The sequence below is a fragment of the Carcharodon carcharias genome, chromosome 1 (assembly GCF_017639515.1).
Source record: "Carcharodon carcharias isolate sCarCar2 chromosome 1, sCarCar2.pri, whole genome shotgun sequence".
Classification (NCBI taxonomy): domain Eukaryota; kingdom Metazoa; phylum Chordata; class Chondrichthyes; order Lamniformes; family Lamnidae; genus Carcharodon; species Carcharodon carcharias.
The window spans coordinates 19,984,254-20,219,935 of record NC_054467.1 but is presented as its reverse complement, the minus strand read 5'-3'; the positions used below and the strand labels follow the sequence as shown (position 1 = coordinate 20,219,935).

At 41.2% G+C, this 235,682-nt stretch overlaps 5 protein-coding genes across 14 annotated transcripts; 2 read left to right on the top strand and 3 right to left on the bottom strand.

Annotated features, from left to right (window-relative positions):
* Positions 1-510: 510 nt before the first annotated feature.
* Positions 511-145,456, bottom strand: hook3 (hook microtubule-tethering protein 3). 7 transcript variants are annotated; one of them, XM_041194335.1, is made up of 24 exons: positions 145,290-145,456; positions 130,674-130,759; positions 129,179-129,251; positions 123,088-123,138; positions 121,115-121,247; positions 119,115-119,182; positions 116,013-116,075; positions 113,728-113,811; positions 108,134-108,196; positions 97,806-97,969; positions 97,057-97,197; positions 95,985-96,186; positions 93,608-93,718; positions 93,176-93,260; positions 93,001-93,070; positions 91,241-91,381; positions 88,785-88,872; positions 86,242-86,276; positions 84,704-84,786; positions 84,279-84,379; positions 83,614-83,718; positions 76,017-76,088; positions 72,504-72,640; positions 511-737 (listed from the first exon to the last, which is right to left on the bottom strand). In XM_041194335.1, the coding sequence occupies exons 1-24, from the start codon at positions 145,332-145,334 to the stop codon at positions 734-736; spliced, it is 2,205 nt and encodes a 734-aa protein (XP_041050269.1). In that variant the 5' UTR covers positions 145,335-145,456; the 3' UTR covers positions 511-733. The 7 variants fall into 7 exon arrangements, with proteins under 7 accessions (XP_041050269.1, XP_041050234.1, XP_041050262.1 ...); XM_041194300.1 differs by lacking the exon at positions 511-737 and adding an exon at positions 62,998-66,370; XM_041194328.1 differs by lacking the exon at positions 511-737 and adding an exon at positions 62,998-64,238.
* Positions 26,215-61,159, top strand: pigg (phosphatidylinositol glycan anchor biosynthesis class G). 4 transcript variants are annotated; one of them, XM_041194262.1, is made up of 13 exons: positions 26,215-26,394; positions 29,074-29,279; positions 31,983-32,192; positions 35,121-35,309; positions 38,429-38,567; positions 41,271-41,483; positions 42,719-42,936; positions 47,056-47,337; positions 48,789-49,249; positions 51,473-51,664; positions 53,907-54,216; positions 57,188-57,351; positions 59,132-61,159. In XM_041194262.1, the coding sequence occupies exons 1-13, from the start codon at positions 26,241-26,243 to the stop codon at positions 59,361-59,363; spliced, it is 2,970 nt and encodes a 989-aa protein (XP_041050196.1). In that variant the 5' UTR covers positions 26,215-26,240; the 3' UTR covers positions 59,364-61,159. The 4 variants fall into 4 exon arrangements, with proteins under 4 accessions (XP_041050196.1, XP_041050204.1, XP_041050222.1 ...); XM_041194277.1 differs by lacking the exon at positions 26,215-26,394 and adding an exon at positions 31,180-31,350 and having other exon boundaries at positions 29,176-29,279; XM_041194270.1 differs by lacking the exon at positions 41,271-41,483.
* Positions 145,457-145,694: 238 nt separating the features above from the next.
* Positions 145,695-180,055, top strand: rnf170 (ring finger protein 170). The gene is made up of 7 exons (XM_041211731.1): positions 145,695-145,923; positions 157,928-158,080; positions 160,783-160,870; positions 162,299-162,407; positions 167,195-167,268; positions 175,985-176,095; positions 179,125-180,055. Exons 2-7 carry the CDS (start codon positions 157,944-157,946, stop codon positions 179,392-179,394), a joined length of 789 nt encoding a protein of 262 aa, XP_041067665.1. The 5' UTR covers positions 145,695-145,923; positions 157,928-157,943; the 3' UTR covers positions 179,395-180,055.
* A 31,871-nt stretch (positions 180,056-211,926) lies between these two features.
* On the bottom strand, positions 211,927-220,259 carry LOC121278936 (transcription factor AP-1-like). Its single transcript, XM_041189506.1, has 3 exons — positions 219,906-220,259; positions 219,096-219,149; positions 211,927-213,172 (listed from the first exon to the last, which is right to left on the bottom strand). Exons 1-3 carry the CDS (start codon positions 220,123-220,125, stop codon positions 212,562-212,564), a joined length of 885 nt encoding a protein of 294 aa, XP_041045440.1. The 5' UTR covers positions 220,126-220,259; the 3' UTR covers positions 211,927-212,561.
* A 1,453-nt stretch (positions 220,260-221,712) lies between these two features.
* On the bottom strand, positions 221,713-232,214 carry LOC121278940 (THAP domain-containing protein 1-like). The gene is made up of 3 exons (XM_041189520.1): positions 232,097-232,214; positions 226,797-226,998; positions 221,713-224,493 (listed from the first exon to the last, which is right to left on the bottom strand). The coding sequence occupies exons 1-3, from the start codon at positions 232,165-232,167 to the stop codon at positions 224,158-224,160; spliced, it is 609 nt and encodes a 202-aa protein (XP_041045454.1). The 5' UTR covers positions 232,168-232,214; the 3' UTR covers positions 221,713-224,157.
* Positions 232,215-235,682: the final 3,468 nt, after the last annotated feature.

Sequence of the window (235,682 nt, the reverse complement as noted above, 5' to 3'; positions counted from 1 at the left end):
TCAGTGGTTACACTCAATGCACCCAAGTTAACTGTGGAAGTTACAATTGTCAGGCCTCAACAGTGAGTTCAACAAATTCAAATTATGATTTCTGCCCCCATTTTCTCAGACAGCAACTGTTGATAATGATTCTTCCTTTCCTTCTTATGACTCCTCTAGACTCATCTCTTGTTTCTTTACTTTGCCCCATTATCACCTGCTTTTGCCTTGCAATAACATCTCTTTTGTCATTTAGTCTCTCCAGCTTGTCATTTGATCACAGGCCTTCCCTTCCCTTCCCTCTTCTCCCCTTTCCCTGCCTCTGTACTTACTTAAAACCTGTTACACCTCTAACTTTCCCCAGTTCCAACAAAAAATTAATGACCTGAAACATTAACTTCAGTTTCTCTGTCAGCTGATCCTGCCTGACCTGGTGAGTATTTCCAGCATTTTCTGTTTTTATTTTAGATTTCCAGTATCCACAGAATTTTATTTATATTATAGATCTGTTAAATTGGAGGAAGGGGTTTTGCAAGCGCAGTATAAAGTGTTGGGTATGCAGCCATTGACTTTAGAGACTGAATGGTGAATTGGTAACAATGTAAAGAAGCCCAAAAGATAAAAGGTACAGTGACCTTGCCTGCCCTCTTTCGGCTTTTGAACTTCCAGAATTGGCCTGCAGTCTTGGAGGTGCAAGAGATGGCAAACCTTTGAGGTTCCCTCACACGGGCATCTGGTGATCTGTCTCTGGATCTCACCTAGAAGAGATTATATGGTCACTCTTGGTAAAATAATAACAGAAAATACTGAAAACACTCATCAGGCAGCATCATTTGAGAGAGAAACAGAGTTAACAGTTAGGGCCTTTAGAAATGGAAAATGTAAAAGATTATAAGCAAGTGCAGAACCGGGGAAAAGGTAGGGGACATGTGGAAAAGAACAAAAGGGCAAAGATGAGCAGGAAAATTGATAGCAATGAAGGCAAAACAAGTAAAAGAGACAATGAAATCCTGTACTTTTTCATTCCAACCAGATCACTTTAGATTTTTATTTGGTCTAATTTTGATAACAAAGAATGGATTATTGTTATCCCCTCTCGTGTTTCCTCAGCTTCAGGAGAGACTTACTGCTCCTCACAGAGTGTCATGACAGCTTGAGCTGCATACATCTTTGTTGCCATTGCCAAGGTTAGGCCATTGCCAGTCAGGCGGAAGTGTAATTCAGGCAGTTGAGGCAGTTTTGCAATTCCCCAAAGATATGCTGCCTCACAGCCACCTTACTCTTTATTGACTGAACAGATGAGGAAATCCAGCCAATTGAAACAGCTGGATTTGAGTGACAGCTACCCCCGGGACCTGTCTCCACAGCTTTCCTGTCAGGAGGCAAAATGCTGTGCTACTTCCGTAACAATATGCCACCCGCAAGGAGAAGCATTTATTGTGCAGTTTAAAGCTGCAATGTTAGTAGCCTAATCCCAATCACTTGTCACTTCAATTCTGAAAGCTTGGGTTCAAATTAAGCCCAGGGACTTGTTACCGTGGACACAAATAAATGAATTCTGACAGCATTACTGCAGTTTCTAATTAGCATTTACAAAACAAGCCGGTCACTTGTTAGGTGCTTTTAGTTTCATACCAAAGCAATAATGATGAAGTTGAAAATATAACATTGCTGTGTTGGAGTTTGCTCCTGAGCTGCCAATCTGTTGACTGGACATCATGTAGATTGGACAGAATTTATAACTATTTATAACGCAAAAATATCGGATTGATTCGGCAAATGTTGTCACACTACCCTTTAATAGATGGATATATATATAGGTAAGTTTTGTGATTCACAATTTTCCATGCTCCTAATTTTCCCAGAAATACTTTAAATCATCAGAGAATTGGGAGCACTCCAAAACGGATAGGCTAACCTCCATCCTCAGTTCTCCAATCCACGCTTGCATTGATTGAAACTCTGGGAGCCTCGCCTCATAAAATTTAACTTTGAACCTGTTCAAACTAGAACCAATCATCACACTGTACCCACACCCAAATGGATGCTAAGGTAAATTTTCCTTGAGCCTATGCTGAAGACCACAACCCAGAGACAGTGCATTGGAAGTGCTCTCCCACCAAGTGGTCACAGATTAGTGCTTATATTTCCTGTTGGGATTCATTTTAATATGGGGTGCCATTACATGGGCGAGGGCAGTGAAAAAGGAGAGGGGAATTGGAATAGAGTGTGAAGGGAGTCTTGGCTCTGTGGGAACACCTATGCAGGGAGAACTACAGAGAGACTGCAGTTTGGAAAGTTGTCAACTTCATTCAAAAAATCCTGAGAAGAGTTAAAGAGTTATCAATCCCTAAAGGTCAAAATAGAAAATGACAAGGATGAATAGCTAGTGTCCAGTTTAAAATATTGTGTGAACCTTCAGCGTGTCAAACATAAAGGCACCCTGCTTTGATAATAAGGCGATTGAATAATTACTACAGGAAGTTGAGCAATGACAGGATGCCCTGCCTCCCATGCTATGAAAGGATGGCACTTATAGCATATGGAGCATGGCAAGAGGTGGCTGAATTCATGAACTTGAAAGCATCTAAAACACAAAAGGACACGCATGGATACAGTACAAGAAGGGGAAAGTAAATGTGAAATGTTACATATATAAAGCTGTTTATGAGCTGCTTGATAACAATTTAAAGCATCCTATCCCACAGTGTGGTGTCTTTCTCTGATAACGTAAGTCTTAAAAGTCTTCCCTTCATTTATTTCCCTTGGGTCACAAGCTGCTATGCTAGCTCCATCAATATTTGAAAGATTTAATGCATGAAAGACTATTAAGCAGCAGCAACTGCTACTTCACTGCAACTCCTCATCAATACATAGGAAAAGGAATTAGTTAACACTGTCCTAATACTGCTATTTGTAATGAAATGTTTCAGATAAGAAAAGACACTTTCAACAGAATAACATAATACCTTTAATATAGATAAGTGTCACAAGGTACTACATACAAACACAATTTGTCAAAATGGTGAATAAAAAGGTCAGAGGTAAGCTTTAAGGAGGGTCTTAAAGGAGATGCAGAGGTGGAAATGTTTAAGAAAAGAATTCCAGAGCGTAGGGTCTAGATAACTGAAGGTATGACAGCCAATGGTAGGAATGGGGAATGTGAAAGAAGCCAGATTTGGAAGAACACAGACCTCTCAAAGTGTTACAGAGTGGAGCGAGACCCATGGAGGATTTGAACATGACAATAAGATTTCTAAACCTTCAGTTATTGGTGGGCTGGGAGCCAATGTAGGTTAACGAGTACAGGGGTGATGGGTGAGTGGGTCTTGGTGTGGGTTAGGATACGGGCAGCAGAGTTTTGGATGATCTGGAGTTTATGGTTAGTGGATGATGGGAGGTCAACCAGGAGAGCATCGAAGTAGTCAAGTCCAGAGGTAACAAAAGCATGGATGAGGATCTCAGCAGCAGATCTTTAAATAAATTGCTTACAGCTCTTTATGAATAAATGTAGCTTTCAGCAACAGATTGGTTGAGCTGGGTAGTTTTTTTCATTCGTTGGGCATTGCTGGTTAGGCCAGCATTTATTGCCTATCCCTAATTGCCCTTGAGGAGGTGCCTTCTTGAATCGCTGCAGCACCATGTGGTGTAGGAATACGCATAAAGAGTGACAATTGCTGTTAGGAAGGGAGTTCTAGGCTTTGACCCAGCGATTGTGAAGAAACAGTGATATAGTTCCAAGTCAGGATGACATGTGACTTGGAGGGGAACTTGCAGGTTGTGGTGTTCCCATGCATCTGCTGTTCTTGTCCTTCTTGTGTTGGAGATTGCAGGTTTGGAAGGTGCTGTGGAAGGAGCCTTAGTGAGTTGCTGCAGTGCATCTTGTAGATGGTACACACTGATGCCACTGTGCATTGGTGGTGGAGGGAATGAATGTTTAAGGTGGTGGATGGTGAGGGGCAATCAAACTGGCTGCCTTGACCTAGATGGTGTCAAACTTCTTGAGCATTGTTGGAGCTACACTTATCCAGGCAAGTGGAGAGTATTCCATCATACTCCTAACTTGTGGCTTGTAGATGGTGGACAGGCTTTGGGGAGTCAGGAGGTGAATTATTCTCCACATAATTCCCAGCCTCTGATCTGCTCTGATAGCCACAGTATTTATATGGCTGGTCTAGTTCAGTATCTGGTCAATGGTAACCCCCCAGGATGTTGATAGTGGGGGATTCAGTGATAAAAATGCCATTGAATGTCAAGGGTAGATGGTTAGATTCTGCCTTGTTGGAGACGGTGATTGCCTGGCCCTTGTGTGGCGCAAATGTTACTTGCCACCTATCAACACAAGCCTGATTATTGTACGAGGTGGAATTTTCCGTGCCCGCTGGTGTCGGGTATTACAGCGGACATGAGCGTACAATATGGCGGGAAGGCCAAGAATTGATTTCACGATGTCATGAATCCAGTTTGCAGTCGTCCGCTCTGCCCATTAATGTTGGGCTGCGTTTCCCGCCATCAGGCATCAGAAATGTCATTGTAGTACGTCTGCATATCATCATAAGCCCAGCTCGCCAGAATCATCTCCCCACACTGGATCAGATGAGCTCATCAGCGTGACTGCACTCCAACTTGTTTCACAGCAGCATAGGTAAGGCGTGCACCTGGCAATCTGCACTTCAAGGGGAACTCGGAGGAGAGTGCACAGTAAAGTTGAGCAGCACTCGTGAGAGTCAGCTGTTGAACCTCAATATTGAGGCGCCATGCATTCAGGCGAGGGCACAGGCAAGTCGCTTTTTCCTGGCTGGCTGACAGCATGGTGCCGAGGCAAGGGCTGCCCTGCGGTTGAGGTGAGTTGGCGGGATGGGCAAGGGCTGCCCTGCAGTTGATGGTAGCGCACAAGCTCTTGCAGGGGGTGGAAGGAAGGGGCCACACATTAAGGAAACCTTGTATTAAGTGACCATTCCTCGGCAGGTGAGACTGTTCCGGCACAGCCACATTGAGGTGCTTGGAGTCAGGCCTCTCGTTTATCTGCTCACTCAAGCAATGCAGAGACATGAAATTGCCACCAAATACTCCAGAGCTTTTCACCCCTCGGGCACAGCCTGTAAACAAATGAGCATTTTAGTGGACTGCAGAACAATTGGATGCCTGCGCACATTGTATAATCTCCTTGCTAAAGCTGGCCACGGAGCAGTCACTGGTGAAGGCGCTCACAGCCCCTTGGAATGTCATCATCCTGGTTTGGACCAGTCTCCCCCATGGTTCAAGCTAACAGTGCAGCCTTGCAGTGCGGGTTAGGAGAATGCCTGTGCCTGAGCTGAGAGCACAGCATGCAGTCCAGTGGGCAAAGCTGCTGCCAATCAGTGTGTTGGAGGAGGGTGGGGTCTTGGGCAGCCATGCAGCACATTAAACTCTAGCCATCCAAGTGATGCCCAGCACTCTCTGCGATGCATTAAGGAGCCTTCAGACTTAACCAAGAGAGGTTCTTCGAACTCCCATGCTAACCCAAGCATCTCGCTCTTTCACCCTGCAGGAGATGTACATCAGGAGCATGGAGCCTGGTGACCTAGCTGTATGCCTCATGGTGTACAGAGAGGAGAGACAAAGAAAGGAGCGATGGAGGCTCCTGGCTGTGCAGAGGAAGAAGCAGTGCCCTCAGGAAGAAGGATTGGCTGGGGCTCCTGCTCACACCGCTGAAAAGCCACAGTGAGCCATCGCTGGTCAGCGCCTAGCTAGATGACCGAGAACCGGTGTCGCTGAAGACTGCGCATGTCCGTGGAACCGATTGGTCACACCTGCCACCTGCAGCAGGATTTGCCGCCACAGGGAAATGGAGGGCATCCACTGCAGTGGCTATGAAAATGACTGCGGCACTCAATTTTTACGCAGTGGCTCCTTTCAGTGCTCCATAGGTGACCTCTGTGGGATCTCTCAAACCTCCACCCACAAATTCATACATGAGGTCACGGACGCTATCTTTGCGAAGGCACAAAATTTTGTGCATTTCGCCCAGGATCAGGAAAACCAGGAAGTAAGAGGATTGGGATTTGCCCAGATCTCAGGTTTTCCACAGGTGCAGGTTCCATTGACTGCACTCACGTGGCACTCAGATCTCCATGGCAACAAGCGGTCAACTATGCCAACCGCAAAGGCTTCCACTCATTGAATGTTCAGCTGATGTGCGACGACCACAAATGCATCCTGCAGGTCTGCCCACAGTTCCCAGGGACCGTCCATGACTCCTACATTCTCAGTTGGTCTCAGATCCCTGACGTCTTCCAGGGTCCACAGCAGCTGCGGGGATGGCTCCTTGGTGACAAGGGCTACCCTCAGAGAATGTGGCTGATGACACCCGTGTGGCAGCCTCAGACAGAAGCAGAGTGAAGGTATAAGGAGGCTCATGCTGCATCTCTCAACTAGGTGGAGCAAATCAGGATGCTGAAAATGCAGTTCCGGTGCCTGGAATGGTCTGATGGAGCCCTGCAACATAATCCACAGAGGGTGTCAAGCATCGTCATTGCCTGCTGCACCCTTCACCACCTAGCGCTGCAATGGGGAGTGGAGCTGGCTGAGGAGGAGATGGAGGAGATGTCTCCTCCGATGAGGAGGGCAATAATGGGGTTGAGGGTGAGGAGGTCCTTGAGGGCGAGGATGATGACAATGAGGCCATCACACTGGCCAGATGAGGCAGGCGCGCTCAGGAGGCCCTCAGAGCGGCTAGGTTTGTGGAGGATGATGACGACATGCAGTGAGGAGACACCATCGATCCTCACATTGCATCTGTGAACGTTTAACTCCAGTCTGGCTGATGGCAGCACACATAACCTCTGTGATAAGGCTCCTGTCATGGAAATGCAGCAGAGGCCCTAATAGTTGTAAGATTCCGGGAGGATGATGACAACATACAGTAAGGACACTCCATAGATCTTCTCATTGCCTCTGTGAATGTCTGACTCTTGTCTGGCCGAGGGCAGCTCACTTGCACTTTGTGATCAGGGTCATATCATGGAGGTGCAGCTGTGAAACCTTTATCAGCCTTCAGCACCTGACCCTTCAGGAGCACAGCGTCATCAGTCACAAAAGCTGACAAGATGGAGAGCCAGCCCCATCTCAAAGGTGCTGAGAGCACACAGAGAGAATGATGGAACTCAGTGACACCTGCCTACGACATTCTGGCACCAAAGGCAAGCATCATTGAGGTGCAGGCATCAGTAATATGTCCAGGAATTGTGAGGCTGGACCATCACTGTGGTCTGAAGGCTGCACAAAGCACAGGGAAGAGGCCCTGGACTGAGACACCTGCCTTTATCTTGTGCAGAAAGGTTTCACATCTGAGTGACACGAACACTGCTCATCAGAACAAGGAGCCATAGGCAAGGAGACATTCTTGAGAGTTTACTGACAATAGTGAACAGTATGTACAAGTGATTAACACCCATGCCCAGGCTGTGCAACTACATCTTCTTAACTTTCCTAACCCTGCCGCTATGTCTTGGTGCTCACCTGACATCCACAGCAGAGGTGGTGGAAGCCTAATGACTACTACACCCTGCCTGTGATGACCTTGGTGGGCATCCTCTGGAGGGCTGAGACCTGGAGGGCCCCAGCCTGCTTTCAGGGTCCTGCTGTATGGCAGTGGCACCTTCTTCTCCTGCAGAACTGGAGCTGCTGGGATCACAGGAAGAGGGGATTCAGATGGGCTGGACACTCTCTGAGTTCCTCCACCAGTCTGTGACCTCTCCCTCTTATTGTGCGCCAGCTTGTCCTGCATGAATACAGATGGAGAGAGCATAAGCGGGACAGCTGCCAGGCCAGATGATAAGTATGCCTGGTATGTGTGAGTGGTGAGTGGTGATTGGTGCCATGGACGGGATGAGGACAATGAAGATGTGTGTGAGAGAGTGAATGGTGATGGCCCTTGCACTGGCAGTGAGTGAGATCACTGTGAATGTGTGATGGGTTTGTGAGTGTGAGAGTTCAAAGTGATGAGAAGAGTGATTTACCCTGGCAGAACAGAGGAGATCATTTGTCCTCTTGCAGCACTGGGTGGCTGTCCTTTTTTGCAGGGCGTTGGCATTGACCACCACTGCCACCATTTACTAAGCCAGATTGGTAATGTTGTTGCTCCTCCTGTGGCCTGGGCACGGGTAGAGGACCTCATGGTGGGCATCCGCGGCAACCAAATGGTGCTTGAGGGATGCGTCACTAAACCAGGGGCTGCAGTTTTCTTGCCTGTAGAGCCCATGTCTTCTGTGCAGCAGTCCGGGGCTGGAGGCACTGAGAGGTATGCACTTGGCTGTATTTTAAATATGTCACCCAGAGTGCGGAAGTGGCAAGGTGATGGTGTGGCTGTCAAATCAGAGGCCACCCACCAGCAAAGCGACACGTTTCCCGGGAATGCATGATTAGTGAGGTGGGACTGGGACAATGAAAAGCCGTCACTGCGGTTGATGGTTAAAATGTTCTTTTTCTTGCCCACTACCGCACTTAGTGCAAATCTGGGGTGATTCCACCCCAGGTCTTGCTGCACGTGGACATGGACTGCTTCAGTATCTGAGGAGTCGTGAATGGTGCTGAACATTGTGCAATCATCCGCGAACATACTCTGACCTTGTTGTGGAGGGAAGGTCATTGATGAAACAGTTGAAGATGGTTGGGCCTTGAACTCCTGCCGCAATGTCCCAGGACTAAGATGATTGATGTCCAACAACCACAGCCATCTTCCTTTGAGCTAGGCATGACTCCAACCAGTGGAAGATTTTTTCCCTGATTCCCACTGACTTCAGTTTTGCTTGGGCTCTTTGATGCCATACTCGGTCAAATGCTGCCTTGTTGTCAAGAGCAGTCACTCTCACCTTACATCTTGAGTTCAGCTCTTTTGTCCATGACTGGACCAAGGTAGTAATGAGGCCAGGAGCTGAGTGGCCCTGGCGGCACCTGAACTGAGCATCAGTGAGCAGGTTTTTGCTGTGTAAGTGCTGCTTGATAGCACTGTCGATGATACGTTCCATCACTTTGCTAATGATCGAGAGGAGACTGTTGGGGGCGGTATTGGCTGGGTTGGATTTGTCCTGCTTTTTGTGGACAGGACATACCTGGGCAATTTTCCACATTGTCGCTAAGTGTCAATGTTGTAGCGGTACTGGAACAGCTTGGTTAGGGGCATGGCTAGTTGTGCAGGACATGTCCAGTACTATTGCTGGAATGTTGTCAGGGTCCACAGCCTTTGCAGTATCCAGTGCCTTCAGCCATTTCTTGGTATCACGTGGAGTGAATTGAATTGAATTGAATTGAATGAAAGCTGGCATCTGTGATGCTAGGGACCTCAGAAGGAGGTCAAGATGGATCACCCACTGGGCACTTCTGACTGAAGGTGGCTGCAAATGCTTCAGCCTTGTCTTTTGCACTGATGTGTTAGGCTCCCTCATCATTGAGGATGTGGATATTTGTGGAGCCTCTTCCCCCAGTTAGTTATTTAATTGCCCACCACCTTTTAGAACTGGCAGGATGTGGCAGGACTGCAGAGCTTAGATCTGATCCATTGGTTGTAGGATTTTTAGCTGTGTGTGTTCCAGGCCGCTTCTGCTGTTTTGCATGCAAGTAGTCAAAGAGACCATTGAGTGAAGAAACCTTTGAAAACAGCTCAAAAAATTTCAGCAAAAGAAGGAGGCACATTAGAGAGAGGTAATGGTGACCATACCTAATGAGGAGTCCCTGCCCTTGCCCCGCCTGTTTGATTGCCTTGAGGGATCTCAGAAAGGCCAACAGTGGGAGCTATGGAAATGCCATTTTCTCCAGTACTGAAAAGGAAAGGAGCAAAAGCTTCAAGTCAGTTCTTTTCTTTATGCTGTAGTCCAGTAGCAGATGACATTTTCCTGAGGAAGGGGGTGCAGGAGTCCACAACAGACTTTGATTCCATTATTAAAGCCCTTGACACCTATTTTAACCCAAAACAAAATTTAGTAATTGAACAAGCACATTTTAACCAGTGCCCACAATGACCTGGGGAATCAATAGAATTATTCCTAACCGTCGTATATCACCTAGCTAGCTTTTGCAGATACAGGACACTGAAGGATGAGCTAATCAATGATCGCATAGTTATGGGTATCTGGGATGAAAATCTCTCCGATTTTCTGAGGACCAAAGATGATCTTACTTTGGGTCAAGCGGTCCAGTATGTGAGGCAGGCCAATTTAATCAGGCTATAATTCCTGGTGGCTCCGAGGCTTCACATGACTCCGTAGATTGGGTAGGCCCACGGGCAGTGGCCCTGCCCATATGAAAGCCTGCCAAACAAGGCAGAAAGGTGGGAAAGTCTACGCCGGCAGCAGTTTTGAGATGCTTGCATTGTGGCACAAAAATTCAGCATAAGTGCCAAGGCTGCTCATTAAAGGGCGTGGCACGACTGGACATTTCAAGCATTTCTGCAAATCCAGCAATTTTAATCGCAGTTGCAGACCAGAAAGTATTTATGAAAACGTATTCCTTCCAAGAAATGGAAAATCCAAGAACAGACGCAAGTACAGAGTTCCTAGCAGAAGTAGATAGTCTTAATCTAGTAAGTTGATCAGTTGTAATCCAAGTTCAGGGCTTTGATGCTATTTTTAAAATTGATACTGAAGCTGCTGTTAACATATTAGCAACTGACCTCAACTGGCTTCAGCTAATGACCCTCATCCATCAGACATCAAATTACCATGTCCAAGCAGCATAGACCTTCCAATCAAAGACAGGATTATTGCTTCTTTTATCTACAATGGTGACAAATCGTTGATTCTCTCTATGTTCTTCACAATCAATGTACATCCCTATTGAGTGACGATGTTGCCATACCTCTAGGAATCCTAGAGAAACCAGATGATGCTCATCACTCGTAAGCCTCACTGGCTTTTATGCCACGATCTTTGGCCTTTTATTTAGAAGAAGTGGAAATTCATTCCTTTCACAGAGACACTGTATAATAGACCCAAGGCAGAGAGTGATGCTATGAATCTCTCAGTTCTTCACAAAGTAAGGCCAGAGGAGGCAGATGCAGAAGGTGTTGCAGCAGACGATGAACATCCCCATGGAGATCTGCTGGACCTGAATTGCCTCTTCCTAGAGAGTGATGAGGAAAAATCACTTGCAGCACTGAGTGATCTCTTGGAGGTTGAGGTACTAGAGAATGATTCATCTATTTCGTTCACCGATGCACCTTATGAAGTATCTGTTGTCTTTTTAGAAGAATCAGTTGTGCTTTTAGTGGCTGGGCAGCATTCAGATCTTAGTTCCACTGAATCAACTGATGTATTGCCTACTGTTCTTCATGAATAGTCTTCCACAGAGGATGCGTTGCCTGAGTCCAGATCACACTGCTAAAGAGCTGGTACCTTCCAACGATGAGAGTCAATTGACACCCATACTTCAGTCCCAGCTGAAAGTCTTCTTCCCTCCAGACCTGGAGGTCAGCACAGAAGCTGGAATGTGATGGGGATGTGGTTGAGAATCTAGATATTAGGCATGAGTCCTGAATGCCAGGGAGTGCTGCTGGGTGTATGATGGAGGTGTGGTGCATTGAACAGCATGAGAGGCTGGTGGAGTAGTGGGTAGGAGATGTCATGTGTAGAAGCATTCACTGATCTTGACTATGCATGTGAGATCATTAGCCTTCTTGAGGTACTGCTGCCAGGTCCATGGGTTTGGATGTTGAGAATTGATCTCCTTGGAACCTGCTCCCACTCTCTATTCCAAGAGTTGTCCGTGAAGGCCTCCTGGCTTCTCTTGGAGCCATGGCATTTCTCTTCATGTCCACTCCACCACCAAGGCCTCCAACACTGCATCTATGAACCTGTAGCCCTCTTTCTGCCCTGGTGTTCCAATTTCCTTGTTTACAATTTGCACCAATAATGTTCAGAAGCAGTCTTGAGTAATTCAATGCAGCTCCCTTTTAAGAGTGACAGTGGCTTTAAGAACAAAAGACTGACTCCACCATTTGTGCTGTTAGCACACGCTTCTCAGCTCCCTGCTGAACTCTGATGCAACTAACAGCATGGATGACACTCGCCTCTCCTCTTCAATTTGGTGAATGAGCTGGAAGTGGCAAATTTATGCAATGCTTACCTTCACCTCAGTGGGCACAGGGTGTGAATCACGAATGTGCCCAAAAAATGACTTGGACCAAATTCTATCCCTTTCAGAAAAGAAAAATTAGCTAAACAAGAAAACATGTTTTCATTGTACAATCAATGTGATGACACTTGTCAATGACTTTTGCATTAAAAGAAAAGGAAGATTTTGATGGTGGTGGAATAGTTGTGGTGACAGTTTTCTCAATACCTGTGGAATCTGTTTTTGCAATGGAACGTTCAGTGGAGGGATTGAATAAAGGTTTGAAATATCAGAGTTTGAGGTGAGGCCAACCAAAATACTAGGAAATCGCTATGTCATTGTGCATTTACAATAAAAACAGGAACAGTGTGCAGAGGACTAAATGAATAAAGGCCTGAGTGACTTTGCCTTCAGGTTCAGAAACTCTCATGTCACACATTCCCCTAAACAAGCCTGAATTTTCTTTTCATATAGGGACATCATGTACCTGAGCTGGGAAAGGAAATCAGGTCAAGGGTTGTTGTGATGCTAGATACACAATAAAAAATGTAGCTTGCATTCCAACACTTGTGCCGGGCATAACACCACCAGGGTTTTGAAAAGAGAACAGAAATTCAGAGACAGCACAATGGAAAGGGTACATTACAGATCTCTGATGATATTTCAAGTGCACTGTGCCCTCTGGTTGGGCAATCCTGGGGGCATTACACCCAGGAAACTTAGTCTCACTCTCTCTTTGCCACAATTGCTATTTATTATCTCCTTCCCCTCTGTTCTTTTGTCTCTTCGCTCCACATAGCATTCCAGCTAGAGTAGTGGGTGGATGACCTGATTGCAGACACACAGCTCAAAGGTCCTGTGAGAATAATCTAGTCATTCTCCATCTGATTCTTCTGAAATTTTCGGTGGGGAAACACATTAGACTGAATTTTTTCCCAGGCCCGTGGAGGTAAATTTGGAGGCCTGGGCAGGAGGAAATTTGGAAAAGTGCTCCTGGGTTGGATCCCTGACATATTCCTGCCTCTGGTTGCTTTTCCCAGAGGCAGGTCAATGGCAACTCACATAGCAGCGGCAGAAACCCACTGGCCATGAGCCACTTATCCTCAATTTTCCAGGTTGCAAGAGATTTTCCTGACAGCGCATCGTCCCCCACCTCTCGCTGCGTCAGCGTCCCATTCCTGGATCAGATTTGCAGAGGTAGGTTCGAGTCAAGACTCATTCGAGAGTTTAAAATTTTTCACAAGGTTGATTTACCCCCAAGCAGCAGGCCTGCTCTTGTAACCACTTCATGGAAACTGATGTCTCCACTAATGCCTGACCTGCTGGCATTGGCAGCCACTTCCCTCCCAATGAAAGTGTCTCTATGGTGCCACTAACATTCCTGCTGATACCCAGGCATCACCCAAACTACGGAGGTGGCTGGTGGCCATCTCCATGGGTTGCACTGATTGGACTGCCCAGCACTGGAGGTCGGCCACCGTTCTCTAAATGGACAGGGCTCCTGGAGACAGCTTCAGAATTGACCACCTCCAAGGAGTCATAGAGTCATAGAGGTCTACAGCACAGAAAAAGGCCCTTCAGCCCATCGAGTCTGCGCTGGTCAAGCAAGTACCTAACTATTCTAATCCCGTTTTCCAGCACTAGGCCCATAGCCTTGTATGCCATGCAACGCAAGTGCACATCCAAATACTTCTTAAATGTTATGAGGGTTTCTGCCTCCATCACCCTTTCAGGCGGTGAGTTCCAGACTTGTAACACCCTCTGGGTGAAAAGATTTTTCCTCAAATTCCCTCTAAGCCTCCTGCCCCTTACTTTAAATCTATGCCCCCTGGTTATTGATCCCTCCACCAAGGGGAAAAGTTCCTTCCTGTCTACCCTATCTATGCCCCTTGTAATTTTAAACACCTCAATCATGTCCCCCCTCAATCTCCTCTGCTCCAGGGAAAATAACCCCCGTCTATCTAATCTCTCCTCATAATTAAAACTCTCCAGCCCAGGCAACATCCTGGTAAATCTCCTCTGCACTATCTCTAGTGCAATCACATCCTTCCTATAATGTGGATTCCAGAACTGCACGCAATACTCTAGCTGTGGCCTAACCAGCATTTTATACAGTTCCAGCATAACCTTCCTGCTCCTATATTCTATGCATCGGCTAATAAAAGCAAGTATCCCATATGCCTTCTTAACCACCTTATCTACCTGTCCCACTGCCTTAAGAGACCGGTGGACATGCACACCAAGGTCCCTCTGATCCTAGGGACTTCCTAGGGACCTACCATTCATCGTGTATTCCTGTGCCTTGTTTGTCTTGCCCAACCTCACACTTATCCGGATTAAATTCTATTTGCCACTGATCAGCCCATCTGACCAGCACATCTATATCCTCCTGTAATCTAAGGCTATCCTCCTCACTATTTACCACCCCACCAATTTTCGTGTCATCCATGAACTTACTGATAAACCCTCCTACATTCAAGTCTAAATTGTTTATATAAACCACAAACAGCAAGGGACCAATCCCTGTGGAACCCCACTGGACACAGGCATTCAGTCACAAAAACATCCCTTGACCATCACCCTCTGCTTCCTGCCTCTCAAGCAATTCTGGATCCAATTTGCCAAATTGCCTTGGATCCCATGGGCTCTTACCTTTGTTATCAGTCTCCCATGCAGGACCTTATCAAAAGCCTTGCTGAAGTTCAATTAGAGTACGTCAAATGCATTGCCCTCATCTACATACCTGGTCACCTCTTCGAAAAGTTCAATCAAATTGGTCAGACATGACCTCCCCTTAACAAAACCATGCTGACTGTCCTTGATTAATCCCTGCCTCTCCAAATGTAGATTAATTCTGTTCCTCAGAATTGCTTCCAATAGTTTCCCCACCACTGAGATTAGACTGACTGGCCTGTAGTTCCCTGGTTTATCCCTTCCTCCCTTCTTGAATAATGGTACCACACTGGCTGTCCTTCAGTCCCCTGGCACCTCTCCTGCGGCCAGAGAGGTGTTGAAAATTATTGCCACTGCCCCTGCTATCTCCTCCCTTGCCTCACTCAACAGCCTGGGATACATTTCATCGGGGCCTGCAGATTTATCTAAGTATAAGCCTGCCAGACCACTTAGAACCTCCTCCCTTTCTATGCTAATTTCTTTAATTATACAGAGTGTCCCCTCTGCAGGCTGACTAATCACCTTAAACTCAGCAAATGAGGAGGCTACCACTTGGCTACTCACTAAACTTGCACTCACTAAATAAGTAGCAGTAAACCTCTGGGAAGATGGCATCTGTCACCCTGTCATGGAAAACTTTGGGTTCCTGACCTGGAATTGACCTCTCCATCGGGATCATGACCCACCTAGGAAAATTCAGCCCGTTGTCTGACTGTGATGACAAGAATCTGATCAGGAAGTCACTGTGGGCTGTTTGCCTAAAACTTACAGGGCAAAAGTTTACGCCAGCAGGACTTTACGGTCCTGCTGAAGTCAGTGGACTTTTGAACGGCCCGCCGCATTTTACAGCCCCGCCTCTGCTGCGACAGGGCCATAAAATTCTGCCCTCACAGCATGCTGAAGCTTCAATTTGCATTGTTAAAATGATCTGATTTTAAAAGGATAGAATTGCCATGGCAATACATCTCGCAAATCTAGTCAATGTGTTCCTGAACATAAGAAAGTGTGATGGCACAGTCATTGGTGTACTCTTGGAGACACAACAACAATCAAGTTTGCTGCCATGATTTATTATTTCTTTGTTAGCTTTAATAAAAATGAACAGAGAAAAAATGTCATAATGAAATACCCACTATGCCAAATATAGCAGCTGGCTTGAGAACATGTTTGCAGTGCCCATCAGCATGGCTGCATATCAATTTGGTATCCAGATGCTGAGAAATGTTGCCTAATTAGAAGCATTTCTATACGTTAGGTAGGATGTTGCACATGCCTGGTCTTCAACGATGATCAGTGGCAATTACTTCAAATGAGTTTTTGAGTGGCTTACCAAATGGAGGTGTGGAGATAATGGTCCATACTCATCATAAGCTCAAGACCCATGTTCACAGCACCTTCCACAGGCTTCTACTCCAGGTTAATCACGTGCTTTCACCATTGCAAAAATCAACTTCAATCCAGCCAATTGCCGCCCCATCAGCCTGCTCTCAATCATCAGCAAAGTGATGGAAGCTATTGAGTTGTCAAACACTGATAACCTGGTTACCAATGTTCAGTTTGGGTTCTGCAGAACCATTCAGCTCCAGAGCTCATTACAGCCTTGATACAAACACGGATAAAAGAGCTGAATTCCAGAGGTGATGTGAAAGTGACTGCCCTTAACATGAAGGCAGCATTCGACCGAGGGTGGCATCAAGGATCATTTGCAAAAGTGAAGTCAACCGGAATCAGGGAGAAAACTCTCTGCTAGCTAGAGTTATAGTTAGCACAAAGGTTGATGATTGTGGTTGTTGGAAGCCAATCAACTGAGCTCCAGGACATCTCTGCAGGAGTTCCTCAGGGTAGTGTCCTAGGCCCAACCATCTTCAGCTGCTTCATCAATGACCTCCACTCCATCATAAGGTCAGAAGTAGGGATATTTGCTGATGATTGCACATTTGAACTTTCATTTGTAGCTGCTCAGATATGAAGCAGTCTGTGTTGGCATGCATCAAGGCTTGGGCAACATTCAGCTGATTGGGTTGATAAGTGGCAAGTAGCATTTGCATCATACAAGGGTCAGGCAAATACCATCTCCAATAAGAGAGAACCATCTCTGTTTAATGTTCAAATGTATTAGTTTCACTGAATCCCCTACCAGCAACTTCCTGGGAGTTACCATTGACCAGAAGCATAACTGGACCAGCCATATGAATACTTTGGCTACGAGACCAGGTCGGAGGCTGGGACAGTAATTCACTTCCAGACTCTCCAAAGCCTGTCCACAATTTGCAAGTGTTATAATCCCCATTTGGAGCAATAACTTATAAAAAGAGGTGAATTTCCCAGTAACCGACAGAACTGAACCAGAAGACAAGATTTCATGTTTTATGACTTGCACTTCGACAAACAAATTAAAACCAACATAGATTAAACATTACTTAACAGGCAATTAATACACAAAGCTAAAGAAATATACTCTCACATTAACTAACCAACTAACTAACTAAAACAGAAGACTTACGTCTCACAACCATTTTTGCTGTGCACTGCACTTCTGGCAAATGTGTAGCAATACAAGAGCAAGTTCAAAGTTACTCCCGGCTCTCCAGTGGGCTCACTTCTCCCTTCCATGCTAAGTTGAAACTTCCCCTGTCTTTCATAGGCTGTTCCATTCAGCCGAAGCCTTCTAGATCTGACTTTCACCAGCAAGGCCCACTTCAATGACTCCTTGTTCCTTAAATCTCCCAAAACCCCGTTGCTTCTGTCCCCTTCCTTTTGAACAGGAAATCAAGTCTCACAAGCACCCTGTTTGTCAGTTAACACAAAACAGTCCTTCTCTGGCCTTCAGAGCAGCAGCTACTTTGTTTCTCCACACAACAATATCTGTCGTGTCTTTGTCTGAGTCTCATGAAGCAAAAGTCCCAGGTGCGAAAACTCACTTGGAATTTCAGTTTATTTCTGTTTGTGATTTTTTTTATTCATGACAAACAGGTTACATGGGCCTGTCTCTGGGCAGAGTTGTTTCGTACAACCCTTTCCAGGATGGGTGATTTTACCTTAAGTTGAAGGAGAATTTTAAAACAGAACCGTATAGTGAAGCAATTTTTTTTTATTCATTCATGGGATGTGGGCTTCAGTGGCTGGGCCAGCATTTATTGCCCATTCCTAGTTGCCCTTAAGAAGGTGGTGGTGAGCTATCCTCTTGAAATGCTGCAGTCTCTGTGGTGTAGGTACACCCACAGTGCTGTTCAGGAGGGAGTTCCAGGGTTTTGACTCAGCAACAGTTAAGGAACGGCGATATATATTTCTAAGTCAGGATGTTGTGTGGCTTGGAAGGTAACTTCCACGTGATGGTGTTCCCATCTATCTGCTGCCCTTGTCCTTCTAGATGGTAGTGATCGTGGCTTTGGAAGGTGCTGCCTAAGGAGCCTTGGTGAGTTTCTGCAGTGTATCTTGTAGATGCTACACACTGCTGTTACTGTGCGTCGGTGCTGGAGAGAGTGAATGTTTGTGGATATGGTGCCAATCAAGCGAACTTTGTCCTGGATGGTGTCAAGCTTCTTAAGTGTTATGGGGGCTGCACTCATTCAGGCAAGTGGGGAGTATTTCATCACACTCCTGACTTGTGCCTTGTAGATGGTGGACAGGCTTTGGGGAATCAAGAGGTAAGTTACTCGCCACAGGATTCCCAGCCTCTGACCTGATCTCATAGCCACAGTATTTATATGGCTAGTCCAGTTGAGTTTCTGGTCAATGGTAACCCCCAGGATGTTGATAGTGGGGGATTTAACAATGGTAATGCCATTGATTGTCAAGGAGAGATGGTCATTGCTTGGCACTTGTGAGGCACGAATGTTATTTGCCACTTGTCAGCCCAAGCCTGGATATTGTCCAGGTCTTGCTGCATTCGGACATGGACTGCTTCAAGTATCTGAGGAATCACGAATGCTGCTGAACATTATGCGATCATCAGCGAACATCCCCACTTCTGACCTTATGATGAAAGGAAGGTCATTGATGAAGCAGCTGAAGATGGTTGGGCCAAGGACACTACGCTGAGGAACTCCTGTTGTGATGTTCTGGAGCTGAGATGACTGACCTCCAACAACCACAACCATCTTCCTTTTTGCTAGGTGTGACTCAAACCAGTGGGGAGTTTTCCCGATTCCCAATGACTCCAGTTTTGCTAGGGCTCCTTGATGCCACACTCGGTCAAATGCTGCCTTGATGTCAAGGACAATCATTCCCACCTCACCTTACATCTTGAGTCCAGCTCTTTTATCCATGTTTGAACCAAGGCTGTAATGAGGTCAGGAGCTGAGTGGCCCTGGCGGAACCCAAACTGAGCATCAGTAAGCAGTTTATTGCTAAGCAAATGCCGCTTGATGGCACTGTTGATGACCCTTTCCATTATTTTACTGAACAATGAGAATAGACTGATGGGGCGATAATTGGCCAGGTTGGATTTGTCCTGCTTTTTGCATACAAGACATACTTGGGCAATTTTCCATATAGCCAGGTAGATGCCAGTGTTGTAGCTGTACTGGAACAACTTGGCCAGGGGCACAGCAAGTTCTGGAGCACAAGTCTTTATTATTCCCAGAATATTGTCAGGGCCCATAGCCTTTGCACTATCCAGTGCCTTCAGCCATTTCTTGATGTCATGCAGAGTGAATTGAATTGGCTGAAGACTGGCATGTATGATTCTGTGGACCTCCAGAGGAGGCCGAGGTGGATCATCTGCTCAATATTTCTGGCTGAAGATTGTTGCGAATGCTTCAACCTTATCTTTTGCACTGCTGTGCTGGTCTTCTCCATCATTGGGGATGGGTATATTTGTGGAGCCACCTCCTCCAGTGAGTTGTTTAATTGTCCATCACCATTCATGGCAGAATGTGGGAGAACTGCAGAGCTTAGATCTGATTCGTTGATTGTGGGAGCGCTTAGCTCTGTCTATCACTTGCTGCTTATGCTGTTTGGCAAGCAAGTAGTCCTAGTTTTATAGCTTCACCAGGTTGGCATCTCGTTTCAGGTATGGCTGGTGCTGCTCCTGGTATGCCCTCCTGCACTCTTCATTGAACCAGGACTGATCCCCTGGCTTGATGGTAATGATAGAGTGGGGGATATGCTGGGCCATGAGGTTACAGATTGTGTTTGAATACAATTCTGCTGCTGCTGCTGATGGCCCACAGTACCTCATGAATGCCCAGTCTTGGGTTGCTAGATCTATTTGAAATCTATCGCATTTAGCACGGTGGTAGTGCCACACAACATGATGGAGGGTATCCTTAATGTGAAGGTGGGACTTCGTCTTCACAATGACTGTGTGGTGGTCACTCCTACTGATACTTTCATGGACAGATGCATCTGCAGCAGGCAGGTTGGCGAGGATGAGGTCAATTATGTTTTTCCCTCTTGTTGGTTCCCTCACCACCTGCTGCAGACCCAGTCTAGCGGCTATGTCCTTTAGGACTTGGCCAGCTCGGTCAGTAGTGGTGCTACCGAGCCACTCTTAGTGATGGACATTGAAGTCTCCCACCCAGAGTACATTCTGTACCCTTGCCACCCTCAGTGCTTCCTCCAAGTGGTGTTCAACATGGAGGGGCACTGATTCATCAGCTGAGGAAGGGCGGTACGTGGTAATCAGCAGGTTTCCTTGTCCATGTTTGACCTGATGCCATGAGACTTCGTGGGGTCCAGAGTCAATGTTGAGGACCCCCAGGGCAACACTGTCCTGACTGAATACCGTTGTGTCAGTGGGAAAGGACCTAGGAGGGATGGTGATGGTGGTGTCTGGGACATTATCTGTATGATATGATTCCATGAGGATGACCATGTCAGGCTGTTGCTTGACTAGTCTGTGAGACAGCTCTCCCAATTTTGGCACTAGTCCTCAGATGTTAATGAGGAGGACTTTGCAGGGTCAACAGGGCTGAGTTTGTTGTTGTCGTTTCCGGTGCCTCGGTTAATGCTGGGTGGTCTGTCTGGCTTCATTCCTTTTTTGAGGCTTTTTAGTAGTTCAATACAACTGCTAGGCCATTTCAGAGGACATTTAAGAGTCAACCATATTGCTGTGGGTCTGGATTCACATGTGGGCCAGACCTGGTAAAGGTGGCAGATTTCCTTCCCTAAGTGAACCAGATGGGTTGTTACAATAATTAACAATGGTTTCATGGTTGTCATTGGATTTTTAATTCCAGATTTTTATTGGATTTAAAATCCACCATCTCCCATGGCAGGATTCAAACCTGGGTCCCCAGAGCATTACCCTGGGTCTCTGGATTCGTAGTCCAGCAATAATACCTCTAAGCCATCACCTCCCCTTTAAGTTGGTCTCAAGGTACTGGTCAGGAATGTGATGGAATACTCCCCACTTCAATGGATGAATACATCTTCAACAACTCTCAAGAAATTTGATACAATCTAGGGCAAAGCAGCCCACTTGCTAGGTACCCCATCCACCACCGTAAAAATTAATTCCCTCCTCCACCCCGAGACACAGCGACAGCAGTGTGTATCATCTACTCGATGCACTGCAGCAACTCACCAAGGATCCTTCAACAGCACCTCCCGTGATCTCTGCCACCCACAAGAACAAGGGCGGCAGACACATGGGAACCCCTCCATCAGACAATCAAACAACATTGACATGGAACGATATCGCCATTCCTTCATTGCTACTGGGTCAAAGTGCTGGAAATCTGTCCCTAACAGCACTGTGGGTGTACCTACACCACATGGACTACAACAGTTCAAGACGGTGGCTCATCAACACCTTCTCAAGGGCAGTTAGGGTTGGTGATAAATGCCAGCCTTGCTAATGATGCCCATATTCCATGAACAAATAATTAAGATATTACTGCACACTGTATTTGTTTTAAGTTGCCTTGGTTGGTTGAATGCAGATTGGACGCTGCTAAAACAATTGAGTTTCATTCCCGTGTGCCAGCAGCCTGAGTTCTGAGTATGCACTTTTACCCAGATGTCAAGCATTCCTTCTGCACTTGCTACTAAGAAGGGATGTCATCATCTGAGAAAGTTAGGGTCTGAGGCTGATAAATGCCTATGATACCAGGCTTTGTAATGCTTTCTGAGTAAAGGAGAAATAGTACAATGGGCTGGATCTACCTTGGAGCAGGATGCCTCACGCAGGGTTCTCCATTAGTTGGACTGTTTCCTGCAACCTTCAGCTCAATTTTTTTTTTGCCCTGTAACTAGCTGGGAGTGTGAGCTGATAATGGCATGGTGAAGGGACCGGAGGATCTAGGACCTCAGGTAATCAGGGGACCAACAATCTCAACCAATAAGATTTTAAGGATAGAGAAAAAAAAACTATGGCATAACAGGGCAAGAAGGAGGCTGAATAAGAGTCAAATTACGTACAGAGAGATAAATAATGAGGTGGAACCATAGATTGGATTAAGGGGGAAAATAAACACAGAATGGAAAAGTAAGAAAAAATTGTAAATATTTAACATTTTCGGTTTTTTTGATCTCGAACCAATTTATGACCTGCAGGAATGAGACTCCACAGCTTCAACTTCGCAGTTCTCTGGGCAAGTGAGATTGAGCGCCATTGCAGGAACATAAATCTCGTCACATAAGGGGGAAGCTGCCCTTGTTGTGCAGCTGACAACAGAGCAGTGTAAATCACCCAGCAATTTGTAGCTGTTCTCATCTCTTCTTTGCCACAAGTTGGTGAATGAGTTATACATTAACAATGGCTTGTGCATTAAATTTGCACTGATTTTGCCAGCAAATTTTGGCCCAATGTCATACAAATAATAATATATCGGGAAGACCGAAGCCATAGTTTTTTGTCCCCGCTCAAAACTCTGTTCCCTGGCTGCCGACTCACCCTGGCAACAATCTGAGATTAAGCCAGTCTGTTCACAACCTGGGTATCACACTTGATCCCGGAATAATTTCCACCTCTGGAACAGCGTTTGACTTTGTTCCTATCTCAGTTTATGTGCTGCCGAAACCCCCATCTATGCTTTCTTTACCTCTAGACGTGAATATTCCAATGCAATCCTGGCTGGTCTATCACATTCTACCTTCCATAAACTTGAAGCCATCCAAAACTCTGCTGCCCATGTCTTAACTCATAGCAAGTCCCGTTGCTCTATCACACCAGTGCTCGCTGTCCTCCATTGGCTCCCAGTTAAGAAAAGTCTTTATTTTAAAACTCTCATCCTTGTTTTCAACTCCTTCCAAGGCCTTGCCCATCCCTGTCTCTGTAATCTCTTCCAACCCCACAAAACCCCGAGATATCTGTGCTCCGCTAATTCTGGCCACTTGTGCATTCCCAACTTTAATTTGTTCACCATTGGTTGCTGTGTCTTCAGTGCCCCAAGATTTGGAACTCCCTGCCTGGACCTCTCCACCTCTCTACTTTACTTTTCTCCTTTAAGACAATTATGTTGAAGGCGCTATATAAAAATAAGTTGTTGGTGTTGAATTGGAGTATGCCATTTGTGTTTTGAGTGCAGCAGTCAATCGGTTAGCCATTGCTGCCACCTTCTGGATTATCTCTAGACTTGCAGCATGAATTGCCCACTGCTGTGAACATCCAATTTCTTCCAGAAGATCCCTTTAACATATTTCATGTAAAGCTCTTTTGTGTGCTGTTTTAATGCAGCCGTAAACTATTTAAAACAAATGAGTTAATGCTAGCTCTGATATAACACTCACAGTTAAAAATCCAGGCTGAACTGTTTGTTTTGGCTGAATTCAACATTATGTCCTGGGTCTGCTTTGCTGTCATGAGGGACAGTAAGATCTGTATTACCTTCTCTATCTAGATCTCCCTCATCACCACCTCCCTCAACCCTTTTCACTGCCTTTGCTTTGTATTGTCAGACTGACATCCAGTGCTGATGAGCTGTAATTTCCTCCAATTGGGAGGACCAGGGCCATTGTCTTTGGTACCCGCCACAATCTCTCTTCCCTTGCTACCAATTCCATCACCCCCTCTGGCCACTGCCTTGCGCTGAATTAGACCGTTTGCAATCTTGACATCCTGTTTGACCCTGAGCTCAGCTTCCAACTCCATATCCTCCCCATCACAAAAATCACCTACTTCTACTCATGTAACTTCACCTGTGAGTGCTCTGTTTCGGCCCATCTGCTGCTGACACCCTCATTTCTGCTTTTGTTATCTCCAGACTTGATTAGTCCAATGCTTTTCTGGCTAGCCTCCCAGTTGCCACATTCCATAAACTTGAGCTCATCCAAAGCTATCTGCCTAAATTCTAACCTTCACCAAGTGCCATCTATTCACCCATCACCCTGTGTTTGCATTTATATAGCACCTTGAATACAACAAATCGTCTTTGAAGGCTGTATGGTAAAAAGGAACCAGAGGTCCATTTGAAAAGGGAAAATGTGTATTGCTATTGGGAAAGAATCTACTAATTTCTAGCATTTCTAATTTTTAAATGTTTTCAAATGACTTATTCCAGTGAGTTAATGCTTTTTCTCATTTAACCTTTTTATTTCTCTAAATCCACACACTCCTAGAACTGTTTTTGTCTGTTTGCAATTGGTGCTTAATTCCAGTGAGTTCATTATTTTTCTTTTATTCAGATTTATTCACTTCTAGTGGTTATCATATTTTGTTTGCTTTTATGTAAAATAAAATAACTTGTGTTTCTATAGCACCTTACATGACCTCAGCACATCCCACAAGCACCTTACAGTCAATGAAATCTAGTTGCTGATGTAATGTGAGAAAGTAGTTATTTATTTCAGTGAGTCTTTTTCTCTTTTCAATTATTATTTTTCTTTCGCTGTGGTTCAGTAGGTAGCACTCTCGCCTTTGAGCCAGAAGGATGCGGGTTCAAGACCCACTCCAGGATTTAAGCGCAAAAATCAAGGCTGACACTCCAATGCAGTATTGATGGAGTGCTGCACTGCTGTAGGTGCCACCTTTCGGATAAGACATTAAACCGAGACCCTGTCTTTCCTCTGAATGTTGAATACATTTAAGACTGAGATAGACAGATTTTTGGTCTCTCAGGAATTAATGGAAATGGGGAGCAGACGATAAAATGGAGTTGAAGCCCAAGATCAGCCATGATCGTATTGAATGCCAGAGCAGGCTCAATGGGTCGTATGGTCTACTCCTGCTCATATTTCTTATGTCCTTGTGCTCTCTCAGAGAGCACTATTAAAAAGGAGAGCAGGCAAGTTATCCCCAGCATCCTGGCCAATATTTATCCCCTCAATCCCTCACAGTAAACAGATTATCCATTCATTACCATACTACTGTTTACAGGAGCTTGCTATGTGCAAATTCGCTGCCGCATTTCATACATTGCAACAGTGCTTCATTATCTGTAAAACACTTCAGAAAAACTGTTAGTTGTGAAGGATACTAATAAATGCAAGGATTTCTTTTGTTAAATGTACGTTTTTTGGATTGTTTCTCAAAGTAATTTCTTTCAGTTCAGTGAATGAGTCACAAAATTTAGTATGCAGCTACAGCAAGTAATTAAGAAGGCTAATGGAATGCTATCCTTTATTACGAGAGGAATTGAACATAAGAGTAAGGATGTTATGCTTCAGTTATACAGGGCATTGGTGAGACCACACCTCAAATACTGTGTGCAGTTTTGGTCTCCTTATTTAAAGAAGCCCATACATATGTTGGAGGTGGTTTAGAGGAGGCTTACTAGATTGACACCTGGAATGAGCAGGTTGGCTTATGAGGAAAGGTTAGTCAGACTGGGCGTGTTTCCATTGGAGTTTAGAAGAGTGAGGGGTGATTTGTTGAAGTATATAAGATCCTGAACAGTATTGACAAGGTGGACGTGGAAAGGACGTTTCCTCTGGTGAGTGAGTCCAGAACGAAGGGTCACTGTTTTAAAATTAGGGGTCGCCCTTTTAGGGCAGAGATGAGGAGAAATTTTTTTCTCTCAAGAAGGCTGTGGGACTTTGGAACTCTCTGCCTCAGGAGGCGGTGGAGGCGGGGTCAATGAATGTTTTTAAGGAGGAGGTAGATGGATTCTTGTTAGGCAAGGGAATCAAACGTTTCTGGGGGGGTAGATGGAAAAGTGGAAATCGAAACACAAGAAGATCAGCCATGATCTTATTGAATGGCGGAGCAGGCTCGAGGGGCCGAATGGTCTACTCCTGCCCTTATTTTGTCTGTTCATATTGTTTGTTTATTTAGGTTCTTTGCTATCTTCCAATGTGCCTGTTCTCTATTACATCACATTTTGAGTGTTTTCAAAGTAAAGCTGTTAATTTGACTTAAGGCTTGTTCATTTGCTCATTCATTCAATACCCGAGCCCAGTCTGACTCTCACCCCGACCCCGTCTCTGGCCCCGCCCCCAGCCTGACTGGCCCCGTCCCGCCCCCATGCTGGCTGGCCCCGCCCCTCCCTTGCCTCTGGACCCGCCCTCAAAGGTGATGGCCCCGCCCACAGGCTGGCTGTCCGCACCCACGCGACGGCTGGCCCCGCCCACAGGCTGGCTGTGCGCCTGCGCAGTCCGGCTGGACCGGCACTGGGACGATGAGGCTCCGATCTTCGCTGTTTGCCTGCTGCGGCATCTTGGTGCTGCTCTTCGGGATGGCCGTCTTTTTGCGAGGCTTCTTCCCCGCCCCTGTGAAGTCATTCGGCTCTGCGAAAGCCAAGCTGTCGGAGATCCCGGAGGAGCCAGTGCAAGGTAACCGGGCCCATCGGGTGGGCCCGGCCGCAGGAGTCGGTCCCGGTCCCGGTTCCACATTCACCTCCCTCCCCCTGCCAGTGCTGTGGGTAGGGGCAGGAGGCACATCAACTGACAATCCACCTTCACACTTAGACTGAGGTCATAACTCGTTAGGTACGAGGAGGCCTATTTCTTGTTTGTGCCCTGCCAGGGTGGCCCGTGCATTCCCAAGGTGGCCCGTGCCCCGCCAGGGTGGCCCGTGCCTTCCCAAGGTGGCCCGTGCCCCACCAGGGTGACCGGTGCCTTCCCAAGGTGGCCCGTGCCCCGCCAGCGTGACCCGTGCCCCGCCAGGGTGACCCGTGCCTTCCCAGGGTGGCCTGTGCCCCGCCACGGTGACCCGTGCCCCGCCAGGGTGACCCGTGCCTTCCCAGGGTGGCCCGTGCCCCGCCAGGGTGACCCGTGCCCCGCCAGGGTGACCCGTGCCTTCCCAGGGTGGCCCGTGCCCCGCCAGGGTGACCCGTGCCTTCCCAGGGTGGCCCGTGCCCCGCCAGGGTGACCCGTGCCCCGCCAGGGTGACCCGTGCCTTCCCAGGGTGACCCGTGCCTTCCCAGGGTGGCCCGTGCCCCGCCAGGGTGACCCATGCCCCGCCAGGGTGACCCGTGCCTTCCCAGGGTGGCCTGTGCCCCGCCAGGGTGACCCGTGCCTTCCCAGGGTGACCCGTGCCTTCCCAGGGTGGCCCGTGCCCCGCCAGGGTGACCCGTGCCCCGCCAGGGTGACCCGTGCCTTCCCAGGGTGGCCCGTGCCCCGCCAGGGTGACCCGTGCCTTCCCAGGGTGACCCGTGCCTTCCCAGGGTGGCCCGTGCCCCGCCAGGGTGACCCGTGCCCCGCCAGGGTGACCCGTGCCTTCCCAGGGTGGCCCGTGCCCCGCCAGGGTGACCCGTGCCCCGCCAGGGTGACCCGTGCCTTCCCAGGGTGGCCCGTGCCCCACCAGGGTGACCCGTGCCTTCCCAAGGTGGCCCGTGCCCCGCCAGGGTGGCCCGTGCCCCTCCAGGGTGACCCGTGCCCTGCCAGGGTGACCAATACCTGGCCAGGGTGGCCCGTGCCCCGCCAAGGTGACCAATACCTGGCCAGCGTGACCAGTGCGCTGCCAGGGTGGCCCTGTGCTTTCCCAAAGTGGCCTGTGCCCTGCATTGCATCCAATGTTCTGCCAGTGTCCTGAAGTGTGGCTAATGCCCTGCCAGCGATATGCAGTGTGGCTAGTGTTCTGCTAGTGTAGCCTGCACCCACCCTACAGTCCTGCTGGTGCCCTGTATGTCACTGAGCTCCCTGGTCCTGCTTTCCAGTAGTATGAGTAGTACAGACATGAGAATCTTTGTCTTCAGATGACAGCTCATTGATGTTAAGGACATGGGGGTTTTAAGTAGGATGTGATCTATTTCTGCCTAGTTCCAGACACAGTTGATGCATCACTTACTCTTGACTGCTATTGTACATGTTCTTTCTCCACATGTTTGATGGGCAGCAGAACAAAATTAAAAGTTGTGTTTATGTAGCCCCTTTCATAACCTGTATGTTCTAAAGTGTTTCACAGCCAGTGAAAAATATTTTAAGTTGTAGGCCTGATGTAATGGAGGAGAAAGTATTGATTTGCACCAGAGCATTTGCAGTCGGCAGTAAACGCTGATACTGAGTAAGCCCACTAAATACACATGGTGTAGCACTAATGAGATGTGAAGGCTAGGCATAGATTTGGTGGTAATTTGTCTTCCTGTTCTTCATCTTATTGTTTTAGTGTGTAGAAATTAACACTGGGTTGCACTTCATTATAAGTCAACAGCTGAGTCTAAGTCTAGCTGGCTCAAAATTGGGAGATTGAGCAAAGTGCTGTTCAGTTGTCTAAAGTGCTGATGAGGAGCAAGAATACATTACAGGCACGTGACACTGACTGGTATTTTAAACACATCCAACTGAATGGTATAAACATTCCAATATATTGCTCAGTCTCTCTATTCGAAATTTTGAAAAACCGCATTTTAAACCAAAAGTTGCTCAACTGTTTAAAGATCTAGGGAGTGTTGTTCAGAATTTTCCATTTTTATTTGATTTAATGCATTTGCAGCTTGCTTTCTCATTTAAATCCTACATTTGCTGCCATTCTAAATTTTCCGACCAGTTTTGTAAACTTTGTCATTTGAAATTTAGACAAATGGAAGACTATTTTAGCAGGCACCTTTAGGGAATCCTTTAAAACTGACTGGGCCTTATGACTGCAGAAAAGGGATTATAAAGCCAGTCTGTGAAACGGAGCAGTGATAACTTCACTTTATAGGTCAGTCAGCTTGACATCACTGATAGGACTGGATGACACCTGGAGGAATGAATTATTAATTAGAGAAATACAGAAATACGAGGAAGCCAATGTATCTTCATGGGACAGTGATGATGCCTGACTAATCTCTTGGAATTCTTTTAAGATAACAATATCAACAACTATAATCTCAAGTGACCTCAGGCATCTATCTTATTCAAACAAGCTGCGTATGGAGTAACTGAGCAGTGGTTTTAAAGGGACAGTCACAGAAACTAAATATTATATTGTGTTGCAGATACCAAAGTACATGTGAACAATGCCAGAGAGATTCACTTATTTTTCTCCTAAATTAACAAAATGTAAATAAAGTATGGGTTTTGACTTAGGTCTTACATCAAATTGGACAAAGCCGCCATCTCCATTGTTTGGAAGGGTTGTTATTATGTTGGTGGATGCTTTGAGAGAAGATTTTGTGTTTGGACCAAAAGGAAGACAATTCATGCCATATACACGACATCTGGTTGAACGAGGTTCCTCACACAGCTTTATTGCTAAAGCCTGGCCGCCTACAGTCACAATGCCCAGAATTAAGGTGAGACTTTGTAATATGTTGAGAAATTTACCATTACGTTGGGACTTATATATTCTATACCTCTTGCAATGAAACTCAATTATTCTATTAGTTTTCTTTATGGCTTTATTACTTGTGGTGCTGCTTTTAATGTCTTGTGAATCTGATGCCAAATCTCTGCTATTTTACATTATTCTGTTTTCCCCAATTGAAAGTACTCCAACTTACTGACTTTTCTATTTTTCTGTAATTCTATTTGTCACTTTTCTTTTCCCAATACTTTCAGTACAGTATTTCTTGCTTAATGTTGTAGTTGCATTCCTTGAAGTGCAACTTTAAATAAAACAGCATTAAGCAAATCAGCGTTTTCCATTAAAGCCAGTGTAAAAGCTTTAGTTAGATTCTGTAGGACCCTGCGCATCAGAAAAAAATATTAAAACTTTGTATCCTGTGTATTTGAACACTGTAGATTACTAAATTACTATATTCGTAAATGAAATAGCTTTTAAAATAAATAAATTTAAAAATATGTAAGAAACATGTTAACTCCGGTCTCCGTCTCTTGCCTTTCGTGTTAACCACCGGCTGACCCTCCCAGTCGCTGCCGACTCTTCCGCTGGCCACCCCTTCTGCTGGCTGGCCCTCCCGCACACCACTTCCCTTTCCTGAACCCTCGCTGTGATTGGTGAGTCGGAGGGTTGGCCTGGGGAAGGTTGGTGAGCGGGTGAGGCCACTCCAAAATGACACCAATCGGGTCACGCGACCCAATCTCACACCTGCCGCAAAATGATATTAATGCAAGTCTACAAGGCTAAACGCGAATACTGGCCCCAATAAAAGTACAAAGTTAATCAAAACCACTTAAAACAGTGCAACTTAAAGCGGGGACTTGCTGTATCTTATGACTATATCCTTGCAGCTTCCTTTAAACAGTGTGTGCTCTGTTATTTCCTCAAAGGTTTGGCTTTTGCGAATTCATGCCGGTTGTCAATCCATGTTATTTCAGCTGAGTATTAATTGCATCCTGTATTACGGTCTTTGGAAGCTTACCCACTACCAGTGCTTGGCTGGCTGACAGTTGTGTAAATAGCCGATTTATTCATCTCTCCCTTTTTGAACATTGGTGTTACAGTGGCAGCTCGCCAGTCCTTTGGTACATCTTTGAAATGAAAGATTCTGGTTAAAGTCTTTGCTATTTTCATTTTAACTTGTCTCAGCATTACAAATCATATGGTATTGGGGCCTGATGCATTTTGTGTGCCACTAATTTTTTTGAGTATTACTTCCTTATCTAAAGTTTTCCTATCTAATTGCCCCACAGCTTGCTCTTGTACCCTTTTCTTTTCACTTTTTTGTAAAACATGATGAAAAGCGCTCACTTAATATCACTGCCATTAATCCATTCTCCCTAATAGGACCTTTTTCATCACTACTTGGCCCTACCCTTATTTTAACTATTCTTCCTTTTATGTTTATAAAATCCTTAATTTCTTGTTGTTACCAGCCAGTCTATTTCATACCCACTCTATGACTAGTAATTTTTCTTTCCCTTCTATATTTTGCATATTCCACTTCATTATCATGTGTATTATTAACTGTACAATTGTCAAATGTCTCTTAAGTCTGATTCTAACCTTAATTTTTCTAGTTAGCTAATTAACTTTTTCAATGCTGAAGTTTTTTAAGAGGTCTGGGGTCTCACTATCTATCATTTATATGTTGCTGGTGACAATGTTAGCAATGCAGGTCCCTTTAAGAATAAACCAGGACAAGCTTCAGAGTGAATAGCCTGTACTTAAGAGCTGGATTTTTTCCCAGTAGGAGGTTTGCTTCTGGACAGGGAAAGGATCCAGAAGAGAAGAGTAAAAACTGGTATTTGTACTGAACTTTAGTTTAACAATAAAACAGTTGTGATTCACAGAATGTCTTCAGCTGCCTGATTTGGTAAATGGATATCCACCTATGAAACAGCTGGTACATGGCATTGTTTGTTACTACTTCTACCAACATAGAAATCCTCCAGATTACAATCTGATCTCACTTGCGTAAAAGCAGCCTACATGAATACTTACAAGAATACACACTATGTATGGTGAGAAATTTGTGGCTTGTTAAATGCCCTCTTTCTAGTTGTAAATGCAGACATAGGGGGCCCTCCATGTTAAGTCCTTTTAAAAAAAAAAACCTTACTAATGTTCCCCCGTAAACCAGTGATGGTTTATTGAAAAAAAAACTTGTTTAATTTTATATACACAGTGCTGTAGAAGGCAGAGCCATGTCTACAATTCTCTACAGATTGAGTCGCTGCTTTTCAATGTATTACAGAGGATTGGCATCTTTAACATTGAAAAGAACCATGTGAAGAAGAGAGAAATACAAAATTTTTGACATGGTCCCATAAATGGTGCTCTGTTCTTTAAGGTGCAGCATTGAAAGAGACTTGGGAGTAGGCAGCCTCTCAAGCTTTTGGCTTGGAATAGTGTGGGGAGACTTGACTCTTATAAAGAAGTTGGGGGGTGGGGGAGATCTATAAGAGAATCTGCCGCATGCTTGAGGGAATGTGAATGGAATTCAGATGAGTTGCTTTAGTTGTCAAAAGTAGTATTTATTTTTCACCTTTGATTATTTGAAATAGTAGAATTTCAACACTGATTATATACGTTAGGACATATTTATTGAAATGCTGGAGGTGTTCCAATTTTGATGTTTTAACTGTATGTTTAGGCAATGATGACTGGCAGAATTCCTGGATTTATTGATGTCATCATGAACCTAAATTCTCCTACCTTGCTGGAAGATAATCTGATCTGGCAGGCAAAATTTGCTGGTAAAAGAATCTTATTCTATGGTGATGACACTTGGATTCGACTGTTTCCCAATCACTTTATAGAGTATGATGGGACTACCTCTTTCTTTGTGTCTGATTATACTGAGGTAAGTACATTTTTGACACATTTTGTGCTGTACCAAATTTGGTTGATTTTCCTCCTAACACTTAATGTATTTGTAGCTTCTCCAGATATTTTAGATATCACGGCCCAGAGATAACCAATTCAATTTGTTGTGCAAAATAACTAGTATTAGAGCAGGGAACCAGAAGATGGTGTGGGTGTGTATTAACTGGATCAGTGGGCCTAATCACAAAAAATCTTAGGTCTCATAGAACAAATTCCTGTTGAAAGGAGTTGCCTTCTGATCAATTAAAACTTTTAAAAGGAGCTGGAATGAAACAGAGTACGAAGATCAAGACCATAGAGATATTAGCAACACTCAGGAGAATTCGAGGAAAGGTTGTATTAGAGAGATATTCCACTCTGTCCTCTCAACCCCTTTAATTCTTATTTTAGGCTTAGAGAAAATATTGAAGATTAGAGGTACATAAAACTAAAAACTAAATTTAAAAACTTAAGATGAGAAAGAAATTGATATTTTAAAGTTTGCAACAATTTTATTTGTACAAAAGCATCACTTGAAGAAGAACCAAGAGCTTGACCAGAATCTGAAATTTGCCCACACAGCCATTCCATTTCAAATTGGTGCAGGCCTGAGTGCTGCATTGTCAGAGGTATTGTCTTTCAGAAGAGATGTTTAACCAAGGCCCTGTTACCAGTTCAAATGGATGTAGCAGTACTTACACTGTAGGAGAGAGTATAAATCAAGAAATAATTGGGACTTATAAGAAAGGTACTGGAATAATCACGGGAGATTTTAATCTTCATTTAGATTGAACAAATCAAATTGGCAAAAATAGCCCAGAGGATGAGTTCCTAGGGCATATTTGGGACAGTTTCTTAGAACAATATATTCTGGAACCAACCAGGTAACAAGCTATTTTAGACCTGGTAATGTGTAATGAGACAGGATTAATTAATGACCTTGTATTAAAGGATTCTCTGGGTAAGAGTGATCATAACATGACAGAATTTCACATTCAGTTTCAGTTTCTGAAACTAGTGTCTTAAAGGCCATTACAAGGGTGTAAAGACAGCGTTGGCTAATGTGGAATGGGAAAATAGGTTAAAAGGTAAAACAGTGGCACATCAGATGTTTAAGGAAATATTTCATAACTCTCAGCAAAGATATATTAGATTGAGAAAGAAAGATTGTACCAGAACGATGCACCATTAGTGGCTAACTAAAGAAATTATGGATAGTATCAAATTGAAAGAAAAGTTGTACAAAGCTGCAAAGATTAGTGATATCCCAGAGATTGGGAAAAATTTATAAACCAGCAAAGGATGACTAAAAATATAACAGAAGTTGGAACATGAGAGAAAACTGGCAAGAAATATAAACACAAGACAGTAAAAGCTTCTACAAGTATCTATGTTTCTGTAAAAAGGGAGAATACCATAGCTACAGTGGGCATTGGTCCCTTAGAGGGTGAGACTGGGGAATTAATTAGAGGAAACAAGGAAATGGCAGAGACTTTGAACAAGTATTCTGTATTTGTCTTCACAAAAAAGGCATAAAAAAATCCCAAGAGTAGTAGAAAAGCAGGGGGCAAAAGGGAGGGAGAAACTTGAAACAGAAATGGTCACTAGAGAAATGGTACTAGAAAAGCTAATGGGTCTAAAGGCTAGCAAGTCCTCTGGACCTGATCCTCGGGTCTTATGGGAAGTGGCTGCAGAGATAGTGGATGCATTGGTTGTAATCTTCCAAAATTCTCTAGATTCTGAAAAGGTACCAGCAGTTTCGAAAATCACAAATGTAACACCACAACTCAAGAAAGGAGGGAGCAAGAAAGCAGGAAACTATAGGCCAGTTAGTCTAACATCTATCATTGGGAAAATGCTATAATCTATTATTAAGGAGGTAATAGCAGGACATTTAAAAAATCATCATATAATTAGGCAGAGTCAACGTGATTTTGTGAAAGGGAAATCATGTTTGACAAATTTATTGGAGTCCTTTGAGGATGTAACAAGCAGGGTGGATAAAGAGGAACCAATAGATGTAATGTATTTAGATTTCCAAAAGGCATTTGATAAGGTGTCACATAAAAGGTTACTGTAGAAGATAAGAGGTCATGGTGTTGTGGGCAATAATATGAACATGGATAAAAGATTGGCTAACTAACAGGAAACAGGGTTGGGATAAATGGGTCATTTTAAGTTTGGCGAGCTGTAACTAGTGGAGTGCTGCAGGAATCAGTTTCAAATATGATCTATGTGAATGACTTGGATGAATGGACAGATTGTATTGTAGCCAAATTTGCTGATGATACAAAGGTAGAGAAGCAAATTGTGAGGAGGATACCCAGTCTGCAAAGGGATAGAGATAGGTTAAGTGAGTAGGGAAAAAATTGGCACATGGAATATAATGTGGGAAAATGTGAGGTTTTCCACTTTGGCAGGTGGATCAGAAAAGCAGAATATCATTTAAATGGGGAGAGACTGCAGTGCAGAAGGATTCAGGCTCGATGGGCTGAATGGTCTACTATTCCTTATGATCTTACAAAAACAATCCTAAGAAGTGTTGTATAAATGAAAGTTAACCCTTTTCGTGTAGACTGTTTTATTTCATTCGCTTGATTATCGGCCGATGATTCTGTGTTCAAATTTTAGCATCTAAAAGTCCTTTTTGACATAGATGTTTCCATCACATTGAGAACAAATTTTGTAATGCAATCCCAGAAAAATAAAAGTAAAGCCTTTTTGTTACTCTGGGCTAAATCCTAGGCATCAGAGAAAACTAACCTTTAAATAACAGTCAAAACAAAACATTACCTGCCGTAGGTTGTATTTGAAATTCATAGTCCTTGTCTTTTTAAATAAATGTTTGCAGTACTCATATGCTTCTGCTGCAGCTACCGTTTTGTGATTGTAACTTTCCGATACAAAGCGCATCTTTTCATAACAGGTGGATGAAAATGTAACAAGGCACTTGGACACGATATTAAAAAGAAATGACTGGGATTTATTAATCTTACATTACCTTGGATTAGATCATATTGGCCATCTGGCTGGACCAAATAGTCACCTGATTGGACCAAAGCTTAGTGAAATGGATAATATTGTTCAGAAGATTCATGTAGAACTACTGTCCAAGGTTTGTAGAGTGTGAGTAGAATTTGCAGTAATGCTAAAATGATTAAAATGGTTAATGGTATGTTGAGCTTTATCTGAAGGGAGTCGGAATTCAAAAGTGAGAAAGTAGTCCTTCAGTTGTACAGAACCTTGGTCAGAGATTATTTGGAGCAGTGTGCCCAATTTTGGACATCAAACTTAAGGAAAGATATACTGACTCTGGATGTGATACAGCACAGACGCCCCAGAAAGATAGCAAGACTTAAAGGGTTATTTTATGAAGCTTCTTTATTTATGTGCTGTCCTGCTTACTCATCCATCCATTGTTTTCCCTCTAGCTTCTTACTCCTTCTTTCCCTTCCACCAGTTCATAGGAACAGGAGAAGGCCATTCAGCCTATTGAGCTTGCTCCACCATTCAATACGATCATGGCTGATCGAACACTTCAATGCCTTTTACCCACACCATCCCCATAACCCATTAAGTTATTGTTAATCAGAAATCTTATCAATCTCCACCTTAAACATGCTCAATGACTGAGCTTCCACGGTCCTTTGGGGTAGAGAATTCCAAAGATTCACAACCCTCTGAGTAAAGAAATTTCTCCTCATCTCAGTCCTAAGTGACTTCCCCCTTATTTTGCAATTGTGCCCCCTGGTTTAGACTCCCCAGGAGAAACATCTTGCCTGTATCTACCTTGTCTATTCCTTTAAGTATTTTGTAGGTTTCAATGAGATCACCTCTCATTCTTCAAAACTCTTGAGAATACAGGCTGAGTTTCCCCAATCTCTCTCAATAAAACAGTCCCTCAACAAGTTTGTTGCACTCCCTCTATGTCAATAATATCCTTTCTGAGGTAAGGGGACCAAAACTGCACACAGTACTCTAGGTGTGGTCTAACCATGCTTCTATACAATTAGAGAAAGACTTCACTACTCCTGTAACTCTTTCGAGTACAAACACGTTTCCATCTGTTCCTATTCAGATGAAGTTACATTGTTTCAGTTTGCCATTGTGAGATTTGAACTCTTGATCTTGGGGTTGCAAGCCCAGTACCATAACCACTTGGCTATTTAGGCCAAGCCTTCACTACTCCTGTACTCAAATCCTCTTGAGATAAAGGCTAACATTCCATTTGCCTTCCTAATTGCCTGCTGCACCTGAATGTTAGCTTTCAGTGACTTGTGGACAAAGACACCTAAATCCCTTTGTACATCTACACTTTCTAATCTCTTATTTAGGAAATACTCTGCACATCTGTTCCTTCAACCAAAGTGGATAATCTTGCATTTTTCCACATTATATTCCATCTGCCATGTTCTTGCCCACTCACTAAGTCTGTCCAAATCCTCCTGTAGCCGCTTTACATCTTCTTCACACCACACATTCCCACCTAGCTTTGTATCATCCACAAACTTGGAAATATTACATTTGGTACCCTCATCCAAATCATTGTTATATATTGTGAACAGCTGGGTCCAAGTACTGATCCTTGGGGTACCCCACTAGTCACAGCCTGCCAACGCGAGAATGACCCGTTTTATTCCTACTCTGTTTTCTGCTTGTTAGCCAATCATTAACCCATGCCAGTATATTGCCATGTGCTTTTATTTTGATAATCAAGCTCCTGTGGGGGGACGATTTCAAAAGCCTTCTGAAAATCCAAGTATGCTATGTCCATCGACTCTCCATTATCAATTTTGTTAGTTAAATCCTCAAAAAGTGCGTCAAACATGATTTCATTCGCAAATCTATGCTGACTATGCCCAATCAGATCATGATTATCACATCTTTTATAATAGATTCTAGCATTTTCCCTACTACTGATGTAAGGCTAACAGGTCAGTAGCTCCCTGTTTTCTCTCCTCCTCCTTTCTTAAATAGTGAGGTGACATTTGCTGCCTTCCAATCTTCAGAAACCTTTCCAGAATCTATAGAATTTTGGAAAATGATCACCAACTGTCCATGTAGCAACCTCTTTCAACACTCTGGGTATGCAGAATATCAGGTCCCGGGGACTTATAAACTTTCAGTCCCATTAATTTCTTCAATGCAGCCTTCTTTCTTATACTAGTTTTCTTCAACTCCTCATTCTCCCTAGTCCTTGGATCCCTAAATCTGGGAGATTTCCTATATCTTCCTCTGTGAAAACAGACACAAAGTAATCATTTAGCTTCTCTACCATTTCTCTTATTCCCCATTATGAATTCTCCTGAATCTGCCTGTAATGGGCCCACATTTGTCTTAGCCAAACACTTCCTTTTTACATAATTTACCGAAGTTTTTGCAGTCTGTTTTTATGTTTTTTGCTAGATTGCATTCATATTCTATTCTCCCTTAATCAGTTTCTTGGTCTTCCTTTGCTGTATTCTAAAAACCTCCCAATCCTCAGGTTTACTACTACTTCTAGCAACTTTATAAACTTTTTCTTTTAATCTTATACATTCCTTAACTTCCATTGTCAGCCGCAGTTGACTGACTTTTTTTAGGTTTTTGCACCTTGAAGGAATGTATAGGTGCTGTAAACTATGTAATAGTTCTTTGAAGATTATTCATTGCCTATTTACAGTCATACCTTTTAATGTATTTTCCCAAACCACCTCAACCAATTTGTCCCTCATGCCTTCATAATTTCTTTTATTCAGCTTTAACATCCTTGCTTCAGAGTGAACTACCTCACTTTCAAACATAAAGTAAAATTCTATCATATTGTGGTCACTCATTCCTAAAGACTCTTTTACAACAAGAATATTAATTAGCCCTTTTTCAATACATAATACTAGATCTAAAATAGCCTGCCCTCCAGTCGGCTCCTCAACATACTGCTCTGGAAAATCATCCCTAACCAAATCCAGAAACTCGTCTTCCACAGCATTAGTGCTCAATTAGTTTACCCAGTCTCCCTTGTGAAGACCCTGCAGTCTGCAATAAACCTGTTCTTTATAGGGCTTTCCTGGTCTTTGATATGATTCTGTGGTAGGAGATTATGCATTAGTGAAAAAATCAGTTGTGGAATATACTTCCACTTGAAAACATTAGGAATATTGCATGTTTTTAAATTTATTTGTATTTGGAATGAGTTGCAAATTATATCCAGTGTATTGGTATAAAGGCATCCTTTTTTTGCCTGATAACTTACAGGAAGGTGAAACCTCACTGCCCAGTTTATTGATATTGTGCGGGGATCATGGAATGTCAGATACAGGTAGTCATGGAGGATCTTCAAATCATGAAGTGAACACTCCATTGGTTTTTCTCAGTCCAGCTTTCAGAAAGAAAGGTGAGGACCAGAAAGAAGTCTTGAATGACCATTATAACAATGCTGTTTTTGTACTTTATGCATTTGATTATTTTAGATATTTTGTTGCTGAGCCTTTCCAGTATTTCTGTTTTTATTTTAGAATTCCAGCCTTTTTAAGAAATTCTCTCAGTTCCATTCAAACCATGGCTGCTCCTCAGCATGGCTGAAATTGTAAATGAAAATAAAATATTGCAACTTAATTAGCAATTTAATCTCCAATGCTTTGTATCTAATTGCTTACTGACTTAGTGTTTGATATGTTTTGCTAAATAAAAATGTGTTGTCCATTCTTGCACCCAGTCAGAAAAGCATCTCCCTAATTTTAGCTCTTCCATTTCAGTGCTCTGATTGGAGCTGGCAATGCTGAATTGAGGCCTGTTTTGTACTGAGAGCACATACCTATTGGACTATCTAAGTTTGTGTTACTTAGACCATTTATATATATGTAGTTTGGGAGGAAACATTCATCCCATCGATCTGCATTCCATTTAAATCCAGAGGTAAAAACAGTATTTTAACATTATCAACCTCTTCATCAATCCTTTTAACTTTCCTTGTTCCACTGACTACCTCTGCAAAAATCTCTCGTTTAATTTTTTTTTGCATTAGTACAGTAGTGTAAAGTGAAAGAGTTTCTTTAAAAGAGACAATGAGTATTACCTGTATTACCTGCCCACATGGAACAAAACAAACACTTTTGTGGTCCTGAATTATTTTCAGTTGAAATTAATACCTCCTGGATTCAAACCAAATGTAAAATGATAGGAAAAATGATTCCTCAGATTCATCTCAAACTACATAAACTGGAATGATCAAAGGTTGTCTTCATACTCTATTGTATCCATTTCATTCAGGTCCTTCGCAAGTCATGCCTGATATCAACCCATATAAAACAGTCAACAGAGTAGAAAAATAATTGATTGTAGACTTATATATTACATTTACTTTTCTGATGTTCTTAAAATGATTGTTTTGATTTGTGTTCAATTTGCCCTTTTTAGCCCAACTCAATTTTCTGTGCATGATTTGATGATCCTTCGGTAACCTATTTTTGCTAATTTTCTTAGTTCTGCATTTTATTAGTTTACATATTTGGAATGGACTTGAACTCACACCCTCCTGATTCAGAAGATTGCAGTGAACTGTGTTGTTTGGGGTTGAACTCACAGCACTGTTTAAATGTGAGAGCTTATAATTCCAGCAGAACATTGTATGTAGGAAGTGTGGCAGCCACCTGCAATATAGCTTGCACTGTATTCTAGTCATCTTCATTTAGCTAATCTTAACAAGTTATTAGTAGTACAACAATGTTGGTTTTTGGGCCCCTTATTGTTATGGAAATTGCTATGGCAAAAAGTTCAGTCCCGAAACTACTTTAATCAGATAAAGGTAGAACAAGTTTAATAAGTTTTCAGGTAAACTATAGCTGTAAACTCGGGCAGTGATTTGCAGTTTAACATGGTCTGTATACCTGCTGTATTATGATTGGGTCGGGTATGCACGATGACCTCTTCTTCCAGCTTTTGGTCTTCAGGCTCCTCTTTTTTTTCTCTCTCTTGCTCCCTCTCCCTTGTCTTTTGTCTTGTTTGTTCTTGTCTTGTTTTCTAGATTTCTCCACCATGTGAATCTGGTTGGGAGGGCCTCTTTTATCCTAACTGATCCAATTAACCCTTCCCTCTCCCCAATCATTTTTTGCCTTGTGGTGATCATGCTTTTCTTGAACAACCAGGAACAGTTTATGTGGCTGTTCTAAATTACCTATTTACATAATGCCTTTTGTATATACCGCTGTATCTCAGGGCTTTTACATTTGTGCTTTCTTTTCTCATAGAGATGAGTACATCTATTCTTACACAAGCAATTTCTCACAGGCAGCCTTCAAGGTCTCAGCTTTTTGCTAGAGTAAGCAGCAAAAATTGACATAAACTCCCAGAATCCCTCTACCTTGGCACATTTTCTATACTGTATCCTACTTCTAGGTTGCCCACTTTATTATGCTACCAAGACAAGTTCCTAATAAAATTAGATGTTAGTTTCTAATAATAAAGTTAGGTTTTAACAATTAGTATTCTGGTTAGTAACCTAATAATCTTACAATGAAAAGCAAAAAAACTGGAAAACATGCAAGCAAGGACAATTTAGAATTTTCATGATCCTGCTCAATGTCATGGGTCGAGTGTAATGAAGGAAGTATTCCCCATTTTGCATGTCAGTCGATGTTTGGAAAGAAACTTTTTACAGAACATCCCTGCTTCCAGGTTGCCTCTAACCAGCACTTAGGCAGCAGGATCATCGCTTAGATATGTTCCAATATACAGGTAGAGTACATCTCCATTAAGGAATGTTACTTGAGCACCCTGTAAAGATCTTGTTTTATAACATACGCTCTTTAATTATTCTGGTCTTGAAACTTTGGTTTAGGCCTGTATCATTTGGAAACAAACAAAAGCTTTAACTGAGGACACATGTTATGCTGGATTATTGATAAATGTCACTGATTACTAATTCCATGTAAATCATAAACCTAGCTCATGAAGGATTCTATTATGTAGTTTTGCTGACCAGCATATATGCAGGTAGAATTCTGCTGTTACATTATCTGGAGATAGTAAATTTTGTGTAACATTACAATTTCTGATACTTGATAAAATGTTTATTTCATTTTACTCATCTAACTTCTAGATTCCTTCACTGTTTCTGAACACGTGGAGCAGACAGATCTCACTTCCACTTTGGCATTAGGATTTGGTTTGCCTGTTCCACGGAACAATTTGGGGCGTCTCATCCTAACTGTCCTTGAGGAAAGACCTTTAAGGGAACGACTTAGGTATTTGCATCTTAATGGATACCAGCTTAGTAAGCTGGTTCAAGAGAGTATTCCTGCGTATGAAAAAGGTAATGTCAGACAACAAGCACCACATTGAATTTTGGATGAGTCAAGAGTTTCACACCAATTTTTAAAGGTGGGAAGGAAGTATTCTTTCTCAAGGTTTATTTTAATGCTACTGGAGACGCTGAGTAGTTTGTCATAAATGTTTGCCAGCTCACTTTATTGCTGTGTGCTTTAATATTGTCAGATCAAAATATTGAACTTTTCATAGAAAACATTTTTAAAACCTTCGCCCTCCTTTTGTCCTGATAGTTGTTTTTGAAATGCTTTTGGATCTTTAAGCGCACACAGTGGGGTTTTTAAGAATTCTGAATGACAAACACGTCAACCCTTGGCACACAATGTGTCCTAAAGCTTTTGCATTGTTCCGAGGTGATTCAAATTGAACCACACACAAAACCTTGTTTTGGTCTGCTGTCAGTGAGGGAATATCCAAATAGGTTTGTAAAGTCACTCACCCTTCCACTAATTTTGTTGCATTTGTGCCCCCGTCTCAGCTAACTCACCAAGTCTTATTCAGCCATCACCTCTTACTGACTTACGTTTGCCCCTGGTCCACCAGCAACTCGAATTTAAAATTCCCATTCTTGTGTTCAAAGTCCATCCATTGCCTCAGAAGTCTGGGATCTCTGTAACCTCCTACAGCCTTACAACCCTTCAAAAGATTTGTTTTCTCCAAGTCTGGCTGTTTCACATTATCAAGTTCCATGGGCAGCTGTGCCCTCAGCTGTTTAAGCCCTAAGCTGTGCAGTTCACTCCCTAAACCTCTCTGCCTCTTCGCCTCTCCTTGTTTAAGATACTCCTTAAGATCTACGTCTTTCACAAAACTTTTGACTACTGTCTTAATATCTTCTTATGTAGCCTGCTGTAATATTTTGTCTGATAATGTTCCTGTGAACTTCCTTGGGGTGTTTCAATATGGTTAAAGGTGCTATAAAAATGAAAAATCTAGATTTATCAAATGAGGAAATGTAATAATAAAGTGAGTTGATTGAAGAACAAGGAAAAAGTGTGTTATCTGGATTGGAGATATTATACCCTGAGATTGGAGCTGTGCCTGCTTTTAGATAACAATACATCACCTCCCTAAGGCTAACTTCAGGCTTTCCAGCTGTAAAGTGTTTTTTTTCCCTCCTTGCACGACAGGAGTTTTGCCATAACATTGCAGGAAACTGAGGTTGTTGACTGCTTTTATTTTGATAACCTCCCTCATTCTAATTAAAGTTTTTATTATTTGCAGATGCTGGGTACAAGCTATTTGGAATAGCACAAAAATCTCATGGTTCCTGGATCAAACTTTACTTGGAAGGTAATACTTCGGAGACTCTTCAAAACCTAGGAAAGAAGGTGTTGAGACAGTATTTGGATGCCTTGAAGCTCATGAGTTCCTCACTTTCCAAAATTGTGGCACAGTATGATATGTACTCAATGATTGTGGGAACAATTATTGTGGTGGAGGTAGGAGCTGTTGCACAATATTGATTTATTTTCTCTTCCCTTCCCTGATTGGTTGTTTACAGTATTATATGGTATAGATAGAGGATAGTGGCCTGTCAGTTGGATTGCAAAGTGTCAATTTTACAGGCAAAAGGCGTGTGCACTTAGTCTGTACTGGAAGTGCACCACCTGTTATTTTGGTAGAGGCCACTTTGTAAGTATCCATGACGCAACTCTGAAAGAAGCATTAAGCTTTTGGTTTATGCAAAAGAGCCTGTTTACACCCTCTTTCACAATATTTGATTGCATATGAATGCAGAATGCACAGATGTCAAGAGCTTGGAGAGGTTGCATAGGCGAGTTATTATTCGGGCGCCATCGATGAGAGACTAGAGAAGCTCAGATTGTTCTCCTTGATGCAGAAAAGGTTAAGGGGAAATTTAATATTACTAATTTAATAGTAAGAATTATGACAGTAGTCAAAATTATGACACGTTATTGTAAAATAGCTGGAGATAAACTGTTGCCACCAGCAAGAGGGTCAATAACCAGCAGGCACAGATTTGAGATAATTGGTAAAATAATTGGCAGATTGGGGGGGAGGGGGGGCGGTGTAGCACATGGTAGAAGATGCAAAGTTTTTATGCACTTCCACCTCCTAGTCACAAGGCTATAGCTTCAAATCCCACTCTTGGACTAACAGTGCAATGCAAGGGTAAACACCATTTCCAGATGAGATGTTAAGCCAAGACCTCATGTATCTGTGCTGGTAGGTATTGAAGATCTTGTGGCACTATCCACAAAACAATGGAGTTCTGTCTGTGTTTTAGTCAACTTTCCTCTCTCAACCAACACTAGTGAAAACAGATGTTCTGGTCATACAGTTCTCATTAAAATGGCTGCTGTGCTGCCAACAAAAAAGTAACTGCATGTTGTGATGATGTGGAATGCACCACTGAAAGAATGATGGAAGCAGATTCAATCGCAACTGTTTAAGTAAACGTCAGAATCGTAGAATCTTTACAGAGGTGCCAATTTGAAAGGGCTGTCCAATTAGTACTGCTCTTTGCTCTTTCCCCAAAGCCTTGCAATCATTTTCATTTTCAAACTTAAATCCAATTGCCTTCTGAAAGTTGTGATTGCATCTACTTCCACCATTCTTCAAGTACCATTCTGGCAAGTATGCAAATTATTTAGTACATATTGTTAGCTTGCAGAATTGGAGTGATATTACAAAGGCAGTTTGTATAGGTCACAGTAATTCAGCATTAACTGACTTTGCTGATTATAAGTTGATGCCATTGTCCCTGCTTCTGATTGATATAAAGCTGTTGAGATTAGTTTATACTTACGACTTCTATCATTCTAAAGCTATCAGTGCTTTCTGATTCTATGCATGGATAAATCCTGTCTGCTGAGCACATGAGTAATTAACAGTACATCATTGACTTTTGCTGTACTTTTATATATTCTGCCCATTTGAAGAAGAGGCATAAAACCATGATAATGTACTTATTCCCTTTTGTGGATTTGGCGACACCCAATCCATTTGATTGGGGTTAAGGCAAGCTCCCCTATCTAAAGGCCCTTACAATGACTTGTAGCTATTTGAAATTTCCAATGTACCAAACACCTTTGAATGCCAACCTCTAGATCTTAGAGCGTGCAAAGCCAATAAGTGGTCTCTTTCAACATTTGATAAGTGGCTCAGGCTTCTTAATGTGCTGCACAACGCTCATTTTAGTAATGTGATCACATTATTCCCCTGTGGCACAAGGGACAAGACACACGTTTACTGGGTTCCCATTGGGGCATGAACTAAGAAGCTTTTCTGTACTTGATCATGTCTTTTGTTCAGTATGGTTTTATTTGCAATTCCCAATTAGTCTGAAGATTCTGTACAGGACTGGGGCATGTATCAAGAACTTGCGTATGGGAATACATTTTACCTTACAGTTTTGCGACACCTCTCTGTTACAAGTAAATCTCCTTCAGCTGTATCTTACAGTAACAATAGTGCTCTGTTTTGTAATCTGCATTTTCCTCTGTCGCTTTAACATCTTCACTCAACAGTGGTGGAGCCCAGCCCGAGTGTAAAAGACAAGGCAAGAATCTTTAGCCAAAGGTGACTCCTCTCACAGACACCACCATCATGTTATGACACAGCAGATGACGTGTGCCAGGCGGACCAAATCCATGAGGTCGCGCTTTCACAACAGTTTTGCAATTTGTATTTATTTTGAGTTGCTTGCACTGAATTTATAAGGAATAAGTCTACCAAGACTTTTGGAGATTTTTAAAAATTAAATTAAATTACTTATTAAGAAAATGAAAGATGTAAAGCACACACATAAGACTACAAATTTCTACTATAATAGCTCCTAAAATTCCTAGTTACACCCCTTTTGAGGCAATGGTCCAAAAATAGATTTTAGATTTTAAACAGATCCAGCAAATTAACACAATACCCTGGACATTTTACCTACAGTTTTGTGACACCTCTCTGTTTCAAGTAAATCTTATATCCAGCTTCAGTTTTGGTAGACAGCAGACTTATGCACAGATACTGGAGGCTTCATTAAGGCTATTTCACACACTTTAGATTTCACGTGGCCTTCTCCTGACACACAGGCTCATTCTCTTTTATATATGTTTCTCTCTTTTAATATGTAAATTCCATTGTTTCATATGTCTTCGAAACTGTATCTTCCTCACAATACTAAAACTTTCATGTTGCTACTATTTATTGTCAGTAACCTTTGGGAAAAATAAACACATTCTTTAGACTTGTTTATCTGGCTAGCTGTACGCAGACTAAAACCCCTTTGAAATCCAAATCTCCCTTCATCTATCTAAAAATGCAAATTCCCGTCATACCTTACATCCTTGTTTACTCATTAGCATATCAAGCAACTATCTTCTTTTGATGAGTTAAAGCTTGCAATCTACTTGATTACCAAATGTAATTAAATCACAGACAGACCCAACTATAGTTACCCCCATAAACCTACTTCACAATAAACCAGAAAATTATTATACTTTCATGACAATCATTAATGCCAATGTCCAGCCAATCTGGTTCGCTGAACTTGATGATAAGAAGTGGTTCTGTGTACTGGACATAACAAACGCTACAGCAGGACATGGATCACATCCAGGTTTGGGCTAACAAGTGATATTTGTGTCACATGTGCCAGGTGCTGATTATCTTCAGCCATAGAGGACCCATCCACATTCCCATGATCTTTATTGCCATCACCATACCCAAGTTCCACTCGCTTGACATATTGAGGTGCACCATTGATGAGCAACTTAACAGAACCAACACTGATTATAAGCACAGGATGTAGACAGAGACAGGTGGTTCATTTTATGACACTTCAGTGAGTTTCCATCATTTATGAGACTTACAGCAGGAGTGTGATGGAATACACACCCTGGATCTCTGCAGCCATGACAACACTCAAGAAACCCAATACCGTCCAAGATAAGGCAGTCTGCTTGATTGGTGCTCAGTGCACTTATGCTGCAGTATGCACTCCAACTTTGACAAGCTTACGCTGATTATATCTCTAAGCCCTATGACCTCTACCACCAAGGACAAGAGCAGCAATGTCGTGGGAACACCATCACCTCTAGATGCACACTACCTTGGTATTGTTGCTCATTCATTGTTGCTGGGTCAAAATCCTGAATTGCCCTACCTATTAATCACCACCTCAAGACAGGACAACTAGACATGGGTAGTGTCCTCCACATCCTTTAGAACAAATTAAAGATTTACGAACTTTTACTGAGCAACTTTGTGAGATCAAGGGTGGGATTTTCCACACCCACCCATCACTGGGATCTTCTGGTCCTGCAGCAAGTCAGTGGACTTCTGGCTGGGACACCGCCTCGCACGCAGCAGGTCCCGCCCGTGACGGGGCCGGAAAATCCTGGCCCAAGTCTGCACCACCTCAACTGACATCTGCAGTTGGTCACTTCTATCGAAAGATGGAACTGTAAAAGCTGCAGAAGTGCAGATGTCTATACTGATACCAACAGCATGATTAATGTATTAATGGAAATTTGCTATTTTCTCTGACTTTATGTGGGGAAATCCATTGGTATCTAACAAATGCTTGCTTATATTTTTAGGTTATTTTCCTTCTGATTGTAAGTACTCCAGAGGCACTGGGTAGCACTGCTGAATTTGAAGTACCAGTGTCATCACCATTCTACTCCCTCCTATTTTATCTGCTATGTCTGATGTTCGCAGCTATTCACGTTGTTGTATGTACATCGATGAAAACATCTTGCTATTTTTGTAATGTATCCTGGCTACTGGCTGCAACAGTGATTGTACTGATAGCTGCCTTACAGTGTGTGCTCCTTTCAACTCTTTGGAAGCGTTTTACAAATAGGAAGCCTCAACATAAGGTGAGTCACTAATATTAAAATGTATTGGAGGGTAGAGGAAGATACCAGCAATTATACTTAAACAAACTAAGTTGAGATTTAGACTTTGTGCCAAGGACTGTATGTGTGTATTAATAGAAGTGTAATGAGTCTTTAAAGAGGGTTCAACACAAATTCACTGCAATTTTGCCCAGTATGAGGAAACACAAATACAAAGAAAAACTTAAGAATTTTACATTTTCTGTTGCATTTTCTGTTAATCAACACAAATAGTGAGGAAATACGGTAGTTGTGTTTAAAATTATGGAACACGAAAACAGGGTAAGTAGAAGCAGACTGTCACCCATGGTTTAGTGGTAACACTCTTCTGTCTGTGTCAGGAGGTTGTGGGTTCAAGTCCCATCCTTGGCACTTGAGCACATAATTTAGTTTATAGTAAGGAGGGAGTGTTGCACAATCGGAGATGTCACCTTTTTGATAAAACAGTAAATAAAGTCTGTGCTCTCAGGTGGACATTACAGAAGAGGAGCAGGGGGAGTTGTCCCTGGTGTCCTGGCCTATGTTTATCCCTCAACCAACGTCATTAAAATAGATTTCCTGCTGTATTTTCCAACATTACAACTGTGACTACAATTCAAAATGACCTTATTGCCTGTAAAGTGCTTTGGAATGCCCTGAGGTTGTGAACAGTGCGGTATAAAAATGCAAGTTCGTTCTTCTTAATTGAGAGGTCTAGAAGAAGGGTCCATAGGCACATGGTTAAATTTAATAAAGTTAGAATAGAGAGCAAGAGAAGTTGTTGCAGCTGTGGAATTTACTTCCAAGGTTAATGGTTAAAGCAGAAATGAAGTCAACTTTCAAGTTTAGGTTGGGTTGGTGGCTGAAGGGAAAGGGGTTGAAATGAAAGGGGAACAGGGTTGGTAAATATGATCAGATTATTTGCTTGTGTGAAGGCTAACTGCCTGGCTGGGCCAAATGCTCTGTTTCGGTATTGAAATTTTGTTTTGTTTTCTGGTTCATCGAAACCTCCTCGGCAGCTGCCTAGATAGCATTTTTGCATTTATTATATTTGAGAGATTTAACATGTGTTCACTCTTATTTGCATAAGTAGCCCAGCATTCCTTTCTGATGCTGCATATTCTTGAGTTGGTAGCATTAATGTTTTGGGTCAGCAGGAGGGCAGTTATTTGTTTGTGAACAGCATAGTCATGCAATGTATTACACAGAAAGTATTGAATAAATCCAGCTGACCGATTTAGCTATTTCCGTCTGAGATTATTTACTGTTTCTGCTATGATTCTATTTTAATGAAGTCTGAAGATTGACTGAGTTTGCAGAGATTGAGTTTTTTCTGATTTCTACCATTCTAGATTAACATAAAAATCCGTGACAATTATTGAACAAATCCATAAGTAGCTTACTGTTAAGTAAGTTCTTATTAGCTAGTACTGTGCGTTTTCTTTCCCTAACAGAGTTGTGCAACACTTGATTCTAGCTGGTCTGAGCTAGATCTGCTTCTATTACTTGGGACTTTTGGACATACTCTGAGCCTTGGTTCCAGCAGTTTTATAGAAGAAGAACATCAAACGTGGTACTTTCTAATCAACACGCTTTTGTTAGTATTCTTTCAAGATGTCTGCAGGAAATATTTTGCAGCCAGTGACCCCAAAGGAAAACCAAAACAAAGCAGGAATCCAGAAGACATTTGTTGCAATGAACAGCAAACCACTATCCATGGCTTACTCGGAACTTCCTTTTATGACGAAAAGGATGATAAATCCAAAGCTTATGTACAATCAGGTGGAAGCTTTGAAAAGTGGTTGGCCTTATCGAGCCCTTGGGTCGTCCTCGTATTTTGTCGAGTACTCCGCTGCCTGAACCAGACTGGCATCAAATGGGCTCACGAACCAGACTTTAGCCACTGGCTGACAAGGTAGACACAAATATAGTATATCTTGATTCTTCCTTGGCTTTGGTATAAAACATTGAAATTATGTCAGTGTCAGCTGTGGCTCAGTTGGTATTACTCTTGCCCCTTGAGTCACAAGGTTCAGGGTTCAAGTCCCATTCAAGGACCTGAGCACAGAATTCAAAACTGACACTCCAATGCAGTATTGAGGGAGTGCTGCATTGTTGGAGCTGCTATCTTTTGGCTGATAGGTTAAATCGAGCCTCCATCTGCCTGCTCTGGCGGATGTAAAAGATTCTATGGCACTATTCCAAAGGCAAGCAGGGGAGTTATCCCTGGTGACCTGACCAATATTTACCTCTCAACCAACATTGCAAAAATAGATTATGTGGTGGTTATTATGTTGCAGTTTGGTGCTGTGTTTCTTACATTACAACAGTGACTATACTTCAAAAATAGATGTACTTCATTTTAAACCACTCAGACAACCGGTGGTTGTGAAAAGCATTATGTAAAAGCAAGTCTTTATTTTTTCATTTTAATTTTTATAATCAACCTTTCTAAATAGTGTCATTGAAAACCTGTTATTTTAGGTCAAAACACAGTAGGAAATCAGTACAGTAGAATATGGTTATATCTATTAATTTGCCAGCAGCCAAATATTCACTATTACTGTACAGCTAACTCCCCATGTGTGTAGCTGCTCAGTGCTAAGCAACATTTTAAACAACTGATTAATCGAAGAATCACGTAGAAATTACAACATGGAAAGAGGCCAAAGCAATCCATGTTGTTTGTTGAACACCAGTCCTAATTCCACACACCTGCCCTGTTCCCATATCCCTTTGTTCCCCTCCAACGGCCTATCTAAACTATTAGTAAATATTGATATGGCTCTGTTTAAGTCAATAACTCTTGCATGTGCATAAACACAGCCTCACAACTCTGAAAATAAAACTTATCCTCTTTATCCTAAATTTCTTGCATTTAAACTTACATTGGTGTCCTTTTTTGAGACCCTATGTTACTGTAGCTGTAACCCAGGGCTATTTCAGCACCTTTAGTGATGCTTGTGTTGTCTATTGTTCCTTCCAGCATGCAGTATTTTACATTTCCCTGTCTTGTACTTCATCTGCCACTGTTCCGCCCACTTACATATTTTGTCACATCATTCTGTTAATCATAAGCTGTCTTCTCCAATACCACTGCTCCTTCTAGTTTAGTATCAGATTTGACTGGTTCACATTGGATTTCTAAGTTCAAATCATGTGTAAATTAGTAACTGCAATATGGTTAAACTCTAATGCCTGAACTCCCTACTCAGTACCGCTGAACCCACTCCCCTGGACCCCACTCCCCTGGACCCCATTTCCATGTTACTGCTACAACAAGTAATGATTTTTTTTTTCCCTCCTCCAACCAACTTTTATCCATAAATAGTTTTACCCACAGTTTTGATTCTATCTACATATAGCCTTCCATGCAGAACTTTGTTCAGTGCCTTTGAAAATCTCAGAACAGTAGGTCATAAGGCTTACTGCAGTCTATTTAGGCTGTCTCTTCCTCAAAGTGGAGAAGGTTGGTCAGGCAGGTTCTTTAGTTTCTGAATCATGTTCACTGCTGTTTTATTAAATTATTTGTAGTTCATGGATGACAGCGGGTTTATATTAAAATAAAGCTAATTATTTTTGATAAAATGTAAATGTAAAAATGTCTAAAGTTCCTCTAGTTCTTTCTAACACTTAATTTTAAATGTTGCATGTTGCATAATGGTTCATCCTGACAAATGTTTTAGTAATAAAAAATGGTTATGCTGAAAACCATATTGGCAATCATGAACTTTTAAGGTTATAAGAAAGAAAAAAGTGAAGCAAAAATTAAATTTTATTTTTTAAACTCTCCAATAATTAAAATCTGAAGGAGGGAAGGTGATTTCATATTTGTAAAGATAATTTTCAGTGTCAGGGAGAATGTTTGGCGGTAGTTAAGACTTATCAGGGCGTTTAAATAAAAAACTTACACTGGAATGGACAAGCCATAGCTTTTTCTGGCGAGTTTAGTGGCATCTGTCATGTAAGTTCCACAACTTTATACCTGTCCACATGTCTCATTGCCAAGATACTGTTCTGAGGGGGAAGATTAGTTGTGTAATAAAATTAAGGTAGTTCCAGTTATATGAAACGAGGCAAAACTTGTTTTACAGATGATATCGATTATATATTTCATGGGTTTTTTTTACCTTTGCAGCTCCAGTCATAGAATTGAACTCTCCATACTGACGGCAATATTCCTCTTTCTGATCTTTATTTTGGTTCAGAGAACATGTTCCTCTGTATCCAAAGCAGCACTGGCACTGGGGTTGGTGGGAATTTACTGCTATCGTGCAGCAATTGGAAATGTAACATTTCCATGGAAGCCAGATAAACATGATATTTCAAAGTAAGTACTTTGATAATCTGTCCAAGCAATTGTCACATTTGTTGAGCTTAATATCACAATTTAACCTGGAATTTATAAAAAACCAAAATTCGCAATATTAGATATATTAGATTGAATAATCATCCATGGATAATCACCTTGGAGAGGGTAATTGAATAATTAAATGTGTCTCGCGATGGAGCATAATTAATGGGCTGAATGGCCTTTTCTCACTGAATATGTTTTAAGAGTTTCTATATAATTGAGTGGAAGTAGAGCTTTACGCAGTAAATTATTTTTAAATTGAAGTGACTAGTTTATTTAAATTGCATCAGCAATGTTCAACATCATTCAGTTAATCTAATCTTTTGATGGTATTGGTTGTGGGAATACTAGTCCAGAGAAAGTTCTTACTTCTCTTCAGATAGCATCATGGACACTTTAAATATCTTCAGAACAGGCAGATGGGATCTTAGTTTAATGTCTCTTTTAAAGGGCAGCATTTTCATCAATGCAGTACTCCTTCATATATCATGGTATGATACCATAAAGCATATGCAGTTTATCAGGAGCAGCAATATAGAAGTAAAAACCTTGTTCCTGATGCAAATTTCTGGGCAAACTTTACAGGAATGGTAAATGCCTTGGGGCACAAAGCAATCTGATTTTGGTTAATGGGCCATTTGAATCAACTAAATTCTGGCTTCATTAATGGAAATGACATTGGGAACTAGGATTCTTCCTATTCTGTTCCAGATAAGCAGGGCCCTAATGGTAATTGGGTCCTGGCTGGACAGGCAGTAGAAAATGTTTCCATCCTCTATGCTGGTACTCTGTAGGGTTTTAGCTAGTTAGTTCCCTTTGCTAATTGTGTATTCCTAAACCTTAGCTTTGTCAATATGAACTCTCGATTTGGGTAGGTGAAGTGAGAGAGTATACGCTCCAGATTGGACAGTTGACACTCTACTTGGGTTGATTACTCACATGGTTTCACAATAGCCAAAATTATTAAACTTGGTGACGGTATTTACAAGAATTGGACCTTGAGCTGACCAAAAAGTTTAAATCACCATTGGCAGACTATTAGTCATTAGAAATTTAATTCTTTATAGCCATTTTGACTTAATTAGCTAGTGTGAAGGGATTGTGGTGGAGGTTGAAAAGGGCATCCATGGCCCAAATATTCCAGTCTTCAGATTGTCAGAGACTGGACGTACAACCCAAGATGTGTGTTGGAACTCTGTGGAAGTCCTGACGTGTTGACCTCCATGGGAATTGTTTCAGAAGTTGAAACTTCCAATGGGCAATTCCCCTGCTCTTTGGGAGCCTCCACCAATGCCTCTGACTCTGAGTTAGAGTCGGAGATTTCGGACACTTTCAATGTACTTACCTGGATAGTTACCCAAGAAACGTTCGACAGAAAAAACCTAGTCCAGCTCCTGGGTAACTACTCAACTGATGCCCCCAATCACTCACATTTAACCACTCCCTCCTGACCCACCTGCCACCCTACCTATTCACTCACCCATTCACTAATTTGCACACTAAATCGTTAAACTTTCTATACAGCGTAGTGTCCTGTTCCCCCTAACTCCACAATGCTACAACGGAGCACTCAGGCATGCTGCATTCTGCATTTCTGGTAAAGCTGAACTCGGAAGACCCAGCAAGAAATGCAGAGTGGTGTTGAGGTGGGGGAAAGTTGGAGCAGAGAGGCGATGATTGCATCTCCACAGAAGATCTCAGCTCATATCTTTTAATTGTTATTACTGTGCTGCTAATCAGGAAAGGAACCTGGCTTCTAAGGGTGTGCTTCGTGCACCTGCATGGTAAAGATTGTAATGTTTTTGCCCCTTCTGTCTCATTCAAGATGTTTAAATCATGAAAGGCTTAGATAGAGTAAGTAGAGAGGAACTGTTTCCAGTGGCTAAAAGGTTGATAATGAGAGGGCACAGATTGGAAGCAATTGCCAAAGGGAACCAGTGGTAAGATTAGGAAAAATTGGAGACTGAATGGTTAGGATTGGAATTCACTGCCTTTAGAAACAGATAAATACTTGGAAGGAGAAAAATTGCAGGGATGTGGGGAAAGAGCTGGAGACTGCTCTTCAAAAGATCTAGTGCAGACTCGCACACACACAGTCACAATCATTCACGACATAGAGGTGGCTGTTCGGCCCATTGATGGGTTGAATGTGCTCTTGTGCTGTAGTATTATATGATTCATAGGGTTAACATTGCAAATGTAATTTTTTTTTTGTCAGGGGAATCACTGAAGCCCGTTTTGTTTACGTGTTTATCCTTGGCATCCTTTTTACGGGAGTCAAAGACCTGTTGAAATCTGCAGTTGCTTTCCCTGACACAACGACAAACTGTAGAGGACTCTGGGAAATGTACAATGGTCTCGTGCTCTTGGCTGCATTGCTTCTTCGCCCTCACAACTTGCCAGTGTTGTTGTTCATCCTTATGGTTCAAATGATTTTGACCAGATTTATATGGAGGATATTGGATTATGATGCAGCACAAATTACCATCATATATTACTGGTTTGCCCAGGTCTCCTTTTACTTTCAGGTACCTCTTTCTTTTTCCAACCCCCACCCCCCCTCTTTTTAGCATGCTTAATTCCAAAGTTTAATTTCCAGTAAAGGATTAAGGTTTTTAAGCTGTTTAAACCCAGTAAGATCTCACCAATATACTGCAACCAACATCAGTTTTTTTGAATTATTAGCACACTTGTAACTATTGCCAATCTCAAAAGTATTTGATTTGAGAAATGCAATACTAATTTTACTAAAAACCTCTCCTTTCAGTGAGTTGTGCTGACCAAAATATTGCCAGCTGCCTGTCAATATTTATCAAATATAAAGATTTTTTGGTGCCCCGTCTTGTGACTCTTGCGTATTCCTCAATACCAGTCAACATGGGGAGCCACATTCCAGTCAGATTCCTGATGGTATAAATTGGGATGAACTGGACGTACCCTTCAGATGCCAATTTTTAAAAAATAATTCAGAATGATCCAGAAAACTGGCTGACTGCAATAGTCCTGAAGGGTGTTCACTTTTACATTGAAATTCAGTTTAGTCATCAAATGTATTTTAATTTCAAGGGAGAGCTTCTATTTTAGTGCAACCTTTGACTCCCTTTCAGCCACAGGTTTCTCATTAAAAAGTATGTGTCATTGCACATGGGATTAAAACTACTGCTCACAGAGAACATAAACACCAACGTGCCTGAGATGGGCAGCCTGTTTGTTTGAGAGAAATGACATGCGATTTCATTGTGTCCAGGGCTAGGACCTAGTCCCATCTACAAGTCAACTCCATCCCACTACAGGGTGAACAGGTTAAAAGTGGGCCATTGAGAGGCTGAGTTTTATGCCACCTCTGACCTTGTTGTGAAAAGACATGACACTTGTTGCCATAGACAGCTGAAGTAAGTCATCAAGAAAATTATCAGCCTAAAACAAGTCCTCAGGTATGGACTTGAGAATTAACATACATTTTTAAATAAGGCATGATTTATTTTACAATTGACACTGCAGCCTAGCAACATTTTTAATTAGTAAATATTCAAGTAGAAATGAATATCTTAAATTCTTGACGACTTCAGAAAATATGTTAAAGAGTTGATTAATGCTTGCAGAGCAATCCTTGTTGGGAAAGGGGGAAAATGGGGGTAGAGTCTTTCACCATAACAGCAGTTTCAGACTTGCCATTCCGCAAATTAAAGAAGTTGTTCCTAATGTTTTAAATCTCAAATCTCATCTACAACTAACAAGACATCATCCTGAAACTGTAAGGATAGAATTCCCTAAACTGCCTTTACTCTCTTACTCTTTGTGCATTTAAAGCTGATATTATGGATTTACAAAAACTGCTAGAACCAGTTTCAGATAAAATAAACTTGCACAAAGATCCTGGCTATTATAGTTGTATAACTATACAACTAAATAGGTTCTAAAGTGGAAGAACCTGAATCCTTTTGGATGCCACAATGTTAGGACAAGCTTGGAGTCATCGTGTCTGTATCAGGAATGAGAGTTTTAGATGCAACCTTTCACTTATGGATGTATTCGAGGAAATGATACAAACAACACAATGGTACAAAATCTGCTGCAGACCTTACATCATACCTACTGAGCTGAGTAAGAGTGGCCAACTCTTAATTTCCCTCTGTGTGCAACAACAGCACAGTTTTGTACCTTTTGCTAAAGGCCATTAAATTATATTTCCTGCCATGATCTTTAGCATTAGCTCCACATTCCAAAGATTTGCTTCAGTGGGTGGCCATCATTAATCTATGACAGTGGTGCACTGCAAGACATAACATGAGCTATCTTTCTACTTGAATCTTGAGAAAAAGGTAAATATATGGTTGTAAGATAGATCTTATATACCAGATTATAAACTACACACACAACAGAAAGCTTTCTTCTATTATGAAAACTTGTATCAGCCATGAAGCCACTGAAGGTCTTGGATGACCAGACATGTGGCAGGTGTTACTTATTTATTGTCATTTAACTACAAAACAGAGTCCTTAATATAAACTGGAAACTGAACACAATCTTACGTAGCATGGCCTCTCTAACTTTGTCTGATGCCATATTCACCCACTGACATGTTCAGGGTTCAATATGTTGGTGTTGCACAGGATTTGTACTGCTTGAAACAAGCTATTGTTTCTGTGCCATGTATGAGGACTATAAATGCAGACTAGATATCTTGGAGGAAAAGCTACTCAGAGAGCATTCATAATGATTTATTATAGTCACGGAGCTCAGTCGGAGGGTGATTAATCTCTGGGCTATCCTTAACTTTGTGACAGTAGTGTGTGTCTCTCTCTTTCTCTCATCCCCAGGTAAAAGGCCTTTTGTTACATTGTCCCATGCATTGTGTTTCTTATTTGGTTTTTATTAACTTGCATCAGCTCAGCATTCCAAGGTATCTGTGGGTGCAAATTTCATCTACGCCTAATTAGCCTTAAATCAATAAAACAGATAAATGTATCTAGAAGGAAGTTGAAGCTACACGAGAACTGGCAACTAGCCTTCTACTCCAGTTGTACCAGTTATAGAAGCCTTAAATGTCTGAGTTGGTTTCTAAGATGCTGTTGTCAGCAAATTCTTGAAAACCTATTCATTTGATACAAAATTTATTCATGAACATGAAGGTTATATTTAAGAATCCATTTCTTATTCTGTTTCTAATTGCACCCACCTATTCCTTACACATCTGCACCAAGGGATGGGCAATAAAAGCTGGCCTAGCCAGCAACACCCAGATCCCATGAATAAATTTAAAAAAAAGTTTTGTTAAATAACATTAAAATATTTATCCATCTGCTTCAGCTTTCGTTTGCTTTATATTACACATGATACAGATAGAGAAAATCCCCAACTATTTCATTATAGTGGTCAGACATCAGAATTCTAACATGTCAAACTCAATGATTGAGCAGATAGTCACCATCACTTCTTCAGTTATGCTCAGCCGAGGTTGTAAATTTGAATTTTATCAAACCCTTATTTTCTCTACAGGGGAATTCAAATAGCATTGCAACAGTGGATATATCAGCTGGTTTTGTGGGTTTTGAGAACTATGTGGAACTGCCAGCGGTCTTCCTTACACTGTTCAGCACTTACATAGGCCCGTTGCTGTGGGCTGTGCACCTTATCTGTTATATGAGCTCAGAAAGAAGCAGGTATGATTTTTAAACTTTTTTCCCTTGGTATCAATGATGAGGAAAATGTTACCCTCTCGTAGCCCCAAATAAGGATTTTATAAACTTGTTTTAACCTAATAATAAAACTCTGCTGCCCATGTCCTAACCTGCACCAAATCCCATTCACAAATCACCCTTGTGCTCAGTGCCCTACACTGGCTTCTGGTTAAACAACAGCTTGGTTTTAAAAATTCTCATTCCTGTTTTCAAATACTTCTATGGCCTGGCTCCTCCCTATCTCCTTCATTCCTACAACCCTCTCTATCTAAATCTCCTAATTCTGGCCTCTTGACCATCTCTGATTTTAATTGCTCCAATGTTAGTAGCCATACCTTCAACTGCATAGGCCCTGAGCTCTGGAGTACCTTCAATAAACCTCTGCCTCTTTGCCTTACTTTCCTCCTTTAAAACACTCCTTAAAACCTATTTCTTTCATCTGCCCTAATAATCTCATTGACGTGGTGTCATATTTTGGTTTATAATGCCTCTGAAGCAGCTTGGGATGCTTTATTACATTAAAAGCACTATACATACATAAGTTGTTTAATTTGGGCACTATTCTAAATCAATTTTTTTTTCAGTACTATCTAAATTTAACATGCGAGTTGGGCCTACCTTTTCGTAAATACACAATTGTCAAGTTGAATTTTACAGTGGTTGCTGCACAGAATATAGTTATGTTCTTCCATTATGGTGCTACTTCTTTTCATAATAGAGCCAGGTGCATAAATACATTTTTTAAGTCTAGAACTATTCTGTTCATATAGCATTTCATTGCTATGATTTGCTCAGGCCACTATTGAGAGGACAACTATTCCTTTTGTAGAGGATCAAAATCTGCTTGAAGCATGATTTCAGTGTTGATCACTGCTTAAGTGAGTAAGATTTTTTTGTCCAAGGGAAAATCCCCCAGTGCCTGGAGCAATATCTGAACAAAGAAACATGGTTATGGTTGTCAGAGCCCAGTCATCACAGCCCCAGAACATTAACACAGGAGTTGTCAGGGAACCATCCTCATCAATGGTCTTCCCTTTCAAATTCCTTAAATATGGTAGTTTTAAAAAATCTGAAAATGGAAAGTTCTGTCAGTAAAAGTGACCATGAAGCTGGTGAATTCTAAAAATAAACTGGTTCACTAAGTCATTTTAGAGGAAGAAACTTGCTATGCTTACCTAGTCTGGCCTGTGAAGACTCCAAAGCCACATTGGCATGGTTGACTTTCAATTTCCCTCTGAAACTGCTTAATTGTAGCTTGCAGCAATTCAACAAGGCCATAGCATTCTCAAGACCACTAGGGATGGGCAATCAATGTCAACTGGCACCCACAGCCAAGGAATGAATAAAACCTTTGCTGGGCTTTAATTCTAAACAATTTCACATAATTACGCAGCATAAATATGCATATCATGCAGAATAAGTGTTTCATTTACTGTATTGTTGTAACTTAAAACAAGATTTCCCTTTGTGCTTATTAATGAAATGCTTGTATGTCACAAAATAATGGATGGCTGACTTTCTTTTACAAAGAACAGGTTGAAGATGTCCAATTATCAAAAAGAAACTTCACTGTTTCAGTTACTATTATTTTATTCAAGTTCTTGACAGTGAAGGAAAACAAATGCTTGTAATAAAGTAGGGTACAGCTTTAATTAATCTCATACTAAATAAGCTGAACAGGTTTAATTTTTGAATAGCTGTGTTATTTATGTTAGTATTCTGTTTGAGACACTGAGCATTCACACTGTGATACTTCTTGCAGGTATTGTTCTGCAGCAGTAGGACACAGCTGTTACTGTTTTGTTCTATTACGAGCAATACCAGCTTCAGCTTATATTATCCTGGTTACCTCGCTGCGCTATCATCTATTTGTCTGGAGTGTTTTCTCACCGAAATTGCTCTACGAAGGCATGCATACACTCGTAACAGCGGCAGCCTGTGTCATGTTCACAGCAATGGATCAGAAACGAATGATAACAATCTTAAAAAATTGAGCATTGGACTGGGTTCACACTTGTCTTTGTAAAAAATTTTCAAAATCTGTAATGTAACTTCCTGAAAGAAAATAGTTGAGATTGATGGGATACATGTGAAATTGTGTATTAAAAAACTGTTTTAAAACTCTTAAATGGTCCCGTGGGGTGCAGATTTCAAGCAGGTGAAACATAGCTTGGGCAATAGCGATTCAGCAGCTTGTTTTACATTCCACTCGATTTTCATTTTCAAGTAAAGTGGGTTGTTGATTCACTATTGCCCATTTTCTGCTACTGCCAAAGATGAGTTACAGAATGGTCTGCTTCTGTACATTTGACTCATCTATGCAGATATTATTTTTCATATGAGCCACAGGGTTTAATTCCACACCTTTTTCCTTCCCACATCCTGCAGTACACTTTTTTCAAGTAACTATTTAATTGAAAAAATTATGGACTTTGCTTCAACTGTTTTTGGCAGCAAATTCCAAACATTGTGTGACGATGTTTTTTGTAAGCTTTTAATTCATTTGGCAGTCACCTTAGATTTGAGCCTTTCCATTCCCTTGAAATTTTAATAAGGAAATTATGTTGTTTGTTGCTTTTTAAGAAATCTGTTTTCAGGAATATTAATACTTCTGTTAATTTGGGGTAGCATACTGGTTCATTTGAGTAAACTAGCAATGATGACATGTTTAATGAGTCACTTGTAATTTGTCAAGTTTACAGATTGTATTCTACTGTTAACTGAACTTGTACAGTTTTTTTGAAGGCATGAATGCCAAATTGAGTTAATAATAGTACAGTGAAGCTCATCCATGATGTTTATACTGTTATTACGTGGCAATTTAACCGGAATCCACATTATAGTAAGTAAATGACATTGGAGATGATTAAGCTTGTGCAGAGTGTTGGTTCAGCCTCATCTGCAACACTGTGTATAATTCTGGTAAGTATGAGAAAGGCATCAGAGCACATTTTTATTTATTTTTTCATGGGCTGTGGGGCATCACTGGCAAGGCCAACATTTGTTGCCCATCCCTCATTGCCCTTGAATTTATTGGCTTGCTAGACCATTTCAGAGGGCAGTTTAGGGTCAGTCATATGTGGTCAGACCAAGCAAGGATGGCTGATTTCCTTGTAAGCCAGATAAGTTTTTTTTTTTATGACAATAGTCTCATAGTAAGTGAATTTAAATTTTGCCAGCTGCTATGAAGGGAGTTGAACCCATGTCCCCAGAGCATTCACCTGGGCCTCTGAATTTATAGTCCAGTGGGATTAAACATGCAAGTTAGAAAGAGCTTTCAGAACCTATTAGACTTGAGAAGGGAAAGATCTTAAAGCATATAGACAAGATATAGAGTTGAATTTTCACAGCTGTCCTCTCCATCCGTCCACTATTACTTCAGTGAAAGATTGGTGGCAAGCCAACACAGTAAGATTCTACAAGAAGGGACATTGCCTCAAAGTAATTACATGTGGTGAATGTACAGAATGGGCTATGAAATGAGACATTGTATCAGCAAATTTGGTGGTATTAGATTTGATAAAAGTAGGATGGATATATTTTCTGGACACAATAGCCTTGGTAAGGCTGTTGATCCTATGCCCATTTAAATAGACTGAGGAATTTTAGTAGGTACACTAACCTTGTTTCAGGCAGTGTACAAAAAATGGACTAGATTTTCTGTGAAGTATGAATGGTGGACTTATTAAAACAAAACATCTTTTTTTGAAACTTCTACTTTGTGATGCACAGAAATTAAATGATCTATTTTTCAAAGCAAGGGAATAAAGTGACTTATTTTCAAAAAAAAGCATTTTCATGTTTTTAGAACTCTTCTGTTTTCTTTCCTTGCCACAATTGCATGAATATACCAGCTTCCCACTACAAGTGTGAAGCGCAACATTTGAAAAGTCACATCTTTCACTTTCAGCAGGGTCTCATTATCAAGTTTATAGATTTCAGAAGTTGGTTCAGAAAAGACTGATATCTTAAAACATCTTTAGCTGGATCATTACTGAGACCAGCAGCAACAAGATTAGTGTAAGTTCCCTTAAAAATGTTTCCTTATTTAAAAACATAACCAATAATTTGTGAGAAGATCTAATCTAAGCAAAGGGCCACAATAGAGGCTCTCAAAAGACTGCACAATAATGAATACTGCTACCATTTAAAAGAGTGCAGTGGTGATCAAAAAGCATGAGCCTATTGGTTAGGCTCGGACTGCAGCCTTTATCTTACCCTTTTGTTAATGGGAGATACATAAAATAAAATAATTGGTTTGTTAATTACAAATTACCATGCATGTCAGTCTGATGTAATTTTTTTTTAGATAACTGACAAGTTAGCAGCATGAGATAGCCTGTATTATATACATGAAAATGTATTTTAGTTTATAGTCAGTAATGGCTCCAGAACTTATACTTTACCATTGAGTTGGTGTAGTGGAGCTGGTTACCTGGCCTTCATGTGGGATGAGCGGTTTTCTTCTTGGATCCTCTGTTCCTGGGTGCATTAACTGGCTTAAATCTCACTTCTGATCTTGGGAAAATTTGCACATCCAAGTGTCACACTGCCTGATACTGCTGTAATTTATTTTTAAACTCATGACCTCTGACTTCCCACTTTTTAAAAAGATACCCTTCTACATACACCTAGGAGACAAAACTCCTACATAGTTTAAGCTTTGTGTAGTAGAAAAAATACAAACATCTTGCATATCCATGATTCTCATGGAAACCTCAATTTTATCATTTACCAGAATGAGTGATATTAGATTTCACTACTTTAATGTTATTCCCCCCAAGCCATGTATATGCATAGCCATGGACTAATCGTGAAGGTGTCAGGGAGGCCACCCACTAACTGCCCCCTTAAACATGCCGCACATGGAAATAAAATGTCTATGCATAACAAAAGATGTACAGGGATCATAGGTGTCAATCACATCAAAAAGCTATATGAGTACCCATGATGACTTCAGTCAGAATCCAGACATATCAGGTGGCAACGTCACTCCCACATCAAATTGAGTTCTCTTTTTAACAAAGAACCTTTATCTCCAAACATGCCATCCCTGTACTTTAGCCTTACTGCTTTTGTTAGGAATGCATTGCTTCAAGCATTCAAGGTTTTAACTGCTTTGGCGATTTCAATTTCCTTAAGCTTAGTCTGACTCCATTCTGAGGGCATATTACAGGAAGCCCATAAGGAATTTTCCTGATCAGATATATATTGGTATACGTTGAACAATGGATATCAGCTAGACTATTCCACACGTAGTGGGTTGACACCAAACAGAATATTTAACCGGCCTCTTCTGGTGATGCAAGTGCAGATTTGGATCCAACAATGAATTTATCCCTCCAATGATGATCTGACATACGCAACATCGAAAATGCCTTTGCCTTCACAAGATCTCCTGAGCACAATCACCAATATCAGCTAAATTCCAACAGTTTGAGGAAATGAAACTGTTCATTAGATAAGTAAGGGAAAAATTAACATGAATGTTGCTGTTTTGCCATAATGAATTAATTGTTATATCATGATACTGTTAATTTATTAACTCTGCTTCCTACAGTTTTATTGCCAAGTTACAATCAATCATAAAATAATCCTGATAGCATATGAACAAAGTTAACACCTTTCTGAACTATTGACAGACTTTTATTTACAATATATTGAACTGTACATTTTTTGCAGCATGTGGAGCATTTGGGTCAAAGATACATTGAGGAAAGATATTGTTGTAGCATATTATTCACTTTGTGAACATTTCCTGAACCCAGTTCTGTTGGTTTATAGTATGTACATAATTTATATAAGCAGCATGTAGATTGGCAGTTACACAATGTAATTAAAGCAGAGGACAAACTCAAGTACATAATGAACACTAACAATTTTAACATGTTATGGGACACAAAAAAAAATTTTCTTAATCCAATGTCGTGCCTGAAATACTGCATGTCAAAATACAAAAAGGTAAATAAATACAATAATACTATGTTATTGTGCAAAGCCTAAAATCTTGCACTATGTGGCTTTTCTTTCCATTTGCAGAACAAAGTAGTCAAAGCAGAAAATTATTAGATAATAAACAGGAATATGTTATAACAAAAGCCAGGGAAAAGTAAATCAAAAGCAGCCTAAGCAAATGATAAGCTATTAGAGCTTTTGACATTCATGTTAGTACTAAGGTGCTTGATGTTCTTACAAGCTTTTTCGTTGTACATCTTAAATAAGCTTAATTGTGGACAGCCCATACTCAAAAGTTTACCAAACTGGTTTACAAATGTCACAAGATGGTATCATGGGTACATGCATTACAGAAAATAAACTTAAATAAGATTTGTGCACTCAGGTTGGCATTCAGTGCTAGTGGAATCATGATTCCACTTTGGACAACCAGTGTATGCACCATCAGGAACAGAAAACCTGTTCTATTTTGTCCAACAACAGCACCCCGCTAATGCATCAGTTTGACGTACTCTATATTTTATCCTAGTCATTTTCACAGCATCTTAGATTGACCATTTAGTGCCAAAACGACAGGCAGTTTTGCACCATGGACCCATGTGGAACTAGATTCAGCATATTCAAATTAATATCAATTGCTAGTAGAAAGACAAGACCATCAGTCTCTGTTAGATTGACACCAGGTTCCAGAAAAGAGCAGTGTGCTAAACCATTGTCTCCCCCAGTTCCTTCTAGTAATATGTCCAAACTTACAGATTAGATCAAGAGAGAACCTGGAGCCATTACATTTGTTGTATAGGCAGGTTAGAAAATTGAAACAGCAGCAGGTTAATAGATTATGCATCCAAACTCAAAGTCATGCAAATAAACAGCCAGTGCTGGAAAGCCATGCTGCAGATCATGCAATCACGTCACTGCAAATGAAAAACAAGAACACATTATTAAAGGAAAAAGGAACTAAATGACAAATACATTAATTTGTGTGACTTTCATATAGTATCTACTGGGTGGGGTTAGTGTTACTAGGTTTGATAACCATTGGTATGATTAATAGTTCCAAAATAAATATAAGTTAAATTTATTGCAGTGGACACTATCTAACTCATCATGCTTGTCATTATATTCTTTTGCATTAATACGCTGTCTTAATAGTTCAAAAATGAGCAAGTGAAAATTTATTTTCCAAACCAGGTGCTATGACAGAATTATTACTGAGTGTAATGTAACCTGTGTAAGCAACAACAATAACTGATAAATGAAGAGGATAGTTTTGTTTGAATGACGCACCTATTGATAATTAAGGGCAGCATTAACATTCAGTACTAATGCATAGTTTTCATAATGTAAATGTTAATTCATTTATGGCAAATTGTCTCATTCATAATTTCTGCTACCCAAGCCATTGTGAAGCAAGTGTTGGAAGCTCATATATAGTTTGTAGAAACACAGCAATATTTTAATTTGTGAATTATCCAAATATATTGTAAAATAACACCGATTTAATGCAAGGCTTGAAAGTTTCAAATATCTTCACATACCTTAGTCATAGGAAGAAATGAAACACAGTAAATCTTTCTATACATGTGTTTCAAGAACAGGAGTTATAGATTTTATTTGTCTGCTCAAAAATTACAAAGAATTTCTTCACTCAGCTCGTTTTTGAGCAGACTGCTTTCTATAGAACACATAGTTTAAGCAATGAAATATACCTGAACTGTAAACCAGATCATTTTTCTCACTATCGAACTATACTGCAGTCAAGTATATATGCAGAAGTATGTCTTTATTGAAGGGGCAGGTTGAAGAGAACCCGTATAGCAATAGCTTCATTAGAACAACAGGCATGGATTTAGAAAGGTAGGGCCCTAGAGTCAGAATCATTTAAGGCACAGGAGGCCATTCGGCCCGTTGAATCCATGCCAGCACCCCATGGAGCAATCCAGTCAGTCCCACATCCTGCTTGAACCCCATTGCCCTGCAGGTTAATTTTCTTCAAGTGCCCATCCAATTCCCTTTTGAAATCATTCCTGACAAACCTTTTTGAGGATGCTAAAAATTAGATAAACATTTTGGGACCAGCTAGAGGAAGTATAGTCTTTGTGGGCGCTGTACTTTTCTATATGATTAAACTTAAAGCTATGAAAATCCAGGATAAACAGTAAGTGGATCAAATTTGTAGGGCTCTCTCTAAAACAGTAGAGACAAGAACAAAGCTCAGGGTTTCCAAAAGGAGTCAAGACTGGCTAATGGTCAATGCATAGGTCAAAAATAATATATAAATATTAAATGACCTTAGTTGAGCTCACACAAATATTTAGAAAAGGACCCAAGGAAAGAGTAGACACACCATTTCCAACTTCTAGCCAGTATGACCAAATATTTTGAATAGGTTATATAAGAGAATTAGTGGAAATTCATGGAGTTGTTATAAAGGGTTCCAATATACGGGTGGGACCACAATTTATATTACTGTAAAACAAAGGCAAAATACTGCAGATGCCCGAAATTAAACTCTTTATGAAAGGTCGTTGACGGAAAGTGCTAACTCTGCTTCTCTCCACAAATGTTGCTCGACCTGAGTGTTTCTGGCATTTTGTGTGTTTATATTTAAATTACTGTATCCAGTTCTCAGCAGCACACCACAAAGAGAGATACATATTTATGTTGTGAAGGATACAGTAGAAAGGAGACCAATCCCAATGAAAAACAAGAGAAGCTTCACTTTTATGGTCTGGAAATAAGCCTATCAAAGCAGACCACAAAGTATATAGCACAGGAACATAAGTTCATATTGCGATTTCAGAAAGATGGAAAGCAAGTGGAAATGAGTGAAAATAAATCTAAAATAGGGATCAGATAGAAGTATTTCTCTTAAAGAGTAATAAATGTTTGAAATAATATGCCAGGCAAGGTAGAAAAGGCTAAAATATTAGGTTTGTTCCAAATAGAGCTGGATGCTGTGATAGAAGTGTTGTTGTCCCAGAAAGAGCAGATTTGATGGTTGAATGGTCTTTTTTCATGATAGAAAATGCTGATAGCTGAAATACTAAGAAAGAAAATATTGTTTCAAACACTGATTAAAATGAGTGAAAAAGGGATAAAACGGGGGGAGTGTGAAAAGAAAAGCCAGAGGGGAGAAGAAGATTGACACAATGAGTAGATCATCTCTAACCTTCTTTGAAACTAAGTACAGCCCAAGTATATAAAATCAATACACTAATTTGTTTTCAGACAAGTATGGTAGTTTGAATAATACCTTGGATTATTTGCATGTATGTACTCCAGCTGTAAACACTGGAGTGTAAACATGTGCTTTAAAGACATAGTAAGAAATTCTGTATAGATTCACCATATGTTCTATAATGCAGCTCATTTCTATAGGACTTATGAAAGAAAAGTTTATATATTTTGCATAATAATGATAATCTAAGCAGAATAATTTTAATCACCTTGGAAAACATTTGTTACATATTGCATTTTACCCTTAGTGCTGAAAATCTGATTAAAAATAACCTTCAATCCTATTTCAAAATAATATTATAATGTTAGTCTAATAGCTATAAAGTAAATTCTATAAATTTATAGCGTTAAATCTATTGACCCAAATTTTGTGGTAAGAACAATGGTGAGTCTATCGGCACTCATGATTAAGTAGTAAATTGGACAGCAATTTCTGGTGTCTGCATATGCACGGTTTAATGTGGAAATCAGGAAGCCATGTCCACTTTTCCCTGTTCTTGCACAAGCTTTGCTACACTGGCATTTTGCCAAGAGACTCAGCATTCAAACACACGGAGGGTATGAAGTTAAAGTACTAGCTAATAGAAATCCATTAAATATGCCCAAAAAATGGCATCTGTCTAAGTGTGTGAATTTTCAATACTCTGATGCATCTTAATTAATGACAAACAACCTCTGACATCTTGCCCAGCAATTCCACATTCGAATATATGGAAGGCATGAAATTGCCGTACCTACCCACTGAAGGTGTCAGAAAAAGTAATAGCTTGTCCATTCAAGTGAATTCTTAAATGGCATAAGTCCCAATTACTACAACTTCTTTGGCACTGAAAAATTACTTTTCCAGGTGTCATGTCTCATTCCTTTAGATTGGAGATTTTTAAAACAATTAAATTAACTTCCTTAAAAACTTTTTTTGTCTCTTCTCTCACAATCCCATCTTTCTTTTCTTCTCTTTTAATTTCTGTACATAATTTTTTACATTCAATTAAATGTTCTAAATTAGGCTCCTGGCTTAGACTGCAAGCCATAGTAAGCATTCTTCAATTTGACTGGTTGAAGGGACATGCTGTTGCTTGCTCTGTTCACACAGGTCCTAGATTATCCGTAGAAAGCACCAAGCTGCGTTGGATGCCCACTGATCATTAGTTGTCATGAAAAAGCCCACAAAAAGTTCAAGTAGCTATAAGCATAAGGAGCAGCAAAAGCCATTTGTTTGTTGCTAATCTCAAAATCTGGGCCATTCTAATTCTGTTGGATTTTTGCCATTAATTTAGTAAATTTATCTTGGTGCAGGAAGTTTACAAAAATAATTCAAGACACAATTAGAACCATAGAAAAGTTACAGCACAGGAGGAGGCTATTCGGCCCATCTTGTCCATTCCAGCCCGAGGACACCCAGGTGACCTTTTCTAATCCCACCGTCCTGCACCCGGCCCATAGCCCTGCAGTTTACAACACTTTCCTATTTATTGTGTAATCCCTGTAACTACTTGACCTCCCTAAATGTATGACCTCACACTTCTCTATGTTAAAAGCCACCTGCCACTTTACCGCCCACTCCACCAACCCATCTGTATCGTTTGAGATTATGGCTATCCTCTACACTATTCACTACTTGGCCAATCTTTGTGTCATCAGCAAATTTCCCAATCGTGCCCCCCACATTCATGTCCAAATTGTTAATATATAACAAAACAGCAAGGGTCCCAACACCGAGCCCTGTGGAACACCACTTGCAACACATTCGCAAGGGCATCCATCGACCATTGCCCTTTGTTTCCTGTTACAAAGCCAATCCAGTTTGCCACATTACCCTGAATCCCACAGGCTTTAACTTTCCTGACCAATCTATCATGTGGGACCTTGTCAAATGCCTTGCTAAAATCCACTCACTACCTTCATCAACCCTTCTTGTCACTTCCTCAAAGAATTCAATCAAATTTATGAGGCAAGACCTTCCTTTAACCAATCCATGCTGACCATCCCTGACTAGTCCATGCCTTTCCACATGACAGTTAATCCTATCTCTCAGGATTGATTCTACTAATTTGCTCACCACCGATGTAAAACTAACTGGCCTATAATTGTTTGGCATTTCCTTTGATCCCTTTTTAAACAATGGAACTACATTTGCATTTCTCCAGTCCTCCGGTACCTCCCCTGTATCTAGTGAAGATTGGAAAATCATCCTCAGAGCATCTATCTCTTCCCTGACTTCCTTCAGCAGCCTTGGAAACAATCCATCTAGCCCTGGTGACTTATCAACTTTCAAGATTTCAACCCTCCGAATACTTCCTCTCTCTTTATGACTATCCCGTCCAATATCTCACAGTGTTCCTCCTGGACTACTATATCTACATCCTCCCTTTCCTTTGTAAACATGGAGACAAAGTATTCATTCAAAACCCTTCCCACAGCCTCTGCATCTACACACAAGTTTCCATATTCACCTCTGATAGGTCCCAGTTTTTCCTTAACTAACCTTTTAGCATTAATGTATTGATAAAACGTCTTTGGGTTATCTTTAACTTTACTTGCTAATCTTTTTTCATGCCCTCTCTTTGATTTCCTTATTTCCTTTTTTACTTCATCCCTGCACTTCCTATATTCGTCTAGGCTATCTGCAGTGCTTAGTTATTTGTGCCTATCGTATGCTTTCTTTTTCTGTTTGATCTTCCCCTGTATTCCTCTAGACAAGCAGGAGGGGTCTAGATTTGACAGTACTGTTCTTATTTTTGTAGGGGACAGGTCTACTTTGTACAATTAGGATCCTGCTTTTTAGTGTTTCCCACTGGTTTTCCACTGTTTTATCCCTCAGCAGTGCTGTCCAGTCCACCTCAGCCAAGTCCCTTCTCATTTCTGCAAAAGTTGCCTTCCCCCAGTTCAAGACTTTTACTCCTGCCTTATCTCTGTCCTTTTCCATGGTAATGCTAAATCTAACTGAATTGTGATCACTGTCCCCGATATGGTCGCCAACTGTCACTTCACCCACTTGCCCTTCTTCGTTCCTCAAGACTAGGTCTAGAATTGCATCTCCTCTCGTTGGGTTTGTCACTAATTGGTTGAAAAAATTTTCCTGGACACACTGCATGAATTTTTCTCCCTCAATGCCCCTTGTATTGTTTGAATCCCAGTTGATATTAGGATAGTTGAAATCTCCTACTATTATTGACCTCTTGTTCTTACAAGTAGAAATTTGCCTACATATTTGTTCTTCTAACTCCCTTTCACTATTTGGGGGTCTGTAGTATACTCCCAGTAGTGTGACTGCCCCTTTTTTATTTCTAAGCTCAATACATAAAGCCTCATTTGTTGACCCATTTAGATATCATCCCTTTTCACAACTGAAATTGATACTTTAACCATTAGTGCTAATCCCCCTCCTTTTTTTATCTCCTACTCTATCCTGTCTGAAGACTCTATAACCAGGGATATTAAGCTGCCAGTTTTGTCCCTCCTTTCGCCAGGTCTCCATTATAGCAATGACATCCTACTGCCATATGTCTACCTGTGCCCTTAACTCATCTATCTTGTTTGTAATACTTCTTGCATTGAAGTATAAACAGTTTAACTCCGTCAATTTCCCTTGCTGGACACTTTGTAAACTTTGCTTCTCCTGTAACTCCATGTCTATCACAATGTCCCTAGCTAATGTTCTACCTCCATTTTTCTGATCTGAATCTGACCTATCTGATTCTACTCCTAGGATCCTTGAGGGGGAATTTATGTTGAGTTACATACAAGCAAACAAATTAGGAGCAGGAGTAGGTTATTCAGTCAAACCCTCAAGCATGTTGCTCACTTGCACAAGTAATTTTGATAAGAGTCAGAAACCATGGAGAAATGGCTTTACAACAGATAAGTGGGAGAATCCCCACGGAAATTCATCCTCTATGCAGTTCAAGGCTGCTTGAATGTAACAGTGTTAACCAGATAGGTTTACTTATTTACTCTAAAATTAAAGTTAGATGCTCAAGGGTAATGTCAGAAAGCAATTCCTTCTCCCCTAAAGATCTGTTGCAGCTATTCTATTGAAAATGTCAAAACTAAGACTGATTGGTTTTAGACAAGGGTTACAGAACCAAGGCAAGTAGTTGGAGTTAAGATGGAGATTAGCCACGAACTGTAACAGGCTGAAGGGCTGAATGACCTACTACTGTTCCTATGATTTCCCAGAGATTGCATCACAAACAATCCTTTAATAGGAGTGCAGATTAGTTAAATGGAGTAGCCTGTCAGCCATGACACTTCTCGAGTATGAGGGCCAGAAAGATGAAGACTGCCATTGAAATTTAGGAGGGCAGAGCTGCAGAGACAGTCTGAGTTATTTGATTGATAAACCGACTGAATCTTGGGGTGATAAATGTAGGTTTTAAGGTTTGAGAGAAGCATTAGATCTGGAAAGCTGGTAAACCTCATTTGTTGTCACTTTTAAGGAGGTCTTTTGATCTAGTGAAACACAAATACCATCTGGAGAAGGAAAAGCTGCTCTCATATCCACAGCTTTAACATTTCAGGGATAATTTTATGAATCTGCATTGTTGATAGGGAATTCATGATTTTTGGTTAGCATATTGGAAAATCATTAATTGAATAAAGTTAGCAATTAGCAGTAAATAGTATGTGATTAATTTCTCATGCAATTGCTTTGAACACTTGGCAATATGACTCAAAAGTTTCGAAAAATAGCAATGGTCTACTGGTAAGCACCAATAATTGGATCATAATTTATTAGGACACAAACTAACTGTGATTGTTTGTACTTTTACTCCAACATTGTTAATTTAAAGGCCTAAGCATGTTTTAACTATTACTTTAAACCTTTTAGTTAATATTGTAAAAGATGTCAGCACTGCAAAATACTGCAGGACATTTCTACTACTGATAGGCAATGCAATGTCAGCATCAAATACCGATTGGCAATAGTTTCCCTTTACTTTGGGACAATATGTCCTTTACCATAATTCAGTATTAAGTGGAAACATACCTGTTTCCCATCCCAAGCCATTCTTATAGTCACACTGATGAGAATGCCAATTTACTTAATTGTAGGAGTTTTGAGCTGTTGATCTGTGTCACAGAAGTGGCCAAATCTAATTTTCATTTAGGAATGGGAAGACATGGGACCAAGATCTGTAAAGGGCATCTGTAAACGTGTTAAATTCATTGCATGAACTGAAGTTAATTATTGCAATTGTTCTTAAAAATGTCTTTATGGCTTTATTTCTGCATGATAGTCTTCCCACACATAAAACTGATAAGGCTACAAAAAATTAATATGGAGTGAGAAAAGGCCATTTGACCAGTCAAACTCATGTCAGGCAGAGACCATGTACAATTATTACTGAACACGTACTTCCTTTCTTGTCACTATTCGTGATCTCCTACATTAAGGAGCAGTTCATATTTTACAAACATATTAAGTGACAATGAGCAATAGGAGGAAAGGATTAAACCATATAATAAAAGCAAAATACTGCAAATGTTGGAGATCTGGAATAAAAGCAAAGTGCTGGAAAAACTCAGCAGGTCTGGCAGTATCCAAAGAAGAGTCACATTGGACTCAAAACATTAACACTGTTTGTCTCTCCACAGAGGCTGCCAGACTGACTGAATTATTCCAGCACTTTCTGCTTTTAAACCATACAGTATGTTAATTGAAAGCTGAGCAGGAAAGTATTCCTGATCACTAATGCTGAATAAATTATGCAAGTGAGGGAATGTGGAACAAACATTTATTCCACTGGTAACTTTATATTACACTTGTGGCTTAAAACTTAATACGTGAGCTAAATAATCAATACATTCAATAGAAACACTAACGCAAAGTTTTTAAAAATTCAACCATGAACAGGACGAAGTTTGAGTGGCTGAAGATACTTATTTAAATTATATGCTGTATGATTGCTGCTGCAGCCATTGGCTGTACCTTCTACCTTGCTGTAGCTGGTTGAACGTGCCCAGGGTAAGGCCGCCGTGTACTTGTTGCCTGTCTCTGTCTAGCTAGGAAGGACTGTCCTGAGCCAGTACTGGCAAGTCTTTCTTCTGCTGCTTTCTTATGAAGAGCCATTCCCTATTAAGTGAAACAAAATAAACAAATACAGCCATTTAATACAAGCAAGGGCACATTCAAAAATCCAAAGGTGAAGCAGATAAAGACCAATTTCCTGCCCAGAGGTGTTTCTTGTGAGCACAAAGTAATGAAAAGAGGGGGAAATGCATAATGCTGGGTCTCTATTTCTATCGGACTATCCGAGGATTTCTGACGTTTTTCCCTTAGGGATAGTGCAGAGCCTGAGTTTGTCTTGCAAGTGAGGAAGAGGGGGTGTTCTCATTCTCCTGCTTCAATTCCCCTATGGTGGTCCTGGGGCTAAAGGGGCAGTGGAGCTTTCCTCAGATCAGAGGATTTGAGTGAAACAAAAACAAAAATACCTGGAAAAACTCAGCAGGTCAGGCAGCATCTGCGGAGAGGAGCACAGTTAACGTTTCGAGTCTGAATGACCCTTCAACAGAACTAAGTAAACATAGAAAAGAGGTGAAATATAAGCTGATTTAAGGCAGGGGGGAGTAGAGCTGGACAGAGGGCCAGTGATAGGTGGAGATAACCAAAAGATGTCACAGACAAAAGGACAAAGAGATGTTGAAGGTGGTGATATTATCTGAGGAATACGCTAATTAAAGGTAGAAAGCAGGACAAGCAAGAAAGCAGGACAAAAACAGAATTACCTGGAAAAACTCAGCAGGTCTGGCAGCATCGGCAGAGAAGAAAAGAGTTGACGTTTCGAGTCCTTATGACCCTTCGACAGAACTAGGTAAATCCCAAGTCCTAGCGGGGGTGGGGTGGGGTGGAGGAATCAAAAAAGGCTAAAAGGTAGAGATAAAACAATGGATGGAAATACATTTAAAAATAATGGAAATAGGTGGGAATCCCCATCCCCACCCCTTTTCCAATCCCCCCCTTTTTTTCCCAATAAGTTATTTGGATTTTTCTTTTCCCACCTATTTCCATTATTTTTAAATGTATTTCCATCCATTGTTTTATCTCTACCTTTTAGCCTTTTTTGATTCCTTCACCCCACCCCACTAGGGCTATCTATACCTTGCTTGTCCTGCTTTCTACCCTTAATTAGCACATCCTCAGCTAATATCACCACCTTCAACACCTCTTTGTCCTTTTGTCTGTGACATCTTTTGGTTATCTCCATCTATCACTGGCCCTCTATCTAGCTCTACTCCTGCAACCCCCCCGACCCCACCCCCCCCCAACCCCCCACCTTAAACCAGCTTATATTTCACCTCTTTTCTATGTTTACTTAGTTCTGAAGGGTCATTCGGACTCGAAACGTTAACTGTGTTCCTCTCCGCAGATGCTGCCAAACCTGCTGAGTTTTTCCAGGTAATTTTGTTTTTGTTTTGCATTTCCAACATCCGCAGTTTTTTGCTTTTATCTGAGAATTTGAGTGTGAGTCTGGCAGCTCATTCGGAGGTAGGGAAACTTTCAGCTGACTCTTGAATTTTCCAGCTTTATGGCTTTCTAAGAGCTATTCTCCAGAGGTCAGGCCTTTAGCTGAGTGCCACTTTTCTCACCAGTTCACCTATGCTAGGTCCTGCCAGGTGGTGGGTCTTATTTATTTATTCATTCATTCTTGGGATGTGAGCATCACTGGCAAGGCCAGCATTTATTGTCCATCCCTAAGTGCCATTGAGGTGGTGAGCTGTCTTCTTGAACTGCTTCACTCCATGTGCTGTAGGTACACCCACGATTCTGTCAGGGAGGAAGTTCCAGGATTTTGACCTGGCGATGGTGAATGAACAGTGACATAGTTCCAAGTCAGGATGAGTGACTGGGAACTTGTAGGTGATGATGTTCCCAAGCTCCTGGTGCCTTTGTTCTAAGTGGTATAGGTTCTGGATTTGAACGGTGCTGTTGAAGGAGCCTTGTGCTAGTGCATCTTGTAGATGGTACACACTGCTGCCACCATGCATCAGTGAGAGGGATTGAATGTTTAAGGTGGTGGATGGAGTGCCAATCAAGTGGGCTACTTTGTCTTGGATAGTATCAAACTTTTTGGAGTTGCACTCATCCAGGTAGTGAAGCGTATTCCATCACTCTTGACTTTTGCACTGTGAACTTTGGATGGGCTTTGGGGGGGTCTGGATGTGAGTTACTGTCCCAGCCTCTGACCTGTTCTTGTAGCCACAGTATTTGGTTGGTCCAGTTATGTTTCTGATCGATGGCCTACAATCAGAGCATGTTCAATGCTAGGATCAGGCCAGGTACATTAGACCTTTTAACTTATAAGTGTAATTGCACACAGCTATCTTAAGTGTTTCAAATAAAAATACAATATTTACAAACATGGATAGAAATTTTTTTTGTGATATTGTTCACATTTGTGAATTTCTGTATTGCAGAACAAGTGTTCACTGCATAAATGACTTGCAGGTGGAGATAGAAAATGTTTTCTAAATTGACAGATTATATAAATTGGGAAACAGGATATTTATTTGATAAGGAAGAGGCAAACCAAATGCAAAGGGACCTGGACAGCTAGGAGAGGTGGATAGATGAGTGACACACAGCACTGGATGTGCAACAATGAAAGGTATAGAGGCTAGGGAAGAACAGTAGGAATGTAGGTTAAGCATCTCTAGGCTACAGAACAGAACACAGAATGCTTTGGGGTATTTGTGGACTGCTCGCTGTTATCAACAAAGATGCCAGCACTGAATTTTATGGTGCCCCACTATTCATTTCCTATTACTCTGACACAGTTCAATGCACCACAATCATTTGTCTCCTCTGATTCAGTACGTTGCCATAACACTTTGAGAACTGCCCAGTGTGTAGTAGCAGTAAGGAAAGCGAACTGGATCTTGGGTTCTGTAGCCAGAAGGATAGATCATAAATCCCAGGAGATTATAACAAGTCTGTTAAAGGCACCGTAATGGCCACAATTGGAGCACTATGTAGAATTCTGGTCGATGCACTGGAGACAGGTCAGAAAAGGTCATCAAACTGATGCCTATCTTAACACATCTGAACTATGCAAAGAGTTTGTGGAGCCTCAGATTATTTACTCCTGGTATAGTCAAGATTTTTATTAATAAAAATCACTAAATAAAATTCTGAAAACATGTTTGACATTGTCTCAAACTATAGAAACACAGGTTCAAGCTTAGAAGAAAGGAAGGTGAGCAGTTAGTTGTTTTGAAACCGTGCAGAGGGTGATGAAAGCATGGAATGGACTGTCCAGTAAGCCAGGTGTGGCAAACTTCAAGGGAAAGTCAAAATAAATACCACATTTGAAATTGTGGGCAATTGAGATGCATTGGTTTTTAGAACAAGTTGCACAAACTAGAGCTTTCTCTGGTCCTGCACTTTCCTACATTAAATTCTAGGACTATTTTGCTTACCAAGAATATTTTAATTTTTTTTGTACTCTTACCATGTTATACCATGCACTAACAATCAGCTTCTCCTCATGATCTCTCTGAATCTTTGTCTTCTCATACTCTTTCTAAAAGCAAAATGATTCAAAAGAAAAAAAACACATTTTAGTCCAAAAACACTAATTTTTTTGTCTAACTCAGATGGTCTTTAAAGTTTATTTAATAAAGATAAATCAATAGCCTAGAGTGGATTAATCTTGAACATAACTTACTAAATAATAGAAAATATTCCACAAGAGAATCACTGATAGGTAATACAAGTATCTTTCTGGTTCACCCAATTGATAATAAGATTTGGAGAAAATAAAATAGGTTCTATTTATATATTTAGGGATGTTTCAAACTGCTTCACCAATAATTGTTTTTGAACTACAACAATTTATATAGGCAGATACAGAAGTCATTTTGCCAATAGTAAGATAACACAAACAGCAATGAAATAAATGAACAATTAGCTCATTTTTTTGTTGTTGGAAGTGGTGGTTGAGGAAAGAATGTTGACAACAAGAGACTACTCTTTGAACAGTAAGATAAGATCTTAAACATGAACGTGCAAACCAGCCTCATTGTCTAAATTATGGTACTGCTGACAATGCAGCACTCCTTCATTACTGCTACCTTTGAATGGCATTAATACAGATCAATAAATTGAGGATGATGACTCTGGAGCTCAAACCTTTCCATAGTTGGTCTGATCAACAAGGATACACACTGGAACATACAATTTACTAACCTCTACAAAGCTTTATCCAAACTCGCAAAATCAAATGTCTAAATTGACACGGTTCAATGTAAGTGAAAAGATGTTCACATTAGCTGTGACTATGGAAAAATGCCTTGGAATTCACAGTTGAGGTTGAAGAATTTTGGACTTTTCAATATAGGCATTTAATACCAGCTTTTAAGGAAAACTAAAAAAAACTGGATTAGAAACCTTGCATTTGTTAGACTAGCCTTAAATCAGAAGGCAAAATCAGAAGGCATTCTGGGAAGTTGGACAATTTCAAAAGATTTTGTGGTTATTATTATATCTGACAAACTTGATTGAGATATTTGAAGAAATATTAGAGTTGACGAAGACAGTACAGTTGATGTGTACGTAGACTTTCAAAAGACATTAGCAAATTGAGGACTATGGGAGTAAAGAGGCAGTGGCAATGACTGGAAAGCTGAGAGTGCAGCTGTTCATCAGACTGGAGGGAAGTATACAGTGCTGTCCCCTCAGATATTTAGCACTACTGTTCTTTTTGATACAGATGATACATTTGATACATATTAATTACATTGACTTGGATGTGGGAAGCATAACTTAAAAGTTTGCAGAGAACAAAAAAAACTGGAAATGTAGTAAACAAAGGGGAGGATAATAGCAGAATTCAGGAGGACACATACAGATTGGCGAGTGGGCAGACACATGGCAGATGAAACGTAATGCAGAGAAGTGTGCAGTGATGCATTTCGGAAGGAAGAATAAGGAGATACAACAGTAACTAAATGCCACAATTTTAAAATGCAGTAACAGATACCTGGGGCTTCACATACATAAATCTTTGAAAGTGGTAGACAAGTTATAAGGCTGTTTAAAAAAATACAGGAACCTTGGCTTTATAAAAAAAAGGCATGCAGTACAAGAACAAGTCAGCCAGCTAAATCTTTAAAAAAAATCACTTTCCTGGGCACCATAGGGTGTTATGGCCTTAGAGAAGATACCAAGGAGATTTACAAGAATCAGGGATGTGGGGGAAACTAGACAAACTGGGATTCTTGTTTTAGAGCAGAAAAGGTTAAGGAGAGATGTAACAGAAGTGTCCAAAATTATAAGGTGTTTTGATGGAAGAAATATGGAGAAACCTTTTTCTTTAATGGCAGAAGGATCAGAAGTGACCAGAGGATTAATCAGAGATTTAAGATACTTGGCATAAGCAGAGAAGAGATAATAAAAGCAGAGGGGACTTTAAAAAACTGAATTATTCTGATTTGAGGATCACCCAAATTCTACTAACTTGATAGCATGCTTTCACAGAATGCCAGAAAGGAAGACAAAGGGACCAGAGGCAGTGTCATAATGGTATCGTCACTGGACTGGTAATCCAGAGACCCAGGATAATACCCAGGTTTGAAATTTGAATTCAATAAAAATCTGGAATTAAAAGTCTAATGATGACCATGAAACCAGTGCTGTAAAAACCCATCTGGTTCACTAATGTCCTTTAGGGAAGGAAATTTTCCATCCTTACCTGGTCTGGCCTACATGTGACTCCAGATCCACAGTAATGTGGTTGACTCTTAAATGCCCTAGCAAGCCACTCAGTTGCATCAAATGGCTAAAGAGTCAATAAAAAGGAATGAAACCAGATGGACCACCCAACATTGACCATGGCACCGGAAACAACTGCTAAACCAGCCATCAATCCTACAAAGTCCACCTTAACAACATCTGGAGGCTTGCACCAAAATTGGGAGAGCTGTCTTACAATATCAGGTTGTTGCTAAATAATCGGTAGTACTCACAGAATCATATCGTACAGATCACGTCCCAGACACCACCATCACCATCTCTGGGTATGTCCCGTCCCACCGGCAGGACAGGCCCAGCAGAGGTAGTGGCAGTCGTGTGCAGTCGGGAGTTGCCCTGGGAGTCCTCAACATCGACTCTGAGCCCCATGAAATCTCATGGCATCAGTTCAACCCTGGGCAAGGAAGCCGCTTGCTGATTACCACATGCCACCCACCACTCCCCCCATCCCGCCTCAGCTGATCAATCAGTACTCCTCTATGTTGAACAATGCTTGGAGGAAACACTGAGGGTGGCAAGGGCGCAGAATGTACACTGGGTGGGGGTCTTCAATGGCCATCACCAAGAGTGGCTCGGTAGCACCAGTACACACCGAGCTGGCCGAGTCCTAAAGAACATAACTACTAGACTGGGTCTGCAGCAGGTGATGAGGAAACTAACAATAGGGAAAAATACACTTGGCCTCATCCTCACCAACCTGCCTGCCACAGATGCATCTATCCATGATAGTATCAGTACGAGTGGCCACCGCACAGTCCTTGTGGAAACAAAGTCCTGTCTCCACATTGAGGACACTCTCCATTGTGTTGCATGGCACTACCGCCCTGCTAAAAGGGATAGATTTTGAACAGATCCAGCAACTCAAGACTGGGCATCCATGAGGCGTTATGGGCCATCAGCAGCAGCAGAATTGTTCTCAAACACAATGTCCTCATGGCTCGGCGTATCCCCCACTCTACCATCATCACCACACCGGGGATCAACCCTGATTCAAAGAAGAGTGCAGGACGGCATGCCAGGAGCAGCACCAGGCATACCTAAAAATAAGTTATCCGCCTGGTGAAGCTACAACACAGGACTACTTGTGTGCCAAACAACATAAGCAGTAATTGATAGAGAGAGCTAAGCAATTCCACAACCAATCAAATCTAAGCTCTGCAGTCCTGCAACATCCAGTCGTGAATGGTAATAGACAATTAAACAGCTCACTGGAGGAGGAGGACACTCCACATACATCGTCATCCTCAATAATGGAGGAGCCCAGCACATCAGGGCAAAAGATAAGGTTGAAGCATTAGCAACAATCTTCAGCCAGAATTGCCGAGTGGATGATCCATCTCAGCCTCCTCCGGAGATCCCCAGCATCATAGATGCCAGTCTTCAGCCAATTCCATTCACTCCACGTGATACCAAGAAACTGCTGAAGGCACTGCATACTGCAATAACTACTGGCCCTGACAATATTTCAGCAATAGTAGTTAAGACTTGTGCTTCGGAACTTGTCATGCCCCTAGCCAAGCGATTCCACTAGCAACAACTCTTCCCAGGTATGTCCTGTGCACAAAAAGCAGGACAAATCCAACCCAGCCAATTACCGCCCCATCAGTCTACTCTCGATCATCAGTAAAATTATAGAAAGGGCAACAACAGTGCTCTCAAGTTGCACTTGCTGAGCAATAACCTGCTTACTAACATTCAGTTTGGGTTCTGCCACGGCCACTCGGCTTCTGACCTCATCACAGCCTTAGTTCAAACATTGACAAAAGAGCTGAATTCCCGAAGTGAGATAGGAGTGAATGCCCTTGACATCAAGGCAGCATTTGACCAAGTGTGCATCAAGGAGCCTTAACAAAACTGGAGTCAATGGAAATCAGGAAGAAAACTGTCTGCTGATTGGAGTCATACCCAGCACAAAGGAACTTGGTTGTGGTTGTTGGAGGTCAATCATCTCAGTTCCAGGACAGCACTGCAGGAGTACCTCAGGATAGTGTCCTCAGCTCAACCATTTTCAGCTGCTTCATCAATGACTTTCCTTCCATCATAAGGTCAGAAGTGGCGACGTTTGCTGATGATTGCACAATGTTCGGCACCATTTGTGACTCCTCAGGTACTGAAGCAGTCCGTGTTCAAATGCAGCAAGAACTGGACAAAATCCAGGCTTGGGCTGACAAGTGCCAAGTAACATTCGTGCCATGCAAGTACTGGGCAATGACCATCTCCAAAAAGAAAAAAATCTCATCATTGCCCCCTTGACATTCAGTAGCTTTACCATTGCTGAATCCCCCACTATCAACATTCTGGGGGCTACCACTGACCAGAAACTGAACTTGACTAGCCATATAAATAATGTGGTTACAAGAGTAGGTCAGAGGCTAGGAATCCTGTGGCGAGTAACTCACCTCCTGACTCCCCAAAGCCTGTCCACTATCTACAAGGCACAAGCCAGGAGTGTGATGGAATACTCCCCACTTGCCTGGATGAGTGCAGCTCCAACAACACTCAAGAAGCTTGACACCATCCAGGACAAAGCAGCCTGCTTGATTGGCACCCCATCCACAAACATTCACCCCCTCCACCACTGATGCATAGAAGCGGCAGTGCATACCATCTACATGATGCACTACAGAAACTCACCAAGGCTCCTTAGGCAGCACCTTCCAAACCCACAATCACTAACATCTAGAAGGAGAAGGGCAGCAGATGCACCACCTGTAAATTCCCCTCCATGTCGCTCACCATCCTGACTTAGAAATATATCACTGTTCCTTCACTGTTGCTGGGTTAAAATCCTAGAACACCCTCCTGCACAGCACTGTGGATGTACCTTCACCACAGAGATTGCTGCGGTTCAAAAAGCTAGCTCACCATCACCTTCTCAAGGGCAAATAAGGATGAGCAATAAATGCTGGCCTGGCCAGCGATGCCTAAATCCCGTAATAAAAAATTTTAAAAAATCATTCACTGTATTGGCAGGACCAGCAAAACTCGGCCAATAAAAGTCACTATATACCAAGCTATTGTCTTTATCAGCTTACTATGTATATTGGAGCCATGGATCTGTTTCCAATATCACATCAAACAAACTCCCATTTCCACTGCACTGTCTTCAACTTATCACTGGCATCAAAGTAACAGTCAGATTGCCTAACAATGATATCCTTAACTGCTGCAGTATAGCTGGAATTAAGGCCATGATTAAAATCGTTCAGGTTGGTCCGAACATGTCATTCATTTGCCATGATTATGGAATCCCCCAACTTATACAGCAAACTACAGTGTGAATATCCCAACAGAGTTGGACAGATGAAATGCTAAAAAGACACATTTAAGTATACCTTGAAATATTGCAACACCTGGAAGGTCATGGTCAGAGACAGTCAACAGCAGCAAATCTATCAAGATGGTCTGAATGAATGTGTGACTGTATGTCTGCATCCAGGATCAGCTTTTTCTCCCATCAGCACACCGGTACAAACTGGAGTTCATCCATTGATTTGATGGGGAGTTCCATCATATCAGCAGCAACTCTTTGAGGTTCAGCACAGTACCAGATATAATTTTTTAAAATCACTTCACTGTGCAAAAAATATTTATAATTAAAGAAATTATGTCAGTTTTTTTAGAAATAATTTAACTTGTCAAAAGAAATTTATGAAACCTCCTCTAATTCATCATCTATATCCTATACTTCAATGCTTTCTCCACAAGCACAGGCATAGTCATGTTGGCAATAGTGCTTCACTACCTGTCACGTTTCTGTATTTTTTTGCTATTTTGCCACAAAAATGATTTGGAAAATACATTTTTTAAATACGTCATTTTAAAAATAATCTCACAATAAAATTAATTCTCACGACTTGAACAAAAGATGCACCAAGATGAAAAATATAATACACCAAATTTTTCTTCTCCCAGAGGCTGAACAAGTGATTTTGTAGTTAGACATTCAGAAAGTTATCTTCCACCATTGTTTAAGGAAACCCTTTGGTCACTGAAGGGGGATAAACTTACTGACTCAGTGGGAAAGGCTTTTAAAAATCAGGATATCAAAGAGTGACTCAAAAACAGGATACAGATGAGCCTATTTAAGTCAAACAAGATGACCCACACAAGTTGGTTAAGCCAAGTATGTTCAGTATTTTTATTTCATTATATAGAGGTCAGCTGGATCAATTGCACTGTGAATTTACTCATACCTATTACTCCATTCAATCACCTTACTGGAGAATAAAGCAGTTCCACAGGACAAACAAATTTTGCTTGATCTAGTCTTAAAGTTTTGCCATCAAAAATTTGTGCATGAAAGGCATCCACGCAGAAGACACTCAAGCCTGCTTGAGGTCACATTTAGGTAGGTAAAGGGCAGTATGATCAAACTCCCACAAAAATAAAATGCTCAGAACACTTAACGAAGGAACCAACAGCAGTGAGTCAGAGAAGGCAGACCCTATTTTGTAATATCACCCCAACCCGTCACTGTCTGTCCAACATAAAGTAATAAGTCAGAACTTGCTGATGCTTGTTAACCAAAGCCATAATGTTTTGTCCTTTTTAAAAGCTCCACGCTTTACCCGATAACATATTTCTTCCTGGATACCTGCTCATACTCAGTCTTACAGTTGAATATCCCCAATGTCTTGCTGCTCCTTGTTAGGTTTTAAATCTCAAATCCAGTCCATCACCTCCAAACTCTGCTTCACCAATAACCTCTTTTCACATATTGTACATAAATGATGTAAAGCTTATTCAGAACTCAACTGCCCATGTTGTTTCCAACACTTTTTTTTTGTTCTTGGCCTGTAAATGGCACTAGAAAGGGAGTATGCATGCATTATTGTAGTGTAGCCTTCATGTGTAAGCCAGACTAGGTAAGGGTTGCAAATTCCCTGAAAAATATTAGTGAACCAGTTGGCATTTTTATGACAATCCAACAGTTCTATTAGTTCTGGTGCTAGCCCACAAGGTATCAACTATAAATTTTGCAACTTACCATAGTTGGATTTGGTTCTTGAATAGGGTTGCTAGACCAGAACAAGAATCATGCCTTAAAATTTCTTCCCTCCACATCACTTAAGTCACTTACCCAAATGTGTCTCCTACTCTTTTTTGAATCCAATCTCCAACAATGAAGCATCTTGGCATTTTGCTACATTATACATACTATATAAATGTAAGCTGCTGTAATAACAGTCAATATTGGCAGATATACTGCCGTGTACACAACTGAAAATGTATGAAGGTACGCAATAATTTACTTCCTGACAATTAAAAATCTCCACAATTGTTAAGTACCGTACCGATAAGGAATGCAACATTCGCTCCTTTTCTTGCAGCTGGTTTTTTAAAGATTGAACTTCTGGGGCTGCTCCCTGGTTCTGTTTAGGGTCCAAGGTTCTGATAACCTAAAGAAAAGAGGACAGCTATGTTAAAGCACATTTTATTTATTGACATAACTGTGTGTGTAGTAACAAGTAAGAACACTGAAAACTTCAAGAAATAGTTCAGGGAAACGATCATACTCAAAGATGGTGGTGCTAACAACAAAGACAGCATAGGTTCATGGTAGATTGGCGCACTGATGACTATGTAAGCCACAATTTTCCACTGCAAGCCTTACATAATCATATATTTGGCAGTCTTTGTTGATCCCACTGGCTTTGCCAATCCTTCTATCTGTCATGCTTTACCTCCACATTAACACACCATTGTGGCTCAAGACCTTTCATTCCTTCTGTCACTACGGCATGCCATTTGTGTATTAGTGAACATGGGTTTCCCAAGAGTCAATATAACTGATTCTAATTTTAATGGTGATTCACAGTTAAACTACAACTGATTTTTAACACCTTGTGCTAAATAAACTTTCAATCAACAATCAACAATACAATAATAATAATTTTAAATTATTTCAGATAGCTCTATGATAGACAACTTCAAGAAAATTCAGAGAAATTGCACTCACACTCTTAGCCTTTTCTAGGTATTTCTTGTATCGGTCCTCCATTTGCTTCATATCTTCATCTTTCTTTCTCAGGGCCTCTTGAAGCTCTTCAATCTTTTGAGCTGTATAAGGTAAAGGAGAGTCGAATTAGCTTTATTAAATTGATATTAGTTTACATTATTGCAAAGTTACAGCAATTTTCAAAAAGAAGCAACTTGCAAAAGTCAATAATAGGTAAAATTTGCACAGCTGCACTGTCAATACTGAAACAGTACAGACAGGTAAATATATTATTAGTATGCCATATGATAGATAGGTATCACAACAATTGTTCAAGTTTGGGTATGTAAACATTTTAAGGATGTTATTTCTTTGATAAAGTTAGCAAGGATAAATGGTTAAAGTCATTAATGTGTGGATTTATTTATAAAAGAAAAAAGACTTACAGCTGTTATTGTATTTTGGTTCCAAATCATCAATGTACGCTCGCTTCTTCTGAAGCTCAGTGTGGGCTTCATGTAGTTTCTCCCTAAGACATCCAAAAAAATGACAAGACTTACAAATTACACTGCTTGGATGCTGAAAAACCAATTATTTCGATTTTAAAATATATTGCAATAAGGTCTATGAGAAGCTCATTGCAAGTTTTTTTCAACATGTGAAAATCAAGCAATTTTAGGGGTTGATTCTCAAATATTTTGATATGTTGAAGAAATAATGAACTAAAGATATTGATTATAGAACACACTTCCCTGCAAAGTGTCACATCAATGTCCCCTCAGTTCTGAATATCTTCTGACTCAACATCTGACTCCCAGTTACATCTCCGTTAAGGCAACAGTAAAAACAAATACATTTCAACAGACCCAGGCAAAGTACACAATACCCTGGGCATTCACAGAGAGTTTTCTTAGCTTTGGTTCATGTGCACACCAGCTTGATAACTTCAGGCTGGAGGCTTTTCACACTTATTAGATCTTAAGAATGCCTTCTGCTTACACAACCTCAGCTCCTTTATACATGTTTCTCCCTTTTTAATGTCAATCCCATTGTTCCAATATGCCTTTGCAACTTTACTTTTTCTAGAATATAAATCTTTCACAGTACTCATATTTTCAGTAATCTTTGGGAAAAATAAACACACTGTTTGGCTTAGCCTCCTATGGCTAGGTGTAACACCTACCATCTCTTTGAAATTCATGACACTGGTTTATCTAAAAAATACAAATGTCTCTCACACTTCACATTCTAAAACTTCAGCCATGTTTATGTATTTAGCACTTCAAACCTAACTTCTTTTGATAACTCAAAAGCTACAGACTAGCTATCTGCAATTCAATTAAAACCCCCACATACACAGAGAAACTAATCTAAACCCCACTATTAACCTACCTTTACAATAAATCACAATAATATTATGAAAATTATTATACTTTAATGACATAGTTTTGAAATTTGCAGACTACAGTAAGATTTCACTTGCCCCTCAAACATTTTCATTTATTGGTAATGCATTCAGATTCCTTTTTTTTGAAACCTTTCCTTCATTGAGTGGATGAGATGATTGAAACCATAGGCAGTCCATCAACCACAAAACACTATCACGCTTTTGTCAATCTGTCAGGAGTGGAAGGGGGAAAGTGCTACCTGATTTTTTTGCCTCCCAGATCATCTGCCAAGCATGGGAGAGTTCATCAGAGAATCAGTATTAATAGTCCAAGGTTTTGGCCTTCTATTTATGGAAATGTCTTATAAAAGGGTTTTTTTTTCAACAACTCTGAACACCCACACCATTGGAAACATTTTTAATCGAAGTTTCCACAGCCTAATAATAAGCATTTGTGGGGAGGGTGGGGCACGAGGATTTTTTAAAAAATTACCAATGACAATTAAACCACCATGCTAATACCCTTTTTGAGAATTTAGAATACCTAGACAACAGGCATTTTTGACATGAATTTTTCTTAAAAAAAAAAATACTTACAAATGTTCTTCCAATTTCTTTTTCAGAAGAATTGACTGCAAAAAAATAAAAATACAAAATACAATCATAAAAGGTAAAATTAAGTTCCAAATGCATTCTGGTGTGCAACATATTAAAATATAAAATGTATTAATTTCACTGTATAATCATTGCAATTGTGTTCAGAGATTTAATATTTGTTTGATATTAGTACATGCTGGCAGTTAGCAATGTAAGATGTTACTTAAATGAAGGCATACTCACAATAGCCTACAGCAGATGGCCATGCCAAGAAACAGAGATAATATGTTAGTAGGAAGCAAAAACACCAGCCAGCAGAAGAAACTCTTCAGTAACAGATGAATGAGAAAAATTTAAGCCTCTTAATTTGTGGCACATGAATGTTTTGTCTGTCTTCTCAGCTGATATGAGTAGCAGCTCCATCATCTCTCCTGATCTGGAGAACTTTATTCACACATATCTTTTAATATCCACATTGTTTTCAAGCATATGAGTGGCTTCCAGTTTCCACACTAAAACACAAATGACATTCACAGAAATGAAACATATGTACAGGCTGCCATTTCTGATCATTGCGTGAAGCAGCAGCATCTGAGTTTCTGACTAGTGCTGAAACTATAAACGGAAGACAAAGGGAAAATAAACTCAATCTTTTCCAGTATCACCTTTAAGATTTAGAATCCACCATTTTTTGTAAAATTAATGACTCTATTTGTGGAAAATTCTATTTCTTTCTCTTAATTTCATAAAGTTGTTAAAAGAATATAGAAATTATTGCAAGCGATGTCTGCTAGCCTTTAGAATAAAATATTTCAATATGTTCAATGAAAGAACTCAAATCATTATTCTAATACAAAGATATCCAAATGAGAAGCTGTATTCCCATAGAAGCCGAATTGTGTTGCCAGGGAACACGAGGAGGCTGGTCAGCTGTAATTCACTTTTAGCTAAGGCCTACAATACCTACTTTCTCCATTGGTGGTGCTGTAAGCATTCCTTTCGACCCTCAGGCCGATTCCTGACTGCTTTCTCCAAAATTCAGGATCTCCTGCAAACAGTTCCAGCTTACAGGTATTTTCAAAATTTCAGTTGAACTTCTTTGCAGTTTAAAAGAAAATTGTTTGCCTTTTGTCTGTGCCTCTTTGCAACATTTAGTTGTTTTTGGGAATACTTATGAGTTCTGGGGCCATAGCAACGAATCAGTGCTCTTCCCCTGTCTACCCAATCTCCTTAAAAAAACTGATAGGTTCTTTGCTTCAAGCTATGAAGCTCTGGAGACCATAGTTTTTGTTTTCCGCGTATCGCAGTTTTTTTTTCCGCGTATCGCAGTTTTCTTTGTGATGTTTAATGAATACAATATAAATTATGAATATAAGATAAATTTAAAAATTTGTCCCAGGCTCAAAAATTACTGGGATAAAAACAAAAAAACTGCGGATGCTGGAAATCCAAAACAAAAACAGAATTACCTGGAAAAACTCAGCAGGTCTGGCAGCATCGGCGGAGAAGAAAAGAGTTGACGTTTTGAGTCCTCATGACCCTTCGACAGAACTTGAGTAAAGGTCATGAGGGCTCGAAACGTCAACTCTTTTCTTCTCCGTCGATGCTGCCAGACCTGCTGAGTTTTTCCAGGTAATTCTGTTTTTGTTCAAAATTTACTGGATTGCCCTTTACACCCTACCTTTCTGGATAGTTATTTTCCCCTACTCGGGCTTTGTGCTTGCTTGCCATTGTCTAAGATTGAGAAAAAGATTAATAATGGCAATTGCACCCAATGGTTGCTAATGTTTACACCCCAAAATATAAAGTTGTATTTTACTTATTTATGTCTTATTTTTGCATATGGGCAATGGCAGATTTACTCACTATCCTTCTTTCTTGATGATTTTCACCAGTAATTTAGATACAGAATAACATAAATATGCAAATGTACTTGTTTCAGAGTTTTTTTGCGAGAATTTGACTGCAAAATTGGAAGTATTTAGTGAATATATCTAGAAGCTGTATAGGAGTACAATAGTTAGGGTAACATAATTGTACTTTACTGGTACCATTGGTTAGTGAGCACTAGTGTTTGTTTGCCATTATTAAACAACCAGCTTTTACAACAATCAGGTATTTGTAGCAAAACAATTTTGGGAGAGCAATCAGACTAATGTGGCAAGTCATGGTCTTAAAGAGTTTCAGTTTCCAGCAGTTTTTGAGGTATTGCAGAGCCATACCAGATATTAAAAGGGAAAGAAATTTAGGTGGTTACTCTATTGTCCTTCTCATAACCTATTAGTGGGATAGGCAACACAGCAACTTTAGTAATGATGCAGAAGGTGATGCCTGTTTTGTGAACTGGTATGCGGCATGACACTGAATTCAAAAAACGGCGAGAAAATAAATTGGAGGTACAAACAAAATAGCAAAAGGTTTCAAGCCATTTAAAAGACTTACTGTTAATTAGTTAAGCTTGTTTTAAAACAATCTGCACAGCTTTTTGAGCACAACATTGATGTATTGTTAAATATAACTTTTGGCACTGTAGGCACACTCACATCTTCTGCTCTTGAGCCCTGATCTTGTAATGCCTTCTGAAGTTCTTCAACCTGAGACTGTATTTCCAAAATCCTCTGATTGGCTAGCCTTTTAGCAAAAAATTAACAAGGCATTATGGTTATGTTTACACATGGATACAATTGTGAAATAGGCTCCCTCCCACAATCATATCATTTACTGCTCTTGTTTAGCTGCTCCTTGTCTTGCCACCACCCTTCTTTGTCTTAACTCCTTTCTACTGCTCCCTGTGAATGTTATCATCTCCCTACACCCCCACTAATTTATCCACCTTTGCCATTCCTGATCTTATGTCTTACACTATTTCACCTCTTTTGTTCAATCACATCTTATGCTCTCCATCTCCCTCGTTCTCCCTCATGCACTTGGCACAAGTGACTGAATGCAATATTTTAAGCGGTATTTGATTTAAAACATTTTTGCAACTATAGCCTAGAATACACAGCTACATAATTTCCACTAAAGAAAGAAACTTAATTTACAGTGTCTTTCCTAACCAAGATACCCCAAAGTGCTTTACAGCCAATGAAGTTCTTGACGATATAAAGCTAGATGGGAAAATAAGCTATGAAGAGAACACAGAGTCTGCAAAGGAATATAAATAGGTTAAGTTTGCATATAAGGTGGCGGCTGTTGGAGGATATGTGGGGAAATGTGAGGTTATTCGTTTTGGTTGGAAGGATAGAATATTACATCAATGGTGAAAATCTCTGGAACATTGTTGTTTAGAGGGATTTGGGCGTCTTTGTACAAGAAACACAAAACATCTAGGTACAGCAAAGAATTAGAAGGGCACGTTGGCCTCATTACAAGGAGGCTAGAATAGAAGAGTAAAGAATATTGCAGTAATTGGACAGGACTTTGCTGAGACCAGATCTAGAGTACTGTGCATACTTGGGGCTCTATTTTTAAGGTTGCCTTAGAGTGGGGATGCAATGACAGTTCATGAGATTGATATCTGGGATGAGAGTTGTCCTATGACATAAGATTGAGTAAATTGGGCTTATATTATCTAAAGGTGATCTCACTGAAACATAAGATTCTGGGAGTGTTTTATAGGGGAGGTGCAGAGGTTGTTTTCCCTAGCTGGAGAGTGTAGAACGAGGGCGTACAATCTCAGGATAAGGGCCAGCCATTTACGACTGAGATGAAGAGAAATTTCTTCTGTCAGTGGGTTGTGAATCTTCAGAACTCTTTACCCAAGAGGGCAGAAGATGCAGAGTCATTGGGTACATTCAATGCTGATCGATAGACTTTTGGACTAATGGAATCAAGGGATATGAGAATCAGGTGGGAAAATGTTGGGCGTGAAGATCAACCACAATCCTATTGAATAGCAAGATAGGCTCAAGGGACCCTATGGCCTGCTCCAACATATGTCCCTTTGTTCTGTTCCTTTTTAAAAGCCTGCAAATCTGTAGCATCTTCCAGTTTGGATAAATGCTCCACATCCAACATGTCAACACTTCTGTTCCCTCGCCATTCCTTCACTGTCGCTGAGTCAAAATCCTGGAGCTCCCTTCCTAACAGCATTGTGGGTGTACCCACACCACATGGACTGCAGCAGTTCAGCATCACCTTCTCAAGGGCAACCAGGGATAGGCAATAAATGCTGGCCCAGCCAGCAAAGCCCACATCCCATGAATGAATAAAAAAAAACTTCATGGGGGCCAGAGTCGATGTTGAGGACTCCCAGGGAAACTCCTTCCCAACTGTATACTACTGTGCCGCCACCTCTGCTGGGTCTGTCCTGCTGGTGGGACTAGGCATACTCAGGGATGGTGATGCAATGGGTCTCTTTTGCAATTTCCTCTTTGTGCCTGAGAACTGAGCAAAGAGGAGAAAAACTGTTTAGTGTCACCAGTAATGAATTCAATTGCATCATTTCTTTGTACTCTATAAATTTAATTACTTAATACATTCCTAGAGCTAATGCATTACGAGGAGATGTCATCAAACCAAAATATGACTTTCTAGATAAGCTTGTCCATCTCCCTGCAACTAAGCTTTTAGCCTCCATTAGTATCCTCATATAGATCAGAAATTGGCTATGGTGGGAAAGCTCTGATGCAGCGATAACACAATTACTGCATGGCAACTGCACTGCTTTCTCTCTGAGATGCAACTCCATTAATTTGATGCAAATCCTATTGAAATGGTATGGCTTTGCAGCCATTATCAAATTGTATTTTATTTCAAAATGAAAGCATGACAAACCCAACGAAGTTAATCCAGCTGACGGAGAAAAAACTGGAGTAGAAACGCAGATCTAGCACACAGCTTCTGTTGCCACTTACCAAGCATAAGTATCAAGCTTTTTCCTTTGATAAATGTTACAGTCTCACCATCACATATTGTACATATTGAGAGTTGGTGTAAATAAATCACTTCTGGAAGTGCGTTAGGATTAGCAGATCATCATTGGACTGTTTCCTACCTATTCTCTGTCTCCAGTTCACTCTCCCTTCTGTTGGCATCCTCCAATAAACTTTGAAGTAAAGCTATCTTTTCATTATCTGATCCTTCTTGGTTCAACTTCAGGATCTTATTTTCATGTTGTAGCCGGATAAGTTTCTCCCTAGAAAAGGAAAATAATTTTAATCCACATGACATTTTCTGTAACTTTATTCATAAAAGGTATGATAAATGATAAAGTATTATATAAAAGATATATCCAATCCATCCAATTACCACCCCATCAGTCTATTCTCGATTATCAGCAAAGTGACAGAATGTGTTGTCGACAGTGCTATCCCGCGGCACTTACTTAGCAATAACCAGCTCACTGATGCTTAGTCTGGGCTCTACTAGGGTCACTCAGCTCTTGAATTCATTAAGACCTTGCATCAAACATTGACAAAAGAGCTGAACTGAAGAGGTGAAGTGAGGATGTCAAAGGTAGTCACCAAGGCAACACTTCCAAGTGTCGCATCAAGAAGCCTCAGCAAAACTGGACACAATGGAAATTGGGGAAGACTCTCCAATGGTTTGAGTCACCCTTAGCACAAAGGAAGATGGCTGTGGTGGTTGGAGGTCAATCATCTCAGTCCCATGACATCGATGCAAGAGTTTCGTAGGGTAGTGTCCTGGGCTTCATAAGCAGAGGCATGCAATACAATAGCACAATATTGTGCTAAACCAGAGTTGTTCAACATATGGTCCAAAGGCCATAATCTGGCCCACTATGGCTCTCTACCCAGCCCGCTAAGTCAGTGTTCAAAGTACAGGTAATTGCAAATGAAAGATTCTGCAAGGAACTGCTCCTCTGATCACTTGTGAGCAAACCAGCAGCACATGTGGGAGAGAAACAGTCTATGAATAGAGGAGTAGTGAACAGTGTAAAGGTGAGTGGCTTAATTCAGCCTGAACACTAGCGGTGGTGAGTTTGCTAGGAAGAGAGACTGCCTGCCAGGGGAGGGAGGGAAGAAAGAAAGACTGTCAGGGTTGGGAGGAAGACAAGGTCCCCTAAAGGACTACAGGAGTCAAGATGGCAGAATGGTGGTTGCAGCAACAGTGGGACTCGGGACAGCTATTTTTTTTTTATATATGCCATTTTGCACAGCCAATTTTATACATATTACTAATTAACCCTGCTTCATTACACAGTACAAGGTCTAAAATAGCTTTCTCTTTAGTGGGATCCACAACATATTGCTCCAAGAAACCATCACAAAAATATTCTCAATTCATTTTCTAGAACACACTTGCCAATTTAATTGTCCCAATCTATTTGAAGATTAAAATACCCTACAACTGTTACATTGCCTTTGTTACAATCTGCACTCATTTTTTGTTTCATGCTCTGTCCAATTGCATTACTGCTGTTGGCCGGGAGGGGGGCAGGCGGGAAACTACTCCACCAGTATCTTTTGACTCTTGCTTTTCCTAATTTCCATCCATACTGATTCAATTTCATGGTCTTCTGAGTTCAGATCCCTTATGTCTATTCTTATGTCGTCATTTACTATCAGGGCTACTCCTCCTCCTTTGTCATCTGTCTATCTTTCAGAAACAGTGCTAGAAATTGAATGTGCAGAGCTATTCGAAGATAGGACAAATGATATAGCATTCGAAGATAACTGATTCACATCAACTCATATTACCTCCATATTAACAAGCCTATATTAAATCGTGTTATTCGCCTTTGAAGGAAAATACATTTTGATAATTTTTAAAATGTAGCACTCTTTTACTTACTTGATTTCAGGTGTTATTATCTCTGCTGCTAAACTATCTGATGCCTCTTGACTGTTAATTGGAATAAGTCCTGTCAGAAATACAAAGTGCTGTCAGGATTCAATTATTTGCATTAAATAATAAATAACTCAGCAGACAATATAAAGCAAATGAAAATAAAGCTTTTACTACAGACCGGCTGTAAGTTGGCCTTGATGCACCTGAACACACCGCAGTTCTTCAATCGTCTCCTTTAAAGAATCTCTCTCTGTTCTTAACCTCTGTAGAAACATTTGAGTTTTAGATAGATTCAGAACATTATGAAACTCTGCTTGCTTGCATGTGAGTTTAAATAAGTTCAATTTCCCCTATCTATAAGTACTTTGCATTTCTGAGCATAAGACTAGTATTGTGCTAAGTAATTTTCAGAAAACTGATGTTGCAATTCAATTTCTGTAGGTTGGTTGTAAGGAAAAAGGTATAAAATATTATTGGAAACAAGTGTAACACAAACATGAAGTATATAATAACCTTCCATGGTTTGTCAAGGTAGATTTTTGTTTCAAATAAAATTCAGAGGCCAGAATTTGCCACCAAGATCTAAAATGAAATGGAAAAAGGAACTTGCATCTTTTTCTTTTTGAAGAGTATCCACTTTTTCCTTCAATCTTTTATACTCAAACTCCATTTTGTCTGCCTTTTTTGACTCCTCAGACAACCTGTTTTGAAGTTCAACAACCTACAATGATAAAAGTTGAATAGAATTTAGAAATTTATTATTTAAAATATCCCTCCACAATTACTACCAGGCATGTGAAATCCTATAACTGATAAATCAAAGAGACAGCAACTTGATTGCTCAACAGGCATTTGGCAAATTTAGATTAAAAAAAGAATAACTTAAATGCCTGAACTTTCAATCCAAACATAGATATAATGGTTTACTTGAACACACTGTAATAACTATTGTTATCATTAACATTGTCATTTCGACAACAATAAAGGAAAGGCTGGAAGTGTAATCTTTATTCAAGTACTTCTCTATTTTATAAGCTATGGCTCTCCTCCCAAATAACCTGTGTGGTTTTACTCACAGGGAATGCCTTAGGATTTCACTAAAAATATGAAGTCTGTGACTTGCAGCAGCCAGGGAACAAATATAGAATCACCAAAAAAACATTCAGAAACCTTTTCAGTGACTGGTGATGCAGTTACTCACTAACACTGATATATTCTGATGCAAAGAGATTTCTGCAGAAGAAAACATCTGTCATATTCAAAGGCATTTCCTGCTTTGAAATAAAGATCTATGACAGTATTTCAAACAAAAGCACTGTAAGGATCAAGTTCAATATATAGACAATAGCTTTTTAAGCATTTGCAACTTAACTGATTTTACATTAACTGTATTGCTGTGCATCATGATCTTCGAAAATAGTAAAAATATAATAAATAATGGTAGCAAATGTTTACCAAAATAACTGTGCAAGCACTTAATCTTACTGCATCATTCAGTAAAAGGGAATGTAAGGAAAGAATTCATCATGAGAAAAGGAGTTTAAAGTTCTTGTGTATCTTATGTGAATTATAGGCTATTTTAGGTGAAAAGAGGCATAATGTTGCAAATGATTAAGCTAGATCCGGTAACGCAATGTGCATAATAAAATTTTGTGGTCCTCTGACTTGAGGGAATGGAGATGGGTTCTGCATCAGGGCAATGAAGATGGTGTAAAATGTTTCAGGATTGTATCCTTCATCAGCACTGAAGAAGTTGAAAATCATGTCATTAGCATCCTAAACAAGGACGTGCAGGGGAAGAAACTAGCAAACAGAAATCTCTCTGTGGCCTGCCACCTTAACTCTCTGCGTCATTTCCACTTTAACTTCTCTGTTCCTGGCATTTTATATTGTTCCAACAAAACTCCACTTCAGATTGCATCAGGAACAATATCTATCTTTCTTTCGTGTACTTCTCCTGGTCTGAATACTGATTGGAGTAACATTAGCCATATTCACCATTTCATTTACATCAGGGGTTGCTGGTGATGTAAGGCAAGGTTGTCGGTATCCAAAGGGGGAGAAAAATACTTTGTTTTGGGTTGGTGGAGGGGGTACAACCAGAAAACTGTTTCCTTATCAGTGGGGTGGAATTAGACCCTCACTGTTGATCTGTTCTCTTTCTAGGCTGGTAGGCCTGCTATACTTTGCCAGCATCGTCTATCTTATTTCCAGCTTTGCTCCAATTTGAAAGTGGATTCCAATATTTTCAGTTTTCCATCTCTTCCACCTTACCCACAGGCCTCCACAGTCTCAGCAAATTACAAGACATCTGTTTCTTTAATGTGTTTTAATTCTTTAATGCTTCTATACATTATGAGTGAAGTGACACCACTAAGCTTACTTCAACAGCATCTACCACCCTTAAGATTTCTACCATTAAGAAGGAAAGGGTCCTGGGAAAGTCATCAGCAACAAACCCAAGTTATATACCATCCTGACTTGGACATACATTGCAGAATCAATGGACAGTTAGTGACTTGCATTATTGTGATGAATGGGGACTATCAGCAGAAAGCAGCCATGCACCATTGTCTTAAGGCAATGAGGGATGGGCAATAGGTGTGGCTTTAATAGCATCACCCATAGCCAAGAATAAGTTATAAAAAACGTAATTAATACACTCTGTATTTGGTTGTCTATCTTGACCCCCCCCCCAACCTCATTTCTAACATTATTAAAACACCAGTTTATCTCCTATAGTGTAGAAGGGAACAAGCTCAAAATGTATGACTATTCTCTCCATTAATACTGATCAATCTGTTGTTTACTCCAGCCTTTTCTGTTTTTGTTTTCAGTATTATAGTGCAGTATTTTATTTTTTATTACTATTATTATCTGGATCTTGCCAAGAATGTTACCTTTTGGATGTTCTGTACTTCTTCAGATAAATCTGCTGGCCTATTGAATAATTTTTTAAAAATCACTCTATATAAATTCTTTCATACCTGTCTCTTGTACGTTTCCAGTTGTGCTCGTGCAGCATTTGCTTTCCGTAACTCCTCTTCTAGACTGACTGTGTTCTGCATGTACATTGTATTCTTTTCCTCAAGGAGCTTCACCTGTCGACGCAAGTCACCCAGATCCTCTAGCTTCTTTTTGTATGACTCTACCATGCCCTCCAATTTACTCACTTTATCAGAAGAATGCCTAGAAAAAAGAGCTTGCATGTATAAAGCATCTTTCATGCTCTCAAGATGTACCAAAATGCTTCACAGCCAATTAATTTAGTCAAAATATAGTCACCTAAATAAATACCTAATTTTTGCCTAATCTGACAATAATTTATTAAAATAAGTAGTAAAACACAATATTGTCATTCAAACAGCTAGCAAATAAAAATTGTGATGGCATCAGATACATGATACAGGGCAACAGTATAATGTTAACCTCCAAAGTGGGACTTAATCATAGCACAAACTACTTAAACCAAAAGGATACATAGAAATAAGAAAGAAACATTAGCTTTAATTATGCTAATGCTCAGAGGATGAACTGGTCCTACTGGTATCATGATTATTTAGGTGTATGAGGGCTGTGGAATATTAGACTGTGCTAATTGAGGTTTCAATAGCTCTGAGACAACTTCAAGGGAGACATGAAAGTGCAAACAGGCAGTCACACTTCAAGCAAATTGCTTGATTTGGTTTTTAGCACCCCACCAAATGACTTTAGTGAGCACCTGAGTAGTAATCATTGTAATATAGGGATTGACTGCTATGTTAATGAGACTTAATAACAGAAGGAAATAAAATACTTCTAAAATTGAGGGAGGAATGTATATTCTTTTAAAAAGACCAAAGCAAAAGGGTTAATAAACAACAGTTTCTTTTTCTAAAATTCCAAGCAACTTACTAAAGGATAGAAGAAACATTTGAACAAGCAAAATCCACAGGAGAACGAAAATATAGACGATTGAGATTCCAACGAAATGCAACTCAAGAACTAAACAATGTATTAGAAAAAGCAAGAGAAATGTAACTCAAAGAAGTGAAAAGGAGGACTCAAAAATGTAATTACCTAAGGACATCCATCTCATCCTTTAAAGACTGGGCTTCTTCTGCGAGGCTAGTAAGCTCTTCATTCTGCTGTCGTAATTCTAAGACTTCTTTCTCAAGTTCCTCACAACGAATCCGATAATCATCTTTTGCTGCTTCCAATCTGAAATTCAATTATATAAAGTAAACATTAACAGACTTGTACTTTTAAATGCTTGAGTCCGTCTAGATAGAATACTGCAACAAATTAGTGTTACTATGAATTATTAATTGATATGTCTTACATTTTTCAGTAATAAAGATGAAACTGACAAAGATGATGATCTTTTTGCTAGTGTCCACATGCATGTTGAGTTCAAAGATATTAAGTTTTAAAGAATGGAACACTTGCTCTCTAGTGACAGCACCAAGCATGGAACTTGTGCAAGTCCCTTTTACCAACAGCTTAGTGAACACATTTTTATCTGGTGATCAGCCTCAAAGGACACAAAGTCCCAGATTTAATCTCTCATCTACACTAAATTAGGCAACTGCACCCAGGCTTTGAGACAGGGGCATTGTTGGGGTGTGGAGATGGGAGTAGCCTTTCTAAAGTGTTGATCACAGTGATGGTGACCACTCTCCTGTGGCTTTGTTTTTCAGAACACAGCTAACATATTAAGGAGTATCAACAGGGGTACTGACTTATTAGTGGTGAGGATGACCCCAGGATCACAGAAATGAGCTCAGCAGTTCACATTATGGAAAGCAATTGAATTCTGTTATTAATACCTAAAGGTCTCCTCTTGTAGTTGTTCCAACTGGGTTTGCAGTTGAAGATGCCTACGTCCTGCTGGGCTGTTGGGATCTTCAATAGAATCAGATTGGTTGAGGCGCTCCATAAGAACTTGATTTTCTACTAATAAACTGCCTTTTTCTTCTTGTAGAGCTGCGACCTGTATAAATTAATAGATAAAAACAATCACAGTTGCTCTTTGATAAAGACTATACAGAAAATCCTAGGTCCACTATATATTTCCTTCAAAAATACTTCACAATTATTAAAATCGATACATTAATAACAACTTGCACTTACACAGGGCCTTTAACATTGGAAAAAGTTCTGAGACCCTTCCCAGAAGTAAAATAAGACCATAAAAAGCCAAAAAGGGATTAGGACTGGTGATTAAGTTTTGTCCAAGAGGTAGGATTTAAGGGGTGTTATAAAGGAAGAGTGATCAAAAAGGTTTTAGGAGGAAAAGTCTGAGCTTAGGGCCTTGGTGGCTGAAAGCACACCTGCCAATCACAATTGCATTTGTGACCACAACCCTGTCACATTTAAAATTACCAGTGACACATGGAAGTGGCACACTTAGCAGCATTTTCCAGTTTAGAGTGCCACCAATTCTCTATTGAAAATCTTTGCATTAAAATGATGTGCTGAGTCTGCCTGGTTGCACAACAATTTTGCCACCTGAAAGTCCTCTGTGGTAGACATTTTGTTAAAAGGTGAACTTCTGCTTCAGTTTCTTTTCTGGACTCAAAGGTTTTTAATTTTTTCCATAATGGTTTCATTAAGCGTTTGCCAACTTAAAATGAGGTTCCCAAAATCCAGACAAATCTTGTTCTCCACGTGTTTTTTTCTCCCCTGATAACCAAACTCCGTTTTCTTCTCCAGGGCTTTATTCCCACATCATGTCAGGAGCTTACTTGATCAACAACCAGTTTGCAAATAACACCCATAGCCAAGAATGAATTATAACAAACACAATCTCTCACTAAATGTGGAATAGCACCTTTAGTACTGTCCCTAACAAATGACCCTGTCACTCCATGCAATTATCTTTAGCAATCCAGCAGTAAATTAGATGCCCAACTGGATGTTTTCACTTGTCCTGGGATTGCAAGCTTTAGTGCGTCCAAGCCAGCATCATATCACACCACTTGGAAACTGAGTCCTTTTAATGTAGTTCCCTTTTAAAACTCTCCACCTCTCCCTCCTTTTTCAACACACACCTTAAAGTCAGCACTTTGACAAGACTTGTGGCCACTGAATGTCTTCTTTGGTTTGGTGTCAATTTTTGTTTGATTACCTTCCTATGAAGCACCTTGAAACATTTAACTATGTTAAAGGCACTACATAAATGCAAATTATCATTTCTCCAGTTCTCCATCTTTTCGCTACCCCACCAGCACCAATACTTCCTTAGATTGCAATGCAAAGCCATGCAGGGTCAATTGGTAATATATTAAAAATCTTAGAGCTGCACACACTTCCTATCTGCACAACTTGACATCTTGTTGCCACACAGTTTCCCATTATGACTTTTTACACCCACATTTGCAATGTGTTTTACCTCTGCAAACTCATCAATGATTGCACCATTTATACACTGGTCTCCACAAATCTCTCAATGATTTTTGAAAAAAATTGCCATGTGCCTAGGCTTCAAATTGATATTTTTGCCAAGAGCAGTGATGGTGTGAGCTGAATTTGGATTGTCCAGTCTGAAATCTGCAGTGTGCCTAATTTCACAGGATGAATCAATAATATTCAATCAGATTTAGCGATGAAATAGTCTTCTCTAGTTTCTACTAAAAAGTCTTTCAAAGTTACTTGAAAAAAAGCTACTGGACAAATTTCAAAAACATTATTGAGGTAAAATTCATGCTTTTTAAAAAATTCATGTGTGCATGCAAGTAAAAGATATTTACTAATCTGTTGGATTTTCTTGTTTTGCCTTCTACAAGCTGTTGAAAGCAAAAGTTCTGCCAAATACAGGCCTCAATGTTAGCATTTACATGACACAAATACATAAAAACATAAGAAACAGAAGCAGAAGGCCATTCAGCCCATTGTGGCTGTTCTGCCATTGAAGACATTCATGGTTGATCTACCACAATTCCCTTCCTGCACTATCCCCATATCCCATACTTCCTTTAGTATCCAAAATTCTATTGATCTCCGTGTTGAATATATTCAACAACTGAGCATTCACAGCCTTCTGTGGAGAAGAATTCCAAACATCCACTATCCAGAGTGAAACATTTCTCATCTTAGTTCTAAATGGCCAACTGCAACTTGCAGGGACCCACAAGGATCAGTGCTTGGGCCTCAGCTACTTACAATCTATATCAATGACTTGGATTACTCTGTTTTCTGTCCATTAATCAAACTTCACTCCATGCTAATATCCCAATCCCCTATTCTGAAACTGTGACCCCACCAATCCCCCTGCCCCAGTTCTAGACTCCACAGCAAAGGGCAATATCCTCCCAACCTTGCCAAATTAAGAATTTTATATGCTTCAATGAGATCATTCCTGATTCTTCTAAATTCTAGGGAATACAGATCCAGTCTAACAATCTCTCCTCGTAGGACACTCCTCTCATCTCAGGAATCAGCCTAGTGAACCCTTGTTGTACTCTAAGTTGAGTTATATTTCCATTGGTAAGGAGGCCAAAATTGTATACTGTACCTCAAAGTAAGTCTCACAAGGAATTATATAATTGCAGTAAGACTTCTTATACTCCAATCCCTTTGTAATAAAAGCTAACATACCATTTGCTTTCCTAATTGCTTGCAGTAAATGCATTTTAACTGTATCTGATTCATGCACTAAGAGATCCCCCTCAATACCCAAGCATTCCTTCTATTTTTATTTTTCCTACCGAAGTGAATAACTTCACACTTCCTCATGTTCTATTCACGTTCTTGCCCATTCACTGAACATGACAATACGCCTTTGCAGCTTTTTTGCATTCTCCTCACAGCTGACTTTTCCACCTGTGCCACCAAAGTGTAATTCTCATAATATTATTGTGATTTATTGAAAAAGTAGGTTAATAGTGGAGTTTGGATAGTGTGTGTGTGTGCATGTGCACGTGTGATTTAATTCAGTTGGAGACAACTGGTCTGCAGGCTTTGACTCATCAGAAGCGGCTAGGTTTGAAATGCTAAATATGTAAACATGGCTGGAGTTTTAGAATGAGGTGAGGAGAATTTGCATTTTTAGACTAGAGTCTTGGTGGACTTATTATTACTGAATTCAGGGCATGCGTCTCAAAATAAAATACAAATTGCAAATTTGTTGTGACCGTGTGATCAAATTTCCCTTGCGGATTTGATCCGCCTGGCACACATCATCTGCCATGTCATAACAACCTCTGTAAAGTTAGCAAGCTTAGATACATTATACTCAGTACTCTCATTGAAGTAATTGATATAGACTGTAAATAACCGAGGTCCAAGCACTGATTCCCTGTAATTCCCCACTATTCGAGCTTGTCAACCTGAAAATGACCCATTTATTCCGACTCTCTGTCCTTGAATCAATCCTCAATCCATGCTCGTATAATATCCTCAATCCCATGAGCTCTGATTTTGTGTAGTAACTCTTGTGCGGCACCTTATCAAATGTTTTTCTGAAAATCCAAATACATTACATCCACAGGTTGCCCATGTCTACTTGCAATTATAACCTTAAAGAAATCGAAGAGAATTTTTCCTGGTCATAAATCCATGTTGACTCTGCCTAATCAGGATGCTAATTATATGATTCTCCAGCTGCTCTAATTGGAGGATTTTAGAATTTAGCAAAGAATGGCCAAGAAATTGATAGAGGGATAAAATATGAGAGAAAACTAGCAAGAGGCACAAAAAACAGATGGCAAAAGTTTATATAAATACCTTAAAAAAGATTAGTGAAAGTAAATGAGGGTCCCTTACAGACAGAAACAGGAGAGATTGCAATTACCATATCCCAAATAATAGATTCTAGCATTTTCCCCAACTATTGATGCCAGGCTAACTGATCTATAGTTCCCTGTTTCCTCTCTTCCTTCTTTCTTGAATAGTGGGGTTAGTGACCAAGGATGGGAACTAAAGATTCCAGGATACTTGATTTTTAGCAGAGATAAGCATAATGGAAAAGGGGAGGGGGAAGGTAGTAATGATAATAAAGGATAGTTTATTAGTCCATGGGGACTGTTCTAGAATCTAGGGAATTCTGGAAGGTTAAAACCAATGTACCCACTATTTCTTTAGCTACCTCGACCTCTTGCTAATTGTAGCATGCAGAACATCAAGTTCAGGGAATCTGTCAATTTGAAATTGTGTGAACTTCTGCAATACTATTTACTTAATAATAATATCCCCAAGTTCCTCTTTTTGCATACCTTTTAAATCTTTTACCATCTGTTTTTATGTCCATTGTTAGTTTGCTCTCATATACTATTTGCTCCATCAATTTCTTGGTCATTCTTTGCTAAATTCTAAAAACCTCCCAATCCTCTTTTTAGCGGCAACCTAAGCCTATTCCTTTAATCTTATACTATCTTTGACTTCTCTTATTAATCACGGTTGGGCCACTTTTCCTTTTTCTTTTGATAATGAATATTTGTTGCAAATTATTGATTAATTATTTAAATGTTTGTCATTGATTAACTATCATATCTTGTAATTGAACTTCCCAATCTATCTCAGCCAACTCACCCCTCATACCTATGTAGTTTGCTGTATTCAGATTGAAGACCCTAGTTTTGGACTTAATTAAATCCATCTCAAACTCAATATAAAATTCTATATTATGGTCACTGTTCTCTAGAGGTTCTTTTACTACAAAGTTATTAATTAATCCTTTTTCACTGCACAATACTAGATCTAAAATAGACAGTTCCCAGTTGTTTGCTCGACACAATGATCCAGAAAACGATCTTGCATATAATCCATTAACTCATCCTCCACACTATTAGTACAAACTTTGGTTTTCCTGGTCCAAATAAAAGTTCAAATCTCCTATGATTTACTGTTGTTACATTCAGCTCTAATTTCCTGATTTATACTTACCTAACACTACAAATACTGTGAGGGAGCTTACAAACTACTCCGACCAGTGCTTCCTTTCCCTTGTTGCTTCGTGGCTCCTTCCGTACTGATTCTATATATCTTGATTTTCCAAGCTAAGGTTCTTTCACACATTGCCTTCATCCTGTCCTTTATTATCAATACCACCTTCCCCCTTCCATTATGCCTATCTCTTCTAAAAAATCAAGTATCCTGGAATCTTTAGTTCCCATCCTTGGTAACTCTGCATTCACATCCTCGTAATGGCCATTAGATCAAACCCATTCATTTCTACCTCTGCAAACAAAATATCAATGTTGCTGCATATGCTTTGCACATTCAGATATAATACCTTTAGCTTTATCTTTTTCCTGATATTACTTTAAAGCCCTTTGAAGGTAAAGGGAAGGGAAAGAACCAATTACATATTAGGAACTGTGTATTCAGAATCAATTATTTTCTACTATTACTGACACCCCAATCACAAAACAGCAAACCTACTGACTCAGGAGAAATACCAAGGGAAATACTATTAAATTCTGTCAGTCTGTCATGTCATCTGTTGAAAATTCCTACATAAACATGTCCCTATATGATTTCCCATTTTAAACATGTTCACATTTACCATTAGGTTTTTTATGTAACCAGTTTCTTGTGAAATCAATCTTATATTAACAGGGATTAATATCAATTTTCAATTCATGTCAATGACCCTGGAATACTTATTACAGCAATCACCTAGAATATTGTGTACTGAACCAAGCAACTTCTTTCTATTTATTGTTAACTTGGTGTTTCAGATGAATAAAACGTGATTACATGCTTAAAACTTGGAGACTTCAAAGGAATTTCATTGTTACATGCATGGAACCCACTACCTTGCTGGTAGAATAGGTGTCAGCTTCTTTAAGAAAGGCGGCAAATAAACTACTTAGGAGGCAACAGACAGCACTAAACCTGAAGACACAAAGTGAACCCAAGTTGTTCAAGTCCAGTCTTAAATTGTCCTTTCCTCACCAGTAATCCCAATTATTCATTATCTTTTGCTTTATGACTGGACTGTTCCTTCATTCTACCCTGAATGACAATACCTTTAGTTGCCTAGGCCCTAAGCTTTGGAATTCTTTCTTTAGAGCTCTCTGCCTCTCCACCTATCAATCCTTTAAAACACTCATTAAAAAAATATAGATTTTAAGGAGTGTTGTAAAGGAGTGATAGATGGAGAGGCAGAGAGCTTTAAAGAGGGAATTCCAGAGCCTAGGGCCTAGACAACTAAAGGTATTGTTGCTCAGGGCAGAATGAAGGAATGGCCCAGCCATAAAGCAAAAGATAATGAATAATTGGGATTACTTGTGAGGAAAAGACAATTCAAGACTAGACTTCAACAACTTGCCATTCAGGGTAATGAAGAAATGGACTTTGGTATCCATTTGATCAGCAGGGATGAAAAGTAGAGCAACATCTGATGTACTTTGAAATCAACAAGCAGAAGAAATCAAGCACCCCTGCATCAAGGGTTGAGTATAGGCAGATCAGTGCTAATGATCAAAATTTAGGATAGAACTCTATTTCCTTTTTTCCCTCAAGCACCATTTACTGGCACAGAAGTCATCAGAGTTGATAAATTTGACTTCGCTTTGGAAAATATTGAAAACAGAATTATTGACATTTAGAGCAGGGGCTCACAACCAAGGGTTTGCATGCCTCTGGGGTCCATGTGAAGATTTCAATGGGGCATCTGCCACTCACCCACAGCTTCACCCAACATCACTCATGTAGCTCCTGGACTGGCTCAGCTTTTCCTACTGCTGATTGAAGCTAGTCAGTGCCATGTCACTCATCTGAACTTTCACCTCTTTTATAAATAAGCATTTCAAATACAAAATTCAACTTGAAAACAAAACTGCTGCTAATATTCAATATATTTCCATGACTGTGCAATGTTTAATTCCTCAATCTCTCCCAATGTTCCTCCTCACATACACCCACCCCAGCCATGTTTCTGAATGGTGCACTGACCATTCTGTTTGAATTATCAGTGTGCATTGGGCATCAGTGAGGGCTCCTGGTATTAATGGTCTGAAGAGTGCTGCACCTCTTCTTCAGCAGCACTCTAACTGTTGTTCTCATTTATTACAGCTTACTTAGCCAAAGTTAGATTTTCAGCAACGAAATCAAAGAAAATAAAGGACTGAGCCATGTTCAACATTGACCATGACATGCACATTATTGTCGAAGATACCTCCATGTCTTTACAAAATTATTGCATGTTAAGTTAAAATAAAAACTTATGTTTCATTGTATAACTAATTTTTATACTGAGAAAATGTTTGTGTTACAGGGGTGCGTGGAATTTTTATAACACGCGAGGGGGGACCTCAGAAGCAAAAAGGCTGGAAAGCTGCTAGTTTAAAGAATGATCGAGACTCCAGGTCAATTTACTGAAGTGATGGTTATATAAGTTAGGCAAAAAAGGTTAGTTGGATTTCTGTTGATAAGTGATTGAGGGTGAACATGAGAAATAGGAATAGACCAAATAGGCTCCTCCAGTCTACTCTTCCAATCAATACAATCATTACTGATCTGTTACCTGAACTACACTTTCCTACCTGCTCCCCATATTCCTTCGTTCCCTTAAAGATAAAAACTCTATTTCAGCCTTAAATATGGTGGAGCATTTGCAACCCTCTTTGGTAGAGAATTCCAAAGATTCACAACTCTGAGCGAAGCAACTTCTTGTCATCTCAGTCCTAAATAATCGGCTCCTTACACAAACTGTGTAGTGTTCTACATTCACAAACTGGGGGAAAACAACTTTCCAGTGTCTACCCTGTCAAGCCCCTATGTTTCAAGGAGGTCACCTATCATTCTTCTAAACTCCAGAATATAGATCCAACGTACTCGATCACTCATTATAGGACAACCCTTTTATCCAGGAACCAACTTCCAAGGCAAGTATATCCTTCCTTAGATAAGGAGACCAAAACTGTGCACTGGATTTAGGCATGAACTCAGCAAGGCCCTGTAACTGTCATAAGACTTCCTAGTCCTTGTCCACTAGTCTGCTTGCAATAAAGGCAAATATACCATTTGCCTTCCTAATTACTTGCTGTACCTGCATGCTAATTTTCTGCATTCCTTGAACGAGTACACCTGTGTCTCTCTGAATATCAACATTTAAAAGTTTCATACTTAATTCTGCTTTTCTATTCTTATTACCAAAGTGAATAACATCACACTTTCCCACATCACCTTCTACCTTGTTGCCAAGTTACTTAATCTGTCTATATCTCTTTGGGCCCTCTTTGCATCCTCCTCAGCTTACAGTCCCACCTATCTTTCTATCAACAGCAAACTTGGATAAAATACTCTTGATCTTTTAGAAGGTGGTGTTGAATTAAGAGTGATTGGTGGGGAGGACGCTTATCAGGGCCTGGGGTCTTTTTCCTTAGGAACAGCAAACATTGTTCCACGGTCCATTGTGCTGTTGTTTATGATTGATGCTAATTTTGGCATGCTAAATCGCTTATCTTAGTCGTGGTCAACAAACTGAAAATTGAACCATAGTCCTGCACTATCGGTCTGATCTTCCTTCCTATCCGCCATTACAGACTGAACCAGATTATTCTGTGACCATGAGTTGAGTTGCCAACTCAACAGCTTCGCCATCAAAAAGTCTGCCTACTTCCACATCATTCTCTTTGCTGTTGCTTCAGCCCATCTGCTGCTGAAATGTTCATCCATGATTTTGTTGGATCCAAGCTCAAGTATTTTAAATCTCTCCTGACAAGCCTCTCATTCTCCATACACCCAAAACTCAGCTGCCCATATCTGAAACTCATACCAAGTCCCACTCACCCCACATCCCGCTGCTCACTGACCAATGTTGGCTTTGAGTCTGGAAATTGAACTTAAAGCTCACATCTTTGACTTCAAGTTCTTCCTTGGCCTTGCCTCTCCTTATCTCTAACCTCCTCTAGCCCTCATACCCTCTGAGATATTGGTGTTCCTCCAATGTGGCCTCTTGTATAGCCCGATTTACACCACCCTACCAATGGCAGCTGTGACTGTGACCCTAAACCTCTGAGTTCTCCCTCGGTCTTCCTTTAAGATATTCCTTAAAGCCTACCTTTTTGACCAAGGTTTTGGTCATTTGTCTAATATCATGTCAATGCTCGATGTCAATTTTTGTCTGATAATGTTCCTGTAAATGTCTTGGAACATTTTGCTAGTAAAGATGCTATATAAATGCAAGTTGTTGTTCTTGTCTTTATCATATTTCACTGCTCTATATAGTTCAACATTCTATTGATGACTTTCTTTCAATTTCAATTTTCCTTTCTGTGTACTGTACTTTATTCTTAACTACATTAAATTTCTTCCACCATTGTTCTGCCCCACTTACATAATCTTCAAATCATATTTTAATTTCTGATAAGAAAAAGGTTGGGAAATTAGGCTGTTTCTAACCCTTTCAGAGAGCTAAAATGCAGTGGGCCAAAATGCCTCTTTTAAAAACTCTATGGCTTCCATGTTAAACCTTTCCTTAACAGGCAGCAGAGGGTTGGGAGGGGGAGTTTACAAAGTTTTTAAATGGGGAACACACCCCAACCCAACACTTTAATGCCCATTACCATTTTTACAATGGCAGGCTTAATGTCGTGAAAGTAGCCTGATTTAGAGCAGGCACACTTCCCTGAGCCCTTCTACCACTTGCAGCCACTTTCTTCCTCCCTCTCACGATTAGGGACTTCCCTCCATTCTCCCCATACGAAGCCCACAACTTCCCATGATGGCAGCCTCCCAAACCCTAATCTTTACATCACAAGTCTTGATCTTTACTTCTCTCCCCTCCTCTGAACTGCCAGGCACCGTCTTGAAGGGTCCCTTTCTGTGCCCTTGTGCCACCAGTTTTCCTGCTTGCCAACCTGTCAATTTGGTTGGCTTCTGGGTGAGAAATGGCCAAAAAAGAAACTACAGTGAGGTCCTACCATTAAATTCAGCAGAGCGTGTGCGTCCCTGGCCTTATTGGGTTTCCTCCACAATCCCTTGCATCCTCCTTGCCTCCTTGTTAATATTGGGGCCTACAATTCTATGCAGCTATTCTTTTACACTGCTGTCAATTGTTAAAAGCCACTTCCAATAATTTTTGGGAAAGACAAAATGCAAACACACAAACAACCAAAGCAGTATTAGTTAGCGATCCAATAAGGATAGTATCAATAAATTGCTCCAGCTGCATGCTACAAATTAAAAAGATAAAGAATAGATTTACCCTTTCTTCTAGTTCACTGCACTCTAATCTCAGTCTAGCAATCACATCTCGAGAAAGGTATGCCTTCAAAGCAAGGCAAAGTTGAAGGATGTTAACATTTAATCTCAAACAGGACACAGAAAAGAGGAAAAATGAGCAAACAAGTAAAACTATACATGATAGATGATTTAGGGACAAAGCATCCAAACCTTGCTGAAATCAAGGAAAATTAGGGTTATGTGAAAGCTCCCTTTGTCATTATGTACTTCAACAAGAAAGCATCATTGCATCTGCAGTTGTGCTGTTGAAAGGAGAAATACAAGAAGGAAGCTTAGTTTATATATGTCATCTGAACTTGCAGATTCAACCACTGTGTGAAATTTACACACCTATTTACTATGCTCTATATTAAAGATGCATACTTAATTAAAAATGTCATTTTATAAAGAAGTAACAGATGTACCAAGAAAGCAAAGGTGGATTACTTTTGAGCAAGGTTATGTTGAGACAAGATACATTACTTCACTGTTCATAATATTACTAGAATACTAGTAATACTAGGATTTTTCTGAAGCAGAAAACTGCATTATACAATGAAAACAATGCAAGTAAATTACTGGACATAAAAACGCATCTGTCAAAGAATCATTGGGATTCAAATGACTAGCACAGCTAGACCCAAGATAATCCTCTGCAATAAGTGATTTAACATTTACTTTTCAGTGATTTTCAAACTGTCATATAGAAGTTACAGGACAGAAAAAGGCTGTTAGACCCAAATAACGTGTTGATGTTGATCACACAAAAGAACACTAAGTTTAATTTATGCTTGCCCTGTCCCAATATCCTTTGTTTTTTTATTCATTCAACTATCTATCTAACCTAGTCTTAAAATGCTGTTGTGGTCTGTGCTTCAATCACTAACTCTGATAGTCAATCCCACCCACAGCTCTCCATGTAATGAAAGGTTTTTGTGCTCTGCCTTAAATCTGTTATTTACTTGTCTATGTTACTTCATTCCAGACTCTTTCATCACTGGAAACAGACCATTCCAATCCATTTTTCCAAGTTCAAACTTGTACTTTATTTCCTCAAACTCTGCAGCACCCAAGAGAATCCAGGCTGTACCCTCTCTTTTGCTTCAACATGTTTCTAATAGTAGAACAGCACACAGTACTCCAAATAAAGTTTTAGAAAGGTTTTATTGAGATATACCATGAAATCTCATCTTTTATATTCTATACCTGTCACAAGGTATTACTTTTTATAAAAGGAAAATGCAGCACCTTATTCTTGTGGATTGAATTCCATCTGCGATTTTTCATCCATTCCACCATCCAGGCAATATCTCTGTGCACCTTCTTTTGGTCTGCAAAATTAGTTACTTTGCCTCACCTTTTAATTTTGTCCACAAATCTGAACACCATTCCCTCTAGCCCAATATCCAAATCATTGATGTACACAGTCAACACAAGTGGTCCCTATGGGAACTTCTCAACTCCCACTTATCTACCAGCTGGTTTGCAATCCAATTTTCTACCCTCCTTCTAATTCTGTGATACTTTGTAGAAAGGTTTCTGAAAATCTGTGTATACTATATGAACTGCATTCCCCCCCCACCCACAACCATATTTGTCACTTGCACTGACTTCCTTTGTGAAACCTATATAACTTGCTTCTAATTATTTTATTTTCATCCAGATCCTTTTTGAAAATGTGTACTACATTAACCAATTAATCACCCTAAATTACATGATGAAGTATAGCATGTAGAAACTATGCAATTTCTTGCTATATTTCCCTCAGGAGCTTTGGATATACAGCATAAAGTCCTGCTACCTTATCGTCCTTTAGCTTACCTAACATCTTTAATACTTTCTATCTACTTATCATTCACCTCATGTTTAATTAATTCAGTATCCTTCACGTAAAATAAAAGCACAGAAAAACAAAATCTCACTGGTAAGCAAATAGGATTGTCAAATATTATGGGTCAGATTAGTTCAGAACATATGCAAAATATATATTCTTGACAACCAATTTAAAAGGTGTTAAGAAAACTAACTTCCTGGCAGTAGGCTGGAGCTGAAGAATGGCAACTTGTGACATCATATAACAGTCCTCTAATATGTTCAATCAAACCTCATCATACAGCTGTGGCAAGCTGTGGCATGGAGAGAAGGGGGAAAAGGGCAAAGGAATGGACAAAGTTATAGCAAGGACAGGGAGAATAAAACCCATGGATACCATTCATCATCCTCCTTTCACTTGAAATTTCCTTACAAAAATGGTATTTGTTAACTATCACTAAAAACTATGTTCTCAAGTTGTAAGATGTCAAAGATCAGCATGCAGAAATCTATAGCTAACTTTCCATCCTTTTGACTTTTTTTTCCTTTCTGTCTCCCCTTCACTTCAAGGATCCAAGGGACTTGGTGGCACATTGGAATCATACATCTTCCTTTCACTTTTAAGACCCTAGTTTGGGTCTAGCCCAGTTAATACAAATGTCTCCTTTTTATGCTGACTGCCAGAATCCTGTATGAAATGTGCTTGGCCATGTTCAATCTGTATTTAGCATGCACAAGTCCACTTCATAGCACAGCCCACAATTTGACAAAAGGCAACATCTGATGCTTTTAGTGCATCAGGCAACAACATCCAAATCCAGGGATTTCATTCATTTGTTCATTCATTCAAATGGATAAGGAGATTGATCATCATCCCTGTGCACTCTATACTTCTGTTTTGAACCTCTGCTGTTACCCTGCTTTGCCACGGATGCTCCCTCGATCAGTGCCACTTGTGAACACCATACTGGAACACAGGCATTTGCTGCAAAGCATTTAATGCTCTTGTGCATATGAACCCAGCTTTGTATGCGCAAATTAGATGCAATTAAAATATAACAATAACCATGCCAAAGAGGCATTGTCGTGAAACTATAATATTTTCCATAATATTATTGTATGCTTATGGGTGTGAGTGCGGATGGCTGCATGACTGATTTAATTGAATTAGAGTCAGATAGACTGCAAGACTGAAATTATCAAAAGAGTTAGGTGTAAAGCAGACCTTTGAAATGGAGATGGACAGGCGAGGATGAGGGTTCCACAGAAAAGGTGTGAATGAAATTTGCATTTTGAGATAAGTGAGGAGTTGTTTGATTTTCAAAGGGATGGTAGGATGTTTACAACTAAGAAGATAAATAGGACAAGGTTATGATGTGTATTTTTCCCAAAAGGAAAAAGGCCATATTGACATGAAAGATATTATGGGAAAATTAAATATCCGAAGACATGTAGAACAATGGGGATTTACACATTCAAGAGAGAGAGACATATATAAAGAAGGGTTAAAGGTTATGTGGGGGTGGCCATGTAACATCTTCAAAGGTACACGGTATAAAGCAGCCTAGGGGAAAAGCCTCTTGCCACTTCTGCATAAGACTGCTGTATGCAGTAACTAAAGTTGTGTTAAAAGCCTTTGGAATTCCACTGTTGAGTAGGTGATATGGTAACCTTGTTGGATTACTTATTTGAACTTAAAATCTATTTTGGGTTAGGGTGTGTAGTTGGGAGTCAGGTTAATTTGGAATTTTTTTATGATATCAAGTAACTGTAATCTTATGCAGCTTTGCTTAATAAGTGTTTTAATTTAATTTTTAAAATCTCTAAAGTTATTAATGGACTCATTACTTCTGAATTCAGTGCACAAATCCTCTTGTAATAAGTACAAATTGCAAAACAATTGTGAAAGCGTGGCCAAGTTTCCCTTGTGGATTTGGTCCACCTGGCACATATCACCTGCCACATAATAACAGGTATATAACCTAAATCTCTTAATTTAATCAAAAAATCATGAAAACTGCAGCATAGCAGAAACTAATTTGCCCCATCAAGCCTGCACCAGTGATAGCTATTAAAGTACAGCTGTCTACTCTCATCCCCAATTTCATGACCTCTCCATGTTTCCTGTTAAATTATTTTCTTAAAAATCTCAGTATGCACTCTTCAAATTGCCACTCTGTGCCCAATTTCTTACCTGATTTCTTTTCCCAGCCTGTCTTGCCCGATCTTCCGACTCAGGCTGGATGACATCCAGGCAGTGCAGCGCATCCCCAGGGGAAATCCGACACTGGGAGGGAGGGACGGGGGAGATAAATCCGAGGCCAGGAAGGGGTGATGGAAATCCCTCTGAGGCCAGGAGGTGCGGGGGGGAGAGAATTGGAGGTCTTTGGATTGTGCCTTGGGGCATGTAGGGTTGTTGGTGTGTGTGTGTGGCGGGGGGGGGGGGGGGGGGGGGTGGTCATGTCAGGCCTTGGGGGAAAAAGGGCGGGTGTCGGTCCACAGTGGTGGCAAGGAGAAGAAACAGGATTGGGGCATGTCAAGGGATGGGGTTGGAGGGTGGGGGAGGGAGGGATAGTCAGGGGGTACTGGGGGGGAAAGAGTCCCCTGGAGATTGGAGGTGTGTGGGAGATTGCTCTGGGTCTGTACAATAGTTTCCCAGATGTTCGAAGTGATTTTAATCCTTCTAACTTTTTCTGGCTATTTGGAGCCGTCCATGGTTTGCGATCTAAATCACATTTTCGCTGGTTCCCGGTGCAGGGCAACTGTCTAGGGAAAGCTTGCTATTCTGGTGCAAACCTTACCTAGGAGCTTCAGGAGGGATTTCCCAGTGCATCTTTGGGGTTACCCCCTAATCCGACGCTGGGGAGCTTGGCAGTTAAGGTCCAAAGTTGCTGGTGCCTCAACCATTCCTTTACACAAAATATCCACACTCCAAAAACCTCTGAAGAAATTTCTTCAAACCTTTTTCCTCACTCAGATAGCAGAGAATAAAACAGCAACTACAGTTTTCCATCCTTGAGATCACCCTGGTGAACCAACGTTATACCATCTCTACAGCTTTAGTGTCCTATTTATTTTGCGTAATGTGGCCTGCTGCTCCTGGATCTCAGCTCAAGCAACTTTCTAACACTTAATAGATAGATACTTCACCCAAATGTTCTGCAGATCCTGCATTCTCAACATGGCCATGTTATACCTGTCATTAGCCTAGACCCTAATCCTGCCACTCTGCTCTTAAATTCTCTGCAACTCTGGACTCGATCAATTAGAAAAACTCTCAATGATCAGCTTGCTCTTGGTCTCTCAGCACAGAACTCCTGCTAAAACCAAATCAACTCCTTTATCTTCTTTCAGTAATAACTTTCACCATTTCTTTCAGTTAATCTCACAGAGCACAAGAAACCAAAATAGTGTCCAATTAGTCAATGGCCTACTGATGGGCTGTACTGTCAAGCAGCATTCGTTGCGTGTATGTGTTAAATTAAGATAGTATTTGCAAAATTATGATCATCATTCTAGATCACTACACTGAAGATGATTTCTATTTTTTAATTTATCCTCACATATTAGGTGACACTAGCAATGCTCATCACTAGTTGCCCTGAGAAAGCTGTGACTGGACACCTTCTTGAACTACTGTAGTCTTGAGAACTAAGAGTTTACGTAGATACAATGTTAAAACAGATCTCAGGAAACAAGTCCATTTAAAAAACTAAATGTGGAGCAAAGTTAAATTAGAAGTCTAATTGAATGATGCAAATATACCTGCATATCTAGCTCATGACATCTTTGTGAAATTTCCTCTTTGGCAGCCAAAGCTTCATTTAACTCTTCAGTGGTTTTCTTCAACTAAGAAAGAATATAAATGGAAAAAAAGTCTTATTTAGACACCACGATGCAGAGGTTGATAGCATGTGTATACATGTGTAGATGCATTTTCATAAGCCTGAAAAATATTATAAATTTGTCTAACAACTTTTCCAAGCACAAGCTTCCATCTTTTGGGCCTCAGGCTTATCAGAGAAACAGAAAGATTTAGTACACTGAACAAGGCCTTTCAGCCCATTATGTCCATACCAGCTGAAATAGCGCTGTAACACGACAAGTGCATCCACCCTCTGAATGAAAGGAATACTCAACTCCCCTCTAATCCTTCTACAAATTACATTATATCTATGTCTTCTGGTTATTGACATCTCTGCTAATGGAAATAGGTCCTTCCTATCGAGGCCCTTCAATTTTATATGCATCAATTAAATCTCCCTCAGCCTCCTCTATTCCAAAGAAAAGAACCACAACCTATCAGACTCCTGGCAACATCTGTGTAATCCACTCTCTATCCTCTCTAGTATGATCCCATCCTTCTTACCAAACAGTGGTCAGAGCTGTGCATAGTACTCTGACTGCAGTTTAGATATTGTTCAAACCAGGGGTTCTACATCCTTTTCGTCTAAGGGGCCACATGTCAATTTTTTTTTAAATCACTCAAGAGGCCGATGAACAAATTTCGGAAGGATAAAGTTTGGGATAACATTAAACATGAATTTCAAAAAAAAATCTAAGTCAAAGCAATAAATTGTTAATTTAAAAAAATGAATAAAAATGGCCATTAAAAAGTGACAAGCAGCAGAGCTAACAAATAAAACCTTTTTTGCCTTTCCGCTTAAGAAGCAGAGCTACAGAGACCCTAAGTCCTGGTCACCAGAGAAGGGGGTGAAGACTGGGGCCAAGACAAGGAGTTGTGTTTAATTAACACTGCCCTTGCATTCGCCTCTGACAGCACACACTCTGAGCTGGCCTCGGCAGAAATCATAGGAAAATGGGGGTCCGAAGCAGGTTGCCCTTCAGCCTGACCTTTCCTCCTCTCCCGGTCTGCTTTGCCGACAGGTTTTCGCGCAGGCTGGGTCGTAGCACTTGACGTGTGTCAACCAAAACTTAGGTGACAGTATGCTTGCCTCTGATTCACAAACATTCCAGTTTCAAGCCCCACTGCAGAGATTGAGCACAAAAATCAAGGCTGACACATCAACGCAGTGTTGAAAAAGCACTGCACTTGGAGTGCTGTTTTCAAATGAGACATTAAACCTGAGGTCCAACCTGCCTGCTGGGGTGGACTTAAAAGATCCGAGGGCACGATTTCAAATAAGGGCAAGGGAGTTCCGGCCAATATTTCTCTCTCAATCAACATCACAAAAAACAGGAGTTTGCTGAAAGCATATTGGCTGCCATGTTTGCTACATTACAACAGTGATACACTTGAAAAAGTACTTCAATTGGCTGTGAAGAACTTTGAGACATCCAATGCTCAAAAAAGCACGATATAAATGCAAGTCTTATTTTCTTTCTTTCAATGTGTCTGCATTAAACAGTACGAACCCTATCAAATTCCTTCTACGTTTGATCAGTCCATTCTAAGTGCTTTGCAGTCAAGCCCAGTTTAATATTTTTTGAGAAATGTTTTGCCATGTCGTGAAAGACAAGCCAGAATATTTACTGTATTTGAGGCGAGAAACAAAGGGGTTTAACTGTCTATGTAGAAAAATCACAAAGCTAGTGCATAAATTTAAAAAGTAATTAAAAATGTAAATGGAGGGTCAGCCTTTATTTCAAACGATCACAATTGAGGAAATGCTGCTTGTGTAGTTCCTTGATCAGACTCCATTAGCTTTGGGCAGAAAAATAACAGATTGACTAGATTATCAGGTTTTAAAGGGTTACATTAAGAGGGCAGTTTGCATAAATTTAGTTAATCTTTCCTTGAGTTTAGAACATTGAGAGGATGATCTGATAAAGGCATTTAAAATTATTAAGGAATTCAATCGGGTAGGTACAAATAGCTATCATCTGCAATGTCACTTAGGAGTGAAAACGGGAATCACCTTTTCATGCAAATACTTGAAATACACTACTCAAAAGACTTTGGATGCTGGGTCAAATGAAGTTTGAGACCAAGCTTGATATCAAGGATACAGAATAAATGCTTGTAAATGAAGTTGAATGGCGAAACAAGCTCAAGAAGTTTAATGGTTACTCATTTACTATGCTCCTACCTGGCGATCAAGGTCCAGATAGGCATCATTCCCAACTGATGCTGGAGTTTCTTTACTCATAAGCTGTAAAAATAAAGAGTGAATTAGTGTGAAAAAGTTGATCAATTAGTCCAAGTGAAAAAAATGAAGCCCCAAACAGTTCCCAACAATATTCCTTTAGAATAAAATGGCAGAAGTAAACAGCTATTAAGTTGCACAATGGACATAATACAAGAAAATCACTAATACAAAAATTCCAAAGGCTCAAAGTTAGAGAAATTAAGGTTAGAAATCAAAAGCTTCTATGCTCCACAACTCTCCTGCCCCAAGAGTACTAGATATAATTTTGAAGTGAAAAAGTTTAAAAGGGTAATTCAAGTAACAGTCAATATTGCTTGTTTTTATAAAATACGTTGGCTGAGAGAGAATAAAATTGACAATGCACTAATTACACACAGTTGTGGCTCTTGCTTTGTATTTGAACCTGCCAAATTACTTCATAGCTTTTGAAGTACTTTTGACGTGTTGTCTCTGTTGTAGGAAATTGTGGTAGCAATTTTGCACAAGCAAAGTTCCCATAACTGCAATGACATAAATTACAAGATAAACATTTTTTTAAAGTGATATTGGTTTGGGGATAAACTTTTCCAGAACAACAGGAGGACACTCCTGCTCTTCTTCTAACTGTGCCTCGAGTACTTTTTATTCACCAAGAGGGTAGACAGATTCCGTGTTTAACATTTGATCTAATGGACAACATCTAATAAAATAAAAACAGAAAATGCTGGAAAAGCTCAGCAGGTCTGACAGCATCTACAGAGAGAAAGAGTTAACATTTCAAGTCCATGCAACTCTTCTTCAGAGCTAAAGAGAAGTAGAAATATAATGGAATTTATACTGTTTAAGGGGGTAAAACAGGATAGAAGGTCAATGATAGGTGGGGGCTAAGGAGAGATTGACAAAGATGTCATGGACACAAGACAAAGAGGGTGTTAATGGTAGTGGTGAAGACTGAAAAAGGTGCGGATAGTGGCACAAAGGTAAGAAAGCAGAATGAGCTATTAGCAGAACAAAGGTCAGCACTCTGTGAAAAAACATCGAACAAGTGACAGGTGGCCCTTTGAGGTTGGGGCGGGGGGTATGATTAGGGGAAAAGGATTTTAACAAAGGGGGTTAAAAAGGGATAAAACAATGAATAAATGAAAAATAAAAATAATTTTTTTAGAAAGGTATTGTAAAGGGGTGAAGATAGAGGAGAGTGTTCATGGGCTGAAGTTGTTGACTCTCTATTTTAATCCTTTTTAAAAAAAGTTATTTTTTTACTCACTTATTTTCATTCATCTTTTTCAGTTTTCACCACTACCACCAACACTCCCTTTGTCTCGTGTCCATGACATCTTTGTCAATCTCTTCTATCCTGCTTTACCTGCTTCATCCCCTTAAACAGTATAAATTCCATCACATTTCTACTTCCCTTTAACTCTGAAGCAGAATAATGCGGACTCAAAACATTAACTCTGTTTTTCTCTCCACAGATTCTGCCAGACCTGCTGGGTTTTCCAGCATTTTCTGTTTTTATTTCATATTTCCAGCATCCCCAGTATTTTGCTTTTGACAACATCTACTTTAGCACCCCCTCACTACTACACTGAAGTGTCACCTTGGTGAATGTCCTCGAGTCTCAAAAGTGGGCTTTCAATTTCCGCTTCAGGATGACACCGAGCTACTCTGGTACTTATTTAATTTTGATTTCTTTTTGTTTTATTTGCACATTAGATGTTTCAATTATGTAAAGCAAAACCATTGATATTTGTTGAACAAAATACTGACTTTTAAAATATATGGTTTGTTAATGAACCACAAGGTGGCATGTTTTCATAAAGATTAACCATTATTAAGTGTTGATCTGTTCAGATTGGGTTTTCCCTTTCATAAATAATATGTAGTTAGTTTCCATTGTAAATGTTAACAACTCATTTCTAGGGTGGATTTTTTGAGGGGGTTGGTGATGATGACAATTTTGAAAGAAGTGATATAGTGCCTAAGATGAGAGCAGCATTTACAATAAGGATGGAGGCGAACAGAGTTCAATCCTTTCAAACCATCATCAGAAAGTGCTCTTCTAGTTCTTTGCTAGAACAGCAAAGAGTCAGTCTATAGCTAAAATATTGTCTTGAATGGCATTTAAAATACACCTGCCCTCAAAGAAAACAATTGTTTTTGAAACCATGATTTGATTTCTAGAGGTAAAATACATACGGCATAATTTTCCTTAAATGAAAGAAAAGCTACCTGTAAATTCATGTTGTAGAAACACACTGCCTGGTGGTTAGCAACAAAAAAGACAGTGGGCAGAATTTTGCCCTTGATAGGCGGGCGGGCTGCCAATTGCCGCCGTTGAAACAGGCCCACTGCCATTTTGAATGGGCGGGCCAATTAAGGCCTGCCCAGCAGGCTGCCCGACGGGAAACGCTATGCACTTCCTGTGCTAGGGTGGAGGGATTCCCCAACTGTCAAAGCGCACTCTTTTGCGCACGCATGCGAAAGAGCGCACATCTCCCTGAGACTAAGTGCAGTCTCAGGGAGAGCGCTGAAAGTTTTATAAACTTCAAAAATAGAAAAATAAAAAAATTATTAACATGTCCCCCTCATGTGACAATGTCACACGAGATGGGACATGTTAATAAATGTCACATAAACTTTATTAAAGTTTTTTAAAACAGACATGAAACCTCAGCCCGCCGGTGGATGAGGTTTCATGTTTTTTCAGAAGCCCGCTGGAGCTCCTGGTCTGCCCGCCAACCTTAAGGTTGAATGGGAAGGGCCTTTATTTGGCTTAATTATCCTGTCAATGGCCTCAATTAGCCATTGACAGGTCAGCGGGCAGACAGCTGATTGCGCTGTCCACCCGCCTTCCTGAATATTTAAATGGGGCGGGATGACGTTGGGGATTCCCCCCAACGTCATCCCGCATCATTTTCGCGTTGGTGAGCGGGCCCCGTCCCCAGCTCACCGGCAGAAAAATTCTGGCCAGTCTCTGTATAGGTGGAAAAACTAAGGAGCATGGCAATATGAGGTACTCAGTGATAACTTAGAAGTGGGGGGTATGCATGTACAACCTACCTCCTGAATGGCAGCCATGACAACATGCTGAACAGACTCTTCCATCATCATAATAGTTTGAATTTGTTCTGAAAAATAAATTAAAATGATTTTTTTTGCTACTTATCTGAACAGTACATGTGTTATGTACAATTGGATTATATATTATAGATTAAATAAGGAATCTTTTTCCAATGGACATGAGACCAAGGAACTCGAGTATAGTGTATTGTGCATAGAAATGATAACACCTGCAACTCTAGATCATGCAGAAGCTTTTGAGGTAGTACTAAAGAAAGAAGCAGCCAGCTAAAAGAGAAATGTCTTTATTGATGATAATATTTTAGTTTAAAGACTGTTTCTTTTTACCATGTCTTCCAATCATAAACAATACTTTCATCACAAGAAATGCCAACAGCACATTACTTAGACCACTAGTTTTCTGTGTAGAGCACCTCCTCCAAACATAGACACATTTCTTAGAAGGAAGAATGCTTTCACGTAGCATTTTCTTTTACAATACAGTAACTCCTCAGAAACTCACTGGTGTCTCCAAATTAAAAACTTATGTTCCATACTGAAACTCCAAAGCTGCATTGAGAATGTCAAGGGTGCTATAATTCAGAAAAGACATTAAACAGAGTCGGAATAAACAGGATATTTTCAAGTTGGTAGGCTGTTAGCGGGGCACTGGAAGGGTCAGTGTCTGGGCCTCAGTTATTTCTAATACTTACAATATTAATGACTTGGATGAGGGGACTGACTGTAACAATATCCAAGCTTGCTGATGGTACAAAGTTAGGTGGGAAAGTAAGTAGTAAAGAGGATGCAAAGAAGATGCAAAGGGATACAGTCTGGTTGGGCAAAATCATGGCAGATGAAATATAATATGGTAAAATGGTAAAAATTTTCCATGTTGGTAGAGAAAATGAAAAAGTAGAATTTCTTTTTGAATGACAAAAGGCTGGGAAATTTTTGCATCAGAGGGACCTGGGTGGCCTTTTATGTGAATCACAGGAAGCTAACATTCAGGTACTGCAAGTGATTAGGAAGGCAAATTGTATGTTAACCCTTTGTAAAAAATGTTTGGAGTAGAAAAGTAAAGTGGTCTTATTATAATTATGCAGGGCACTGATAAGGCCGAACCTGATGCAGTGTGTGCAATTTTTTTTCTCCTTACCCAAGGACAGACAGACTTGCCCTACAGGGAATGCAACAAAGGTTCACTAGACTGGTCCCTGGGACGAGTGCATTGTCTGATGAGGAAAGATCGCGTAGGCTAGGCCTATATTCTCTGGAGCTGAGAAGCTGAACTGAAGCATATAAAATTCTTTAGGGCTTGACAAGAGTAGATGCTGAGAAAATGGTTCCCCTGGCTGCGGAATCTAGAACCTGGGGTCACAGTCTCAGAACAAGGGATCAACCTTTTAGGACAGAGATGAAGAGAAATTTCTTCACTCAAAGGGTTGTAAATCTTTGGAATTCTCTACCACAGAAGATTGTGGATGCTCCATCATTAAATGTATTCAAGGCAAAGTCGACAGATGTTTGGGTACTAAGAAAATTAAGGGATAAGGGAATAGTGCAGGATGGTGGGGTGGAGGTAGATTAGCCATAATCTTACTAAATGGCACAGAATGCTCAAAGAGCCAAATGGCATCCTCCTGTTCCCTCTGCGTAAGTTACGTTTCTTTATCTATTCTTTGCATATTTATCAAATTTTTGACTATTTTCATACCATCTTTTTGGCTTCCCCTCTACATTCTACAGACACAAATATTATAGCTTCACTTTCTTTTCTAACATTAGCCCTCAATTTTTTCACCTACATAAAAATCTTGTTTCCAAAGCAGTCTAAAGGAAGGACTTGCATTTATATAGCACATCAGCATGCCCTCAGGACATCTCAAAATACTTCACAACCAAGAATTACTTTTAGATGTGCAGTCACTGTAAATGAAAAAATTATACATAGAAAGGTCCCACAATAGGATACCACTAAGTAATCTGTCTAACTTTACCCTGTTTCTGCTCACAGTTGACAGCGCAGCCAAGAATGAGCTGCAGCATTCGTCCAAGTTCTGCTGCATCAGAGTGTTCTCCAATTAAATTAACATCTGGCAGAGGGAAATCAGTAATCTGTTGTCCCAGGACCTATAAACAGATTGAAATAAAATTCAGCAACAACATTTACACCAACTATGAGAAAGTAGAATTCCTACCAGCACTGGAATGCACCAAAGATTTTCTTTAGATTGTGATCCATGCTAATACAACTTCAGTTTTTGTGTATAATTGTTTGCCTTAGATAGGTCTAGAAGAAAATATCTACTGGAACATAAATTGCGTTGCCTATGCCTAATTTGCTTCTTTCTTCCTTTTAAGTCTTTCTGAAGTTGGTGGTGACACTGGTGAGATGCTTTTGGTGTAAAGGAATCCATAGGTGATTGCAATCATAACGTTGAGGATTAATTAGTAGAGGTATTTCATTTATCTATCCATGGAAAGAGTAGCACAGTAATGATCTCAAAATTAAAGTTTTTAGCTGTGATAATTATAATTTAATTTTTAAATCATATGTTTCAGGTGCAACAATATGGCAAATGTTTTTGTTTAAATCTTCTATATTCTCAACATTTATGTGAGAAACATGTTGCAGTATTAGGTTGTTTTCAAGTTGTGTTCTCATAGGGCCTCATACAGGCAGAATGAAGATTTTACCTCAGTTGTATCCTGTGCAATCAGTGATCCAAATTATTAATCTTTGCAAGGAATTTTTAATCATTAAAATATACAAACAGTGGGTTATGTTACTTTAAGAGCAAACAACAGGCATATGGCAGAAAACGTGAATTCAACATTCATACAAGAAGGTAAAATGGTAAACAAATGTTGACTAAAGTTGAACGTACAAGTCACAAGGTCTGTAAATGAGATTAGCTCCTTGAGATAACAATATTAATTTCACTATTATTATTGTCTGTTGATTTCTTACCAGTTTATTGTATATGTTGTTCTATTTTATTGCATTTTATTGAATTCAGTTTTCCAGAAACTGCTTGGAAAGAAGCATAAACCTCATTATTATCGACCAATATCAGGTGCGTGTGCATGTTCAGGAGGATTTCATTAAGGTGTTACCAAAAGCTGAGTACAAATATTAAGGCACATGGTATCAAAGGAAATTTAGCTGTATGGAAAGAGAAAGAAAAAAAACTATAGAATAAGAAAGCCTTCACCAAACAGACTGTAGCAGTTCAAGAGAAAGGACCATCACAATCTTCTATGGGCAACTAGGTATGAGAAATGACTGCTAATCTGTACAGTGGCACCCATATCCCAAGAATGATCACAAAAAACAAAAAATTTGAATGCCAAAATACATGCATCATATGATACCTGCATAATGATATATTTGGTAGCATGCGTATATGGGAGTGTGTCTGAAATGTGCAGAATCTGAAATAGCTTAAATCAATGCTGGATTATTTGGGGTTCTTTCCCATATTCAACAACTCCAGGAGGGGTCTTACAGTATCCATTTATTTCCATACACTTATGAAGTTCTACAGTCTGATATCTGTCAGCTGAACTGAAAAAGCACAAGTGATGCTATGGTGGGGTGAAGAATCAGTACAAATAAACTATAATAAACCTCAATATCAATTGGGAAAACATGGCACAATGGTATTCTGCATTCTGATCTTGTTTCAAACAACAGCATCCCAGTAAATTGAGCTGAAAATTAGAAAACAGCAAAACAGTGGATGTAGCAACTGAGCAACTCTAATGTCAGACAACAATACTGTGAATGTAGTGCAAGAACTGAGACTCCTACATTGGATTCATCAGTCACCAGTGCAAATACTAGAGAACCTGAGAAACTTTTGATAATCTTTTATGTCCGGAGTAGCCATATTCTACAGATAAGATTGAACCCTAAACTGTATTTGTGGAGTTTACTTCCAAATGGTTTTAAGCAAGATCATCTCACCTCATGATAGTAATCCAGAATTCCTTTTAAAATTTTCTTCAAATTGCTAACCTGTAAAGAAAAAAATGTGTTAACATGGTACAACAAAGCAGACTGACAATTCAACATTTCAAGAGACAAACAATTCTCTAAGTAGAGAAAACAAATAATTCTGGATTTTTTTGGGAGTATCAATACCGTACTGCACTGTACCAGGATATTACCATGAGCAGTGCAGCTTCACAAGGGAAACTCAAGATGTCAGATGACTGAAATTCAATTAAATTACTTGAGGTTGTGAGTAACCGACATAACAGTTGGTGACAATCTAAAAATACTTCACTGATTTCAATTAATTATTCAACAAGTCATGGATATTCTGAGCATCCGCAAGGAAGATTTCTGGTATCACTATTATGAAAGTGCAAGGAAACTAGTTATGAAAGTTTACTGTGATAACAGATTATACTTTTTTGGAAATTAAAAGGCAGATTAATACCTATTAATCTCATATTCCAGAATGTTAGGTTGCATAACTTGAAGTGCCATATCACTCACTCTTTGGAAGAAATTTAAATTACAAACTGGATACTGCAAAAGTTTTTCATGCTGAACAATCAAATGACCTTCTGCATAGGCTTTGTTCTGGGACATGCACTTAGTTCTTTAGCTGGATGAAACAGCACTGAAACCCCGCGTACAGAAAGACAGTAAAAATGAAATGAAGAAAGTAAACTAAATTCCAAACTACAGCAAAAGCAAAATAATGAGAATGCTGAATATCTGAAAAATAAGCATTCTGAAAGAAAATGCTAGAAATGTTGAGGTTAGGTAACATCTGTGGAGAGAAACAGAATCAAGGTTTCAAGCCAATGGAAATGTTTAATCTCTCCACAGATGCTGCCTGACCTGCTGAGGACTTACAGCTTCTGCTTTTATTCCAAACTATGAGTCAGAAGGAGAAACTAGAGCCAGTGCCAGAAGGGGCTTTGCAAGTGGGTGGCAAACATTTTTCACAGAATAATGAAAACCATACATCATCTTGGTAAGTAATCTACAACTACTGGTTTAATTGCTAAGTAATAAAAATAAAATTGGTGTTGAGATTCAGAAGGACAACATCTTAAAGTCAGTTTCATACATCATAACACAGAGTAGGTCATTAATATATATCAGGAAGAGCAAGGGTCCCAAACTGACCCCTGGGGAACTCCACTACAAACCTTCCTCCAATCTGAAAAACATCCATTAACCACTACTCTGTTTCCTAACAATCAGCCAATTTCTTATCCAGATGCCTACCCTCCCTTTTATTTCATGAGCTAGAATTTTGCCTGTTATGTGGCACTGTATCAAATGCCTTTTGAAAATCCATATACACCATATCAACAGCACTGCCCTTATCAACGTTCTCTGTTGCCTCCTCAAAAATCTCCAAGCAAGTTCGTTAAACATGATTTTCTCTTAATGAATCCATGCTGGCTTTCCTTAACTATCCTGAATGTGTCTAAGTGACTATTGATTTTGTCCTGAACTACAGTTTCCAGAAATAAATTTTAAAAATCATTTTTTTCACCCAGAGGGTGTTTGGAGTCTGGAACCAATTTCCTGATAGGGTGGTGGAGGCAGGTTTGATCGAGGTATTCAAAAAGGAATTGGATGGGTATCTGAAAAGAAAGAATGTGCAAGCTTACGGGGATAAGGCAGGGGAGTGGGACTAGGTAGAATGCTCTTTGAGAGAGCCAGTGCAGACTCGATGGGCCGAATAGCCCCCTTCTGCACTGTAAAGATTCTGTGACAGCTTTCCAGAGCTTTCTAGTTGAGGCACTTGGGTTGATGTATCTTAATTCTAAAGTTAGTGTAACACAGAGGAGCCTAGTCTTTCTTTTCACCGTTAAGGTGCCATTATTTACTACCAATTTGACAGATGAAGACATTTCTCCCTAGTTCATTATTTGAAATATTCTAAAAATCAAGAGAATGAAGTGCAATTATTTTGTATTTTAAACATATGGTTAAAACAGCAAATAATTATTTTGTTGTATGCACATTTATACAAACATACATGCATATTAATAGTGTGCTCTGAGCAGAAATCTACATGTCAGGATCCACCAGAGTAGTTATACTATTAAAAGCAGGTCACAGGAAGGGAACTGATCAATGATGCCCTCAAAAGAACATCAACATGAGCTCAGTTGTTCATCCATTACTGCTGTCCAGCATTAACAGCACGAAATAGGTCAGAGATGGGATGCAAATTAGTACGCTCAATGCACTTAATGCCATGCCTCATGAACATAGGTTCTTTGCCAGTTCTTTGGGAGGGAAGCAGCAAGAGATTGGTCTTTTCCTTTCCCAAGGATGGATTTGAGCCTTTGTCTTGGGAGAAATGCATAACATGGTCAACAATCATTATCTCGGACTCCACAGTGACAAAGCATTTCAAGGGCCTTTAAGGACAGGTACAAACAAGATCTGGAGTATGACACTGATCATTGATCAAAACCCACTGGCATGTGGAAGTTGCAACATGCTTGCCAAAAGTGCTCCAGCGGGTCCAGACATTGACTGTGGGACCTGTGTGCATTCCCTAAAAACTCTATGGTGCTGAGTATGGTCTGTAGATATGGTCTCTGATTTTGCAGATCGATCTCCTCATATCTCCTTTTGGTTAATGCCAAATCTGGAATCTCTGCTAGTGCTGTGCTCCATTTTCTCCCCCCGAAGGTTTACTAATTACCTGAAATCAGCATGAGCATAGGAACAGAAATCGGACATTCAGCTCCTTGAATCTGTACTGTCATTTAATTATATCAGTGATGATCTGTATTTGTAAAAAAAAAGTGGAGTCTTCCATCTAAATTCCTAAATTGGGAGGAATAACCATGTGGAATTCAGGTCAGACAGCTGCAATAGGAAAAAGAAGCCCAAGTATAGACATTGCTTCAAAGACTGTACAAGTATGGTCAAATAATACAATTTTACAAATGTGCCGTTTTATAAGAGGATTATGTTTTAAACTGTCTTTTTAATTTAAGGTAAAATGGAGTAATGAAGAGAGATATGTGATTTGCTGCCAGTTCTGCCTGATGACAAACCTGTGGAAATTTAAGAACTTGAAGATTCGTCCTGGCATGGCTGAGAGAAGTCATCATTGGAGTGAGCCCTGCTGCTGGAGGTTGGTTTGGGATTTTTCAGAAGACTGCGGGAAAGGACCCTCAGTCTTTGGATGTTACGACTCAGTAAAATGGTTTCCGGTGAAGAGTCTTATTGGACTCGAAACATTAACTCTGTTTCTCTCTCCATAGATGCTGCCAGACCTGCTGAGTTTTGCCAGCAATTCCTTTTTTTATTTGGTTAAAAACCACTTTTGTTTCTGGAGATTGTAAAATAGTCAGTTAAAGCCTGATCCTCAGACTGTCCACAGAAAATCATTCCCTTGAATGTTGGAAACAGACAGTACATTCACCCATGCAGACCACAGAATTTTTTTTCATCAGCGAAATTTCCAAATCGAGACTCGGTGTGGTGCCATCATAGAATCACTGGCTAGTGAAAACAGGTTGTACGTTTTGCTGGTGCTTTTTATGTCTTTACAGCATGGCCTCCAAATAAGCTTGGTCCTCAAAGGGGCAGCACACTTAGCCTTTTTGGTAAATCCAATGGAAAGCCTCAAATTCTTAGCTAGCTTAAGAGGAAAATATCATGCCCACCTTCATCTCTCCTTTGTAGCAGTCAGGAAATTCATGCTCAATTGTTTTAGAAGTTTATCCAATGTTATTCATATTACAAATTGAACCTGACTCTTGGCTTTATCGAGATGGCGGCCAAGTTGATCCTAATCAACTGTTCTGCAGAATCATAACATGCCATATTCATTTGTTGAGATCCATGGTAAAAACCTCCCATTCCAATTGTCCTTCATTATTATTTGCTCTTTGAAGTAACTAGACCTCTCCCTGATAAAAGATACTTGCGAATTATTTTCCATTCATAGAAAAGCATTAGATATGGAGCTGTGTGAGCAAGATATCTTCTGAAGCCAAGAAACAAGAGTCAACCAAGCTTCAATGGTAAGAGGTTGTTTGAAATTCACTTTCCAGGTTATTTCTGTCACAGTTCATACTAGTGGATGTAATTAGAACAACATGATCAGCTGAATTATGTTAGACTAAATACGTCATTATTGTTCATCTCAAAAAACACTTTAATCAGAAACAATCTTATCAAATTAGATATGTTCTGATTCTATACCCTGTCCAGGACCAACTGCCAAGACAGGGAGGAAACCTTGAAATAATGTCACTTCCTCCATCACTCTTGCTCAGAAAATAGAAGCCTCTTGCTCCATTAACTTGGTTGAAACAACACTTTTTCTCATCTTGGGTTCTATTGTGAACTGATCTCTATAGCAGGCCTAGAGTCAAGACATGAAATGTTGCATTCTACAAGCAAAAAGGATAAAGATATCTTAAAGCTGATCATCCAATCCTTCTCCCAGGCTGTCACTCATGCAGAGTCCAAAAGTCTACATTATTTCACCCCCATTTCTGAAATTTTCATGCATGTCTTCCACGTACCCAAGTTCCACTTCTTCAATGCTCTCTGAACTGCCTTCATGAGCCTAACTATATGTAACCTCCATTGTATTTAAACTCTGCCATCCACAACACAGTTCCAGTATAGATGTTCAGCTTTGACTCATTTGCTTTAGAGTCAGAAATTATGAACTCATTTCCTATCTCAGAGGCATCAGCCCAAAAACTTGTTGGGCATCTCAGTGTAGTGCTTAAGGATGGTGCTCTGTTGGAGCTGCCGTCATTCAGATGGGAAGTCAGCTCGACACTAACATTCCAGTGATGCTATTTGAATAAGAGCAGTTCTCCTGATTTCTTGGCCGATAATTAACTCGCAATTCAGACTTCAAACAATTGATTTATTCCATTGTTGTTTGTGCAAACTTGCTGTGCATAAATTGCCTGCTACATCGTCCGTGTTAAAACAACAGCTTCAAAGTACTTAATCAGCAGTCAAAGCATTTTGGAACTACCTTCAGACCCTGTCTAAATGTGCCTACATACTTCTTTCTTTCTTTGTGCTCATTTTTTGCCCTTCACTTCAAATATCTCTGGCATTTTCCAATACCGAATTCATATGTTCACATTGCTCCAGCTCAAACTGCAATCCCCATCCATATTTTCTGTTCATGCCCCCTGCTGGTGCACCATCAGGGACAGAGCCTTCAAGCCTTTACCCTAATTTACAGCATGGCCTCCAAATAAGCTTGGTCCTCAAAGGGGCAGCACACTTAGCCTTTTTGGTAAATCCAATGGAAAGCCTCAAATTCTTAGCTAGCTTAAGAGGAAAATATCATGCCCACCTTCATCTCTCCTTTGTAGCAGTCAGGAAATTCATGCTCAATTGTTTTAGAAGTTTATCCAATGTTTAGGAACTGATTTTCCGTAAACATCTCCACCCTGCCATTTTTCTCCCTGCCTTCAAAAGGACTCAACATGCTGCTGACCAAATGATCGTTCAAGCTTTCAATACCTGATTTAGCCTCCAGGATTCTTAATCACAGAATCATTCAACACAGGAGGAGGCCATTCATCACATCATACGTGTACCAGCTCTTTGAAAGAGCGATGCAATGAGCCCTGCTTCCCAAGGACCTCACTTTTTTTTTTGACAAACTTCAATAAGCACCTCAAATCAAGGCCTCAAGTTTACTCATCCTCTTTACAACAACTATTTTTGTCAGTGAATCAGTTCTGTGTTTTCATTTTATACTGCAGGGCTTCCTCACTGAGGACTGAAATTAGCAAATATTTGCACTACTAGGCAAATTTATAGGCTGGCTGATTTGTAGTTGATCTTAGAGAAGACTTTGTGAAGTCCTTTTCCTGGCTATTCAAATTAATCCAATGTTATTTCAACAATTTTTCTTCATCAAAACAGCCTTACATTCAATTCTTAGTTGCAGCAAAAATCTCTATGACAACCAAATTAACTGTTAATTGTTTGTCCTTCATCCAGTTTTCTTCTGATTTTCTTCTGTTGGGAATTTTTAAATGAATAATGGTAAATAGATGATATAAAAGATAAATACCTTTAGTCGCCAGTTATCCCCCACTTCTGTCTTGATACGGCTTATCCAAGTATCATCAAACCATGACTGATCTCTGCAAACGTAAATATATTCTTTGAAAAATAGTGCTTGCACCATAAAATTGGGACAACTATGTCAAATTTTAATCAATTGAAATAATAAGATATATGAAAATTCAAGAATCTACTGAATTCGAAACTCAACTCAGAGTACATGGTTAAGTGCATGAAATAGAGTGATGATACACATTATGCTCCATATTCAGTAAGCTGTAGGTATATATCTTTAAGAAATGGAAATTCAAAAAATTGACAGCTAACTAGAATCCTTATTGATTTCCCTGTTCACTTCAATTACTTTCACCATGGCATGAAGAATGCCAAAACACTGAATACAGAGAAGCATGCTGTTCTTTGAATGTCATATTAATCCATGTTGAGGTTCTTTCCCCTTCAAGTCTTGCTAACAAAATCTTCAGAGACAATCAAACCAATTATGGTTTCAGGATGTCATCTTAGTAACAATGATAGGAGCCTGGCCTGACATTCGATTAGCAAAACCATGTCAAGTTACAACTTTGCTTGCCTTTTGAGTCTATTTCTAGTCAATCAAAGATGATTACAACTTTAAACGAGACCCAGCAAGTTCTAAAACTGAAGGATATACAAGGCACAAATAGATAAGCAACCTGATTTTACTTTAAGCTTAAATAAATATGAATGAAGTTAAAATAAGTACTGAAAAACATTGCTGCAGCTCAATGCAGTCAATGGCATGTTTACATAGCATGTAATTTCTATGAAAAGAGAACAAGATGCAGGGGAAATGAGGACAGGCAGGGGTTCTAAGAATTTGTGAGGTTAAGTCACAGTTAGGCCTGATCCTACCAATCCTGATCAAATTGCAACATCAAGCATTTTAGCGTAGTCTTGAAATTAATATACTTGACATATCAGGTACCATTTTTCTAAACAGAGCATTTGTAGCATTAATCATAAAATTTTCTATTGGAAACAGAACAATTTTCACAGGAATTGGCAACTGAGGAAGAATTAGCTAAAGCAGTTCTATGTACACAGGAATGTCACACCCAGTCAAGCCTGGTGAGGGGAGTGGGGGGAGGGCAGTGGAGGGAAAGAGAGAGAAAGGGGGGAGTGGGGGATGAGGGTGAAGAGGAGTTGAGGAGGAGAGAGAAAGGCTGCAAAGAGGTGGATGAAGATAGAGGATTTTCAACGTTAAGTGTTGATAATTAGCATGGCTGAAAATTGGGATAGCAGGAAGTGAGGTTTGTGGACAGGTTGTGCAAAAAATACACAAGTTTTTTTAACAATATTATAAAAATAGTTGCAATTGCATTATACAGCTTAGTTCGGCCTTTTATTTCATAACCTGCATACAAGAGTGTGTGTTTGGGTACAGTTTGTATAGAAGTGGGATAAATGAATATTATGTTCAGACACAACAGAAAGATGGAATAATATATTTTCAAACTTACATTTTCTGTAGGACTTGCGCCATCACAACTCCACTTGTCAAATCTTCTATTTTCTTGCATGGCACCTGCACACCAAATGTTTGGACCTAAAATGCAAAGGATTGAAACCTTCAGAGTTTATGCAGAACTACAGTTTGACAGTTAACTATCAGTCACGATCAACTGGTGCATTCTCCATGGAAATGCCTCTTCTAACCAGAGTCCACTTTCAATGAACCAGCACTCTTCTCATTCAGTATAAATATGCCATTTCCCTTGCATTGCGTTCTTGCGAATTGTTCTGATGAGTGCAAGACAAAAAGCTTTGACAAAATTCTGCAATAACTACAATTTACAGTTCTATCTGAAAAATCAGATTTCTGTGGTTATCTTGCTATTTACTGGCACATTATTTCTGTTGCTGTAGGCTAATAAAAAACGTTCTACAATTATAGCAGCTTTCCTTTGAGTTACTGACATTGTATTTAAAAGTTGGGAAAAGAAATCACTGGGGGCATGTCAGTATTTACAGGAGTTATGAAGAAGTGCATTAAGCATTGGAAGTCTGCCAGACAGAAAGGTTTGGAAAAACAATTTGCATGTAACGTATCTGATGTATAATTTGCTGACGCAATGCTTTTAACACCATTTACTAAATGAACATTAGTTAGCATGTCAGTAGTCACATCGACCACATCCACCCACCACTCCAGCCCCCATTCACACAGTGCACAATGCTCATTAGTGTCATTATTTGTTCACTGTCCTCTAAACGTTGCATACAGATTTGATTACAGTTGTCCTTCAATTTTTATTATCTACTTTAGACACTTATTAGGGATGCTTGTTCTTCTTTCATGTTTCCTTGGGGAGGAAGAGATGTGCGGGAGCGGACGCACCTCCGATTGGCGCCCCCGATCAGGGGAGCGCTGCCATTTGACGTGGGGGGGGCCAATTAAAGCCCGTCCAGCATGACATCCGCTTGGAAGCACTATGCGCTCCCTGTGCAGGCGGGGGTGGGATTCCCTCAGCCAGGAGTGCGCTCTTTTGCTCAGTGCTGCCTCAGGGAAATCGGCTCTAAAATTTGTAATACAAATAATAAAAAAATTTCCCTCACATGTCCCCTCATGTGACACTGTCATGAGTTGGGACATGTCCATAACTTTTACTGAAACCTTTAATAAAAATTTAAATACCCTCATGAAACCTCATCCCACCCATGGATGAGGTATCACGCTTTTTCCAAAGCCCACCAGGACTCCAGGCCTACCCGCCAACCTTAAGGTTGGACAGGCAGGTCCATCAATGACCTTAATTAGTTTTTCAATGGCCTCAATAGGCTGTTGACAGTTCAGCAGGTATGCAGCTGACTTGGCCCTTGCCAACCTGAAAATGGAAATAACGCAGGGTGATGTTGGGAGTTCCACCCAACGTCATCCCGCATCATTTTATGCATGGCGGGCAGGGGTGATCCTGCTCTTAGTGTTCACCAGGCATTCTGTGCCCATCCAGCGATTAGCATTCCATTTTCACATCAACATTAAAGTATATTTATGCAGTAACCTTTAGTAAAATGTCCCAAGGCACTTCACAAAAAAGTTAACAAAATTTGACACTGGGCCACATAAGATCTTAGTACAATGACCAAAAGTATGGTCAAAGAGATAGACTAAAAGGAGCATCTTAAAGGAAGAAAGCAAGGTAAAGGCACAAAGAGAAGTAATTCCAAGCTTAGGGCCTCGGCAGCTGAAGGCACACCCGCCAGTAGTGGTGCTCAAGAGGAAAGCATTGGAGTAGGCCAGATACCTGAAGATCGTAGGACTGATGGAGACTTGAGAGGTAGGGAGGAACGAGGCCCTGGAAGGATTAGAAAACAAGGAGGAGAATTTTAAAATGGAGGTATTGCTTATCCAGGAACCACTATTGGTCAGCAAGCACAGGGGTTATAGGTAAATGGGGCTTGGTGCAAGTTAGGGGATTGACGGCCGACTTTTGGATGACTCAAGTTTACAGAGTATAGGATGTGGGAGATCAGCCAAGAATGTGTTGGAATAGTCAACTGTAGAAGGAACAAAGAAATGGGTGAAGGTTTCAGCAGCAGATGAGCTCAGACAGGAACAGAGTATGGGGACATTATGGAGATGGAAATAGACTGTCTTAATGATTGTGCAGATTATATGGTCAGATTGTTAGCGTACAATTCACTGCTGAAGTTCGTATGTGTGTGCCTGGAGTGTGACTTAAACCGATTTAATTCTTACCGCAGAACAACCTAACCAATTACATAATGCTAGCTATTCAGCCTTGCTTATTGGTAACAAATAAGAAAAATTTCACTTAAACCAGCAATTGATAAGCTGAAGTTAAAAAAAACAAAACAAAGATTTAAATGAACTGTTTCTAAAAACATTTAAAGTGGCTCCTGAATCAGTCACATCCTTGCTACTATTCTCAATGATTCATTCAAAATACTGCTCAAGGATTAGAAAGTAGCAAACAGATTACCGATCTTTAAAGGGGCACAGCAGTGCAAGGAGGTGAGATTATCAGCCATTGTACACAAGTATTTATAGGATATTGTCACAATGATGAGACATGTGTACCATTAATTTTTAATTTCATCAGCTGGTCAAGTATAAAATGACCTTCTTTAAAAAGACTTAAAACAAGCAAAGACACTGACTTAAGAAGGCTGCCATAGGTCACCTGACATCTGGTATTAACAGCTGGTCAGTTTCTGGAAGTTTCCAATATATACAAGTAGGATATGCCAAGGCAAACATCCCATGGAATTTTACACCTGTTGGTATCAAGAATTACAAGATGAACTGAAACTTGTAATTGGCTTTCACGATTTGCATTTCTATAAAACCACTTTTCAGGCAGACAGAAAGTCTACTGGGACAATGGCTATATAGAAGGTGCTGATATGTTCTTTCTAGCTCATCACAGGGAAGAATGGTGTATTCAGAAGTGATGGCTGGGAAATTAAAGAAATTAATCACCCATGCCATAACACATGAAACTTATGAAACAGACATGAGCTAATCAATTAGCTTCTGTGGAATACACAACTCATTATGGGGACAGAGGGCCTGTGACCAGAATAACCATTTTTAAATACCTTTTATTACAACACCCTGGTTGTTTTTAGGCAGTCCAGAGTTGTCTAACGAAGCAGTATCATTCCCCTCTCTCTCCTGTTCTCAAATTCAGAGCCATATCACTGTTTCAAGGTGAAATCCATTAGAGGTAAAAAATTTCAATCGAAAGGAACCTCAGGTGCAACAGCTTCAGCTTTTCGAAAAGACGGATTAAAAGAAACTGTCTCCCGAAATTGTAGTTTACATTGGCCTCAACCCTACTGGAATTTCAAGACCATTGTGAAACAAATCTGCTTCAGCCATGAACATCAGTGAAGGACTCAAACAATTAACACTCTATTTTCTGCCTTTTTATCATTGAATCTTAAGTTGGTCAAAAGTTAACCTCCTCTACTGCATAACTTGTAAATTTGCATGCTTGTCTGCCTGCGTGTGTTGCAAAGGTTGGGGTAGAGGTTACCATTTTAAATATCTTTATATTTTTACCACGGTGGGTTTTTAGCACAATAAAAACTAACCCCTTTTGTGTTTGAACTCAAGAAAGCCTGTCAAGACTGATTTCTTTGCACTCAGCGCATAAACTGTTAAGTACAGACACTGAATTGATAACTTTATCCTTATAAATTACAAAAAACCCTGTTATGGTGTTAAAGTGTGGGAAAGAAAAGCCAAGTCCTGACACGTGTGCTCACTGTTCATAATAATTTCTTGAAAATAAGGATAATAAAACATCCAAGCAGATTTGTTACGCTCAGAGGAATGGATTTACACAAGGGAAATTTTTCCTCATTAGTATGAAATAAGAGAAGTAGGCCATTTGGCCCCTCGAGTCACCTCAACTATTCACTAAGATCATAGCTGATCTGTTTACGTTGAGTTCCACATTGCCATCGAGTTGAGTTCCACATTCCCATCTACCCCGATAAACTTTGAATCCCTTGCCTAGCAAAAATCTATCTACCTCTGCTTTAAAAATATTCAGTGACCCCCACCTCCACCATCTTCTAAAGCAGAGAGCTGGTAATCCTCAATGATTGAGTAACATTTTTGACAATGAGAATTTTGTGGATCAGTTTTAGTAGGGATTTTGATGCCATATTAAATGATTAATCATCAAGGTAGGAAAGCATGGAGGAGACAAGGCTCTCAAGTGAAAGAAGAACTGGCTATGCTAAATGCAGGAAAAGGCGATTGTGAACATGCAAGAGATCGCTAGATGGATGCCACAGGAATCAATGAAGTTTACAATGCCTATTTGGACCAGGAGAGAGAAGAAAGCTGTCTAAATTTATAGACAACACCAAATTGGAGGATGGGAAGAATCTGGTTGTCAGTAGATATTAAAGCCAACAGTGCAGTGTATGGCAGCTAAGCTGAAAGTAATCTAAGCTGATCTAAAGATGTACAGAGAGATAGCACAGAACATTCCAAGAGACATTAGGTTTGTACAAGGCACTGGTATGGCAATAGCTGGGGTAGTTTACACAGTTCTGATCTTGGCACAGGATGCAAAGCAAAGAAGAACTCGGCTGCTTATTTTAAGGCATCTGTGCTATGCTTAGCAGATTTGGAAAGCCTGCAATTGTTTACTCTGGGGATAAGATAGCTCAAGGGAGATGTTAATTAAGATCCTTAAGGAAACAGAAACTAAGCCCTGATGTTGTGCTCAAGATTCCCACAAACTCCAGAGTCACAATTTAACTAATTTACAGAAGAGTGGTGAACATCTGTGAAACAGGCATCCTTAACAAAGGGAGCAGAAATCTTCTCATGGATGATTTAGCCCAGTTAGTGTAGTTACGTTATATTTCAGTTAGGTTTGCCTTGTAAATGGTGGAATGGCTTTTGGGAGTTCTTCTGACCTGTTCTTGTTAAATTTATGAACAGTGACTCTGAGGTGAACAGTCCTTCCTCGGACTGCTGTTCTCGTCGCACCCTGAGATCCACGCTTAGTGCCATGCACCACCACATGAACACACTCGACCTCTCCTTCCAGCAGCAATGCCTCACCCTATCTCAAAGCTGTCCTTGCCCCCAGTTTCACTTTATTCTTCATCTCATCCGACGCCTTAATCCTCGAAATGCAGTGACTCTGAGGTTTTGATGGTGGGGTATTCAATAATGAGAATGCCATTAAGTGTCAACGAGATGTGATTAGGCTTTTTTGATGGAGATTGTCACTGCCTGACAGTTGTGTAACACGAATATTGCTTACCACTTATCAGTCCAGGCCTGAATGTTGTCCAGGTCTTGACACACATGGTCACAGGCTGTTTCATTATTTGAGTTGCAAATGCAACACAGCATGGTAAAATCATCAGCAAACATCCCACTTCTGACCTTATGATGAAAAGGTCACTGATGAAGAAGCTAAAGTTGGTTGGACCTAGAACACTACATGAAGAACTTGTCCATCAAACTTGTCCACTTTGGCAGGAAGAATAAAAACGCAGCATATTATTTAAAAGTGGAGAGACTGCAAAACCCTGGGGTACAGAAGGATCTGGTACATTACTCAAAGTTAGTATCCAGGAACAACAAGTGATTAGGAATGCAAAGGCAATATTTTTGTTTATTGCAAGGGGAATGGAATATAAAAGTACGGGTGTTTTGCTGCTGTTATATAGGGTATTGGTGAGAACACAGAGTACTGTGTACAGTTTTGATCTCCTTATTTAAGAAAGGACATAACTGCATTGGAAGTTCAGGGAAGGTTCACGTGACTGATTCCTAGGATGAGGAGGTTGTCTTCTGAGGGAAGGTTGTGCCGGTATCCATCGCAGTTTAAGAGAATGAGTGGTGATCTTATTGAAACATATAAGATTCTGAAGGGACTGGACAGGGTGGATACTGAACGGATATTTCCCCTTGTGGGAGAGACGAGAGCTAGGACAGAGAGTTTAAAAATGAGGTGAGTTTTTTTTTCTCAGAGGGTTGAGTGTCTGGAGCTCTGGGGAAGACAGTGATGGAGGCAGGGGCATTGAATATTTTTTAAGGCTGAATTAAATAAGATTTTTGATTGACAAGCAAAGGGTATATAGTGTGTAGGAAGGAAAGTGAAGTTGAGATCACAATCAGGTCAGCTATGGTCTTATTGACAGGTAAAGCAGGCTCAACGGGTCAAATGAGCTACTCCTGCTCTTAATTCATATGTTCATCCAGCAATGTCCTGGTGAGGTGGTTGGCCTCCAATAAACACAATAACTTCCCTTTGTGCCAGGTCTGACATCAGCCAGTGGAGTCTCTTCTCCCAGACTTCTATTGACTTTAGTTTTAATCCTTGATATCACACCTGGTCAACTGCTGCCGCGATGTCACAGACAGTCATTTTCATTTCATCTCTAGAATTTAGTTGCATCTTATTGGTGAATAATGTCCCACTTCAATATACTGTGGTCCCTTCCATCACTTTGCTCATTGAGATTAGGCAATAATTAGTTGCAGTGGACTGGCCCTGCTTTCGTAGGTTTTTTTACATTCCTTCATGGGATGTGGGTGTCACTGGCAAGACCAACATTTGTGGCCCATCCCCAATTGCCCTTGAACTGAATGACTTGGTGGTTAAGAATCAAATATAATGCTGTGGGTCTGGAGTCATATGTTGGCCAGACTAGGTAAGGACAGCAGATTTCCTTCCCTGAAGAACAGTAGTGAACCTTAAAGGATTTTACAACAATCAATGATATTTGTCATGGTCACATTACTGAGGCTAGCTTTATATTACAGATTTATGAATTGAATTTAAATTTCACTAGCTGGCTTAGCGGGATTTGAACCCACGCCCACAGATCCTTAGCCTGTATCTCTGGATTACTAGTACAGTGTCATTACCACCAAGTCTGGGCAAATTTTTATTTTGTCAGGTACAAGCCAGTGTTGGATCTGTACTGGAACAGTTAGGCTACGGGGCAACAAGTTCTGCAGCACAAGTCTCTTCAGCACTGCAACAGGATTTTATAGCCTTTTCTGCACCCATTTCTTGACATCACATGGAGTCAATTTAATTGGCTGAAGGTTGGCTTCTTTAATGGTAGGGGCCTCAGAACTAGGGCAATATGGATCACCTATGCCACACTTCTGGCTGCAGATGGTTACCATTGCTTCAGTTTTTTAATTCACATTTGCATTCACGCGTTGGCCTTCATTGAGGATATTGATATTCACGGACCCTTGTCCTCTTCTTCCCTCCTTTTATTGTTAATTTCCCATCTCTATTTATAACTATATGTGACAGCACTGCAGAGCCTTGATCCGGTTGTGGGGTCACTTAGCTGTCTGGAGCATGTTGTTTCCACTGTGTAGCATGCAGGCGTGGAGTGGCTTCACCAGGTTGGCATTTCATTACACCTGGTGTTGCTCAGGGTATGCTCGTCAACTCTCTTCACTGAACCAGGGGTTGATCCCCTGATTTGATGATTATGGTAGTGAGAGATATGCCAAGTCATGAAGTTACAGAATGCAGTGGATGTAATAATGGAGGGAAATTTACTGTATTTCTTGATAGCAAAATGGCATTCCTTATCTATGATGATCTTAATGCAAGTGTAGGATCCATTCAGGTCACTTCACTTCTCTCAACTTGGACAGTATTTTTGCCAAAATAAACAAACTAAATAAATACGATTACACTCAGACACCTAGTCTTGAGATAACCAAATGACTATGAATGTGCCATCAGCTATATTATAATTATAAACTCCCAGGATATGGGCATCACTGTCAAGGCCCACAAGTATTGCTGCCAATCCCTAGTTTCTCCAAGAAGGTCACAATGGGTCTTTTTCATGAACTATTGAATGGATGTGGGCAATTACACAACAAAAAGCTGGGGTGGGAGAAGAGAAGGTTCCATGAATGTAACCGTCCTCAATAATGACAGAGTCTAGCAAGTGAATGCAAATTACAAGTCCATTTTCTATGTAGCTAGTTAAGAGTCAACCAGGTTGGTGCGGACCTGTAGACATATAGGCCAGACCATACTCACAATGAAGTACTTCCAGTTTTCTGGGTAGCATAGATCAAAAGACTAAAGTAATTAAGACTGGACTCTAGCACAATTATTCATGTGCCACATCATTTTAATCATTGTACTGTTTATTCACTTTAATTAAGTATTTATTTCACCCAGTTATTTTTTAAAATTTAACTTAAAAGTAGGAGCATTAGGAGTTTGAACCATAACTTCAGCACTAAAATTAAAAAGAAACATAAGAACTAGGAGGAGAAGGCAATTCAGACCCTCAAGCCTGCCCCGCATTTCAATACGATCATGGCTGATCTAATTTTGGCCTCAACTCCAATTTCCCGCCCTCTCCCCATAACCTTTCAACCCATTACTAATTAAAAATCTGTCTATCATCTCCTTAAATTTATTCAGCATTCCGGCATCTACTGCACTCTGAGGTAGTGAATTCCACAGGTTCACGACCCTTTGAGAAAAGTAATTCCTCATCTCTGATTTAAATCTATCACCCCTTAACCTAAAACTATGGCCTCTCGTTCTAGAATGCCCCATGAAGGGAAACATCAGCTCCATGTCTATTTTGTCTATCCCCTTTAGCATCTTATATACCTCAATTAGATCTCTTCTCATCCTTCTAAACTCTAAAATAGGCCTAAACTGCTCAATCTCTCCTCATAAAACAAGCCCCGCATCTCTGGAATCAATCTAGTGATCCTCCTTTGAACCGCCTACAATGCAACTACTATCCTTCCTCAAAGGGACCAAAATTGTGCACAGTACTCCAGGTGCGGTCTCACCAATATAAAAACAAAAAACTGCGGATGCTGGAAATCCAAAACAAAAACAGAATTACCTGGAAAAACTCAGCAGGTCTGGCAGCATCGGCGGAGAAGAAAAGAATTGACATTTCGAGTCCTCATGACCCTTCAACAGCAGTTCATGAGGACTCGAAACGTCAACTCTTTTCTTCTCCGCCGATGCTGCCAGACCTGCTGAGTTTTTCCAGGTAATTCTGTTTTTGTTGCGGGCTCACCAATGCCTCGTACAGTTGCAACAACACTTCCCTATTTTTATACTCTATTCCTTTAGCAATAAATGCCAAAATTCCATTTGCCTTCCCTATTATCTGCTGTACCTGCATACTATCTTTCAGCGATTCATGCATGAGGACACCCAGAGCCCTCTGCACTGAAGCATTCTGAAGTTTCTCTGCATTTAAATAATAAGTTGCCTTTTTATTCTTCCAAATAAAATGGATAACGTTACATTTATCCATCTGCCAAATTTTGGCCCATTCACCTAACCTGTCCATATCCATTTGTAAATTTCTTATTTCTTCAGAGTGACTTACTTTCCCACCTATTTTGGTGTCATCTGCAAATTTAGCTATAGTACCTTCTATCCTTGAATCTAAGGCATTAATATAGATTTGAATTCTGTGCACATAAATAGTTACAATAACAATCAATTTAAGATAATCAGTCGAGCTCATGATGTGATAAAAACAAAATACTGTGGATGCTGGAAATCCCCAAGTAGTTGGGGCCCAAGGACCGAACCCTGCGGCATCCCACCAGTTACAGCTTGCCATCCAAAAAAAGGCCCATTTATCCCAACTCTCTGCTTTCTGTTGGTTAGCTCATTTGTGAAGTGCCTCCAGCACATCAAAACTATCTTATAACGAACAAATTACTTTTGAAATGTAACTATTTCTATGTAACTGAGCACATCAGTCTATCCGTACACTAAAGGATCCTACTATCAATAAATGAGAGGAACGACCATTTCATTGTTTTTGATGATATTGGTTGACTGAAGATTGTTTTCTGCAATATCAAAAGAACTTCCAACTATTCTTCAGAGGGCAATAGCTCAATTATGCCCACCTGAATCAATGCAGGCAGTCGGACACAGCCACAGTTTGATATATTTCAAGATACAATTCTGGTAATACTGCATTCTCTCAATCCTGCACAGATACGTCAGCCTGAACTACTACAGTGGAATCGATCCCACAGTTTCCTAATTGGGATGTAAGGCTACAACAAAAAAAGTAAGCTGACTCTTAAGTTGAAAGAATTCAAGTCCAAGAAAGTGACAGGGACAATCAATTGTTAGTACTGAACTTAAATATTGCTGAAGATAGACATGTTGCTGAAGCTTGCCACCTTGCACTCATCAGGACAAACACAAGAATGCCAAATGATCACAATAAGTTATGCTACAAGGGAAAAGGGTGCTGACTGGTTTGCAAGTTGACTCTGATTAATTGGCCGAGGCATTGCCACGGAAAAAGCAACGGTAACTATAGGGTCCCCAAGCTCCTGGGTAATTCAAAAATGGTGCAAGACTTGAACATATTCCTTTCGAATGCAAAGAACGGTCCCCGCATTTGAATGTATGCTGCAGATAGCAAGCATAAATCAGTCACGTTATGAGCTCTGAAGAAGTCATACGGAGTCAAAATTTTAACTCTGCTTCTCTCTCCACAGATGTTGCCAGACTTACTGAGTTTTTTCAGTATTTTGTGCTTTATTTCAGATTTCCAGCATCCACAGTATTTTGTTTTTATCACATTATGAGCTCGACTGATTATCTTAAATTGATTGTTAGTGTAACTATTTATGTGCACAGGATTGTTCAGCAATCACATCTGACAGATGCTTTGTTTTGGGTTTTGCAAGTGCGGGCTGGCTGAGTATGGTCTGCAGTCTGCTCCTTACAAACAACATAAGGAACATGCTGTTTGATTCGATCAGCCAATCATTGGGACATATAGCCTATGTAGATGGCATCGCACTGGCACTGAAATTCACACACAATGTTGCTCAATTGCTTGGTAAGCAGAACATCTTTTTGGACCGATGTTAGTGGAAAATACCACTTGCGTATCCACTACATAGTAGAAGGGTGATTGCTTAGTCTGTTGTTCAAATTGAAATATATTTCTCTATGGCAACTTGTCAGCCAGAATCAACTTGCCAATCAATCAACACCCATTTCTCCTATAGCATAAATTGTTGTGATCATTTGAAATCTCGCATTCTTGCATTTGTCTTGAGGAGTACTAGATGAAAAGCTTGGGCATCATGTCTCTCTTTTCAGCAATATTCAAATGACAGTAAGTATATGCAATGACCAGCAATGTAATGCAATAAGTCTCTCTTCATATCCAATAAGGAATAAATATTTGGTCAAAAATATTTATTTCAAATTGCCTTGTGATCTCATTTTAAATCTGCCCCCCAGCAGTTTTCAATATCTGTGCAGCATGTCTCTTGACCCACACAAGCCTTGGTGTTGTCAAACTGCTTGGCCAACATCCAGACTGGAGCGAGCCAAAATTTCCTCCAATTACATGTTAGGAAGACTGCCATTGCCTTCAGTCCCCACCAAAAACTCAATTTGCTCACCATCGATTCCATCAATCTCATTGTTATTACCTCGGGCTGAATTAGACTGTGCAATCTCTGCATCTAGGATGATCAAATTGATCTTCCAAAGCCAGATCCCCTCCATCACTAAATCACCTACTTCCCTAACCTCACCTGTTCTGAGCGCAGCCAAAGCTCATCTGCTGCTGAAACCCTCATTTGATTCCTTCCAACCTCTAGACATGGCTATTTCAATGCTCATCTGGCTGGTTTCTCTCTCTCTCTCTCTCCTCCCTCCCCCACACCCCCCCCAACCCCAACCCCAACCCCACACAACACCATTAGCATCATATTCACCCTCAGTACGAGCTTCCAACTATGTAACCACACCATCATTAAGATCACCCCTGTCTTGGCAACTCCACAACATCACCCAATTCCACCTGTCATAGTTCATCTGTTGCTGAAACCAACATCCATGCCTTTGTGACCAGGCTACTCAAACTGACCAGCCTTTCACATTCTTAAAAGGTAATCAAAAACTCTGCTGCCAGGATCCGAACTTGCACTAAATCCCGTTCACCCTTCGCAGCTGTGCTCACTGAACTACAGTTAAACAACACATTGATTTTAAATTTTTAACCTCATTTTCAAATCCCTCCTGATCTCTGTAACCACCTCCAACCAAACAACCCTTCAAGATATCTGCACTCCTCCAATCCTGACCCTTTGAGCATCCCTAGTTTTAAATCACTCCTCTATTGTCAGCCATTACTTCAGCTACCAAGGCCCTAAGATGTAGAATTCCCATCCTAAACTTCTCTCCCTCTGTACATACTTTAAGAGACTCTTTGACCAAGATTTCGATCATTTGCCCTTAACATCTCATTATGTGGCCTTATGCCAAATTGTTTGATAACCCTGCTGTGAAGTACCATTAGCTATTTTACCATGTTAATAGTTCCCTACAAGTCTAAGTTGTTGTTTCAAAAGGGGCATAGAAACACTGGGCAAAGTGCAAAAAAAATTTGAAAGGATAGTACCAGATCTGAGAGTTTTCAGCTATCGGCAAAGGCTGAATAGGTTAGAACTTCTTCTTTAGAAAGGAGAAGACTTACAGACAGAAAATGCTGGAAATACTCAGGTTGGGCAGTGTCTCTGGGAGAGAAACATGATATAATGTCACAGACCTGAAACATTAACTCTGTTTCTCTCGCCACAGATAGGGCCTAACGTGCTAAGTATTTCCAGTATTTTCTGATTTTATTTAAAATTCTTGCAACCTGAGTATTTTACTTTCATAAGACTGAGGGGACATCACTTAGAGGCCTTAATGTTTATGAGTTCTAATGAAAGGTCATAAACCTGAAATGTCAACTCTTGTTTCTCTCACCACAGATGTTGGCAGACTTGCTAAGTATTTTTAGCATTTTGTTTTTATTTTACTGGGTTGTGGGTTTACTGGGCTACGTAGGAACTGGAGATAGTTTTAAGTAAGTTATATTTGTACTTGTCAGTGTTCGGAACAAGATATCGCTTTAAGTTTAATTGATTTTTTATTTGTGTGTTAAGGAAGGTGAAACCTGGGTTTGGCTTCAGTTTAGAGTTTTTGTGAGGTGGAGCTGGCAAGTCTGGGGGCCTGTTTGCATACATGCATTTTGATGAGGTTTTATGTCTCAAAGTGAAGAGATGAGTTACCAAGGGGTTAGTAGTTTAGGGAAATTGAAACCAAAAGAAAAACAAAGTAGAAAAGAACTGTGTGTTGCCTAGCAACCAGGGATCAGAGAGGGACCCACAGAGATACAGCGAGAGACAAGAAAAGCAGTTTTTAATTTCTGTTGGTACGTGCATACCACAGAAGGAAGACAGAAAAGGCCTAAAACTCCCTAGCTGGAAATGATGCCAGACCGTTAAAGAGCTCATATGTATTGTGCTAAAGTTGTAGTGAATTTAGAGTGAGTTTTTTGGACATTTCAAGGGAGGTCCAATTGTGGAAGAACTTCTAGTGAATGCTCAGAAGTCTACTGGAAAATAAATCTCTTTCCAACGGAACCATTCTACCCTTGGTGTGGAAATAGCGGTACCTTTACAGTGAAACGTTGGGTCTGTAAGGGTGCTGCAGGAATAAAAGGGGTAGTGTGAGTTTGAGTCATTTTTTCCTGGTGTCTGCATTGAAGTCTTTCCAACTTTTTTGTTGTCTAGTGTAACATAGTTAATGTTTGTCATTTAATAAATGTTATATATTTTTGTTAAAAAGTTGACAACAGACTCCTATGAATCTGTTTCAGTAAATACCTTCCACGGTTTAAAAAAAGATCTATCAAGCCAGGTTCCATCTGGGATCTGATCCAGTAAGATCGGCTGGGATGATAACAGTCGAATGGGTGAAGATGTGGAATTATTTTTGAATCTCCCACAAGTAAAATAGAGACCGGAAACACAACATAGTTGCTGGCAAATTTAATAGGGAAATAAGGAGACATATCTTTACTCCAGGAGTAATGTGGAAATCACTACCGGAGAAAGAGGCTACGACAAATAGCTTAGATGCTTTCAAAAGGAAACCAGACATGTAAGAAAAGGGAACAGAAAGATATGCTGAAAGGCTGGGAAGAGGTGGTTGCAATGGGAGGAAATTCCTGCGCAATATGAACACCAAAGACTAGTTGGGCCCAATGGCCTGACGCCGTGCTGTATACTTGATGTAAATCGAAGTGAAGGAAGGCAGAGGGCTAAGAGATACACTAGTGAAGGCAGAGATTACGCAGAAATAGAGCAATGAAAGAGCCAGAAGCATGACAGTGCGTTGAAATAACTGCGTTAAATAGAGGTTGCACATCCGCGCTATCAGCTGACACATACCAACACAGACGATGCTAATACCGGTGCCCACGGTCGCTGTCAGCTGTGGGCGCGTTCCGCAGACACTGAAGATGGGGAGCTAGCTTTACAGGCACATACAACCAAGCCAGACAAATGGCGGCCGTGTCATTAACCGCAGCGTCTGGCGACAAAAGCAGGAACAGAGCTCCTCCTCCACCCCCAGTCAGGGTTATGTACACCGCTGGATGTAAGGTTTCGTGCTGGTCCGGTGGTGACAGTGCACCGGGGCCGCCTTCACCCCGCCCGCCACCGACACAGCGACAATCATTCACCGTTTGGCTCTGAGCCTCCCCTCATCCGTCCCCGCGCTTACCCAGGTTAACAGGCTCTCACACAGCTCAATCCGGTCCACGTTCATCTCTCTCACTGTGTGCGTGTGTCTCTCTCTCTCTCGCCGACAACAAAGAAGCCGCCGCTCGCACCGCCAACCGTCCAAGGCTCCACAACGTCACCACATTCCAAGTCCAACGGGACCCACCCGCCGCCACTGCGCCTGCGCCAGCAGCAGACTCCACTGCGCCTGCGTTCTTCGATCTGGACTCGCCCACCCGCCACCACTGAGCCTGCGCCCTGTCAGCTGGACCTGCCAGTGCACCTGCGCCGACTCCCTCCGAGGGGGGGAATTGCCGCCCTCCCCGCCACCGCGCCTGCGCCCTCTCAGCTGGACCCGCCCACCCGCCGTCATTGCGCCTGCGCTGATTTCCTCCGCGCCGGACCCGCCCACCCGTCGCCGCTGAGCGTGCGCTAACCGCCCTCTGAGCTGTGGACCTCAGATGTTTTTGGGATTGGAGTCCGAAAAAGGACAGGTCGGCAGTTGGGCGGATTTTTAAAGGCATGGCATGAATAAAAGGAAGGAAAGGGGCGTTCGCAGCCGGGAACAATACGTATAGTAACAGCCTCAGCATTGTTGAGAGCATCGACGGAGTTCTTTATCCTGGAAGGGACAGGTAACAGGGGGCGGCCTGCTGCTGACTGCCTTAACCCTTTTCTATAGTAACCGTGCACCTGGTTTGTTGTAATAATAAAACCTTTTTAATAAGGTTGCTTCTGAGAATTTCACTCGTCATGCTGTTAGGGGACGCAACAAGGGGAAATATACCAAGTAGAGGGTTAATCGAGGATTTAAAAAATAAACACTGGAGATATTCAACAGGCTAGTCAGCTGGAAGTGGAAACTGACTTCAGCATTTATTTCGGATTTCCATAGTCACAGTTTAAAGTACCAATGTTGTCGTGATAACTTTAAAAAGTAAAAATTAATTCGACATCTTTTGTATTTTCTTCCTCATCCTCTCTCAAAAAGAAATAAAGTATATTTTGACAGGCTCATTTCAACCCAGTATTTTTTTTTCCCTAAGAGCCATCTCCAAAGAATTATCTGGAGTACCACGCAAGAAAATTGGATACTATACCTCTGAGCGTTTGTGTTTAATTGTCTCTCGTGCAGTCCTGTCAATACTTGAGGGTTGTTAGTTACCTTTAGCAGCAGTAACTGACTGAATATGTCGAGTTGTGTTAATTTTCATCAGCAAGACAGATCAATTTTTAAATAAGAATGAGTTAACGAATCTGAATGTGTAAAATTGAATTGGAGTGCTTTTGGGATGAAAGATGTTGACTGTAAGCCAGAGAACATTGGTTCTCTTTTGCATTGGTGTAATTTCTTGCCTTTTACACTTACTCTGTTGTACCACAAGTAACCCACAATATTAAAAGAACAAGAATAAATTTTATTTTTTTTAAATGACCATCTATATAATGTCTCTGATTGAGGATGCCAATTTTTCCTAACGATTGACTGATGAAGCAGGCAGAAGCCAAAACAGGGCAATATGAAAGGTATGCTCTGTCGACTCAATTTATCAATGGAATTTGGGGAAAATGTAAGAGCCCATTTTGTGTATTGCAGACTTGTGCACAAAATTGTCACAATTATGTTGGAAATGGCTGGATTCATGAAGCTTTTATGCAAATGGTGTTCTTCCATCGGATTCATTTTTGTTAGCCAGCAGAACAAATACCGGCTTTCAGTTTGGGTCCCAAAGGACCGTAGGAGTTGCTAAACACAAAGATCAAAGTTCATGTAGTTTGCCTTCTACCATCCTGGTTGTTGCACGTTACAATGATAATGGAGTTACAGAGTAATTGCCATGACTACTCTATCGATTGATCTACAACAGTGGTTCTCAAACTTGATTGGAGGGGGTGTGGGGGTTCATAGAGACTTTGCAGGAGGTCGACGGAAAAATATGAATGGGACCCATTGCTGTGATGGTGCAGGTCCGGTGCACGCCATTAGCCATATTGGCTAAAAGTGGTGTCCTGAAGATAGAAATCACATGTATCAGGCAGTCTGTCAGCAATATTCTAGTGCAGACAGGCTGGTAAACAGCAGAGGGAGAGGAAAAAAAACCCTGAGACACTCAGCTGTACAATGAATAGGCAGATAGCCAAGGGTTACAGCTGAAAAAGTGCTAGTATTCCAAGCAAAAGCCATAGAACCTATTGGAGCATAGAGGTGTTCGATAAAATATCCAACAGGAATATTACTGAACCTGTAAGGTTACCTTTCAACTGAAGAAAAGATAGATGTTTTTACATCATGTGATATCAATATTCACTATAATGGACAGCTCTGGCAAAGTTATATGCAAGTTCCTTTAACATGACATTGGGGAACTTTAATTCAGAAATGTAAATGTGCAAGAAGTTTATACTATAATTTCAATGCCAGGGATGGGGGTGGGAGGAGGTTTCTATAATTACTAATCCATTTGAAAAGAGTCTATCAACCAAAATGTTTGAGAACCACTGATCTACAGCAGAACCGGACAAAAAAACGGGGAGAAAACATTATTGGGAAGCTTTGGGAACTGGAGTTCCTCTCAAACATGCTACACAAGCCATATGTCTCAAATTACTCCTACTGTATCCCAAAATATAATTTCCTGAACTAACTCTAATTTAAATGAATCAATACTATCTGTTTCCACCATCATCCTAGGGGATCTATTGCATAGATTTACCACTGGCTCACTAAAGAGTGAGACATGTTTAGGGACGGAATTCCAGACCTTAAAGCCTGGATAGCTGAAGGCACAACTGCCAGTAATAGGCCAAAGGAAGTAGGGGCAGCACAAGAGGCCCAAATTAGAGAGATGCAAATTTGTCAGAAATAGGACAAAACATTGTGAGTTAGAGGCAGCCAGGCAGCAGAGAGCTCCAGGAAGATTGGAATGTAGGAGGGAGCAGTTCAAAAATTAGTGTAACTGTAAGCAAGGAAACCCAACTGAAGTGGGATACTATCGCATGGTCATTATTTTTATCCTTCCTTTAAGATGAGTTGTGCTCTATGTGCTCACTTGATAGGAAATAAAGCAGCCTACTCAAAAAATCATCGAATGATAGAGTCATACAGCACAGAAGACGGATACTCCACACACCATGCCTGTGCTGCCTTTTTGAAAGAACTATTCAATTAGTCCCACTCTTCTGCTCCTTGTTCATAGCCTTTAAATGTTTCCTTTTCAAATGTACAGCTAGTTTCCTTTTGAGAGTTACTATTGAACCTAATTTCATCATTATTTGGACAATATATTCCAAATCATTCTAACCTGTGTGTAAAAAATAAAGTCTCCTCACCTCCCATCACGTTCTTTTGCCAATTATTTTAAATCCGTATCACCTGTTTACTGACCCTCCTGTCAGTATAAACAATTGGCCTCCAGCTACTGTATCAAATATTTCATAATTTTGATCACCTCTGTTAAATCTCCGATTAACATTCTCTGCTCCAGGGAGAACAATCCCAGCTTCTGTAGTCTCTCCACATAAGTGAAGTCCCTTTTCCAAATACCATTCCAGTCAATCTTCGCCATACTCACCAAGGTCTTGAAGCCCTTCCAAAAGTCTGGTGTCCAGAACTGCACACAATATTCCAGCTGAGGCCTAACCAGTGATTGATAATGGTTTAGCATTACTTCCTTGCTTTTGTACGTCATGCCTCTATTAATAAAGCCTGCATGATTTTTCTACTTGTACAGCCATCTTGAAATCGCATTGATTCATATCAATCTTGTCTCATCAAGTGTTTGCTCAGTCCGCCTTCAAAACACATTTATCCAGTCAAATCACCATGCGTGGATGCTGTTGTTAAATCCCTTGGTTATGCTATTGTACAAGTATCCTTAAGGCAGTATGAATCAACTTTCATGAAACTAAGGTGCTTGGGCCACTTAAGAAAGCAACTGACACCACTAAACCCACAAAGGTATCTATGTCAGACGCAAATTCATATACCAGTGGCTGTTTCATTTGCAGCAATAGCTGTAGTGGTTGAAGGAACTCCACAATGGTATATCACAGGCACACATTCGGGTAGATACAACACCTTTATTCTGTTTGAATAAAGGTGTTGTATCTACCTGAATGTGTGCCTGTGATATACCATTGTGGAGTTCCTTCAACCAATTAAATTGGAGGACCTGAAAGCATTGCCCCTTCAACCAGTCAATTGATTGCAATGTGGCCTGCACCTTCTAACAGCAGATTAGCTATTTTTGCTGATTTTCTCCAGCAGTGTCATCAAAAATTCTTGTTGGTATTTCTCACACCTCTGTTTCAATTTCCCGATTTACTATGAATATCATCATCAGAAATCCGCTGTAAATGCAGAATTGAGAAATCATATTGGGATAATGTGGAGAGAGGAAATTGAGATTTCCTAATGTAAACTCCCCTGAAAGAAACTGGTGAGCAAGCTTATTTTGTTTCCCGTTTTTCTTGAGACAAAGTACTATTTAAAGTACTTTGTGTGAAAGTGTGCCTTTGTAATTTAGAAATAGTTCTCGTTATGTTTTGAGTTAGATAGAATTGCTTTGGTTTAAAAAAAACTGTAGTGAAGAGACTCCTGCTCACTGTGATTTCATGCTCCTGACTGGGAAGTAGGCCTAATGGAAATCATTAGCATTGTAGCACACGCTCACATCATTTTTTAACCATTTAAATAAAATCTTCAAAAATTATGCACAGCACATGCCTGAATTTTCAATATTAAGGCGGTTTCTGCCCCAAAGCACAAAGTAGAATTGCAATTTCCGTTATGGAGATTTTCCTTATAATCAAAAATTATAATTTTATGCATCTTATGAATAGCCGCCATAACTCAGATTTATCGATTAGCCTTTTGTGGGAATATTGAATACCACAATTGCACGGGATTTCTATTGTGCACTCCTGTCTTCTCCAGTAGCTAAAATAAAACACGTTGCCACCCATATTGTTCAGTCTAAAGCTACAAGTTGGATTTATTTACAAGAATTAAATGTAGACAGAAACAAAGAAAACTATAAGGAATGAATTGTGCAATCCTTATAAAAGCACTGCATGTTTAAATCCCCTCCCTCCTTTGGTTGGTGAGTCAGTGACAATGGGTCATCAATTTAAAATCATCAACAGTGAAGAGGGCATTTGGAGACATTTCTTCAGACAAAGAGTTGGAGGAAACAGTAATCTGCCACTAGGAGTAAATAGTTGAGGTTTCTTTGAAGGAAAAATGGATAGTCACTTGAAGCAAAGGAAAACAGAGCAGGAAATTGGATTGATTTTAAATTGCCCCAGGAAAAAGTCACTGCAGAGTTGATGAATTTTCTGCGCTGTAAGCTTTTATGTTTCTAAGAATTTAATGTCTTCTGCATAAAATCAGGAAGTAGTAGAATGGTAGCACACACATGCTGGCACCCTGAAATCCTATCCATTTAAGTCCCATTCTGCTGCCAAGCGTGAAAGCCCTTTTTTTGTGTTTTCCACTATTCTTTTTAAAACTTACACATATAACTTCCATCACTGTTTCTGATGGGATATTCCACGCTGTAACAACCCTCTGTTTTAAAACAAAACTCTTAACTTTTCCCTTTATTCTTTTAATAAATTTATTCCTCTATAATTGGGGAATGACCAACATATGTTCTGATGTACAACATCAAGGCTTTTAGAGCCTTTAACGTGATGAACGTCCATAGGCTCTTCACAGGAGCATTATATAACAAAGTATGACACTAAGCCACACAAGGAGCTATTAGGTCAGATGACCAAAAGCTTGGTCAAAGAGATATGTTGGAAAGAGTGTCTTAAAGGAGGCGGAGAGGTGTGGGGAGGGAATTCCAGAGCTGGTACCTATGAAAGCACAACAACCAATGGTGGAGCAATTAAAATTGGGAATGCACAAGATGCTGGAATCAGAGAAGCACAGCTCAGAGGCTTGTGGGGCAGGAGGAGATTACAGAGATGGGGACAGGCAAGACCGTGGAGGGAATTGAAAACCAAGGGTGAGAATCTTAAAATCAAGACATTGCTTGACTAGGTGCCAGTTTAGGTCAGTGAGCAACAGGGGTGATAGCAGATAGCTATAAGTTAAGAAATGGGCAGCAGAGTTTTGGATAACCTTAAGTCTGCAGAGGGCAGAATGTGGGAGACCAGCCTGGAGTGCGTTGGAACAGTCAGGTACAGAGGTAACAAAGACATGAATGAGTGTTTCAGTAGCAAATGAGCTGCGACCGGGTGATGCTACATGTATCTTTTTTTTTAAAACTCTCAATTTTCAATATCTCTATCAGATCTTCCTTTAAATGTCTTTATTATAATGACAAGAGCCTCGGGTTCTTGATTTTCCTCCAAATAAAGCCTCTCATCACTGTTTATCATCAATGAATCTCTTACACACCCATTGTAGCCTCTCTTTGTAAGATCCCTAAAACCGGACACAATAATCTAACTACAGACCAGTGAATGATCTGGATAGGTTCAGCATTATCTCTTTTTTTTATACTCTGTATCCTTATTTATTAAACCTCGGGTTTACAGCTCTGAAGAAGAGTCATACAGACTCTAAACGTTAACTCTGTCTTTCTCTTCACATACGCTGTTAGACCTGCTGAGTTTTTCCAGCATTTTCTGTTTTTGTTTTGGGTTTCCTGTGCTTTTTTTTAAAATCAGTTATCTCAACTCATCCTCCCATTTTTAATGGTTTATATATCTAAATCCCTAATTCTCTTTTTCTACGCTTTGAAGTTTCACATTGTGTGCATGCCCTCATCTTATTCTTCCTTCAAGATGTATCCCTTTACAGTTCTGTACATTAAACTTCGCATAGATGTGGGACATGAGGTGCTCTCATGGTTCAGTGCTCTCATGGTTTGGAACTCTTTGGCCATTTTTGCACAGCAAAGACTTGGAGATGATTGATTTTGATATGTTTTGGTTGAAAGGGAGTAGCTTCCCAGACAGCCGTATGGTAGATTGGCCATACAGGCAGACAAGGCAGACTGCATGTAGTGACACTGCTATTCCTGGCCAGAATGGCGATGATTGGGTAATTCCACCATCATTCACTTCTGTATCTGAGTGTAATTGATTTTACATACGTGAATTCTGTTTGCAGATTGTAAACATTCTTTTTAAATAGACTTTGCGTGCTCTGCTGTTTGCACATAAACAAACCTTGCATGTTTTCTTGTTTGTTGTAAAATATACTGTTTAGTTGAGAGTCCTGCTGGCCATAAGCCCTGCCCTGCCTCCAACACTTTGGCTGACACTTGTGATTTAAATGCATTATGGACCCTTGTTTGCACAGATCCCAAACAATGGCTAATTTGTTAGCCATTAGTCATTCGGGAAGATGGTTATGACTTTGTCAACAACATTTTTTGAGCTTTGGGTCAGAAGAGAAGGACTTTTTTTAAAAATTTAGAATCCAGGCACTAGGAAGTCCAACATAAAAACAGAAAATGCTCGAAAAACTCAGCAGAAAAACAGCATCTGTGGAGAAAAGAAATGGAGTTAACGTTTCACGTCTTTATGACTCTTCTTCAGAGCTAGGCAGTCGATGCAGCATCAAGATAGTTGCAAAAAGAGAACCAAACAATATTTTGCCTAATGTTAACTTTGTCCATTTTAGAGAAATTGAAGAACTGTACTTAAGATATTGAGATCCAAACTAGATTACAAGGAATTTCATTATTACATTTCATTATTACTTGTTCTCTCACTGAACAATTTCTCCTTAAACTCCTCTCACTCCCTCCAAATAAAAGGTGTGGCTATGGGTACCCACATGGGCCCCAGTTACGCCTGTCTCTCTATGGAGTATGTGGAATATTCCTTGTTCCAGTCCTACTCCGGCCCCCTCCCACAACTCTTGCTCTGGTACATCGATGACTGCTTCGGTGCTGCTTCATGCTCCTGCCTGGACCTGGAAAAATTTATTAATTTTGCTTCCAATTTCCACCCCTCCATCATTTTCACATGGTTCATCTCTGACACTTCCCTTCCTTTCTTTGACCCCTCTGTCTCAATTTCTGGTGGTAGACTGTCCACCAATATTCATTACAAGCCTACCAACTCCCACAGCTACCTGGACCACAGCTCCTCACACCCCAAGGACTCCATTCCATTCTCTCAGTTCCTTCGCCTCCGTTGCATCTGTTCTGATGATGCAGTTCCTCTGACATGTCTTCCTTAGCCGAGATTTTCCACCCATGGTGGTTGACAGTGCCCTCAACCGTGTCTGACCCATCTCCCACACATCCGCCCTCACACTTTCCTCTCCCTCCCAGAACCATGATAGGGTCCCCCTTATCCTCACTTATCACCCCACTAGCCTCCACATTCAAAGGATCATCCTCCACCATTTCCGCCAACTCCTGCATGGTGCCACCACCAAACACATCTTCCCTTCACCCCCCCCCCGCGGTATTCCGCAGGGATCGTTCCCTCCCGACACCCTGGTCCACTCCTTCTACACCTTAACCCCCTCCCACGGCACCTTCCCATGCAACCACAGAAGGTGCAACACCTGCCCCTTTACTTCCCCCCTCCTCACCATCCAAGGGCCCAAACACTTCTTTCAAGTGAAGCAGCATTTCACTTGCACTTCCCTCAATTTAGTCTACTGCATTCGCTGCTCCCAACGTGGTTTCCTTTACATTGGAGAGACCAAACGCAGACTGGGTGACCGCTTTGCGGAACACCTTCGGTCTGTCTGCAAGCTGGAGGAACAGCACCTCAACTTCCAACTAGGCACTTTACAGCCTTCCGGACTGAATATTGAGTTCAACAACTTTAGATCATGAGCTCTCTCCTCCATCCCCACCCCCTTTCCGATCCCCCTTTTTCCAATAATTTATATATTTTCTTTTCCCACCTATTTCCATTATTTTTAAATGTATTTCCATCCATTGCTTTATCTCTACCTTTTAGCCTATTTTGATCCCCCCCCCCCCCCCACCCCCCCCAACCTCACCCCCACTAGGCTATCTATACCTTGCTCATCCTGCTTTCTACCCTTAGCTAATATCACCACCGTGTACACCTCTTTGTCCTTTTGTCTGTGGCACCTTTTGGCAATCTCCACCTATCACCGGCTCCTATCCAGATCTACCTGTCCCACCCACCCACCACCCTCCCTTAAACCAGCCTATATTTCACCTCTTTTCTATTTTTCCTTAGTTCTGATGAAGAGTCATTTGGACTCGAAACGTTTATTGTACTCCTCTCCGCAGATGCTGTCAGACCTGTTGTGTTTTTCCAGCTATTTTTGTTTTTGTTCTTTATCACACAGCTGGTCTCACCACAGATGTTAAGCATTGGGAGTCAACTCTTATTTTTAAAAAAAGACAACAACGTTGCTTAAGGAAATGACTGATACATTCATCACTGATCATGGCCTGTGGCCAAACTGCTACAGCAGTTCACCCTTCATGGTAATATAGCACCATCACAGGACTAACTAAAGATCGAAATGTACACATCTTACTACTATTAAAGGCACAGGCTTAACAGGTATACTTAAAAGTATGGCAATGAAAAACGAATGCGAAAATTATTTGTATCATTTGGTGTTTTGTCATAATAAATTTGTTTCTAAATCGAAGCTTTGGAAAAGAATGAAATTTGCCAGTTTTTTCATTACAGTAATAAAATATACACTATATATTTTTATATTTGGAGTTTTTTTTATTTGGTTGTGAAATTATTGCCCATCCCTAAATTGATCCTGTGTTAAACTCAAATTTGTAACATTGCCCAATCGATCAATTTGAATGCAAAGAAAAGGAAATAGCTTCCATTTATATAGCACCTTTCATGACTGTGATTGTTAGAAACCTGAAATAAATACATATGCTGAAAATCTGTGCTGAAAATACACCACAGATCCTTTAGCATCAGTAAGTAAAAATGAAAGGTTGACCAGTCAGGACTCAAAACCGTACAACATGAAACATTTAACCAGCCTTTTCACCCAACAGATCTGCTATGAACTTCAGGCATTTTCGTTACATTTGTAAAATTTAAAAGCTTTGGGTCTAATGTAGACGTTTACAGCTCAGAAGGAGGCCATTCAGCCCATTGTGTCTGTGCTGGTCAGTAAAGATCTTGACTATGCTAATCCCATTTTCCAGCGCTTGGCCCATAGAGGGAGACTATGGCGACGCAAGTGAATATCTGAATACTTCTTAAATGTTACGAGAGTTTCTGACTCAGCCACCCTTTCAGGCAGTGAATTCGAGACTCCCACCACCCTCTGGGTGAAAACATTTTTCCTCAACTCCCCTCTTAGCCTTTTACCTCTTAGCTTACATCTATGCCCCCTGGTTATTGACCTGTCTACTAATGGAAAAAGTGCCTTCCTATCCTCCCTATCTATGTCCCTCATAATCTTATACTATCTATCAGGTCCCATCTCAGCCTTCGCTTCTCCAAGGAAAACAACCCCAGCCTATCCAATCTTTCCTCATAGTTCAGACCCTCCAGCCCAAGCAGCATCCTGGTAAATCTCCTCTGCACCCTCTCCGGTGCATGGGTCTGCTGCACTTTTGTGAGGGAGCCACACTAGAAAGAATGGCTCAGAAGTATCATACGTTCAAAGAACCTTGGATCCATAAAGCAAAAACATGGTTACTGGGGCCAATCAGATATTCAATTAGTTTAAATAGGAATTAACAAAATATGCAAAATGCAAATAAGGAATACTACAGTAACAAAAAAAATAATCAAATTTCATTCTTTTCCAAAACTACAATTTGGATAAAAATGATTAAGATCAACACCAAATAACTTTCACATTTTTTTGTTGCCATTTTTATTACTAAGTATAACTGTGAACCCTGTACCTTTAGTAGCTGTAAGGTGAGTACCATTTCAATCTCTGGTCAGTCCTATGATGGTGCTGTATTACCATGATGGGTGAACGTGCAACTGCTGACCCCAGAAAACATTGAGGAACTCAAAGGGTAACAGAGGTTGGAGAATCGTGAAACTCCTCTTTAAGTCCCTGACACACTGGTGGGAAGAGATCAGTAAGTTTTTCATCCTCAAAGATGTGAAGAAAGCTAGAAATGTCCCGACTCCAGAAAAACATGCAGAACCTGCTCCGGCTGCGTCAATAGGGGTCGATGTCAAGGAGGACCTCCAAGAGGCGAAGAGCCAGCAAGCCTCGCTCTTTGCCTCGGAAGCCTCCAAGACCACTTTCCGGTCCAGAGTCTGCTCCGTGGAGTGGAATGAGGTGTGTTCACATTTCTTCTTCCAAAAGGTACACAGCTGTGATCAGCCTGAAGGAAGAAGACAGCTCGGTAAAGTCATCGCGGTCCCAACATTTTGAGGATCAACAAATCCTTTTATGCTGGATCCAACTGCTCTACACAAACATTGGTAGCACAGTGTCAGCCAATGGGTGAGAATCAGAAAGCTTCCAATTAAATCTGGAGTCAGGCAGGGCTGACCCCTCTCCCCTTTCCTGTTCATGTGTTGCATAGAACCCTTTGCTGAGTCCATCAGGAAGGATCCAGGCATAAGAGGAGTGATGATCCCAGGCAGTGGAGGCACTGGGGTGAAAGCCTACCTGTGCATGGATGATGTCACCCTCTTCTGCCCAGATCTGCTGTTGGTGCACAGACTGATCAACATCTGCAACCAGTTCCAACTGGCCTCGAGCCAAGGTTAAATCATGGCAAGAGCAAGGCTATGTTCTTTGGGGAACTGGGCTGACCAATCCTTTAACTCCTTCACCATCAGATCAGACTGCCTGAAGGTACTGGGGATATGGTTCGGATGGACCAGGGCATGAATTAGAAACTGGAAGGACTGAGTGGCTATGATGAAAATAAAACTGGGCATGTGGGAGCAACACTGTGGCAATCACCTGAGCCATCTTTCGCTTTATCTTGAGATCGAAAATGGATCATGTTCGCAGTGACCTGATGTTCAAACCTCTAGATAAAGGTGGAGAAAACGAAAATACTTGTCTTAGAGGAGGCACATGAAGGTTCACTAGATTAATTCCTGGAATGAAAGGACTGTCCTATGAGGAGAGATTGAGGGGAATGGATCTATAATTTCTGGAGATTAGAAGAAAGCGAAGTAATCTTATTGAAATAATATTCTTAGTGATACTGAGAGGCTGTTTCCCATGGCAGGTTTTGTAGTACTAGGAGTCATAGACTATGGATAAGGGGTCAGCTATTTAGGAAGAGATGAGAAAAAAATTTCTTCACTAAGCTTTGGAATTCTCTGTCGTAGAGGACTGTGGTCAATGAATATATTCAAGACTGAAATCAATAGATTTTTGGGCAGTAAGGGAATCAGTGATAGACAAATACTGTAGGAAAATTGAATTATTGAATGGTGGAACAGGTTCAAGAGGCTGTATGGCCTAATCCTGCACCTATTTCTATGTTATGTTAAATTATTATACTATTTTTGAACACGTCAAGCCATTTCTTTGCCGGTGATGAAATGTAGTCATCACAGAATAAACTTTATGGATTTAAAAATAGAACTCTTTCTTCCACTTAAATAAGCTACAATGGTTGCCCCTTCTGCTTTAAATTTAAATGCAGTGATCCTCAAAGTGTTACTTACCCTGGTAGCTATTTAATCTTTTGTTTTCTTCCCTAGGCATCGGTCTTCTGGAATGGAACAGCACTCAGAGCAATTACTTGGATCAAGAATTGATGAGTTTTCACTAATTGAAGGAGTAAGCAACCAAGTACTTCTGACAGTCGCTATCACCATTACAATGTTGGGCGGCTTGGCAACATTTCTTTATAGGTGAGATAATACACTTTTGAAGCAATTTAATTTTAGAGTTTGTAGGACATAATTTTATTCCATTTTTAAACTGCTGCCCATTTTTACCAAATTTTAGGAACATTAAGCCACACTTGCAATACAATATATTGAATTGCCAGAAGCCATTATTTATTTTAGTGTCATAAGATATTGCTCTCAAAGGACAGAAACTAGTTGAGCAGGTTAATTTTACAGCAATTTGCATTTAAATGGTAGCCTTAGCGTAGTAAAACTTTCCATTGACTTCATAGAGATAAATGAGACAGGCTGAGAAAAATGGCACATGGAAATTTTTCAGAAAGTATTTTTAGAGATCTGTGAAGCTGTCATCAAGTCAGCAGATAATGCAATTACAGGGTAACAAGCTTACATGTATGCTTTCCATTTTAGATATGATCTTGCCTTGATATAGTCCCTTTAGATCCTTTGCTTCTCTCCACCTCAACTCCTCAGCCCCACTAAGTTAGAAACAGCTCTTGATGGAGGAGAAAATTCCATCCATCAAGTACTGTTCCTGACGTTGACAGGACTGAGGGGAGGGAGAATTTTAATTAAATTGTACACCGCTACATTGCCACGAACAAATGAGTTCTGAAGAGTCAAAAAAAGACACTTGCCTATTATTGGCCTCTGAGACATGTCATCAGCTTGTGATGCCAAATTCACTGTCAATGCACCGTGCCACTGACTTCACCATTAGACCCATGCTGAATCCATGTGAGCTAACTCCTGCAGCAACCTACAACCAAGGTAGGGCAGTGTTACTCCACGCAGTCAGGCAGCAAACGCCACTGCTTCGCTACTAACCACAAGATCCAGGCCATTGATTTTAAACAATGTAAGTAATGTAGGAGTATGTTTTGAAGATTGAGGTGGAAATGTAAATGGGGTGCAAACTGCCAGCTGTTGGCAAAGTGATGAGTTTATTTAGTTTACATGGTGAAGACAGGTAGTAGACTTTTGAATAAATAGGCTGAGTGGGAAAAAATTTATTTCTTTAGCTGGAGGAAGTAATGATTTTATAAGTTGGAGTGTGTAAATATATATATATTTTATGTAATATAAATGTTTAAAAGTCAGCCAATTGGATGCCATGTGCCATAGCTACAGTAGTAAATATTTTACACATTTTACCACATTTGGAGTGTTATTAACAGCATGATGGGGAAATTGTTGAGGAAATATTGTGACTGTTATAGGAAATATAACATAAACAAGACTTGGTTAAAATATTGGGAAAAGGGTCGCTAGACAAAATGAATGATTTTTAAAAAGTTATTTAGAGTGAAGATAAAGTGGAGCCAAAGCAAGCAGTTTTTTCTTCAAATATTGGCAGTAGAAACAGTGGAGCAAGAATAAGTAGAGCACCAGAATTGGGTGATTTTTTTTGAAAAGGTGAAGTGGAGCTTGAGTGAGTAGGTCAAAGTGAGCAGAAGTACAAAAGTATCTAATCTGGAAATAAAGACCAAGGGAACAGTCATGTTGTGGCTAAGAACAAGCAATTCAGAGATCATGAATCCAAGTCCTACCATGGCATGTTATGAAATTATATTCATAAACCCAGTCTTTTGTGGACTGGCACGAATGAGCAATGACCCTGAAAGACCATGAATTGTCATAAAATGTCACTGGGTCACTCATAGCTCCCCTGCCACCCTTACCTGGCCAGGTTTGGTCAACTTGTGACTCGTTTGGTGACTCTTAATTTCCACAGAATAAATGCAACCTTGCCAGTTTTTCCCATGTCACAAGAGCAACACTTTATTTTAAACAAAGTGATCATTAAAATAATTATTCAGAGCAGGGTTTATCAATGGCTGCAAAAAGAACAGGCTTAATAGAAACAGGAAAATAAATTTCAAGTATTTTTGAAAATGTACAACAGACTACACAGGGATACCAGGGAAAATGGTACAGAAAGTATAAGGTGGGAAATAAAAGTGGATGGCTTCAGGAGTAGAAAGGATAGGATTAAAATTGAAGAACCTTTTAACAAATTGCACTTTGCATACATGGAATTTATGCAGGTGTAAGATTTTTCTAAATGAGATAGGGATGGATTTATAAAAGATTGGCTTTGTTCTTGAATTCGTGACCTTCATATTATTTTGTCTGCTCAGAGAGTTAATTGGAAGGTTGTTCACTGTAAATATTTATGACTGTTATTTAGGTGCTTATTCATTTTTTGTACAATAAATTGAGTAATGAATGCTAAAAGGAGGCCTGATATGCTGTTGTACCACTTTGAACAATTATAATGGTATGTTATGAAGGCATAACTTGATTCCAGTATCAGGATTTTCTTTTGGTTGCTGGTCATGTTATTTATTTTACCTAGATCTCTAGGCAAGAATGGACACGATTGAAGATATTGGGAGTTAGGACTCAGCTATGAGATTGATACACAATATGACAGCTGACATAAAAATGGACAAGAATTTAAAAAGAGAACAAAAAACATAATTGGGAGATAAAGAACTTGTTGCATTATCTGGTGTCTTGAGATTTGAATATTTTATCAGCTTCATCTTCAGATTAAAATATTTCAAGGCTGGATTCAAAATACATCTAAATTTAAAAATGTTTGTGAAGATCTATAATAATGTGTATCTTTCTGGAATATGTAAAATTTATTTTTGTGATTTGATTTAGCTAATTTTTAATAAATTCTACTATTCTAGAACTGAGCACCAGAATATCCATCCTGAGAACCAGGAACGTGTAAGGGAACTCCGGCAACATCTCGAAGCTGAGGCTTTAAATTACCAGGTGAGATTGTTTCATTCACTAAGAATTTCATCGCCCCATTTGATAAATGTTGACATCAGTATGGCACAGAATATCTCTAGTGGCCTAGTAAAATCAAAACCTACAGCTCAACATGGCTTACAAGGCATAGGTAATACTGCATTATTGGGAGTTGCTGTATTTTTGGCGATGATGTTCAGGTGAGATGATAATCTGAGATTGTGACTATCTGTGTCAGTGGATTTAATTAATCAAATTAATATTTGAAGAGTGCTAAATTTGACCATTATTTCTTTCTCGACTGTAACAATCTAGTTAACTGGTAGGAAGATCCCATAAACGACAAATGACTGAACTGCGTGTAGATTGGCTGCTGAGTTTACTTACATAACAGTGACTAGACTTTTTAAAGTAATTCATTAGTTGTCTCACAATTTGGGGCAGCCCAGGAGTGTGAAAGGCAATACAAGCACACTGTTAGCTGTGGCACACTAACCTGAGTTAGAAGGTTGTGGTTTCAAGACACACTCCAGAGCCAAAACACAAATATTTAGGCTGACACTCTTGTGCAGTACTGAGGGGGAGTGCTGCACTGCTGGAGATACAATCTGTTGGATGAGAATTAAACCAAGGCCCTATCTACTATCTTAGGATGTAAAAGATCCCGTGGCAGTATTTTAAGGAAGAGCAGGGGAGTTATCACCGGTGGTGTCCTGGCCAATATTTCTTCCAAAATCAATATCACAAGAACAGAGTATCTGGTCATTATCACACAGCCTTACATGGGAGCTTCCTGTGTGCAAACTGGCTGCCACATTTCCTACATTACAACAGTGATCACACTTCAAAAAGTACTTCAGTGGCTCTAAAACACCTTGGGATGTCTTAAAGGTCATGAAACATACAATAGAATTGCAAGTCTCTCTTTATCTTTTACAATTTCTTCCCAATCTTTTGTCTTTGTTGCTAATGTTTAATTGGATGTTTATTCATCCAATTTTATTCATCCAATCTTGATCTCAGACATCACAGGCTGCCGTGAGATCAATCGAATTGGAGTGGTCCACCAGGTGCACCTTTGACTCTCTCATAAATAATTGACTGCTGCCACCCTAGGATACCCCCACTCTTCCCGATCGTAACTTCTTTTCCTAACCATGCCCTCATCCGCCACTCCCACTGGCAACTTAACCATGCTGGAGGCAGCTCCCACCCAATTTGTCGTCTCAATCTGGAGAGCTTTTCCAGGACATCTGCTTGGTGCCTTGTGGTTTGTCTGCTGAATTTTAAGTGAAGCTTCAGCCTCAAAATCATGGGGGCGACTTCACCATCAGAAAGAACAGCCAATCGGTGCACTCCTGTGTTTAGCTGCTCAAAATCTACCACAACATATTTGAGCTGCACAGACTTGGAAACCTGGATTATTTAACTTTTTTCCTATTGTTACAGGATGGATTTGAAAGGGATAGGCCCCAATTCTACACTGATATGTCCTGTCCAGTCTGTTTACAGCAAGCTGCATTTCCTGTTGAAACCAACTGTGGCCACCTCTTCTGTGGTATGTCATTATCATATTGAAATAAAAACAAATGATTTTACAATATTTAGAGCAATTTTTCAATTTGACTTTGAATCAGTTGAGAAGAATTCATACAACTGGCTTTATGTAAATAATTATCAAGTGAATTAAAGGGTTTAATAAAGTTAAGAAGACTCCTTAATAATTTAGAAGTGAGTGATTAGGTCTTATGAAATTAATCTCTTCCTTTTTGTTGAGCACAGTCCTCTCTAACTCCACAAATGTCAAGTCATAATCACTCAGCATATCAATTTTATTAAAACATTTAAAATTATCCAACAACCCGATTTGTTCACTATGACCCCATAAGCCTGATTTCCCCCGCTATGAAGTTACCAGCCTACACTTTCAACTTGTCATGCAGAAAATTTACAAACATAAATTTGCGATAGCAAGTCTAACTAATGGCAGAAACCATTATATGGCATGCAAGTTATAACCCATTAGTGATTATGGGTAAGTTCTTTTCCCAGACCAGTGGTAACACTAGACAAGTCTTACATTTAACCCCCTAGTCTAAACATGAGTATCAATAACCAACACTGATAAAGAAGAACTTACCTTAAAACATTCCCCCACCTCAATACCTTACAGTTAATGGATTATATTTGAAGTGCAGTCATTGTTGGTATCACTTCTTCAACCTGAGCTGCTTGTTGCATGCATTCAGAGAGGCAGAGGTGGAGTGGTCATCAGTGGCAGCCAATTTGCACACAACAATGTTTTAGTGGAGATGATTGAAAGATAAATACTGGCCAGGAACTAGGGAGAACTCCCTTGCCCTTCTTTGAAGTAGGCCATGGGATGTTTTGCATTCACCTGAGAGGGCAAATAGAGCCTCTCATCTGAAATACTTTGGTTTGGGTAAGAAATAATACCTAGAGCTTGGTGATGCCTAGCTACAGGGTTTAATTAAAAATCTTCTGATCATCTTGGTTTGTGTATTATGAGGTCTATGCAGGTGAACCTAGTATGCTGATAACCATAACTTTAGGTCATATTTTCTGTAATCCTTTAGGGATTCTTGTGTGTGCTTTTTTTCCACCCTTTTGGAGGTAGTAATTTCCACTTGGGAGTTCCACAGATGCTGGAATGTTTTTTGCAGTTTGATCCAGCAAACCTGAAAAGAAATTTATTCAGTTAGAATTTTGAGAAAAGTCATCCTGTCATTCTGTATACCTTTGTTGCAGATGGCAGATATGATATCAACAGCCTTGCCTTTCTGAAGGAGATCAGCTGAGGTGCAAAGATCAAGACATTCCCTGGAGGCAGAGTTCACCTTAACCCTTGTCTAGGACATTAATTTCCATAATTATGGGGTTAATGACCTTTACAAATTGAAGATCCTGATGATATTGTCTATTTTTGCAACAGATGAGCCTGTGTTTCTGTTGGCCTTTCTTCCATTTCAAGGATGTGGGCCTGCAACTGCATTCTCTACCGTTCTGACTGAGCACTAATATTTTGTGCATATGGTACGGGTGGTCATCAAAAAGATTTAATTAAGTTTTCTGAGCTACTCCATTAGATTGGGGCAGCTAATTAGTATATGTTGATGGCTTTGCTCTGTGTTTATTCATGTAGTTCTATCCTGGCTTCTGTGGCAGGTTAACGTTCCCTCTACCAAGGACGATGTAGTACCTTAGGGGCGAGTTTCAGGATTGATTTTTGCTGTTAGGAGCTTAGCAGTGTGTCGGATGAAAAGTATTTCACCAAAAAATTGAGGATGCAAGGACTAGTGCATACTAAATAGTAAGATTCTTAGTGGAGGAGCATAGATCTAAGAGTATGGATTATGGATCTTTCGAGGTGATAATGCAAATGGTAAAGGTTCAAAACTATATATTGGGCATTTTTAAAATTAAACGGGAGAAAGTTAAAATGGGTTTGCTGTAAATTGCTAGGTCAGGATATGAAGGAAGACAGTTTCCTTATGTAGTGATAGGGATATGTTGGAACAGAAAATATGTTTTAATTGGAGACTTCAACCAAATATAAATTGGAAACACTGAATGCTGCAGAAATCCATGTTCATATAAGTATTTTAGGCTGCTTCATGATCAAGTGAGTTAAAGTAGTGCAGATCTTGAGCAGGCAATGACCCACATAACATGCAGAAAATGAGGTTATGGCCCCTCTAGGGGGACAGTAACCACAGAACGATCAAGTTCAACATATTCTGGGATTTAGAAATGCAGCAAACCAGTAACCTAGGATATAATTTTAAATTGCTAACTCAAGGGGATGATGGGGCTTAAACAGATTGAACTGGATTGTTTAACACATTGGTACAGGAAAAGTTGAATACTTGTAAAGCCAAACAGCTGAGCATGCAGGATAAATGTATGGATTAGACTGGGAAGCATAGTAAAATCCCATAGACCAAACAAAATTCTAATTGGATCAATGAAAAAAAAACAATGATATAAGAAACAAAATTAACTAACACACATCCTGCAGTGCATGAAGGAGGACTCTAGGATAAAAATCAGAACATTCAGAAACGTGTTACAAGGGCAGTCAGAGGGTTAAGAAGAATCTGGAAATGAGTGTTTTGTGTCTGCAGCTACAAAATCCTTTCAATGTCATAATAGAGCAATCAGAGAAGGGGTGCAAAAATGACCAAAGGTGAGATTAATATACTGTTCCTGCTTGGCAGCATGCACTAAGAAAGTGACAAACAATGGAATTCCTCCACACACTGGAAACAGACTAATCTACATTGGCTCCCTATTTCCCCAGTGCATTGAATTTAGAATCCTTGGGTTCTTATATTTGGGGTGGTGCAGTGGTTAGCCCTGCTGCCGCATGGCTTCGGGGACCCGGATTCGATCCTGACCTCGGGTGCCTGTCTGTTTAGAGTTTGCGCATTCTCCCTGTGTCTGTGAGGGTTTCTGCCAGGTGCTTTGGTTTCCTCCCACTGTTAGGTAGATTGACTACGGTGCATTGCCCAGCGCCACCCCCCCCGGCATGTGTTTTGTGTGTGAGCGTGTGCCCTGTGATGGACTGGCGTCTCATCCTGGGTGTACCCTGTCTAGCACCCATCGCCTGTCAGGATAGGTTCTGACTTCCTGCGACCCCAAATTAGATGAAGCGGTTCTGGAAAAGTGAGAGTGGGTTCTTGTGTTTATACCATCTCACTGCAACCTTCTCCTGTCTTGCATCTTCTCTCGCATCCTTTGATCCCCAGACTCTGGGGCCGTCAATTCACCCCAAAATTTGTAGCTACTTTGTACTGCAATGTGTGACTCTGCAGAAAACCTCAAAATAAACCTTCTCAGTTGCCTTACCTAACTGTCCACCATGGATCCATGTTACTTTATCAATTTTTTTCTTTCCCCCTGTATAAAGTGTGTTGGAACATTTTTTTATATTAAGGGCACTATATAAATGCAAGTCATTGTTGTCTTAAAATATTTAAAGATGATCAAATGAGTATAGTTTGGGAATATGGTTGTTAACACTTGCACACAATTCATAAACCTAGGAGTAGTACTAATACAGCAGAATAGATCAAGCAATTTTGCAGCACTTCCATCATAAGTTGCATTGTGTCAGTCAATTTGGAATTGTTCACTATAGTGTGTCCATCACTTTACTGAACAATATGCAGTGTAATCTCTTTTAAAAAAAAAAAGTTAGAACATTTGGCTTGGAAGACATCGAATTTATGTGGAATCGATGTCTGTATTAAAAGTACCTAGCTAACCCCTTCCTCCTAGATTGTGTAAAACCTATTTAATTTGATTCTTATTGCTAAAATGTAGAAAATCAGCATTGAGGTTAGCATTTTCACATATCCTGGATAGAATCTGCAGCTTGATTCAGAACTTTCAGAAATAGTGTCCAATTTGACATCCATCGATACTGACAATGTAGTAAAAAGCTTCGGATCAATAACTTATTCTTAGATGAATCTTTTGTTTAAAAATACTGAACATTTCATATCTAGTTATAGAGAAGCATTACCAAAAAACAAGACTTGACCAATTAGGGGGAAGACAATGGGAAAAAAAAAATACTGAAAAATGTTTCAAAAGATCCTGCCCTTCAAACATTTGAAATCACATCCTTCATTGACCCCATATCAGCTGGAAACGGCTGTTGCAATTCCTTCTGATCCTTGTGCTTAGAAATGACCCGCAGCACCACCAGCACAATTGTTGCATTCTTGTGAGCAACATATTGATGACATTTTCTTGTACAATAACAATCTAATAGAATTACATTAAAAATCATTTAGATATAATTAATTTGAAGAGCAGCTATATTTTTAGTTAAGTCACAATGATAAATAAACCTACCTTTTGCTTTCCAAGCTAATTTGGTTACTTTCTGTTTAAAGTAAAACTAAATGTTAATTTTGAAATGTGAAGAGCATAAGTATTGTACAGCATATACAGTCTGATTCAGATTTTGTACTATAAGGAGTAAATGAAGGTGCAGAATGCAGATAAACCAATTGCATTCATAACAAAAGAGACTACAAATAAATAGCGATTCATTAGTTGTAAAATGCTTCGGGATGACCTGAGGATGTGAAAGGCATATCAATGCAAGTGTTTTTTTCATTGGCGGTTTGCCCCCGCCTTTAAGGCCAGAATCCAAGTTAACAACAGGCAACTATGGATCCGGTGGCGGGGGGAGGAAAACATTACCAAAACTAACATGGATTTTATTTTTATGCTAAACTGGGTACATATGCAAATTAAATTTTAAAAACAAGTGGAAATAATCTCTTGAAATACCTGTTTTTTTTCCCTTAGGTTCCTGTATTGTTGCGTATTGGACATATGGCACTTGGTTGGGAGCAGTTAATTGCCCCATTTGCAGACAAATGGTAAGACAAATAAAGCCATTAAATTATAATTCAGGTTACAAAATTGCTTACAAATGGTTTGATACAATAGAAATAGAAATGTTGCCAAAATATTTTCTTCTACTTCTCTACAAGATTCCAGCAAGAAAAGGTTTTAATTTGATGAAATAATTTCATTAAAGCAACTTCTATTGTAATAAGGTGTCAACTCATGTAATCAAATATATTTAATAAAAATATGGTAGAGTGCTTTACGCAAATTATGTATTTTTTGCTTGTTAGACCAGAAGCTAATTTTACATTGTACCAGCCCTAACAATGGGAGCCATGATCAATATTAACAAATATTAGAGTCAGAGAAGGTAACTGGTTTAACAGGCAGGCGGGGAGGAAATCTAGAGAGCAGGAGGTGTGTCTTGAGGAAGAGAGAAAGCTTGAAGAGGCCAGTGGCAGAGGTTGGAGAGAAACTGCAGAGTGACTTAATGATCAAAAGTAACTGCATAGATGATCTTAGAGACAAATAAAACCATGAACTCTTTGTACATGGCCTTAAAGGATAACAAAAAGGTTGTGAATCACCCTCACCTTCCAAAATAAACCTGAAGTAATGGCAGGGTTTAGTTGAGACCAGAAACATACTAGAGCTTAATGATCTTGATCTGGTGATAAGTTATGAGACCAGTTCCATGTTGGGTACACTTGAGTTTGCAATCCTTAGATTTAAGAGATTAAATTGTAGCTGTATGACGGAGTAGGAGACTGTGACTGAATTGTTGAAAACAACGACGTTGAACACAGTCAAGGGAGCACGTAAACAGTGGCCAAGGTGTCATGTTCAATAATGAACACGGTACTCTAACTGAGATCCTATTAAGGTTTATTTAGGTTCGACAGTACTTCTTGGCATTTATATTCTATAACTCATGAGGTAAGACCTAAAATTCCATTACCCATCTGAGGGCCTTCCAGAGGGAAAAAAACATCTAACTGTATTTGAAGATTTGTAACCCATAACTAATACTAAAGGAATTTCAGTTTATGATAAACAGTAATTGTGCAAAAATGCTGTATGTATGTAGAACTGATCCCCTTGCTCTTGCCAGCCGTAGCTCAAAGACTCAGTCCCAAAAATGTTTATGTTCCTGGTCTGGGTTGCTTCCAGATGCTGAGCAATAGAAACTTATGCTATTCCATCCCTGCCCCAGCTCAGTCCTTGTATCCTGTTTCTATTCTATTTTTAACTCCCAGTTTATCCAATTCCTAATTTTGTTGCATTCCATGGTTGACTGATCTGCACTCCCATTGACCTTAATTCACCAATCTTAATGCTTTATTTCCCCACCCCATCTCCCAGACTACATGTAAGCAATACCACAGACAATTTACTGTTTCTAAATAAATTGTAACTATTTTTAATTTTGCACACTCTCTTGTCCCCATTTTCCTCTGCCTCTTGTTCTCTATTTTATTCTCATTTTTATTAGTTTTACTTCTACTAAAACCTAATTTGATTCCTGATCCTTTCTAATTTCTTGCCTCTCCAAAAATTTTGTTTTGTTTTCCTCCACATGATTCCTATCAAACAATTTTTTGCACAACATGTATTTGTTGCCTGAAAAATAGCTTTAAGGGCTTTTTTTAAGCCAGTTGAAAGTCTGGACATTGACTCAGATGTGACCAGATCAGTATTTCACAATTTTTATCTGTCAAACTGAGAGAAAAAGACCAACATGGAATATTCATTAGTGTGCACCTCTCTTTTAATGAGACGCATATATATATATACATTTATCCATGGTGCTCCAAGGGTTAAAATCGAGAACTCTGGTAATCTGATGTGTAATATGCATTTAAGAAGAATCTTATAATGGAAGATCACATGATCTTAGTACACAATAGCAGAGAAGCGTGGGCTACCTTAGTTGTCTAGAGTTAGTCTGTAATGTAGAAACAGGGCTTGAGTTGTAAGCCCACAAGTGTAGCTGCTGAGTTCCTTTGTAAATAAATGATGTGTTCCATGTAAGAACTGTCTGCTAATCTACTCTATGGTACCAACTTGGCCATCCCAAAACAAGCATGCAACTCTGATCCCATTAGTCCAACTAAACTAGTGACCAGGATCCAACAAGAACATTGCCACATTAAAGGAGAGGGAAAACCTAGAGGAAGACTTCACTCAATATTTACTTGTATTCTTCAACAATGAACATTTAACTTAATAGAAAAATAAATTGATTTGTTGCACATCTGTTGCATAATCTACTCAGTCACAGGTTTTCTCATCACTGCCAGTTTAGCCCTAAAGTGCCGAAGTTCCACCTGGCTCCTTGTACTGAACTATAAAGGAAGCTTTCAGCTTTTAAAGTAGGTAGATGGAAATATTCTTTGTTAGGATAGGAAACAGTTAAGAGTCAACTAGTGATTAAGTGAGTAATTAGAGGTAAATTGGTTAAGCACATCTCTGGGTGCATATAGAGGGGAAACAGAGGTTATCTGAAAAGGGAGTTTTATGTCAGTAAGAATAAAACTCTATGTGGAATAAGTCAAGGACTTGGTTTAAATAAAAAATTTGCTTTTATGTAGCCCCTTTCATGACCTCAGGATGTCCCAAAGCACTTTACAGCCAGTGAAGTGCTTTTGAATTGTAGTTTCTGTTGTAATGCAGGAAACCCGGCAGACAATTTGTGCAGTGCAAGCTCCCACAAACAGCAATATGATGCCACCCAGATAATCTGTTTTTGTGCTGCTGATTGAGATATAGATATTGGCCAGGACACCAGGGATAACTCCTCCGCTCTTCTCAGAAGTAATGCCATGGGATCTTTTACATCAACCTAAGAGGGCATCGAGGTCTGAGTTTAGTGTCTCATCCGAAAGACTGCACCTCCAAGGTACAGCACCTCCTTTGTACTGCATTGGTGTGACAGCCTAAATTTGTCCCATATCTTTAATTCTTTTTATTGTGGTGAATATAAACCAATGTATTCAGAGATCAAAAACAATGAATATGATTATGATGATTGAGCTATGAAAATAACTGCTACAAGAGGACCTCCCTACAATTTTGCCAAGTTTTTCCCTCACTAAATCAAAAGAGGTGACTGAAGAAATAGAGATTGTGTATTTCTATGTAGACAGGTGGGATACCTCAAACTTAAAGCAGCTTTTCTCTTTCAAAGAATATTAGAGGTAGGCAGGACCATCATGGAACAAAGAAAAGATGAAATAATTCCTACACAAAATCACATTCATGTTAATTTTTAAAAATACATTTTGTAACCCTGAAAAGGAAACCAAAGCCCTGTCCAAACCAAATCAATTTTTTAGTTTTTCTCTGTCAGCCAGGCAGAGCTGCAAAGGGAGGGCTCAGCTCATGGGCTTTCATTCTCCACCCAACGAATTAACACTGGAATTATTCAGCAGCTGCATGGACAGCAGCCAACTGCAGCTTCAAACACATACAACAGCAGCTGCCCAACAATAGCCATCACAGAACTGAACCAGAGAAATTTACGTCTATTCAGTCAGGGTGAGTGTGCTGTGGGTCATTGTCAATTAGGATTAGTATTAGAAAAAGGAATTCACACAAAGGTTCATTACAATATGGACTGCTCCCTGACAAGTGGCCATTGAAATTAAGTATACTTAAAAGGATATTGGGCTAAAGATAGCTCAGTGCATTTGCACAGATGTAATGGGTTGGGTGTCTTCCTCCTTTGTTGAACTTACTACATTTCCAGAAACTGTACCTTTACTTGGAAATTAAAGACTTCTTTAGCCATATTTCTCAAAACATCTGATTCAGGTGTGAGCTGGATTAAGTGCATGATGGAAGTAGTTGGGTCACATGAGGCTGGAGTAGGACTTGAATCAGAAACAAATTTTCTGCCTCAATTGGCATCTGTGCTTTACTTTCTGACTATAAGACAAACTTCATGCAACCTTTCGGAGCAAAGCCTCGTGTGTCTAGACATCTTTAATATATTGAATATTAATTATACCATTAAATATACCCATCACTGAAGAAAATTTTACACTTGAGTCCTGGAATCAATTCTACAAGGACTGTTATGGGTTAAAAGAAAAATGTATTCATAAAGGAACTGTCTGGCCCTGCAGACCTGAAATTTTTGAGGTACAGAGATTGGTAATCCTCTTCAAACTTTTCCTATGATTCATTAACAAATATTATTTGACCTGAGCGCCCTGAATAGTCCAAACATTTCAAAAAGGTGGTGCGCTTTCTTGTTTGTTTATATAAATGTAAACTAGGGCTGGGATAGGGAAATGAAAACCTCTACATAACAAGAAATAGTGAAAACAGGAAACCATCAACAAGATGTACTGTAGCAACTCACTAAGGTTATGATGAGTTACTGTACTGTAGCAACTCACCAAAGTTATTTCAACAGCACCTTCCAAATTTGCGACCGCTCATCACCTCATGACAAGGGCAGCAGATGCATGGGAACACCACCATCTGCAATTTTCCCCTTTTGACTTGGAACCACGTCACTGTTCCTTCACTGTCGCTGGGTCAAAATACTGGAACTCCCTCCCTAACAGGGCGTACCTGCACTGGACTGCAGCGGTTCAAGAATGCATTTCAGCAGCATCTTCTCAATCGGCAATAAATGCTGGCCTAGCCGTGAACGAATAAATAAAAAAAACAAGTTCCAATTTTCCTTTTAGTGCCATATAATCTTTTGCACATACTTTTCAAATAAGTCCAGGGAGTTCTGGTGCCCTGGCTAAATCTTATCCCTGAACACTGCTAAATAACTGATTATCAGGTCACATACCTTGTTTTGTGAGACCTTGCTGGGCGTAATGTGACCGCACTATATAAGCACGTGACTGGCAGTGAAGCACTTGGCTGGTTTGACCCTAAATGCTAGTTCTGTAATTCAGAAGTGTAATGGAGTATTCGCCATCTGATGGGTACAGCAGCGTTCAAGAGCAAAGAGCACCTTTATCACTAAATTTAATATCCACCATAAGCACCTTGTGGCTGCAGTGTGTATGATAAACAGAAGATATGGTAGCATAGTGGTTATGTTACTGGAGCACTAATCCAGGGGACAAGAGTTCAAAACCCACTGTGACACTTTGAGAATTTTAATCCAATCTTTTAAAAATAGAAACATAAAGCTGGTACAGTATAGGTGAAAAGTGACCATGAAACCGTCAGATTGTTGTAAAAACTGGACTGTCCTTCAGGAAAGGAATCCTGCCAACTTTAGGCCTTGGATATTTTCTTGGTTGCAGCGGTGTTAAAGGCACAATATAAATGAAAGTTGTTGTTAGCCATTCCTAAAGCAAGACATATCCTACTATTTTCAAAACAAATAGCGGCAAGCCTGAATTAAAGGGCCTGAGATGAAAGAAGTGTTCCTTCCTATCCCACTTCGAAGTAGCTTGTGAACCATGGCTTTCCACAAACTGGCTTGTCAAGCTTTAATGCACAATTTTGACACCTACAACCTCTTTTTTTTAATATGTATGACCACTTTATTTTAAAAAATTCTCGCATCTTTTTTCTGAACAAAAAAAATCAAAAACCCTGAAAGATAACTGAGCCCTGAACATGGCGTTCAGTATGACCATCCCCATGTCCTTATGATGGAAGCAGAATAGGAGAAGGTGGAAGAGAAAATAACTGAGACATGCAAGATGACCCTTGTAGTAAATAAAACCACCTTGCTTCCTTGAGATTGTCTCCACAGGATCTGCTTAAAAATGCAACAGTTCATCAAGAGTATGTAGAGGAAACTGCATCTCCTGTTCAGCCCATCCCCACAAACTCATAAACTAAAGAATAAGCATATCAGCACACTAGGCTTTGCATCACTAAGTGGTATTACTGTGCACAAACAACAGGTGTTTCTTTTACCTCATTGTCTGCCTGTTCTGTTCTTAAATTTATCCTGGTTTTGCACTGAAGTACTTCCTGAGATGCCTGTGGGCTTGGCTGCACTGTAGTAATACAAGTTTCTTAGGATTGAGGTGGCCTTGGTGTCAGGGCTTCTGAGTCCCAGAAGAACTCTTCAGGCTAAATCATCACTGCAGTTGTGTCAGCAGCCTGGCTCTGTATCTTGCCACCAACTTGAGCAGGCATCTGAGGAAACAGGCTAAAAAAGTCTCATTAGCTGTTATCGTGAAAGTGGGTAATCCACACCAGTTGTGCTAGGTCCTTGATCTGAATGCCCAATGATCAGTGTTGGGGTAGACATTGTGGTATCATTTAGATCCTGCAGAAACTGAAAGATGGCACCCCAAAGCTATTGCAAGTTAATTTTCATTGTTCAATCCAAATGGCGGTTGAAGCACTTGAAATCCTTGCAGCTCGAATTTCAGAGCGACAGACCACCCAGCTACAGGAGAAGCACTCAGTGTACGTGCATGGTTAATAGTTTTTTGAGGAAATACAAGTGGAAGACTCTTTGGAAGAGCCACCTCTATGTCAAAGAAGCCTGCAGTTTACACATTAACCCAGAGACATTGAACTCTGTTTGTCAGCTGTTTATAGCCTGGAAGATAGCACTCAACAGCAGAGTTGTGCTCTGATTTACTATCAGTGTCATAAAACCTAAATCTTCACACAGTTTAAGGAGAAGAAACACTTGAAATGACATAACTTTTACTTAACCTTAAGCGTCCTTTCTCTTTACATGTGACTGGCCAGCTCTCTGTTTCTTAACATTTTCAGTTTTTACTTCAGATTTTCATAATTTGCAGTTTATCTTATTTCATATGGTTTATGAATCATTTAACCAGTTTATATCTGTGATATTCACAGGTTACAATCTGAGTGATTCAAACAGTTGTATCAATTCTGTTTACACAATTTATATCTGATATTCACACAACTTATCTCTGCACTATCCTATTTAAGTCTACTATTTACAGTAAATATTTGTGCTATTCACAGTTTATGTCATTCAAACAAATTATGACTGTGCCATTTGTTAGGTTTATAGGGTAATCATTTAGCCTTATCCTTAATACATGTTCGAGGACCATGAAACACTAAGACATCTGACTAATATTTTTCATTCGTCAAAGCACTCACAATCCATACAGTGCTTTTGAGACTGATACTGAAAGGACTCTCAAGCAGTGCACTCATCAGGTGCTGTAAGTGCCTTGACTGCTCACGCTAGCCTAAGCAAGGTTACGTAAAAGTCCTGAATGAAACTCTGGGATGCTGTATCTCCATGGGGTTAATTGATTAAATCATTAAAGTTATCAAGGGATATGGAATAGTGCGGGAAGATGGCATTGAAGTAGATCAGCCATAATCTGGTTGAATGGCAGAGCAGGCTCAAGGAGCCGAATGGCTTACTCCTGCTCCTATTTCCTATGTTCCTATGATGTCTCCCAATTGTGATTCTCTTACACTAGTGTGTTCTATTTACATCTAGGAAGTGTGCATGTGCTTGTTATGTCATTTTGGGGACTTATGCCACATGAGAAACAGGTGCTGTGCTACCCAATTTTTGGGCTGTGTCATTCATCTGAACTCAAGTGCAGCATATCAGCGGGTCTGGTCCATACATGGTTGTACCAAAGCAAGCAGGAATAGAAAAGCAATAAGAACAAAACAAAAACAAAAATACCTGGAAAAACTCAGCAGGCCTGACAGCATTTGCAGAGAGGAACACAGTTAAGAGTCCGTTTGACTCTTCAACAGAACTAAGAAAAAATAGAAAAGAGGTGAAATATAAGCTGGTTTAAGGGAGGTGGGGGGGGGTGGTGGTGGGACAAGTAGAGCTGGATGGAGGGCCAGTGATAGGTGGAGATAACCAAAAGATATCATAGACAAAAGGACAAAGAGATGTTGATGCTGGTGATATTATCTAAGGAATGTGATAATAAAGGTACAGATAGCCCTAGTGGGGGTGGGGTGGGGGGATAAGGATCGAAATAGGCTAAAAGGCAAAAATAAAACAATGGATGGAAATACATTTAAAAATAATGGAACTAGGTGGGAAAAGAAAAATCTATATAAATTATTGGAAAAAAGGGGGATCGGAAAGGGGGTGGGGATGGAGGAGAGATTTCATGATCTAAAATTGTTGAACTCAGTATTCAGTCTGAAAGGCTGTAAAGTGCCTAGTCAGAAGATGAGGTGCTGTTCCTCCAGTTTGCGTTGAGCTTCACTGGAACAATGCAGCAGGCCAAGGACGGACATGTGGGCATGAGAGCAGGGTGGAGTGTTGAATAAGGGTTATTTCTGTTTCATTCCTAACAGGATTGTCAACAGCATTCGTACTCTCATGCACTTGGTAGCCTACTCCTGAATGTCCCAATGGATCAAGTGCAACCTTTGGCATCTCCAGTAGCACCAATACACAGCATGCAACATCCACTTGCACAGATAGTCAATCAAGTGGCCCCTAGAAAGATCTGTACTTTGTCGGCTTGGCTCACAATATATGAGGATACCATGGCAACACCACAAGAGTTCTGTTGCATTCTCTGTGATCATAAATTAGAGATTAACCATTTCACCTCTTCTCAGATTCTATATGTATAATTAAAATGGCTGTGAACAGCACTGTGGATTTAGAAATTTAAAAAATCATTATGAAATTACATAAACACAAAGTCAAGATTTGAGTTGAGCCCTGTCAGCTAGAATAATTTTGATAGTAAGTGAATTAGTAGGTTAATTGCTATGTATGATTTGACTGTGTAAAGAAATACTTTATGATTTTAATTGTCTTGCTGGTAGGTTACATTGTTATTCCCACTGTTCCCAACGAATGATGAGCAGCAAGAGTCTATGCAAGTTATTCAAAATATAAATGATTATAACAGAAGATTTTCCGGTCAGCCCAGATCTGTAAGTATACAAGAATTTTGTAACTGTAAATCATAAGCTAATTCTTAAAGTAACAATGATTGCTAAAAATACTTTTCGATTAAAATATTTTATATTTCAGTAGCTCTGTAGCCACATATTCCCCATTTTTTATGTAAAATAGTTAAATCGAAGTTGTGTCTCGCCACATCTAAGTTTGAGCCTGTTTTCAAGGGGTAACTATATTCTGGAATATACTTTCAAGAAATCCTTCCTCCCCACCCTGACACGAATGTCTACAGTTATTGTACATCTCCTACTGAGTCCTGAAAAAGTTCTTTCCATTTCTGGGTGTCCCAGACATTCTGAGCTTCCAGAATTTTCCACATGTATGTTCTACAAGTGTTGCCTGTACTGCCATACTAATTATGCAACAGTTGACATGTAACCTCCAGCCCAACTCCCATTCAACTAATTGGTGAAATTCTCTCTCATGATCAATCTCACTCTGTTGCTTCCAACACAGGCATTTATTATGTACGACAACTCCGTGATTTTCTACAAGGTTCATCCGAACAAGCGCTTCATACTGTATGTCATCTCATATTGACTATAGTGGCTTTTGTCTTTCATAGTATCACAGCTACGCTTCAGGATCTCATAATTTGTACTGAAGAGTGTAAAGATCTTTATCCTGGGCTTATTTTGTGGGAATGGTTAAATTGTACCTTTTCTTGTAAATTTAAATCTGTTTATTTATCAGCTCCAATGGAGTATATAATTTCTATACAAATTTATGTCCCTGATGGACTGGATGACAGTCTCCCATTCAATATTTACGTTGTTACTTCAATATCCCCATTCCTGCCTCTTTTTGCCCCATCTTCTTTCTTATCCTCTATATGTAATCTACTGTTAGAATCATGGATACTTGAGTTAAAGTATTTCTCTTGAAAACTGGCCACTCACATAATTACAGGCCTCAGTGATCAGCTTGTGTTATCCAGATTTTGATATATTGGATTGATATATTGCTCCCTATAAATCAGGAGAGTGTGTGTAGTTCACTGGGTGCTCCGTTTTGTCTAAACAGGACAAAATCTGAAAACCCACAAATTTTTTTTTTCCTATTCCTTAATAATGTTCTAAATGGAGTCCAGTGACCATGTACAATCCATTTGCCCGTCACCTCTGGGTCTCTAACTTGAGCTGTAACTATCGCTGAAGCCGTGATACTTGGTGAGACTGGGGAGAGCAGAGTTGGGAGACAAGCCACATCTAGTTACAGTACGTGTGGCAAGAACATCTTGGTGGCTGAAATGGGACAACTAGCTCTAACAACAGGCAAAAATGTATTTTTAAAGGGATAGTTGCTGTGTTACAGAGAGTGTATTTTGAGATTGAGCTGCTGCTTTTCAATCAATTAATTTCATTTGTTCAACTCACTGAAACAATTTCTGGGTCTGCACTAGATATTTTCTTAGGCTCAGTATCACCAGTCATTCCGCTAAACTCTCTTTAAATCTCCTACAACTGGGAGTATACATTTATTTAAGCTGAAGCATAGCTCTGGAACTATGGCAATGAGCGATGGTGGTATAGTGGTAATGTTGCTGGACTAGTAATCCAGAGGCCCAGGCTAATGCTGTGGGAACATGGATTAAAATCCTACCATGGCAGATGGTAGAATTAAAATTCAGTTAATAAACCTGGAATATAAACAAGTCTCAGTAATAGTGACGATGAAACTACCATTGATTATTGTAATATCCTTTAATAATATCCTTTAGAGAAGGAAATCTGCCATCCTTACCCAGTCTGGCCTACATGTGACTCCAGGCCTATAGCAATGTGGTTGACTCTTAACTGCCTTCTGAAATGGCCTAGCAAGCTACTCAGTTCAAGGGCAATTAGGGATGGGCAATAAATGCTGGCCTTGCCAGCAATGCCTACATCCCATGAAAGAATAATGAGGGGAAAAAAAGATGCTTTGTTCTGTATGCTGTGATCTTGCACATGCTACCCTACTTTTCAAAAAGCAAACTAAAAAGCAACCCAATTGCAAACTCATTTATTTATTTGACATTTAATATATGAATGAACAGAATACAGTTTTCACAGTACAATTTAGCTATTTCCTATCACTCTTGTCAACACAAAACTTGCCCTTTTAATGGAGGCCTACCCCACTTTACAAGGAAGCACCCCTGAACTGATTGGTACTAACTTTAGAAAGTACCCTCCACCTCTCTCTAACAGTTCCAAACTCAAACCTACATTTGAGGGAGAAGTCAAGCTTGATCTCTGACCATCATCTCAGCTCTCCATAAAAGACAGGCTTGCCAAGCTGCTCATCAATGTTGCCACTTTGAATTCTGCCCCAGTGGATAAGTCCTAGAGATTGCATTACCTGGTTAGTTAATGCCCCTGCTAGTGCCTCTGACTCGAAAATATTCAACATTACAATAACTGCCTGGAATGTGTTAAGGCTCCTTCTCCATTGTCTCAACTCTGATTAGGTAACATCTTTAAAGGAGGATCTGCATCCACAGCCTATTTTTGCCAGATTTCCAGCAACAGTAGCTATTTTTGCTTATCAGATAACCATTTTAATGGCTAACCCATTTCACTTTAAGATAGCTGATCAAAATTCCAAAGTACTTTCATTTCAGCAGCTCCAAGGCTATCAAGTCAAAAAAGTATGCTTTAGGTCTGAGAATTGAATGCTTGGTAATCTGAATCTAATTTTAAGTCAGAAATATATAAATTAAATAAAAAGCGTTCTAAGCCAAACAGGTAAAAATCTTGTTCCATTACACAGACCAATCAGTTTATTTAAACAGGTCATTATAAACACGTCATTCAGTTCATTTAATTAATTTCCATGATCTAGAAGTCATGAGAAAATTTGCATACTGATATTTAGTCTTTTAAGTGAGCTCTTCGTTTATCATGCATTTATTATGGTGGCTTAATTTCATTTTAATTCTTTGTCTTGTATAACATAAGAAACTATCAGCCCCACTTTACAGATAGGTATTTTTAAGACTAATGTATCACATTTTCTGCAGTTTATAGATCGTATATTGGATCTACCCACACTACTGCGTCATGCCTTCACAGAACTCTTTTCGATCGGTGGCCTTTTCTGGATGTTTCGAATACGAATTTTCCTCTGTCTGGCTGGTGCCTTATTCTATTTAGCGTCACCGCTGGACTTTATTCCTGAAGCTTTCTTTGGAATTCTGGGTTTTCTGGATGACCTATTTGTTATTTTTCTACTCCTCATCTATATTTCCATCATGTATCGAGAGGCAGTAACACAAAGACTGAACAGATGAATTAAAATGCCTAAAATGAGAAAAACCTGATTGCAATTAAGTTAAATGTGCACATTTTCCTGGAAAGCGTATTGTTACCTCTTGTTGAGCTCCAAGTTCAAATTAAATAACTAATAAAATATGCAATTTTAAAATTTGAATTACTGCATTTGTTTGCCAACCTTGCAAGTCAGTGGAACAAGGGAAAAAGTACTCAGCTCCTTGTATTGGAAAACTTCATCCATTTAGAGTTGAAATTTGAATTATTGCAGACTGGATAAGTTTCACTGAGTTGAATTATTAAATGGTGTAATTTGAGATATTCAATTTGGGGACAGGTAGATTCAGGATTTTTTTATATGTAAGTTTTGGTTGTTTAAATTAAAACCACAACAATGGTAAATCATGAGTCTAGATTATGTGCTTTTGAGTTAGATTTCTCCTGTTGATTTGCACTTTGTATACAAATGTAGAGGAAAATTGAAAATGTCTCTTGTATGTGTAGTTAGGAAGTTAAATATTAAAGGAGCAAACTTTATTGTAAATAGAATGCAGTGGTTTATCTGCCTGCATATTTTCTATGCTAAAAACTCTTTTGTTTGATATTGGAAAGAATTTGAATTCCCAGCATGTAACAAAATGTGAACAAATTGTTCCTTTTTATTAAAATGTTTTGAATGTCTTGTTTGTAATGCTGCTTGATCGGCCTCCCATTCACCACCCTAAGCATTCATTCCTTCCACTTACGCCACAACGTGGCTAGAAGATACATTGCAGCAAGTTGCCAAGGCTTCTTTATCCTGTACCACCTAGAAGGGCAAGGGCAACAAGTGCATGGGAATCCACTGCCTCCAAGTTGCACATCATTCTGACTTGGAAATGTATCACTCTTCCTTTTCTATAGCTGGGCCAAAATGCTGAACTCCCTACTTGACAACCATTGAGGAATACCTTCACCATGAGTTTCAAGAGGCAGCACATGACCACCTTCTCAAGGCCACTTAGGAACAGACAATAATTGCTGCCCACCTCCTGTGAATGCAGAAATTTAATTAATTTAATTTGATTATACTTCATCCATTTCTCTAGGCAGCACTTTCAGAAACTGAAAAACACCAAGACTTGTTGATGATTGCTGATCTTAATCCTGAAGTATTTAAAAGATAAAATAGTAAGGTTGAAATGACAACCGAATTTGATATGAAAGGAGTGCCAGAGTATATTGTTCCATATATCTCAGTGCAGTGCATTGGATAGGCTCCAACCTCCAGCTGTTCCCAATTTAAGCTTGACTATGATAGGTCAGTACCAAGGGAAACCCACAAGCTTCTGTGCAAGGAGACATGGTTTAAAAAAATATTGGAAGTTATGTAGTGTCTAGTTACCTATTTCAGTCAGTGTCATTAAAACCCACCCACCATGTTGGATGTTTTGTGATAGAAATAGTACTTGCTGTACCGTAAGGGAGCTACAGACAATAAGTACCAAACAGAACCTAATAGCGCCTGGCAGACACAAATGGAGCCAAACGTTGACAAACAGAACGACACAGAGCCTGGCAGAGCAAAACAGAGACAAAGATAGCCAATCAGTGCCAAACACACTGGAAGAGCCAAACACAGTCAAACAGAGCAAGGCAGAGCCTGGCATAGCCAAGCAGAGTCAGACATAGCCCAATAGAGCCAAAACTTTTGTTTTTTCCAATAATTTATATAGATTTTTCTTTTCTCACCTATTTCCATTATTTTTAAATCTTGAATGCCCTGCTATTCTTTCCACCCCACCCCCACTAGAGCTGTACCTTGAGTGCCCTGCCATCCATTCTTAATTAGCGCATTCGTTTAGATAATATCACCACGAGACACTTCCTCCTACCTCTCCCTGGACCATGACCCCACCACTGAACATCAAGCCACTGTTTCCAGGACTGTCACTGACCTCATCTCCTCTGGGGATCTCCCTCCCACAGCTTCCAACCTGATAGTCGCCCAACCTCGGACGGCCCGCTTCTATCTCCTACCCAAAATCCACAAACAGAACTGCCCCGGTAGACCGATCGTCTCAGCTTGCTCCTGCCCCACAGAACTCATTTCTCGTTATCTTGACTCCCTTCTCTCTCCCCTTGTCCAGTCCCTTCCCACCTACATCCGTGATTCCTCTGACACCTTACGTCACATCAACAATTTCCAGTTCCCTGGCCCCTACCGCTTCCTCTTCACCATGGACGTCCAATCCCTCTACACCTCCATCCCCCACCAGGATGGTCTGAGGGCCCTTAGCTTCTTCCTCGAACAGAGGCCCGAACAATCCCCATCCACCACTACTCTCCTCCGTCTGGCTGAACTTGTTCTCACGCTGAACAATTTCTCCTTCAACTCCTCTCACTTCCTCCAAATAAAAGGTGTGGCTATGGGTACCCGCATGGGCCCCAGCTATGCCTGTCTCTTTATGGGGTATGTGGAGCATTCCTTGTTGCAGTCCTACTCTGGCCCCCTTCCACAACTCTTTCTCCGGTACATCGATGATTATTTCGGTGCCGCTTCATGCTCTCGTCAGGACTTGGAAAAATTTATTAATTTTGCTTCCAATCTCCACCCCTCCATCATTTTCACGTGGTCCATCTCTGACACTTCCCTTCCCTTCCTTGACCTCTCTGTCTCAATCTCTGGTGATAGACTGTCCACCAATATCCATTACAAACCCACCGACTCCCACAGCTATCTCGACTACAGCTCCTCACACCCCACTTCCTGTAAGGACTCCATCCCATTCTCTCAGTTCCTTCGCCTCCGTCGCATCTGTTCCGATGATGCTACATTCAAAAACAGTTCCTCTGACATGTCCTCCTTCTTCCTTAACCGAGGTTTTCCATCCACGGTCGTTGACAGGGCCCTCAAACGTGTCCGGCCCATCTCCCGCGCATCCGCCCTCACTCCTTCTCCTCCCTCCCAGAAACATGATAGGGTCCCCCTTGTCCTCACTTATCACCCCACCAGCCTCCGCATTCAAAGGATCATCCTCCGCCATTTCCGCCAACTCCAGCATGATGCCACCACCAAACACATCTTCCCTTCACCCCCCTTATCGGCATTCCGTAGGGATCGCTCCCTCCGGGACACCCTGGTCCACTCCTCCATCACCCCCTACTCCTCAACCCCCTCCTATGGCACAACCCCATGCCCACGCAAAAGATGCAACACCTGCCCCTTCACTTCCTCTCTCCTCACCGTCCAAGGACCCAAACACTCCTTTCAAGTGAAGCAGCATTTCACTTGCATTTCCCCCAACTTAGTCTACTGCATTCGTTGCTCCCAATGTGGTCTCCTCTACATTGGAGAGACCAAACGTAAGCTGGGCGACCGCTTTGCAGAACACCTGCGGTCTGTCTGCAAGAATGACCCAAACCTCCCTGTCGCTTGCCATTTTAACACTCCACCCTGCTCTCTTGCCTACATGTCTGTCCTTGGCTTGCTGCATTGTTCCAGTGAAGCCCAACGCAAACTGGAGGAACAACACCTCATCTTCCGACTAGGGACTTTACAGCCTTCCGGACTGAATATTGAATTCAACAACTTTAGGTCGTGAACTCCCTCCCCCATCCCCACCCCCTTTCTGTTTCCCCCTTCTCTTTTTTTTTCCAATAAATTATAAAGATTTTCCTTTTCCCACCTATTTCCATTATTAAAAAAAAAACCCACTAGAGCTATACCTTGAGTGCCCTACCATCCATTCTTAATTAGCACATTCGTTTAGATAATATCACCAACTTTAACTTTAACACCTATGTGTTCTATTGTACTATTGTCGTTGACATCTTTTGATGATCTGCTTCTATCACTGCTTGTTTGTCCCTACAACCACACCAACCCCCTAGACCTCTCTGTCTCTCTATCTCTCCGCCCCCCACACACACACCTTAAACCAGCTTATATTTCAGCTCTTTCCTGGACCCGAACTCAAGTTCTGTCGAAGGGTCATGAGGACTCGAAACGTCAACTCTTTTCTTCTCCGCCGATGCTGCCAGACCTGCTGAGTTTTTCCAGGTAATTCTGTTTTTGTTTTGGATTTCCAGCATCCGCAGTTTTTTTGTTTTTAGAACCTAATAGCGCCTGGCAGACACAAACTGAGACAAACATTGACAAACAGAATGATACAGAGCCTGGCAGAGCAAAGCAGAGACAAAGATAGCCAATCAGTGCCAAACAGACACTGGAAGAGCCAAACAGAGTCAAACAGGGCAAGGCAAAGCCTGGCATAGAGTCAGACATAGCAAAATAGAGCCAAACAGAGCCTGGCAGAACCAAACAGTGCCAAACAGAGCCTGGCAAAGCCAAACAGAGCAAGACAGAGCCAAGCAGAGACAAACAAAGCTGGGCAAAGCCAATCAGAGCTAATCAGATCCAAATCGCACCTGGCAGAGCCAAACGGAGCCAAACATAGCCGAAGAGAGCCAAACAGAGCCTGGCAAGACAGACAGAGCCAAACAGTGCCTGGCAGCGCAAAGAAAAGCCAAATAGAACCAAACAGTGCCAAACAGAGGCAAACAGAACCTGCCAGAGCCTGACAGAGCCAAACCCAAACTGACAAATCCAAGCAGAGCCAAACAGAGCAGGGCAGTGCCAAATTAAGTGAAATAGAGCCAAACAGAGCCTGCCAGATGTAAACAGAGCCAAGCATAGCCAATCATAGCCAAACAGAGCCAAACAGAGCCTGGCAGATCCAAACGGTGCTAAACAGAGCCTGCGAAGCCAAGCAGAGCCAACAGAGCCAAACAGAGCGTTGCAGTGCCAAAAAGAGGCAAAGAGAGCCAAACAGTACCAAACAGAGTCATATAGGCCCTGGCAGAGTGAGACAGAGCCAAACAGAGCCTGACAAAGCCAAACAGAGCCAAACAGATCCAAATCGTGCCTGGCAGAGCCAAACTGAACCAAACTTATCAAAACAGAGCCTGGCACAGCCAAACCGAGACAATCACAACCTAGGAAATCCAAACAGAGTCAAACAGTGCCAATCAGATCCAAACAGAGTCAAAAGGGCATGGCAGAGACAAATGGAGCTAAACATTGCCAAATAGAGCCTGGCCAAGTCAAACAGATGCAAACAGAGCCTGGCAGATCCAAACCGAGCCAAACAGAGCCAATCTGAGCCAAACAGGCCCTGGCAGTGTCATACATAGCCAAAGAGATCCAAGCAGGGACAAACAGAGGCAAACATAACCAAACAGAGAGAAAAAGCTCCCGACAGAGCCAAACAGAGTTAAACAGCGCCTGGCAAAGCCAAATGGAGCCAAACATAGCCAAGCAGAGCCAAGCAGAGCCTGGCAGTGCGCAACAGAGCCAAAGAGAGCCAAATGAAGACCAACTGAGCTTGGCAGAGCCAAGCAAAACCTGGCAGAGCCAAACAGAGCTTGGCAGAGCCAAACAGAGGCAAAGAGAGCCAAACAGAGTCAAACAGAGCCAAGCAGAGCCAAACAGAGCCAAGCGGAGCCAAACTGAGCCTGACAATTCCAAACAGAGCCAAAGAGACAAGAAGAACACTGCAGTGCCAAGCAGAGCTGAACCATGCCTGGCAGAGCCAAACGGAGCCAATCATAGCCAAAGAGAGCCAGGTGAAGACTGGCAAAGCCAAAGAGAGCCAAGGAGAGCCAAACAGAGCCTGGCAAAGGCAAATAGAGACAAAGAGTAAAACAGATCCCGGCAGGGCCAAACAGAGCCAAACTGTGCCTAATCAAGCCAGGCAGAGCCAAACAGAGTCAGACAAGGCCAAACAGAGCCTGGCAGTGCCAAATAAAGCAAAATAGAGCCAAACAGTTCCAACCAGAGGCAAACAGACGCTGGCAGAGCCAGAGAGAGCCAAACATAGCCAAACAGTGCCTGGCAAAGCCATACAGAGCCAAAGAGAGCCAATCAGATCCAAAAAGAGACCGGTAGAGCCAAACGGAGCCAAACATTGACAAACAGAATGACACAGAGCCTGGCAGAGCAAAGCAGAGACAAAGATAGCCAATCAGTGCCAAACACACACTGGAAGAGCCAAACAGGGTCAAACAGGGCAAGGCAAAACCTGGCATAGAGTCAGACATAGCAAAATAGAGCCAAACAGAGCCTGGTAGAACCAAACAGTGCCAAAGAGTGCCCGGCAAAGACAAACAGAGCCAGACAGAGCCTGGCAGGTCCAAACAGAGCCAAAAAGAGCCAGGCAGAGACAAACAAAGCTGGGCAAAACCAATCAGAGCCAATCAGATCCAAATCACACCTGGCAGAGCCAAACAGAGCCAAACATAGCAGAACAGAGCCAAACAAAGCCTGGCAAGCCAGACAGAGCTAAACAGTGCCTGGCAGCACAAAGAAAAGCCAAATAGAACCAAACAGAGGCAAACAGAACCTGCCAGAGCCTGACAGAGCCAAACCCAAACTGGCAAATCCAAACAGAGCCAAGCAGACCCTGGCAGAGCCAAACAGAGCCAAACATATCCAAACAGAGCCAAACTGAGCATGGCAGATCCAAACAGAGCCAAACAGAGCCAGGCAAAGCAAAACTGAGCTAAACAGAGCCCCGCAGAGCCAAACAGAGCCAATCAGATTCAAACAGATCTAAAAGCGACTAGCAGAGCCAAGCCGAGCCATACATTGCCAAACAGTGCCAAACAGACCCTGGCAGAGCCAAGCAGAATCAAAGAGTGCCGAACAGAGCCAGACAGGCCCTGGCAGAGCCAAAAAGTGCCAAACGGAGTCAAACAGAGCCTGGCACAGCCAAACAGAGCCAAACAAAGCCTTGCAGAGCCAAACAGGGCCAAACAGAGCATGGCAGTGCCAAATAAAGTGAAATAGAGCCAAACAGAGCCTGCCAGATGTAAACAGAGCCAAGCATAGCCAATCATAGCCAAACAGAGCCAAACAGAGCCTGGCAGATCCAAACAGTGCTAAACAGAGCCTGCTAAGCCAAGCAGAGCCAACAGAGCCAAACAGAGCGTTGCAGTGCCAAAAAGAGGCAAAGAGAGCCAAACGGTACCAAACAGAGTCATACAGGCCCTGGCAGAGTGAGATAGAGCTAAACAGAGCCTGACAAAGCCAAACAGAGCCAAACAGATCCAAATCGCGCCTGGCAGAGCCAAACCGAGAGAAACACAACCTAGGAAATCCATACAGAGCCAAACAGTGCCAATCAGATCCAAACAGAGTCAAAAGGGCGTGGCAGAGACAAACAGAGCTAAACATTGTCAAATAGAGCCTGGCCAAGCCAAACAGATGCAAACAGAGCCTGGCAGATCCAAACAGAGCCAAACATAACCAAACAGAGAGAAAAAGCTCCCAGCAGAGCCAAACAGAGTTAAACAGAGCCTGGCAGAGCCAAACGGAGACAAACATAGCCAAGCAGAGCCTGGCAGAGCACAACAAAGCCAAAGAGAGCCAAAGGATGACCAGCTGAGCTTGGCAGAGCCAAGCAAAACCTGGCAGAGCCAAACAGAGCCAAACAGAGCCTGGCAGAGCCAAACAGAGGCAAAGAGAGCCAAACAGAGTCAAACAGAGCCAAGCAGAGCCAAACTGAGCCTGACAATTCCAAACAGAGCCAAAGAGAGTCAAGAAGAACACTGCAGTGCTAAGCAGAGCCAAACTGTGCCTGGCAGAGCCAAATGGAGCCAATCATAGCCAAAGAGAGCCAAGGAGAGCCAAACAGAGCCTGGCAAAGGCCAATAGAGACAAATAGAATAAAACAGATCCCGGCAGGGCCAAACAGAGCCAAACCTTGCCTAATTGAGCCAGGCAGAGCCAAACAGAATCAGACAGAGCCAAACAGAGCCTGGCAGTGCCAAATAAAGCAAAATAGAGCCAAACAGTTCCAACCAGAGGCAAACAGACCCTGGCAGAGCCAAACATAGCCAAACAGAGCCTGGCAAAGCCATACAGAGCCAAAGAGAGCCAATCAGATCCAAAAAGAGCCCGGTAGAGCCAAACGGAGGCAAACATAGCCAAACAGAACCAATCAGATCCAAACAGAGCCAAATAGCCCCTGGCAGAGCCAAACAGAGCCAAACATAACAAAACAGAGTCAAACAGAGCCTGACAGAGCAAAACGGAGACAAAGATAGCCAATCAGTGCCAAACAGACACTGGAAGAGCCAAACAGAGCCGAAACAGAGCAAGGCAGAGCCTGGCATAGCCAGACAGTGTCAGACATAGCCAAATAGAGCCAAACAGAGCCTGGCAGATCCAAACAGAGCCAAACAGACCCAAGCAGAGACAAACAAATCTGGGCAAAGCCAATCAGAGCCAAACAGATCCAAATCATGCCTGGCAGAGCCAATCAGAGCCAAACAGAGCTGAACAGAGCCAAACAGAGCCTGGCAAGCCAAATAGAGCCAAACTGTGGAAAACAGAGGCAAACAGAACCTGCCAGAGCTCTTTGTCTCTCTTTGGCTCTGCCAGTCTCTGCTTGGCCGTTTGCCAAGTTTGGCTCCGTTTGGCTCTGCCATGCACGGTTAAGCTCTGCATGGCACTGCAGTGTTCTTCTTGGCTGTATTTGGATCTGTTTGGATTTGCCAGGCTCAGTTTGGCTCTGTTTTGCTCTGTTTGGCCATGATTGGCTATGCTTGGCTCTGTTTGGATCTAGCAGGCTCTGTTTGGCACTGTTGGGCTCTATTTCACTTCATTTGGTGCTGCCAGACTCTGGCTCTCTTTGCCTCGGTTTGGCACTGCCAGGCTCTGTTTGGCTCGGCCAGGTTTTGCTTGGTTCTGCCAAGCTCAGATTGTCTACCTTTGGCTCTCTGCCAGGGTCTGTTTGCCTCTGTTTGACTCGGTTTGGCTCTCTTTGCCTCTGTTTGGCACTGCCAGGCACCGTTTGGCATTTTTTGGCTTTTTTTGTGCTGCCAGGCTTTGTTTGGCTCTGATTGGCTCCGTTTGGCTTTGCCAGGATCAGTTTGACTCTGTTTGGCTATGTTTGGTCCGTTTGACTCTGCCAGTCATGATTTGGTCCTGTTTGGCTCTGCCGGGCTCTGTTTGGCTCTGATGGGCTTTGCCAGGTTCTCTTTGGCTTGTTTGATTCAGCCATGGTCTGCTTGTTACTATTTGCCTATGTGTGGCTCTGTTTAGCTCTGCAAGTCTCTGTTTGGCTCTGCCAGGGTCTGTTTGGCTCTGTTTGGCTTTGCCAGGCTCTGTTTGGCTCTTTTTGAATCTGTCAGCCTCTGTTTGGCTCTATTTGGCTTTGTATTGCTCTGCCAGTATCTGTTTGGCTCTGTTTCACTCTGCCTGCCTCTGCTTTTCTCTATTTGGATCCTAATGGCTCTGTTTGGCACTGTTTGACTCCCATTGACTCTGGTGGCTCCCTTTGCCTGTGTGTGTCACTGCCAGGTTCTTTTGTGGTCTGCTTGGCTCTGCCAGGATCTGTTTATCTCTGTTTGGCTCTATTTGGCTTTGCCAGGCTCAGTTTGGCTCTGTTTGGCTCTGTTTGGATATGCCAGGGTTTGTTTGCCACTGTTTGGCTCTATTTCACTTAATTTGGGGCTGCCAGGCTCTATTTGGTTCTGTTTGGTTCTGCCAGGCTCTGTTTGGCTATGTTTGGTGCTGTTTGGCCTTGCCAGGATCTGTTTTTCTCTGTTTGGCTCTATTTGACTTTGCCAGGCTCTGTTTGTCTCTCTTTGGTTGTCTTTGACTTTCTTTGGCTCTCTTTGGCTCTGCCAGGCTCTGCTTGGCTATGTTTGGCTCCATTTGGCTCTGCCAGGCACGGTTCAGCTATGCTTGGCACTGCAATGTTCTTCTTGGCTCTCTTTGGCTCTGTTTCGACTTGCCAGGCTCAGTTTGGCTTGGTTTAGCTATGATTGGCTGTGTTTGAATCTGGCAGGCTCTGTGTGGCTCTGTTTGGCTCTCTTTGCCTCTTCTTGGCACTGCCAGGCTCTGTTTGGCTCTGTTTGAACCTACCAGGCACGGTTTGGCTCTGTTTGGCTTTGCCAGGCACTGTTTGGATCTACCAGGCTCTGTTTGTCTCTATTTGGCTATGTCTGGTTCTGCTTGGGTCTGCCAGGCTCTGCTTGGCTCTGTTTGGCTCCGTTTGGCTCTGCCAGGTGTGGTCTGCTGGGAGCTTTTTCTCTCTGTTTGGTTATGTTTGTCTATGTTTGTCACTGCCAGGGCCTGTTTGGCTCTGTTTGGCTCTGTTTCACTCGGTTTAGATCTGCTAGGCTCTGCCAGGCTCTACTTGGCAATGTTTGGCTCCATTTGGCTCTACCAGGCGCTACTTCATTCTGTTTGAATCTGATTGGCACTGTTTGGCTCTGTTTGGATTTGCCAGGCTCTGTTTGGCTTTGCCAGGCACTGTTTGGCACTGTTTGGATCTACCAGGCTCTGTTTGTCTCTATTTGGCTATGTCTGGTTCTGCTTGGGTCTGCCAGGCTCTGCTTGGCTCTTTGGCTATGTTTGGCTCTGTTTGGATCTGCCTGGTGCGGTCTAACTCTGTTTAGCTCTGTTTGGCACTGCTTAGCTCTGTTTGGCTATGTTTGGCACTGCCAGGGCCTGTTTGGCTCTGTTTCGCTTGGTTTAGATCTGCCAGGCTCTGTTTGGGTCTGTTTGGCTCGACCAGGCTCTATTTGGCAACGTTTGGCTCCGTTTGGCTCTACCAGGTGTTACTTCTGTTTGGATCTGATTGGCTCTGCCTGGCGTGATTTGGATCTGTTTGGCTTTGTCAGGCTCTGTCTCACTCTGCCAAGGTCTGTATGCCTCTGTTTGGTTCTCTTTGCATCTGTTTGGCACTGTTTGGCTCTCTTTGTCTCTTTTTGGCACTGCAAAAGCTCTGTTAGGTTCTGTTGGCTCTGCTTGGCTTAGCAGGCTCTGTTTGGCATGTTTTGGATCTGCCAGGCTCTGTTTGGCTCTGTTTGGCTATGTTTGGCTCAGCCAGGTACGATTTGGATCTGTTTAGCTCTGATTGGCTTTGACAGGCTCTGTTTGGCTCTCTTTGCCTCTTTTTGGCCCTGCCAGACTCTGTTTGGCTCTGTTTTGTCTGCAAGGCTCTGGTTGGCTCTGTGTGGCACTGCCAGGCACTGTTTGCCCCTGTTTGGACCTACCAGGCTCTGTTTGTCTCTATTTGGCTATGTCTGGCTCTGCTTGGCTCTGCTTGGCTCTGCTTGGCTCTGCCAAGCTCTGTTTAGTTTTGCTTGGCTATGTTTGGCTCTGCCAGGCATGCTTTAACTCTGTTTGGCTCTGTCGGGAGCTTTTTTTCTCCGTTTGGCTATGTTTGGCTTGGCCAGGCTCTATTTGGCAATGTTTGGCTCCATGTGGCTCTACCAGGTGATATTTCATTCTGTTTGGATCTGATTGGCACTGTTTGACTCTGTTTGGATTTGCCAGGCTGTGTTTGGCTCTGTTTAGCTGTGCCAGGCTCTGTTTGGATAAGTTTGGTTCGGTTTGGCTCTGCCAGGTGCGATTTGGATCTGTATGGCTCTGTTTGGTTCTGTTTTGCTCTGCAAGGCTCTGGTTGGCTCTGCTTGGCACTGCCAGGCACTGTTTGGCACTGTTTGTATCTCCCAGGCTCTGTTTGTTTCCATTTGGCTATGCCTGGCCCTGCTTGGCTCTGCCAGGCTCTGCTTGGCTATGTTTGGCTCCGTTTGGCTCTGCCAGGTGCGGGTTAACTCTGTTTAGCTCTGCCGGGCGCATTTTTTCTCTGTTTGTCTCTGTTTGGCTGTGCCAGGCTCTGCTTGGCTCTGGCAGGCTCTGCTTGGCTATGTTTGGCTCTGTTTGGCTCTGCCAGGTGCGATTTAACTCTGGCTCTGCCGGGAGCATTTTTTCTCTGTTTGGCTCTGCCAGGCTCTGCTTGGCTACCTTTGGCTCTGTTTTGCTCTGCCAGGCTCTATTTGGCTATGTTTGGCTCTGTTTGGCTCTGCCAGGCTCTGTTTGGCTCTGTTAGGTTCTGCCAGGGTCTGTTTGGTTCTGATTGGCTATCTTTGTCTCTGTATTGTTCTGCCAGGCTCTGTTTAGCTCTGGTTGGCTCTGCCAGGATTTGCTTGGCTCTGTTAAACTTGGTTTGGCTATGTTTGGCTCTGTTTGGCTCTGCCTAGTTCTGACTGGCTCCGTTTGGCTATATTTCACATTGTTATTCTCTGGCAGGCGCTATTTGGCTATGTTTGCCTCTTGTTTGGCTCTGTTTGGTTCTCTTTGTCTCTGTTTGACTCTGCCTGGTTCTGTTTGGCTATATTTGCCTCTGTTTGGCTCTGTTTAGTTCTCTTTGTCTCTGTTTGTCTCTGCCGGGCCCTGTTTGGCCCTGTTTGGCTTTGCTGAGCTCTGTTTGGTTCTGTTTGGCTCTGTATGGCTTTGCCAGGTTCTGTTTGGATCTGCCAGGCTCTGTTTGGTGCTGTTTGGCTATGTTTGGCCCTGTTTGGCTCTGCATGGCTCTGTATGGCTGTGTTTGGCTCTGCAAGGGTCTGTTTGGCTTTGATTTGGCTATCTTTGTCTCTGTATTGCTCTGCCAGGCTCTGTTTGGCTCTATTTGGATCTGATTGGCTCTGTTAGGGTTGGCCAAGCTCTGTTTGGCTATGTTTAGCTATGTTAGGCTCTGCCAGGGTCTGATTGCCTTTGTTTGGCACTTTTTGGCTCTTTTTTGGCTTTTTCTGGCACTGCCCTGCTATGTTTGGCTCTATTTTGCTCTGTTTGGCTATGTTTTGCTCTATTTGGCTTTATCTGGCACTGCCAGGCTCTGTTTGCCTCCCTTTGCCTCCGTTTGGCACCGCCAGGCTCTGTTTGGCTCTGTCAAGTTTTGCTTGGCTCTGCCAAGCTCAGATTGGCTATGTTTGGCTCTGTTTGGCTCTGCCAGGCTCTGATTGGCTCTGTTTGGCTATATTTTGCACTGTTTTACCCTGGCAGTTGTTACTTGGTTATGTTTGGCTCTGCTTGGCTCTCTTTGTCTCTGCGAGGTTCTGTTTGACGATGTTTGGCTATGTTTGGCTCAGCCAGGTGCAATTTGGATCTGTTTGGCTCTGATTGGCTTTGACAGGCTCTGTTTGGCTCTCTTCACTTCTTTTTGGCACTTCCAGGCTCTGTTTGGCTCCGTTTTACTCTGCAAGGCTCTGGTTGGCTCTGTTTGGCACTGCCAGGCACTGTTTGCCCTGTTTGGATCTACCAGGCTCTGTTTGTCACTATTTGGCTATGTCTGGCTCTGCTTGACTCTGCCAGGCTCTGCTTGGCTCTGCTTGGCTATGTTTGGCTCTGCCAGGCATGCTTTAACTTTGTTTGGCTGTGCCGGGAGCTTTTTGTCTCTGTTTGGCTACGTTTGGCTCTGTTTGGCTCGGCCAGGCTCTATTTGGCAATGTGTGGCTATGTTTGGCTCTACCAGGCGCTATTTCATTCTGTTTGGATCTGATTGGCACTGTTTGGCTCTGTTTGGATTTTCCAGACTGTGTTTGGCTCTGTTTGGTTGTGCCAGGCTCTGTTTGGATAAGTTTGGTTCGGTTTGGCTCTGCCAGGTCCGATTTGGATCTGTATGGCTCTGTTTGACGTTGTCAGGCTGTGTTTGACTCTGTCTCACTCTGCCAGGGTTTGTATGCCTCTGTTTGGCTCCCTTTGCCTCTGTTTGGCACTGTTTGGCTCTCTTTGCCTCTTTTTGGCACTGCAAAGCTCTGTTTGGCTCTGTTGGCTCTGCTTGTCTTGGCAGGCTCTGTTTGGCACTTTTTGGATTTGCCAGGCTCTGTTTGGCTATGTTTGGCTCTCTTTGCCTCTTTTTGGCACTGCCAGGCTCTGTTTGGCTCTGTCTGGCTCTGCCAGTGTCTCTTTCCCTCCGTTTGGCACTGTTTGGCATTATTTCACTGTATATCGCTCTGCCAGGCTCTTTTTGGCTATATTGGGATCACTTAGACTCTGCCAGGCTCTGTTTGGCTCTCTTTTGCTGTTTGGCTATATTTGGCTTTTTCTGCCGCTGCAAGATTCTGGTTGGCTCTGTTTGTCACTGCCAGGCACTGTTTGCCCCTACTTGGATCTACCAGGCTCTGTTTGTCTCTATTTGGCTATGTCTGGCTCTGCTTGGCTCTGCCAGGCTCTGCTTAGCTATATTTTGCACTGTTATGCTCTGGCAGATGCAGTTTGGCTATGTTTGGCTCTGCTTGGCTCTCTTCGCCTCTTTTTGGCACTTCCAGGCTCTGTTTGGCTCTGTTTTACTCTGCAAGGCTCTGATTGGCTCTGTTTGGCACTGCCGGGCACTGTTTGCCCCTGTTTGGATCTACCAGGCTCTGTTTGTCTCTATTTGGCTATGTCTGGCTCTGCTTGGCTCTGCCAGGCTCTGCTTGGCGATGTTTGGCTCCGCCAGGCGTGTTTTAACTTTGTTTGGCTCTGCCGAGAACTTTTTTCCCCTGTTTGGCTATGTTTGGCTCCGTTTGGCTCTACCAGGCGCTATTTCGTTCTGTTTGGCTCTGTTTGGATTTGCCAGGCTGTGTTTGGCTCTGTTTGGTTGTGCCAGGCTCTGTTTGGATAAGTTTGGTTCGGTTTGGCTCTACCAGGCACGATTTGGATCTGTATGGCTCTGTTTGGCTTTGTCAGGCTGTGTTTGACTCTGTCTCACTCTGCCAGGGTTTGTATGCCTCTGTTTGGCTCCCTTTGCCTCTGTTTGGCACTGTTTGGCTCTATTTGCCTCTTTTTGGCACTGCAAAGCTCTGTTTGGCTCTGTTGGCTCTGTTTGGCTTGACAGGCTCTGTTTGGCACTTTTTGGATCTGCCAGGCTCTATTTGGCAATGTTTGGCTCTCTTTGCCTCTTTTTGGCACTACCTGGCTCTGTTTGGCTCTGTCTGGCTCTGCCAATGTCTCTTTCCCTCCATTTGGCACTGTTTGGCATTATTTCACTTTATATGGCGCTGCCTGTCCCTGTTTGGCTCTGCCAGGCTCTTTTTGGCTATATTGGGATCAGTTTGGCTCTGCCAGGCTCTGTTTGGCTCTCTTTTGCTTTTTCTGCCGCTGCTGGGCTCTGTTTGGCTCTGCAAGAGTCTCTTTGGCTCACATTGGCTATCTTTGTCTCTGTTTGCTCTGCCAGTCTCTGTTTGGCTATGTTTGGCTCTGATTGCCTCTGCCAGGCTCTGATTGGCTCCATTTAGCTATATTTTGCACTGTTATGTTCTGGCAGGTGCAATTTGTCTATGTTTGGCTCTGTTTGGCACTGCCAGGCGCGATTTGGCTCTGTTTGTCTCTGTTTCATTCTGCCCTGTTTCGCTCTGTTTGGCATTGTCGAGTTCTTTTTGTCTCTGCCCAGCTCTGCTTGGATCCTTTTGTCTCAGCCAGGCCTAGTTTGGTTCTGTTTGAGTCTGCTGGGTTCTTTTTGGCTCTCTTTGGATCTGCTTGGCTTTGCCAGGCTCTGTTTGGCACTGTTTGGATCTGCCAGCCTCTGTTTGGCTCTCTTTGGCTATGTTTGGCTCTGTTTGGCTCTTCTAGGCTCTGTTTGGCCCTGCCAGGGTCTGTTTGGCTCACATTGGCTATCTTTGTCTCTGTCTTGCTCTGCCAGTCTCTGTTTGGCTACGTTTGGCTCTCTCTGGCTCTGTCAATGTCTGCTTGCCTCTGTTTGGCACTGTCTGGCGCTATTTCACTTTATTTGGCGCTGCCAGTCTCTGGCTCTGTTAGGTTTTGCCAGGCTCATTTTGGCTCTGTTTGGCTATATTTGGCTCTGCCAGGCATGGTTTGGGTCTATTCTGTTCTTTGGCTCTGCCAGGCTCTGTTTGGCTCTGCCAGGCTCTGCTTGAATCTGCCAAGCTCTGCTCATCTCTGCTTGGTTATGTTTGGCTCTGTTTGGGTCTGTTTGGCTTTGTCAGGCTCTGTTTGGCTCTGTTTGAATCTGCCAGGCTCTGCTTGGCTCTGTTTGACTATGTTTGGCTCAGTTTGATTCTGCAAGGCTTTGTTTGGCTCTGCGTGGTTCTCTTTGGCTCTGCTTGGATTTGCCAGATTCTGTTTGGCTCTGCATGGCTCTGCCAGGCCCAGTTTACCTCTGTTTGGTTCTGCCAGGCTCTGTTTGGCTCTGTAGGTCTCTGTTTGGCTCTGGTTCACACTGTTTGTCTTTACCTGGCTCTGTTTGGCTCTCTTAGGCTCTGATTGGCTCTGTCAGGCTCTGCTTGGCTCTGTTCGGCTTTGTTTGGCTCCGTTTGGCTCTGCGTGCAGTATGGCTCTGCTGGGTTCATTTTGGCTCTCTTTGGCTCTGCTTGGCTTTGCCAGGCTCTGTTTGGCACTGTTTAGATTTGCCAGGCTCTGTTTGGCTATGCTAGGTTCTGTTTGGCTATGATTGTCTATCTTTGTCTCTGTTTTGCTCTGCCAGGCTCAGTTTAGCTCTCTTTGGCTATGTTTGGCTCCGTTCAGCTCTGCCAGGCACTATTTGACTCTGTCTGGATAGGATTGGCACTGTTTGGCTATGCCAGGATCTATTTGGTTCTGTCTGGATCTTCCAGGTTTGTTTAGCTATGTCAAGCTCTGTCTGGCTCTGCCAGGTTCTGTTTGCCTCTGTGTGGCACTGTTTGGCTCTATTTGGCTTTTTCTGGTGCTGCCAGGCTCTGTTTAGCTCTGTTTGGCTCTGTTTGGCTCTGCCAGGCACTGTTTCCCTCTGTTTGTCTCTGTTTGGCTCTGCCAGATGTAAATTGCATCTGTTGGGTTCTGTTTGGCTCTGCCGGGCTCTGTTTGGTGCCGTTTGGTCTTGCCAGGCTCTGTTTGGCACTGTTTGGATCTGCCAGCCTCTGTTTGGCTCTCTTTGGCTATGTTTGGCTCTGTTTGGCTCTGCTAGGCTCTGTTTGGCCCTGCCAGGGTCTGTTTGGCTCACATTGGCTATCTTTGTCTCTGTCTTGCTCTGCCAGTCTCTGTTTGGCTAAGTTTGGCTCTCTCTGGCTCTGCCAGTGTCTGCTTGCCTCTGTTTGGCACTGTCTGGCGCTATTTCACTTTATTTGGCGCTGCCAGTCTCTGGCTCTGTTCGGTTCTGCCAGGCTCAGTTTGGCTCTGTTTGGCTATATTTGGCTCTGTTTGGCTCGGCCAGGCGTGGTTTGGGTCTATTCTGTTCTGTTTAGCTCTGCCAGGCTCTGCCATGCTCTGCTTGAATCTGCCAAGCTCTGCTCGTCTCTGCTTGGTTAAATTTTGCTCTGTTTGGGTCTGTAACGCTCTGGTTGGCTCTATTTGGCTCTGTTTGGCTTTGCCAGGCTCTGTTTCAATCTGCCAGGCTCTGCTTGGCTCTGTTTGGCTATGTTTGGCTCTGTTTGATTCTGCAAGGTTTTGTTTGGCTCTGCTTGGTTCTTTTTGGCTCTGCTTGGATTTGCCAGATTCTGTTTGGCTCTGCTTGGCTCTGCCAGGCCCAGTTTAGTCTATTTGGTTCTGCCAGGCTCTGTTTGGCTCTGTAGGTCTCTGTTTGGCTCTGTTTCACACTGTTTGTCTTTACCTGGCTCTGTTTGGCTCTCTTAGGCTCTGATAGGCTCTGCTTGGCTCTGTTCGGCTTTGTTTGGCTCCGTTTGGTTCCGCCAGGTGATGGCTCTGCCGGGTTCATTTTGGCTCTCTTTGGCTCTGCTTGGCTTTGCCAGGCTCTGTTTGGCACTGTTTAGATTTGCCAGGCTCTGTTTGGCTCTGCTAGTTTCTGTTTGCTATGATTGTCTATCTTTGTCTCTGTTTTGCTCTGCCAGGCTCAGTTTGGCTCTCTTTGGCTATGTTTGGCTCCGTTCAGCTCTGCCAGGCACTATTTGACTCTGTCTGGATAGGATTGGCTCTGTTTGGCCATGCCAGGATCTATTTGGCTCTGTTTGGATCTTCCAGGTTTTGTTTGGCTATGTCAAGCTCTGTCTGGCTCTGCCAGGTTCTGTTTGCCTCTGTGTGGCACTGTTTGGCTGTATTCGGCTTTTTCTGGCACTGTCAGACTCTGTTTAGCTCTGTTTGGCTCTGCCAGGCACTGTTTGCCTCTGTTTGGCTCCGTTTGGCTCTGCCAGACGTAAATTGCATCTGTTTGGTTCTGTTTGGCTCTGCCGGGCTCTGTTTGGCTCTGTTTGGTCTTGCCAGGCTCTGTTTGAATTTTGCTTGGCTCTGCCAAGCTCCGTTTTGCTATGTTTGGCTCTGTTTGGCTCCATTTGGCTATGTTTGGCATTCTTTGGCTCTGCCTGGCTCTACCTGGGTCTGTTTGGCACTGTTTGGTATTCTTTGGCTATGTCTGTCTCTGCCAGGTTCTGTTCAGCTCTGTTTGGCTCCGTTTGGTTCTGCCAAGCTCGGTTTGGGTCTGTTTGGCTCTGGCTGGCTCTGCTGGGCCTTGTTTCACTCTTTTTGGCTGTCTTTAGCTCTGTTTGGGTCTGTCTGGCTCTGCTTTGCTCTGTATGTCTATGTTTGGCTCCGTCTGTCTCTGCCAGGCACGGTTTGGCTCTACCAGGTTCTTTTGTCTCTCTTTGGCTCTGTTTGGCTCTGACAGGCTCTGTTTGGCACTGTTTGGATCTGCCAGGCTCTCTTTGGCACTGTTTGGCTTTGTTTGGTCCGCTTTGGCTCTGCAAGGCTATCTTTGTCTCTGTTTTTCTCTGCCGGGCTCTGTTTGGATCTGCCAGGATTTGCTTGGCTCTGTCAAGCTCGGTTTGGCTACGCTTGGCTCTGTTTGGCTCTGATTGGCTTCGTTTGGCTATATTTTGCACTGTTATGCTCTGATAGGTGCTATTTGGCTATGTTTGGTTCTCTTTGGCTCTGTTTGGCTCTGCTAGGTTCTGTTTGGCAATGATTGTCTATCTTTGTCTCCGTTTTGCTCTGCCAGGCTCTGTTTGGCAATGCTTGGCTCCGTTTGGCTCTGCCAGGTGCTATTTGACTCTGTCTGGATATGATTGGCTCTGTTTAGCTATGCCAGTCTCTGGATCTGCCAGGTTCTGTTTGGCTATGTTTAGCTCCATCTGGCTCTGCCAGGGTCTGTTTGGCTATGTTTGGCTCCATCTGGCTCTACCAGGGTCTGTTTGCCTCTGTGTGGCACTGTTTGGCTCCATTTGGATTTTTCTGGCACTGCCAGGCTCTGTTTAGCTCTGGTTGGCTCTAGGCATGAATTGCATCTGTTTGGCTCTGTTTGGCTTTGCCAGGCTTTGTTTGGTTCTGTTTGAATTTTGCTTGGCTCTGCCAAGCTCAGTTTGGCTATGTTTGGCTCCATTTGGCTCTGTTTGGCTACGTTTGGCACAGTTAGGCTCTGGCAGGCGCTATTTAGCTATATTTGGCTCTGCTTGGCTCTGCCTGGGTCTATTTGGCTCTGTTTCATAATCTTTGGCTCTGTTTGGCTCTGCCAGGCTCAGTTTGGGTCTGTTTGACTCTGGCTGGATCTGTGGGGCCCTGTTTGGCTCTGTTTGGCTTTGCCGGGCTCTGTTTGGCTCTCTTTGGCTCTGTATAGCTACGTTTGGCTCCGTTTGTCTCTGCCAGGTGCGGTTTGGCTCTACCAGGTTCTTTTTGTTCTCTTTGGCTCTGCTTGGGTTTGCCAGGCTCTGTTTGGCGTTTTTTGGCTATGTTTGGCCCAGTTTGGCTCTGCCAGGGTCTATTTGGCTATCTTTGTCTCTGTTTTGCTCTGCCAGGCTCTGTTTGGATCTGATTGGCTCTGTTAGGGTTTGCCCAGCTCTCTTTGGCTCTCCTTGGTTCTCCCAAGCTCTGTTTGGCTATGTTTGGCTCTGCCAGGGTCTGGTTGTCTTTGTTTGGCACTTTTTGGCTATCTCTGGTGCTGTCCTGCTCTGTTTGCCTCTGTTTGGCTCTGCCAGGCATTGTTTGCCTCTGTTTGGTGATGTTTGACTCAGTTTGGCTCTGCCAGGCATGAATTGCATCTGTTTGGTTCTGTTTGGATCTCTCGGGCTCTGTTTGGCTCCGTTTGGATTTGCCAGACTCTGTTTGGCTCTATTTAAATTTTGCTTGGCTCTGCCAACCTCAGTTTGTCTATGTTTGGCTCTGTTTGGCACTGTTTGGCTCCATTTGGCTATGTTTGGCACTGTTAGCCTCTGGCATGTGCTATTTGGCTCTCTTTGACTCTGCTTGGCTCTGGCTGGGTCTGTTTGGCTCTGTTTGGTTCTTTTTGTCTCTGTTTGGCTCTGCCAGGCCCTGTTGGGCTCTGATTGGCAATGTTTGGCTTTCTTTAGCTCTGCCAGGCGCAGTTTGGCTCTGCCGGGTTCATTTTGGCTCCCTTTGGCTCTGCTTGGCTTTGCCAGGCTCTGTTTGTCTCTGACTGGCTATTTTTGTCTTGGTTTTGCACTCCCAGCCTCTGTTTGGCAATGTTTGGCTCTGTTTGAATTTGCCAGGCTCTGTTTGTCTATGTTTTGTTCTGTCTGGCTCTGTTTGCCTGTGTTTGGCACTGTTTGGCTTTTTCTGGTGCTGCCAGACTCTGTTTAGCTCCGTTTGGCTATGTTTGGCTCTGCCTGCTCTGTCTGGCTCTGTTTGGCTATGATTGGCTCCGTTTTGCTCTGCCAGGCATGATTTGAATCTGTTTGGCTCTGCCAGGCTCTGTTTGGTTCCGTTTGGCTTTGCCGGACTCTGTTTGAATTTTGCTTGGCTCGGCCAAGCTCAGTTTGGCTATATTTGGCACTGTTAGACTCTGGCAGGTGCTATTTGGCTCTCACTGGGTCTGTTTCGCTCTGCTTGGCTCTGCCTGGGTCTGTTTGGCTCTATTTGGTTCTGTTTGGCTCTGTTTGGTTCTCTTTAGCTCTGCCAGGTTCTGTTTGGTTCCGTTTGGCCATGTTTGGCTCCGTTTGGCACTGCCAGGTGTGATTTAGCTCTGTTTGGCTGTGCCAGGCCCTGTTTGGCTCTGTTTGGCTTTGCTGTGCTCTGTTTGGCTCCCTTTGGATCTCTTTGGCTGTGCCAGGCTCTGCTTGGCTCTGCTTGGCTCTGTTTGGCTATGTTTGACTCTGCCAGGTGTGGTTTGGTTCTACTGGGTTCTTTTTTGTCTCTCTTTAGCTTTGCCAGGCTCTGTTTGGCACTGTTTGGATCTGCCAGGCTCTGTTTGGCGCTGTTTGGCCCCGTTTGGCTCTGAAAGGCTGTGTTTGGCTCTGCCAGGATCTGGTTGGCTTTCTTTGTCTCTGTTTTGTTCTGCCAGGCTCTGTTTGGCAATGTTTGGCTCTGCCACGTGCTATTTTGCTGTGTTTGGCTCTGCCAGGATCTGTTTGGCTCTCTTTGTCTCTGTTTTGCTCTGCCAGGCACTATTTGGCTCTGTTTGTGTTTGCCAAGCTCTGTTTGGCACTGTTTGGATCTGCCAGGCTCTGTTTGTCTTTGTTTGGCCCTGTTTGCCTCTGAAAGGTTCTGTTTGGCTCTGTTTGTCACTGCCAGGGTCAGTTTGGCTCTCTTTGTCTCGGTTTTGCTCTGCCAGGCACTATTTGGCTCTGTTTGTGTTTGCCAGGCTCTGTTCGGCACTGTTTGGATCTGCCAGGCTCTGTTTGGCACCCTTTGGATCTGCCAGGCTCTGTCTGGCACTGTTTAGCCCTGTTTGCTTCTGTTTAGCTCTGTTTGGCTCTGATTGGCTTTCCTTGTCTCTGTTTTGCTCTACCAGGCACTATTTAGCTCTGTTTGGGTTTGCCAGGCTCTGTTTGGCACTGTTTGGATCTGCCAGGCTCTGTTTGTCTATGTTTTGCTCTGTAAGGCGCTGCCAGGATCTGTTTGCCTGAGTTTGGCACTTTGGCTCTAATTGGCTTTTTCTGGCGCTACCAGGCTCTGTTTAGCTCTGTTTGTCTCTGTTAGGCTCTGCCAGTCACTGTCTGGCTCTGTGAGGTTCTCTTGGGCCCTGCCAGGGTCTCTTTGGCTCTGCCAGGCTCTACCAGGTGCTGCTTGGCTCTCTTTGGCACTGCCCAGCTCTGTTTGGCTCTGCCAGGCTCCTTTTGTCTCTGCCAAGCTCTGCTTGGCTTCGTCAGCCTCTGTTTTGCTCTGTTTGGTTCCCTTTGACTCTGCTTGGTGCTGCCAGGCTTGTTTGGTTCTTTTTGGCTATGCCAGGCTCTGCCATGCTCAGTTTGGCTATGTTTGGCTCTGCCAGGTGCTGCTTGGCTGTTTGGCTCTCTTTGGCTCTGTTTGGTTCTGCTTTGCTCTGTTTGACTCTGTATATCTCTGGGAGGCTCTGTTTGGATCTGTCTGGCTCTGCCAGGCTCCTTTTTGGCTCTGTTTATCTTTATTAGGCTCTACCAGGCATTGTTTGGCTCTGGCAGTCTCTGTTTGGCTTTGCCATGCCCAGTTTGGCTCTGTTTGGTTCTGCCAGGCTCTGTTTGGCTCTGCTGAGCTGTTTGGCTCTGCCAGGCTCTGTTTGGATTTGCCAGTTTCTGTTTGTCTCTGGCTGGCGCTGGTTGACTCTGTTTGGCACTGCCAGGCTCTGTTTGGCTCTTATTAGCCACCTTTTTTCAGACCCTAGGATGAAACCCATCAGGACCCGGAGGCTTGTCCTCCATCATTTCCCCTCTGCCCTACACAGCTGCTCATTCTTGGTAATTTCAATTTTCATCTCACAATGCACATTCTTCTGAGATCATTGACCTCCAACCCTATGTAAACCTCTGCCTCCATACAATCTACCCATGCTCACTGCCACTTTAGCCTTGCCGTCTCCCATGGCTTCTCTCCTGCCATGGATTTGATTGTAGACAAAGCCATCTCTGACAACTTACTTTGATTCCTCACAAAACCACATCCTTCTGATTCCCTTCTTACCACAACTTCCTTCTGTCTCTGCCTTTGGAAAAATTCTTCCACAAGTTACTTATAACTGCAGGTTCTAAATCTCAACTTTTGGCCCTGCATTCGTCATAATGCTTCTTCAGCCATTGATCTGTTCAACCATTTACACATCCACCTTTAATACCCTTATTTCCAACAAAACTTCTACTCTCTTCCAACCCATTGTATCACATTGGTATGGCCCTGACTTGACTGTCTCAAGTCTAAGGGATGCAGATATAGTGCACAACTGGTTTAAGACATCCACCAACAGATCTGACTGGACTACATCAAGTGCTGGTGGATCTCGGCATCCTCTGCCAAAACCACCCCCTTCTCCCGGATCACCTTCGAGAACAAAAATAAACCCTAGCTTTTTTTTCTGCACTACCAACTCTCTCCATAGAACTCCCATCGTGACACATCCACCCTCACAACCAACAGCAAGTCCATAAACCTTCTTTATCAGTAAGAGTGAAAGCACCCTTCAACTTCAGCTGCTGCTTCCCCACCTTCACCCCTTTCACTTTGCCAACCAAGCCAAACTTCTTGGGCTAGTTCTGGTCTCTGTCTAATTTATCTCTTTTTTATTCCCTGTCTGAACTCATCTTATCCATGAGACCTATCTCCTGCTCCCTTAACACCATTCCCCTAAACAGCTGACCATCCAACTTTCCTTCCTGGTCCCCATGCTGGCTGACATTGTAAATGGTTCCCTCTCAGTGCTGTGCCCACACCCCATTTCAAAGCACTATCATCAACAGCTCAAAAATCTCATCACCAACTTCTCTGTTCTTGCAGGCTCCTACCACATGCCCACCCTTCCACTTGAAAGTTCCTGAACATTATATTGCCTTTCCCATAAACCCAGGTTTGAATCTCTCCAATCAGCTTTCTGTCCTGACACAGCATTGGAACGATCCATACCAAACTGCTATGATGTTGTCTTGCCAGGTCCTTACAAACTTAATATGCTAAAGCTTTAAATAATTGTCAAAACAATCATTCATTTCCCAACACATTGTGCTTTAGGTGGTGCCCCATTTCCCATTATATCTTATTTTAGGACATATCATATCTTAGATTGCATCACATTGTAGGACACAACATGTAAGATTATGTCATGTTTCATGGCTCATGGGGTTTGAGTCAGGAGGTTGTAAATAGTAGGGTACTGCAACAATCAATGGTTTGGCCTGAGCTATTTGCAATTTATATCAATTAATTAGTGAGATCAAGTTAATGTACTCAGATTTACTGATGATACAAAGTTGGATGGGAAAGTAAGCTGTATAGAGGATGCAAAGAGGCTGCTAAAGGATTCAGACAGGTTAGATGATCAGGTAAGAACATGGCATATCAACCACGAGGAAGACCAAGAGGGGAACAGTGAATACAAGAAGGGAAATAGCAAAAGGATGGGGGAAAAGAGGCACAGTAGCAGGAGCAGAATAAAGTAGAGGACATAGAAAGTACAATGGCAGGAAGATGCTGCGAAGTAGTAGTGAATAGCGAAGCTAAGTTAAAAACAAAACTAAAAAGACAGAGGCAGAAACAAAACTGCAGAGAAAAAGAAACATTCAAAAGCAAGAAACAGAAGATGAACAAGATGAACAGACTGAGTCGCTTCTCTTTAGAAGGCTAAGGATTGACCCAATAGTCATCTTTAAAATTATGACTAGTCATCTTTAAAATTATGACAGGTTTTGATGGAGTAGACAGTTCCCACCTGTGGGGAAGAGCAAAACCAGGCACCACCAGCAAAATGAGCACACCACTGATGGAGAATACCTGCAATTTACTGTAAACAATGTCATGGCTGATCCACCAAGACTTAGGAATACGAAAAGATCCTATTCACACCTGTGCAGGAAGAATTATCCACATCTAGTTTCATTATTTGTTGAAAGTATTTTTCTTAACCATCACCACTAAATTGAGCATTATATTATTCTTCCAACACATACTACCCCATGGCTTAGTCACTTAGCTTCTTGGGTGGAAAGCATTTTTTAACCAGACTAATTCTTGGGATGGCAGGGCTGTCCTAGGAGGAGAGATCATGGAAACTGCACCTGTATTCTCTAGAATTTAGAGAGTGAGAGGTGAGTTCATTGATCCTTACAAAATTCTCAAAGGGAGAGACAAGGTAGATGCAGAAAGTATGTTTCCCCTGGCTGGGGAATCTAGAACCAGGGGACAGAGTCTCAGAATAAGGCGAAACCATATAGGACAGGGATAAGGAGGAATTTCTTCACTCAGACGGTAGCGAATCTTTGGAATTCTCTACCTCAGGAGGGCTCTGGAACCTCAGTCACCTTGTACATTCAAGACAAAGATTGATAGATTTCTAGATACAAATGACATCAAGATTTGGGGATAGCGTGGGAAAATGACATCAAGGTAAATGATCAGCCTTGATCTAGTTGAGAGGCAGTGCAGGCTTGAGGGGCCTATTCCTGCTACGTTCCTACCTATAATGAACTGTTAGAACATGGCTCAACAGGTAGTAAATCCACCCAAAATTGACTTAACACATAAATTCCAGTTTGCACAGGCCCAAACTATCTTTAATTTTATATCTCTGCAAATTTAGGGGAGATACTTCTTGGCAGTGTTGCAACATCAAAGGGTGTTTTAAGCAAAAATGCAATCAAAATAGGGAAGTGACCAATGAACTCTTATTGGATACTCCCAGGGTATAGCAGCTTTTTTAAAAAAAAAGCTGAGTTTGAACAATAGTAAAAATAGTTGAAAGAGTCTCTGCTCAAACTTCATTTTAGAAAGATTTCAGTTTTCCAGTAGCTAATAGAACCATTATGACAACTTTTGTTTGGATCTATCGAGTAATGTCCCAAATACTACAGAAATCCATAAAAAGAAATTTTAATGGATGCTTAAAAAGATTGATAACAGTTATCAGATCAGTTGGTTGAACGCTCTGCCATCCATGGATTGAGGAAAACATTGAACTAAATGATTAAATATTTGCCCAATGCATGTTAATCATTGAAATCCTTTAAAATAACTACATTGAAGATTAAAATAAAGACAGAAAATGCTGGAGAAACTCAGCAGATCTGATAGCAACTGTGGAGAGAGAAACAGTTAACATTTCAAGTCCCTATGACTTCTTCAGAGCTAGAAATAGAATTTATAATGTTTAAGGCTGGTGGAGCAGGTGAAGCTGGGTAGGTCAGCAATAGGTGAGGGCTAAGGAGAGATTGACAAAGAAAGTGTTAATGGTAGTGGTGTGGGCTAAAAGGTGCTGATCGTGGTGTAAAGGTAAGAGCAGAATGTGTGAATAGCAGAACAAGGGTCAGCACTCAAAGAACAACATGGAACAAGCAACAGATGGCCCTTTGGGGGGGGGTGGGGTGGAGGAGGGTGCAGGAGTTGGGGAAAAAGCATAGGAAAAGGGATAAAACAATGAATAAATAAAAGTAAATAAAAAATAAAAATAAATTTACAAAGGGATGTAGAGGAGAGTGTTCATGGTCTGAAGTTGTTCAACTCAATGTTAAGTCCGGAAGATTGTAAAGTGCCTAATCGGAAGATGAGGTGCTCTTCCTTCAGTTTGGGTTGAGCTTCACTGGAACATTGCAGCAGGCCAAGGACAGACATGTGGACTTGAGAGCAGAATGGTGTGTTGAAATGGCAATCAACAGGAAGGTCTGGGTTATGCTTGCAGGCACACCGAAGGTGTTCCGCAAAGCGGTCACCCATTCTGCGTTTGGTCTCCCCAACTGCATTAGGAGCAGCGAACGCAGTAGACCAAATTGAAGGAGGTGCAAGTGAAGCATTACTTCACCTGAAAGGAGTGTTTGGGCCCTTGGACAGTGAGGAAGGAGGAGATAAAGGGGCAGATTTTGCATCTTCTGCAATTGCACAGGAAGGTGCTGTGGGATGTGAATGAGGTGGAGTGGACCAGGGTGTCCTGGAGGGAACAGTCCCTACGGAATGCTGATAGGGGGAGTGAGGGGAAGATGCGTTTGATGGTGGCATCTTGCTGGAGTTCACGGGAATGGCAGAGGATAATCTTTTGAATGCAGAAGCCGGTGGGGTGAAAAGTGAGGACAAGGGGGACCCTATCATGGTTCTGGGAGGGAGGGGAAGGTGTGAGGGCAGAGACACAGGAGATGGGTCAGGCATGCTTGAGGGCCCTGTTAGCCACAGTGGATGAGGAACCTCAGTTAAGGGAAGGAGAAAGATATATCAGAAGCACTGTTTTGGAAGGTGGCATCATAGGAACAGATGTGAAGGAGGCGAAGGAACTGAGAATGGGATGGAGTCCTTGCAGGACGCAGAGTGTGAGGAGCTGTAGGAGTTGGTGGACAGTCTATCACCAGAAATGGAGACAGAGGTCAAAAGAGGGAAGGGAAGTGTCGGAGAAGGAACATATGAAGATGATAGAGGGGTGGAAATTGGGAGCAAAATTGAAATTTTGACGTCTAGACAAGGCCATGAAACAGCACTGATATTCAACAATAAACCAACAAAAAAGTTGTAGAGGGGGCCCGAGTAGGACTGGAACAAGGAATGTTCCACATAAGACAGGCGTAATTGGGGCCCATGTAGGTACCCATAGCCACACTGTGTTTGGAGGAAGTGAGGCAAGGTAAAAGAGAAATCGTTCAGTGAGAGAACAAGTTCCGTCAGAGGGAGTGATGGTAGATGGGGATTGCTTGGGCTTCTGTTCAAGCGGAGAGCCCTCGGACCATCCTGGTGGGGGTTGGAGACGTAGAGGGATTGGACGTCCATGGTGAAAAGCAGGTGGTTAGGGCCAGAGTACTGGAAATTGTTATGATGTAGGGCATCAGAGGAATCACAGATGTAGTTAGGAACACCAGACATGAGGAGAGAGGATGGAGTTGATAGGAAGAAATGATTTCCGTGGGGCAGAAACAGCCTGACACGATCGGTCTACCGGGGCCGTCCTGTTTGTGGATTTTGGGAAAGAGGTAGAAGTGGGCTGTCTGGGTTTGGGAGGCCATGAGGTTGGAAGGTCTCCAGAGATGAGGTCAGTGACAGTCCTGGAAAAATGGCTTGATGTTGGTGGTAGGGTCATGGTTCGGGGTGGGGGGGGGGGGGGGGGGTGGGGGGGGGGTGGTGGTAGGAAGAAGTGTCCGAGAGTTGGTGCTCAGCCTCTGTGAGGTAGAGGTCAGTACGCCAGACAACAGCACCAACCTTGTCTGCACATTTGATAAAGCCAGAGTTGGACCTCAGAGAATGGAATGCAGCAAGTTCAGGATACAAGTTGGAGTGGGTGAGAGGAGCAGAGAAATTGAAATGGCTGACATCATGCTGACAGTTCTCAATGAAAAGATCAAAAGCAGGTAAGAGGCCGGAGGGAGGGGCCCAGGTGGAGGAACAATATTGAAGGCAGATGAAAGGATCCATTGAACAGGGGGAGTACTCTTGCCCAAATTGAGCATGGAAGTGAAGGTGGCGGAAGTTCAGCATCGTACCAAGCCCAAAATTCATTGAGGTGAGGACGTAAGGGTATGAAATAGTCCTTTACTGAGTACAGAATTTCAGCAGAGAGGGGAAGGTCAGAGGGTATGGTGAATACACAATAAAGGCTGGGATTAGGAGGGGAGAAATGGGGTCAGAGGGATGGCAAGGGGTGGAGGGTCCTGGATGGGCATTGGTATCAATGGATTGTTGGAGCTCGTGTTCCTTAACACCTGAAAAGAGAAAAAGTTCCTTGTTAAGGCGTCAGATGAGACAAAGAATAAAATAAAACTGGGGACAAGGACAGCTTTGAGATAGGATGAGTTGGTGTTGCTGGAAGGAGAGGTTGAGTGTGTTCATATGGTGATGCATGGCACTGAATGTGGATCTCAGGATGCAGCAAGAACAGCAGTCTGAAGAACATTGTATGTCCCAGAGATACCTGTAATCCTGGGTGGATTCGAAACATGAGGGGTGGAAGTTCAGTTAGAATCCAGGTGGGGTAAATCAGAGGCGGAGACAGTCACCGAGGAAGGAAATATGGCTGTGAAAGCAAGTTTTGGTAAGCACCGGAAGGGAAATGGAAAGCAATGAAGGTGAACAGGATGAAAGTGATAAGTGGAAATCCTGTCGGAGAGAAGAGCAGTACTTCTTCAAGGTAGGCATTCCTGGAAGAGAAGGGGCAGTGAATTAAACACTAAGATAAAAGCAAAATACTGTAGATGCTGCAAACCTGAAACAAAAACAGAAAATGCTGGAAAAACTCAGGTCTGACAGCACCTGTGGAGAGAGAAACAGAGTTAACGTTGAGTCCATATGACTCTTCCTCAGAAAAGTAGAAATGTGATGGAATTTATACTGGTTAAGGGGCACGGTGCAAGTGATGCTGGATTGAAGACTACATTGGCAAACTCTCCCCAGTTTCAGAGCAAAGAACAGGATAAAAATATTAACTGGTTTATATAAAAAGGGAATACACAAAGTGTGCCAGTTTCTTTAATAAGATTAGTTTCCTTTTCATAAAACAGAACATTTCCTTTGAAACATACCAAATCCATAAATGATTTATAAGATCATAAGACCATAGGAGCAGAAATTAGGCCATTCGGCCCATGGAGTCTGCTCCGCCATTCAATCATGGCTGATAAGTTTCTCAACCCCATTCTCCCACCTTCTCCCCGTAACCTTTGATCCCCTTACCAATCAAGAACCTATCTATCTCGGTCTTAAATACACTCAATGGCCTGGCCTCCACATGGCAATGAATTCCATAGATTCACCACTCTCTGGCTAAAGAAGCTTCTCCTCATCTCTGTTCTAAAAGATCTTCCCTTTACTCTGAGGCTGTGCCCTCGGGCCCTAGTCTCTCCTACTAATGGAAACATCTTCCCCACGTCCACTCTATCCAGGCCTTTCAGTATTCTGTAAGTTTCAATCAGATCCCCCCCTTCTAACCTCCATCGAGTGTAGATCCAGAGTCATCAAACGTTCCTCATAGGTTAAGCCTTTCATTCCTGGGATCATTCTCGTGAACCTCCTCTGGACCCTCTCCAGGGTCAGCACATCCTTCCTGAGATACGGGGCCTAAAATTGCTCACAATATTCTAAATGTGGTCTGACCAGAGCCTTATAAAGCCTCAGCAGCACATCCCTGCTTTTATATTCTACTCCTCTCGAAATAAATGCCAACATTGCATTTGCCTTCCTAACTACCGACTCAACCTGCAAGTTAACCTTAAGAGAACGCCGGACTAGGACTCCCAAGTCCCTTTGCACTCTAGATTTCTGAATTCTCTCCCCATTTAGAAAATAGTCTATGCCTCTATTCTTCCTACCAAAGTGCATGACCTCACACTTCCCCACGTTGTATTCCATCTGCCACTTCTTTGCCCATTCTCCTAACCTGTCTAAATCCTTCTGCAGCCTCCCCGCCTCAATACTACCTGAGCCTCCACCTACCTTTGTATCATCTGCAAACTTAGCCAGGATGCCCTCAGTTCCTTCATCTAGATCATTAATGTATAAAGTGAAAACTTGTGGTCCCAACACTGACCCCTGCGGAACTCCACTAGTCACTGGCCGCCATCTGAGAAGGACCCCTTTAACTCCACTCTCTGCCTCCTGCCAGACAGCTAATCTTCTATCCACGCTTGTACCTTGCCTCTAACACCATGGGCTCTTATCTTACTGAACGGCCTCCTGTGCGGCACCTTGTCAAAGGCTTTCTGGAAGTCCAAGTAGATAACATCCATTGGCTCTGCTTCGTCTAACCTACTCGTTACCTCCTCAAAGAATTCTAAGAGATTTGTCAGGCATGACCTCCTTGATGAAACCATGCTGACTTTGCCCTATTTTTCCATGCACTTTCAAGTATTCTGAAATCTCATCCTTAATAATGGACTCGAAAATCTTACCAACGACCGAGATCAGGCTAATCGGCCTGTAATTTCCTGTATTTTGCCTCACTCACTTCTTAAACAGGGGGGTTACATTAGCAATTTTCCAGTCCTCTGGGACCCTCCCTGACTCCAGTGATTCCTGAAAGATCACCAGTAACGCCTCCACTATCTCTTCAGCTATCTCCTTCAGAACTTTGGGGTGTAATCCATCTGGTCCAGGTGATTTATCCACCTTCAGACCTTTCAGTTTTCCTAGCACCTTCTCCTCGGTAATGGCCACCATACTCACCTCTGCCCCGCGACTCTCTTGAACTTTGGGGATGTCACTCGCGTCTTCCACTGTGAAGACTGACGCAAAGTACCTATTCAGTTCCTCCGCCATTTCTTTGTTTCCCACTACTACTTCTCCAGCGTCATTTTCCAGCAGCCCAATGTCCACTTTTGCCTCTTAGCCTTTATATATCTAAAAAAACTCTTGCAATCTTCTTTTATACTACTGGCTAATTTACCCTCATATTTAATCTTCTCCCTCCTTATTTCTTTTTTAGTTGTCCTCTGTTGGTCTTTGTAGGCTACCCAATCCCCTCTTTCCCACTGATCTTCGCCGCATTGTATGCTTTCTCTTTAGCTTTTATGCTGTCCCTGACTTCCCTTGTCAGCCATGGTTGCCTCGTCCTCCCTTTAGTATGCTTCTTCTTCCTAGGGATAAATTTTTGCTGTCTCTCCCAAATTACTCCCAGAAACTCCTGCCATTGCCGTTCCACCGTCTTTCCTGCTAGGCTCATCTCCCAGTCAATTCTGGCCGGCTCCTCCCTCATGCCTCTGTAGTTGCCTTTATTCAACTGTAACAAGCTTTTCCATCACAATCATTAGCACACATATGAAAGACAACGCAAGGGACAAACTATAGCCTTTAGCAATACTGGACTTATTGGAATTTCCCAAAGTTTTTTTTGCAGCCCCCACCCAGCCAACAGGAGTTAGCATCACTGGCGCCTGGGAGACTTATCCAGTTCAGCTATGACAGGCCACATGAGCCATCTTCAATTTTGTTTTTCTTGTTATATGATACTCAGACTTTTTTTCTTTAAACACAGGAACATCATCTTCCTAAACTATTGAACATTACAATTTCAATCCTAATACAAGAGCAAGTCAACTCACAACAGAAACTGCTGGGCTGCTGTCTGAAAATTGGTCAGATAGCTATTTTCCTCTGGTTTTAGGAGGCTAAAGGAAGCAAGAGCCACTTGACATCCATTATTGACATAATTCATTACTTTGAGGTGTACCTCTTGCTCACGCAGGACACTGGCCAGTGAAGTCAATTCAAAGTTTTCTTAGGTTAGTAAACAATATCACTGAATAAATAGTGTCACTGAACAAAGTACAAGAAACTTAAAACATCAAAAAGAATCTCTATAGGTAATGCAGGTATAAGATGATATGGAGGACACAGAAAAGTTAAGAACCTGTATTTCTAAGCTACCTTTCTGATTTCAAGATGGTTCAAGCACATTATAGCCAATGAAGTACTTTAGAAGTGGAGGCACCATTGTACAGATGCCCAAACACAGCAATGAAATAAACGACCAAATCATTTGTTTAAGGTGTTGGCTGAGGCATGAGGTGAACTCCTCTACCCTGCTTCAGATCGCGGCACTGCTTTAACACCTCACCTGAAAGACAACACCTCAAAGTGCAGCACTCCATCAGTAACGCACTAGTACTTTCTCAGACAACCATGTCTTGTAGAGTGGAACTTGAACTTGTAACTCAGGAAGAAAGAAACTAAGCCAAATTAGACACCTAAAGTTCTTGTATAGTACATGCACATTGTTGAATTATCTAAATTTACAGGCAACTCAACAGCCCTATTCCATCCATACAACACGTCTCCATAGATGTTTTGACACTGATGTGAACCATATTCCTGATGCATACAGTAAGTGTACAAAAACAAAATCAATGATAACATATTAACCAAAACAATTGCACATAATGTGCAATTGACTCTCTTGATCAAGTGTGACAATTGAGATGACAATCATTTTGTATTAAGTTTCAGTCTCTGAAAGATCATACCATTAATTACTTTCCACACAACATTTGTTCCAGTGTATTTAATAGAATCTTAATTTAATAGGTCTTTTGCAATCTTCCACAAAAAAAATGCAGTACAAAGCTATTCTAAAAATCTAAATTAAAAATCCTTAATTTTACGTTTTCTACTTCTACCTACACTTGAGGCCATCCTTGGGTGGAAAAAGATGCACTATTGTTGACAGGGAAATCATAAATCATTCTTTTTATGTTAATTTTCAGTTCCACTCTAAATAATAAACAGCAGATACCTTCCCCACCCCACCCCAAGATAAATGAAGTAAGTCTGTTTTGCCAAGGAGGTTTCCCTCAATGTATGTTCATTTCTTTTCGCCGCAAAGAAAATTTTAAAGTGTATTTAAATAAGATAGCTTCCAAGAACAGGTAAAATATCAAAAGAATCTTTTCACAAGACAGCTGAAACTAGATCAGACATGAACAGGAGGTACACTGGACTCTGCAGATAGTCTCTCTTTTAGTCTCTTTTATTCTTCAAGATGAATTTGCTCCACATAATCTTTCATGTTTCATGATCATGTTTAGCAGCTAAGAGGATATAAAAGTGAGTCAAGATAAGCATCCAAACTAGCACTTTTCAACAGAATTCAATTTCAACCAAGCCAAATTAAAGGGCATTTTATTAAAAACTGCCATTTTCCTCTGGTTTTAGGAGGCTAGAGGAAGCAAGAACCACTTGACATCCATTATTGACATGATTCATTACTTTATGTTTGAGGTGTACCACTTGCTCACGCAGGACACTGGCCGTTGAGGTTAATTCAAAGTTTTCTGACTTTAGGGTCTTTACTTTGTCTTCCAGTCTAGCAATCCGCTCCAGCTTCCTCCTCCGACAATTGGATGCTGCAATGCGATTTCTCAGTCTCTTCTTTTCAGCTTTGATCTGCTGCACACCTTGGTCTACCGGGGAAAGTGGTGGAGATTCACTCAGTGGACCTAATTCAGGTACCGTCTGGGGCTCCTCTTGATATTTTGGACACACAAGCTGAGCCAAAGTTGAGAAATGGTGCTGTGCAGGTGCTGGGCCTGCATAGGGAACATGGCCAGTGGAGTAATTTTCAGAGCCTGTGTTGGACAGGCTTGGATTGTAGTTGCTGAGGTTAGTATACACAGGGACATCTTTTGTTTGGGTCAGATGCATATTGCCGTGGTAGATTGAAGTGGAGGCATGGGCTGAGCACGGAGTTGCCGGCAAGATTAGATGCTGGCTCTGCTTGTGCAAATCCTGCAGCGCTTTAAAAAGAGAGAAAATCAAAATCACTGAGTTGTCCATATTGCATAACAATGCACAGAAAGAGATCATTCAGATCACCATGCTTATGCTAGCTCTGTGTAAGATTGATCCAAATGTTTTCCTTTCCAAGTATATATCAAATTTGCTTCTATTGTCTTTGTTTCCCCTATTTTTATTCCCAGAGTATACTATCCAGCATTCCAGATTAAAATTCATATGATCTCTCAATTAAGCCTTATATTTACAAAAGGGAGAATCCCCTTCAACTTAAATTTATAACATGAACGTATTTGAGGGATCTTCGCCAACACTGTCTTTAGGCTTTAACCTTTTTTCCATGCCCAAGTTAGAATGCTTCCTCTCATGAAAACCATTGCCTTCAAGTTCCTGAACCTCAGCTGTTTCAAGTACAGAATCTAAAACAGGTACATTAATTTGTACTTTAATTTGTTTCTCCCCCACTCCAACCAGCATTTCAAAAGATTGACCCCATAATGGGGCACTGTCATAGAGTAAATCTTCTGAATATCACCCAAGTGGTCATTCAAGCCTAGATCCTGATAGATTTCATTACTACTTACTGTTTATATTATTAAGTATTGCCGAGGCTTTTCGGAACAAGTTAATGTTATCTAATATGTTTTCTTTGGCCATCACAATTGTTTCACACTAATTGCACAAATGTAGGGTTAGCCTTCAGTATTCCTCTGGGTAAAAAGCTGTTACTTCAATTGTTGCTTTTCATCTCCCTTGACCTTTCCTTCACTATTGTAACTGTAGAGGTTTTGCTTTCATTGGAAACAAGCTTCACTATTTTGCTGTGTTCAATAAGCCATTGTCTTAACTCGTATCAATTCTCTGCGGAACTGTCAATTAGATAACCTATATTAAAAGTTTGTTTACATGAGAAAAAAAGGAATTGGAGTAATAGCCATTTGGCCCCTCTCTGCCATTCAATAAGATCATGGCTGATTTTATTTAATTTGTTTCTGAGTGGATACATCTACCACATGGCATTAAGATAAGCCTCCAGTCACCAAAACAGAGACGCTGACCTTTTCAAAGATTTTTTGATAGAACTTGTGTCATGCATGAGACACCCCCCTAATAAGGCTATGCCCAAAAGTCTGTATTTTCCCCCACACAGTGCATTTTCACTTGCACTACTCATATTGTAGCAATAACCACAGCAATGGCACATTTTCTTTCAACACATCATCTGACTGATTTTTTTTCCTCCTTTCAATTATACTTGTTACTTAACTTTTCATTAGCTTTTACCACATACATGGAAATATTACCAATCATCTCCCCCACATTGGCTTCAGTAGAATGTGATGTGATTGTGAATAAGACTATAAAACATAGGAGAAGTAGGCCATTCGACCCATCGAGTCTGCTCCGCCATTCAAGGAGATCATGGCTAATCTGATAATCCTCAACTCCACTTTCCTGCCTTTTCCCCATAACCCTCGATTCCCTTACTGATAAAAATCTGTATCTCAGCCTTAAATATACTTCATGCCCCAGCTTCAACAGCTTTCTGCGGTAAAGAATTCCACAGATAGACTACCCTCAGAAGAAATTCCTCCTCATCTCTATTTTAAATGGGCGCCCCCTTACTCTGAGATTATGCCCTCTGGTCCTAGACTCTCCCAAAAGGGGAATCAACCTCTCAGCATCTACCCTGTCAAGCCCCCTAAGAATCTTATACGTTTCAATAAGATCGTCTCTCATTCTTCTCTACTCCAACAAGCACAGGCCCAACCTACTCAACTCTCTTCGTAAGAAAATCCATTCGTAGCTGGGATCAACCTAGTGAACCCTCTCTGGACTGCCTCCAATACCAGTATATCTTTTCCTAAATAAAGGGACCAAAATTGTTCACAGTATTCTAGGTGTGGTCTAACTTGTCCCTTGTATAGTTGTAGCAAGACTTCCCTATTTTTATACTCCACCCCCTTTGAAATAAAGGCCTACATTCCATTTGCCTTCCCTATTACCTGCTGAACTTGTATGTTAGCTTTTTGGGATTCATGCACAAGGGCTCCCAAATCTCTCTGTGCTGCAGCCTTTCTCCATTTACCTCCTCTATTTTTCCTGCCAAAGTGCATAACCTCATATTTTCCCACATTATACTCCATCTGCCAAGTTTTTGCCCACTCACTTAACCTGTCCATATCCCTCTGCAGACTCCTTGTGTCACTCTCAACACATGCTTTCCCATCTATTTTTATGTCACCTGCTAACTTGGCGATAGTACATTCACTTCCCTCATCTAAGTCATTAATACATCGTAAAAATTGAGGTCGGAGCACTGACCCCTGGGCACTCCTTTAGTTACAGGTGGCCATCCCAAAAATGCCCCCCTTATCCCAACTGTCTGTCTTCTATTAGTTAGCCAATCCTATATCCATGCTAATATACTACCACCAACACCATGGGCTCTTATCTTAAGTATCCTTATGTGCAGTACCTTATTGAACACCTTTTGGAAATCCAAATATATTACGTCTACTGGTTCCCCTTTATCTATCCTGCTTGTTACCTCCTCAAAAGAATTCTAATAAATGTGTTAGGCATGATTTCCCCTTCGTGAAACCATGCTGACTCTACTTGATTAGATTATGTATTTTTAAATGCTCTATTACATCCTTTATAGATTCCAACATTTTCCCAATGACATGTTAAGCTAACTGACCTATAGTTACCCGCTTTTTGTCTCCCACCCTTTTTGAATAAGGGTGTTACATTGCCCATTCTCCAATCCTCTGGGACTTTTCCAGAATCTAAGGATTGTTGGAAGGTTACTACCAGCACATCCAGTATTTCTAACTACTACCTTTAATATCCTAGGATGCAACCTATCAGGTCCAGGGAACTTCAGTCTTTAGCCCCATTAGTTTCCCTGGTACTTATTCTTTAGTGATAGTTATTGTATTTATTTCCTCCCCCTTTTTGCCCCTTGATTATTTAGTATTTTTGGAATGCTACTAGTACCTTCTACTGTGAAGACTGAAGCAAAGTATTTATTCAACTCCTCTGCCATTTCCTGGTTCCCCATTATTTCCCCAGCCACATTCTCTTAAGGGGCCTATGTTCACTTTGGCCTCTCTCCTTTTTTTATATATTTAAAGAAGCTCTTATTGTCCATTTTTATATTACTTGCTAGTTTACCCTCAAAGTTTATTTTCTCCCTCTAGTTTTTTGGGTTCTTAAAACTTTCCCAACCCTCCAGCTTCCCATTGATCTTTTCAGCAAGAAACCAAACAATGTGAGCAAGCAATACAGTATAGTCATTAAAGCAACAATTATGCTAGATTAATGTCTTGGACTCAGTAACTTTCCTAATGCAGGTCTAATCAATCAATAGTTTAAAAAGCTAAATGAAGACCAAAACTAATAATGCAGGATACTGCAAAGGTTTGGAAAGCATCATGTATTGGACAGATTATGAATTAAATCACAAAGCAGTGGCAAGATGATCCCATGGTTACATCTTGAAAGTCTAGAAGTTGTGAAGATGACCAGAGTCGGCAGAAGTACATCAGTCTTGCAATGTACTTACACAGTTTGCATGCATCCTTCATAGATTTTCAGAGAGCTTTTTAACATGGACTTCATAATCCATTAATTTTCTTTGAAATGTTGATATTATACATAGTGGAAAAACATCATACGCTTTGCAAGACTTTCGCTTGTCTTTACAATGATGCTATTCAAACCTATGACTGGCTCTGGACTACACCTCCAGGGACAAGTACCCATTTAGAACCAGCAAAGGCATGACTATGTAACCTTAAAGATGCACTGTTCATTATTAGGGAAAGGGAAGCCACGTGCAACAAGTATGTTTTCTCTGCAACTACCATGCTTTCTGTGCAACTTAGGTACTACAACTCAATGGTGCAAACTTTTAAAAATAACCCTTCCAAGGCTGCTGCATTGATTATTTGAATATCTGGCAATTGTGACTCTCCAATAATAAAATGTACCACAAAATGCAACTGACCAAAACCAAGTCAAATTGATTTTTTTTTTAAAAAAGAGATCTTGGCTGAGAAATGTAGAACAGGAGTATACCATTCCAACCCTCATTCCTGTTAGGTCATTCAATTAAATAAATGAGATAAAAACAAAAAACTGCAGATGCTGGAAATCTAAAACAAAAACAGAATTACCTGGAAAAACTCAGCAGGTCTGGCAGCATCGGCGGAGAAGAAAAGAGTTGACGCTTCAAGTCATCATGACCCTTCAACAGAACTCAATTCTGTTGAAGGGTCATGAGGACTCGAAACGTCAACTCTTTTCTTCTCTGCCGATGCTGCCAGATCTGCTGAGTTTTTCCAGGTAATTCTGTTTTTGAATGAAGTAACTGTATTTGAATGTCATTTAACCATCTTGGTTGCACATCTCTCATTATCCTAACCTAACACAAATCTATTTTCAATTTTTAATTGACTTAAAGGCATTGAGCAATTGTTGTAACAATAAATGGTGCTAGTTTAGTGACTGGATATTGATTCTGCTTGCTCCTTGGTTAGCTCCTTGTTGTTCTCACCAGTGCTCCTGGATTAGTTTTCTGGGGAATTTTCCAGATTTCCATGACCCTTTGCAAGAGTTGCACCCGAATATCACCTCCAAAAGGCCTAGCTCCAACTCTAAAGGTTAATACATCTTGTTCTGGATAATGGTTTCTCTCCAACTATCCTATTAAATCATTTAATCATATTAAACATGTAGAATACCTGTAAACATTCTATTATTTATGGCCTGTTGCAGTCAGTTAGTATCACCCTCAATGTTTGCCAAACTACCAAGTTTGGTATTATTGGAAAATTTTAAAATTTTACTCAGTATTCCAATATCAGAGTCATTTATATTTTTAATCATAAAATGCAGTAGCCCCAGCACTGACTCTTGGGAAATGCTACTGTCCACCATCCTCCAGTCTGGAGACATAACCACGATGTTTTTTGCCCTTAAGCCCAATTTTTCATCCAAGCTACCACTGATTCTCATGTTCTCTGTTCCTCAATTTTGTTAACCAGCCTTTTATGTGATACTTTGTCAAAGTCTTTCTCGGAAACCATATAGACAAAATCCACTGCATTCCCTTCATTCCTTAATACTCAATGCAATGCCAATCCTAGTCTATGGAACCTGTCATCATTTAATCTTTTATAGCTCTGGTATCATTCTGATTAATCTGGATTGCAACCGCACCCAAGGCCAATATATCCTTCCTGAGATGAAGTGTCCTGAACTGAACAGAGCAGTCCAGGTGGGAACACAGGAAATAGGAGCAGGAGCAGGCCATCCAGCCCCTTGAGCCTGCTCAGGCATTCAACTAGATCATAGCTGATCTACCATAACACCATTTCGACCCCCCCCCCCCCCCCCCCCCCACCCACCCCCCCCCCCCCCCCCCCCCCCCCCCCCCCCCCCCACCCCCCAACCCCGTCCTATTTTCCCTTGATATATTGAAATCTATCGATCTTGAATATACTCAATGACTGAGACTCCACATGGGGTTCAACCAGTGCTTTATGCTACTGCAGTTTAACTTTCATCACTTTATATTCCAGGCAGTAAGATAAAGACCAACTTTGCAGTGGCTTTTTTGGTTCTCCCTTTCTTGTACCTATCCACTCCAGTTTTTAAGCAATTTCTGTTCATCAGCCCCTACGTTTCTCTGTACTGCCAGAGTTCCAAGCTTTCAGCCATTTAGAAATCTGATCCATCTTCCTTGCGTCCAGATTGTATCTCAAATTTACCCTCACTGAACTCCATCCACCAGTTTCTTAGCCATCATGTTCATTTGCAACTTTCTGTTTCCATCTATATTTGACGACATCACCCATGCAATTCCCTGATAAAGCATAACATTTACCCAAATGCAATACTTCTATAAACACTTACAGTAGGGGTGGGAGTTTTCAATCTGGTCCCTGCTTCCCAGCAAGAATCCTCTACCTGAAAAATTGTAATGCAAAGATTAGTTTTAAAAATTCAAGATACCTTTCAGTTATTTAAAAGTTATTATAAAAACATTAGAAGTCAAATGGAAAACTCAGTTACAAAAACAGCCTTTGATTAAAACTCTTCGCCAGACTGTCAATATTTTAACCAATTTGGTCAGAACACCTTAAATCTAGTGAGGTACTCTCAAGTGCTCTACAAAGGACTGGGGCAGACGATGTGGAATGGGCAACAGGCCAACAGTTAAAAGGCGGTGAGTCAAAGCAGAAATTAAAGAATCAGGTTTTAAGGAAGCGTTGGAAAGAGACTCGGAGAGGGTTTAAATTCAAGTTCTGGACCAAAACTGCCTGCCTTAAACGTCCTGTAACCTATACCCACTTCACTGTCCTTTCATGCCTACCTGAAACCTGAGAATGGTGCAGACATGCAGTGTCCATGTGCAGCTGGAAAACGTTTGATAAAGACTCTCAAACAGGTTATTTTCTTAAAACACACAGGGTGCCAGTCTGCCGGGTTTCGTGTAGGAACCAGCAGGAGGGGAGGGAAGTGACTGCAAACCGGTTGAGAGTAGCTGGGAAGTTATGGGGAGGGGGGGGGAAGCAGAGTCAGCTCCCCGCTCTCTGACTGCCCTAGGCCGCCCCCATTCCCCCCAAACCCCGTGCTCCTCCGCCGCAGGCCCAACACCCCGGCCGGATCCCCAGGGCCCCGGGCCCTCGCCCAAAGGGAGGCTATTCTCCCCCACCCTCTCACCTTTCACAAAGGGATGTGCGAGGCCCTCCAGTTCCCTCCTGGCCGGGCCCACCAGCTTCTCCAGCTGCGGGGAGTTCGGCTGCAGCGTGTGCTGGGCGCCGCCTCTCGGGCTGTCCGCCGCCTGCTGCTGCCGGTCGGCCGCGCTCTTCTTCTCCATCATCATCGTCTGGAGGCGGCCGCCGACACTCACTGCCTCATCCTGGTAGAAAGGCGTTCCCATCCGGCTATTCCTGAGGCGGAGGAGTTGGGTGGGTTGGGGAAGGAGGGCGTGGGGGGCGTGAATAGAGGCAGGCGTCTGGACCCTAGCAGCGACCGACCATTCAATTAGAACGTGGCGCCAGCCCGGCCAGTGACGCACTTACACGCGCAGATGACGCACGTTCTAATAATAGCATTGACGTCATCGCGCGCACCGTCGTGCGTCATCACGTGGGCCGCTGACGTGACCCCGCCCCCACGCGAGCCGCCCGGCCATTGGGGCTCTGCTATTCGGCACGGAGCAGCTCTGGCACGGTCTGTTAAAGGGACTCGGTCAGCCGCTGCTCGGAAAGTCAGCGGCTTGGCTGAGTTCCTGTTTATACAGAGTGAGAGAGATTGCAACCTGTGTTATTATTGGGGGGTGGGTTGCGGAAGAAGATAGTCTTCAATAGTGACAAAGGGCATAGATTTAAAGTGATTGGTAAATGGATTAGAGGGATAGATGAGGAAAAGTTCTTTCACCCAGAGGGTTGTGGATGTCTGGATTTCACTGCCTGAAAGGGTAGAGGCAGCAACCATCAATGCAATTGAAAGGTATTTGCAGATGCACCTGAACCCCAGTTAACCTGCAGAGCTACAGACCAAGTGCTGGAAAGTGGGATGAGGGTGGGCAGCTTGTTTTGTTCGGTTGGTACAGCCACACAGTGGGCAAGTTGCATCTTTCTCTGCCGTAAACTTTCGATGATTCTATTGAGAATTTAAGACACAGGTGGCCATACCAACCGATAGTTATCCAGCCGAATCCCATCTTCCAGCTTTTGTTCTGTAGGTTACAACATTGAGTGCATATCATGTCGTGTTTCTTTTTAAAAAGGCAGAGGGTTTCTGCCTCCACCACCCTTTCAGGTAGAGTTCCAGATCCCCACCACCCCCTGATTAATTTTTTTCTCCCAACTTCCTCTAATCATTCCACCAATTATTTTAGAGCTATGTCTCCCATTGGAAACAAGTCCTTCCCATACTTTGTATCTAGGACCCTCATTACTTTATGCACCTCAGATCTCCCCTGTCTTAAGTAATCATTAGTGTGAACATTACAGCTACCAGTTGTAATGCTTGTGTTGTAATCGTTGCAGCCCAAGTAGGGAGACAGGCTAGACTGAGTTTGTAGTAAACAAACTCACGTTTAAAAATCCATGTTCAGACAGAATAATTGCATCTTGTGTGTATTTAAGGAGCGTAAATATATTTTTCCATTGCATTAAACTCAAGACTATTTATCTACCTTAAGTAAATAAAACCACAATATTTCAAAGCCTGCTTCTTGATTTGGCAGAAGTATTTGCTTATCCAGCTTATCCACTTGGTAATAATGGCTGGAGTACAGATTAACAGTTCATCCATACAATGTGGATCTTACCATTGCTCATCTAGACATTTACAGAAAAATCAAGTTCTCATGATCTAGTTTGTCTTATGAGTATTTAGTAAACGCTCGAGAAAATAGCTAACATAACCCAAAGTCACATCTCACATTGTCCTTACAATTGCCACTCCTCCCCACGTACAAAATCACACAAAACAAGATAATCAAGACATTTGGGTGATACTTTGACATTCTATGTTTTTATTACATGGTTATTTTAGAATTTTACCTATTTTCACAACGAGCAATTCTGTCCATTGACTTGGTTTCTCACAGATACTACACTGCATTACAATTTTTAGACACGTTATTACTGAAATAATCAAGCAACTCAGCTAATTGTACAAAGATTATTTTGTATACAATTTGCAGTTTTTTGAAAATGCAATTAAGACATTACAGGACCAAAACAACCACTGCAATTCCAAAGTTCAAATACGAACTATATTCTCATTTTGTTTTCCCTCAAACATCAGGAATAAGGAAACATAGGGACAAGACCTTAAGACCGTAAATTGGAGCAGAAGCAGGCCATTTGGCCCATCGAATCTGCTCCACCATTCAATGAGATCATGGTTGATCTGAAAATCCTCAACTCCACTTTCCTGCCTTTTCCCCCGATTCCCTTACTAATTAAAAATCTATCTCAGTCTTGAATATACTTAACAACCCAGCCTCTAAAGCCCGCTGCAGTAAAGAATTCCACAGATTCACTAACCTCAGAAGAAATTTCTCATCTGTCTCAAATGGTTACTTACTCTGAGATTATGCCCTCGGGTCCTAGACTCTCCCACAAGGGGAAACCACCTCTCAGCATCTACCCTGTCATGCCACCTAAGAATCTTACATGTTTCAATGAGGTCAAGATTTAAAACACAGTAGTGGAGCTTAGAGTCCTTGGTGTATAGATCATTAAAGGTGGGAAATCCAAGTAGGTAAAGCCATCAAAGACATGCAAATATAGTCCTTGGTTCTGTACCTTGAAACAAAGTACAAATGCAAGGAGGTAATATTGAACTTGTAGAAAACCTTAAGTTAGGATAGTGTCTACAATTTTGACATTCCATTATATAGGAAGGATATAACAATGGAACAATTCACTAACTGTAACACCTCATCCATTGGAAAGACTTGAGAAATTGAGGTTTTATATTTTCTTTTAGTAGGTGAGAAATTAAGGGGTGACATGACAAAGGAATTCAATGATTGTAAAGAAAACGATGGGCTGTAACTACTGAATGATAAAAGGGCATAAATTTAAGGTAGTCACTAAAATAATTAAGGGAAGTTAAAGAAAAAAAAAATCAGGATGGTTAGAACTTGAAATTATCTACTTCAATTGTTCTGTGTCAATCTGTAACTACTTCTAAAAGGGAATCAGACTATTGCTTGAAAAAGAGGCACAAAAAGTTGTATGGTGAGAAAGCAAGAGAAGGGAATTAGATTAGGTGGTCATGGACAAAAACATGTAGTTTTTGGCTGAATGTCCTGTTCCAATCACTCAACAACTTCACACATAGGGTGTAAAGTCTAAATTGTCTTGAGTATTGATGAACAAAGGCATTTTATGAAAGTGCTGCAATAGAGAATGCACCAGTTAATGGTGACTGACCGTTAACAACCAAGCATTGTTTGAAATTTTAAACCAGGCAGCTGGTGGGCCGTTAACTGTCAGTCACTATTAACTAGTGCATTCTCCATGGCAACACCTCCACCAGGGTCCACGTGCCAACCAATTAGCATTCTTCTCATACAATATCAAGTTGTTGCTTCCCCTGACATTGGTATTCTTGTGATTGTCCTGACGAATGCAAGACAAAAAGCTTAAACAAAATGTCTTTTTTCAGCAATACTCAAGTTCTGTACTACCAAATGACAATTTCTAAACTGTTAATTTCCCCTTTTCTTGACTTCATGCCACCTAGCTGCAGTTTGTGGTGTTGAGCATTTTATGGTTCAGTTTACCTGTAGCCTTTAGAAGCTTGAAAACTTTGATAAGGTTCTCTCAAGAGTCTGTTCTGCAGCATAGACATTCCCAGTTTCTTAACTCACCTGTTAGCTAATATTGGTTTAGCTGCTTTTAGTATAAAAAGTCAGGATATCCGCCACTATTCATAGTACTCCAAGGAGGGCTGAATGAGCGCTCTCTAAAGCCTCACCATCACCAACGTTGACTTGTATTCCATCCCTCTGGCTATACATGCCAGGACCCAGTTTGTCTTTTTGCTGTTTCACACAGTGATTGTTTAAGTGAGCTTTCTATCACTATCCCTAGGTCTGTCATGTCCTACTACTGTTCACCTTATTCTGACTGGTTAGTCCATTTCTTCAATCTCATCACTTTACAAGTTTAGAAAAGCCAAAAAAGTAAGTGCAATGCCACATATTCCTCTGTAGTTGGTCTGCTTATGTAATTTGCAGTCCCCTACCCCATATGTCAGCAAATTTATTCAACTGTGCCTATTCAAAATCATTATGTACAATGTAAACAATAATTATCCTAGCATTGACCCCTGAGGCATTTTGCTAGTTATCTCCTTCCCTCGATCCTGGGTAGTAAAGATAATTGGTTATGTTTCTACACTATCTGCCATTTAATAAATGTTGTACTGGTAAACATTTTTACATTTAAACTTTAATCACTTCATACAAAGTATCATGTAACAGCACACAGCTCTGATGTGGTAAAATCTCTTGGGCATTAAGTTCCTGTAATAATTTCTTCATTCTCTGTAATCGTTGCTCTTGACGGCGCGATTTCTGCTGTAAGAATTTCAGTTTCTTTTTCAGCTTCTCATTCTGCTCTTCCAACTGCTGAATCTTTTTCTTTTGCAAACATGCATCACCCACACTGTAGCTGTGATCGTAAACAGTTAGCAGACCATGCGCTTGCTTTAATTCGGCGTCCTCTGTTAAATCTTCTGCTGCACGAGGTTGGTCACTTGCCATTGCCATTTCTAACTTCTATCAATACGGTGATTAATAGATTAACAGTTCTGAACATTACTTTCAATATTTGGTGATAGCAGATTTAAAGTTTAGGGTCACATTTGTAATAGATTTACTGCAACAGATCTCCTGCAGTTATTTCCTCAAACTATAAACTTTTATCTAATCCTAACAATTGTTGTACTACATGTCAATGTTAAAGTTTAACCTGGCTTATGGGTTATATAAAAATACAAATTAAAGTACATTTTATAGCATATATGCTTTATCAAAAAAGTCTAACCCAACAGCTTTTCTTGCGTTATCCATGTTGAAATTTGAGGTTATTTATTTGAAACCACAAATCAACATAGATTTTGGGATCACTGGGTGAAAAAGTTTAATTTCTGCATATCTTTGGTTACATCAAAAGCTGATGTGTCAGGCAACAAAAACAGGAATTGTGTTTATAGATGGGGAAAGATTTGTGAAAAATCAGGGAAGTCATTAAACACTGGAAAGGTACCAGAAGGTTAATGTGATGCCCATATACATATTAGGTGACCAAGTAGACAAGAACGACAGACCCATAAGTCAATCACCCTAAAGTCTACATTTCCCTAGTGTAAAAAAAGATCTAATTAGCTGAGGTCATGGTTTTCCTCATCTAATATCAGGGAGTTCCTTTGATGCTGGGATATATTTAAAATAATAATGAATTCAGCATGTTGTCAGGTGAAAAATATAGTGTCAAAACAAGCAGATAAATGCACATTTGATCTGACAGGCATACTGACCAATGTACATGGAACAATCCTTGCTCTAGTTAGCTGATCTCAGCCAGGCAAGAATTAAGTGACTTCAACACCCATGAATGAAAGGAGAAGGAGGGGAGTGGGGGGCAGGGGATGAAAGATAACATCTAAGATTCTCCCTCCTAATCCTGCCAAATTTTGTTACAGGTAGGATTTATATCTTTTGAGTGAATGCGAAATTGAAAGTTAACATGTTTTCTTCCTCTCTTCTCTACTCTGTAATATTAAATATGATTTAAAAGTGCTGCCATTGAACCATTCCTGCTTTAACTAGTGTCAATTAAAACTCAAGATGTCTTGCTTTTATGATCAATATTTACGTCAGAGTAGCTTGGCTGTTTCTGGAGAAAGGTGGTGCTTTTGATTCCCATAAGGTATTTAGTGCAGAGTTCAGATAGACACTGGTGGGCAGTACTGAGGGCATTCTACATTGACAGAAGTGCTTCAGGTTTGACATTTGGCTGGAACTTGCTAAAAATATCAGTGTGAACGATGCGTACCTTTATTAATGCACAAATCAGCCAGCAACTTCTGACGAGGCACAATTGAATTGCTGGATCATTTACAACAATCTGCCTTTACTTTGCGAACACAACATCTCACCTTTAACCTCCCCCGAGTTACATGAAGTTATGTTTGCCCATTAAACTCACCAAAGAAGTTTGGTCAAGTAGTAAATTGTGTAACTACCCTGTTAATGATACAATAATTGTAAATGACTTCCAGTCAACCTCTCTGACCCAGAAAGTGAACAATTAAAAGTGTGGAGTCTCTTTCTGCATGAAGTGAATTGTTGGAGATTTTAATAATGTCAATTTTTAAAAAATCTTACTTTTACACTCTGCCCTTTATTCCGCACCCCCCCCCCCACTCCTTTCATTCCCTTTCTATACCTGATTTGACAAATTCAAACCTTTAATTCACTCGCCCTTTGTTTATTTCTCAATCCTTAAATCTCGTTGGCTAAGAAACACTGATGGTTCTGTTATTCATTAAGATCGCAGATGCACCTTTATCAGTTCACAGTTGCAGGGCAAAAAGGTTTTAAGCTTAAGGGTTCAGGGAACATCTAAACTACTGGGCAGAATGAGATATGTCCAACTCTAGCAGATTCCAGTCCACTAAACCAAGACCCCATTGTTCTGAGTATTCAGGTAAGTGTTAAAGAATCCATGAGCCTATCCAAAGAATAGAGAACTTTTTCAGCGTCCAGGCTAACATTTCTTAAACTAACACTATCAAGAACAGCTTAACTGATAATTCGTTTCATGGCTACTTGTTTTAAATATCTGATGCTAGATTTTTTAATATGATGATGATCATTATGCATTACATTCTACACAAATAACAATGCAATCAAAATTTAAGCTAAAACTGTATGGAACGGGATCACGGTTGGATCCACTGTGTATTAACCTGAAGAAGGTACTTTATAACATGCGTACAATTTAAACTGCAGTGCTACATTCAAAGTTACCAACATTAATCAACTTATTCTGCATTGTAATTGAACAAAAAAGTTACCTTTGACTGTTGATTTGGTCGTGTAAAGCAGAAAATGGATGGTACAGCATTTTCTTCCAGTATTTTGTTGTTACAGTTCTTTCTAAAACAGTCCAATGTGAAATGTTCCGAGCAAAGATTGCTGTTTTTGGTGGGTGTAAAATTACGTCTCCTTACTGCAGCCAGCCACTTCTTACAGAGCTCCGGCCGTTTCAGGGGAAACCTTTAAGTTTTAGAAAGACTGTTAGAGGGAAAATCTTAATAAAATGTTTTAGCACGATGATCAGTGACACAGGGTGGACACTTGCAGTCAATTTGATGATGGCATTCTTCTGCACATTCACCTAGCTACCCAATGATGTCACCACACATTCACCAGGGCACACTATTATGTCAGTCTCTATATGTAACAGCTCTTAGTCAATCCTAATGATTAGAGTGCCATAAGCGATTCCCAATGATAAGTGCCATGCAGCCCCCTATAGAGAGTGAGGCCTAGCGTAACAGATTGGCCAGTCCTCATATCTACTACATTCAACTACATGTCCATTTGGTTAGCCCTAAACCTGGGAAATAACTGCTGTGTTTCTCCTCTGTGAAGCAATACAGCTAGTTTTACACCACCTCAGTTCTCTTTTAGTAGGGGTCAACTTCAGTTCAGTGTTAACACTCTCGCCCAAGTCAGAAATCCTAGGTTTAAGCTCCACTTAGAACATTTAAAAGTACTTTATACTTCAAAAGCATTTAATTAGCTGTAGCCAGTCATATGGTTGAAAAACATGACAGCCAACTAATGCACAGCTAGACTCCACAAAAAACAACAAAATAAGCTTGCAGGCTGAACTTCAAGAGCTAATGCACAGCAAGATTGTCTGAGCAACAAATATTGGCCAAGACAGCAGAACTCCTCTGCTCTTTTCTGAATAGTGCCATCCATGGGATCTTTTACATCCACCTAAAAGATCTTATGGCATCAATTTAATGCCTCATCTAAAACACAGCATCTCTGACAATGCAGCACACTACTGAGAAGTCAACATTACTGACTGGAGCAGATACTACTGAGTGGATCACAGAGCACCAGTGAGCAGGAGGAACAAAGGAGAAACTTTGAGAAGGCTTCTGCTTTCGCTGGAAGTGACAAAAACAGGCCTCAGCTGAGGAATCTATGACCAAAGGCTCTCAAGTGCAGGCAACAGACACAGTCCCTTCTCATGCAGTGCAGATGCAGGAACTATTGGTCAAGTCCAGAGCTTGCATCTGTAATACAGGAGGCCTGACATGACAAAGATGACTGGTGACTGTCAGTCCAGGAGATTAATGTAGCCACCAAACAGGTGAAGGGAGCAAATGCTGCTAAGACTTCTGCAATGGTTAGATGCAAGTCTCAAAGTAACCTTTATAGATCGTAAAATACACTCTCATTGTAGTTTTGACTGGGAATCATGTCCAGTGCTTTTAAAATCACACTAGTGTGCTTCCATTTTAGCAGTACCTTCCCCCCTTACCTCCTTCATTTGATTCCGATGTTCAGGCTGCCAGCAGAAAGATCAAAGCCACAGAGGGTTTACGGGAAAGGAATCATGGTAAAAATCAAATAGGCCAAATCTGATCGGAGGGGATCTGCCCTATTCCATCAGCCTGACCACCACTACCCACCTAGAAATGGGCAGCGCTCATATGGAAAGTCCAAGTCTTTATGTCAGAGAAAGTTGGGAGCAAGGCAGACAGACGCTGCTCAGATCACATCTCAACTGCTTTGTGCAATGCTTAACACTGAGGCACAAGTGAGCTACTCATGTGCTGGGCCTACCACACAGGAGTCACAAGATAGATCCATAATGTAAAAGGGAAGGATTTAGACGCAAGTTTAAGACTAAGAAATCATTCACATAAAAAGGATCAAAACTTAATTCGATGAGGGTTTAATGACCTCTATAATCCATAATTATCTTGTAATCTGAGTTTTGGGAACAAGGAGCAATGTGTGTTGCATGTAATTCCCAAAATTATTGTCTGCAGCTTTAGAATCAAGGTAATGCTGCAATGCTTTGGACCATGTATACCTGCTATGGAAAGCCTCATTGAATAGCCATGTCTGGAATGCACTAGATGGTATAATGATCTGTTACCTTGCTAAAATTTCAGATGTCTTAAATATTCTCAGTACTGGAAAGTATCCACACTGACCATGCATAGCCGTGGCACATCAAACATTTCAGCATAACCTCTGTCAGCTCCCTCAAGGAGAAATAAATCATGCTACCAGTTTCATCAGCTGACTGGACTTGTGCCGTAGAGTTATACAGCACAGAAACAGGTCCTTCGGCCCATCGTGTCCTTGCTGGCCATCAAGCACCTATCTATGCTAATCCTATTTTCCAGCACTTGGTCCGTAGCCCTGTATGCAATGCCATTTCAAGTGCTCATCTAAATACTTAAATGTTTAAGTGGCCATTCATATGTTATCAAAAACCGAGTTTGGCTCCTTTGCTGCAGGAAGCTGCACTGAACCACCTCCAATATAGCAACTGGGGAACACGAACACTGTTTGCCAGACTGCAGGGAGCGTGAACATGCTGCAATCTTTGAACCACAGCAAGTATTAGCACTATATGTTCTCTGAATTTTAAGGGGTGCCACCTACAGTGCCATTATATACTGGCATTTCTGCATAGTCCTGCAGAACTTGAAGGTTGCAGTGCCTGCACCCAGTTTGTGTACCACCAACTAGATCAAATTCCAGGCAAAATGCAGGGTGCCTGATTTCCAATGACATCTCCCATTTCTCTCCTTTGTCTGTACACGAATTAACATAATGTTGCCCCTAAGCACTAAAAAAAAAGACAAAGACCAGAAACCTGCTGTCTACACGACTGATAAGAAATGAGAGAGAGAGATGCACATCTTTACATTTTGTGCATCTTGAGGGTTGCTATTATTTTAATTCAACTTGCAAACTTATTTTGGTTGGTTTTGGTGGAGTTATCCTATTATGTTACTGGGAAGTGCCATGAGTGTTTCTGTACATTCTCTCACTCACTTATGGGCCATTTCCTCTCTGCACCCACCACTGTCTCATGCTGTCTATACAATAAAATTGAAAGATGGGGTCTTTCTAATGTTATTTGAGTAGTAGGGAACACTACCCAAACAATCTAGATAAAGTACCTACTCTAAACAAGTACCCTAGCATGAACTAGCATATTTAATATTTGTCTGCATTTTCTTCTGCTCCAAATTAAGCTTCTGCAATAATTTAAAATATCATGGATGCTGGAAATCTGAAATAAACATGAAAATGCTGACAATGCTCAGCAGGTCAGGCAGTATCTGTGGAAAGATTAAATGTTTCAGGTTGACAACCTTTCATCAGAATTGCCTGAGCTGTTGAGTGTTTCCAGCGTTTTCTGTTTATTAGAAAGAGAGAACTGTTTTGAATGCTTAAAAAAAGCAATGGAGTGTGACACCAACCCATTAGTTCTTTACCCCTTAACAGTGGCATGAAGTCCATAGGCATGTTCAGCTTTCTCAAAAAGGCAAAGAAACAAGAGTGCAATACTCTCTATTTAGTGGAAAAGGTAAAACTTGCATTTATTGTGCTCCTTTCACAACCCTAAGTGCCTGAGAGCCAATTAAGTACTTTGTAAGTGCAGTCACTATTATAATGTAAGAAATGCCACAGTCAAATTGCACATAGCAAGGTCACCAAACACTGAAATAACTGATCAGATCATTAGTTTAGTTTGGTTCAGGGATAAAATATTGGTCAGGCCACCAGAAGAACTCAGCCACTCTAAGTTAACATAGTGCTATGGGATCTCATACATCCACCCAAAGGGAAGTCATGCTTGGGTTCAACATTTCATCCGGAACAGAAGAACTAGGAGCAGGAGTAAGCAATTCAGCCCCTCGAGCCTGCCCCGCCATTCATTACAATCACAGCTGATCTCATTTCAGCCTCAACTCCAATTTCCCACCCTCTCCCCATAACCTTTCAACCCATTACTAATTAAAAATCTATCTCCTCAAATTTATTCAGTGTCCTGGCATCCACTGCACTCTGAGGTAGTGAATTCCACAGATTCATGACCCTTTAAGAAAAGTAATTCCTCCTCATCTCTGATTTAAATCTACCACCCCTTATCCTAAAACTATGGCCTCTCATTCTAGAATGCCCCACAAGGGGAAACATCCGCTCCACGTCTACTTTGTCTCTCTCCTTTAGCATCTTATATACTTTAATTAGATCTCCTCTCATCCTTCTAAACTCTAGCGAGCATGGGCCTAAACTGCCCAATCTCTCCTCATCAGACAAGCCTCTGGAATCAATTTAGTGAACCTCCTCTTAACCACCTTCAATGCAACTACATCCTTCCTCAAGGGGACCAAAACTGTGCACAGTACTCCAGGTGCAGTCTCACCCAATGTCTTGTACAATTGCAACACTTCCCTATTTTTATATTCTATTCCTTTTGCAATAAATGCCAAAATTCCATTTGCCTTGCTTATTACCTGCTGTACCTGCATAATAACTTTCAGTGATTCATGCACGAGGACACCCAGATAACCTCACACTTGTCCACGTTAAACTCCATCTGCCAAATTTTGGCCCGTTCACCTAATCTGTCCATATCCATTTGTAATTTTCTTATTTCTTCGTTTCCATTTGAAATTTTCTTATTTCTGTTGAACATTGCACACTCCCTCAGTACTGCAATGAAGTATCTGACAGTTTGGATTATGTGCTTAAGTCTCTGGAGTCTGACTCCAAAACACGAGTGTTATCACTGAACCAAGACTGACATACAAGACAGAAAAAATAGTTCAATTCAGTCCGTGTACATAACCAAATTAGAACGGAAGGCAGCTCTCAAACAAGTGTATTTATATTACATAAGTCTTTCCACTTGATCACAACGCCCCACCTCCAAACCTCCTCCCTGAACACCCCACCCCATCCACCAAAAAACTTTTCCAATGAAGCCCCCTTCCACTCCCCTCCCCCAAACACCTTCCCCGCCTGAACCTCTCCTCTTCAACCTCCTTTCTGAAAACTCTTCCTAAATCCAGCTTTAACTCCCTCTTGTGAACCCCAGCTCTCCTTTCCCTAATATCCCCCCTCCTCCTCCTCCTCAAAACTCCCTCCATGAACTCCCTCCTCGCTCCCGAATCCCCTCAACTCCCCTCCCCCATTTCCTCACTTGCCCCCCATCCCCTACATCGTCAGGCTCTGTTTAAAGGCTGGGCCAAACTTTATCGCTTTCAGATGGCGCAGGAACCATGTAACGAGACAGTCGGAACTGTCAGGCGCTCCCTACCTGTGGAAGGAAACTCCCCGGTCCTTATCGTACCGATTCTTGCAGCCATAAGCCGAACAAGACAACACCATCGCATCAAACCGTTCCCCGCAGCCCAACTCGCCCACTTGAGAGCAAGCCCAGCCCTGATTGGCTGGATAAATCTAGGTTCTGAGTGGCTGAATCAATACAGACTCTGATTGGGTGGCTTGATCTCGGTTTTGATTGGTTGGATCCACATTGGGAGGCAGTGTCAGTGATGTACAAGGTACAGGAGGAATGTTCTCCAACACTGGGCACGTACTCCCTCGGTACTACTCCAGTAAGGCTTGTGATTGTGGTGTCAATAGGTCTATGTTTGATTTTGTGAATCTGTTTATTATTGATGCTCACTGTGCTTGATTAGTTAAGCATGGGTGTGGACTCAGAGCATTGCAAACAAACTGTGGGATTGCTGGAAGCTGGAGCTAGAAGCAAGGAGCAGACATTCTAAAGCACTATGAATAAAACCTGTTCCACACATAGAAACCAGTGTCTTCATGCAAAGCTCCAAGATATAAAATATACAATAGTGACGAACCAAAACGGTTCATTTGGGAAGGTACCAAACATATTGAGAGACTTTATTGAGAATACACAGAGGGAAAGTCAAGGTGTCAGAGAGAGCACCCAAACCTTCAAACAACTCATCAATCTGACCCTTCAAGCACCACCTGTTGTGCATGTGGCAGAGTCTGCAGATCATGCATTGGACTTATCAGCAATCTTAGAACCGATCAAATCACAGTGGAAGCATGTCATCGTCAATCCTGAGGCACTGCCGAAGAAGGCATACTTCCTTATGGGTTTTTGCATGAAAAAATGCAAATAATAATTAGAACAAGAAAGACAATTCAAAAACACTCAGATTGATGATGGAGTGAGCCCTGTTGACCTGGAAGAAGGAAAGGGAGAAAGGAATGATAAACAATTTGAAAAAAATGCATATTGTTATGCACTGATTCCAACATGGGATTGACATTCTGAATGTTCCCCTCCCCTTTCCCAAAAAAAATCTGCATGTGTTCCATTATATCACCTGCATTTACGTAACAAATCTATGGAGTGCAGTGTCAACTTTTTATGATGCTGATAGGAATGTTTGTATAACCCAAGCACGTGGAACTCATGCTAGTTAGTCCACCATAGTACATTTCCTCTTCTTACTTTTGCTCCCATCTCACATAATGACCTTTGTGTGCTCATCTTGACTCTATTCAAATCAAATTGCTAACCAACCAACCATCCTTCACAGCCCTCTTGTTGGCTGATAATCTAAATTGTTCCCTCTCCTCAGGGACTGTTTTCCTCTCCCCACTCTAAATCTGCAGTCATTACTTTCATCCATAGAAAACCCGTCTCTCCCTGCAAACTAGCACCTCATCTCCAAACTTCTTTTCTTCTCCAACATCTTTAAACAGCACTGAAATGGCCCTTATCAAAGCAACCACTGGTATCTATAATTGTGACTGCAGAAAATTATTCTTCCTCATCCTTCTTGACCTGGCTGCAAACATTGACAAGATTGACCATACCATCCCATTCAGATGCCTTGCCTTCATTGTCCAACTGGGTGGGACTGACATTGCCTGATTCCATTCTTAAATATCTGGTAGGCATAAAGGAATTATCTCCATTAGCTTCTCTTCCCACAGACACACCATTACCTCTGGAGCCTAGCAAGGAATTTTCATTTGTTTTCTTTTATTTCTCACCCATCTGTGGGTGAGTTTATATTCAGAGACAGTGCACTCTCCCTGTTTCTGAGATTCTTTCCCGGAGACAGTGTTCTCTCCTCTGTGTGTGAGTTTATATCCCAGACACAGTGCATTCTTCCTCTCTGTGTAAGTAGACACAGTGCCCTCTCCCTCTGTGTCTGAGTTTATATCCCAGAGACAGTTCCCTCTCCATCTCTGTGAGCACTTATATTCAGAGACAGTATCCTCTTCCTCTGTGTGAGGAACATAGGATATAGGAATTTAGGAGCAGGAGTATGCCATTCAACCCATCAAGCCTGCTCCATCATTCAATATGATCATGGCTGATGCCTTTAATGCCTTTTTCCCACACATCCCCATGTCCCTTTACATTACTGGCATTTAGAAATCTGTCAATCTCTACTTTAAACAAACTCAATGACAGAGCTTCACAGCCCTCTGGGGTAGAGAATTCCAAAGATTCACAACCCTCTGAGTAAAAAAATATTTCCTCATCTCAGTTTTAAGTGACTTTCCCTTATTTTGAAATTGTGTCCCCTGGTTTTTAATTCCCCAACCAGGGGAAACATCTTACCTGCATCTACCCTGTCTATCCCTTTAAGTATTTTGTAGGGTTCAGCAAGATTGCCTCTCATTCTTTAAAACTCTAGAGAATACAGGCCCAGTTTCCCCAATCTCTCTTCACAGGACAGTCCTGCCATCCTGGGAACCTGTTTGGTGAACCTTTGTTGCACTGTCCCTGTGGCAATAATATCCTTCCTAAAGTAAGGGGACCAAAACTTCACACAGTACTCCAGGTGTGTTCTAACCAAGGTTCTATACAATTGAAGCAAGACCTTGCTACTTCTGCACTCAAATCCTCTTGCAATAAAGACTAACATACCATTAGCCTTCCTAATTGTCGGCTGTACCTGCATCTTAGCCTTCAGTGACTTATTGATGAGGACACCCAAGTCCTTTTGTACATCTACACTTTCTAACCACTTACCATTTAAGAAATAATCTACACATCTGTTCCTCCTACCAAAGTAGATAACCTAACATTTTTCCACATTATTTCCACATTTCCACATCTGCCATGGTCTTGTTCACTCACTAAGTCTGTCCAAATCCTCTTGAAGCCACTTTGTATCTTCCTCACAACATACATTCCCACCTAGTTTTGCATCATCCGCGAATTTGGATATATTACATTTGGTCCTCACACCCAAATCATTGATATATATTGTGAAAAGCTGGGGCCCAAGTCCTGATCCCTGAGGTAAACCACTAGTCACAGCGTACCACCGTGACAATGACCTATTTATACCTACTCTCTGTTTTCTACCTGTTAACCAATCCTTAATCTATGCTAGTATATTACCTCCTATCTCATGTGCTTTACTTTTGCTAACCAATCTTCTTGGGGGGACTTTATCAAAAGCCTTCTGAAAATCCAAGTTTATACTAGTCCACTCACTACCCTTAATCAATTCTGTTAGTAACATCCTCAAAAAACTCCAACAGGTTTGTCAAACATGATTTCCCATTCATAAATCCATGCTGACTATGCCGAATCAAATCCTTATTATCCAAGTGTCCATTTATCACATCCTTTATAATAGATATTAGCATTCTCCCTACTATTGTTGTAAGGCTAATGGATCTGTAGTTTGCAGTTTTATCTCTCCCTTCCCTTTTTAAATAGTGGAGTGACATTTGATACCTTCCAATCTGCAGGAACCATTCCAGAATCTATAGAATTTTGAAAGATGATCACCAATGCCTCCGCTATTGCCATAGATACCTCCCTTTACGTTATTGGTATTTAGAAAAAGCTACCTCTTTCAACACTCTGGGATATAGATCAT

Coding starts and splice junctions, on each gene's coding strand:
- pigg (XM_041194262.1), top strand. CDS start 26,241: ATGAGGCTCCGATCTTCGCTGTTTGCCTGCTGCGGCATCTTGGTGCTG. Junction 26,395..29,073: donor CCCGGAGGAGCCAGTGCAAG/GTAACCGGGCCC, acceptor GTTTTGACTTAG/GTCTTACATCAAATTGGACA. Junction 32,193..35,120: donor TTGTGTCTGATTATACTGAG/GTAAGTACATTT, acceptor TTTTCATAACAG/GTGGATGAAAATGTAACAAG.
- hook3 (XM_041194300.1), bottom strand. CDS start 145,334: ATGAACGTGGACCGGATTGAGCTGTGTGAGAGCCTGTTAACCTGG. Junction 96,187..97,056: donor GATGAGATGGATGTCCTTAG/GTAATTACATTT, acceptor TCTTTTTTCTAG/GCATTCTTCTGATAAAGTGA. Junction 84,380..84,703: donor ACCAAAATACAATAACAGCT/GTAAGTCTTTTT, acceptor TACCTTATACAG/CTCAAAAGATTGAAGAGCTT.
- rnf170 (XM_041211731.1), top strand. CDS start 157,944: ATGGAACAGCACTCAGAGCAATTACTTGGATCAAGAATTGATGAGTTT. Junction 158,081..160,782: donor TTGGCAACATTTCTTTATAG/GTGAGATAATAC, acceptor CTACTATTCTAG/AACTGAGCACCAGAATATCC. Junction 176,096..179,124: donor TTTCCGGTCAGCCCAGATCT/GTAAGTATACAA, acceptor CATTTTCTGCAG/TTTATAGATCGTATATTGGA.
- LOC121278936 (XM_041189506.1), bottom strand. CDS start 220,125: ATGGGAACGCCTTTCTACCAGGATGAGGCAGTGAGTGTCGGCGGCCGC. Junction 219,150..219,905: donor CGCACATCCCTTTGTGAAAG/GTGAGAGGGTGG, acceptor ACAATTTTTCAG/GTAGAGGATTCTTGCTGGGA. Junction 213,173..219,095: donor TGAAAACTCCCACCCCTACT/GTAAGTGTTTAT, acceptor CTCTTTTTAAAG/CGCTGCAGGATTTGCACAAG.
- LOC121278940 (XM_041189520.1), bottom strand. CDS start 232,167: ATGGTGTTGTCTTGTTCGGCTTATGGCTGCAAGAATCGGTACGATAAG. Junction 226,999..232,096: donor CGGGGAGTTTCCTTCCACAG/GTAGGGAGCGCC, acceptor TAAAACTTAAAG/GTTTCCCCTGAAACGGCCGG. Junction 224,494..226,796: donor GACCAAATCAACAGTCAAAG/GTAACTTTTTTG, acceptor CCGTATTGATAG/AAGTTAGAAATGGCAATGGC.